The sequence below is a fragment of the Rhinolophus ferrumequinum genome, chromosome 11, assembly GCF_004115265.2.
Source record: "Rhinolophus ferrumequinum isolate MPI-CBG mRhiFer1 chromosome 11, mRhiFer1_v1.p, whole genome shotgun sequence".
NCBI lineage: Eukaryota > Metazoa > Chordata > Mammalia > Chiroptera > Rhinolophidae > Rhinolophus > Rhinolophus ferrumequinum.
The window spans coordinates 49,874,447-50,090,242 of record NC_046294.1 but is presented as its reverse complement, the minus strand read 5'-3'; the positions used below and the strand labels follow the sequence as shown (position 1 = coordinate 50,090,242).

At 50.1% G+C, this 215,796-nt stretch overlaps 5 protein-coding genes and 2 long non-coding RNA genes across 23 annotated transcripts; 5 read left to right on the top strand and 2 right to left on the bottom strand.

Moving 5' to 3' along the window:
• Nucleotides 1-12,126: 12,126 nt before the first annotated feature.
• Nucleotides 12,127-18,773, top strand: LOC117030780 (uncharacterized). The gene is made up of 3 exons (XR_004424447.1): nucleotides 12,127-12,523; nucleotides 15,253-15,300; nucleotides 18,328-18,773. It is a non-coding gene; the product is annotated as an uncharacterized LOC117030780 (long non-coding RNA).
• A 6,389-nt stretch (nucleotides 18,774-25,162) lies between these two features.
• On the top strand, nucleotides 25,163-97,037 carry ARRB1 (arrestin beta 1). 8 transcript variants are annotated; one of them, XM_033119405.1, is made up of 16 exons: nucleotides 25,163-25,420; nucleotides 72,351-72,381; nucleotides 74,104-74,164; nucleotides 75,855-75,899; nucleotides 76,595-76,791; nucleotides 78,095-78,154; nucleotides 79,018-79,085; nucleotides 81,181-81,316; nucleotides 82,187-82,271; nucleotides 82,700-82,772; nucleotides 83,583-83,720; nucleotides 84,897-84,980; nucleotides 86,234-86,257; nucleotides 88,454-88,524; nucleotides 89,329-89,380; nucleotides 90,713-91,374. In XM_033119405.1, exons 1-16 carry the CDS (start codon nucleotides 25,401-25,403, stop codon nucleotides 90,822-90,824), a joined length of 1,257 nt encoding a protein of 418 aa, XP_032975296.1. In that variant the 5' UTR covers nucleotides 25,163-25,400; the 3' UTR covers nucleotides 90,825-91,374. The 8 variants fall into 8 exon arrangements, with proteins under 8 accessions (XP_032975296.1, XP_032975298.1, XP_032975297.1 ...); XM_033119406.1 differs by lacking the exon at nucleotides 25,163-25,420 and adding an exon at nucleotides 59,299-59,327 and having other exon boundaries at nucleotides 90,713-97,037; XM_033119403.1 differs by lacking the exon at nucleotides 25,163-25,420 and adding an exon at nucleotides 59,572-59,633 and having other exon boundaries at nucleotides 90,713-97,037.
• Nucleotides 97,038-107,374: 10,337 nt separating this feature from the next.
• Nucleotides 107,375-110,549, bottom strand: TPBGL (trophoblast glycoprotein like). Its single transcript, XM_033119910.1, has one exon. The coding sequence runs from the start codon at nucleotides 110,092-110,094 to the stop codon at nucleotides 108,925-108,927; it is 1,170 nt and encodes a 389-aa protein (XP_032975801.1). The 5' UTR covers nucleotides 110,095-110,549; the 3' UTR covers nucleotides 107,375-108,924.
• Nucleotides 110,550-116,505: 5,956 nt separating this feature from the next.
• LOC117030136 (uncharacterized) lies at nucleotides 116,506-149,449 on the top strand. Its single transcript, XR_004424330.1, has 3 exons — nucleotides 116,506-116,624; nucleotides 147,114-147,238; nucleotides 149,013-149,449. It is a non-coding gene; the product is annotated as an uncharacterized LOC117030136 (long non-coding RNA).
• SLCO2B1 (solute carrier organic anion transporter family member 2B1) lies at nucleotides 140,061-188,824 on the bottom strand. Of its 10 annotated transcripts, XM_033119903.1 has the most exons (17): nucleotides 180,490-180,530; nucleotides 178,783-178,997; nucleotides 176,554-176,693; nucleotides 175,636-175,993; nucleotides 175,392-175,522; nucleotides 174,040-174,177; nucleotides 172,402-172,564; nucleotides 170,429-170,662; nucleotides 170,074-170,172; nucleotides 167,617-167,795; nucleotides 156,382-156,469; nucleotides 151,671-152,028; nucleotides 149,467-149,623; nucleotides 144,983-145,146; nucleotides 143,512-143,576; nucleotides 143,080-143,200; nucleotides 141,816-141,990 (listed from the first exon to the last, which is right to left on the bottom strand). In XM_033119903.1, exons 5-17 carry the CDS (start codon nucleotides 175,497-175,499, stop codon nucleotides 141,816-141,818), a joined length of 2,049 nt encoding a protein of 682 aa, XP_032975794.1. In that variant the 5' UTR covers nucleotides 175,500-175,522; nucleotides 175,636-175,993; nucleotides 176,554-176,693; nucleotides 178,783-178,997; nucleotides 180,490-180,530. The 10 variants fall into 10 exon arrangements, with proteins under 10 accessions (XP_032975790.1, XP_032975792.1, XP_032975794.1 ...); XM_033119904.1 differs by lacking the exons at nucleotides 178,783-178,997; nucleotides 180,490-180,530 and adding an exon at nucleotides 188,451-188,824; XM_033119906.1 differs by lacking the exons at nucleotides 176,554-176,693; nucleotides 178,783-178,997; nucleotides 180,490-180,530 and adding an exon at nucleotides 188,451-188,824.
• Nucleotides 188,825-203,151: 14,327 nt separating this feature from the next.
• LOC117029744 (olfactory receptor 2AT4-like) lies at nucleotides 203,152-204,929 on the top strand. Its single transcript, XM_033118935.1, has 2 exons — nucleotides 203,152-203,183; nucleotides 203,966-204,929. The coding sequence occupies exons 1-2, from the start codon at nucleotides 203,152-203,154 to the stop codon at nucleotides 204,927-204,929; spliced, it is 996 nt and encodes a 331-aa protein (XP_032974826.1).
• Nucleotides 204,930-208,805: 3,876 nt separating this feature from the next.
• Nucleotides 208,806-210,527, top strand: LOC117029743 (olfactory receptor 2AT4-like). The gene is made up of 2 exons (XM_033118934.1): nucleotides 208,806-208,833; nucleotides 209,569-210,527. The coding sequence occupies exons 1-2, from the start codon at nucleotides 208,806-208,808 to the stop codon at nucleotides 210,525-210,527; spliced, it is 987 nt and encodes a 328-aa protein (XP_032974825.1).
• Nucleotides 210,528-215,796: the final 5,269 nt, after the last annotated feature.

The window sequence follows — 215,796 nt, the reverse complement described above, 5'->3', positions numbered from 1 at the left end:
CCCACATTTTACTATGAAAATCTTCAAGCGTACAGAAAAGTTGAAGGAATTGTGCATCCGCATATATGCATCACGTAGGTGCTGCAACGACCATTTTTGCTCTATTTGCTTTATCACGTATCTATCCATCCCTCTACCCACCCACCAATGCATCTTTTGACACATTTCAAAGTAAGTTGCCGACATCAGTACACTTCACCCCTAAACACTTCAACAGAGTTATTTTAAATTTGAGAATAGTTTGCCTGCATTTAAAAATCAGTATATTTCTCTCTTAAATTGTTTTAGGTTATTCTTTAAAAATATAGAAGGATCTAGCAAAATATCAGGCCTACATTTCCTCATGACTGTGTTCTCCTTCCTTGTTAGATGGCAAAAGGGCTTTTCCATGTGCCCTGGCAGCTTCATTCATTTCTTGTCTGGTCCTAGAAGCCATTTGAGCTTTTCCCCACTAGTAAAACAAGTCTGACGCAAAGATCTGTCCTGTAATCATGGGATTAACAGAGTTCTGGAGGGAGCTGAGCAGAGGGACCAGGGAAGCTGAAAAGAAGTGGATGAACCAAAGAGACAGATAGGCTATGGATCTGATGCATCTTGATGATGAATTGAGGTTAAAGGGGGGAATTGAGAATGATGCCCTGGTTTTCCTTTTTTTTTTTTTTCCCCCTAAGATTTTACTGGGGAAGGGGAACAGGACTTTATCGGGAACAGTATGTACTTCTAGGACTTTTTCCAAGTCAAGTTGTTGTCCTTTCAATCTTAGTTGTGGAGGGCACAGCTCAGCTTCAGGTCCAGTTGCCGTTGTTAGTTGCAGGGGACACAGCCCACTATCCCTTGCGGGAGTCGAGGAGTCGAACCGGCAACCTTGTGGTTGAGAGCCCACTGGCCCATGTGGGAATCGAACCGGCAGTCTTCGGCATTAGGAGCACGAAGCTCCAACTGTCTGAGCCACCGGGCCAGCTCTGATGGCCTGGATTTTGACTCCAGTGGTGGATGCTTGGTGACAACCCTCACTGAGATGAGGAACCCAGGCACAGGTTTTTTTCTTCACATGTCATCTCCCTCTGTTCTTCACTTCTCTTTTCATCCAGCTCATGGCCTGTTAATTCAGTGTTGCCAGGCTGCTAAAATTTCAACCTAGGTGAATCTGCCTACCTGACTTTGCTTTGCTCTCACTTGGGATGTGGGCACTGTGGGAGAGCACCCAGCCTTGCATGCTGGGGTCAAAATATTTCCTCATTCAGCTATGGCTCTCATTCTCCCACAGTGCCTATCATAATCTTTATCAAATCAGAACTGTCTTCTCATTCTTAGCTGTCAACCTGCCTCCTAACCTATTGCCCCCCCAATAGATTGTACAGGCAAGAACTGCCTCTCTGTCCTATAATTGTACGTGTCCTTGGCCATCCTTCCCTACTCAGGAAAGAGACCCTCTTTTTGACCAAGGTCAGCCTCCTCTGTGTGTTCTAGTTCAAGTTTAGTTCTATTCCTTTGAGACCTTGCTCTAGCAATCATGCCTTCCCTTTGTGTGATAGATACTCTTCCTTTACTGGCTGTTTCCTTCCCCACCCCTCGTGTTAAATATGTTACTTCCTCCAGGGTTATGATGCTGTTGGTTGTAGAACAAATTTTAAAAGATGTTTTGTTTTTACTGCATTGTATCATTGCTCAAGGACTCACATTTCTTACTTACAATAAAAGTAAGATCCAGTGTATGGAAGGGCATGAGAAAACGAGCAGTCTCACACTGTAGGTGGGGTGTGAACTGGGCATCTTTTTGGAAGGCAACTTGATGATACCCACAATAATTTAAGCTATAGATTCCCTTTGGCCCAGCAAATACATTCCTTTGTATCTACTCCAGAAAAACACCTACACAAACATACATGGAGGTGGATGCAAGAATGCTCACTACAGCCCTGTTAGCAATAGTGAAAACATAAATTAAGAACAGCTCAGGGCTGGCCCGGTGGCTCAGGCAGTTAGAGCTCCATGCTGCTAACTCCAAAGGCTGCCAGTTCGATTCCCACATGGGCCAGTGGGCTCTCAACCACAAGGTTGCCAGTTCAATTCCTCGAGTCCCACAAGGGATGGTGGGCTGCGCCCCCTGCAATTAGCAACGGCAACTGGACCTGGAGCTGAGCTGCACCCTCCACAACTAAGATTGAAAGGACAACAACTTGAAGCTGAATGGCACCCTCCACAACTAAGATTGAAAGGACAATAACTTGACTTGGAAAAAAGTCCTGGAAGTACACACTGTTCCCCAATAAAAGTCCTATTCCCCTTCCCCAATAAAATCTTAAAAAAAAAAAAAAAAAAAACAGCTCAAAGCCCTTCAGCAAGGAAATAGTTATGAAATATTATGTAATGACTAAAAAGAATGAGGTGGCTGTATGTACACACATGAAAAGAGCACCAAGAGATATTGCTATGTGACAAAACAGATGCAGAACAATATGGACTATATAATATTGATGTACAATAAAATAAAAACATAGATGAATACAAATGATGCGTAGAAGAATCAATAGCCAACTAATAGAGAGCTAAACTTACTTCTGGGAATGGAGCAGTACTGAGGGGGTGGTAAAAAGGCAATTTACTTTATTGCTCAACTTTTCTTACAATAAAAATATCACTATTTACTTATGAATATCACATATTACTTATGAAATTGAAAATGAATAAAAAAAGAAAAAAAATGCAAGGGCCACAAACAACATACATGGATTTCTGATCATGTGGTCACTTGTGAAAAAAATGTGAGTGGACCAGCCTCCAACACCAAATCCCATAATCCTGTCTTCTGAAATCTTAGGGTAAAGAAAAATTTATTCTCTTAATCCAACTATAATTCTCTACTGTCTGTCATGGTAGCCACTGGCCTCATGGGCTATTAAGTACTTGAAATGTGGCTGGTCTGAGTAGAAAAACAGCTCTACCTGTAAAATACAAGTATATAAAAAAAGAATATCACAATAATTTTTATATTGATTACATGTTAAAACAATAACATCTCAGGTGTATTGAGTTAAATAAAATATGCTATTAAGTTCACCTGTTTCTTTCGCTTTTTTTTTAATGCGGCTACCAGAAATTTCAGAATTACATATGTGGCTTATATTTCTGTTGGGCAGTGCTGCTGTACTCTTTCAACGCAGAAATCAATGGTGTTTTCTTTTCTTTGTTTCCATGAGATTTGGCACCGTGATTGGCAAAGAGAGGGCACTTAGTTACTGTTTGCAGACTTATTGAACAAAAGAAAGCTTATAAGGAGTCTTACCAATCTTGTTGCCTGTTTGCCTGGGGCTCTGGGAAACTCAAAGTCCAGCTTCCTGCTCAGCTGAGTTCCTGGGACCTCACCCTGTTCCAGATCAGCTCTGGATGGGTGGAGGAGGCCTATCATGTGGAATTCAGGATTGTTTCTAGAGCCCTGGACACAAGAAAGTGAGAGCATCAAGCCCCCTCTCCAACATACACATACCCTTTCTCCTTTATGAGGCCCAAGTGGTCTGTCCAGTGGGCAGGTAGAGATGATCTCAGTGAAAGCAACCATTTAACCTTGTTCAGGTTTTTCTGAGCAAACTGCCTGTGTGGCCGCTGGATCCACACAACCAGCTCGGGTTTACATTCAAATCCCTGCCTTCGGGGCCAGATGCTCTGGAGCAACTCTAGTTTTTTCATTCTTCAAAACTTTTCCAAGCATCTGTTTAGTGAGGCGTAGTGTTTAACATCATAGAATTGAGCCAGATAACTTGGGTTCACATTCCTGGTCTGATTGTTTCCTAGCTACGTGACCTTGGTTGAGTTATCTCTGCATAAGTTTTCTCTGCAGAATGGGATGAAACTAATAATAAACCCATCCCATGGGAAGACTGTAAGATTACCAGTATTATAATGTATAGTAGGGCAGAGGAAGCTTCCTTAAAGGAAAGATGTAGGAATAACTGGGCCAGAGATCAGACTGCTGAAGCAGAAAGACGTGGCCAAGAGAGAGTAAAAAGCCAGGGAGGCCCCAAACCATCAGACTTTCTTCAGGAGTGTGGGATTAAGGTCTGGTCTGGAGAGGTGGAGCCCAAGGACAGCTGTAACAAGAACCTGCCCAGCGCTAGTGAGGGGTGGTCACGGTGGTGAGGTGTGTGTGTGTGTGTGTGTGTGTGTGTGTGTGTGTGTGTGTGTGTGTTTTGGGGGACGGGGAGGGGTGCAGGTAAGAAACACCAGCTGGACCCTTCCTGGGGGTGTAACCGAGTCCAGTTGGTGGACAGCGAACACAGCTGCAGTAAGTTTGTCCAGTTTATTTTTAGAACGCGGAAATTCCGCCTTTCTAAACTGACTCTCCCAAAGCGCTGCGTACTTCGCCCTCTGGCGGTAATCACCGGCAACTACAGCGCCTTGGTCACCCTTTTTCCCAGAAAGGGGTGGGGCTGCTTTTCTCCTCACCCCTTTAACTGATCCGCTAGCCAAGTGGGCATCTTTGGCGACTCCTTAAAAAGGCTGAGAATGTGGGACAGACATAGCCAGGGAGGTGGGCGTGCTCTACAGAAACAAGGGGCAGGAGACTGACTTCCCAGGATTTGACTAGTGAAACCCACACATACACTGAGGTGACCAGAGGACAGGAAAAAAAAGATGGTAACAAGCCAGTGCTACCAACTGCCCAGCTTTCTGCCCAGAGCAAAGCCGTGTGAGCAGGCAGCTGGTTAGCTTGGAGACAAAGGGGAGGGGTAAGAGCCAAGGGTTGGTATACAGCCAACGCTGCCAGGGACAGAAGCCAGTCCTGGGGTATGACAGGACTGGCTCCAAGCAGGGAGTGCTCTTTCTCAGAGATGACTGCTTTGGGTTTTGTAGAGAGAAGCCATTAGAACCATCTAATCCAGTTCTCCAGATTGTGATTCCACAGACTAGAAAAGCTTGATTCTGGCTCCAAGTAAACTGGTAGCCTTGCACTCCTGCAGAGAGACAATGGACACGTCTGCCTTGTAAATGGTACAGAACTCCACACAGTTATCCGGCTTTGTGGACGAATGGGACCAATGGAACTCGCCTCCACTACTGGGGGGAATGTAAATTAGTGCAAAGTGGCTTTGGAAAGTTTGTTATCCTTGAGGAATGTTGATTTTTGCATCCCAAACCCCAGTAAGTCCACTCCTGGTTATACAGCCAAGGGCCTGGTCTTCAAAATTCTGTGCACACATTCTCCCTTTCAAGAATATGAAGGTTGCAGTTTTCCTTTGTACATTCTAAACTATAGAACTTTAACATAGGTAGAACTTTTAAATAAACTTGCAAAGACTGTGATTTCCAGCATTATCATAATGTCAATACTTTAAAATAAAGCAGTTAGTCACTCTTTTAAATGTCTCCATGAGACTGTAAATGCCACAGTGATTTGATATCCACAATTATCCATTTAAAAAATACACAGGCTAGTTTTTCTTGAACAGTTGCACATTTTATATTGGTTCTTTTTCTCCTTGAACTTATATTTCCATTCTGCACAAGCCCGGGAATGCCTTCATGCACCCTGGTAAATACAGAGTACTGTGTGGAGTGGATCCATGACTTCTTCCCTGTCCACTCTCCGTGCCCTGTTCAGTTGAGTGAATGCAGGTCTGGGGTAGCTGGGTGATTTTCCAGGAAGACCCCGAACCAGCTGGGTGTTTTCCCAGCTCAGTGACCCACTAAGATTTAATTTCCTTCCATTGCCCTTTGTTTACTCATCAAGAAGGATCTGAACCAGGGTCCTAGCACGCAGGAGCACGTGTGCTTCTAGCCCTAACACTCTGAATAGATCGCTACTTACGTAAACATCGAGTAATTTCATGCACTAATCACCACTATATCGAGAGCTTATCATGTACCAGTAACTGTGCTGAGTGTTTTAGATACATACGTGCTCCATAATCTTCACAATGCAGTTTAACCTATTTACCATAGTATTAATATTAATTCATTTTACCAACAAAAAGAAACTGCCTTCAAAGACCAAAAATCTAGCTCCTCAAATAAAATTACTTGTTAACGTCCAGGAATTTAAAGGGCCAGGCAATATCGTTTTCCAGACGTTATCGATAATTTTCCACCAACAAAAAGCCACATTTGGAGAAGTTAAGATGTCTCCATGTTAATTGTATTGAGACTTGTTGAGAAGATGGTAACTAGGCACCAGGACATTTCTTAAATTCTTTCTGTAAAGCGCCTTTGGATTAACTAAAATCAAAACAGGATAGTAGGTGAGTGGAATAAATGATTGGGGTTCACAAAGTGTTTCAGGATACCAAATCCTGTCCCCACTCATCACGAATTTGGGATGTCGCAGAAGTGCAGGACAGCTTGGAAGAGGAACCGCTAGAGGGCGGCAGAGCACAGCGGACCCGGTCTGGTCCTGGGAAACCCAGACGCGCGGTCCACCCAAGTGAAAAAGGCTGGCAGAGAGCACATCAGACTGCCCGGCTTCTCACGAAGGGGCCGGGAGGCAGGTGCCTGGAGGAACGTTATGGACCAGCACTGTCCAATAGAAATATAATGTGAGCCACCATTCGTAATTTCAAATCTTCCAGTAGCCACTTACAGAAGGAAAAGAAACAGGTGGCGTTAATTTTTATATTTTGTATTTACCCCCACATATCCAAAATATCATTTTAGCATGTAATTAATATTAAAAGGTATTGATACCTTACTTTTTTTCGTATTTGGTCTTTGAAATCCGATGTGTATTTTCTATTTACATCACTTCGCATTTCAAGGGTTCAATAGCCACTTGCGACTACAGATATTTAATACCCAGTAGGTAGGTACTTCCTGCAGGACAAGGGCCTTAGGAGGATTGCAGTATCATCCCAGGGAGAAAGAAGGTCAGGCCAAGGACTTCTCCTGGCCCTACCTACAGTCACCCTGTGGCTCCAACACCTCCTATAAATATTTCTGCCAGGGCACTGCTATTTCTCTCTTCACTTCTCAGGCCTCCTCCTTGCTCCACCAGAGTTGCTTTCTAAAGTTCCCAGATTGGGAAAATTTCATGGCTCCTCCTGTCCCCTCTGCTCCCCTGTGGTTTGAGACCAGAACTGTTTGGGTTTGCAGAGGTTCAAGAGTTTAGATGGCTTCAGGTCCAAAGAGCACAATGATTGGGAAAACTCAACAACTTGATTCTAGACCCAGTTTTCCACTGAGAGAGAGGCAGATCTGCATAGAGGTGAGAACAGGCTGTGGTCTTCCCCAAGCCTCGTGTGGATCCCAGCTCTGGTGCCCTTGGGCAAATGGCTTAAAGCTGTCTTGGTGCCTCAGTTTCCTTGTCTGTAAAATGGGAATAATAATAGCTATCCAATAGGCTTGTTGTGAGGATTAAATGAGATAAAGTTGTATTTGGCACATAATAAAAGCTAAATAAATGTTAACTTTAAAAAATCTACATTTGTATAACTGCATTTCAACACTTTTAAACAATTATTATTTGACAAAATATATAAGCTACTGAGAACTGACAGCTGCTGTGCTGGGCCTGGCGTTGCTCTGATCAAACCTTGTGGTGCCTGGATTGGTCTGTTATAACATCACCTCCTGTCAACTTCAGCCAAATAACAGATCCCATCATTACCAGTCTGCCAACTAAAATTTTTAAACAACATGAAGAAAAAGATTATCAATTAAAATGCCTTTGAAAACAATTTTGTTTTTTGCTAATAAATGGCTAATGTTTATTATTCAATAATAAGCAAAGTGTCAGGTGATTTTCTTTTCCTTTTATAAACATGCTTTAGCACATTTCATTCCCACAACAACTTTATGAATTAGATGCTATATTTTATAGATGAGGAGACGGGTCACACAGCTAGGAAGTAGCATAAGTAAGCTGCAGACCCAGACAATCTACTTTTCACCAGAAAAATCTATTCCTTCAACCCTTCAGAGTCACCTTAAAAGCTCTCACCTCTGTAAAGCCCTTTTAACTGCCCCAGTCCTCCCCCAACCCATCATGTGCTCCTAGGCCCTTGGTTCAGGCCTCTTGTCATCTGTCACGTGACATCACCCCGAGTTATGCTGGAATCTAGTTCCTCATACCAGGGTGTCAGCCTCCTGCCTGGTGACAAGGCCCAGACCCAGGCCCAGACTAGGAAGCCCAACAGACCGAAGTTTGATTTCTGGCTCTGCCACCTACTTTGTGGGGTGCCTTAAACCAAAGGCTTAATTCACTGTACCTCCAAGGCGTCAGAGTGCTTTTGGTAATATGTGTAAAGTTTCTAACACATATAGATGTTTTATAAATCATGGTTTCTTACCATCAAGACAATGGCTATGCTGTGTTTGTCTCTGAATTAAAAAATAAGGTTTTTCACAATCACGAAATGACATAATCAGTAAATTGATCTGGACGGCAATTTGGTTACAGCATAAACACTTTAAATACACTTGCCCTTTGACCCAGCAATTCCACTTCTAGGGAATTACTTGAAAATATATTCCCACAGGTCCCCTCTTCTCCCCTGTGGTTTGAGACCAGAACTTATATATGCATAAGATATTCATTGTAACAAAAGATTAGACACCACCACAATGTTCAACACTAGGGAATTGTTTAAACAAATTGCAATATACCCATCAGATGGGACGCTATGAAATCATCAACAAGAATGACATGGCTCTATGTACAGTGGGATGAACCACTTTCCAGATTTTTTTTAAAAATGAGCAAAGGGCACAACAAGTGGAAAATGTTACAATTTGTGTAAAAACTAAAGAGAAAGGCTGTATATGTAAGTACTTACGTATGCATTGAGTATCTCTGAAAGGAACTGCCAGAAATTGCTTTCGTATATGCTCTCTGGGTAGGGAGCTGTCGGGCTGGGTTTCAGACATGGGAAGGAGGCTGACTTTTCACTGACTGCCCTTTTTGAATATTGTGTGATATGCATGTATATTGATTACATTTTTAATTAATTTAAAAGTAAAAATGAACACCTGGAGATATTCAATCTCAGTCATAACACTTTCTCAAAAAATATATAGAAATATCCAGCAGATATATGAAAAGATGTTCGATATCACTAATCATTAGAGACATGCAAAACCACAGTGAGATATCCCCTCACACTCAGAATGGCTGTCATCAAAATGAGAAATGCTAACAAGTGTTGGGGAGGATGTGGAGAAAAGAGAACTCTGTGTACTCTTGGTGGGAATGCAAATTGGTGCAGCCACTCTGGGAAATAGTATGGAGTTTCCTCAAAAAAATTACAAATAGAACTAGCATGCGATCCCAGCAATTCCGCTTCTGGGTATATGTTCAAAGGAAATTAAAACAGGATAATGAAGAGATATCTGCACTCCTATGTTTATTGCAGTATTATTGACAATAGCCAAGACACAAAGCAACCTAAATATCCATTGATGGATGAATGAGTAAAGAAAATGTGGTGTACAGCCTTTAAGAATTACCTGCAAGAAAACTACGCAAAGCAGGTCTCCAGCCAAGAGCCCTGACCTGTGCTGTCCAATGTCTCTCTCATTATGCTGTCTTTTATTTTTTCATTAGATGGGCTGTCCTTTCCTTAATTTCTGTATGGGACTCTGAATCTTCAGCTGTGGTGTCATATTGGTTTTGTTCCTGTTTTTAAATTAAGTCTCTGGTTGAACCCGTGTCGTGAATATATTACATAAATACATTTTGGTTTAAAAAAAGAAGAGAAAATGTGGTGTAAATATATATACAATGGAATATTATTCAGCCATAAAAATAAGGAAATTTTGCCATTTGCAACATCATGGGTGAACTTTGAGCACATTATGCTAGGTGAAATAAGTGAGACACAGAAAGACCATTGCTGTGCAATCTTACTTATATGTGGAATCTTAAAACAAAACAAAACAAAACAAAATAAACAAACAAACAAACGAAAAACCAGACTCTTAGAAACAGAGAATATATTGGTGGTTACCAGAGATTGAAGGGTTGGCAAAATGGGTGGAGGTGGTCAGAGGGTACAAACTTCCAGTTATAAGAGGAATAAGGTCTGAGGATCTAATTAACGTACCGTATAGTGACTATAGTTAACAATACTGTGTTATACACTTGCAAGTTGCTAAGAGAGTAAATCTTAAAAGTTCTCACCATATACACACAAAGAAGGTAACTAACTATGTGAGGTGATGATGTGTTAACTAATCTTATTGTGGTAATCATTTTGTAAATAAACATATACCAAATCATGACACGTGTCATTGGGGGAAGTGATTGAATGAACTGGGGAGTCCAGCATGAGAAGGGAGCCACAGGCCATGAGCTACGCGTAACTGCGGTTGCTCTGACTCAGAGAGCTTAGGGTGGCCATGCTGGTATACCCTCTGTCCCTGGCTCAGTCTGCTCCAACCCAGCTGGTCTCTGTGCTGGTCCTTGGACATGCCAGCTGGGCTCCTACCTCAGGGCCTTTGCACCTGCTGTTACCTCTGCCTGGAACAGCAACACTTTGCCTGGAACACTTTCCGAATACATCCTCATCTCCTTCAGGTTTTTACTCGAATGTTATCGTCTCCATTAGGCCTTCCCTGCCAATCTGTTTAAAATAACAACATCTGCCTCCCAGCATTACCCAGTCCCCTTTCTTACTTTGTCTTTCTCCATAACACATTTATCATCATCTAATAAAACCTATTTTACATTTAAGAAGTCTTAGGTTTGATTTGAATGGATACTGTGTTCACATGGTTCAAGATGAAAAGTTGTGCGCAGTCTTTTGCTATTACAAATAGCACTGCAATCCGTAACCTTGTGCCTACATCACTTCACTGCACAGAGGAAGCACTAGCCTAAAGTCCCAGAAGTGACATTTCTGGGTCAAGGGGTAAATGCGTTTATAATTTTATCTTATTTATTCTTGTTTTCCTGCTCGCCTCACTAGAATGTAAGCTCCAGGAGCGAACAGGAATTTAAACTTCAAAGCTTAGCACATTGTAGGTGCTCAATAAAAAACACGTTGAATGATGAAGGAATGAACCCGTTCCTGGAAGCCTGAAGACAGACTCCTGAGGACCATTCCAGTCTGCCTCCTGCCCAGCCTCAGGGCTCTGGATCCTTAGAAACCCTTGAACTCAACACATAGTCCTGCCGGTCCCACACCCCCGCCAGAAATCAAAAGCCTTTTCCTCAGCACATAGAGGGGTGCCATTCTAAGGCTGGTTGTTCTCTTCCTCTGCTTCCCTTACTTCACCCAGGAAGGCATTTTAAAAATATGTCTACTAGGCTGCATGCCTCATTTCACCTCTCAATTCCCTTCCCTGACTACAGTTTCCTCTTTTCTAAACATTTACAAAAATCACTACATGCTTGGAGAATGATTAGGTGGCAGAGAGACTGGGCTAATTTTCAAAACTGAAATTCATTCATGGAGTGAGGGTTTATTTGTGCCTGGCCCTGAGCTGGCAATGAGAATAGACGATGAGAATGTGACGAAAGTTGTCCCTGCATCAGGGGTTCATGAGTCACAGGGAGAGAGCACCCAGAACATTTCCTTGAGGGCAGGGACTCAGCATCCACCCCCACAAAAATGAGCTGGCTGATGTTTGAGTCCTTCAGGCCTCTAGGGCAACAGTGAAGACTTGACCTGAATAATTCTCTGATTTTCCTCTCACCTGTCAAAAGGACTGTTTTTGTTGGTTGGTTGGTTGATTGACCTTTGGTTTCATGTTTCTGGGAGTGTCTATTGATATTTGTCTGAGTCAACTGTTTTACTGTTTTACTTGGCCATTCTGATTCTAGGTGTTTCCCTTTGGGCCTATTGGGGAAAACCCAGACAGCAGTAGGACTTTCCCCATTGGCTCCCAGTTTCCCTCACAATGGGGAGAAGAAGAAGGGGCTAAAATATGGAGCTGGACTGACCTGGATTCAGACCCTGGCTTGACAATTTAGTATGAGGTTGGTGCAAAATGATCGCGGTTTTTACAATTATTTTTAACGTTTTAAATCGCAATAACTTTTGCACCAAACTAATATAGTTATGCGGTCTCAGAATGCTAAGGTCAAAGCTCCCCTCATCTTGTGTTCCATACTTCCTGCCTTCCTGCCCCTCCTATAACCAGCCACCACAATAAAGAGGAGGAAAAGGGTAAAGTTCAGAACTTATCACCCAAAACTGGAGAGAAGATTCCATGACGGCAATCAGTGTGCCGCAGGCCAGGCTACCTCCTTCATCTTCGTGGTCAAGTGGGCTCTTTATAACAAAACCTGGAATCCATGGCTGCTGGTCATCCCGGAGGGCCTTTTGTGTTTGCAACTTCAAGCATGTTTTGGCTCCGAACCTAAACTTTCTGGATTTTCTGAGAAGTTCAGATATAAATTAGAGTATTGTTTGGATCTCTTTAATCCCACCCAGCACGCAAATATCCGTGATATGTGTAACCAAGGGCGCTCTTACTAAACTTCAGTAAACAGAAAAGGACAGAAGATTCCTAGACATTGGACACCTGCCTCAGTGTTTCTGCTGCAGTGACAGATCCCAAATTTCTATATGGACTGAACCACCAAAGCAAGGTACTTTAAGATCAAAAGAAACTGGAGAGTCTTGTTTTTTTTTTTAATTCATAGTTTTATTTTGTTTTGTTTTTTAAATTTTATTGGGGAACAGTGTGTTTCTCTAGGGCCCAAGTCGTTGTCCTTTAATCCAGCCGTGGAGGGCGCAGCCCAGCTCCAAGTCCAGTCACTGTCTTCAATCGTTAGTTGCAGGGGCCACGGCCCACCATCCCATGTGGGAATCAAAGCAGCGACCTTGTTGTTCAGAGCTCATGCTCTATCTAACCAACTGAGCCATCCAGCCGCCCCTGGGGAGTCTTTTGATTCTAAAGAAACTGAAGATTTGAAAGAGCTTGAAGCAGCCTGAACTGGAAGACTACCCAATGGTTATTTCAGGAGACAATAGTGATTAAGGGTTTGGTTTTGAAGGAGGCACCAAACACCCTCTGCAGATCTGAGATGGTGACTGAATCAGTAGAGAGAGAAATGTCATTTCAAATCCCTGAACTGGTGCTGTCCAAAGTGGAGTATTCCACTGTAGCCTGGGAGAGATTTAGGAGACAGACCAACTACTGAAACCTATAGACCTTATTTGGATTCTGACTCAAACAAACCAATTATAAAAAAGGAACAAATAGGGGACATTTAGAGAAACTTGAAAACTGATTAGATACTTGAGATTGAGCAGATCCTTATGACACATAATATCCAAGAAACCACAGAACTAACCCAGACACACATTGGAAAGAACTACCGGGGTGATAACTGTTTGCCTGGAACTAGTTGCTTTAAATTAGAACAGGAAAACAGAGGGCTCTGATGTCAGAGTCTTAAAAACGTCTTCAATGGGGTAAGACCTTCTGTAGTAGCCTGTGTAGTTGAAGCTGAGTGATGGATCCGTGAGGTTCACGTTGCTGTTCTTTCTACCTCTGCATATGTTTGAATTTTTCTATAATAAAAGTCAAATAAAATAAGGCCAAAAAATGGAATATCTCAAATGTTAATATCAAATACATTTCTCTCTCCTATCAAATATACTTCTCTCTCCTTACCTATCATCAATTGCTTCAAATCATGCCACACATTTGTTTACTTCATAATTGAATCACAATTTTTTGATAAAATTTTGTGTTTTTCCTGGAGCTTCTTGGCACCTTTCCCATTCCTTTCTGAGAGGAGAAATATGTGCCTTTTTTACCATATGACTAAGAGCTTCTAGCTTCTCAATTGTATTATCTGTTGGCTGGAATTCACTTTATTCTTAAAGATATATATACATATATATATATGTAATTTTTTTTTTTTTACAGTTAACCAGAAACAAGTTTATTCAAGAGATGAATTCAACACAGGCTACTGTAGAAGGTCTTACCCCACTGAAGACATTTTTAGGACGCTGTTATCAGAGCCTTCTGTTTTCCTGTTCCAATTTAAATCAAATACTTTCAGGCAAACAGTTATCACCCCGGTAGTTCTTTCCAATGCGTGTCTGGGTTAGTTCTATTGTTTCTTGGATATTATGTATCATAAGTCAGGCTCCCCAGAAGCAGAGCCTGACAAGAACTGTGGTGAAAGTGAGACCACTCTCTCAATTAATCATCCTCACCAGGATAGAGCAAGGGAAGAACACTAAGCAAGGAAATATTTTTGCATGAGACGAACTTCAGCCTGGTCTCACGGAGATTCGGAGATTCTGGAATTTGTCTGCCTTGAGATAGGGGGACATTTTGTGCAGCAACACACAACAGCTGGGTGAAGGGTGCACCAGAATAATGAAGGGGATTTGAGAACACCCGCTGCTATTCCAGTGGTTCTCAAACTCATTAAAACTCAGATCCCTGGGCCCCACCCCCAGAGTTTCTGATTCACTAGGTCTGGGGTGGGGCCTGAGAATATGCATTTCTAACATTGCCAGATTCTGCTCCTGGAACTATACTTTGAGAATCAAATCACTATATCATATGTTCCTTTTTTTGTTTTCCTGGAGTACAAACACAAGTAAATTTTTTCAGCAAGAGTACATTGCAAGTAAACTTTATTTGTTCTCATAAGTCTATTTTGCTCCTACACTTGTTTTTTAGTTTGGCTGGTTCAAAACATTTCTCCTCAGGATTTTGCAGGTCATTGTTTATAAGTTTCTGGCTTTAGAAAAGCATGATGCTAATTTGATCTTTATTTCCTTATAGATAACCTGCTTGTTTGCTTTCAACTTCCAGAAGCTGTTAGACTTTCTGAAACCTAATGAGACTCTAGGCTGCATGTTTTTTCTTTGATTCTACTAGCATTTAACAAGCACTTTTAATATAAAGACTTCTTTTCCTCATTGCTCTGGGGAAATTTTCTTTTATTATCTCTCTGATTATTTTCTTGCCTCTCTTTTCCCTTTTCTCTCTGGAATTCTTATTACACAGATATCAGGTCTCTTAAATTGACTCTGTATGACTTGATAGTTTCCCCCTCATTTAAAAAAATTTTTTGTCTCTTTATTCTTGGTGAATTCTATGACTTTTGCTTCTAGACATTTTAAAAGTAAATTTTTTATTTTGGAATAATTTTAGATTTATAGAGAAGTTGCAAAGATAATACAGAGAAGTCCTATAAACGCTTCACTCACTTTCCTCTAATGTTAGCATCTTACATAACCATAGTACATCAAAACTAAGAAATGAACATTCATACATTAATATTACTGAAACTCCAGATTTTATTCAAATTTCAAGTTTTCCCACTAATATCCTTTTCTGTTCCAGGACCTGAATCCAGTACCACATTGTATTTAGTCATCATGTCTCCTGATGGTTAGTTTCTCAGTCTTTCTTTGTTTTGTGTCTTTTTTTTTTTTAAATCACTTTGACAGTTTTGAAGAGTACTAGTCAAGTATTTTGTAGAACATTCCTCAATTTCGATTTTTTTCTCATGATTAGACTGGAGGGAGAATAGCACAAAGGTGAAGTAGCCCTCTCATCACATGATATCAGCTGGTGACCGTAACCTTGATCACCTGATTAAAGCAGTTTGTTAGATTTTGCCACTGTAAAGTTATTATTTTTTTCCTTTCCATACTCTATTCTTTGGAAGAAAGTCACTAAATCTAGCGCACATTCATGGCAGGAGAGCCAATTAAGCTCCATCTGGAGAGGAGAGTAGCTACATATGTTATTTGGAATTCTGCTGTAAGGAAGATTTGTCCCTTCTCCCCATGTCGTATTTATTTATTCAATCATTTATTTAGATCAGCCTGGACTCATGTATATTTATTTTAGACTTTAGCTTATCTTCCAACTACATTATTTATTTTGTTGTTCAAATTGTCTTAGATTTGGCTATTGAGAGCTCTTTCAGGTTGGCTTCTGTGTCCCTTTGACACTCCCCATCCTGATTTATTTAAGTACTTCCTTATTTTCTGGCACTAACTTCTGAACTGTCAAATTGCACTTTTTATTTTGGCAATTGTATTTTTCATTTCTCAGAACTTTTTCCTATTTTCCGATTAATCCTTTTTATTAGCAGCCCTTTCTTGTTATGGACTCGATATAATCTAACATTAGAATTCACTTCTAAGCTTGATGCTGTAAATGTTGTTTATTGGATTTAAGTGATCAGAATTACTCTCTAAAGTACAAGAGACTTAATTACAATTGCAGAACATATGTAAGTATGATAACTTGGCAATGTAACTAATAGTATAAATGTCAGAATCAGAAAGTTAGGAGAGGTGAAACTGAGTACAGGTTCTAATTTGATTTTACATAAATCATGAAATTTTACATAAATCATGAGATATAGCTAAAGTGCATGGAACTGCAGATAAATGTTTTAAATAATTATTGAGCTTGAAGAAATAATTTCTAGAAGAATAAACTAACACTGTAACGAACACAATGTTGAAAGAATTGGAAGAAGAGCCGTAGCGTAGGTGAGCAGGTTTCTTCATAATTTTCATGAGCGGAGTCAATACATATTAATTCAATTAATCAAGAATGGAGGTATATGCATATTAATCAGGTTTGTGGTGAAAGCCACCACACCTCAAAGCAGAAAAGATTGTGGGGTTTCCTTTGGAGAGGGGGTCTATTCCTTTAGAAATAGGATGGAGCAACACTGAGTCCTTAGTTAACAATTCTGTATTGAAGCATTTAGGAAAAAAACATGTATTACTTTGATAAAAATATTCTATAAAAGTGATTTCAGTGTATGTAAATGTTGAATGCAAAGCATACCGGTGCTTGATAGAATGTACAGGGTGGGAAGAGAAATGACGGGGCTAGATGAGGTGCAATGTGTGTAGGGTCTTGGCTGCAGAAAACAACCCACCGTGGGTAGGTGGGGTTCCCAGAGGCAGGGTCCCTGTTTTCTGCTCCTTCAGCATGTTTATTCATCTAACAATTTATCTAAAACTGGCTGAGCTTCAGACCCTGTTTTGGCTCAGAGCCTCTGGAGCTCTCTTTGCCCTTGGCGTTTAAACCAATCCTTACAAAAGACTGCTCACCCTAGAGCTGGCACTCCTCACCATGGGAAGGGTCTAGCGTCCAGGTGCATTTTCCTTTTCAGGATGAAGGAGGTTGGGGGCGGGGGTCGGGATTCCTAGGAGGTATGGTAACCAACCCTCCTGGTTTGCTCACCAGTGTCCCAGTTTTAAAACTGAAAGTCCTTCATCTCAGGAAAACTCTCTGTCCTGCGCAAACCTGGGCATTTGGTTACCATTTCCAAGGGGGCAGTACTAGCCCCGCCTCTCACTTCTCCTCCGTCTTTGTTCTGTTGGAAACCAAGGCACCCATGGCTTATGGGTGTCACCTCTAGAGCATACAGCATGATCTGCTGTCTGAATTTTGGAGGGTCTGCAGTCGTAGGGTAGGTGGAGCACATCAGGGAGCAGGTGATGCTGATTTCTGCATGGCTAGGGTGAAGGGAAGAATGGGCTCCAATGGAGGGTAGTAGGAGGGCTAGGGGGTAGGGTAGATTAAGGTAAGGTGGTTTCTTAGCCTCCAAAATTGGATGACTGGGGAACATTAGAGTTTGACCTTGGGAGGAGACCAGATTGTTATACCCACCTCATTCTTTAAAATACACTTATTTAATAAGTATTTATTGAGCACCTACTATGTACCATGCTCTTATTACTGGGTTACATTACAATCATTCATTATTGCAATGGCTAGGATCTCTGGTATCAAGTTAAAAAGAAGTAGTGAGAACTGAGATCCTTGCCTTATTCCTGATCTTAAGGGCAACACATTCAGAAAAGTACAGAGATTCCCTATATGTCCCCTACCCCCACACATATATAGCCTCCCTCACTGTCAACATCCTGCATCACAGTGCTACATTTGTTACAATTGATGAACAGACATTACACATCATTATCACTCAAAGTCCATTGTTTACATAGGGTTCACTTTGGATGTTGTACATTTTATGAATGTGGACAAATTCATAATGACACGTATTCACCGATATAGTATCGTACAGTATTTTTACTGTCCTAAAAATCATTTGTGATCATCTATTCATCCCTGCCCTCCCTCTCAATGTCTGGCAACTACTGATCTTTTTACTGTCTCTATAGTTTTGCCTTTTCCAGAATGTCATATAGAGTCATAAAGTATATAGCCTTTTCACAGTGGCTTCTTTCACTTGGTAATATGCATTTAAGGTTCCTCCATGTCTTTTCATGATTTGATATCTCATTTGTTTTTAGCACTGAATAATATTTTATTGTCTGGACGTACTCCAGTTTATTTTTCCATTCACCTACTGAAAGACATCTTGGTTGCTTCCAAATTTGGGCAATTATGACTAAAGCTGCTATAAACATCTCTATGCAGGTTCTCGTATGGACATGAATTTTCAACTCTGGGTAAATACCAAGAAGCATGACTGCTGGAGCATATGGAAAGAGTATGTTTAGTTTTGTAAGAAACCAACAAACTGTCTTCCAAAGTGGCTGTACCATTTTGCATTCTTACCAGCAATGAAGGATACTTTCTGTTTCTCCACATCTCTGCCAGCATTTGGTGTAGCCAGTGTTTTAGCTTTTATTCTTTCTAATAGGTGTTAGTAGTATCTCATTGCTGTTTTAATTTGCATTTCCCTGATGACATATGGTGCGGAGCATCTTCATAAGCTTATTTGCCATCTGTATAGCTTCTTTGGTGAAGTGTCGCTTCTTTTAGGGGACTGAAATTACATGATTTTGTTCACAAGTCAGAAAGGCAATTTTTTCTCTTTAGTCTTCAAATTAGAGAATTTAGATCTATCTTCAAAGTCACTCACTCTTTCTTCTGCTGCCACAAATTTATAGTAAGCCCAACTAGTGAATTTTTCATTTCAAATATTTTGAGCTTTAAATTTTCCATTGTATTTTATTTCTTTCCATTTCTGTGCTGAAATTTACCCTTCTGCACAGTCACTATGAGCCTATTTTCCTTTATGTTGTTGAACGTGTTTATAACATGGACTTAAAATTCTTGTGTCTGGATTTTGTCATCTTCCTATGGAGAGTGTTGACTTTTGTTCTAGTAGGCAGTTAAATTATTGGCTGATCATCCTGAACTGTGGAAGCTCAATTTTATGCTTTGTTGAGGCAGATATATTTCATTTATCTTTTTTTTATGATTAATGGTTTTGAAAAGTTTCTTTTAGCTTAAAAATCTGTTATTGGTTATATCACATGCAGTTTTAAGGTTGTATCAAATATGGTACAAAATTTTAATGTTTTTTCATATATGAGCTTTAAGATTTCAGGCCTTTTTGTTCATTATTTTTTGATTCAGTAACTGATCTTAAATACACTTTTACTCTTTAACTAGTTTGTCATTGAGGTTGTCCCTGTAGTACCCTGTCATTAATTTTTATGTTGTCTTCATCAATGTTAGCATTTTATGTCAAATCTGGAAAACATTAAAAACTTTTTCCAATGTGTTAGTTTGATTGTTCAAACTATTCATTAATTGACTACCTCCTATTCATTAGGAGAAATTGAATAACTCCTATTCATGAATTGCATCAAGTAGCAATCTAAGAGAACAGTCATCAATTCTTTTTGAAATTTATCTTTTCCTCTTGACTAACTGCCCTTTTGGGGATGAGCTGAGAAAAAATTGTTACAGTTCATGGCTTGATGTTTAAAATAGTTTGTATTGATTTTATCACTTAGTTTTAAAATATATAACTTTATTGAGGCATCTTTTAGATATAGGCATATCATAATTCATAATTTCAAGTGTACAAGTCAATGATTTTTTTTAGTAAATTTACCACGTTACAGAACATTTCCTTCACCCCAACTAGATCCCTATTACTATTTACTGTCAATCCCCATTGCGCCCCTTCTCACCCTTGCCCCAGGCCATTAATTCACTTTCTATCTCTGCATATTATGTTTGCCTTTTCTGGACATTTCATATAAATGGAATCATACAACATATGGTCTTTTGTGTCTGGCTTTTTTTTTCACATAGCATGATGTTTTTGAAGACATGTTTCCATGTCATAGCATATATCAGTATTTTGTTTCTTTTAATTGCCGAATAGTATCCCTTTGTATGGATATACTGCATTTGGTCTACCCATTTTTGTCTATACATGTTGATGGACATTTAGATTGTTTCCAATTGTTGGGTATTGGGTCTATTTTATTTTGACTTTAATCTTGGGCCAAAACCCTAGTCTTGGGACACAGTCTTTATTGTTAAGGTATGGCACTTATGAAGTTTCCGTGGAAAGCCCAAGGTAGTCACTAAGTTGCTATCACGTGGCGAGACTCAAATTTATCTCCCCTGTGGTGGGACATGTCTGAAATCTCTGCTTAGTTCTTTTGGCTTCCTAACTACTACTTTCCCCTGAGATCATCCCTGTGTATGTACAGTTAAGGGTCAACCAAGGACTTGAGATCAGCCTACACGTAGATTTGGAGTCTTAACTCCTCTGTGGTTCCCTCCTTTCCGGGATTCCCACTTCATTTTCTAGCCATTCTAGCAGCCCCAAATTCCTTCCTCTAATACCTCAAGAAAGTTTCTTCTCCCTCAAGTTTTCTGCTTGAATTCTAGCTTCCCTGCGCTGTCAAGACTCAGGAGTGCCCTTAGGGGAAAAGCATATAAAATTCGATTTCATTCAGTGTGATTCCCATCTTTCAAGAGTGAAATCTCCTCCAGTTTCAACTGTTTTTGTTTTCTCTCCACTGCCTTCAAATCCTTGTTTTTATACTGTATTCCAAAGTTTAATTGTTATCTCCAAGAGGGTTTTTCTGACACAAGCTACTTCACCATTACTAGAATCAAAATCATTACCTCTCTTTTTTAGAAAGCTAACAATACTAAGACAACTGGGCAAAGGCCTCTCTGTTAACACGGGTGTCTGTCCTTTCCTGTCATCTTCTGGCTCTGAACTTTTACTGTAGCTCTCTTGGCTGCATTTCACAGTAAAGTGGATATTTGTATTTTTCAGCTACTCAGCCTCTAAACTTCCTTCTTATGTTTGGGGAATCCTCCACCCTGTGATTCTTGGAATAATTAAAGCCTGCCTCCCATATGGAAAGCACAAATGCCAACAACACAGTTTCTGTGTCCTTGCAGCAAGGGCAGGGTCACATGACCTAGGGCAAGAGCACATGACTAGGCTTAGCCAATCAGATGCATGGGGGACTTTAACTCAAAGATGTAAGCCCAGCAAAGATCCTTTCTGGTGAGAGGTGGCAGTGGCCATGTTTAGTTTCTGGGGCTAAGTTTGGTGCTAGCAATAGTGGGAGAATGAGTTGCAGTGTTCTTTTTTCAGCAGTACCACCTACCTGAATTTCCTGCTAATATGTTCTTTGTAAGGTTAAGTCAGCCAGAATTGGTTTTGTTGATTACAAATGAAAACTTTGAATTGTCCACCTGATGACAGTTAAATACCAGTAATCCCACCATGAAGAAATCTTATTAGACGAATTGGAGATCTAACACAGCCCCTGCGGTGTTGGGAGCTGACCTATCTGTGCGCCTGCTTCCTCAGGATATAGCCCCGTCCTCCTTTCCAGCCCCTCCCCTCCCCTCTGTGTGCTCTGGCCACAGATACAGCTGAATTCCTCCAAAGTGTCGTGCCCTTTCCTTCCTCCCTGGCTTTGCAGCTGTTGAATGTCCTTTCCCTGGAATGCAGTTATCATCCCTCCTGTAAACTGCTGACACTGCCTCCTAATTGGTCTCCTCCTCTACATCCCCTCTGGCCCATGTCTAATCCATTCTTCACACAACAGCCAGAGCCATCCTCTCCAAATGCATGTCTGAGCATGTCACCATTCTGCTTAAAATCTTTCAAAGCCTTCTTTATTGATTTTTGGATAAAGACCAAATTCTTTAATATGACCTCCCCAGGCCAAGGATGGTCTGGCTCCTGCCTACCTCTCCAGCTTTATACGGAGACCCTCAGGTGGTAGATATCCAGGACTAGCTTGATAGGGATTGAGGGGAGGCAAGGATGATACCCAGATTGCTGGTTGGGGCAGAGGTAGGAAGGCTCTTTGGTTTATTAACCTTTAGCATCTCCAAGACATGCATCAGTCAGCCTCACACCCTGTGTTGAAAAGGGAGCTGAAAATTCATCCACCCATCCACTAACACTTGAATCCGACATGCAACTACCTGACCAGCTAAGCGGAGGCTTTCAATTTGAGCTACAGTTCTACCTCTTATTTGCTATGTCCTTGGCTTGGGAAGTTTCCCTTTCAGAGCTTAGAGCTTTTGTTTTCTCATCTATCAAATAGGAATAATACTGCTTTTCTCCCTATCTAGGTATTTGTCTTTTGGTAAGGAATTGTTATTGTGAGTGGTAGATTTTCAGGCATGTGACTGGCCCAAGTTGGGGCATAGTTGGAGATGACCATCTCCTGTGGGCCTCAGTAGTAGAATCTAGTTGACTTTTAGCAAAAATCCTTGTGGTTTTCAGGAAGAGTATGTATTACAAATGGGTTGAGATAGGAAGGAAGGAGCGTCCAGGTCCTCTCAGCCATCAGTGCCCTTGGAGAACTGTGCGGGGAGGTGGCCTGCATGGCCAGTAGAACAAATAGACCTGCCCCAGACCTCAGAGTTATCCTGGATCCTCCACTGTCTACAGTTGGTCCCTCAGCAGATGCAGCTGGTTCTACCTCCAAATATATATGAACCCTTTTACGTCTCTTCATTTCTGCTGCCACCACTCTCGTCCACACCACCGTCCGCTCTCTTGCCTACTACAATAATGGGATGCCCTGCCTCTGCTTTGTTTCACTCCAAGACATCTCCATCCAACAGCCAGAGTGCTCTTTAAAAATGTAAAGTAGGTCGTGTCCCTCGTCTCTTAAGTCTCCACTGGCTCCCCAAACTCAGCCTCAGACCATCCTGCGTGATTGGCCCCACTCCCCTGTTCACCCAAACCCAAGAACCCCGTCCCTATTCCTGGGCTTCAGAAAGGCCCAGCTTCTGTATGTGCTATTCCCCTCTGCCTGGGCAACTCTTCCCCTGGCTCTCCCCACACACCACACAGCGCTGGCTCCTTACCTGCAGGTCTCGGCCCAGAGGGTATCTCCTTGAAGAGCCCTTTTCTAAGTACACTTGACCCCATCATGCTTTGTTTCATCACTGCTTTATTTCCTTCGTAACACTTACTACTGCCTGAAATTAGACACTTTATATTTATAGAGGTCTCACATTCAACACATTCAACAAACAGTTATTGAATGAAGAATAAATCAAGGACCACGTTCCGGCTCTACTATATACCAGGTTCCTTTTGGGGAGGCCTAGAGGAAGGGAGGTCAGAGGCCAAGGGCCAGAGGCGGCTATGGATTTGGGCAAACTTAGCTTCTCCAAGTGTCATTTTGCTCATTTATATAAAAGGGAAAAGAACATTTATCTTATAGAATTGTAAGTATCAAATAGTGTCAGGCACACCATACACTCCCTCATGAAGTTCTTAGGCTAGCAGGGATGTACTTGAAATACTGCATGTGGAGTCCACAGGCTACCAATCTGTTCAGTGTCCCGAGAATGTTAGAACCATGCTTTCCAAACTGGGCTGGGAAGAGCTGTGTGCTGACAGGGGTTACCAAAAACGATTGGATGCATCTTCCTGGGTAGTTTGTTTTACCTGGAAGTAATTTATAACATTATGTTTTATATTGAGTCAAATGATTCTTTGGGCATCGTCATGGGGAGAGTCACTGGAGACCATGTGATTTGGTCAAACCATGGTTTTCTAGGTGGGAAACTGATGCAGAGAGTGGCAGGACTTGGCCTCTTGATCCTGGGAAGAGTCCTCTTTGACTCACACAGTGAGCCTCCTGTCATCGCACAGAACTCTGCTGTACTTCTCTCAAGATACTTGACCTTAGCAGAAATAGCAGGTGGCTACCTCTCCCTCCCCGGTGGGAGTGAGGGTGAAGCCCAGAGGCCAAGGCCAGGAGGAGAGTTCTGGGCCTTAATCCACATTCTCCCAGCTGACAATATTACCCAGACCCTGGACCACCCTGCCTGCCTATTGGTCCCCACTCCCCTACCACGTGCCCATCTGGACATAATTACAGTAATTCTACTGGGCTATCCTTACCAGGCTCTGTATAACCAGCATAGGTAACTTTCTGAGCATAATTACAGGAGATGTTGACAGACCCACAATCACATCGGAGTAAATAATAGTTTCCTTTCCTCCCATTAATACTCCAAGATTAGGGACCTATCAGGGCCAATTAGCCAAATCCCAATAGTGAAAGACATCACACTCGGCCACTATCTGCAAAGCAGGAAGGGACCTCAGGCAAAGCAGGGTTCCAGCCAGGATTTCTCAGGACGCCAAGAGGCCTGCAGGGAGATGAGCTAAGCTGTACTAGGCACCTACTATGTGTCAGGCACTCAGGGAAGACCAGCAAACACCTATGACCAATTCTGCAAGCTGGTATTAGTCTTGCACTTTGTGTTTGGAGATTGGTTCTGAGAGGGGTGGTGTCCAGGGTTACCCACTGCAGGCGAGGAGCTGGGCCAGGGCGCTGCTCATCATGCTACCACGCCAAGCTAGCCTCTGAGGCTGTAGCAACCAGCCCTATGCCCCTTTCTTATCTCCTCTTCTCACTGCTTCCTCTTCCGGGGCTGCCACTACCGCTGCCCCGGCTCCCTCGGGTCCCCCTCCCATCCTCAGCAGTTCCCCGGTGTAGACGCTCTTCCCCAGCCCTCTCCACTCCGGCTTCCTGTCCCTGTTGGGTGGTTGGGTGTTCTCTCTCCAGAAAGGCGGGGAATTGGGGTAGGGGGAGGGTTGAGCAGAGGGCGAAGGCCTTGCCGGGCACCCGGAGTCTCACCCCACCCCTACCCCACCAGGGGCGCCGCCAGGGTAGACTCGAGGCTTTCACCTGCCCGCACACACAAAGGCTGTCCCCGGCGTGCGTGGGGGAGTGCGTCTGCACACACGCACAGCTGCACAAAGACGTGCACACAGCTGCATCTGCACAAATACTCTCCTAATCGTCCCGCGCACGCGGCGTGCACACGTACCCGCGCCGGCACACTCCCGCACGAATACCCTCCCCCTCGTGTGCCCTCACGTGCACACACACTCACACACACAAACGCGCGGGCGAACCCCCAAATACTCTGCGGGCCCTGTAGTGTCCGGCTGCCCTGCCCTGGCAGCTCGCTGGGCGGCGCGCGCGCACACAGACACGCGCACACACACACAGACACACACGCACACTCCCCGCACTGCTCCACGCCCCTGGCCGCGGCCTGGGCGCTGGCAGGCGGCGGGCGTGGACCCGGGCGGGGGCAGCGGCGGCGGCGGGAGAGCGGAGGAGGCGGAGCAGGCAGCCGAGAGCCGGCTGGCCCCGCTCCTCCTGCGGGCCGGGGATTTTCCAGCCTGGGTGCTGACGCCGCGGACCTCCCTGCGGCCGCCGCGGACCATGGGCGACAAAGGGACGCGGTGAGTGCGGGCGGCGGTCCAGCCCGGTGCGCGTGGGGGCGAGCGGGGCGAGGGCACGGCCAGGGGTTCTAATCCGCGTTCTGGTCCTGCGTTTGTGGTCACATCAGGACCCCCAACGCCTGGCTCGGGAGGCACTCGGCTCTCCTCTGCCCCAGCGGTCTCCCGTGTGGTCACTGGCAGGGCCGTGGGCACGGGTACCAAGAGAAGAGGACCGGCCGCCCCATCAGGCTCCTGGCTCCTGAGCGCCGACACACACACACACACACACACACACACTCCCAGCCAGCAGCAGCAGAGACGCACAGGGGCAGGTTGACACACAGTGGTACACACGGTCCTTTGGACACACGGGCACACTCATCCATGGGCACGCTCATGCTGGCACACACTCATCACATACAGTGACACACTGTCACACACGGGTACACACTTGTCAACACATGCTTGCCGACAGTCATGTTGGCAGACACGGGTCACACTCCAACACACATCAACTCTAACACACCTTCATGCTAGCACATACATGTTGGTCTACACTGATACACATGCACTGTCACTTTCACTCACTCTGGCACACACGTGTTGTCACCCTTATTGACATGAACCCTTGTGCTGGCACTTATCTCACTAACACATTGTTAGCAAAACCACACTGACACCGACCCCCCACAGACACAAACCAGACTAATGCCCACACAGACTGGTACCCCAGGGTGACAAGCTAACAGACCTTGGGCTGCTGACACACTCACTCCAGTCCTCACGTGGCAAGGAGTGGAAACACACACATATTACACAGGGTGGGAGGCCCCCCTGGAGCCTGGGAAAACCGCATCGCATCCACTGATTTCCTTTTCCTCTGTCTGACCTCCCCAGGCCTCAGGGCCTGGCTGGGATCTGTGTTGAGCCGGGGTGGGGAGAGGCGCCCCTATCTTCTTAGGAGGCTCCCTAACTCAGAAAGGGAGAGGCTATGCCTCTGAAATGGGAAACTGGGACAAAAGGGGGGAGGGGGCTGGGGCAGGGCAGCTCCTGGGGACAGCCCTGGTCAGGCGTTTTAGATCTGCCCCTTCAGTTTACCCACTTCCTTAAGTTCTCTCGCCTCTTACACCTTCGACAATCCCTTCTTTTTCATTTTCCTTTCTTTCCTGTCTCCTATCCTTGTACCCCACTTCCCCCTCCTCTCTTCCCTCTCTCCACCCTCCCTGTGTCACTTCTTGCTTCCAATAATTATTTGTCGAGCACCTGCTGTGTATTAGAAATAGTGTGGGGATCAAAGATGTGTCCTGAAGGAACTAATAGACGAGGGAGAAATGGCCCCAGCGGTCATCACGTTTTGCCACCACTGACAAAGCAATGTCACACCCATTGCCATCCGACACACTCTCTCAACAGCATGAGAAAGATTCTCCAGAGATTATTTCCATTTTCCAAAAGAAATCGAGGCTCAGAGGTAACTTGTGCTCCAAAGGTTTAGAAACGCTTCCCAACCATCCTCCTGACAGCTGTTCAAGGAGGCTAATTTTCCTCTTCCCCGTTTCCCTCAAGAGGAACCAGAGCTCAGAGAGGTTACCTGACTCGCTTAAAGTCAGGAAGGTTCTGAAGCAGGGCCGAGGCTAGAGCCCACGGGTCAGTTTCTCTGTGACTTGCCTTTGGATACTGCCAGCCCCTGTGGGCCCTGGGTTTCAGGCCTGGGTGGGGTGCCCTGCTCTGTGTGGGAGGCCCAGACTGGTGGGGGAGGCTTCAGAAGATCGTGAGGCGTCTGCGTGTACCTTGATGGCTAGTCCCCACTGCAGCCGGCTGGCCAGCACTGTGAGCCAGGTCTCTGTCTTCTGTAGGAGGGAGGATGTGTGACGCTCTCTCCTCCACCACATCCATGTTCCCCAAAGCCACGATCCACCTGACTGTGAGGTTTGACTTTTTCCCCTGCAGGGAGTCAGGAGCCCTTCCTCTCCTTCATTCCTTCTGTGCTGCTTCGCTATCATGGTGACTCAGCCCCTCTTGGGCCTTGGCTTGCCTCTCTGTGACTTGGGGAGGAATGTCATTGGTCCCCTGTTGCCGTGGGTTGTCAGCAGGATGGGGACACCATGAGCAGTGAGGCACCTATTGGAAACCCTATCCTTGGGGCCAGAGCCTTTTGTTTGATTCCCCCTGCTCTGTCTCTAAGTCACTAGGGGACCTTGGGCTATTGTCTTCACCTTTCTGGACCTTAGTTTTCCCATCTGTAAATTGGAGCTGTTAATACTTAAAATTTTCAGGGCTCTCCTTGTGTGTACTGAATTCACTTGGCAGGGGAAGAGGTACTGCCTGAATCTGGAGCCCAGGCGTGGCTACACTCCACCCAAGGGTAGTCCTGCTCCCCTCTGTCTCTCCTGTAGCCCCAGGAGGCCTCCCTCTCCTTTCTAGGCAGGTTTCCTGAGTAATTTGGAAGAGAAAGGCAAAATCAATAATGGGCTGTATCTTTACTTGTTCAAAAGCCTTGGGACTCTGCTTTATCTCAGACAAATATCCAATATTCTAAGGGTCATCATGTTCATCTCTGGGCCTGGATTTGCACCCACAATATGAAAGTGATAAAGGGAATTAGTCAGAAACTGTCACTGCCCTCTAGGAACTTCTGGGATCGAGGCGGACAGAGGGGATGAGCTAAACACCTGATAAGACTCATTACGGGGCAAGTAGTACACGTATGCTGACTGTTCTAACAAGGGGCTCTGGGAACAATCATACACCCGTTCAACAAATGTTGACTGAGTGTCAGGGGCTGGGGTTCAAGATGCATAGCTCCACTCAGTCCCCAGAGGATTTAGAGCAGAGCAGGTGATTATAATGCAGAGTGACGTGCTGTGGGAGGCTAAGGAGGAGTCCCCACACAAGTCCCGGTGGGGGCACAGTAAGGGAAGCTTCCCGGGAAAGGAGGTGACATTGGAGCTACTGAGCTTCATCTGGAAGGGTGAGGAGGCCAAGGGAATCATTCCGGGCAGAGGGTGCAGAATGTGCAGCTTTGGAAGCCTGAAGCAACACGTGCAGCCTGCGAGACGGGCTGGGGATGCTGGGTGAGCCCTACGAGGTAAACACGGCCCTGTCATCAACAGCCTGGAATGTGGAGCTGAGGAGAGAGTTTGTCCAGAAGTTGATGGTGATTCAGAGAGGAGTGTGAGGAGGGGAGGGATGGGAGCACATCTGCATTTCAGGGGGGGCCTTTGGCGGCAAAGAGGGTGGCTGGGAGGAGCTGGCCTGGATGCAGGCAGACCTGGGAGGAGGCCGAGGAGGAGCCTGAGAGAAGGCGAGCTCTGAACCAAGGCTGTGGAGAGGATGGAATTGAGAAACACGAATAAGGTGGCGGAGCTTCTTAGTCTCACCGATTGGGTATCTGGTGTGTCAGGAGTTACACGCATGATCTCATTTGATTCTCCCAATGGTCCTATTAAGGGACTGTTGTTCCCATTTCACAGATGAGGAGACAAATTAGGAGAGATTAAATAATTGGTCCACTGCATTCAGCCAGTGAACTTCTGAACCCAGGCCTGTCTGCCCACAAAGCGCCTCTGCTGCTCCATGCTTTCACTCAGAGGGAGGGAGCTTGTCCGGCTGACAGTGGGCCCCCCCATCTCCCTGGCAGCCCTGTCCTCAAGTTGTGCCTCCCTTCTGCTTCTTGCTGTTAGATAACAGGAGGGACTTCCTGAAAGGCAATGGAGTGGAGTGGATTTTCCTTTCTTACAAATGTTTATGAACTCTTCTTTTCTGGCGGCGGAGGAGGGCGTATGTCATGAGGACACGTAATCACCAGCTCTCTGTCAGCCTTGGCTGTTGTCTCTCTTGGCGGTTAAGTTCTGTGTGACCCATCTTGGCTAGAACGTGGGGAAGTCCTGTGGCTTTGGCCAGGGTCACTTGGGCTGCTGGGAACAGAAGGAGAGCCTGACCCATCGACTCCGATCCCTGATTCTAGGCCAGCCTCTGGGCTTCAGACGTCTGCATGGCTCTCTTCATTCCAAGTTTGGACCTCCGTGCCCGAGGTTGAAGCATGGGTTCAGGGGTCCTGAGTTGTGGGCTGGCCAGACCTCAGGGCTGGGCAATGGAAGAACAATAAGCTGAGGGTCAGCCTGCCCCAAGGAGCTTCCTGGCCTCCATCAGAACACCCTCCACTATTGCCAGAGAGACCAGGCTGACCATCTCATGAGGACTGCAGGGGGTGACGAGCTTGGCAGGAAGCCAGACTAGAAGTTGAGGAAAACGTAGGGGGACTTGTGCATAGGTAAGTCAGGACCTGGGGTGGGGGGCGGGTAAGGATGAAGGTGGGAGGTGGGGATTTGAAAGTCTTTTGTTTAGAGTTGGTAGTTGACTTGGGGAGTGTAGATAACATGGCACAGGGAGAAGGTGTGGCCTATGAAGAGAGGATGGTTGGAGACAGCTGGGGCCTTGGAGAGTACCCATGGCTGAGGGTGGAGAAAGGAGGGAGGACACAAGGGAGGCTGTGTCCTGGGAGCCAAAGAAGCAGGGAAGGACTAACAGAGGGCAAGCTGGAAAAAGACCCCTGGGATTTAGCCAGAAGGCAGTGGCTGGTGACTTGTTGAGGGAATTTGATGGAGTGATGAGGACAAAGCTAGGTCCAGGGGCAGAGGAGGAGGGGAGAACCCTGCTGTTCTCCATGCCTGGCGGTGGGGTGAGCCTCTTGGAGGAAGGGTGTGAGGCCCTGGGCTGGGGTTCTGGATTGTGGGGACCTGGGAATGCGAGGCTCAGCCGAGGGCCTGGAGGGACATGGAGGACATGTGAACTGGTCACAGGGGACGTATGTCTGTTCTGGCTTCTGAAAGATGGGCACCTGACTTAGGCTGCGGGTCTTGGGGAAGGCTTCCTGGAGGAGGTGCCCCCTGAGCTGGGTCCTGGGGCATGAAGAAGGCTTAGGTGTTCTAGACAGAAGGAAGAGCCTATGCCAAAGTACAGATAGTGGATGCGGGTGCATGAATGTGATGCATGAATGTGAGGGCTGAGGCTGCTGAGGGAGGTGCAGCCCTGGTGAGAGGGCCTTGGGTGCTGGGGTGGGTGGGTTTCAAGGCACTTTCTCACTCCTGTATCCATATCCCATGTGTCTTTGTTCCCAGCAGGTGAGCTCCTTGTGGTTTGGGACTATTTCTGTTTGCTTTTTACTGGTCCATTATTCACCTCTGGGTCTGGTCCATAGGAGTTGTCTGGCAGGGATTTGTTGACTGGACTGAACTCCCTCTCTTTTTGCTTCTGCTGTCAGTCTCGGAGCTCCCTAAGTGCTGAAATCAGGTCTTCCCCACTGGGGAATCCTAAGAATGGAAGTCATGCTTCCCACATTAGACTGGGTGCTGGGGGGTCTCTTCCATCAGGTTGGAAGTTCTGAGGGCGGGGGTGTATCACCCCTATCAGAATGGGGTTCCTGCGAGCGAAGTCCGTTTCTCCTCTATGAGACAGACTTCTGCAGGTGGCAGCCATAGCTCCTGCATCACTCCTGAGGGTGGGCATATCTGCAGCGTGATCCGTGCATCAGAACAGGTATTGTCCCTGATGGTTCCTGGGCACCCCTCCTCCCTCCTGTTACCGGACAGGTCCTGCCCCAGGGGAGGCTTGTGTCCTAGTAGGGGGTGTAGAACAGAGGGGTGGGGTAGGATAGGGTGGCTTCTTTTGAGAGGGGAACAAAGGACGCTGTTGTCCTCACCCCCCCATTCCCCAAGGGGCCCTGGCAGGGTCATCTCTCTGGCAACGCACCTCCTCCTTCCTGGGATGGGCCCATCTTTAGTCCCACTTTAGAGGAACTGCTTGTTCCTTCTGAGGAGACCTGGTGCCAGACGAGGTCCCCAGGAGGTCGGGGCCCAGGGACTGGACCAGACAGGTCCCTGGAGTTCTGTGTGACTGAAGTCACCACAGAAATTGAGCAGCTTTCCCTCTGCCTAGGGCTGGGCTGAGCCTGGCTAAGACCGTAGCCGGGACCTGCTATACCTGGGCAGGGATCTAAAGCGCCTGGAGCAAAGTGGGGCGATGTGGCTGACAGCAGGCCAGCAGGAGGTGGGACTCCTCACTCAAGATCTGAGCTGTTCAGTGGTCGTGCAGGATGTAGCTTCTCTCTCTGAGTGCACCCAGAGGCCCAGAAACTAAAGAGGATGAGGCAAGAAGTCCCTCCCATACTGGCCCTGAGTCTCCGGGTGCCCTGAGAGAGAAGCTGCACGCTTTTTCTTTGGCAGCTGCATCCCCTTCTCCCAGCCTGGGCAATCAGTGGGCGTGGGTGCATTTTGGCAGAGGGCCAGGGGAGAGGGAGGGGAATGGACATCTGGGATGCACCTTCTCAGGAGGGTCCCAGAGGTATGCTCCAATGCTGACTCATTTGCAGTGTGACCTTGGGCAGGACATTACCCTCTCTGGGTCTTGGTGTCCCTATGGAAGTTGAATCAGCTAGCCTGTGTGAGGCCCTTCTGGCTAAGTCACCCCTTTCCTGTGTTCTACTAGTTTCAGGGTGACCTTTCTTCTGTAGGATCAGAAGCGGGGAATTGGGCAGCGCAGGCCTCTCTCTGCCACAGACCAGGGGGTTGAAATTGCCAGGGAGCAGGGTCTGGGTAGTGAGGGTCGTGCTCTCTCCCTCAGGTCCTCGCCTCTCAGCAGCTTTCCACCTCGCAAAGCACCTGCAGTAGTCTGCAGGTCCTGGAAGGCTTCATTCTCTCTGCCCAGGCGGTTCCCTCCTCATGGACACCCTCCTTTGTAGGTCCACAGCCCCCTCTGTGATCTGATTAGCATAGATTAGAGGCTGATTAACATACTGAGTATGCTCTAACAAGAACCAGATTTCCTGGTTTCAAATGCCAGCTCTGCCACTTACCAGCTGGATGACCTGTCCTAATTATTTAACCGTTTCTCTGCTGTAGCTCCCTCATCTATAAAACAGGATAGTAATAGTGCCTGCACAGTGGGTTTGCATGAGGACTAAATGAGTTAAAATAGGTAAAGCTTGGAGACAGTCCTGGGCACAAGGGCAGTGAGTGTTACGTGAGGTTGGCTCTTGGATGACCTCTCACTGGGTCTGCCTCCCTCACCAGGCTGTGAGCTCCCCAAGGGAGGGACCCTGTTTGATTCACTTTTGAGGCCCCAAAGGGCTCAGCACAAGCCTGTTTTATCGTTGGCCCTCAGTACAGGGGTGGTGACCTGACTTCACACAACTCCCTTCCTGTCTTTTAAGAACTGGATCACATGTGGCCTCCTCGTCTGGGAAGCCCTCCCTGATCTCCAAGTGCCTTGTGACTTTTTGTGCCATTCTCTTCCTCTGCCGCACCGACCCCTCCCTCTGTGCATGGGTCCTGGTTATTTGCACACTTGTGATGTCTTCTCTGTGAGGCCAAAGGCACCTGGCCTAAGTCTGTTGTCCCTAACACCTGTGCAGACCTGGCGTGGCACTGAGCTCCGTAAACATTTGTTCAGCAAAGGAGGCTGAATGTAGGTGTTTTACTGGGAAAAGATATACTTGGGGGGTGGGGGAGCAGTGTGCTTGGGGCAGACAATGGGGCCTCAGTGCTGATTTTGAACTATCTAAAGGTGGCCTAGCGCCATAGGTATTCAGTTATTCTTTGTGACCCACAGGGCGGGGGTCACTGGTTGAGCAGCTTTCCCTTGTTAGGAGAATGTATTTTCCGACAGCCAGAGCTACCTGGCAAGGGGGTGGGTGGCTCATTCCAGCCTCTGTGCCATTGCTCCTGCTGCTCTCTGCATCTAAAATGTCGTCCTCACTTCTCTCTGCTTGTCCAAATCCTACTTCTTAGATAAGTGCCCCAGCCATGGAGCCATCCTTTCCTGCCCCCCCCGCCCCCCAGGATGGGCTCCAGTCACCATCCCCATCCTTAGACATTACTGAGCCTTTCCTGGGTCCGGGCAGTGGCACAGGAGAGTGGGGAGTCCCCTTTTAGGATGGACATGTGGATCTGGCTACCGCATATCCAGTGTGGTTTGACCTGGCCTGAGGAGGGGACCATGGCTTCCAATGACCCACTGGTGATCAAGGAACTCTTTATGCAGCTGGAGAGCACAGAACTCCCCATTGGCTTCCACTGGGCAAGTACTCAGAACCCACCTAATTACTGGGGACAGAGTTCTGGGCATTGCATCCAGCAGGCTGAGGTCATAATCAGCTAATTAAACCACCCAAGAATTGCTTCTTGGCCCGGAGGAGTGGATGGAAAGGAGGGGGGAGTGGTGAGGCTCAGGGAGACGTGAGAAGGAGAGGGGTGCGATGCAGGGCCTGCAGAGCAGAGCTGAAAGAAGGAAGCAAGAAGCCGGGAGAACAGAGAGAGAAACAGACAGATGGATGAGAGAGGGTCCTCTATGGGGACAGCATCCAAGGGACATGACTCAGGGGCAGGGACTCTGGCCTGGGAGACAGGACCCCACTTCTTCACTGTCCCTGTGATACCATGGAAGAGCTGCTTTTCTTCTTTGGGCCTCAGTTTCTCCATGTGTCAAGCAGGAAGTAAGGGAGGCATTGGCCCAGAAGGTTTCTAGGAACTTTCTTTCTTGCCTCTAGAGCTGGAAGGGGAGAAGACATCAACAGAGAGCAGGCTGTGTTTCAGCTTGGCCTCTAGCAGCCCTGCCCTCTGGAAGGGGCAGACATCTAGCCTGAGACTGAGTTGCTGTAGGTTCATCCAAAGGAAGACTGGTGGCAGCGGGCAAGCCCTCAGCCTTTGTCAGGTCCTGTCCCTGCCTGTCCTCCTGACTGTCCTAGCAAACTAGTGTCCTCAGCGAGAGACCATGTAAGGCTGCACAGTGTCTTTTCCATCAGTCTAGGAATGTCCCAAGTAGCACCCCCAGGTATGTGGGGATGTGGCTCTCCGAAGGTGGAGCCACGAGGTTTGGAGCATGGATTTGTCAGACAGACTCGGCTTTGCTGTCCAGCAGGATTGCTCCCTATCTCCAAGAGCTTGGGTGAAGTTCTTCAAGTCTCTGAGCGCCAGTTTTCATAATTGTGAAATAGGTGTAATGATATCACCCACTGCATGTGGTGGTGGGGCAGAAAGAGTAAGGACTTGATAAGAAAAAATCATTGTTATTATTCAAGACCTAGAGTGGATCTCAGCTGTTCTGTCTCTGACCCAGTCTCTCCTGCATCCCTCCCTCCTCTGGCCTGTCCTGGACTGCGCACACAGCGAGGTGTGTGGGGGCGGGGGCTGCTTTGGGCCAGAAGAGAAGCTCATATGATGACAGGAAAGGGAAGTGAGATTGCCCAGTGCTAGGCAGGGGAGGAGCCCTGTGGTGCTGGGGCAATCTGGGCCCCCTCCCTTTTGGCCCCTCACCCATAGCAGCTTCTCTAGGAGGAAGTGGGGAGAATGTGGGGCAGGAAGCCAGGGCACGGGTGGGCGTTGTGGAGGACCAGAAGGCCTCTCTCCCTTCATCCTTGCCCTGAGGTGCCAATGAAGAGCCCAGAGCCTGGTTTTCTGTTACGGAAGCAAGCAGGCCACTTGTTTCACATACTCAGACAACAACAGCCCTTTTTGGTACCCAACCCCTAGTGGGTGGAGCCTCCTTGGAGCTGGGGCGCTTGGAAAGCAGTGCCTGCCGCAGAGGTCTGGACGTCTGGAGGAAAGGCAGGGAAGACAAGGAGGAGAGCCACCTCCCCGTCCCCCAGCCTCTCCCCAAGGGGCTGGGCTGTGACACACCAGGGCCTTTGCCGCTGAGGAAGCTGCTTACATAACTCAGCACGACTCCCAGCTTCCTTCTTCCATTCCTCCCCAGAGGGGCCGTGGTGGAGGTGCTGCTTTGCTCAAATTCCTGGGCCTGGAGAGGTCCCTGTGACCATCCCTCTGCTTGGGGTGGTGGTAGGTGCTGCCCACACCGTTTTGGGAGGAGCGCTGTGTGTGCTTCCTTCGTGCAGGCCACTGGGGTTGGCTCTGCACACTGCCCCCCTTCCCACACTCCTGGGAGCTGAGCTGCAAAGGGGAGAAGCCTCAATAGAGGAAACAGGCCATGTCCTGAGATAATTTGCTTGCAGAATGCCCCCAGAGGGGAGCTGGCTTCTATGCAGCCAGAGGAACAAATAGCCAGCATTTTTCAGTTTGTTCCGTTCAATTTCACAAACATTTCTCAAGCGCTTGCTGGGTGCCATGCCCAGACAAGCCGCCTGGCCCACTCCAGTGGCATGTCCCTCTCCCACTGGGCAGCTGATGTAAGGAGCAGCCCTGCGTCTGTCTCTCATTTAAGACCATGCACTTTCTCATAGGCTGGGGCCTCGCCCTCCTGGGTTCTGGGGTGGCAGAGAATATCATGACAAGAAACACTGGCCCCCCACCCCCTGGTGGTGCTCCGGGCTAGACATTTTCAGGGTTGGCATATACTCTTTCTATCTGACTACCCCTGCCCTCCCAATTTGGTGCCTGTGAACCAATACTTCTGTGAGTGTCTGTCCCCTTGCAGGCCCTGGGCTGGGCCCTGAGTATGAAGAGGAAACAGACAGGTCTCAGCCCTAGTACTGCTCATATCTTTTGGGGGAGAGGAACTGGATTATTACAACACATGTAAGAAGGGGGTGATGGAGATGCGTTTATACTGGTGCAGAACAAATTCAGTAGTAAGGGTCAGAAGCAGCTCCTCAGGAGGGGGGATACTGGAGCCAGCTTTGGAGGTGAGTTTGAAGTGAGCCAGAGGGGACACTTGTCTTGGTGGTATTTGTGACAGATGTTTTCAGTCGGAACTGACTTCCTGCATCAGATACTTGAGAACCCACTATATTCCAGCCATAGTGTTAGACACTCGTTTCATCTGCTGTCTAAGTAAGGGGTGTCCTGGGACTGCAGACTGCCTGAGGACATAAAATTTAGGGTAAAAGTGAGTTCTGCCACGTGGCATCCATTGAATGCTTCGGCCTGGACAGAGGAACTGGGGGAAGTACATGAGGAGACACCGGACTCAGCAAACCCCACCGCTGGAAACCGGGTCTGCCCAGGTCTCCTCTGGTGGAGGGCAGCGGGCCAGCGAAGAGACCCTGCCAAGGTCGGATGACTGCTCCCAGGGGAGCGACAGACACAGAATAGTTGGGAAACCACATCTTATGAGAAAGAGCTCTAGGCTTTGGGGCTGTTGTGTGGTAGATGGGGCCACGTGTGCTATCTCTGTAGCTCTGAGGGCCTGGGGCGTGGTGGGAAGAGACAGTGGCTGGGGCTCTCACCTCCCCTCTACTGGTAGCTTTGTGGTGAGTTTTTCAGCCTCTGTGCATAAAGTTTCCATGCTTTTTCTGTTCTATCTGGGCCAATGAAAGTGCCCAGCATATTAGCAGGTTGATTTTATTATGGGGCTGTATAGCCCCAGTGCAGTGGAAGAAACCTGGAAGCATTTTTAAACTCAGTAAGGAGGACTTTTTTCTTTCTTTCTTTCTTTTTTTGTTTTTTGTAATCGGTTTTTAAACATATACTAAAAATGACAAAGATGATCAGACAGTAAAACTAAGCGATTAATATGCACTTATAAGGTCAGACAATTAAGTTCACAAACTCATCCTAGAAAAAGTGCTTTATAGTTCATTGCTGAATATCACTATGTCACCATCGAAGTTCTCCTGCTGGGAAGCTATGCACCGACACCAATGCCTAGTCCACCCTTCAAAGCAATTTTGGAACTCTCTTTCTGGAATGGCCATCAGACCTGTCGTCGTATTACCCTTGGTGTCCTGAATGTCATCAAAATGTCTTCCTTTCAATATTTCCCTTATCTCCTAGCAAAGAAAGAAGTCACTGGAGGCCAGATCAGGTGAGTAGGGAGGATGTTCCAATACAGTTATTTGTTTACTGGCTAAAAACTCCCTCACAGGCAGTGCCGTGTGCTGGTGCATTGTCGTGATGCAAGAGCCAGGAATTGTTGGCAAAAAGTTCAGGTCATTTTTGTGTAACTTTTTCACACGGCCTTTTCAGCATTTCCAAATAGTAAACTTGGTTAACTGTCCACTTGGTACAAATTCATAATGACTAATACCTCGGATATCAAAAAAGGTTAGCAACACTGTTGCAACAAGTTTGCGAACTTACTTGTCAGACCTCGTATTCATTTTCCATATTATTTAGAGTGCTGACTTCAGCAGCAGCGACTCAGTATATGTACTTGAAACAGTCCAGCCATGTCTTATGTTCACCATTTTACAGAGTCAACTTTGCAAAAGAAAAAATACAAAATTTTTTAGTAAGAAGAATTTTCAAAGAACCATGACCCCAAGACTGACCTGGCTCCCTCCGGCCTCAGCTTCCCTTGGAGTGTAGAACTTGGGGAGGGGGTGTGTGAGCACAGAGCTCCACAGCAGAAGAGAAATCCTAACCCTCAGGGTACCCAACCTGTTGGTGATGGATACATGTCCCCATCACCATAGTGCTTTTCATCTCCCCATTCCACTGCGACTAGCTTGGTCCAAACCCCACTTCTGGCCTGGACTATTGCAGTCGTCTTCTGGCTGCCGTCCCTCTGCCCAGTCTAAACCCTCCCCAAACCCTCCTTTCATTCTGAAATTCACATCTGACCCTGTCCTACCCCTGCTTAAAAATCGATCCGTTGTGCTCTGTTTCATAGGATACTCCCCATTCTTCAGTTGACTCTGGAAGCCCTTCATAGTCTGTAGCCAAATCTCCTTCCCAAGCTCCTTTCCCAACTCTCCCCACCACACAGCCAACACCGTGGCAACACTGACTTTCTGGCTGTTTCTTCACAGCCTTTGTACTTTCCACACTTCTTTGCCTATGTTCAAGCAAGTTTTTTTGTCTGGCTTGCTTTTCTCCTGTGACTGGTGAGAACTCCCTTACATTTTAAGTTTGAACCTGACCTCAGCACCGTTCGGTTGGACATGTTTCACTGGGCACCTGCTGGGTGCTTGCACGTGAGGCCTTCCCTGGACTCCACGCTTCCTGCCCAGGCAGCCTCAGTGCTCTCCTCCATGCACCTCCAGTGCCTCGCAGGCTTCCAGGATGGCATGTTGTATCATAGTTGCCTGTTGACGTGACAGTTTCCTGTGCTAGACAGCAGATACATGCCCGGTACCTCTTAGACTCCAGCTTCTGATAGGAGCCTCAGATAAGTGGGGGCCAGGGTTGGGTGGGGGAATGAGTCAGGCAAGATTCCCTGAGGGAAGTGAGCCCTGAGCTGCTGACCTGAAGGAGAAGCACTCCTTCCCTCTTCTCACTTCCTTTCTGGCCCTGATGCTGGAAGAAAATAGCTAAAACTGACGGTGAAAAGGGAAATGTATAGATTTTGAATTGGGGGTTGGGATTTTCTATCCTTAAATAAGGCATATACTCCCACCCTTCCTTTCCCACACATTTTCTGAACCTTTAGGAGATGCCAGACACTGGCGCTATAAAAATTGATTAAATAAAACATGTCTTTATATTTTTCTATCTTCTAACTATTCATGCTGGAACCTGCTCTTTCCTTTATCTGCCCCGTTGGATCTGAGTTCAAGTCTTGGCATGTCACTTACAGCTCTGCGACTCCAGGCAAGTCATGCCACTTTTCTGAGCCTTCGTTTTCTCATATACACCACAGAGATGACGGTACCCTCCTTATAAGGTTGCAGTTGATAATGTGTGTAAGCTGCTGAGTGGGTGCCTTTGACAGTGGTTCCTCATTGCGTGAGACCCCCTGTCAGACTGGAAGCTACCTGAGGGCAGTGACTATGTCTAGTGTGTCCTCAGAGCCCAGTACAGGGCCAGATACACAGTACATTATGGTGATCAGTCATCCCAGTTCTCCTGGGACTGTCTCACCTGCATCTTGGGAAACCCCTTGGTCCTGGGCGAATGGAAACAGTTGGTCACCCTATGCTCCATTCTCCGTAAGGGTTTATAGAATGGATATACGAATGAATGAATCGTGAGGGAAGGACAGAGGTGGGACTTGGATGAGCAAGAGCAAGCGCTGGAGGGCTGGCTAGTGGGGTGAGAAGTGGTCCTGGGAAGGGTCTGGAAGGGAGTGGGATGGGGCCATCTGCTGCTTGGCAGAGTGTGGGAAGACCCAAGGCCAAGTCTACAAGGCTATTGCTTTCAAGCAAGTTTCAGGCTGCCAGGGCCCATGCGCTCTTCCTCTGACACATCCAGAGGGAAGGCAATCATTGATTTACACTTTTTTTGGGGGGGTGGGGGATGGGAAAGCCTATAACAAGCCCCCCCAGCTGCTCCTCTGCCTCAGAAGCTGGAGGCCTTTTACAGCATGTCTGTCCACTGCTTTCTGAGCTGTTCACATTAGACTGTGATGAGATTGGGCAGAGGCCAGGGCTGGGAGGTAGGAGAGCCGGGCTGCAGCCCCATTCTCAGGCCCAGGCCCAGAGACTGAGCGAGGCCTCAGTTTCCCCACATGTCCCATGGGGATACAGCTCTTCCTGCCAAAGTATCTGTGAGACATCATTTGTGGAAGGGAGCTTAGCATGTCTAGTACATACTAGGTATAAAACAAATGTCATTTATGGTCACCTTCTGTAAAGGGGGACAATAAAACTTCCTTAGCAAACCTCCCAGAGCTGTGGTGTGGGCCAAATAGGATGTGGGAACACTGGTAAGCTGTAGCATACCCTTCACATATTTGGGTATCAGGTTCTTTATAGAGCTGTTCCTGCCCACCTAGGGCTCCAGGCACAGCTGGGGGCTGACCCTGCCCACCAAGGCATAAAAGGATCTTCCTAGCCATGAAATCCAGTGGTGTCCAGATGCACACACATACCCTGCGGGCAGGCCCTGCACACAGATGGTTCTGCTTCTTCTGAAATCTTGGCAAGAGAGAGAAAAACAGACTTGGACTGAATGCAGGGAGGGTTTAGTAGCAGCAGGATGCATAACGAGAAGAAGGAATGTCCTCCGGAGCCAGAGCCGCCTTGGAGCCTCCTCTGTCTGTTGGGCTGGAGGCAGGGCCTTTGTGAAGGCGGGTTGTACTCAGATCGCCTCTGGGCCCTTCCTCCCGCCCAGAGGCGGATTCACCATGAGGCTAGTGCAGCTGCAGCTTCAGGCCCTTCGTGCTCCAGGGCCCTTTCAAGGCCTAGCGGTGCCTCCGAGTGCTCAGAGGTTTTGTGAAATGTGCACAAGGAAGAGGGTTTTTTGTTTTTGTTTTTGTTTTTAAAGAGGGCTTCCCAACTATATGAGCTTCAGGCCCAGTCAAGCCTGGATGTGCCCCTGCTCTGGTGGGTGGTCCTCTGTGCCAGGATGTTGGTGCCATGGTGCTGCATGTCCTCAGGGAGGTCTCATCCCATCATGTGGACCTGGTCATCAGTTAGAGCCTTCCCTGGTGAGGCAGGACCTGAAAGCCAGTTCTGGGCCAGGCTGAGCCTGCTTACTGTGTAAATAAGAGACTGGAAAGGCAACAACTTTTGTTGAATATTGTACCACAGATGAAATTGCCTGGTACAGCCCCTGGCTTGTCATGGGAGCCAGTAAATGTTCATGGAAGCTGAATGGAGATGGCTCAGGGGAGCCCACCCCTTCCACTGGGATGGACTCAGTTCTGCTGTCTGTCAAATTCACCTGCCCTGTGCTGTGCCTGATGCTGGGTGCCACCCATGCAGGCTGGTTAGATAGGGTGGTAGAGATCAGATAAGCCAACAGGGTGCAAGTGTTTATAAGCTGTGAAGTACATACAGCCCCCTGGGAAAGGGCTATTGTAAACTGAGTGGCCTTTTTGTAGGGGAGGGGCAGGGTGGAAGTCTGGACTGACCTTCCCTGCTTCGGGGTTAGGGGGTGGGTGAAGAGCCTAACCTGTTTTGTGCCTGGAGAAAGTTCCCGGGGGCTGACAAACCTGACCTTTCCTTCTCAGAAAGGAAGCCAGGCCAGCAGGGTGCGCTGCTTCCCCCTTGCAGAGTCCGGTTGCCTCTTGTCCCTCCTTCTTCAGGCCGGGGAGGGAGGAGACTGGTGCGGGCAGCATGTTATGAGCAAAGAACATGGGCTTTGGTGTCAGGCCAGGTTTCAAATCCCACTCTTATTGCTTGTTATATCTGTGACCTTGACACAGTTATATAATTTTTCCGAACCTCAGTTTTCTCATCTTAAAAATGGGGGGTGATATCTCCCCCACTCCTGGGTTGTGGTAAGGCTTAAATGAGATAATGTAGGGCTTAGCACAGTGCCTAGCACAAGTAGGTGCTCAATAAATGTTGACTGTCCCTTTCTCCTATCTCATAGCCCCCATCAACCTGTCTTGCACTCCAGCCCTTTAGCCATCTGTGCAAACCCCCAGTTGGACTGTGGGCTCCTGGGAGCAGAGGTTATGTTTTGTTCTTCCATCATCATACCCCCCAGCCCTGGCACAGTACCTTCGAGACACCTTGAACAGGCCCAAAGGAAAGAGTGCTAAATTTTAGCCAGAAACTCACTGTGCACCCACTATGTGCTCCTGCTGAGGCCTACTGTGTGGTCTCTGCCCTTCACAGCTCAAATGGCCACTTGTAATTTGCTGTGACCTTCTCTGCACAAGTGGCTTTGTCTCCTTTCTTCTTAGCAGCCCTGTAATCCAATCATTATTTGGTCAGCGTTTAAGATCTGCCTCTCCCGGCTGGAATGCAAGAGCCACTGGAGCTGGGTCCCCACGTCCCAGTGCCTGGCATTTTTCTTGAATGAATGGCTGTCCTTTTCTTTCCCTTCTCTAACGTCAGCCCAACCACTTTCTAGTTGGGGCAAGTCACCTTGCCTCTTTCAGCTTCAGTTTCCACTTCTTTAAAATGGGGGAAGCAGTGATCCCAAATAATGAAGTGCTCGGCTGTGCCTGGGACAAGGTAAGCGCCCCATCAAATCAGCGGCTATGTTTCCAGTGATCTCCAGGGTTCTTCCAGTTCTGACTTTTAATGACCTCACCACCTCTGGCTGGGAGGAGACTGGGGAGAACATTCCATCCCCAGACCCTCTCTGTTGGCTTCACAATGGATGTGGAGCTCTGTGCACACTGTTTATGTTTCCCCAGCAGAGTTTATTACCCAGCCGGGCCTTCTGCAATTAATTACAAGCAGAGAAAATAACTTGTCCCTGGGAGGCTGGGCTTGGCATAAACAGTTACATCCAGCCAGGGGCTGGCCCAGGGGTGAGGCTCTTCCCTCCAGCCTTTGGAACAGAGGCGGGATTCGAGGATTAGGGCTGGGAGGGGTAGGGTCCGGTGGGGAGGTAGCCAAGGAGAAACATTTTCCTTCAACAGCTTTTCCTGGACTCTTCCTTAGGCCTGAGGTGCTGGCATATGCTTTCTTTTTCAATCTTCCTAATTACCCCACCAGTGGAGTCCCTGTTTGCAGATGAGGAAATTGAGGCTCAACTAAATTAAGCAGTTTTCCCAAGGCCACACAGCAGGGGAGGCAGGATCACATGGCAGCTACTTAGAAAAATAGACTAGAGGGGGTAGAAGTTGGGAAATCACCAAGGGATTGTTCGTTAGTTCATTCATTCATTCATTCATTCATTCATTCATTCATTCGTCATGTATTTGTTGGGCTCCTATCCTGTGTGAAGGGGGCTTCAGGAGGCGGCGGTGATGATTAGTAACTGGGCTGAGACTGTTTGCCTTCACACTGAATGCCAGACACTCCCTCAGGATGGTCCCATTATGTGTGGCAGAAGGTGGTTTCTTGGAGGGCCAGGAAGGGGGTGGCCTCTGTGGGTCTCCAGGGGTCATAGCCGCACCATCTTACACAAAGAAATGGCTTGAATGAGAGTAGTCTTCAACAGGAAGGGCCCTCTGAGGCTAATCCACTCCTCCCAACCTAGAATCTGGAATTCTCAATGCTTGAGCCCCTGCCTTTGAGCAGAGAAGGCTCAGAGAAGGTTTGGCTCCAGGTTACACAGCAGGAAGAAATAGTGGGGACAACCAGCAAAAGGTTTTTTCTCGTGTATTTACGTCTAAGAGGTGAAATGACTGATTGACGGGAAACCCCCACTGGCTGTCCTGGTCCCAGGCTCCCTCCCCTCCAGGGATGTGAGTTTTGTGTTTCCTGAAGGCCCGTTCTAGCAATTCCTGCTCTACTGGACATTTGTGCTGTACAGATCTCTGGAGACTTCTGCCGGGGGCCATCTTCCATCTATGCAGGGAAGAAAGCTGAGACCCAGGAAGGGAAAGGAGCAGGGCACTCCGGCCTCTGCACTCATTTGGACATGATGTGCCTGGATCCTGGAACCCTTGCGCTGGGGGCCCATCTCCGTGGCTTCAGGCCATCGTGGAGACATCCACTCTGCGTTACCCGCACCTGGGCCAGAGACTGGCATGTGGTAACTGGTGCCCAGGAAAAGTGTGACTCGGGATGAGTGACTGGCTGGGAGGAGATGAGGACATAGGGAAGGACACTCTCGTCTTGGAGGTGGGCGGCTTCAGTCCAAGTCACCACATCGACCGTGAATGAACCTCAGTGTTACCTCCTTCTGGGAAATGAGACAGAACAACAGTCCTCACTCACAGGGTCATGGATCAAAAAGCAGCATTGACTATTCTCAATTGCTGCAAAATGGAATCCGATGGCCCAAATGTCCATCGATGGATGACTGGCTAAACAAATGGTGGTCTATCCACACCGTGGGATAGTATTCGGTCATCAACAGGAATGAAGCACTGATCCATGCTGCAACATGGATAAACACGGAAAACACTGTGCTAAGTGAAAGAGGCCAGACACAAAGGTCATATACTGTATGACTACATTTACATGAAATGTCCAAGATAGAGAACTCCATAGACACAGACAGCTGACATTGGTGGTTGCTGGGATTGGGGGAGAAGAAACTGCTTATGGGTGGAGGATTTTACCGTGGAGTGCTGGAAATGTTTTGGAACTAGATAGAGAGTGCACAACACTGTGAATGTACTAAATGCCACTAATTACTCACTTTACGGTGGTAAATTTTATGCCATGTGACTTTGACCCCAATAAATTATTTTTTTTTAATGGCTAATAAAAGCAACATCTGTTAGGAAGGGATACTGGGGATGAGACATGGGTATTGAGATGAGGCTACTGGGGAAAGGATGGTGTCGGAGTGAGCAGCTGTGACAGGGTAAAGGCGTCAAGTGGGTGGCAGTTCGGCAGGCTGGGTAAGACCAAAGGCTCTAGAACAAGGCTGCCAGGGAGGGAAGCTGCATGACCTTGGACAGGTTATTTAACCCCTCTTTGTTTCAGTTTCCCCACCTATAAAATGGGAGTAATCAAGTTTTTATTATGGGAATCTTCATCTTTCATTATGGAAACCTGAACGTTTTCCTGAGGATTAAATGAGTTAATACCTATAAGGCGCTTAGAATAGCGCTTGGCACAAAGTCAGTACTGTGTAAATGTTAGCTACTGTCATCGCTCATTCACATTTTTATTTATTTGTTCACTTACCGAGTACCCCTGCTGAGCCAGGCGCTGGGCTGTATTCTGAGGACACAGCTGTGAGGATGACTCAGGGCCTGCTCCCCGGAGCTTCCTCACATCCTGGTTCCAGCGTCACACCCACGGGACCCTGCCCCCCTTGCTACACCCGCGGCTTCAGCTGTAATGAAAATTGTTCATTACCTCCTGCTTCTCCAGAGCTGCCTGAGCAGGCACCGGCTCCCCTAGGATCAGACAGGTCTCCTTCATGGCATTTGAAAATACCCTGGGCTTGCGGGAACCTTAGCAAGGCCCTGGGCCTTCGTTTCCTTACCTGTCACAGGAGAAGACAGGCTGGCTGCGTTCTGGGGGTTCTTCTCAGTGTTCTCTGGCTTCCAGATCGCTGAGCTGCATAATTCACCAGGCTGTGTTTGGAATGGGCCTCAGGTGTCACATCGGCTGAGATTTAATTTATAAGATGGGTTTTTTTATCAATTAAAATGGGTTTTTATAAAAATGGTTCTTTTTTTCGTTTTTTTTTTTTTTTTTTTTTATAAAAATGTATTTGAGTTAAACAGAAGATACACCTGGAAGCAAGATCTCAACAGACTGACTGGTTCAGAGAATTAACAGTTTGTGGTTTCTTTTATGCATTTGAGATGGTGAGGGAACGTAAGGAAAGTGGGAGGAAGCATGGACAGTCTTCTTCGGGCTGGGCAGCCAGAATAGGGGTTAGCGTGGGAGTCAGGGGGTCCGGTCTGAGCTCCAGCCTTCAAAGACCGGGTCTCTCCCTCCCTTGGGGCGTGGCCAGCCGTCTTCGGTGTATTCACACACAATTGTGCTTCAACTGTGTGATGTTTGGATTACTGCTTTCTGTCCTTCAGCATTTCCCATGCCATTAACTTATTCTAATTCCTACATTTGTTAATGACACACAGAGTTCCTTACCTTACTGCTCCCCAGTTTATTGAATTGCCCCCTTATTAGGCATTTACATTATTTCCAGTTTTTTGTTCTTGTATATAATGCTGAAATGGTGAACTTTGAAGCTGTTCGATCACTTCCTGAGGGCGGAATCGTGGAAGCTGCAGAGGTCCCAGGCTCCACTGCCACCCTCCTTCCTCACCCCTGCACACCTTTTCTTGCTCCTAAAGTGAGCTTCTTGCCTGTGGGGAGGAGATTCCCTCCAGGTAACTCTCAATATGAGTTGTTCCGTTTATCTTTGGCCACATAACCAATCACCCAATAATCTGCGTAGTAGCTGAAAACAACAGTCTTTATCTTCCTATCCCCGCTTCTGTGGGTCAGGAATGTGGGAAGAGCTTAGCTGGGCAGTTCTGGCTCATGGTCTCCTGTGGTTGCAGCTGGCACAGGGGCTGGAGCAGCTGGGTGCTTACAACAAGATCGGGTGATATTATCCCTGGAATCTGGCCACATCTCTCTCTTTCATTGCTACCTCTCTACTCTGGGCCACCTTCATTTCTCACCTGGATGAATGATATCAGCTAAACACACAGTACTCCGTGGACAAGGTCTTTACATATATGAAGTTACTCATTTAATCTGCGCACAATCCAAGGAGACTGGTGCTGTTGTGATCTCTATTCCAGCTAATAAATGGCAGATCAGGTATTTGAACCTGAAGCAGTCTTGTCATTGATCCTGCTCCTTAACTGGCCTCCCTGTGTCCACTCTAGCTTCTCAGACCTTCCATTCTCCACCCGGCAGCCAAAGGGAGCGTATTAAAGTGTAATTATATCATGTCCCTTCCCTGCTGAAACCCCACTGTCTTTATCCCAGTGATGGTAAAATCCCGACTCCTGACCAAGGCTGCCCTGCCCTTGCCGGCCTCGCCTACCCAGCTTCCTCAGTTCCCTCAGGAGTCTCGCTCCTTCCCCCAGAGCTAGGGTTTTGTTTTGTTTTGTTTTGTTTTGTTTTCCATTTTGCCTCAATGCAACATCGTCACTTCTTGCCCCTTTCAGAGTTATGACTGCTTCTTCCTTAGCTCCTATTTCAGATGTCACTTCTTGGGCAAGACTTCTGGACTTTGCAGGCCATCCTGGCCTCTTGGAGCACTGCACTTGACAGCATGTATCAAAAGAGTCACCTCATCCTGTTTGTTTGTTTGATGCCTCTCTTACAGGGCTGTTGTGTTGTGCACTTGCAGGGGATGCTGTTGGCATTGAGATCTGTGCCGTGGCGCCCCCTGGAGTTGTGCAATGCCAAGCCCTATTTTCTTCCTGGCCAAAAGGGAAACTTCACGTGGACAGGTTCCATTGCACAAATCTGCCCTAGTCACCGTATGTCCCTGATGGCCAGCGCTGTCTGACACACAATAGATGCTCAATAAATATTTGTTGAATATTATTCGTAGTAATAGAATTAATACGTATGTATTACGAGGTGCCAAGCACTACGCTCATTTAATCCTCAGAACAATCCTTTGGGGTAGGCCCTACAGTCCTCCCTCATTTACAGAGGCAGAAACAGGCTGAGGGACAGGGAATCACTTGGATTGATGGCATCTAGGGAGTGGAGGTTTCAACCAAGGCAGACTGGTTCACTAGGATAAGAAAGTGAATGAAAGAAGGACCTTTACATTCCAGCAGCTTAGACCCAGTCAGATGAGGGATGTAAGGAAAAGCCCAGATACAAGTCATCACAATAAAGCCTCTCAAATGGTGGTGGGGACATATATTTGACGAGGGAAAGAAGAAGGAGAGAAAAGTCCCCTGGACAGAAGTGGATTTGCTTTGGGGCCCCTCTCCCCCTTAGGTGCCAGGCCTGACTGACTATTCTGTTGACCACAGCCTATCTCTTAGGCTGTCTGTACCATTTGGAAGCCTGAGGAAAGGGGGTACCTGCCAGGGATGGGGTGGGAGTGGGGGGAGGGCTGGATCCTCTGCTATGTACTGAAGTCAGTCATACCAGAGGCCTCAGTTCTTACCTACTGTGTTTCCCCCAAAATAAGACCTAGTTGGACAATCAGCTCTAATGCGTCTTTTGGAGCAAAAATTAACATAAGACCCGGTATTATATTACATTATATTGTATTGTATTGTATAAGACCTGGCCTTATAGTAAAATAAGACCGTGTCTTACATTAATTTTTGCTCCAAAAGACGCATTAGAGCTGATTGTCCGGGTAGATCTTATTTTCAGGGAAACACGGTACTTGGATGCCTGTTCTTCACCTCATGCCTCCCCTGAGCAGGTGGGCAGGAGAGTCCCATTGTACAGGTGAGGTAATGGAGAGACCCACAGAAATCAAGGGATCTGTCCAAGTTCCAGAGCTAGGATCAGAATCCAGGTCCCTGGAAGTCCCCCAGCTCCCAGCACCGAGAGAGAGAGAGAGAGAGAGAGAGAGAGAGAGAGAGAGAGAGAGAGAGAGAGAGAGAGAGAGAGAGAGAGAGAGAGAGATTGAGAATTAAAGGGAGGGAAGGGGAGGAGAGGAGAGGAGAGGAGAGAGAGAAGTGGGGTGAGGGACAGAGATGGCGCACCCCCTTCCTCAGTCCCACGGCTCCCCCTGACTCCTTATCCCAGCAGTGCACCTACTAGAGAAAAGGCCTCTGTTAAGCGCTGTGGACTGGCCTGAAGTGGCTGCCAGTCCCTGGTTGTCTGGGAGTCCAGAGCAGCTTCAGTGCCCACATTCCCTCCCTTGAATTCCTTGGGTTTCCCACTGGACTGTGGGCTTTCTGAGGGCTAGGCCCGGACTCCCTCATCAGGTCAGTTCACTCCACAGTGTTTTCTGAGTTCATTCTAACTTTCGCTGGAGCCCAGCCCAGCCTAGAGGTCAGGTCTGGGGGCTTTGCGAAGAGTGGGTACCTGAGTGGGGTCTTACAGGAGCAGTAGGAGTGACCAGGTCGAGCCCACATCCTCTTCTTGCTGAGCATTTGCCCCTCGAGTATAAAGCTGAGCAGGCCCTGATGACTGATGGGGCCTCCCCACCACCCCCATGCCTGGCAGGGCTACCCCACCTCTAAAACTTCCAGAGGCTCCAGCTCCAGTGCCTTCCCAGCCACCTGCCCCGCTGAGGCCTCAGCTTCCATCCCTGTCTCCTTGCTCACAGGTTCAGTCGACTGGGGATTCTGTTTTGGTTGGAAAGAGGAGGCGGGGGTGTTTGCGTGTCTGGCTCTTTCCTCCTTTCTCATTCCTCCTCCCTTCCTCCTGCTTGCTTCTCAAGATGTTTCCTTTGCCAGCCTGGCTCCACTCCAGCCTCTCCCCTCCTCAGGCAGGCAGCAGCCATCCTTTCCCACGTGGGACTTCTGTGGGCTCTGGCTTTCCAGAGCGCACCAATAATGCTTTCTACCCCAGTGGAGGGGTCTGCAGGGCATGCCCTTCAGGGTAGGGGCACATTGCCTCCTCCTTCCTCCACTGTTTAAAACCCACGTCTCCTGGGAGAGGAGGCTGCAGGCCTTCTGCTTTTCGTGGGACTTTGGGCTCATCCCTTCCCCCTCTGGGCCTTGGTTTCCTGGGGCAGCCCACAGCCAGCGTGGCCCCTTGGCACAGAGACACATAGCATGCCTTGTGTTTATTTGGTAGTAGTTTTGTGCTGCTTTGCCAAGGATCTTTATTTCTGATGTAGATGCATTGGGGAGCAGCTCCCCACAATTTGGCAGTGACTTGGAATGTAGAATTTGTATCACTCACTCCCCACCCCTTGTCTCCACCTTTTCAAATCTCCAGCTGAGGTCCCATCACCCCCTGGGGACCTTCGCTGGCCCCCTCTCTGCCTGCCCCTCCTGGTAAAGGTTCACAGGGTGAAGGAAACCCATGCCCTGGCCTGACGGAGTTCATTCTGGACCTTGTATCCTCAGCACCTTGCACTGTGTCTGGAGCAAGGCATATGCTGAATAAATATTTGTAGAATGAATGGTTGGAGGAGCAGCAAGCTAATCAGAGCGTGGCGTGATGGAGTGGTGACGATGGACAAGGTGTTGAGGAAGCGCTTTCCAGAGCAGGTAGAGCTGACCTGGGGTTTTGAAGGGTGAGTAAGAGTTGGACAAATAGGCAAGGTGGGAAGGGCATTCCAGGCAGAAGGAACAGCCTGTGCAAACTCTGAAATAGATGGTGTTTAGGATGCGTTAGGGAAGTAGCCAGAGGAGACTGATGAGAAGGGCCTGGATGTGGGAGGAACCTCTGATCTGGGGGTGGGCACCCTGGCTTCCTGGGATGTCAGCAGTTAGCCCCTCAGCGGCGTCCCAGGTCTTTGTACTGCAGGCCTGGGCTTGGAGGGTAGGCAGGCAGTACCGAGGGGGATGGTCCTGGGGCCTTGCCAGGGCTTGGGACTGTGAATCCATCCCAAGGTTATGGCTCTGCTGCCCTGGGCTGAGCAAGTTGTAGGATTAGAACCTGTCAGGGCCAGCTGGTTGAGACAACACATAAACTAGGACCAGATTCAACTGTGGTCTCCATAATTTCTTGGCTGTGAATCTGGGCAAATAATTGACTTCTTTATACTATGGTTTCCTCTACAATAAAGATAATAGAAGTTACCTCTCAATCTTGTTACAGAAATTAAAACAAGGTAACTGTGTAGAGTTTTCCTGTTTCCTTCCCCGTCCTCCCCGTCCTCCCCCACGCTCCTTCTTAGCAAGGCAGGCCCTTTCGATTGAGGCTGAGTACAATTTAAGGACTCTGGGCGTCCTCAGCCCTGGTCGTCCACCCCTAAATGTCTCCTCCCACAAGGCCCTGGATTGGGAACGTCCCTGTTAAATATGCATCCATCAAGGTAGGGGTCTCAATGTCTCAGCAGAAGCATCGCCTTTAGAAACCCAACAGTTAGAACTGCAATTTCCTAGGCCCACCTTATACCTATTGAATGGGAACGACGGGGGTGGGCCCTGGAAAGCTGGGTTTTAACAAGCCTCACCGGTGATTCTGACCCGTACTCAAGTTTGAGGACCACGCCTTACAGACCGGTGCCCAAGGGCTCCCAGTGGGAGGAGCCTGGCTTTCGGTCTGGAGTCGGAACACGTGAGTGCACACCGGACCGGATTTGTGGGCTGCAACCTGTGCAATCTCACTGGGCCCTGAGCTTGGAGGGGCCTCACGATTGGTTCAGTGCTCTTCTGTCTCGTTTTGAAATCTGAACAAGGGGCCCTGCATTTTCATTTTGCACTGGACCCACAAATTATGTGGTTGGTCCTGGATGCTGGTCCCAGCCGCGTTCCAGGTCAGCTGCGTGTCCTCGGGGACGTCACTTTCTCTCTCTGAGTCTCACTGTTTTCCTCTGTACAGGGAGTGATATTCCCCATCGCCTGGAGTAATTATGAGGATTAAATGTGATGCCCAGGTTCAGCAGTTGGCACAGTGCCTGGCCCAGGCAATGGAGAGTGGCTTCCTGAGGCCGTGTGCCAGCATTGGGCACACTTCTGGGGACACCATGGCAGCAAACAGAGACTGTGCTTGGCTTAATGGGGTTTATGCTCTGGCGCAGGGAGACAGCCGGCCAGAGCGGCTCACTGTGAGAAGTGCTCTGAGAACGCCTCGTGGGGCATCTGACCTAGTTGGGGGTCACCGAAGGCTTTCTGAGGAAATGCCCAGTGAGTAAACGTCTGAGACGAAGTGAGATGAAGTGGATGTGAACTCGGCGTTGAGGTGGGCAGCGTTGTCCAGGTGGAGGCAACAGCATTACGATGTGTTATTTTCCTGGTTATTAATAAACAGCTTTCTGGGGGAGGCTGAGGTGAGACGAGAAGGTCTGGAGGGAGGAGATGGGCCGCGGGGGCTGAAGGCTTCTCAGCAGGCAGCCTCAGGGCCTCATAACCTGGTCTGGGTTCCTTCCCTTCCCAAAGTCTCTAGACCACAGCGCTTTGGAATAGCAATGGGCCCTCACCCAGAAGCTCCTGGAGCAGTGTAGGAATGTGGCTTTGCCGGCTGGTGCCGCAGGCAGGCAAACTATTAATCCTTCGGGAACATTGGCTTCCTCTTTAGCAAAATGGGCTTCATAACCCGGACTCATGGGCTGTGGTGAGGTCGCAGTGAGGCGATTGCAAGGAAGCCCCACCCAGCACAGCGCCACCCGCAGGAAGTGCTCAATGGTTGGCCATCCCTCTTTCCTTCCATCCAGGTGGAAGTGGGGAGTTCAGGTTTGAATCAGGAGTCCTTTCAGCCAGCCTTGCTCCCTTGGGGTGGGGGTAGGGGTCTTTTCTTTAACCACAAGGAAAATGAGGCTTATAATCCTTTTCCTAGAGATGAAGAACTAACCAGCCTTGAGGGCCCAGAAGCAGTGGCTTTAGAGATAGCTGAGTGCCCATCTCTCCCTTGGGGTCCAGCCTGGGGGTTAAATTAAACCCACCAGCTATAGCACAGAGAGGGCTGAGCTCCCCCAGCTGAGGCCCTGAGTCCAGGCCCAGCTCGCTCAATGGTGAGAGCAGCTTTAATTTATCACAGGCTTCACTGCACCAGTGCTTCCCATGCCTTCATCAAGAATAAAATTATTACTCTCATTTTAGAGGTGAATCAGAATGATTCTCTCCTTGCCGAGGTCACACAGCTAGTGAGTGGCAGACCCCAAAGCCTTAACCACTATCCCAAACTGACTCCCTTCTGACCCACGGTGGGGCGGAGGCATGTCCTGCACAGCTCTGGGCCTCTGAGTTGCCGTGTGACCTGAGGGACAGGACCTGACATTCTCTGTGACCCCCTCAGTTCCAATGTCCTGGGGTCTGCGTTTCTGGGAGGGCTTGTCTCCCTGGCTAGTGACACCACACCCCCTGCGCCACATCCAGGCTGCTGTGGCCTTTACTGTGTAGGAAATGCCCACCTTTCTCAGGCCCTGTCAGCTCCAGCCTCCCAGGCCTCCTGCCATCTGAGGTTGACTCCAGGCCCTGCTCCCTCTCCTTTACCCATAGGAGGAGCAGGAGGGGCCAGAACTCATGGTTTCTCCGCCACAAGTGCGTGTGGCCCGGGCCTGGTGGGGCTGAAGCCCTGTGGGAGATTCCAAAGTTAGAGTTTGGTGGCTCTGGGGAACTGACCAAGGTCAGTGTGGCTGGAGGGTGTGTGTGTGGGGGAGGGGCAGGGGAGAGTGGGAGGGGAGGCTGGAAGAGAGGGCAGGGGCCAGATGGCAAAGGGTTTGTGGGGAGCCCTTAAGAGATTGTAGGCAGAGGAGGGACTGAGAAAACGGCAGCGTGAGTTAAGGCAGTATCAGGCACTCAGCCTTCAATAGCCATGAGTCATGGTTGTGATGCTTTTTGTTCAGTCAGTCATTAGGAATACCCAGATTCGACTTCTTACTGGCTACGAGAACTTGGGCCAGTCACTAATCCTGGGGCCAGTAATACTGGAAGAAGGTTAAGGAGCCTACCTCCTAGGGATTGTGTCAGGATCAAAGAGAGATCCTGGGGTGATTTCGTCTAATCCTGGTCAATCCTGGAAACGCTCAGACCACCAAGTCCAGCTGTGTAGCCAGGGGGACAAGCCTCTGTGTTACGTGCCTCCCTGCTTCACCATTTGGCGCAGGGCAAGACTCAATCACTGGCTTCAGAAGGGCCCAGCTGTAGTATAACCCCTTGCAGGCAGAGCTTTATTTTCCCCAGATCCTTTCCCTGTCCCCAACCTCGGCCCTGCGGTGGCAGATCCCTGCCTCCTCCTGAGACTCTCTCCATGACCCTGAAGCCCTGACCGAGGGGCTCTGGCCTTAAGAGCTCATGGAGATTCCCAGTAAGCCGATGTGGTGTGGCGGGGAGCTTGCAGGACCTGAGGAAGTCCAGGGGCTTCCCTGAGCCTCAGTTTCCCAGTCTGCAAAATGAGAATGGAGCTATCTACTGTGTTAGTTTCCTACTGTTCTTGTAACAAAGTATCACAAATTCAGTGGCCTAGAACAATACAAATGTATTCTTTCACACTTCCGGAGCTCAGAAGTACGAAAGATCAGCAGGGCCGGTGTTCCTTCCAGAGGCTCTAGGGGACAATCATTCCTTTGCCTTTTGTAGCTTCTAGAAGCTGCCTGCGTTCCTCGGCTCCTGACTTCATCCTCCATCCTAAAGCAGCACTGTAGCATCTTCTAGTCTCTCTCTCAATGTTTCTGTCATTGACTTTTCTCTCTCTGACCCTCCTGTGTCCCTCTTTATAAGGACCTTTTTGATCACACTGGGCCTACCCAGGGAATGCAGGGTAATCACCCCATTTCCAGGTCTTTAACTGAAATCACATCTGCAAAATCCCTTTTATTACATAAGGTAACATTCACAATTCGGGGGATTAAGACATGGGCATCTTGGGGGGAGGGACTATTATTCAGCCTACTATACATATCTTGCAGGGTAGCTGTGAAGATTACGTGAGACAAGAAATGTGAAAGGCTCAAACAGTGCCTGGGATATGGCAGTCAGCCCCTCAATATACTTTTTTCCCCTTCTTTCTCTGGGCCTGTCTCCCCATTCACAAAATGAGACCCCATGTAGCTCCAGCAGTGGGATCCCACCTTATTTAGAGTGTGCAATATGGACAGGCCAACTGTGCCCTTGGCCCAGCCAGGGATTCCTAGGAAGCAGCAGAATTGAGCCCCGCCCCAGGAGACCCCAGCAGCCCTTGAAAAGCACCCCCCTCTCCTCCTCCCTCACTGGGTTAGGCCTCCTCTCAGTTCCTGGCTTGCTGAGCATTTCCCATCATTCCCAGGGATGGCTGATGGGAAAGGCTGAGCTCACTGATCCCTGGGGAGGGCAAGGGGTGGAGAGAGGAGAGGGAGAGGCTGGCGGCAGCCTCTGTGAGAGAAGGGAAGAGGAGAGGCCAGGAGAAGAGATTTACAGGGAGAGAGGTCGGGGTTATCAGTGCTCAGGATGAGTGGGAGAGGCTGGGGCAGGGCCTCCAAGCTGGGCCTTAGAAAACTGTCAGCTCTTTCTCTGCCTCCTGGGCCTGGCATTGGCCACGCTGCTCTGTCCCTCTGCCAGCCTCCTTCTGAGAGGCCCTGGGGCCCAGAGGAGAGTGTATGTGTGTTGGGAACGGGAGGAGGGTGTCACAGGCTAGCACGGGCCAGAAGTGAAGGATTGCTGCCTGCCAGGAATACCCACTGTTCTTCGTGAGAAGGGGGCCATCTCAGCCAGCGCCCATCCCCACCCCTTCCTTCTGCTCAGGCGGCACTCACCGTTTGCCCTTAGGCGTATCACCTGCCTTTACAGCACCTCACTTTTCTTATTTGCATGTGCATGTGATGGGGGTGGAGGCAGGTAATAACCCCATTTTGGGATCTGAGAGAATCCGATGAGATAGTGATTTTGAAATGTACACTCTGCTGTATAAGGATGTGTAATTCCATGCAGGTGCGTGTCTTCACATTGCTGGTCTCTCTTCTGCACCTTGACAACCTGGCAAACGCTTAACCCTTCCAGTCCTGGCTCTGATGTCCCCTGCCGTCTGTAATTTCCTCAGCAGCCCCCATCCATCTGTGAAAAGCCAAGCCTCTCCCTCCCCGAGTTATTGTCACCCCCGTTACAATCCCCTCATATGGTTCCTTTGAAGGATAGTTGTTGGTTTGTGCATCTGTCGCCTCTATCATATGTGGGCAATGCATTCACCAGGGGCCCCTCTGCTTCTCAAGGTCACTGTAGTTGTGACAGGACAGAGGCAGGATGGCAAAGGCACCAGGGGAGCTGGCCTCCTGGAGTCTCGTTTGAGAAGGTCCCCGGATGTCAGTCCAGCCCTTAGATGTGAGCAGACCCCCATGACCGACTCAGACTCACAGGAGTCCCAGCTCAAAGCGGGCGGCCGAGTCATCCAGACACCAGGGCCTTCCTTCCCTTTCTGTGATGTGACTGCTTGTGCTCATTGTGCTACCTGGGGCCTCCAGCTGATACTCAGGGCACCGAGGGGGCCGTGTTGGTCATGAGGTTTCCTGCGGCGGGTGAACCCTGAGTCAAGGGGAGAGTGCTAAGGGAGGGACTGCCCAGGCCTTAGGGAGCGTATTCCATAAGCCCCCCTGCCACACTCTTAAGTGCCCCCAGGAGGTCCACGTCCCTGTGCCTTCAGCCCACTGGATAACACCGAGAGTGCCATAGAGATGTCGGGAGATGCGGCACGGTGGTCACAGACTCCTCCAACCCCTGGCTATTCGTGTGATTACTGAAGTCTCTCCCCCACTAGACTTTAGACCACATGAAGGCAGGACGCCAATGGCCTTGGTCAGCCTGGCGCTTGCGGTGCCGCTTAGTGCACTAATCCTTTCCTCTGTCAAACTTGGAGGATGTGCCAGGCGTATGCAGACATCCACGTGTTCATTCCCCTCAACACCCTGGAGGTAGGTCGTGTTGTCCCACTATCCAGGTGAGGACAGGTGAGGAGGTGAGGTGAGGAACCGTTACATGCCGGACTGAGATTCAGACCCTGTTCCCAATTGCTCTTCCCCATGTCTGTCACCGTTTGTGTGGCTCCCTGGGACTCGGAAAAATGAACATCTAGGTTGGAACAGGTAGAGCTGGTTCTGAAGCTGTCACTCCAGACAGGTTGGTGGCCATGGAAGGGGCCAGCACTATCCCTCCTGGCAGGTTTTTCACAATGCCCCGGGAAAAAGGAAGGCAACCAGTGTGAGGAGCAGGTGCAGGGTTTGGGGTGGGTGTGGGGGTGTTTATTACCAAGTCCCAGGGTGTGGTTTGGGGAGAGGTTTTCGGGCGAGCACTCCTCCCTGCTCGCTGCCTCACAGGCCGCTGCTTTTGGCTGGCTTCACTGACCGCCTCATCTATAGGCCTGTCTGTTCTTGGAAGTAATGGAAATGCATTTCTTAAAAATGCTCTATAATTCAGCCTTGTCCTAATAACAGGCCTTTGTCTCTGCCCAGCACTCTGGACTCCTAGGAACTCCTCATACCCATTATCTCCTCTCAGCTGCCCAGGCCCCTGTGAGGTAACGAGACCCCCACCGAGAGCCTGTGAGCCCGCTAAGGCCGAGATGGACAGGGGCCTGTCCAAGGCCAAGCATCCAGTCTGTTTATTGTGGGTACCACTTACAGAGCTCTAACTATGTACCAGGGTCTCACTGAACACTCTGGACAGCTGAAATGCAAGCCGATGAAGCGACAGTCCTGCCCAACCCCAAGCCCTATCTCTTTTATGATGCACCTTCTCTGTGCCAAGCACCATCCCTGCCCTGGAGCAGCTCCCATCCCGGGGGCCATGCCACCCAAGGCGGTGTGTGAGCTAGGCTTGCTCAACCTGGGTGCAGTAAAGCTTCCCTCAAGGGAATAATGCCTTTTGCCCCTCGCATTGTCCTCCAGAGTAAACGTGATAAACATATAAGGTACCTAGCCCGTGACAAATACACAATACATCTCAAATTCATTGTTCTTGTGTTTTGTTTTCTAAATTTTAATAAGACTACTCATTTAAAAGTTTCAAAAGAAGGATAACATGATTTTAAGATGACTGATAAGCACGTGTTTTAAACTGGAATGCTACTCTTTATAGAACCTCTTACATTCTAAACTATGCCACCGTATGTCCAATAGTGACTAGATTTGGTTTGGAACACACTTAGGATAAACTGTATCTTTCAAAAGTATCTAATTCTTTTAAAATTCAGAAGCATTGTTACGTTTTTACTTCTTGATTTATCAAGTAGATGGTACAGTTCTTATTTTCTGCTCTGTGACTTTGGGTAAGTTACTTAACTTCTCTGTGTCTAAATTTCCTTATATGCAGAGTAGGGATAATAAGAGTATCTACCTTATATTGTTCTTGTGAGGATTAAATTAGTTAATACAGTGCTTAGAATAGTGCCCGGCTTGTAGTAAACACTTAATAAACATCAATTATGATAATAATTATTATGTAATAATTAGTTATTATTATAATTATTATTATATTATTTTTAAATACAAAAATATACCCAGATTGAGTTACCAAGCCAGTCAAGTTGCTTTGCGGTGAATGCACATTTGGCTAACATTTAGTGAGTGCCGAGTGCCGTGCCTGGGCTTGTTTGGGCCTTGGTCTTCGGGCTCAGCTGCTCCCTTGCTCTCACCACTGGGCTGGGCTTGCTCATTTCTGCCTCTCGCTCACAGCCGTGGAGGCCCCTGGTGAGGCTGAGCTTATAAAACGCGTAGGCAAAGCACTTTGTGGATCGATGCTAACTAATAGCAGCTCCCTAGAGCTGGCACGTGTAGGGAAGCCGATTATGGAGGCGGCTTAGACCAGGCTCAGGGACGGCGCCCACCTGGGGAAGGCCAGGAATATCCTCAGGATGGGACCCGGGAAGGGCCCTGCTGACCCTCGTGTCTCCTGCCACTTCAGCCAGGGGTGGGTGCTCTCAGAGTTGGAGGGTTGGGGAGGGAGGTGATTAGTGGCCACAGGGGGAAGAGGTTTGTGCAGTTCGTGTCCGAGCCAGGAGCAGAGACCCGTCCAGCCCACACATCCAGACTAGAGCTGGGTGCACAGCCTGTGCTGAATATCCTCCTGTCAGGGATCTCCCAGTTGCCCACTTCACTGTCTCTCAGGAAGCTGATGGCTGGGACAGATAGCTGCTGGCCTCTGCCCAGACACATGGCTGTCTTCAGGGCGGCAAGGAAGCTTCAGCTCAGTTGAGGGCATGAATGGAAGTTGGCATAGGACCTGTGCAAGGGAGGATGTGGGCAAGAATTGCCCCAGATCTGCCCCAGGGGGAAGCCTTTCTCTGTGTCTTAGACTGAGCAGACGTCTATTCCGGAAACTGTTGTAGGGGCAGCAGATAGGAAGCGTGCCTTCTGGGAGCTCCTAGACTGACGGAGGAGGCATGGCCTTGTCTTCCAGGAGACAGACTCCTGTCTGATGAGTCCCCCTCCATGGCTCCTGTTCCCTGAGACTCCCCATCTCATGGAGGGGACGTAGTGCTCTTGCCCTCTGGTAGCTCCTTGTCTGAGGAAGGAGGCATGACTTTGTTCTTCAGAAGCCTCCTATCTGATGGAGGACTCATGGTGCCTCCCTCAGAGAAATCCTTATCTGATAGAGGAGATCTGACCTCTCCCCTCAGGAAGGCCCTCTGTCTGCTGGGGGAGGTTCATTTTGTCAAAACCACTCGAGAAGCCCTATTTGATGGCCTCTTCCTTTGCCCTCCTCCTCCCTACCTCCCACCTCCCCACCTCATTCATGGGGAGCCACAGACAGCTGGGCAGAGGGATGGGCTTGGCTGCGGTGGGGCAAGGAGAAAGGGAAGGACGGGGACTGTAGAGGGGTCCCCATAGCAAGTAATGGTGACATGGAAGGCTACACAGTGGAGGTGTCTTTATGGGACAGTCTGAGGGACAGGAGGCTCCTGGCTGTGACGAGTATCCACTGGCTGCCCCAGGCTGAGAAGGGAAACTGGAGAGCTCTCCTCAGGGAGCCCCTGTCTCCATGCAGGCCAGATTGCTGGAGAGCAAAGGGCCCTGGAGACCCTCACCCTCAGCCAGTCCATGTGCAGGCTGAGTGCTGCCAGCCCAGAGACATCCGCCCTCCAAGGCCTGCGAAGCCCAGAGCAGGAGAGGAAACAGGACACGTATCTCAGGAACGCCTTTTCCTTTTCTTTGTAACTAACCCCCTCATTTGGGGCTGGAGAGAGCTGATTCTGCAGGGCCTGCCCTGGCCTGACTCAGCTGCCTGCAGACCCCAGTTCTGGGTCTTCCAGGACCTTTCTCGGTTGCTGCTCCTGGGCTGGTCCCTTAACTTCGCCGAGACTCATCTATAAAATGGGGTAAGACTTCCTATCTGCCTCCTAAGGAAGTTTTTCTCCCCTCTTTGTAGGAGTCACATAATTGAGATGTGCATTCAGCGCTTCCTGTGTGCTGACCTCTGGGGTGGGCAGGGCAGAGAGCTTAGGTGAGGAACAGGAAGCAAGCTTAGGTGTGGGCAGACAGGAAGTCTGTTTGGGACTTGACTGAGAAGTCAGGGGACATCCAAGTAGAGATGTCCCAAGGCTGGTGTGTAGGGGGTCGGAGAGGGTTTGTCTGGAGATGGACATGTGGACATACCAGCATCTGGTGGCAGCTAAAGTAGCCAGGTGGGTGGAGTCACCCAGGGAACTGCTTGTCATGGGCCCTGGGAAGGGGTGGAGGCCAGACCCTGGAGACGACAGCCAGTCGGCTCAGCTCCGGAGCTTGTGGAGAGCTGGGCACAGAGCAGGGGAGGGGACCACTCGCCTAGGGCTCTGGAGTGAGCATTGAGATGGGGTCACTTGGATGGTGTTCCCGGGGAGGGTGGGTTGAGACCTTCGCCTCAGCAGGCTGGGTGGAGGGGAGTGTGGGCCACAGATGAGGGCGTAGTAAAGGTAAAGATGCTCAGACACTCAAGAAGTGGTCAGCCAGCCTGGTATTTTTTTATTTTCTCCTCATTTGAGTTAGTCCTCTGCTGGCTTGCGGGCTACTGTGGAAGTGCATGTGTATTTATGTGGTACGTGTGTGGGGTTGTATGTGAGATGTGTGTGGGGAGTATGATGCAGGTGTGTAGTGTGCTTCGTATTTGTGTATTTGTGTGTGTGTGTGTGTGTGTGGTGTAGAAATGCCTATGTATGGTGTACATGTGGTGGGAGGTGTGAAGTATATATGGTATGTGGGTGGTGCAGGTATTTGTAGCAAATGTAAATAATGTGTTTGTGGTGTGGTATGTGTGATACGTGGTACGTTGTATGTATGTGTGGTGGACGTGGTGTCTGTAAGTATGTATGTAGAGTGTGTGATATTTATGCAGTCTGTAGTGTACGTGTGTGTGGTGTGTGTGTGGTGCCTGTGGGTATGTGAGGGGTGTATGTGTCTGTGGGTGTAGGTGTGGGGTGGGTACAGTGCACGGTGTGTGTGTGTGTGTGTGTGTGTGTGTGTGTGTGTGTGTGTGAGTTGTGTAGAGTTTGTGCATGTGGCCATGTTCAGATCCCTGTTCCAAGCGGCATAGAGCAGGCTGGTGCTGAGCTGTCTGCCTGGGCTGGAACTTAGAAGCATCGACCTGCCTTGTGAATTTCTCTTCTCTACTGAGGGTTACACCCAGTGGTACACTGGTAATAATCAGCTGTCCAGAAGAAAAGGGGGTTGTGGGTTACGGTGTTTGCCAGGTTCTATGGTGTAAATTCTGCCACCACGGATTTCACACTGCTAATATGATGTCCCTGAACGTGGAGTTGGGAAGAGCCGCACAGGAGGACACCGCCAGATAGCATGCCCGCCATGTAGAGTAGTAGACATAAATCACCTCAAGAGCATCATAGTAAAATTTACTAAAATAATTAGTAAGTGATAAGTTTTGAGTATGTATTCCCTTGTTTTTAATATAACTGATTTTATTATAAGTTTAGATCGGGATTTTTCACCATCAGCGCTGTTAACGTTTGGACTGGGGATTCTTTGTTGAGGGTGGGGGGCGCCTGACCTGTGCACTGTGCAGGCAGCATTCCTGGCCTCTACCTGCTAGATGCCAGTGGCTCCCCACCCCACCCCCAAACTGTGACAACCCACAATGTCTCCATGCATTGCCAAATGTCCCCTGGGGGGGCAAATTCTACCCCCAGTATAGAGCCACTGGCAAGGGCTGTGGGTAACAACTAGCTCGCGAAATTCCTAAGAATGTGACAGTTGGCTCCTACGAGCCTGTGTGAGCCAGCTCCAGCTAAGGCACCATATGGGGCTAAATATAAGGCATGGATTCCTCCCCCCTTAAAAAAAAATTCTTTCTCAGGAAAGAGCGCTCACCTTAGGCTGTAGCTTTCAGTTCCTTGCAGACCCCTGACCACAGAGGGCCCTCAGGCCCTGACTGGCCCCCACAGTGGTTGATGAGCTGCGAGTCGGAGATGCACATCCGTGCTGATCTTTTCTGACATTTTATGAAATGTGATATTAGGGAAAAAGTAATGCTTCTGAATTTAACATCTCATTTTCACATGTTATTCTATATTCTTAAAAGCTTGTGTGTTCAAATTGGCAAGCAAAACAAATAAAACTTCGAATAAAATCTTCCCACTGGAAAAAGCAGCCAGCCCCGTGTCTGGGACTGCCCTGTACGTAACGGGCTCCTGCTGAGGCCCCACAGGCCCACCTGTGTCTCATCCTGGTGGCCAGGCCGCCCGCCTCTGATTTGCTGCTTGGCCCAGGTCCTAGTTCTCCCCGGTTTTGAGCTCAGAGTTTGGCTCTTGTTTATTCATTTATTTGTTGATTCAAAATATTCATTGAGCACCGACTATGTAGCAAGGAAAGTGAATGACTGAAGGAAGAGGGTTCCTGTTCTCTGGAGTTCGTCAGGGTTTTAGTTCCAAGGCAGTGTGCCGAGGAGCGGAGATGTACAGACACAAGGTGGATGCCGAGGGGATGTGGAGAGGACGGACGGGAGAGAGGGAGAGGTGTACGTGTGTCAGGTGGCCCTTGTGTGCCTAGAGCTGAGCTGGGCACATTCTCCATCACATTCCACCCTCATGCTCTGACTTGAGAGAGGGCTTGTTCATTTGTGGAGCATCCGTGTCCCTGCTCCAGAGAGGAGGTGCCCTGGCAATGGGGCGCAAGGGCTGTATCTCCTGCAGGTAAGAACAGTGCCAGTGCCAGAGATTGGAAAAATAAAAGGAAGATAAAAGCAAGGAGGGAAGTAGGAAAGATGGGTGGAAAGAGGAAAGAAGGGGAGCAGAGAGCGGGGAGGATCAAGAAAAGCGCCCCTCTCCCTTCTGAGATAAGAAGAGTCAGGGCGAGTGTACTTTAAGCTGAAGCGGTCAGGGAAGGCTTCTGGGATGAGGTGACATTGGGAAGGAAGGATGGGAAGGATTGCAGTGGGGAGAACTGACAGAAAGGCTAGTACAGAAAGAGGGAATAACAAATTGTCCCTGGAGATTTCTGGAATGTGAGGGACTAAAGTGGAATTTAGTTTAGTCCTAATCTGTTGTTTTTCATCTGAGACTGGGAGGGAGACAGATAACTCAAAAAACTTCCCTGTCTCCAGCAGGGGCAACATAACCACCTCCTCCCACCCCCGAGGCCCTTTTACCTGAGGAACATTTGGCAAGAACTCTCCCCTGGGCACTGGAGGGGAGAGCAGAGTGTTGGCCAGGGGAGTGATAAATAATAACAGTAATAATTATAGTGCCATTGATGCCAGCTTCCCTCTAACAATTCCATACTAGATACCAAGTCTTTATATATGTCTTCAACCTATGGGGCCGATATCATTCCCATTTTCCAGACCAGGGAAAGTATGCCTCAGAGTGGATGCTAAATTCTCTCGAGGTCACACAGGACTCAGGCAGGGTCTGCTTACTTCAGCATCCATGCTGTTTCCTCTGCCAACAGCCTTCCCTTCCTGCCATCTCGACCCTAGAGAAGACTGGAGAGTGTTCACGTGCGGTCAGTGTACTCTTTGGGACCCAGCTGCCAGCCTGCTCAGTGAAATTTTTATTAGCCTTTGACTTTTAGATCTCCAGTTTCTTAGGATACCAGAAAACGGACCATACTCTTTTAAGAAACTCTCTCCTCTGTCATGGCCACTTGGTAGCTCCCCTCCTTCCTCACTCTGCACCCTCTGAAAACCTCCACAAATATGGATCATGGCCAGTCAAGTGAGCCCGTGAGTATAGAGGAGGCTAGAGGAATTGCTGTCTGCCTAGAAGCCTGTGGGAAGTCCAGAGGCCGGGAGCCTGACTTAGCCAGACCCCTCCCCCCCTTGCCCCTCAGACCTGCCAGACACCACCAGGTGCCCTGAGAGCCTGCAGAGGTCATGCAGAGGTCAAGGGAGCCTGCGAGATTTTGAGCCTGAATGCGACAGGAGCCCCAGAAGCCTGGGGTTCTCCTCCTTGTGTGTGGCTCTGGGCACACCAACAAGTCTCTGAGCCTAAGTTTCTTGGCCCGAGCTCAAAACTCTTCCCTCCCTTGGGCTTTACTTTTTCTTTTTGGGAAATGAAGCTGGCTGCCCTGTGATCAGGCTCCACAGATCTGTGAAATGGGGGTGACATATCCTGTCTTTCTGCTTCCTTCCCCCTCCTGTGCTGTCCTGAGAAGCAGGTGCATTAATGGTGGGTAAACAGGCAGGCAATGTTCTGACACAGGGAGGGCTGTTCAATTCTGGCAGAGCAGACAAGCCTGTACACAAATAACTCTGCTACCAGGGAGAGTGTGATAAGGGCCCTAGAAACCTCTTTGCTGCCACAGCCACCTGCTCCTCACGCCTCCCGGCTCCCTGATGGTTGTTCTCACACCCAGGAAAGTGGGTCAGAATGTAGGGCGGCTGTACCTCAGAGTAAATGCCCCCTTGCATGGTCCCCACCCTACCCAACTGAGCCATGATGGCTGTCAGGGGTGGGGGAAAGTTATGGGGTCTGGGACATCTCTGTGTCCAAAACACAGTGCTGGCCAATCATTCTCCCTTCCTCCAAATGCCCAGGGCTCTCCATAGCCTTCTATATGGTCCAAGTTCCTTAGCTTGGTATTCCAGACCCTTCATACCTAGCCCAGAACCTGGCCCATAGACGTGCTCCATGACTAGCTGGGCAGCGAGTGGACCCTTCTCTGGCCTAGCCTCCTCCTGGGTGCCCCTCCCAGGCACTCAGGACACATTTTAGCCATGCCAGTGTGCCCACTATTTCCCAAGCACCTCGGGCCTCTGCTGGCAGGGCTGTCACCTCTTTACCTCTGAGCGTTCTTCTCCTTCTTTGCTTCCGCCTCCCTTGAAGCTCTTGACTTCCCAGATAGTACCACACAATCCCACCTATAAGGTAGAATTATGAGCGGTTAAAAGTGTGATCTCTGGAGCCAGACTGCCTGGGCTCTAAAATTGAGCTCTGTCCCTCACTAACTGTGTGACCTTGGGCAAATTACTTAGAGTCTCTTTGCCTCAGTTTTCTCATCTGCGAAATGGGGATGATAGTAGTACCTCCTTTTAAGGATGTTGGGGGAACAAATGAGTTAAGATTTATGACACACATAGAGCAGGACCTGGAGCCTGGTTTCTCTTCTTGATGAGTTTTCTGATGTTGACTGAAGACTGAGTAATATTTGAAGGCATAAAATGCTACATTCACCGTATTCATAGCATTTTTCTCCAACATGAATTTTCTGATGCTCTCCAGTCAGTGGTAGTGAATCTGCATTCACGGATAGTAAGATGCATGTTGTCTACATGATTTCCCTTAGGTGGCTCGTTCATGGGGTTGCTCTTTTCTGATACTGGCTTTATGACGGGGTAAGTTATTTAGGATCGCTGAGTCTTAGGTTTCTTCTCTGAAAAAAAAAAAAGGGAATATTTGATGGAATAACATATCTTAACCATGCGCGAAGTGCACCTTGCTTCCGGGGAGAACTTAATGCGTGGAGGATGTCAGACCTGGCGGGTTTCTCTAACTTGGCCATGCCATGGTCCTTTGTCAGCAGAAAAAAGAATTCTTCATTTCAGTGCCCCCAGAGCCAGGCACTGGTGGGGGCTGTGTGAATGTGGACCAGTTAATGATAAGTGGAGAGCCATTAGTTAAAACAAAGCAGAGGCCCGTTTGGGGTGTACAGTGGTGTTCCTGACTCAGCCTGATGGTAGCTGGGAGCTGCCCCTAGGAAGCCTTTTCTAAGCCTAATACCCGCTGATCCTGACAGCCAAAGAGAAGTATAGGCAGGAGAGATCCCTGGAGTCCTAGAGAAAAGGACTCACCTAGAGAAAAGGATCATCACCAGCCATCATCTTTTTAAACTTCATCCATCCTCACTCTAGACTAATTCTCTCTTAGAGCAGTCATCCAAAAACATTCAACCTGTATTTATTTATTGAACACATACTGTGCTCCAGGCACTATGCTATGCCCCAGGGATCCAGTGTCAATAACACAAATAAGATTTCTATTCTCGATGAAGTTATTTAAGTGAAGCAGAGGATGAGTAAACAGACCGTTATAAAGTGTGGGAAATGCTGTGAAGGGGGACACATTGGGCGTGGGTGTTGGGGAGCATCTAACCCAGACATAGGGGGAGTCAAGGAAGGCTTCCTGGAGAAGGAGATAGCTGAGCAGAAGACATAGCACAGGCGTTCTAACAGCTGACACAGCAGGCCTGGGGAGGGATCTAAGGAATCATAGGGATGTGGACTCTGGATTGTAAATTGCAGAAGCAGAGACTCTGACATCAAAGGATTCCGTCTAGGATCCATATTTCTCTACTTTACTTACAATGTTTTTTCCAGACTCTCCTTTCACCAAGACTTGAGACATATCTTGCTAGGGAAGCCCTCACATTTTTATAAAGTAATTTATGCTTATGGAAAATAAGGGACATAAAGAAGTGGGTGGGTAGGTGGAGGGAGTCTCATTCAACCCCTATTACTTTCCTTTCATTCATTTTTTGGGGTTTGTTTTTAGTATTCTTTAAAATTGAGGTATAATTTACATACCATAATATTCACAGTTTTAATGTAAAATTTCGTGGTTTTTAGTACATTCACAAGGTCTTATAGCTATCATCACTATCTAATTTCAGAACATTTTTGTCACCCCAAACACAAACTCCTGCCATCAGTAAACATTTATTATTTCCCACTTCCACAGCCCCGGGCAACCACTAATCTGCTTTCTGTTTCTATAGATTTGCCTATTCTGGACATTTCCTACAAATGGAATCAAACAATATATGGTCTTTTTGTCTGGCTTCTTTAACTTAGCGAAATGTTATCAAGTGTCATCCATGTTGTAGCATGCATCCATATTTTACCTCTTTTTGGAGCTGAATAATATTCCATTGTAGGTGTGTACCACATTTAGAAAAATACATTCATCAATTGATGAACATTTGGGGTTTTTTGTTTATTTGTTTGTTTTTTACCCTTCATTACTATTATGAATAATGCTGCTCTGAACATTTATGTACACATTTTTATGCAGACATCTGTTTTCAGTTCTCTTGGGTATATTCCTAGGAATGGAATTGCTAGGTCATTGTTAACTCCATGTTTAACTTTTTTCCAAAGTGAGTGCGTCGCCTTATATTACTACCAGCAGTATATGAGGGTTCTAGTTTCTCCACAGCCTTGACAATACTTGCTTTTGTCTTTTTTGGGTTATAGCTATCCTAGTGGGTATGAAGTCTCACACTGTGGCTTTGATTTGCATTTTCCCAATGACTAATGATGTTGAACATCATTTCATGTGCTTATTGGCCACTTGTATATCTTCTTTGGAGAAATGTCTATTCAAATCCATTGTCCATTTCTTACTGGGTTATTTCCCAGTTTCTAACTGGGGTTTCTAACTGGGTTATTTGTTTATTAATGAATTATAATAGGGTCTTTATATATCCTGGATACTAGAACCTTATCAGATAACATGATTTGAAAACATTTTCTCCATTCTGTGGATTGTCTTTTCACTTTCTTGACAGTGACCTTTGGAGCTCAAAAGTTTTTAATTTTGATGAAATTAATTTTATCTATTTTTTCACTTTAGTTGCCTGTGCTTTTGGTGTCATATCTAAGAAACCATTGCTTAATCCAAGGTCATGTTTCCTTCTAAGAGTTTTATAGTTGTACCTCTTATATTTAGGTCTTTGATCCATTTTGAATTAATTTTTGTATACAGTGTAAAGTAGGGGGTTTAACTTCCAATTTTTTTTTTTTTTTTTGCCTCTGGGTATCCAGTTGTCCCAGCATCATTTGTTGAAAAGACTTTTTTTCCCCATTGACTTGTCTTGGCTCCTTTGTCAAAAATCAATTGACCATAAATGTATGGGTTTATTTCTGGACTCTCAAATTTGTTCCATTGATCTATATGTCTATCTTTATGTCAGTATTACACAGTTACTATTATGATAGCTTTGTATTAAGTTGTGAATTCAGGAGTGTAAGTCCTCCAACTTTGTTGTATTTTTATTTTTTCAAGATTGTTTTGGCTATTCTGGGTCCTTTGCATTTCCATGTGAACTGTAGGATCAGCCCGTCAATTTCTGCAGAAACGTCAGCAGGAATTTTGGTAGAAATTTCATTGACTCTATAGGTCAATTTGAGGAGTATTGCCATCTTAACAACATTATGTCTTATTATTTTTTCTTTTGGTATGTATTGAGTATAAATTGAGCTCATGCCAATGTACTGCTTTGAATGCTGATTTATTTTGCTCAGTATTCCATCATAGGCATTTCCTTGTGTTACGAAAGATGCAAGCGTACTTTCACTACATAATATTCCACTGTTTGGCTGTATTACATGGGATTATAAACTCTTGGTTGTTGGGTAATCTGTCACAGAAGGTGCTTTGTTCTGAGTCCCTCCTGGTGCAGGCTTCTTCCTACAAGCACAAATAGACTCTGGGAGGACTTGTGGCTCACAGAATAGCAGCAAAATATTAGTGTCAATGTTGATCAACAGGTACCCCAAACTGCAGGTGGGGAGTGGGGATCACTAGAGAAGACAACATTCTCGATCACGGAGAACTGACCTGCCAGCCTTTCTGGCAACACCACCCTGATGGAATGGAATCAGGAAACAGGATCCAACAGACGGTAGACACTGATAAAGCATGTTTGTTTTAGACGTGTTAAAACATTTGCAGCATGAAATTCATTTCACATTGGAACTCAGTACACCTAACGTGAAAGTTTCACTAAATAATACTTTGTATATCAGCTGAGAGAAGCTGGTCTGCTGTAGTAACAAACAACCCTCAGGTCTTAGTAGTGCAAGAGCTTTCTTTCTCTCTCATGCTATAATACTTGTCTGTCGTGTAGCAGGAGTGCCCTGGAATTTAGGTTGCTGGAGTCTTCCCCATCCAGATCATTGTTGGTTTCAGTGGCAGAGGAAAGAGGTTGTGTAGGCAGACGAATGGTTCCCCAAAGATGTCTAGATCTTAATCCTTGGAACCTTTGAAGACGTTTTATTACATGGCAAAGGGGGATTACAGTTGCAGATGGAATTAAGGTTGCTAATCAGTTCACTTTAAAATAGGGAAATGGGAGGACGAATGTATTTATAAGGGTCTTTAAAAGTAGAAGAGGGAGGCAGAAGAGGTCAGAGTGATGCAGTGTAATAAGAACTTAACCTGCTGGCTCTGAAGAGGGAGGACGAGGCCATGAAACAAGGAATGCAGGCAGCCTCTGAGAAGCTGGAAAAGTCAAGGAAACAGATTTGCCCCTAGAGCTTCTGGAAAGGAATGTAGCCCTGCTGACATCTTGATTTTTAACCCAGGTACAATTTGAATTTCTGAACTACAGAACTGTAAGATAAGCTTATATTGTTTTAAGCCACTAAGTTCATGGTTATTTGTTATAGACTCTATGGAAAACTAACACAAAGGGTATGGGGAACCATGCACCAGCTGGTAAATGTTTCTGCCTAGAAGTGACATATGGCACTTCTACTCATATTTCATTGGCCAGAGCAAGCCACATTGGCATGCGTAACTTCACAGCACTGGAGAAATTTGCCCAGCCTAAAGGGGAATGGACAGTAATATCTATTATACCTTTGCTATCTGCATCTCATGCTTACATCTTCTATTCCATTCCATTAAAACAACAAAGGCAAAGGGCTGGTGGCAATTCTTTAAGTTGATTTCATTATCAATTTAAGGATTGACCCCTGGTTTGAAAAATACTGCTTTATAGACTCCTCTGCCCATGCCTCATGGACCACATGACACACCCTAGGCAGAGCTGATTGGCCCAGGTGTGGGACACCTGATCAAAGGTGACCAATGAAATTCCTCTCCTGGGAATTTGGATTTGGGCCATTTAGCAGTTAACAGTGGGAAGCTGAGTGAGGCAGAGTAGAAACAGGGTCAGAGTGAGAGCCAGATGCAAGCCAAAATGATGGAAGAACAGAAAAGCCCTGAGTAAGCACAGAGAGTTGGTCCACAGAGACAATGGATCAACCGCACAGAGAGCAGTGCAGCCGGGAGAATATGCAGCCCCAGAGGGAGAGGTGGAGAGAGAGAGCAACCGTCTGAGAGGCTGATGGCTTCCCCGTTTCTGACTCCAGCCCCAGTGCATCCTGCCTGCGCGTTCTTCCCGTGAGATTTCTTTTCTCCTTATACCCTCTTCTCCTTTTCTTGAGCTGCCCTCGGTGGGTTTCTGTTCCTAGTCTCCAGGGAGCCTCAATCAGCTAGAACACCAGCAGAATTTCTCTTATGGGAACAGGTCTTGACTCTGAGAATCAGGCTTGGGGGGCATAGATGGAACTTGGGGGTGAAACAGACCCAGCCGTCCCACAATCTGGAAGATTAGCTTTGATCACAGTCTCGCGTGTTTATCCTAGCTCTTCAGAGTGGGCAGGCAGAAGCCATCTGTGTGGTGCTGCGCACGTGGGCGTCCCAGTGATCTGGAAACACCCCCAGAGGGGCCTTTTTTTCTGACAGCGTTGGGGTCAGGAAGCTGGTGAAGTTGCTTCAGGGGGGGCTTGGCTGTGCGCTAGAGTGGAAAGGACAGCGTGGAGACGGGCAGCCACCGTTCGCTTGTCTGAGCCTCAATTTCCTCATCTCTCAAGTGGGATTGTTGAAAGATCAACAGTGTTCTGGGAAAAATACTTAGAGACAGGACTAGGGCATAACACACTCTCAGGTCATGGCAGCTGCTGTTGTTGCTGAGGAAGCCGTCCGTGTGTCAGTTTCCTGAGGAGGTGGCCCCCCAGGGGGCTGATTGAGTTAGCCACAGGACATTCCCCCCACGGGTCATGCTTCCTGCCTCTGGTCACCCTTAATCTCCTTCTCACCCCTTAATGAATAATGGCTCTTTCATTTCTTCCTCTCCCCTCCCCTGCCCTCGTTTTCCCGATTTTCTGCTCCTGATGTTGGAAACACCTGCTTTAGGAAAGCAGCAGGGTTGGATATAAAGTAGCCATCCTCTGGAGGAAGCCGGGCAGAATTAGCTCGGAATCCTGACTTAGCCCCTTGCTTGCTGTGTGTTCCTGGGCAAACTACTGCATTTCTCTGAACCACTAGTTCATGATCTATAAAATGGGCGTTATAATGCCTACGTCGCAGTGCTGTTAGGAGAAATAATGAGGCACTCAACAAACGCTAGCTCTTTCTTACCGCCCTTCCTCCCTTCCTGATTTTCAGTCCTCCCAGCCTGGCTCCCACCCTCTGCCTGTGGCCCAGAGGTGGATCTCTGGTCTCCTTTGCAGGTCCAGCCCAACTTGGGAGCTGCTGGTCGAACCGTGTGATCTGTATTTTTTCTCACTTTAGCAATTATTATACCCCAGCTGACTATGGCATCTTCACATTCCACATCTGATAAATATTTATGAGGAGGAGAAAAGCTCAGAACTCCTAGGGGAGGTGGGGGAGGGACGTACCAGGCTCTTCTTTGCAAGCCAAGCTCAGACGCATCCACGGTTCCTTGGGCCTCAGAAGTAAGGGGTGTGTGTGGGGGGATATGCTATTGGAGGCAGTACAGAGCCACCACCAGCTCCTTAGAGGAGCGACTGTCACAGTGACAATGTAAACTCACCCCGCCTTGCTGGACCTCTCGCTCCTGGGGAAGGATTTGGGCTGTGTGATCCTGCTTGGCCACATGTGGGCTGGCTCCATCTCTCTGTCTGCTCTAGCTCTCTCTGCTTGGGACTGTTTCTCCCTATCGTTTTTTGTTCATTTGTTTTTTTCATCTCTCATTCCATCTTTTATTTTCACACCTCCCGGAGCATGTCCCTCTCCTGCCCTCTCCCTCCTCCCTTCCCTCCTCTAATACTTTCCCCTGGGTCTCTGTCTCTATCTTTCACTTTTCTTCTCTCCCTCCAAACATTATTCTGAGCATTTCTGGGGCTTGATGATGGGCGATAGGTGAGGGGGTCTCAGGCTCCCAGACCCAACTGGAGGGAGAGGGCAGGGGGAGCTGCTGGAGCTAGCAGCGTGCTGTGGAAGGGTGAGCGCTTGGCGGGAGCTGGAGACCTCACCTCCGCCTAAATCTGCATCCAGTGCTCTGTCTGCTGTGTGGCCACGGGCACAGCCCCTCTGTTTCCTGGGCCTCCGTTCCTCAGTTAATTCCAATATTCAATCATTCATTCATACATCCACTCAACTAATATTTATGGAGTGCTTGCTGCCTGCCATTCATTAACACGTTTATTGAACACCTACTAGGTGCACCCATCTAGGCACTTGGCATATATATCAGTGGACAAAAGAGACAAAGATGCCAGCCCTCATGGAGCTGGTACGTCAGCAGAGTAGACAGGCATAGATGTAAGCAGCCATGACGTAGTAGGTTAGGAAATGGTGAGTGCTGTGGAAAAAGGAGAAATAGAGTGAGAAGGAGTGGGAGTGGGGGTGGGTACAGGCTGAAGCCCCATCCTATCAAGCTGGGCAAGCCGATCTGTGAGGGGAGAGAGTCCCAGGGGAGGGCACTGCTAGAGCAACGGCCCTGAGGCAGGAGCCACCCTGGTGTGGTGGGGGCACAGCAAGGAGGTTCCGTGGCTGGAAGAGTGAGGGAGGAACGTGGGAGGGGAGGCCAGGAGCTGAAGGATGGCAGACACGCAGACAAGGCTTGTCCTGTGTGAGCTGGGAGGACCCGGAGCAAGTGCGCAGGACGGTCTGACTTACATCTTGAAAGACTCTCCACATGCCCGTTGAAGAACAGACTGAAGGGGCCCAAGCCCAGGAGACCTGTCATGGCAGTGATGCTGGCTTGGGTGAGGGTAGCGGAGGAGATGGGGAGATCTGATCATGCTCTCGAGGCTCGGATGGTGCCTGAGAATCGCTCCAGGCCTCTTGTCCTCCGTCCTGCTGAGGGACGGCCTGCAGCAGCCTTCACCTGCGTGGGATATGCTAACTCTGGCCTTTCCTCTCTTTTTCTCTCCACAGGGTGTTCAAGAAGGCGAGCCCGAATGGAAAGGTGAGCCTATGACAGCTGCACCCCAGCTCCTCCCTAACCTCAAACTTTGGTTGCCTCTCTTGGGCATGCAGGACTCTGCACACCTCCATCTGAGGTCCATAGGAGCCCCTGACCACAGAGGGAGGGGCCCTCTCTGGAAACTTTCTGCCTGGGGGAGGGTGGGAAACTCCCCTGGACTTCCGGGAGCCCCTGCCCTGGTGGAGCCTGGTACAGGGAAATGCAGCCTGTCATAGACAGACTCGTGTGAGTGCAGTAATTGGAATAAGTGCCAAGGACCTCAGGGGCACTGCTTTCCCTGGTGTGAGAGGCCTCTGGAGCCTCTTTAGTGAACCCTGGCTTCATCTAGTTATCGGGGGCAGCTCCCAGTGCCTGCCCTGCTTTCTTTCACAGGCCCCAGGCTCCATGCTGAAATTCTCTCAGTTCAGCAAATAGATATTACTGACATCATTCATGTCAGTTCCCAGTGAGCGGTGGCGCTCGGGGTAGATGTACCGAAACAAGTAAGACACAGCCTGTGCTACTCACAGCCAGATGGGGCAGCCTGACACGGAAACTGATTATTCTAATGTAACGTGGCAAGTGTGAGATAAAGGGCGGCCCAGGGGCCGCAGGAACCCGCCTGGTGGTCAGGGACGGCTGCCCCTAGGAGGCACGTCTTTCCAGGCAGACAGGGTAAAAAGGGGCATTCTGGGCATGCACATAAATCAGAGAGTGTGAGGGGATCATAGCCATTGTGTCTGAGTGCCAAGAAGGAGGCTGGAGCTGAGGCGGGTGTCTGTAGGGCTGGTCCTGGGGAGGCTGGTGGCAGCTTAGGACCTTGTACTCCTGGCCTGGGCTGGCAGGTGGCACCTCGTGGACTCCCATAGCAGATATCACCATTCAGCTTTGCTGCTGAGCCAGGAGTCTATCCTAGATTCCATCTCATCCCAGGGCCCCCAGGCAGCTCCTACCGATCGATCAGAGTTGGCATCTGGAATGAAACTCATTTGTCATCTTACCTCTGGGCACTGAGGAACCATTAAAGGGTTTTCAGATGGGAACGGCATCATTAGATTTGCATTTTAGGACAGCCAGTCTGGCTAAGGAGGGGTGTGAGGCTGCAGAGAACAGGCCACGGGGGGCTGGTGTTCAGTCCAGGCAGGAGAGTCTGTAGGGACAGAGGGGAAGGGGTGGGCTGGAAACTGACGGAGGGAGACACCTCAGGATTTAGGAACGTCTAAGATGACCCTCTGGATTCTAGCTCAGGGTCTTCCCTGAAGGCTGGCTACTGAGTGGGGCGCCAGCTCCGGATTCCTCACTGCTCGGACAGCCAGCCCTCACAGGAGTGGTTTCTGCCAGACTGCGCAGAACTCAGTGTTCAGAGCACCACACCTCTGTCCCCGCTGTTTCCTTGGCCTCTCAGAGATGCTCCACCCTCAGGGGTGGAATGATGATCTCTGCAGGCCTCAGTGTCCTCATCTATCAAATGGGAACAATCGCAACTTCTTCATAGGCATTGGGATGAACAAGTGCTTTCAAAATGGTCCAAGGGTTTGTTATTCTTAATAGTGGGGCTGGGGCTTGGGTCCAAGACCAGTAAGGATTTTGATGAGGGTTGGGGATGGGTCTAGGAGTTTCAGGGGCAGCTCCCAAGGTTTTCTCCAGGGCAAGGGCAAGAGGCTTTTCAGGGGTATGTTCTCCGGGCCCATAGCTGCTAACGTGCCCTGTGCCTCTCCTCCCCAGCTCACCGTCTATCTGGGAAAGCGGGACTTTGTGGACCATATTGACCTCGTGGACCCTGTGGGTGAGTCCCTGGAGGCCAGGGAGGAAGGCGATTGGGGAGGCAGTTCTGGCCAGTCCCCTCCAAGGTGTAGTTTCCAACCCATTGGCCTATTAAGGATGGCAGCAGGGGTGGCACAGAGGCTGGGGAAGGGAGGGCAGCAGCGGGAGGGAAGCAGCTCTACCAGCATACCAGGCACCTGGAGCTGTTCAGCAAGTGCTCACAGAGCACCCGCTTCATGTCAGGCTCTGTGCTGGGCCCTGGGGGGTCCCAGAGAGCCCTGGGGACTTGTCCAGAGTTGACCAAATGACCCACAGTGACAAATACTATTTCCATCCTAACATTGGCTGATTGTGTCTTCCTGATGCTTAACTATCCCCCGCGGTTCCACTGCAAGCTCAGGGGCAAGTCCAAGCCCTCCGGCCTCATCGACAGGACACTTAATTAAGGTTAGGCCTGGCCGTTCTCTCTCTACCAGCTTCCAGGATCTGCTCTCCCAAGCCTGAGATCCATACTCTTTCCGCTGCCTGCCTGGCGCCGCCCTTTGGTCCTCTAATTGACAAGTCTTACTTGCCTTTTAAGACCTGGTTACAGCTTTCCTTCCTCGGGGAGCCTTTCCTGATACCCCTGGTTGGGGGATGCCCTCTGCAATGAGTTCCCACTGAGCCTCTGGTGCCCAGGCACAGAAGGAATGCCCACAGTGAAAGGAGGGAAGATACAGGGCAGGCTGTATCGTGGGGACGGGTGGGCACTGTCCTGACCAGCCGTCCCTTAGACCCTCCCAGCATTGGGACAGGGCCAGGAGCCCTCCAGGCCCTCACTACCAGATGTGGTCTCTGAGGTTCCCTGAAAGGACAGCTGTGGGGGGCATTGTGGGGTTGGGGTGGGTTATGTAGGGTGTGGGCAGAGAAACAATTTTGCTTGCTTAATACATATGGCTGGGTTGAGTTTGGCCAGAGGTGGTTGGGGACATCAGGTAAGGGGAGGAGCCTGAGTCAGTGTTTCTGGCCTCTTGAGTTCTGGGCAGAGAAAATGTCCTTTGTGTCTGGCTGCACTCGACACTCCCAAGGCCGGGCCTTGGGACGTTCTCCCAAGTGTCAGATGTGGCAGTCACCGTCTAACGCTCTCCACATATTAACTCATTTAGTCCTCACAGGACTTTACAGTCACAACCCCTGACCTGTAAATCCCGAATTCAAAAAGCTGTGAAAGCCTAAAATTGTTCAAAACTTTGATACAGCCTTGATGTAGTGGCCAACCTGACCTGAATGGACAGGAGACTGTTTATGCCTTAGGTGGCCTCAGGGAGAACATTCACATTTCTTTGCAGAGGTGTCTGCGGGTTTGGTCATGGGGTGCTGCCCTGACCCTGCAGAGCGTGTTACACACTATATGGCACATGTGTCACATATGGCCTTTCTACAATTCAAAACTTCTAAATTCCAAAGTATACTTGATCGTAGAGGTTGTGGACCCATGTTATTATTCTTATTAACAGATGAAGAAACAGAGGAGTTAAGTAACCTGCCCCAAATCACCAGCTGGATCTGTAAGCCCAGCCCACAGGTGGGGGTGGGGGTGGCCTCCCCATTTCTCTCATAGTGCTTTTGGACAGACAGATGGTTGGGTTTCGCTCTGGCTTGGTGTTTGGGGCTCAGGCATTTGAGAGAGCAAGTTATGGGGGTGTCTGCTCAACTCTCTGTCCTTCCTCCAGATGGTGTGGTCCTAGTGGATCCTGAGTATCTCAAGGAGAGGAGAGGTAAGGCCCCGACCCCCAGCCTGTCCAGGGGCCTCCTCGTCTCCCGCCCCCCAACCTCCCAGGCAGGACAGTGGCCAATCTTATTGGTTCTTCCCTACCCATCCCCACTGGTTCTTCCCTCCACAGCCCCAACTGCACGTCAGAGCAGGTGCCCTGGCCTCCTCTGGCCTGGGGCAGCCCTGCCCCATGCCCACTAGGAAACACCATTTCAGTGCCCTGAGCACTTTACAATATATCATGATGATCCCAAGGCTGGGTCATGAACAGGGCAGAAGTTAGAGTCTCGTTTTACAGAAGAGAACATGGATTGCCAGGGAGGTGAAGGTATTGTCCAAGGTCAGCAAGAAGATTGGAAGCGGAGGTTGGGCTGGGATACGACCCCATGCCTTCCAGACACCACCCAGCACTTGTTGCCCCTCCCTCTGCTCTTTCCAACGGTGCCCCTCCACACATCCCAGGGGCTGGAGTGGGGGGTGGAGGACGGAACGGACGGAGCACTCAGCCCCCATCTCCTCCCAATGGCCAGGCCATAGGTGGCTCTTCCAGGTACCCAATACTCCTGTCCCAAAGGCACTGCAGCCCTCCCCACGGGAACGTTGGGACCGACCTGTGGCCTCCAGTTGGGCCAATCTCAGGGCTACAGGGGGACTTGTTTGCCGCCCTGCCAAGCCCCTCAGTGCCCACTGCTCCCACAGTCTATGTGACACTGACCTGCGCGTTCCGCTATGGCCGGGAGGACCTGGATGTCCTGGGCCTGACCTTTCGCAAGGACCTGTTTGTGGCCAATGTGCAGTCCTTCCCACCGGCCCCCGAGGACAAGAAGCCCCTGACGCGGCTGCAGGAGCGCCTCATCAAGAAGCTGGGCGAGCACGCCTACCCTTTCACCTTTGAGGTCAGGACTGCCGGTACCACCCACGGGAAGCCCTCTGGGCAGGCACATGGGGCGGCTGGGGCAGCAGCTAAACGTTACCCAGTTTCCCCGTGTACCCTTGGACCTGGGGTACTGTCACTTCCACTACCTGGCGAGTGTCCCTTCTCTGGCCTCTGCCAGGGACGTCACTCTTACCTCTGGGCTACTCCTCGGACCCTCCTGAGTTCAGGTCCTTGTGGGAGAAAGGAAGGTCTAGAGGGCTGCAGAGAAAGAAGGAGCCCTTTCTCACCCCGGGGGCACTACAAGGCTGCCCCCTCCCTCAGACTGGCTATCCACTTGCCCCGCTTCAGCCTAGCTCACAAACACGGGATGGCAAGTAGTAGATTTCCCTGCTCTGTCCCCTTTCCATTCCGGGACTCCAAGATTCTAGGTTTTCAAATGTCCTGTTTCTCAGACTCTGAATCTGTGATTCAGTGAAATCCCCTTGTTCTCTGGAGGGTTAGAGACGGGGAGAGGGTCCGGATTATCCCCTCCATTGGGGATGTACAGGTTTCCTGTGGCTGTTGTAACAGACCACCACAAACCTGGTGGCCATTAAACCCGCCAATTAAAACACAAGTTTCTTACGTTACAGTTCTGGCGTTTAAAAGTAAAAAACGGGTCTCACCAGGTTAAAATCAAAGTGTCAGCAGGGCTGCGTTCTTTCTGGAGGCTCTAGGAGAGAATCTGTTTCCTTGCCTGTTCCAGCCTCTGGAGACCGCTCACATTCCTTGGCTTGTGGTCTACCCCCCCAAACCCCCTCTTCAAAGCCAGCAATGGCCCGTGAGTCTTTCTCACATCCCATCAGTCTGACACTTGACTTTTCCTGCTTCCTGCTTTCGTTGTTCAGGACCCCTTGTGATTCTATCCAGCAGCCCTCCTGGATCATCCAGGATAATCTTCCCACTTCAAAATCCTTAATCACACCGATAAAGGCCCTTTTGCTGTGTAAGGTAGCATAGTCACAGGTTTTGGGGATTTGGGGGCGGGGCATTATTCTGCCCACAACAATAAACATCATGGAAAGATCTTTTTCAACTGTTGTTCTGTGAGAATTGGGCTAAGCTAATCCTTTTAGAGAAAGAAAAACATTGAAGTCCTTGGCTTTTCTGGAGGGGCCTCTGGCCCCGTATGGGGCGTGGCTTGGCCTGGTCTGATGGAAGAGACATGCTTGTCCTTAGGGGCCCCTGGTGTGATGAATGTGTGAGGGATGGTGGGGGAGGGAGACATGGGGCGGTGTGTGGGGAATGTGACAGGAGGCTCATTCTGTGTGTCCTTGTAACAGATCCCGCCGAACCTTCCATGCTCTGTGACATTGCAGCCGGGGCCTGAGGACACAGGGAAGGTAGGTCAGCCCACAGCGAGCATCTCTCTTGGTGCAGGACACTTGTGTCCCCAGGTCCCCGGCTTTCTCTCTGGGAGGTGCTGGAACCCTCCCTGTAGAAGCCTCCTTGTGTCTAGGCCACTCTGATACCCTCCCCAGATAAGCAGTCTCTTTTCAGACAGGTGGCAGATACGGTGTCATCCTCACTCCATATTCAGTTATGTGGCAGAGTCTCTCCCGACTCACTCTGACTGACCTTGGCATTGGCTGCAGCAAGACCAAAATGTTCTCGGGACTACCACCTGGCCTCACACGTTATATGGAGGGGCAGTCATTTCATAGGTGGGGAAACTGAGGCTCAGAGAGAAGTGACGTCACTAGTGTCACAGGCCCCAGGTCTCTGAGCCCGTTTCCTCATCTGCAAAATGGAGATAATAAGATGTGCCTCCTTGTGTGGTTGGAAGGGTGCAGTGAGACACTGAAGCAACTCACCCAGTGCAGGGTCTGCACACAGGACGTGCTCCCAGACAGGGCTCCCGAGGCACCGGTTGTTGTGTCTGGGCAGCTGCCTTGGTGAGGGTGGCCACTCAGATGAGGCAGGAGCCCAGGGAGTGGAATCCCGTTAGGGTGGTTTGGGATGCCCAATGTTGGGGAAGGTGGGGAGCAGCTCTGTGGGGAGGTCAGATGGGGAGGCAGCTGCAGAGGGAGGTGGCACGGCCCCGGGGCTGAGCACAGGGCTCCTGAGTAAGACCGAGGGGCTGCTGGGCTGTGGGAGCTTGGAGTCCCCATCCAGCATCCTTGTTTGTAAAATGAGAGGGTGGCTGGCTGTGCTCTCCGGACCCTGCCCATTCCAAGGCCCTGTGGCAGTGACCTCTTCCCCACAGGCCTGTGGTGTGGACTATGAAGTCAAAGCCTTCTGTGCGGAGAACCTGGAGGAGAAGATCCACAAACGGTGAGAAGGGCACAGCTTCCGGCCGGGTGTGGGCTAGCTGCTGACAGAAGGAGGGAGGCAGGCTGGGCAGAGTCAGAAGAAGAGAGGAGTAACAATACCTGGAAGTGTTCAAGGAGGGGCCACACATTCCAGCCTTGGAAGCTGTGAGAAGGGCACTCTGCAAGGCTGTCAGGTCATGGAAGGCTTCCTGGGGGAGGTGCCTCAATTGCCCTGGCTCAAGCCACAGCATTTTTTCCTTTACCACTGTGCCTGCTTCCCATATCTCCCTGCTTTTAGTCTTGTCCCCTCCAGACTGCATATCTTTTTACTTTGTTTTGGGAAAAGCCCAAAATTCATATTGTTTTAAACAGCGAGCAAGTTCTTTCCAGGCCGTCCTCGACCCCCATTTCCCAGTTCTCCTGGGAGGCAGACAGCGGCAGCTGGTGGTGGGAGTGTTAGTGGAGGCTTCTAAGCAAGAGAGGGAAGTGGAGAAAGTAAACCCACTCAGGGGAGAGAGAGGGGGAGGTCAGCTCATGTCTCAGAGAGGGGCAGTGTTCTCCTGAGAGGCACCGCCTTGGGCAGACAGAGCCCAGGCTGGCAGCCCGGAACACTGACCCGGACTTCTGGGGTGGACTGCCCAGCTCCACTCTCACGTCCGCCTCAGCCTTCAACTGGGATGCACCCTGCCTGGGACAGTTCCTACCGGAGGCTGGCTGAAGGCACTGCAACCTCTCATGGTGTGGGCTGAGTTTGCCACCTGGAGGCCACAGGGTGTATTGCAGGCATCTCCATTTCCAGCCTGAGCAGCTTATGTGTGGGGAGAGATGGAACCCTTCACCCATGTTTCTCTGTCCCCCTTTTCTTCTTAAGGCACGAGACCAGGGGAAAGGAAGGGGTTGTGGGTTGTGGGTTGTGGGGGTGGAGCCTGACTGGAGCAAGGAAAAGGAGCAACACTGAGAGCGAACACCTTCACCTCACCACCAACGGGACATTTTAAGTCCATACCAGAATAATGATACAGCACATATCATTTGTCATGAACTTATTAAGTGCTGTACACTGTTCAAAGCGATAGACATGTATGAACTAATTTAAGCCTCATAGCTACCCTAAGAGCTTGGTCCTGCTACTGTTCATGTTTTTCAGGTGAAGAGGTGAGACACAGAAGTTAATATACTGTGTCGTACAGTTAGTAAGAGGAGAGCTAGGGCTTTAAATTAGCCCTAGCCGCCCGGTTCCAGGGAATGGGGGTAGCTTATCTGAGACCTGGGGGTGCCGGCATGCCCAGACGCCGTGGAGACTGCCCCCCTGAGTCCCCATGCCCTCACAGCCCTCGTGTCCTTGTTTCCTTCCTGAGCCCTGTCACCTTTGTTGGGCCCCATCTCATCTCTGGGCCTCCATCCTCTTGCTGAGGTTCTCTGTATCAGCTTGCATTCCCCCGACTGAACCTGTCACCTCTCCGAGCCCCCATTTCGTTATGGGGCCTTTGTCTACTCTGCATATTTTTATTTAATAGATGTTTAGCAGGCGTTTGTTAGATGGAAGTCACCGTCACAAGTGCGGAGAATACAGCAGTGAACAATTTAGACAAAAATTTATGTCCTCAAGTGGCTTACACCATCAGGTAGCATGAGAGACACAGGAAGTGAAGACAGCCCCTTTCTTACCTTCCTGCTGGCTACCAAGACAGACCCACATGAAGTGCTGCCATGGGGTGGTTCGGCTCTGGTGTTGTCAGGAGAAGATCCAAGTGGATGGATCCAGGAAGGTTTCCTGGAAGAGGAGGCATTTAGCCCAGCCTTGAAGAAGGAAGCAAAGAAGGACAGAAGCCCTAGGAAGAGGGAGTTACAGAGGCCCAATGCGAGTGCAGCTTCAGAGATAGGACCAGATAGTCCATCAAGGGTGATAGTGAGGAAGTGGGGGTGACAGAGGGAGCGAATGGAGAAGAGCCAGATGGGGACAAAGCCTCCGTGCCAATCTCTGCAGTTTGGACTGGATTCAAAGGCCATGGGGAGCCGTGGCAGTCCCTTGAGCAGGACAGGGATATGAGGACTGCAAGGAAAGGGGTTACAAGCGGGTGACTCTTGTCATCTTTCATTCCGCCCATCTCCACTAGGAATTCTGTGCGCCTGGTTATCAGGAAGGTTCAGTATGCCCCGGAAAGGCCTGGCCCCCAGCCCACAGCCGAGACTACCAGGCAGTTCCTCATGTCGGACAAGCCCTTGCATCTAGAGGCCTCCCTGGATAAGGAGGTAGGAGGCTTGGACTTGGCAGGGGGTGGGGGCTGCTCAACCAGGGCTGGGACCTCAGATCTCAGCTCTGTCGTGGCCTCAGGACTCCTTGGGTCGGCACTTCTGCCCCCAGCCCTGGAAGCACAGGGCTCAGGGGACCCGAGGCTTCCCTTGGGGGATTCAGGGAAGCCTCTTGGTACCTAAAAGGGTGGCAGAGGGGGTCATGAGCCTGAGGGATGCAACTGACTTCAGAAGTCAGTGTGCCCTGAAGGCTCTTGGGTCCTGGCCATCTTCTCTCACCCTCGTTCCCTCTTGAGCTTTGTGCACCCCTTTTCCCTCTTGGGAGACAGTTGAAGGCACGTTCTCGGGGCAAGTTGCAAGTGGAAACCCTTCCGTGAGGGTGCAGGGCTGGTTCCCTGAGTGAGCCAGTCAGACCTTCCCCACCTTTCTCCTGCTTCTTCTCGAATCTCCTGTGTCTAACATTCCAGGCAGCCAGAGCTGGCAGGGACTTGATACATTACCTAGTTCAACTCCTCCATTGTACAGAGGGGAAAACTGAGGCTTAGGTAACCTGTCCAAGGCCACTCCACTCTCATCCTCCTCATCATTGTTATTATTATTGTTACCACCATTTCTGGTGACTAAGCCAGGCCCGGCGCCCAGGAATATCACCGTCTAATTCAAGTATCTTTCAAGGTCCCACAAAGGAACCGAAGTCTAACATACCTGGTGGCCCAGCATGAGTGGCAAGTTGCTATGAACTTGGGGCCCTTGTCAGAGTGGCCGAGGTCTGGGGACCCCAGGAGATGTGTGGGAGGCCTCTTCTCCCTCTGCCTCTCTAGAGCTTTGCTCTCCTCCCACCCACCCCTTCTCCCTTCTTACGCCTCCCAGATCTATTACCACGGAGAACCCATCAGCGTCAATGTTCACGTCACCAACAACACCAACAAGACGGTGAAGAAGATCAAGATCTCGGGTACCCGGGCAGAGGGCCAGCGGGGGGCGGGGGGCGGCAACAGGGAATCCTCCGAAGGGTAGGGGGTCGCTGAGGGCTCTCTGCTGTTAACAGCCTTGTAAATAACTCCTGACCCACCGGGAAGGGAAGCCCAGGGCCTGCTCTAAGCCAGAGGGTAAGGCTTTTGAGGCTGCTAGCACAGGCTGCCTAGTGGCCAGGTAATGAGTTGACTATTTAAGCCGCCGCCTCTTAGATTTCCTGGGCTCTGGGCAAAGCCATCCTTGAGGGAAAGATTTTTGGTTATGGAAGGGAATGGGTGTGTTTGGGCTGCCGTTTAAGTGGAAGATGGGGCTGTGTCCTGTGGCAGCCCCCCCCCCACGTCGGGGGAGCCGGAATGCCTGGGAGCTGCACCCTTTTCTCATGCCACCTTTCTTCCCCTTCCTTCCCAGTGCGCCAGTACGCGGACATTTGCCTTTTCAACACAGCCCAGTACAAGTGTCCCGTGGCCATGGAAGAGGCTGAGTAAGTGAGCACAAGCCCAAGCCCAGCCCTGCACACATGGATTGGCTGGGGACAAGAGTTACCGGCCCTCATGGCTCTTCTCCACCTGGCAGAGGGCTGCGCTCACACTTCCTTGCCACTTATAGTATATAACCCTCACAACAGCCCTTTAGAAAACATCCACTTGATTTAGCTGTAAGAAAATGCGTGCTATAGTCAAGGAAAAGACCTGCAAAAATTAGAATGGCAAAATAAGAGCTAATGACGCTAAGGGCGCTGAGGTCATAATTACACTGCACCAGAAACCTAAATTGAAGGGAGGTACTTTGCTCTGAGCTTCCTGACAGCCAAGGCAAAGAGGGTAAGGCACTAGGGGCACAGCTTTTCTTGTCTGATAAAGGAATAATCCAGCTCATTGGATAAAAGGGGTTGTGTGGGAGAGTAGAGAATTATTTTATTTTAAAAATCTAGGTTTGAGGAGAGCTACTAGGATCGAGCATGGAACTTTGTCCCAAACTTGTGAGCTACTAAGGGAAGTGAAGAGACATCGAGTGAAACATCTTTTCTTACTTAAAGGAAGTAGATGCTCCTATTAGAAAGCATACCTGTTTTTTTTTTCTCCTTGCCCTGCAAATAATTTTTAGGGGCAGTTACATTTCATTTATTTTTTCTGTATGTGTGTGTTTATTTACATGTAATAGCAATCAGAATTTTTGCAGCTTAAAAACAGTTTTCAAATGTTACTATGTGGTTTTTGGGACGTCCTGGCTAGGTTGGGGTTGGCTCGGGCGGGGATGGGGGCATTTCCACACTTGTCTCCCTTCTTCCCAGTGACACGGTGGCACCCAGCTCAACATTCTGCAAGGTCTACACACTGACCCCGTTCTTGGCCAACAATCGAGAGAAGCGGGGACTTGCCCTGGACGGGAAGCTCAAGCATGAAGACACGAATCTGGCCTCTAGCACTCTGTGAGGACCCACTCTCCCTGGTCCCGGGCTTTTGAATGTTCAAAAAGCCCCCAGTGGATCCAGCCCCCAGTGGATCCACACCTACCTTGGTCCCACCAGTGCCAGCACAAGCCATAGGTTACCCTCTTCCCAGGTGCTGTCCAGAGCCCATCCTCAGGAGCTTGATCTGCCAGGGAAGCTGTCCTTTTACTCCCACCGCTATCCAGGGGTGACTTGGAGAATAAGATGGACCCCTAGATCCAGCTCCCTTTGTCAGTGCAGGGCTCTGCTGGCTTGCCTAGGGGAGGGCAACCCAGAGAGGCTTCCTGCAAGAAGCAGCAGCTCCTTACCTAGTCAGATGAGAGGTGTCCCTGGGGCATAGTAAGGCCAGAGGGAGGGATTGGCTCCTGGAAGGGTTCCAAGAGAGAATAAATCAGGAGGGGGTTGGGGAGGCTGGAGAGTTCAGGGCAGATGTGGGGGTGCCCCCCAAAGGCAGGGATCCCAGGGACATATGGTCATTCCTTCCCCATGGTCATCACTGACTGTCTGAGACCTGGGGGTGTGGGGAACCTGTTTTTCCCTACCCGCTCAGGTCTGGCCCTTTGGTGGGGCGTGGGCCTGTCTCTTCAGCACCCCAGCCCAGGACTCCCAATCTGGACCCTGTGCTCCAGCCCGAATGGTCTTTCACCACCCCCTGCACAAGCTAGCCACGCACCTCCGAGCGTTTGCCCTCTTCCACCCTGGCTCAAATCCTGTCTTCAAGACCTGGTTGAGGCACCACCTCCCGCAGAGTCTCCCCTGCTACCCTCGACCCTCCCCTACCACCCTACCATCTGCACCCCATCCCCCAATCCCTGTCTGGCCCTTTGTGCCCCACGGGTTGTTGAGCAATGAGGGAAGCAGAGTCGATTCATTGGAAAGTAGGAGGAGCCTGCCCCTCTCTGCACTGCTGGGGCTCAGGCCCAGGGAGGAGAGGGGCTTCCCAGGGCTGCACAGCTAGATGTGGGAGCCAGGGCTCCGAGTCCCTGTCCCCTCAGGGCACAGCTTACCTTTCTCACACTCTGCTCTCTGCTTGCTCATGGCTGAGGGGCTCGGGAGAGGGATGGGTGGCCTCTGCCCACTACTGCACCCCATGCCTGCCATGTCCCATCCCTCCAGCGAGCTCCCATGAACCGACTTCCTTATGTTGTCTTGCAGGTTAAGGGAAGGAGCAAACAGAGAGATCCTGGGCATCATTGTTTCCTACAAAGTGAAAGTGAAGCTGGTGGTATCCCGGGGCGGGTGAGTCTCTAGCCCAGCCCAGGACCCCGAAGCGCTGAGGGATGTGCCCCTGACCACCCACAGCCCTCTGCCCGGTTCTGCCTGTTTGCTGCATCACCTTGAGAGTGAACCAAGCTTGAGGACTTCCTGTTCTTTCTCTTCTTCCTTCCTGCTTCTCTTCTCCTCTCTACCCTTCCACCTCTCCGGCTTCAGAGACCTTCAGCCCCTGCTTACCCCTCCCGTCTTTCCCTCCTCCTCCTGTCCCTCTTTCCTATCCCCACCACTCTGGGCACATGGGTGGGGGAGGTTTCCTCAGAGCCTATGCTGTGGGGTTTCCAGGGGGTTCTGTGCCCCTCACCATACCTTGGGGTACAGCACCGACCCCCATTCATGTCCATGCTGATCTGCTGGGGAAATGGCTAAAGGGGCTGAGAATCCCACAGCTGGATTGGGGATGTTCTGACTCTCCCATTTTACAGATAGGGAAACAGAGGTCCGAACAGCTCCCCAAACATTTCCTGCAATCTTCTCCTCTAATCTCAGGTCATGGGCTGTCATGGAAGTGGACCAGACATATTCCCTGCCCTGGAACATAGTCTGGTGGCAGGAGGCTCACAGAGAGCTACGTTTCCCCATGTATTGGCCCTACATGCTGTTATAAATCTGGAATTAGGATTGTCTAATTTGTCACAGGGATTTCTTTTCTAATTGATCAGTTTCTGCAAAGATATTTGAAAGCTCAGCATTAGACATTGAATCCCCTTTGTTATGAGAATAATGCCTCGTGCAGGTGGCAGCATGTAATACTGACCACATGTTATGGGATAGCTCAGAAACGCAAATCCCAAGTCCCATGTCCTGTGATTCTTGCAGTACCCACAGTCCGCTTAAAGCTTCTTCCTCGAGAAATCCTCAGTGGCTCCTAAATTGCTTCCTTCTGTCGTTAGATGGGCCTCCCCAGGGCAGGCAGCACAGAGGTTAGTTGTTACGTCTCCTTTGCAGATGAGGATCCTGGGGCTCAGTGAGGCCTGGCAGGGGGTGTGGCTGAGCCAGGCCTGTATCTCAGTCCCCCCGCCCCCCCAGGCAGGGCTACTGCCGTGTCTGTGTCTTCTTGAATGAGAAGTTCCAGCCGTGCAGGGGGGGTGGGTGGGAGTGTGTCCCAGGGTCTTCTCTACCCTGACGGGCAGCAGGGGTGGTGAATGAACATGCTTTCTGTTTTCTTCCTCTCTGAACTCTCTCCTGACCACTCCTCCCGCCTCCTATGACCCACCCAGACTGTTGGGAGATCTTGCATCCAGGTAAAGTCCCTCCCTTTGACCTGATCAACCCACCTTCCAGAACAGCAGGGCACTGGGTTGGAAGGAGTCTTGGCAGCCACTTTTGATTGCCAGGCTCAGGCGTGTGTCGGAACGAGAACCCTCTCCCAAGAGGCCAGGGAGACACAGTTTCCCTTTTAAAAACCTCACCCTGCCCTTGCATCCCACTCAAGTGACCAGGACCTTTGCAAAACGAGCTTCACTGATCTGGGGAGCGAGCCACAATCAGTCTGAATTACAGAATGTTTTGGAGAAATGCAGGCTTCATGGCTTTCAAACTTCTACACTAATGAGAATGAACTGCTGGCTGAGTGTTGCTAAGGAGAGGTCCTGTAGAGATCTGCTTTTGTAGACAAGATCCCCATGTTGCCAGCTGGATCCACATGCATTCCAAAAATGCAGGAACCCCGCATGCAGTGGTTTTGCCTCCTCCTGTCACAAGATGGCAATGTTACTCGTCCCGAAAAATCTTAGTCCATGGAAGGTGAAATTAATTCAATTCCGTTCAGTTCAGTATAATTCAGTAAAGATTTCCGGAACCCAGACTTGTGCCCAGCTTGGGCTGGGTGACGAGATCCCAGAGAGGAATCAGACACAACGCCTGCCCTTGATTAAGTTGGAAAGTTAAGGTCCAGATTCTTCCACCCATATCCTTTATGGCTTCAGTGAAGGTGGGGAAACTCAATCTTCCAGCAGCTTCCATTCTGAGAGCTCACTCTTCCAGGTGAACTTGGGAAAGTAATTCCCTTTTGGAAGCAAAATGCAAAGTACGAAAAAGAAAATAAAAGTTGTTTCAACAGCCTGATGAAACGCTTATGTTCCCATTGAGGGAAGATAATGATTCTGACAGCCACAAGCTTCACAGTGTAAGCAAGCCTTTTGCCTACACCATCTCCTGGACGTTCTAGTGTTTATAGAAGGTTGGCATTGTTATCCCCATTTTCCAGATGAGCTCAGTGAGACTTGAGGATGTCAAGTGCCCCCCAGTGCATGGTGGGGCTGGCAGAATAGACCTTTCTGGTGGCACAGCTTATGCCCTGCCCACTCTGTTCCCCTGTACCTTCCTCCCTCCCAACTGGGCCTGGGCAGCAAGGTCAGTAGGACGAGCATGTACCTGGCAGCACTCGTAGTTGGCAGGGCCTCCTAGGGTGACACCACCCCAAGGTAAGAGGAGGAGCTTTCAGGGCTGCTTTTGTAAGAGTGGAGAGCAGAGGGTGGGTGGGACTCACTCTCAGTTCTGAGCTTTTATCACCCATTGGTTAAGGGTGTAAATGATGGAGTCGGAATCCTGTCTGTCATTTCCCATTGATAGCTGTGTGGCCTTGGGCAAGATATAGTTTTCTCCTGTGCCTCAGTTTTCCAATCTGTACATTGAGTATAATAATAGCATGGTTGTGAAGATTAGAGTTACTCTAGAAAAGTCCTTGGCACAGAGTCAGCACCGTGTAAGTGTCTTGTTATTTTTGTTATCAGGGCGAAGGGGAGAGGAGGCCCTGTCACGAGCACTGGCTGGTGGCTACCCCCCTCCTCCCCCCCGTTACTCACCACCCTCACCCTCCATCCCCACAAGGCTTCAAGGCTTTATGCACAGTGTCCACAGCCCTGTGGCCTGGGTCCCATCTAACTTGAATTTGATTAAACTAACCTCATCAGGGCATCATCCAGATGGCGGGGTGCTAGGGCTGCCTGAGCATTTTTATAGGAGCCTCTTGGAGACGCAGGGAGATGGGACAGAGTGCGGGTGGGGGTAGTGCCAACCAGGAAGTTGGTAAGTACAGTGTCAGGGAAGGCTGGGCTGGCTGTGGTGATTTGAGGTCGGCAGGGTCCCTGGACACCTCTGGAGCCACAAGTGACTGAGGTGCACACATACCTGGGTCATCCTCCCCCCTCACCCCCACGCCTCCTCCCAGCTCATGGGAATCCAGAAACCCTTCTTGGGAAAAGGGGAGGTTTCCATTTCTTTTTGGAGCCAGAAGAGGCCTCCTAGTTCAACTCCTAGAGAGACTGAAGCTCACAGAATGGCAGAACCCCGGCCTAAGACCAGATTTCCTACCTCTCAACCCAGAGAGCTACCTCCTCTGCCCATAAAACTCTTCCCAGTCCCCAAACTGACAGGGCATTGAGTCTCACAGCCCAAGCCTGGGCTTGCGGCTCACCGGTTCTGGGTCTCTGTTTCAGTGACGTGGCTGTGGAACTGCCCTTCACCCTAATGCACCCCAAGCCCAAAGAGGAACCCCCACATCGGGAAGGTGAGCAGGATCTTTGGGTCACTGGGGTGGGGGTTTCCAGATAGCTGACCCCCTTCTCCACCAGCTACCATGTTTCCCCTTCACCCCACCTCCCTCTGGGACAACCTAAAGCCTAGGGCACCCCTCTTCGCCAGCTTCCCAGGATCTTTTGTGAGGCCTACATTCCTATTTGCATCTGAGCCCCCAGGAGACAGAAAGGTCTGACTCTGTTCTCACAGGGGTGAGTGGGGGAAGCTGGGAGTGGAGGGAGGGGGGCCCACTGGCCATGCTTGGAACCCTCGTCTTGCATCCAAGTATAGGGGAAGAGGCTACAAGAGTAAGATGGCCCCTGGACCCACCATCTCCATGCTGAATTAAGTCTCAGATTGTTTCAGTTGAAAGAGATATATAGTATGTACCACAAAGAAAGAAAAATGTTTCCACAATTAAACTATGCAATGCCATTGATTGTAAAAATACCCCAAGTTGGGAGATGTGAAAATGTGAAAGAAAAAAAGAAGGTTGTTTTAGAGTTAGTGAAACTCGTGCATACAAGAAGTGAATCAAAGTCATGTTGGAGACAGGCCAAAAGGAGCAGGATCCAGAAAGTGTTCTGTTCTCCTGGGCCACCGGGGTCCTCCTTGGTCCCTAAAGGCAGGAGCCTTTAGGATGACTTGAGGTATTTCTGAGGCCAGAGACCAACTTCCCTTCCCCACTCCCTTCTTCCTTTGCCCTCCTCGTCTTCGCTTGGTTGTTTGGGGCAGGGACCTATGCCCCATGCCCACCCAACACTAATCAACGGGCGCCCGCCCACCCTGTGTTTAGTTCCAGAGAACGAGGCACCAGTAGATACCAATCTCATAGAACTTGACACAAAGTAAGCGGAACCTGCCTGCAGACGTCTGGGGGGCGGGCCTTGGGCGGTGGCGGGGCAACGGGGTCATTTGCATATATGCTTATTAACCCCTGAGGAGCAGCTGGTCTAACCCCGTCTGCTGAGAGCCGCCTCTGCTCGCCTCTTCAGCAACCCGCTTGCCTGCATGTGACTTGAAGGACCCTCCGTGCCTGTTCCTCTTCCTCCTGCCTTGGTGGGGTCTGTCTTCCTCCCTCGTCCTTGCACGTTCGTCCGTCAGTTCGTTCGTCCATCCACAGCGCCAGCTCAGCTCAAACAGGGCTGCTTCATGGCCCTGGGCAGGGGCTCTCCTGCCCTCCCTGCAATCAACCAGTGGAATCAGGCTGTGGGGTGGGGAAGGTTCTAGGGATCTTATTGCTTCTGACTCCTGAGGACCAATGCAAATTTCCCTGTGGTCAGAGGCCATCGCATCACTGGACAGTGGCCAGAGGGGGGGACCTGGGCCGACATCATGAACTATCTCCAGGGCCAAACAGCTTTCTCGCTCCAGCTCCACATCTACCCTTCCCTTGTCCCCCAGGAGATATTTGGGATGTGGGGTCTCAAGTCACCCCATGAGGACATCCTATGCAGCTGGGTGAATTCTGGGGGACAGGGGCCTTGGGTGGGGCTAAGTGGACATATTTCATGGTAGAAGGGACCTCACTGTTCTTGGAAGCAGTCCTGAGTCCTGAAACCCCACTCAGCCACCTCCTTTCCCCACCCATCTTTCCTCTGCCCCCCTATTTAGATTTGTCACCACTACCCCGCAGACCCTTTCCTCTCCAAGATCCCTTTGGGTAGAATGTGAGCTGACATTTTCCTAGAGAAAGGGTCTTCACGGTTGGTTTTCTCTTCCAGTAAGCCAAGCCCGCTCCTTCCTGTGTACAAACAAGCATGCTTCTTGAGGGTAGTTCTTTGGGTGGGTGGGTGGGTGGGGTTTCTTGGGCCTGTTCTCGGGGGATTCAGAATATGCTGTGAAAGTGGCCTCTCACCGTGGGAATAAGTTCTTCCTCTGGCCCTATCCCAGCCACACTGCCCACCGCCCTCTCCCCCAACTCCTCAAGAACTGGGTCACTTGCCAGTGCTTTGGCATGAAAGGCACACTCATGCCTCTCTCTGGTATCTCCAGATGTGACCAGTCCTACTGTCACTGGTGGGTATCCAGATGTGCCAGCCTGGCAGGCCTTTCTGCCCCATGTCAGCAGTGGAGGCCAGCCTGAGTCCCATCGGCTGGGCCGGCGCTCTCACCCCTCTGAAGTGGCCTAGTCTCCCTGCCCTGCAAACACGCCCCGTTTTCCTTGTCTTTCCCACCAGCGATGATGACATTGTGTTTGAGGACTTTGCCCGTCAGAGACTGAAAGGCATGAAGGACGAGAAAGAGGAGGAGGAAGACGGCACCGGCTCTCCACAGCTCAACGACCGATAGGCGGGCTGGCCCTCCCCTGGGGCCGCGCCAGGTCCTCTCCTGCACTGGGCTGCCTGTTCGCCTTCTTCCCATTCTGGTGCCCCTCCCCTTTGTTCTTCCAGTTTCTACCAGGGGCCCAGTGGTCTTCCAGGTCATGGTGATGAACCTCTGGCCTCAGAATGGGCCTCATCACCATGCCAACAGAGCCACATGCACGACCTTCATCCCTCTACCACTTCCCCTCTTTTCCTGCTGACCCCCAGAAAGGCCACCATGGCTCTGGCCTTGGAATTTGACTTGGGATGGGGAGCAGAGAAGGGAGGATGGGGCATGAAGGACTTGGAGGGGTGGGGATGAGGGCTCAAGACGCGTGAGAGGATGTCCACTGTCCCAGGCGGTTAATACAGTCTGGCAGCTACAGGATGACCACACTGAAGGCCGCCCCCTTCCGGCTGGCTGGGCAGACGGGGCTAGATTCCCAACGCCTTTTTGCAGTTCTGACCCACCAAACGCCTCTCCCCTTCCACCCTGTCCCTGCCCCTGTGTCTGACAGTGCCATTGGCGTAGACCCTGGAGTGGAGACAGCAACAGGACTGACTTTCTTACCAGCAGTTACCTAGTCTAAGGCAAACTGTGGACTAGCTCAAGCCTATTTCAGTATTGTCAGATGTAACATCCTAGCTACCTTGTATCTTATGCGTGTGTCCTATCTGTAAATATGCAGAGAGAGAGAGAGAGAAAGAGAAGGGAGGGGTCTTCAGAAAGTTCCAATCCCTGAAGAGTGAGCCAAAGCTCCTGAGGTTTTGTGAAGGGTGGCTCTGAGAGATGCGGGCAGGGGTGGGAAGCTGAGAATCTGCCCTGTTCCCTTCCGTTGTGGACTTAAGAGCAATCAGTGATCCCACGGGAAGTAAGGCTAGAGGTTCGGAGAGGGCTGGGGCCACCGGTATCCTCCTGCCTCCCCTTGCAGTTCTCCAGGTCTGGGCTGGGCTGGCCCTGCAGGCTGGGAGAGAGTGCCAGAGGCCACTGTACCCACAGTCTAAGGGGGGCGTCCTTCCCTAAAGGGTGGCAGGGTCCCTCGAGATGCCTTCACCTAAAAGGAAGGGGGTTGGTGGGCAGCAAGAAGCCCTTTGTTTCCTTGGGGAGTTGATGACTCCCTCCAATAATTTCCAGCATCTTGGGGACCCAGTACCCATTTGCTGCTGTTGGTATAATTGGGACTTGGGGTGTTTCCAGGGCAACAGGACAGGCAGATGATGAGGCAGAAAGTGTTCAAAGGTATCCGTTCTACAATGGCCTTTGGTGCTCACTTACTGTGTGACCTTGGGCAAGTCCCTTTCCCTCTCTCAGCCTCAATTCTTCACCTAGAAAACCAAGGGGTTTGACCAGATGATCACAAAGGGCCCTCCAGCTCTGGCCTCTAAGAGTTTGTAAACATTAACACTTCATCGGACCTCAGAGGTGGCAGGGCTATAGAGAGCTTCTACGCCCAACCCCAGGCCTGGGAAGGGCCCTTCTTGGGTCTCTGGAGAGTTGCCTGATGTTAAGATGTGGCCAGAGCTAACATGAGCTGCTGGCCCCCGGGGCCTGAGTATTACAAAAGGACAGAGCTTATATTTGCTGAGGCTTGGGGTGGGGGAGGCTTGTGATAGGGCCTCAGGAGGTGACAGTCCCCTGTGGATGCTGACCCCTCAGGTTTACCTTAAGCACAAGCAAATATATTGATTTGTAGGACAAGAGACTCTCTCCTCAATTCCCGCTCCCTCCTACAAGTAGTACCTTGGTTTTCTAACGTCTCTGTTGACGAACATTTTGGTTTACGAACCCCATAAACCCGGAAGTAAATGCTTTGGTTTTCGAACACGCCTTGGAATTCAAACATGTCACGCGGCTTCTGCTGAGTGCAAGATCCTGAGGCCTAGCTGTCGGCTGTTTCCCAACGTTTCAGAACTCGGTCTTCCGGAACAGATTACGTTCGAAACCCGAGGTACCACTGTATCTCTATCTCATACTTGTCTGAAACGGAGACAACAAAATTTTATTATACAAGTTAAATTTCAACCCTTTTCAGTCCAGCCCTACCTGGGGTGGACTAGGCACCCATTTTCCATGGTGAGAGTACCCAGTTCCCATGCTCGGCACTGCACCCCAGCCCTTCCCTTCTGAATCTCACGAAGACTCAATCTGAGGGATCCCTACCCCAGGTTAGAACCAAGTCAGCTCGGGAGAGTCGCACTCTCCTGGCTACCGTGGGGTCCTAGCTGCAGGTGTTCAGGCGTCCAACCCCTGATAGAACTTGCTGGGCCGTTTGCACCTCATCAGGCAACTGTAAAGCTGATGAAATGCTGGAATAACGCACCAGGCATACGGTCTCCATTGTCTTCCTCTGGAACCTTTGGGGCTCATACAAAACCCTTTAGGATTTGGGATGATCACTCCCCTACAATCCCCTGGCCCTCATCCCTAACCTGTGCACACAAAAGACTTGTCAGGCTGGTTTCTTGAGCTTCTGCACCCTTAATATCTCTCTCACACTTTTGGGTTTATCCTAGTGTTTACCTGAAATTTCTCCAGCTCTAGAAAGCGTCATATCCCCGTCTAGCCTTTTATTCTTTGGGCGCAGGACTGCAGAAGGGCAGAGGTCAAGTTCATTTGAATTTGGCTGATAACCAGAGTCACAGAGATGGGTCAGTCCTAGCCCCTGTTCTCAGGAAGCTCAAGGTCAGGGGAAAGTGATGGGGGAGGGTGGGGGGAACGGGGCCATCAATTCAGGGATCCGTGGCTGCTGCTAGCCCATATAGTGCCTTGATGTGGATTAGAAACGGTGTCTTCCAGGTGGACACAGCAGAAAGTACAGCTTGTGAATCGTGCACAGGCTGGGGATTAGCCCCACTTATCCTGCCTGCATAGCCATGTGCTGGAGGCCAGGGAACTCGCAGGCCCGAGCGTGTCCTCTGGCCTCTTCCTAAGAGAAAGGCCCAGATCAGCTTCCCAAGCTTCTGGTTGGCTCCAGACCCCACTCCCCTTGCAGACCCCAAACATGACTGAGTCCTTCTCTGCAGGGCCCCTCTCCATCTGGAGTTGTGTGAGACCCTGGGAGTTGGGGAGCCCCACGGCCCCAGGCACCAGCCCGTAGTGCCAGTTCTTTCTGTGCACACATTTGGGGCCTGTGCTGACCATGCAGCGCCACACGGGGACTTCCCAGGGGGCCAGGAGGGTGGCATGTAAGTAGCAGTATGGTCCTGAGGGAAAAGCCCCAGGCAGAGGGACAGCTAGACTCCTCAACATTCCAACTAGGAGAAGAGTTTAGTGTCCGAGCAGCTAAGGACTGGGTTATTTCGCTGGACTTCACGTGCCTCCTCAGCCTCAGAGCCCAGGCAGGCGAGAGTGGGCTCACTTGGGGTGTTGGTTCAATTGGGGGAGCCGCTGGCAAGTTGGTTCCCATGTGGTGCAGCGAAAAGCACACTGGCCTGGAAGTCCACAATGCTTCCCAGTCCTGGTTGTCCCCAACCAGCTGACGGGTTTTGAGCAAGTCACTCAACCTCTTGGGCTTGTTTCTCTGACTGTAAAATGGGACAGTAATCCCTTCCCTGCCTAACTCAAGGATTTGTGAGTCTCAGACGGGTGAAAGTCAGTCGAGATGAAAGTCAGCCCTGTAAATTGCAAATGGCTGCACAGGCCATGGCCCTGCCACCTCGCGGGGGTGGCCAGGATCACAGGGATTTGCCGAGGACTGAGCCCTCCTTCCACAGGTCCTCATTTCTTGCCTGCTTCTCAGGTAGGTAGGTATCGACCAGAATGAGATGCGTCCAGTTAGGCTTTGGTGACCCAGCTGAGACGGAAATTGAGACACTAGGTGGGAATGCCATGCCCATGGATAGTGGTCCCAGCGACCAGGACGGAGACAAAATATGGATCTTGTTAGTGGCTGGGACAGGGAGCATCTTGGAGCCTCCCAGGCGTGCGGTCACCCACATTGTCCATTTCAGGCCCCGCAGAGGCCAGGAAGCCTCGACTCTGGCCCCAGGTTAGGGAGAGCCCCCAGTCCCTGAATCATTGCTCCATCAGAGAACCCCAACGGTGAGGTGGGATAGAAATTGCCTGCCCCCCTCCCTTCAAAGTACAAGGCCCCCTTCAGGATCAACTGCGGCTGCCAATGTTTCCTAATGACACTCAGGAGCTCTTTGGGCTTGGGGAGAACCCAGGCCTCATGCTGAGACTTGGGCCCCAGCTGACCCGTCCCCTGGGAGTTTCGTTAGCCCACAAAGGCAGCTTCCCTCCTGCCAGTGACTGAGGACTGGACATTCTCCGCTCAGCCCAGAGGAAGGCATTAGGCCCCAATCTTGAGTTCCTACAGGATTTCACGGACAGAAGCCTATACTTGTTCTGATACTCTTTACAGTCAGCAAGGACCAAAACAGACCCGTCCCCACGCCTCGTGTATAAGCTGCCGGGGGTCTGTGTTTTGTCATCTTCGTGCAGGCAGCTCCGTCACTTTGTCCTCCCTCCAGGATGGAAATGGCCTCCCTGCTGGGGCGGGATCAGCACCTCCCAGGCCCTCTGGCTGCATCACTGCGCTGTGGCTTCAAAGAGAGCCCTGTGGAAGGACTGTCACTCCCCCCATCACTCTTTCCCAACTCCGCTCCAAAAGGGAAGTCAAAGCACAGGTCCCCAGGACCCATGACCTGCAGACACGCTGACACAGTGGTTTTCCAACCGGGTGCTGTGGAACCCTTGGAGTTACACAGAGTTTTGTCAGGGGCTGCTGAGGTGGGAAGAGGGGGGTGGAGGCAGAGGCTAGGTCTCCAGCCCTCCCCCCATTCCCACTTCCACCGGGACAGCTCTGCTTTTTTCTATCTTGCCTATTAAGGTTTTATCTTCAAACTTTCTTTTGAAGAAAAAAATTCTTCAAACCGCCATTCTGAGGTTTGATCTTAGACCAGCAAGCACATGTTCCACTCTTGCTTTTCATGTTGGAATGGCTCTCGCATTCCAATACAAAGTATCTTTGTTACAAACACACACACTCACATCTGATGATTTTTTAGCTCCCCACCCTGAAGCTGTGGCCCACATTTGATTTGGGCAGAGGCCTGGTGCTCAGTGAGGGTGAGTCTTGACACTGATACTGGCCCGTGAAGAGTGGGGACCGTGGAGCAAGGAAGCAGGCCTAGCCCTCACCCCAGAACTTGTGTCTGCACCCCAGTGTGACCCTCAACTCTCCTGGCCCAGGACCATGGGATGACAGAAGGAACAGTGTGATGGGAGAAGGAGAAACTAGAGTCAGATTCCTCTTTATATCACAACCAGATAGATGGAAGTCCAGGTTTCATAAAAGAAATACCGAGGCAGGACTTAATGACAAAAGCCCCGTCTGTGAGGGCAGGGTCTGTCCAGAGACCTTTTAGGCAGTAAGTTGCCCTCTGGCAATTCTAATAGGGTTCCACGGCCACACTTGTGGACAACCAAACATGTAGGCCACAGGAGAGTGCCTGGAAGAGAGGCTGGTCCCCCACCTGCAATCTCCAGAATTCTCTCCCTGCCAGCCTGCCTTCTGCCCAGGCCCCTCACCTGGCTCACGAAGGGGTGGGCACTTTGATGAGACCTGGACCTGTTGTTGGCACAGAATCCTGCATGCCCCACCGTCGCCCCGCAGGGCATTCTAGATGAAGATGTGAGACTTAGGGCCCTGGGAACCCACTGACCTCAGTTTCTCCATGTGTAAGACGGGGCTAGTGCCAGACTCTGCCCACCTCACAGGGATTACTGCAAGGGTCATAGGAGGGGTGGGTATGAAAGGTGGTGTCATGTGAGAGGCGGGAGCCTCACAAACTCGGGGTGTGGTCATGGCCTGCACTGCACAGCAGCAGAGCACTTGGGAACAAGTACAGGATGCACCGTCTGTCTTACATCTGTGCTCAGTGCTAAGGTCCAGACACAGACACTGTGGCGGGGCGCTGCCTCTTCCTACTCCATGGGAGCCAGCTCTCAGCCTGACACAGTGACCGTGTGTGGGTCCTGGGCACGGCGAGTGACAGGTAGCTGGAACTGCGTCTCCAGGTCTGTGGACCCTTCTGTTCAGTGATGATTTTGTGACACCCTCATTCCTGGGCCACCTACCAGGTTTATTTGTTGTACCTGTGGCATTCCTTATTATGTCAGATAAGTTATTACAGTTTATTCAACAGGACAAGTGAACAAAAGAACCATAAATAGGAGACCATTAAAGGTTCTTTGTGACAGATGCTTGCTGTGCTTTTATTGCTGTCTCATAAGCCCCTGGCAGGACAGAGACCAGAAAATGCTGTCCCTGATGCCCTGGACTGGTGGCTCAGTCAGGTCCTTTCTTCCCTTGTCTGTGGCTCCAACTCCAAACTGCACCCCCTTCTAGAAACTGCCAGGAAGCTTTCTCCTCATCCCTCTGCCATTTACCACTTTATGGCTTCGGGAGAGGTTGCCAAACCTCTGATCCCTCTCAGACACCGCTGGAGCCCACGGTCCCTGTTTGCTCCTTGGGTGAAGCCGTCCCTTCTCCTCTTTGGCATGAGCACTTCCTCTGGAGTCCTGTCCCAGTCCCAGCCCTGGTTTTTGTTCGTTTCTCATCGCCTGCTCTGCTGGGTCTCCCGGAAGTCACTTCAGCTTTCCATGACTTATCCCACACCTGTTCCAAAAAGAACACCTGGAGCGAGGTGAGGAAGATTCAAATGATCATGTACTGTATTAACACAAAACGAAGACGCCAATGAATATAAGATGACTTTCCTAGAAAATTGATCATGTATGAAAAACAACATTTTTTTACATTCCTGTAAAATAACGTGCAACTAAGATCAAAGCATTGCCCTCGTGATTGGCCAGAAGGTGGTCTGTTTCCTCAGATGCTCACTTCCAGCCAGAGGAGCGCTGTGGGAAGACACTGACATTTGAATCAGAGACTTGAGCTAGAGTGTTCATTCTGCCCTCCCCCATGGACCGTATCAGTCTGAGCCCAGATATGCTGGTATTTCAGTAGCAGGAATATAATCAAAGAAACTGGTTATAAAAATGTTGCAGGAGTTGAAAGGGCAAATGGAAAGTGAGGCAACGCAGAGGTCAGGTACAACAGGAAACCACGACCACTTGTAGGGTGGAAGGACAGGACAGGAGGTGGTGGTATGGAGCTAAGGAACCCGGGCAGCCCAGCAGGAACACTGAGGGAGAGACAGGGTATCTGAGGAATCCAGACCGCAGAAGAAACACAGCTTTTGCTGGGGATGCTGCCCAAAGCAGAGAGAGAGAGTGGGAGAAATACTCTAGTTTCTCTTCTCCCACCCTCCAGTTTCATGCCTGTGCCTCCTATTGGCAAAATCGAATTAAAAGCTAATTTTCAAGGAATCTTGGGAAATGTAGTTTGTGATGGTTGGTGCACTGGTGCACTGAAATACACAGCAGGAGGTCAGGGGATTAGATTAGAGAACAAATAGGCAAATCACCAGCTCTTCTTTAATCCTCTCATCCAAAAAATAGAAATAACCACTTTGGCCTGGATACCACAATGTAGGGGTGCTCTGACATTTAGCCAGGTATCTGGAAAATTCACATACACTGGGAAATTAAGCAACAGATTTCTAAATGGGTCAAAGAGAAAATCACAAGGAAAATTAGAAAATACTGTGAGTTAAATGAAAAATGAAAACACAAATAACTAAATTTGTTGGATGCAGCTAAATTTTTTCAATGGATGCAGAAATGGCATTTGACAAAATTCCCACTCATAAAAAAACATACCCACTCATAAAAAACAAACAAACAAACAAACAAACAAAAAACACCTCTCAGTAAACGTTTTTAATCTGACAATGTGCATCTACAAAACACCCACAGCTAACACCACACTTAATGGTGAAAAGACTGAATATTTTTCCTCCAAAGCAAGGACGATTATTCTCACCACTTCTATTTAACACCCCTCTTGGAGGTCCTAGCCAGTGAAGTAAAGCAAGAAAAATACATAAAAGGCCTACGGATTATAAGGGAAGAAATAAAATGATCTCTATTCATAGACAACATGATTATTTACATAGAAAATCTCAAGAAAGCTACAAAAGAGATACTGGAACTAACAAGGAATTAACAGAGATTGTAGGATACATGATCAATATACAAAAATCAATTGTACTTCTGTATAGTAACACCAAACACTGGAAATTGGAAATAAAAAGGCAATGCCAAATAAAAAAAATACCATCTATAATGGCACCAAAATAAAAATTCTTAGGTATAAATATAACAAATATGTGCAAAACTCCTATGAATATCTCTAAAGCACAAAATGCTGATGAAAGAAATCAAAGAAAACCTAAATAAATTGAGACATGTACTATGTTCATGGATTGGAAGATTCAACACCGTTAACGTATCAATTCTCTCCCAACTGATTATAGATTCAATCTAAATCAAGCTTTCTGCAGGATTTTTTTTTTGGTAGATAGACAAGCTCATTCTAATATTTGTGTGAAAATATAAAGAAACTAAAGTAGCCAAGCAATTTTTAAGAGGAGGAAGGAAGATAGAACTCACTACCTGATCTGAAGACTTACTATGAAGCTACAGTAATCAAGGCAGCGTGGTAACGGTGTCTACATAAGTGGAATGAGATCCAGAAACCAGAATTAGACCTGCACATACACTGTCAATTGATTTTCCAACAAGGTGCAAAGGCAATCCAGTTGTTGTCTTTTCAATAAATAATGCTGGTGAGGATATGGAAGACCTGGAACATTCATACACTGCTTGTGGAAATGAAAAATGGTAAAGACACCTTTATAAAAATTATTTATCTGGTTAGCTCAGTTGGTTAGAGTGCGGTGCCCTTAACAACGTTGCCAGTTTGATCCCCACATGGGCCACTGTGAGCTGCGCCCTCCACAACCAGACTGAAACAACTACTTGACTTGGCACTGATGGGTCCTGGAAAAACACACTTAAATAGATAACAGGTTTTTTTAAAATGTATTTTAAAAATCATTTTTCAATAACAGTTGACATATAATATTACATTAGTTTTAGGTGGACAACATAGTGATTAGACATTTATGTACCTTACGAAGTGATCGTCCCGACAAGTCTAGAACCCATCGGATACCACACATAGGTATTACAATGTTATTGACTATATTCCCCATGCTGTGGCACAGACACTTTGAAAAACAGTTTGGCAGTTTCTTATAAATTTAAACATACTACAAGAGTTAGCAGTTTTACTCCCCAAAGAAATGAAGAATTACATTCCCACAAAAACCCGTACATGAACATTAATAATCACTGTATTCGTAATTGTCAAAAATGGGAAACAACCCAAATGTTCTTCAGCTAGTGTGAATAGATAAATTATCGTACAGGCATACAATGGAATACTACTCAGCAATAAAAATGAACAAACTAGCAATACTTACAACACATGGATGAATCTCAAATGCATTATGCTAAGTGAAAGAAGCCAGACTTAAAAGGACAAATATGTATGATTCTATTTATACGACATTTTGGAAAAGGCAAAACTAGGGGGACAGAAAACAGACCATTAGTTGCCCGTGGCTGGGGTTGAGGGATGGTTGGCTACAAAAAGGGGCAGCAGAAGGGGTTGGGGGGGTGGGGATAGAACTGTCCATATCTTGATTGTCCAAATCAACTGCATGCCAAAAAGAGTGGATACTCTATGCAAATATGTATCTTAATAAAAAAGCCAAAAAATCGGTGGTGGTGGGGGGTGGCTGCTGAAAAAGAAACTAAACAATTTATAGCTCACAAACCACAAACAATATTTACTGGCCTTGTACCATTTACTAGGGCTTATGCTGGGCCCTGAAGATACCAAGATAAATAAGACAATCCCTTTCTTCAAGGTACCTCCAGATTCATAGGAGGATAAGGTATGACAACAAAAGTACGGATTGGCTGTTGAGAAATATTGGAGATGAGGCTGACGTGTATTCATGGCGTGCCAGGAGAGCGCCAAGGAGGGGTCATCACGTCCAGCTGGAGTGGGTGAGATGGGAAAGAAGGCAGTCTTCCTAGAGGAGGAATTGCTTCAACTGAGTTTTGAAGGATGAAAAGGAGTTAGGCAGGTGAAGAGAGGGCATTCCAGGTACAAAGGATGGCACATGGGAGGTCTCAGGGGGTGAGACAACCTGAGACCTTCAGGGAATTGTAAGGACTTTGGTGTGGTTAGGATGAAGGGAACCAGAAGAGCTGGCAGGAGATGGGAGGGAGGTTACAGATATTCAGTCCAGAGAACTTAGTTTTTATCCAGAAGACAGTGGGCCAGGTTTTAAGCAGTGTGGGGACAGAGCCCCAAAAAGCAGTTTCCAGGCTCTCGGCCTCACATAGAAAGGTGCTGGCTCAGGTAGTAAATGGCCATCGACTGTGATCAAATGGCCAGCAGCTGTGGCTAGTTGGCCGTCAGCTGTAACCAGTGAGCCATTAGCCATGAATGTAACTGCCGTGGCTAGGCTAGTAGCAAAAAGAAAAGGGGGAGCTAGCAAGAAGATGGTGGCTGAGTCTGCAAGTGGCACAGTGAGGGTTGAGAATTGTGTTGCTCCTGGTTCCTGTGTCTCCAACCCAGTCGCCAGTGAGAGTATAGTGGTATGACTCCCCTACCTATGGCTCCGTGGGTGTTCCTTTTTGGCCTCACCATGTCCTGCATTCTTATGTGGGGAGTGGGAGCTGAGACCCTGCCGGATGCCCTGCATGACAAGCAGGTTGGTGAGAGGGATCAAACTCATGCATTTCTAAGCTCCCTGGCTGCATTGCAGAGTATGGATGAGTTGGGGGGTGGGAGTTGGAGGCCGGGGGACCAGAGAAGAACCTGAGAGCTGTGACCAGATGGAGAAGCGGAAGAAGGACTGATTGGAAAGGTATTTAGGGGTACAGTAGCCAGAACTGGACTCTCATCAGATATTGGAACATTCTGTCTCAAACAAACTGCACTCGCTGTTTCTTCTGCCTGGATGGGTCTTTTCTGGGCTCCTAATCAATCGCGTTCCTTCCCGTTCTTCAGGGTAATCCACCTTCTGGAGGAGGGGGGTATGCCTGACTACCCCATTCAAAGGACACCCTTTCCCATCATTCTCAGATCACTATTTATTTATTTTCCTCCTAAGAAGTATCTTGTTTGTTTATTTGTTTATAGTCTAAGCACATGGCTCTGTGTTCTAAGTCTAACTTGGCCCCTTATTAGTGGAGTGACTTTGAAAATTATTTATCTTTATGTGCCTTAGTTTCTTCGTTTGTAAAGTAGGAATAATAACGATACCTACTTCATAGAATTGTCATCAGGCTAAAATGGGTTAATATGTCTTAAGTGCCTAGAACAATCCCTGGCACATAGGAAGCATATATAACCGTTAGTTATCACTATTATCATTTTATAAGGGCAGATACCTTGTCATTTTTCTTCAATACTGTATCCTCAGCTTCTTCCTAGCCCAGTGCTTGGAATATAGTAGGCACTTATTAAAATAACTTGTTGAATAGATTGTGACTAAATCCATTCCAAAAAAGGAACTTTCCCATCTTTACCAGCAGATGGCGCATGTACGCAAAGAGAAATTAAAACTGGTTCGGCTTGGACACAACTGGCCAACAGATGTCGCTGCAGTTCCCTGGGGGCAAGGAATTAAGGCTGAACCAGCCAATGGCAAACGTTGCTCAGATAGGACGCTGGATAAGTACTCCAAATGGAGGGCCAGAGATCTATAATTGTATTAAAAAATCAAAGTCAAGAAGCTAAGGCTAAATTATATTTTGCATGATTACATATCCTAAAGCTGCATTTTCTTTGTTTTCTCACTTGATTGAACAGCAATAAGCAGCTGGCCATGGAGGCATCTTAGGAACCACCACCTCAGTTCAGTGAGGTGGCAGATTGTGGGAGTCAAAGGGAGTGGGCACCTGACGTGCAGCAGAGGGAGACGTGATGCTCCTCCTCCCGTCCTGTGGATTTCTGTGGGCCAGGGGCAGTGTTCACACATTTTCTCTGTGCACCAGGGCTGGGGACTGGAAAGGGAACTGGGCCCCTGTGGGGAGCTTCTGGTCTGGTGCCCACAACGGGCCAGAAAACCAATCAGTACAAGTAAAGGTCTGCGGGGTGGGGGTGGGGGGGTACAGTGACAGGAGGGTGAGGTCAGGAAAGCAGAGGGACTCATGCTGTGGGGAGGGCATCCCAGGCAGAAGGTACTGTGTGAGCAAAGGTATGGAGCTTGGAATAGCTGGGCTCAGTTACTAAGATCTGAGCAGTCTGGTGTGGCTGGAGAACGGGGTCAATAGTGGGGAGTGTATTAGTTATCCAGTGCTGGCAGACTAGTCTAACAGCCTAGCACTTTTTCTTTTCCCATCCAGGTGTTGTCAAAAGTCATGAAGCTCAGGTCCCCAACCAGGCACAGTCCTAGCTTATTGTCCCCATGTGTGCGGACAGAGCCAGGAGTGCAGTTTCCAGGCTCTCAGCCTCACGTGGAAAGGTGCTGGCTCAGGTAGTAAATGGCCATCAACTGTGATTGGATGGCTATCAGCTGTGTCTAGTTGGCCGTCAGCAGTAACCAGTGAGCCATTGGCCACTAATATAACTGCTGTGGCTACGCAAGCAGAAAATGGGGGCTAGCAAGAAGATGGAGGCTGAGCTAGCAAGAGTGGATTGCAGTTAGCACGGCGGATTGCATCTAGCAAGTGAGGTTGGTTGGCAGAAAGAGGACGGCAGGTTGCGGATAGTGTGGCTTCTGCTTTCTGTGTCTCCAACCCAGCCACCAGCAAGACTATAATGGTATGACTCCCCTATCTATGGCTCCGTGTGTGTTTCTTTTTGGCTTCACCATGTCCTGCGTTCTTATGTGGGGAGCAGGACCAGAGACCCCGCATGACACCCTGCATGACACCATGTAATCATTAATGGTAGCCATTTTCACTCTCCAAAGTTTCCTAGTTTGAGCGGTCACCTTAGTTAGGGGCCCCCTGTGCTTCTATTGTCACAGTGAAGACAGGAGCAGGATTTGGTCCATCTCAGCAGTGCTCAGTGGAGAGGAGAAGCTCGGGAAGAATGAGTTTCACACCTGGGACTTCAGAGCTTGGGGGTCCAGAACAAACCCCTTTCTCCTCTCAGGGAGGGGTAGAGAAGGATTCCCCAGCAGGGTTCCTGCATGCAGGAGGCTACGGTGGGTTCCTGAGTCCTGCTGGAAGCTGCAGATGAAGGCCAAAGAGTCCTTCCTCCACACGCCTTCCTTGTTTGCATTCTTTTTTCATCTCCCGGCTGCCGCAGCCTTGGGTCTGGCTGCAGAAGGCAATGACCACAGGAGTAGAGATATAGAGGTGAGGTGGTCCTGGGTCCGACAGACCCAGAGCAGGGCAGGGAGAGCCCCAGGGGCATCCTGGGCTCTGGTTCTGCTCTGTACCTGACACCCTCTGTGACCTGGAGGGCCTCAGTTTCCCTACCCGTACAACGAAGCATTAGTTTAGATGGTTCTGCATGGGACGGGCTGGCCAGGATAAATTGCCCTAAGGCATTGCTGAGGAAAGAAGGTGGGGGCGGTGAGGAAGGGGTGAAAGGGTAGAGGAGGGGCCTCTGAAGGTGGCCACGTGCATTACCCCAGGAATATAAACTGCCCCCGTCACGTCTCCCAGTCTGGGAAAGGCCACGCCCATGAATTAGGGCTGTGAGTCTGCCAGGCAGAGACTTAATGAAGAAGGAGATGGACTTCAGCGAGAGCAGCCAGTGCCTCTGGAGGTCCCAAGTCCAGCCCCAGCCTGGACAGATGGACCCTGGAGCCAGAGAGGCGCGGGGTATCCAAAGTCAGTTCGGACTGGGGAAGGAGCTGGCTCTGCCATGTTCACTGCAGGATTCCCAGCACACAGTAGGATTTCAGTTGGTATTTCTGACTGATTAAGAATCAAATGACATGGCAAGTCATGCTGAACTCAGACTGAAACCCCATCCTCTGGACTCTAGCTGGGCCGTTCCCACTCCCAGACCTGCGGGGCGTGGGGAGTAAAGGGGTCACGGAGGTAAACGTCTCAAGGAGATGGTGATCGTGGCTTCCCTCTGTTTTTGAGAGGAAATTTCAGTTTTTACAGGGTCACGGAAGCCCAGGCAGTCTGACATGTTTCTCAAAGTGCATAGCTGGTTTCATGTCTCACATTTCTGACAGTCACACATACTTTCTCTCCCTTTCCTGCTCTCTCCCGTACCTACTCTCTAAGGGGACATCCTGGAGGGAGCTTTTCCCCCTGGCACTGGGCCCTGCAGGCCCCTGCCAACCTCAGACTTCCAGCAGCATTCACAGTATATGATTATAGTGGGAAGCCGGCCATTCAGGGGGGCCTTAGCACTGCTAAGAGAGGGTCTGGAGCTGGTGGGTGGCATCAGGGTGTCAGGGCAGGGCTAGCCAGATCCCTCCATCTCACCTTTTCCTGAAAGCTCTCTTCTGGGCTCTTCCAGTGGCCCCTTCCATTATCCCCTTCCATTATCCCCCTGCCCATCTAGCCTCCCGTGGGCATGGCTTAGTTCTGATTCCTTTCTTTGTCTCCAGGGCCCAGCATGAGGCCTGGCACAAAAAAGATGGGCAGAAGGAAGTAACAAGTAAGAGGCACCATGCAGCTCTCCTGTCCCACATATCCCACCTCTCCATTTCCCTGATTTCTCCTGAGGGCAGAGGTCGTCCCTCTTGTGCTTCCCAGTGGAGAATGTGGGGAACACAGACTGTCTCACCCACATTCATCCTCCTACTACCCCAGACATGAAAGGTCTTCTGCAATTCCTGGACTAACAAGATCTTCCTGCCTCCTGGCCTTTGCACAAGCTGATACTTCTGATCTTCCTGTGTTCTGCAAACTCCTACTCATCCTTCAAAACCTCACTCAAATGTGACTTCCTGTAAGAAGTCTCTATGGGTGGGGTCAGGGATCCCTGAGTTTTCAGTTTCCTGGGACTTCTTTTCTTTAGACCTTGATTAAATATGGCTCTTCCCCTGGGTCACTAGCTTCTCTGAGACGGGCAAAGTTGTATTCCGTAGAGGCTGAAAGAATGGCTGGATGTGCAGAGGAGGCAAGGCTGAGGGCCCTGGGGATCTACTGAGAGTCCCATAAGGACAAAGGCCACTAACAGGCTGCAAGAAGGGTGGCAGCCCAGAGACATTTAGTGGGCACTAAAGGTAAATATCAGCTGGCACACATCAGGCACTCAGCTAGTTGGTTTTTATCTTGATTTGATACTTAACTTAGCAGCTCTCACATTAAACCCTCAAAGATTTTTGCTGACAATGAACCCACAGCTAACAGCATGTTTTATTTGCCAGGACTTATTGCAGTCTTTGGCTACATCATCAGAGGGCACATCTTCAGAACTGGGGAGGTGACCTGTTAGGGACAGTTCTCTGTGTTAGAGACACTATCCCTTGGAGGATTGGTGGAGCGCCCTTTGAAGGTCATTGATAGATGGAAATGCTTTGAGAGAATTCAACCCCTTCTCATGAGGCATGACTGGGAGAAGGGGTAGGGAATTTACTGCGAAAAATTTGCACTGCCTCCGACTCTGAAAAGAGCTGTCCTAGGGTGAGGTGCGCTCCTGGCCTCAAGGTAAAGCTGGGTCTGGGAGGCAGATTCCTTTGGCACTGAAAGGGATGCTCCCAGGAGAGGAGGGAGTGAGCACCTCCGCAAGAGAGGGTGCTCGTTATTGAGATGGTTTAGGAGATGGCTTCCACATTACCTCTGAGGTCCTTTTTAATGTTTAGAAAGCACAAATTCTAGGATTATGCGGCCCTAAGGTTCTAAAATGCCACAATTCTGGACTTCTGCCATATGGTTCTAGGGCTCTGAGACCCTGAAGGGAAAACAACCCAGCCTGGGGACCTTGAGGCAGGACATAAGTCTTACCCCGGCCCTACTGGCCCAGAACCCACCTGCCTCCTTGCTCCACATATCTCAAGTGGACATTTTATCCACACCCCTACCTCTAGGCTGCTTCTCCTTTCAGCCTCTCACACACCCAAGGGGCAGTTCTTACCCCTTGAGGAGAGCTAGGAGAGCATGGCGTGACAAAGGACATAGGGAAGGATCAGGTAATTTGTCAGAGGGGATGATGCTAAAACAGCCAGCAATGATCCCCCCTCTTTCCTGTCTGAATTAACTGCTTCAATTCTCTGTGGCTGGATTTCCTCCCTGGTCGCCTTGTCTGATGCTAGCGCTTGTCGGTCCGACTACATTTCCCCCACAGCCCCTATCCCCACCCCCATAAGGAGGAATGGAAGGATAAAAGGATGTAGAAGCGGTGAAGGATCCCACACTGGCCGTGGATAACCTCATCTCAGAGGATAAAAAGCAGACTGGTTTGGACAGTAATGCCATCCCAATGGGAAGTCTATGTGCCTAAATCCTGTTACACACGGCCGGAGCCCATTTCTTCTCACACAGTCTGGGAGAAGACACCAAGGGTCACTGCCTCACCTCAGGGCAGTCCAAAATGCCCTCCCAAGTATCCCCTTCCACCTCCTCCAATGCCCCAAGGTCAGCAGGAACGACATGGTACCACTTACAAGAGCAGAGTATCGGAGATTATTGCAGACTTTATAGAAAACTGCCCAAGGGACATCCAGATTTCGGGGATAGGTGTGGGAAGGCAGGCTTCCAGCCAGTATGTTGAAGAGGGTGGCTTCCTGTGTGTGGAGGCAGCGCAGGCCAACCATTCTGCCTGACCAAGGGGGTGGGAGTCAGGGAGAGGCAGCCCCCTCCCCACTCACCAATTGTGCTTTGGGATCATGCAGAAGGCAGGGCGCTGAGGCTCTGACCCTGAACAGGAGGGCTTGTGCCTGAGACAGAAGGCTAGACCCCCTTCCTCTTCCAGAAGGCATATGGGGGAGGAGGTACAGCAGCAAGGAAGCCTTAGGGGAGTAGAAGCACACGGGTGGGAAGGAGCATGTGGGCAGCAGCTTGCAGTCCTTCACAGTCCCCTCCCTCACCCTTCTGAGGCCATGATGGGCAGGTGACCCTGGTTCTGAGGCCTGATTTCACACCCCCAGGAATCTCCCTTCCCCATGGGGATCTGCCAGTATGGTGGGGTGTGTGTGTGTGGGGGGCACGTGCACCTATCTTGCGGGGCTGGAGAGCTCATCCTAGGAGATAAAAGGGGTGGGCACATCCCAGGGATGGATTCCTCACTGAACCCTGACCCAATGAGTGGCAAGGGTGGGTACTGAGTGCAAGCTATGGGTGTGGGGGGAATCAAGAGCCTAACACTTGGGCAGGGACATGAAACTCAGATGGGGATGAAGAGCTGCGGGTCTGAGATTGGGGATGAGCACTGAGTACTGGGGGATCAGAGCCCTGGTGGGAAAGGCTGAGGGTTGGCTCCACACTAAGGCTATAATGGGGTGTACCTGTCCCTGGATGGGAGAGACCAATGCAGCTGAGCCCCACGCCTAGGCCAAGAAAGCGAGGGTGGTGGGTGGTATGAAACACATCCTCAGATTGGGGGAGGGTTCCCAACCCTCAGAGCCCCGGGAGTGGGTCTCTATGCAGGATGAGAAAAAGAGGCTCGAAGTCCACAAAAACCTTCCTGTGGGAGTGCTCTGTTTCTGAGACCAGAAGGAGACGTGAGGGCCCAAGCCCTGGGAAGGGAGCTGAGGGCTCCAAGTTGGAGATGGGGGTCCGAGACATTAAGGGTGATGTTTCCCTCTGGGAGGTTAGGGCTCTAAGCACAAAGTGGTGGAGAGTCTCCAGGCTTTCAGGTTTTAGGACAAGGTTTCTGGGTGAGTCTTGAAAGGCGATGGTGGGAGGTGGGGAGGGGGGACTTTTGGTGGATCCAGAGAGGTGTGTCAGAGCCTGGGATGGGTGGGAAGGGTTTCTGGAATCAGAAGGGGGTGTCTCTGGGTCTTTGATGGTGAGAGCCTTCAGAAGCTGGGAAGAAGGGTACAGCTTGGGACCTGGGGCGAGGGGGGACGGCGGGGAGGAGGAATGATGCCATAATCCAAAGGTCTCAGGTCGGTCAGGGTCAGGTCTCAAAAGCCCCAAGCTCTCAAGTGTCTCATACCCACGGCTTCAGGCCAGGCAGCCCCAATAAGGTCATCAGCTGGCAGGGACACACCCAACCCCCAAAAGGCGATGCTCAGAGCCCTGAGCTCGGTGAGGTGGCGCGGGAGCCGGCTGGGGCGGCCGGGGTGGGTGCGCGGCGCGGGTCGGCGTCCTGCTCGTAGCGGTAGTGGTAGCCCTCCATCTGGTCCCGGCAGGCCTCGCGCAAGTTGCGCATCCAGCGCTGGATGCCGCGGCGGTTTAGGTAGAGCACCATGAGGAAGATGAGGCCGATGAGCGCCAGCACCAGCCCGAAGAACACATAGGAGGCTTCCAGCTCCGGGCCAGGGAGTTCCCCTTCTTCCCCGCGACCGTCGGCGTCGCGGTTGGCGCAGCGCAGCCTCGCCTCGTCCAGGTCCAGGAAAGGGCGGTCGTGCAGCGACCGCGGGGAAGCGCATCTTAGGCGCCGCGCATCGGGGACGCGCTCCGTAGCGTTGCGCAGCCAGGCCAGCAGGGGGCGCGCGGCACAGCCGCAGCGCAGGGGGTTGTCGGCGAGCAGCAGGCGCGGCGCGGGCGGGCCGCCATCGCGCTCGAGTGCGCGCAGCTCGTCGGGGCTCAGGCCCGCCAGAGCGTTGAGGCGCGCGTCCAGCTGTTCAAGGCGCGGCCGGCGCAGCGCGGCGGGAGGCAGGCGGCTCAGCGCGTTGCCTGCCAGGCCCAGGAGGCGCAGCTCGTCAAGCGGGCCGAGCGCGACGTCCAGTGCGGCCAGCAGTGCGGGGCCGCCCCGTGCCAGCGCGTGATTGAGCTGCAGCGAGCGCAGCGCCGGCAGCCCGCGGAAGGCGCCGCCGCCCAGGACGCGCAGCGGGTTGTGGCTCAGGTCGAGCGCCGCCAGGCTGGGCAGCCCGTCGAAGGCGCCGTCCTCCACCACCTCGATGTTGTTGTGCGTGAGGCGCAGCGCGGTCAGGAGAGGCAGGCGCACGGTGCCCGCCGCCGCCTCCTCCCCGTCCGCGTCCCCGCCGGCGAAGGCGGCAGCGCGCAGCACCGTCAGGTTGGCGCCCACGATGGTGAGGTTGCGCGCGTCGGGCGGCACGTCCCGCGGCGGCTGCCGGAGCTCGGCGCCCGACGCGCAGCGCAACAGCAGCTTGGGGCTGCCGAAGCAGTAGCACTGGAAGGGACAGGGCGCGGCGGGCCGGCTCAGCGCCGCTGCCACGAGCAGCAGCCCCGGTAGCAGCGGCCCCCTTGGCTCCAGCTGTCCCGCGCGCGGGGCCATCGCGGCTGCCCCCGCATTCAGCGCCCGGGTCGTCGCGCTCACCAGTGAGTTCGGAGCGCCTGGGGGGCGGGGAGGGGGACGGGTGGGGTAAGTTCTTGACGCGGAGAGGCTGGCAGTCGCGGTCGGTCTGTCCGCTGGCTCTAAAGTCCGAGAAGCCTTCACTTTCCTGGCTGGGGCGAGAGGGGTCTGGCGGGGAGCGGCGCCCCCCGCCCTGGTGCCCTCCTCGCCCTGTGCGCCGGCCTCCGGCTTCCGCGGCCGTTCCGGGCTCGGAGCCGAGTGGGCAGGGTTTGCCTCCCCCCACCCCGCCTCCTGGCCTCCTCCTCCGCCCCCAGCGGAGTCTCCGCGCCCTCCTCGCCAAGAGGCGGGGTGGGAGGCTCCGGAGAATCGGCTTTCGGCTGCAGCGCGTTCTCTTCCCCCCCTCTCCGGGGCTCCTGAGAAGTTTGGTTCTCCGAGGATCTGACTTGCTGCCCCCTCATCTCCCCCATCCCAAGTTTAAGCTGGTTCCTTCCTCCTCCCTCTCTGGCACGTGTGGGGCGGAGCCGGACCGGGAAGAGCAGGCAGGTGGGTCAGCACCACGAATCGATAATTTGGGGAGAGGACTTCAGCGTTCCCCCTACAAGCGCCGGCAGGGATGAGGGGTGCGCTGAGATAACTACTCATTTTCCAGCCTCTTCCTAATCTCTGTGATCCAGGAGAGGGCTGTGCTAGGAGAAACTGGAAAATCCCCAGCCTCGGCCCCCTTGCCTACAACCCCAGTTACTTTAGCCCTGGCTCGGGGATCACCTTTGCAAGTCCGGTGGGACTGGCGTTTTGTCGACCCCCATGCCGTGCCCACCCCCGGAAGTCAGCAATACCCCCTCCTCCTCCTCCCCCCCTCTCCCCTCCCTCCCCAACTCACGGGCTGCTACACCTGGAGTTCTTTCATCTGGTTTCCTCCACCAGGCTGGACTCCTCCACCAAACACTCCCAAGCTGTGGGAAGGGTGGGTGTGGTGGTGCAACTCTTTGCTGTCCCTTCGCCGGCACCCCAGCACCCCCCTAAGCTGTTCTACTGGATCTCAAGGTCCCTGGGGTTGATGGGCACCATCAGCTGCCCCTCCCCCCTCCAGGGTACCCCACCTAGAAGTGGTGAATGGGTGGAAGGGTTCGGGGAGCCAGTGGTTAGGAGAATAGGAGCAGATTTTGCAGCATGGAGTGGAGGGGGTCTTAGAGGGGGCCAGGGCTGAGCTGTTTATAGTTTTGTTTTGTTCTGGATTTTTCTTTTCTTTTTTTTTTCTTTTGGCAGAACTGGGAAGCTCCAGACCTGATTTAAAGAGACAGACTCCTGAGAAGGGAGCACTCCTGGCCTTGGCATGAATTATTCAGGCTGACACTTGATCCAGCAGGCCATTCTGGTATCAGCAGAGCTAGTTGGGATGGAGGCTCCCCCCACCTAAGAATCAGTCAGTCTCTTTCTCCTGAATTAGGGACGGTTGTTGGTTTGACTCCTTCCCTGAGGTTATATTTAACAGACCGACCGACAGATCAATACCACTTAAGGAGAAGCGGTAGACCCTGCAGTGGCTTGGGTCTCAGGCAAGGACCATTGTTAAGGACCAGGGCTTTTGATGCTGGGGCAGGGGCCTGGCCTCCCCTCCCCCTTCCCTCTCTCTCCCCTATCCCCGCTGTCACTCCCAGGTATTGGCAGATGAGAACAGCAACTTGCACACGCATGATTGAATGCGTCTGTACAGATGTACGTGTGAACACACACAGACTCATGCTCACTTGGGTGTGAATACACATGCATCAGGAGCTTGTGCAGGGTTCTAGGCAGGCTCAGACGTGCCTCATACAAATACGTGCAGGCTCATGCATGTGCACATTTGAATGCATCCTGGTATGTGCCCATGGATTCATAAGTACATTTATACTTGAATATTCACACTTCTGAGCCCGTGCAGTTCCTGGGTGCATTCTCGGAGGGGCAACCTTAGAGACCCCTGCATACGAGTACAAGCACGTGCATCCAGAGATTGGCCAACACTCTGAGTCCATTCCTGCCCTCCACCATGCCCTTGGTCCATGGAGGTGACAGGCTGTGGTGCTTTTTCTCATATGGACACAAATACTCAGACAGATGCCTTGGGGCTGGGCCCTCAGCTCCTGCACCACCCTCCCCCCCACCCCCCACCCTGGCCCACGTCAACTCCAAGCCCCAACGCTGACATCTCCCCCAGAGGGAGGCACTGACTCTTCTTCACTGTGTTTCTAGTGGACTAGCACAAGACAGTGTACAGTAAATGTTGCTAGATGAATGAAGGAGTGAAAAGGTCTCTGGCCTTCCTCTCCCCCTGAATGGAGCCCCTTTAGCCTCTAGCGTCTGAGGAATCACAGTCCAACTGTCAAGGCCAGAGCCCCGTCCCCAGTCCCTATGGTGGCTGGTTCCTGGTTGGCCAGTGGCCTCCTGCGAAAGGGCTGCAGGGTAGTAGGCAGCTTTAAGTGGTGGGGGGATGGGGGTAGGTGCTACACACCTCAATCGGGGAGAAGAGAGCCAAAGAGAACCTAGAATCATTTAGGTGCCAGAGCACAAGGCAGTGATCGCTTTATAAATGGGGAAACAGAGGCCAGAGGGTCAGAGACTTGCCCCAAAGCCAGTGGTTGTCAGGGCTTTGCCTGGAACTGTGGCCCCAGGGTCTTTGCCCAGGGCTTTGTCCAAGGTAGTGGCTGCAGCTGTGAGGGTTCTGAGCCACAGGGAAATCTCATCCAGACACAGAAGCTGAGACCAGGAACAGATACTAGCGTGGGTCTGGTGTGACCTTGGAACTTTCTCCACCCTTCTGAAGCTGTCAGCTTCTACTTCTGGAAAGTAGGTGGGCTTTTCAATTCCTCTCCTTCCTAGTCCTCTCAGAGGATAAAGGTAATGGAAAGGGCTTCAGAATAAGAAAAGCCATATCACCTGGCATCTAGGGACCTAGCACCTATCCTGCCATGCTTTTACCATCTGACTCTGGATGAGGCATTGCCCGTTTCTGGGACTAAATAGCTCCCATGTCTTTTGGCTGTGCTCCATCTTCTCCCCTCCCCAACACAGCAAATTCATGGTAGATAATAAAAGGAGTGAGTTGACACTCGCCGTCTCGCCGTATTCCTCTACCCAGCCTCCTTCCACCACCCGTCTTTGTGCAGGTGTTCCCTTATCTGTCCAGCTTCCCCTGGAGCCAAGTCTGTGAGCCATTTTGGGGTATCTGTTCTCTGGAGGAACAGCCCTGTCCATCTTAGGGCTGTCAGTGTTCAGCATGTAGTAGGTGTTCAATAAATGTATGTCGAATTGCATGGGAGGCTGTGTGTTTATTCTCTGGGGCGTCCAGTGGAAGTATCTTTGCTCAGATTGCTTGTCCCGCAAGGGTGCTCTTTCCCCTGGACAGTTTCTCCAGTCCAGCCCACTGCCCCCAGGGCTCAGCTTGAGTTCTGCCTCCTCAAGGAAGGCCTCATGGCTTCCTTCTCTCTCCTTTAGATTCCACTTAGTGATCAGAGGGCTAGAGCTCCCCTGAGCCCTTTGACTGTCGGCAATGGAGACTCAGGTCTGGTCTGATTCCCTGCGTTATCAGCACACAGCTCGGAGCTCAGCATGGAGGTGTCATCAGGAACATTCATTGAATGAAATAATGATTTAAAAATCTCTGGCTCGATCCTCCCCTCCCAGACTAGGTGAGGATTCCCCCATCTACACTTTACACCAGGAGAGAGCTGCCCAGAAAGGTGAAGTGCTTTTCCCTCAGGTTGCACAGCTGACTGGACCCGAGCCTGACGGGAGCTCAGGTTTCTTGCTCCTCTCCTTTGGCACAGCCCTCCACATCCCAGGCTGGCTCTCTGGGGAGTGTGACTGGGTCGGGTCCCAGGGGAACCTCTGGGCAAAGAGCTCAGGCCCTCAGGGTTTCCTTAGGATTCAGCACGTGAGTCACCCCAGCCCCACCCAAAGTTGCATTCCCTATGCCGGGTTGAAAGTCCCCCAGGTCAGCCACTCTGGACCCCAAGTTTTGAATTTATTATCCCATTGGACCCCCGAGCCCCTCTCAACTGTCCAAGGCTCTGTCCCCTCCCCTGCTCACCTTCACTAGGGCGCCTTTTCTCCCCACAAAGGCCCTGCCCTCTGTAAACTCCACGGAGCCTTGGTAGCGATCCGGGAGAGGTTTGGGGACTTCCTGAGGTTACCCAGCAGGTAGCCCCTTCCCCATCCTCTTCCAGCTACATTTTGTCCACCAGAAGGGTCTGTGTTACTGAAATCCTTGGGCACCTCTTTCTTTCCAGCTGTTTCCCTGTCTGCAAGAAGGTGTGTATAAACACAGGATAGGACAGTCTTGGAAGGCTTTTGAGTGATGTGCCCCTTGGCCTTTCAGGGATGGGGGTCACGGCGGGGAAGGTGATAGTGATTTGCCCAAGTTGGTGCCCTTGCCTTCCCAATGTGTGACCTTGAACTTGGCCCCATCCCGACTAGACGGTGGTAGGGTGGTCTGGGGTTCTCCTAAATCTGATGCCAGCAGCCTGTGATCCAGGGTCCCTTTATCCCAGCCCCTCCCTTTCCCTCCGCTCCTCCTTCCTCGCAGGCAAGCGGAGGAGCAGCCAGGAGCAGCTGGGCTGGGCTGACATGATGGAGTTCGGTCATTAGACAGTGGGGGAGGCCCCAGGTTCCTTCCTCTTACGTCGCTTCTGCACTGGCAGGAGGGGAAAACTCCACTGCCGACTTTGCTGTTCCCATTTTTCACTCTCCCGCCCCCCTCCACCAGGAGACTCAGGAAAATCCAGAGGCCCAAGATTCATTTTCTCCTTTGAGTCAGCAGAGGCCACAGTGCTTCTGGGGGGTGGACACTGGCTTTTCAATAACTCTCTGATATTTAATGCCGTGCTCCTCCACTCTGTGGCCTGGGCCTCTGAGGAAAGGTGAGAGTAAAAGCTGGTTGAGTCCTCTGAGAGTCGTAAGCGCTCCTGCCTCCAGCTCAACCCACCCCCACCCCCCACCCCAGACTTCCAGGTCATGGGGGAAAACCCGATTCCTTACTACTTTTACACAGTGCTTTACAGTTTTTAAGTGGTGCCACAGGCCGGGTTTGTTATACCCAGTTTAAAAAATTAGAAACTAAGATTTTTAGAAAAAGGAAGTGACTCTATCTGGCTTTTGGTCTTGGTCTGCTACTGGCTGTCTGTGTGACCATCAGCAGGTCCCTGTCCCTTTCTGGGCTTCTATTTCCTCACTCGTACTTCATGGTGGTTCAGCTGGTGGGTTGCCACTGGGCCCTCTAGCTATAAAGTTTCATGAATTGCTGCCCTGGTCTAGGTCTCCTCTCATAGAGCTACTTTTTGCCTCTACACTCCTGTTCTTGGGGAAGCTAAAGGGCAGAGCAGACGGAGGCTCAAGGCCAGGCAGGGGCTGGCCCCAGTGTAGACTCATTTGGGTCAGGAGCAGGAGTGAGTGGGGGAAAGGAGAAAGAACCGTTGTACTCTTTTCCTCTCTTCTCCAGCCCTCCCCTCCCTTCCTTCCTTTCTTTTGCAGGTAGAGGTCAGGACACACCAAGGAAATAACTTGTTTAAATCTTAGTTTCCTGAAAACTCAGGGTCTCAGCAGCTGTAGATGCAGTTTCAGAAGGTGGGAGCAAAGCCGTCCTCCTAAGAAGCTGTGCCAGGGTCAGGCTTCTGAAAATGGACATCAGTGGGCCCAGTTCTCCTGGCCTCACCATTGTCCTGTGTCATTTGGCAGACCAGGGTTGATGTCTCTTTTTGTTATATAAGAACACTGGGAGGGGTAAGAGCTATGCTTGGAGTCACCCCAGATTAAAGATGTGTGTTTTCTGATTCCCAACTTGGTGCTCGTGCCATTGCCCTCCTCCAGGCAGGAAGCTGGGGACTGAGGGATGGGGATGGGAGGGGGAGAGGCAGGGGGTTCCTGCTTAGACCGGGGAGTGACCTTAGTTTGCTTGATTTCCTGAGCATCCTCTTGGGTCCTCATGATCGTTCTCAGCTGTACCAAACCTACTTCTAGAATTACGGAATCTTGGATTCAAAATATTGAATTGTAAGAACCACAAGCTCAGAGAGCTATAGAACCATGGTCTGTTTGAATCAGAACATAAGACTCTACGGTGCTGGTAATATGAATGGTGGTGAATGAAACACTTAGAGCCTGCTGTAGGTTGTTACACAAATGCCCTGTCCCCCCATTACTGTGTTCCGTGATCTGTCCGTGGTGCTGAACGCCTTCATTTTCCTGGCCGCGATCTGCCTCTGAATGGCTATTTCCCAAGGGTAGGAATCATGGAATCCTTCCCATGTCTTTGAATTCAACCTCTCCCCTCCCCTCTCTCTTCTCCTTCCCTCCTTTCCCCTCCCTTTCTCTTCCCTCCCCTCCCCGGTCCTTCCCTCCCCTCTCATGTGTAGCAACCCATGCAGGCCTCTTAGAGGAAGAGACCAGAAATGAGCCGTCCCAGCTGAGGCCCTCTAGACCAGTTAGCACCCAGATAATCTTCCAGCTGCGTCCAGGTGCCTGAGTGACCCCAGGTAAGACCAGGAGAACTACCCATCTGACACAAGCCCAAATTGCTGACTCAGAATTGTGAACAGATAAAATGGTTGCAGTTTTAAGCCATTAAGTTACACAGCAGTAGATAACTGAGTCAGAGCCTTAGCATTAGAATTGCAGAGTCTTAGAGTCGTAGATTCCATATACCCTGCAATCACAGTCTCATAGATTCTAGGGACCAGAAACTGGAATCTTTGACACAGTAACTGAAGACTAGAAGGGTTCTGAGAACTTACTTTTTAACTCCCATATAGTGCTGCACTCTCCTTTAGTTCACAGACCAACTGACCCACTCACCCTCTTCCAAACCTGGAGCCCTCTCCCCTACCCCACAGGGTCCCTTATTCTTCAGTGTTCTGTCCTTATGTCACACAGCCTTTTTGTTCAATAGCTATTTCTCCTCCCTCAGCTGGCGTCTCAGTCCCTGTCTTAGGCTTTAGGAAGCTTTCCCACGTTGATCTACTTGCTCTGGTCTCAGGAGCTAAATGTGGACTCGGTGAAAATTTGTCTTGATATTTATCCCAGTTCCTGGCACAGCACTTGGCACAGAGTGGAGGTTAATGAACATATCTTGAGGAAAAACACCACCACCACAAAACTTCTCACTTTTCCCTGCCCTGTCCCCTCATTACTCGGTTCTGGGATCTGTCCGTGGTGCTGAACGTCTTTGTCTTCCTGGCCACTGTCTGCCTCTGAATGGCTGCTTCCCAAGGGTAGGAATCATGGAATCCTTCCCATGTCCTAGAATTCCATCCCATCACACCCCCATCTCTCATATATAAATCAGTGGCCTGGACTATTTAAAAGCAAACTATGTGGTGATGTATGCTAATGAAGTTTAGGTTCAGCTGTATGCATCAGAATGCCCAAAATAACAGTCTCTTAAATGATATAGAAATAGCTCTTTTTTTCTCTCATAAAAAGTCCAGAAGTAGCAGTCCAGAGTCTGAATGGTTTCTCCACAGTCATGAGAAACCAGCACTCCGATCAGCCTCCCCCTCTGCCTTCCCTCGTGTGTAGTCCTCATTCTTATGCTACAAAACAGCTGCTAGCGCACCAGCCATCACATCAGGTAGCAGATGGAAGCCAAGGATAAATAAGTGTCCACCTTCCCTTTATGGGCACTTCCCATAATTTCATTCAACACTTTCACTTACATGGCTACCTCTAGCTAGCTTCAAAGGGCCTGGGAAATAATAGTCTTTTAAGTGGGAGGCAATGTGCCAGCAAATAGTTGTGGTCCTTATTATTGAAGAAGAAGGCGAAATAGCTATTGAAAAATGACGAGAACCTTTGACATTAGTAACGGAACAGCAGTGTTGATGGTGACAGTCCCTGTGATATACTAGTTGTGGTGTCAATGGTGACGGGGAAAGAACGGTGGTGGTGCTAATGTTGGTAGAGGGGGTGATAATGGTAACGGTGGTGATGCTGATAAAGAAGGGGGTGACGGTGAGGGTGCTGATGGTAAAGCTGACGGTCAATATAAGCTCTGGTCCCGGATCACAGACTCACTCAAACATCAGTCTGGACCAGGAGAATACCAGATGAACCCAGAGACTGTAAGGTGTCTGGAGCTGGGAGCCTGCTCTAAGCCACCAGGGAGTGATTTCTGGTATCCCTGATGCTTTGCCATTTATCAGCCATGAGCCTTTCATCTTCTTGAGTCCAAGGCACCCCCAGCAGAGCATAAATCAGATTCTCCCCATTGAGGCTGAAAATAACTCTGGAATGAAAACTTAGGGCCTTAGGGAGATGAAGCAGGAAGGGCAATATTGGACTTTTTTTATTAGACAATAAACACCGAAGGAATTTGTTGTTACAGTCAAGGAAAGCTTTGCTGTGAAATGCACAGAGAAACACATGGACACATCGCCTCAGAAATAGAGACAAATGGTTGCAAAGACATGCAGACAGAGTTACAGATTTGCAGAAGGAAACAGGCCCACAGTTAGGGAGACCCACAGACGCACTCAGTCTCACAAGGAGGCACCAGGGTAACCCCTCCCCCCAAAGAGATGCAGGCCATCAGCCACCTCATTCCATAGGACAGCTCCCATGTTATTCCTGGGACCCACACACCGAAGGTACTGAAGAGCCAGAAATGACATTGGTAAGGGGGCTCAGAGCTCAGCAGCCGATCGGAGAAGCAGGCGGTCTGACTTTTGGTACCCCTCCCACCTGGAGGGAGATTGCACCAGTCACCATGGCCTGCCTCAGGACAGCCCAGGTTCTGCAGCTGAAGGGGAGCAGGCGGGTGGGACCTGGGTAGGAGGGGCTGTGTCCTTCAGGATGTCCCCCCCAGGGGCCCAAGGACACACCTGGAAACCATTAGCAGAGGAGCCAGCAGGCGCTGGCTCCAGGTGAGAAGGCGTGATGAGAACATGTGGCAGCCTCCTGCCCACTGGAGCTGGAGCATGGAGGACACCTTGGCCTACGTAGTTCCAGCATCACTCCCGCAGCACCCACCTAGAATGCAGAGGGAACCCCAGCGCCGGCCCTGGTGCTTTGGCTGGTTGGTGAACCCACCTCCAGTTCCCCTCCTGAATCTTGGACACCAGATTTCCCGATCTTCATAGTGACAGCCCTTTCCCCAGAAGGCTCCCTGTGAATCCTCTTCCCCCACTCCCTTCTCTCTCTGCTTCTGCTCAGAGCTCCTGTGTGACATTGTCCTGACCTACCTACCCTTTCCATTGATCTGTGTTCTTTGTAAGTGGCATCCCTGCCTGAGTCCCGTGACTGTGGCCCTCCTCTCTGCCCAGCTGGAGCAGCTTTATTTCACTGTGGTTTCAGTCCTTTCTTAGGGATTGAAGATGTTTGCATCCCACCTTGGGTCTCAGCCCACTCTGCTGGTAATCCTTGGCCACGGGACACATGACTGGCTCACTCCCCACTGCTGGAGTGCTGGAGCTCTCAGCACACGGAGAAGCCCCCAGAGAGCCCTGCTCTTTGCAGGCAGGCCATCCACTGCCACCAGCCTAGGCCTCGAGAACTAGAGGTTCTCTGCCACCCAAGAGCCTCTCTCTCCTACTAGCCTCATGTTGGCCGTTTACCAGGATGATCTAGTGCTGGTTTCCCCCAGTGGGTCAGGTTCTAGGTCCCTAGATTTCTCCAACTGTATTTCAAAATGGTAGAGAAAGCATTCGGCCTCAGGTGGGGTTGGGGTACCTTCCCCCAACTTAATAAGGGCGTGATCTCTCTGGGGATCTCTGAGCTCGTTCCTCTCTGGAAGGCCTGAGTGGGCGGGAAGACCCTGCAGACTGGCCCCAGCTTTAATTATTGGTTGCCCCACATGTTCCTGGACTTAGGACAGGACCCTCGGGACACATGGATAGACAGCAGCCTGGACGGTCAAGAAGCAGTTTCCTGTTGGGGCCACCCCAAACTCTGCGCCTCAGCAGCCCCCATGCTACACCCAGGATACAGAGTTCTCACCCACTCCTTAGTGTAGGGCCTGGCTGAGGCGGGGACTTCAGCTCGGCCCTGCCAGTGTGTCTCCAGCCCCACCCTGGGGAAGGAAAAAAGAAGCCAGTTGGAAGTCCAGAAAAGGAAAGGCTAAAAAGGAGCCCACAATCAGCCCTAATGAGCCATTGGGAGAGAGAAAAAGAGGTCAGAGGACTGAGTCTACATCTAAAAGAAAGCTCCTGGCAGGCAGAGCCATGGCTGGTTCGTGCCCCCACACCACCTAGCATGTGGCCTGGCCCCACGCAGGCCTGTCAGACCCTGGCCCTTAGCCCATCACCACCACAACCACCCTGCTAGGGGGGGCTCTATATCTACCCATAGACTCTGTCCTGGTCCTCTCCTCTGGAAGAGGCCGCTGGCTAGAGGAACAGAAGGCAGGCAGACTTCACAGCGTGCACTGTAGGCAGGGCACTGAGTGGAGAACTTTACATACATGATTGTATTTAATTCTCACAGGGGCCCTGAAATGGAGATACTTTGGCCCCCATTTTTTGGTAAAGAAGTGGACACTCAGGTTAAGTAGTTGACCGAAGATCACACAGCTTAAAAGGGGCCAAGTGGAGAGTCCAGCTCAGGCTGTGTGCTCTGCAGCCTGTGCTCTTGTTGCTACAAAATGAATGCTTGGAGGGCAGAACCCTGGCCTGTGTCACCTCTGTGCCCCCACCTCTGTGCTCGGCCTGGGGAGGGCCAGGCATGTGGCAAGTGCTGAGAGGAGCTGTAGAACTCAACAGGCAGGACAGGCAGAACCAGGGAAGGACATAAAGAGGGAGGCAGATAGAGGGGTGATGGAGGTACTGCAGAGACAGAGAGACAGATCACTCCCAGTCCCCGAGACGCCATGCAGGAGGCCTCTGGAGGGACTTTCCTGGGGCTGAGGACAATCTGGAATGAACACAACCTGTGCCCGGCCTGGGGGAAGCAGGGGAGGAAGGAGTGTGGGAATAGTGCCTTTCTTCTCCCCTCTGCCATTCCTCCTACCCCTCTACCCACCCCTGATGGCTGTAGAGTAAACAAAATGAAGAACCTTTAGCCCTTGCTGGAGCCAAGCCACCCCTGCTTAGCCTGGGCAGATCACCACCAGGCCAGCTGGGCTAGGACCAGATATGGTCCAGAGTGGGGTGGGGGGCTCTGAGAACGAGAGGACACGGTGGGCCTCAGGGCAGGTCCACTGTGGGCACAGTGCCCCTCCACACAAGTGTCCCTCACAAAGGAGAGAGGCAGCAGAATGGCGAGGGGGAGGGGAGCCTTTTTTGGCCCTGCCCGTGGGCACCCCAGTAGCAACCAGGGAGTGGGAGACACACAGTTTGGGTCAGGCAGACTTCCCATAGCAGCTGGTTCAGTCTTCATAACCACCATCCTGAAAGGTAGTGGTTTTCAGTCCTGATTTTAAAGATGAGGCAACTGAGGCACAGAGAGGGTAAGTCACTTGCTTAAAGTCACAAAGTGAGTAGGAGGACAGCTGGGATTCCAGCCCTGGCTGTTTGGCTCCAGGCCTGTTCTTAATCATCATGATCTCCTGAGAGAAGCAGCAAGAAGCTTGCCAGTCTGCACCCACCAGCAATTAGGGGCCCATTGGTATTGTGAAAAATGTCAGTGGAGTGTGTCTGATTGGACTCATCAGTGCCCAGCATGGGACACATGTGTTTTTTAAGATGGATCACCATTATCCTTGGCTGAAGAATTGCGTGGGGTTTTCTAATTACAAATTATTCCTGCTGGATTTCATTATGTTCCCTCTTGTACTGGCTTTCTGTGTTCTCAATAATCTTACAAAACTTTGAAAATCGTAGTCGGCCAAGCTTATTTTCTCGGTCTTAAAATATACAGCTTTTATTAAGATACAATGTTGTTATATTTTTAACAAGTGAATGTTTGACGCAGGATTAAAAGGAGACAGCAATTATTTGAATTTCACCATTTTACACTTACAATGAGTCAGAAGAGCAGGATGGAAATTTACCTTCCTAGGGAAAACGTTCCTTCAATCAGAAACCAAATTTCCTGCGGTAGAGGGAGGTTCTCATTAAGTGTTTTGAACTGTTTTCAACCAACAGCCAACTGTTGTAGGCAAGTAGCCTAGGTTAATTTGATCGTTTCTAAGGGAGACCTTTCAGAGAGGGCTGAAAATTCCTCAGATTTAACAGCACTAACAAACACAGCAGAAAAACATTGATTTATATCAATAAAACATGAAGAAGAAGAAAATGTAGCGATCACCAGGACCCACCATAGGTTTGCTTAAAGGAAGTCAGGCTAACTGCCCCTCTCTCCTCCTTTGGGAGAACCGAGAAACAGATCAGGGGGCTGTCAGAGTCCTGAGGATCTTGACTTTGAAAAGGCATTTGGAAGATCTTCCAAGGTATTTTATAGTAAGGTGAGGGGCAGAATCAAGTAGTGATAGTCTAGGGGAGTCCCTGGCTGCCTGGACTACCGGTGGAGAGTTGATAAGTGCATCAATGGCAGCCTGGGGGCAGCCAGGGGGGCAGACTCGAGCTCTGCTTGGGCCTTAGGCCTCCTGCTGACTTGCTCAGTCTGATGTGTTTTTGAAGGATTTGGATGAGGCCGAATAAAACATTTGTATTAAAATCTATAGGCAAGAGAGTGACTATATCAGATGGCAGAAGTGGGTTTCAAAATGATCTGGATTGACTTGACCTACAGGTGTCAACCATAGGTTCAAGTTCATGGAAGTAAATGTCAAGTCCTTATCAGGGCTCAAAGGTTGGGGCGGGAAGAGGGGAAAGAATTACTGGGCATACACTGTATATCATACCCTTTGCATGTGATAGCTCATTGAATTATGAAAACTCTTAGAGGAGGGTGGTGTTCTCATTTTATAGGGGAAGAGACTGAGGTCCTGAAAAGCTAAGCATTTGCTCAAGGTCACCAGTAGTAAGAGGGAGAGCTGAGATCAAAACTGGTCAGACTCAGAGGTCCACCTTCTCACAAATATGCAGGAGGGAGGAGACAGAGCTGAACAGTAGTTTATATAAAAAGAAAATAGAAACACTATTTATGTGACATTAGTCCCGAATTCTAACGCTGAGGCTTTTCTGAGCCTCTCCTTTGGGACCACCCTTCCACCAGGCTCGGGGGTGCAGAGATGAAAACAGCGCATGAGGAAGCTGAGCAGCTCTGGTCTAGGGAGAGAAACTGGCACAACAACAGGCTTCCTGTTTGAACAGGTACAAAGGTACGCCTTTGACAGGGCGTACCACCGAGTGGCATGGGAGCCCAGGGAAAACCGGGGCCTCCTGCTTTGGGGAGTCCCAGCAAACTACACAGAGGAGGCAGTGTCTGGCCCGAGGCCTGAGGATGGCTGGCTTGTCTGGGAGCCCAGGGAACACAGAGGTTGAGGGTCTAAGGGAAGCCCCAGCCTGAGCACTTCATTTCTGCCGCTCAGCGCTGAGCTCCATTATAAGTCCCAGAAGCGTCCAGGCTGAGGGAATGGGGAGGTTTGGCAACTCCCTACTCCCAGCCCCCAGTCGGGAAATGGAAGAAGACCGCAGGAGGAGACTGGGAGTTCTGAAAGGCGTCTGGGGCTGGAATCAGGGGCAAGCCTCCGGGAACGCTGGGAGGTTCCGGGACCGCAGGCTCCAGGATGCCAATGACTTTATAACCCCCGGCTGTGTCCCGCAGCTGTTCCTTCAAATGAGAAGGGCCAGAGGCTGGTGTTCCGAGGCAGGGAACACACAAAGAACAGATGTCATGGGAGTCGTTTGGAGGAGGAAAGGAGGGCAGCCCACGTCCTTGGCCCATAGGGGAGACAGTGCAATGAACATGTACAAAGGTCTCTGAAGTGGGGGACAAAACCAGGTGGGCTGGAGATGGAGGAGGGACCGCTGCCAGATACAGTTGGTGAGGTCCGCAAAGGGCGGGCCACACGGGTTCAAGATTTTCACCTTTATTCCAATGGCAAGGAGAAGCCACTGAAGGCCTTTAAGCAGAGAGGTGACAATTGTATTTGCATATTGGAAAGATCACCATCACTGCATGATTGGAGGAGGCGGAGTGTAAGAAGACAAATGAGACGCTGGGAGGAGTACAGGTGGAAGACGCTGGTGCCTGGGCTGGGTGGTGGGGTGGAGGTGGGGAGAAATGGTGGGTTTGTCATTCGGGGCTGGTGACAGGCCAGGTACAGGGCGAGTGGGAGGGCTGGCTCCTGAGTGTCTGGCTTATGGATGATGGGACCATTCACTGAGAGTGGGAAGACCAGGTGCAGGGTGGACAGAGAGGGTGAACTTGGCCTTGGTCCTGATGAGTTAGAGATGCGGAGATATCCAGGTGGTAATTGAAACTGCCTGCTTAGTCAGGGTCCCAGGGGCCCATTGTCTGCTATGGAAAGCAGTTCCTGACCCCCCCACCCTGCTCCAAGGCTGCCTCTGGGCTCCCATAGCTCCCCTGTTGCAGTGTGTGGGCAATGTCTGCCTCTCCCCTTAGAGGGCGAGCTCCTTGAGGACGGGACCACATGCATCTCTGCACTCCCAGAACCCAGCACTGGTCCTGGTACAGAGGAGGCACTGGTGGCAGTTTGGTCATTGATGCATGAACCAGCTCTCAGTGGAGTGGACTGCCATAGAAAGGAATGAGCTTCCTGCCCCAGAAGGCACGTGAGCAGGGACCCTGTGCCCTGTGGGGGAGTAGAGGAGATTCCTAGCAGATGTCCTCTGGGGACCCTCTCAGCCCTGGACTCTAGATTTCCAGGACCTGAGTCACCTCCCCTAGGGAGAAGGAACTGTCCTTTCCTCTTATCCCTGAGGGCAGGCTTTGGGCTGGGACTCTCTGTGGCCTCCTGAGAGGTTTATGGAGGCTGCACTGACCTCAGCAGAGGGCCCCTCCCCCACGAGCCTCTCAGCCCTGGAGCTGCCACCCAAGCGTAGACGCCTTGCTAGAGTTTAGCAGAAGCTGCTGAGGTGGCTTTGGCTTGAGCTACTAGGGCTGGCCGCCTGCCCTGCCCAGCCTCCTCGACCTCGGCCTTGGCCTGGGCCCTCCTTCCCCCGCCCCCCCAGCCGCCTCCACTCTGCCCCACTGCATCCCGTACTGCAGCAGCTTGGCCACTGCGGGAGCCAAAGCGAACCTCTGCCTGGAGTTTCTGAGGGCTTGGCAACAAGAGGGTGTACCTGGAAGGAGGAGGAGAGGGAGCAGATTGGTGAAGATGCTGAGAAGTGAAAGGAAAGGGGAGGAGCTGGGAAGGGGCTAACGAGACACAGATTGTCCCCACTGGGTTGGAAGACCTTCAGGATGATCTAGCTGCCTTGCTTTGCCCAGGAAGAAACTGAGAAGCAGGTTGGGGGGCTTGCCAGAGGATGCACAGGCCACAAGAAAACCTTCTTGTGCTTGAGGAGGTGGGGGAGGGGAGGGAGCATGGGCCCTGCAGGCCAGGGGCGGCCATGACAGTGACTGTCCCCTGGGGAGGAAGGGGTGGGGAGCTGTAGGGGTCCTGCAGAAGGCTCAGGAGTCCAGGTTGGCTGAGACTGATGTCTTCTTATATGAATCAGCCCCTACTCTCTCTCCACTTGTCTCCCCATCACACTGGGAGCTCCTGTAAACTAGGGACTGCCTCTTCCATCTGATTGAGACATTCGTAAGGCGGAGAATAGCCTAGAGTTGTCCTGAGATTGAGGACTAGCTCCCCCGCCAGACTGGGGCCCAGACAAGACCAAATGCGCTGTTTATCCATGGCACTCATCGTGGGGGCAGTGCAGGGCGGAGAGGGGACTGGGGGCTTGCAACTCAGACAAGGAGATGCAGAAGGCACCTCAGAGGGGCCTCGGTGTCACGTGATTGAGCAGCCCTGCCTTCATCACAAAGGGCAAGGTAAAACTTGAAGCCTGGGAAATAAGAGAGCAAACCAGCAGAGAAGAGGATTCCAGCCTCTGGAGCAGAATCCACAGTGTCGCAGGGTCTGGTAACATCCACATTGTTACAAGAGGTGAGCATGCTGAGTTGTTCCCACCCTGGCTCAGAGTGTTCGGCCTGAGATAAGTGTGACTGTGATCCATGCCAGCTATGCCAGCTCTGGCAGCAGACACTGCAAGGGACTGCCAGGCTGCCCCAGAAAACTCAGAACTACCTCGGCTTCCAAACCACTCTAGGACATGACTGTAGGTGTTTGAAAGGACCAAGATGTGGCACTACCATTTCTTTGCTAATATTTTTATGCTTAGTTTTAAAATACAACTGGTTTTACTTTTTTTCAGAGTGTGGTCACTATAGAAAATTTGAAAATTAGGAGTTGAAAGAAAAATAAATACACCCATAATCCCACGAGCCAGAGACTTTTTTGACGAATTTCCTTCTAGTCTTTTTTCTATGCATATTTTTCTCCATAATTGTATTAATAAGCTATAATCTTTAAAACTGTTTTACTTTATTTTTTCTTATGACTATCAAGGTAAAACATGCTCTTTGTTTTTAAAAAAGGAAAAGGAAAGTACAGAAAAACATTAAGAAGCCGAAAACAGTTACTCATAATCCCACTATCCCGTCAACCATTGTGTGAAGACATTGGAATATGTATTTCTACTTATTTTCCTGTGCCCCACAGTTTTTTTAAAAAAAACATGTTAAGAACCATAAGTACAAGTGCTCTGTGCTTACAATTTAGGAGAAAGCATAACGTATTTATAACAACAACAAAAACCCACCTGTATTTGAATCCTGGCTCCATCACTTTGGGAAAGTTACTCCACCACTGAAACCTCAATTTCCTCAGCTATGAAATGGGATTTACCATTATATAGTTAGAGAGTTGCTTTGCAGATTTGGGTGTATAAAACTCCTGGCCTTGCACCCAGAACTTAGTGAGTCCTCACTGAAGGTGCAATGGACAGTTGTCACATGTTTTGCAGCCTAATACTAATCCCTTGCTTTGTATTTTGAGTGAATCTCCCACTAGGAGAATCTTTATGGAAACTAGGGCCCCCCTTCCATTTCAAAGCCAAAGGAGGTCAGATACTCTCCCACTGCCACCACCTGGCAATTTTGCCCGCTGTACCTGGCTCAGGACTTCCATGCGACCATTAGTGAGGCTGGAAGGAAGATTTGTTAGGATTCATTTATGTTTCTGTCATGAGCAGTACACCTCTGGGTGTACAATGTGGTGACGTTCAAGGCTGTACTGGTGGAGCCATTGGGACCAGCTTTTCCTATGGTATGACCTTGGCCCTCCATCTGGCTGCCCACTCATTTGCTTCTCCAGCTTTCTTATCCATTCTGAGCTGCCTACTGGAATGGCCAATCATTTTTTTTCTGTTTTACTTAGTCTGAGTTTCTATTGCTTACAACCACAAAGGTTAGTCCCTAAATCTTTTCAACAGTAGAATAAATTTCAGGCACTAGCTTCAATTCCCAGCCAAAGTTTTCATGCGGACAAGTACTGGATGTGCTAGAAGTATTGTGCTTAATGCTGGCCTTTTGGACAAAGAACAAGGCGACCCTAGATGTGTGTCTCACTGCTCAATCCAGAGCCTACCTAGAGAGAAGAGGTACTCAGAATTGCTGCAGAAGAGAAGGAAGGGAGAGAGCAGGCAAGGAAGGGATTTCCACCTGCTCACTTCCTGCAGGCAGCTTGTGTGAGGTCTATTTGAACTCCTAAGGCTCCTTGGGTCTCCATCTGTGAATCCTGTGACGTGAGCAGCCTGAAACCGTTGCAGCTCATCTTCTTCCCCTCCCGTCTTTATGTGCTTTTGTGTTTCCCAGAGGGTGGCGTGTCCCAAGATAAAAACCCTGGGTGTCTCCCAAGACCCTTCCAGTCTACCTCGTAAATGTTCGGTCCGTGCTTTGCCTCCATCCCCAGGACACGAGCTCAGCCCATCACTATCTCTCATCTATCAGAATTTGCTCATGGGGACCTTGCTTGCCACAGGACTAGTCTTCAGGAGGTCACTTAAGTGGCAGAAGCAGGCCCCAGAAGCCAGCTTACCTTTGAGCAGCAAGATGGCTTGCCTGACTATCTCAGTCCTAAGGCAAGGGGCTGTGGGCAGGCCCAGCCAACAAGTGGAACTCCAGAGACCCAGCCAGAGCCGAATCCCACCCAGAGCCAGGCTGGGACTATCCAGCATGGCAAGGGGAAATATTTGTGTGTCCTTCTAGAACTCCCAGGGGGCAGGGCCTGAGTCTACTTCATCTCTGTTTCCCCTTCTCCCACTCGACCCCAGTTCCAGTGCAGGGTCTGGCCCGCTGTCTGTGCTCAGGCAGTGTGGATTAATCAGAGACTCGGGGATCATTGCCTCAGGCCTTTCTTGGCATGCCATCAAAAGTGAGACCTGGACCCTGCTACCTCTCCTGCCTCATAGCCTTCGTTCTTACCTTGTACTCTAGGCTCCATCAGCACCAACGCCTTCCCGGAATGCGTGCCAAACTTTTGTCATTGCCACACCTTTGGACATGCTGTTCCCGCTGCCCAAGGCCCTCCCTCAACCAGGTCAGCCCAATGAACTCCCACTAATCCGTCCTTCCTTTAAGGCTTCGTGAGTGCAAATTCTGCCACTCTGGGAAGCCTTCAGGAACTGGCTCCCGGAGGCTCCTTCATGGTGCCACGTCTGGGTCTGCCCCTGCAGGCTTGTTATACCACTTGGCACAGTGTGGTGGTACCCCCCCCCCACCCTCCAGGCAGCAGTTCTGAGGGAACTGGGTCTGTTTCTCTCTGTACCTCTAGTGCCTAGCCAGAACCTAGCACAAAGGGCAAACCAGGACGTTTCTCTCTCTGTCCACCCCCACCCCTTGGAGGCAGGAGATGCGGCTAGAGTTTGCAGGGCCTTGAATGCCAGACTAAGGAGAGAGGCTTGGCCAGATTTTAACTGTTGAATGATCCTGGTGGCTGGCCCCCTTCATTTGTCGAAAGAAGAGTGATTTAATTTGGTCCTCTCCAAGCCCAGAGAACACGGGGTTAGTTCTCAACAGGAAGGTGGAAGTTGGGCCTCTGCCTGGAGTCACTTCTGCCCCCTCCCCTGGTCTCCTTTTCCCCTTCTGTATTCACTCCCAAGTCCTGATGTCTCTCTCTAAAGGCCTGGCATCTGGGATCCATGCCCACTATTCAAGGGCCTTGTCCAAACCTCAACCCCCTGTTATGTAAGTGAATTATCCACTGTTCCCAACCAGCGCCAGCCAGCTCTCCTCCCTCTAATTGATTTAATCTTCTCATACCAGAGAGCTGGGCGGGGTTAGGGAAGACAGGTTGATCAGAAGCCAACACATCAGTGACGTAGGCTCATTACTTACAGGGAATCTAGGTCATGGATTGGCTCTGAGTGGCTCTAAATCTCCCCCTCCCCAACCATTTGTGTCTCTGAAAGAACATTTTCAGCTCCTCCTCATTCTTCAAACCCCAGTGCTACATGGAGAGAAAGTTGAGGGTCCCATAAGACTCTATTTGTCTCTCAAATCTCCCCAAACCCTCAGCTCTGGACAGAAATTCCTGGCATTCTGAGCCGAGCACAGGGCACAGCTAAACCTAATTTGTTGACAAAGAGATGAACAGATGATTTAATTTTGGGGTGGGAAGAGACCTCAGAGTTGCTTTTATTTACTTTCCATACCAAGCAAGTCCGCACTTTGCAGCTTCTCCGATGGAGTATGTCCAGCTCCTACGTACGTACCCCCAGCAATGCAGGGGGTCACTCCCCTCAGACAGTCCTCCGTTTGTGTTATGACCTTTCTCACAAGGGTCCAGGACATCAGCCATGTGCCTTCCGTTGGGACCAGATTTGCCTCTGGAAAGCTAGCCAGATCCCGAAACAGTGATTATCACCCCTGACTTTGCTCTTCTTCAGGCTGAACACCTGGGTTTTTCCACCAGTTCATTTGGTAGACTTCACAGATTCCTCCTCACTGTATCCCCTATGTGGCTCAGGCACAGATGGCATCATCCAAGACGCACAGACCACAACACAGGCTCCAGGACAGTGGAGCAGTGTGAACAGCTCAGGTCAGCCAGGGAGGGCCATCACCTTGTTTTGGACCTCTGGATCTTGATATTAGACTTCCATTGGTGCAGCCCAAAATTGCCTGAAATCTTTTGGGGCCTTGCCACATTTTTGACTCAGCTTAAACATAGAGTCAGGGAACCCCATAGTCATTTTTCTGACATTAGCCATGGAAATGATTTTTGTGATATTAGGAACATTTCCATGTTTCCTTCCCATAATTCCTCTTTTCATCTACCCCTACATTTATCTTTCCATACAATCAAGTAATTATCCATCCACTCATTCATCCCCAACAACTGTCTAACTAACATTTAATCTATCAGTTCATCAACTCCACTGTCCACCTCCACATCCTTCTATTCAGCTGTCCATAGGTTCACTCATGCACTCATTCACCTGTCCAGTTACCCACCTATCAACCAGCCCATTTACCCATTTATCCATTTTCTATCCATCTAGCTGATCATACACTTATCTCTCCATTCATCCGCTCACCCACCATACACCCATATATCCATTCACCAAACCACACATCCAACCCTTCATCTACTCTCTCTCCCAGTCACACATACATCTATATTCATCATCCATCCATCTAGCCATCCATCCATCCATCCATTTAATACTTATTGAGATTCTACTACATTTCAAATCTTGTGTTGAGTATTCTGAGTGATTCAAAGCTGAATAAAATACAAGCCCACCCCCCCTGCTTCAGGGAGGGGATGGGAGCCAAAAAGGCAGATGATGCTAAGTACTAAAAACAGAAACAAAGAAAATGCTTGGGGACTTAGAGGAGGGAGAAATTGCATCTGGATAAGGTTATGGATGCCTTCCCTCCAGACGAGACTTGTGGTTTGGGCCTTTATGGAACAGCAGTATTTGGATGTACATAGATGCATTAGAAGTAATTCCAAGTAGAAGAAATATTACATCAAAGATATAGAGAAAAGAATTCATATATCGTTCTTCATATCCTCTCCAAAGTGCATCGTACCGAGCTGGGCACACTTCAGTAACCTAATATATACTTGAGGATTGATATTTTCCCTTCTCTTCTCTGACAGAGGCACCCCTCAACACTTGATTGGGATAAGAGTTCACTCTTTCTCTTTGAGAAGATTCTACTAGATGGCCTTAGATAAGTCACAGAACCTTTCTGGACTTTTTTGAGTTTGAGGTTGTATCTCCGTTTCTATCAGGTGGTCCTTTCTCCCAGTTGTAATTATTTCTCCTATGCTCTCTGCTTTTTTTGTTGGCACAGGTGAATTCAATCCCAGATTCCTCAGCCCCATACCCAGGCAAAAGTCTGTAATGTGGATGAAGGGGGAAGCTCTGTGCAAGTGAATTAGCATTGAAGTAAAAGCCAGGAGCCATGAATTTAAATCCAGCTTTGCCATGAGCTTGCTGTGTGACCTCGGGCAAGTCTCTTTCCCTCTCTGTTTTAAAAGTTTCCATCCTCGCCACAGAATCTTAGCACTGAATATAGCATTTGAGATTGTCTAGTCCAACATCCTCATCTTACAAATGGAAAACTGACTCAAAAAGGACGTGTGACTTGCTCTAGATCATATCTAGATTAGTGGCAAAGCCGGAACTAAACTTCAAATTTCCTGACTTTCGATTCATGGTTTTCTTTATCCAGCTACCACGTTTAAGACTCCATTCACAGCCCCTGTTTTTCTCGGGGAGCGTTTTCTCTCCCACCTCCATTCCCCAGGAAGAAACATGTGGATCTTCCAAGTGTTCTGGCCCTGTTTTACTGATTCATGCCTGGGTGGGGGCTGGGCAGGCAGTATTTAAGAGCAAGTATTCCCAGCCTTACGGAGTTAATTATGTTCATCAGGAAGAGAGAAGAGAACAGAACAAGGCGCTCTGGTTATCTACGGGTCTTTAATCAAATTGAGAAACGAGGAAATCCATCACCCAGAGGCTAAGGGATTTGGAGAGCTTGGCTTCCGCTGGCTCCAGAGTCCTGTAATGGGTTGGGCGCTGTCCAAGGTGCTGACATCTTCACTTACTGCTCCGAGTTGCTGGGAGGAGCTGGGAGGGGCCCACTGGGCAGAGAGATGGCAGCTTTTAGGAGATGGCCCAGGACAGAACAAGAAAGGGTCTGGACACGTTGGAGAGAAGCTTGAGTTCCTACTCTGCCTCCGGAATCATCCCTTTTCCATTTATTTGTCTATCTGCTTTAGGGAAAAGATCCCTTCTGATAGCCAGAGTCCTGGGCTGGGAATGAATGAATAAAAAAGAGAGGAGAAAGCCCTAGACCCTTTGCTCTCAAGGAGACAGCCCCCAGTATGAGGAGGGAAGCCCAGCCCTTGGCCTTAGGGACTTCCTCGTTTTAAGGGGAGCTGTAGCTTCTGCTTTTATAAAATCCTCAGTGCAATGGCAGAAACACAAACTTGCCTTTGACAATTTATTAATCTGGTGGAGGAACATCATTCTATCTTTAACTCTAACTCAAGTATGATATAAGAGAGTCATGGGTCATGTCTATATGGAGTCTCCAGTGTGATGGGGAAGACATGGTCTTCCTCTGGAAAACTCTCAGTCTGGTTGCAGAGACATGCTCTTGATTTAGAAGGAAACCTCAATTATAATCAGGGATACAGGATGGACAGATAAATTAAAATGTTCACAATAACCAACCAAAGAGCTCAGATCTTCACACATGTAAGTGAGGATATCAATGCTAGATATCAATCAAGGAAGTATTCCTGGAAGAGGTGAGTTAGAGTTGAGCTTAAACAAAAGCAAGGGACTTGGGTCCCTAGATCTTAGGCCCCCTGAGAATCATGACTATGTCTTCTCCTCTTATATCCCCTTTGTAATAAGCACAAGCCTGGCTCTTGTGACACAGAGAAGGCTCTTGTTTAATGAACAATCACCAGCAGATAGAGAGTGAATGTATCTATCTGGTGAGTGGGAAGACAGCAGAGTGGAGTTGGGGTACGGATCAGGGAAGGGTGGGTTGGAATGGAGAGCCTGAGGCTGGTGTGGGGGGATGGCAGTGGAGTGATAAGAGGGATAAGGGAGTAGCCCTATGTGTTTGCAGGCCACTGAAGCACGGCATTTAGAGCGACTTCCTCATGTTTCTGGAGCTGGTGAGAGACACTTTATTGAATCTTAGATTGTTAAAGCTAGAGACTATTAAATTACAAAATCATAGACTGCTCAGCTTCTAGAGCCACACAATCATGGAAAATTAGAGTCTTAAAATCATAACATCTTAGCAGGGCAGAATCACAGTGTGTTGAAATTATAGAACTGTAGAATATTAGAGCCAAAGAGCCAAAAATTCATATTAGAGAATCTTAAAATGCAAGAATTTCAGTGTCAAGGGGGAGAAGAAACGATCATTTATCAATTCGAACTATTTGTATCAGTTAAAGTGCTGGGAGTATTCTAGTATATTATCCCGTTTAATTCCTACCACAAATTTTAAGCCATTCGGTCCCATCCCTAGTCAATGCGGTACTTTTGACAAAGGTTTACCAAACACAGGCTTCCATAAGCTTCTTGACAGGGGAGTCATTACCTCTGTGCATGATTCTACCCCTGCTGAACAGCAGCTGGAGAGTTCTACCTTATATAAGCTGCACTCTATCTCGTTGTAGTGTCCCCCACTGGTCCAGTTCATGTCCTATGAGCTCCACTGAGTAAATCTGACCTCCCACTCACACGACAGCCTTTCAGATGGCTAAAGACAGTCCTTATTTCTTTCTTCTCTAGCATAATCTGGTTTGCTCATCATGTAGCTAGACATGGGATTGCAAATCAAAGAATCTTTGAGATGGAAAGGCTGTTAGAGGTCATGCTGTCCAGAGACTTTCTTCTATCACCAGGCAGTATAGCATTATGTTCAGAAGCCTTGGTTTTAGAGAGAGATGAGCCTGAACTCAGAATCCAGAGATATAACACTAAATGGCTGTGTAACCTTGGGCAAATTACCTAATATCTCTGGGCCTTAGTCTCTTTATCCCTAAAACAAAGAGAGTAAAAATATTGGCATAGCAGACTTGATGTGAGGATTGGATGAGATAATGGAAGGGATGATCTTAACAAAGTGTTTGGCACATAGTAAGCAGTCAATAAGTATTAGCTATAATTATTAGAGGCCAGAGCAGCAGGGACTTGCTCAAGATCACAGAGCAACTCAGAAGCAGAGCTGGGGTTAGACCAAGGACTCCTGCCTCCAACCCGAGGGCCCTTTCCTGTTCTGCATTTCCACACTCTCTTCCTCAGGAAAAGGTGATAACCCCAAAGGGAACTACCCTATTTTGCTCACTGAATCAGTTAGAATGCAAGTAAGAGAAAACCTAGTTTAAAGTGGCTTAAACCTTTTGTTTCTTTAACAAGGAGGCTAGAGAAAGGTGGAGCCAGGGTTGGTCTAGTGATTCAACCAGGTCCCTGATGACCCATACTTTTCCCATTCTAAGGCTGAGGGAGACTCCCTTATGGTCACAGAATGGCTCATGTGGCACCAATGTTCTCCCATGTCCAAGCACCAATGTCCTCCTAAGCAGGAAGAAAGGGCATGGGAACAAATAGGGTCTCCTCCTCTCATGCCTCTCTCTTATCCAGGAGAGGAGCTTTCTAAGTAGACCATCTCCATTATTTCATTGACCAAAATGGGGTCCCATGTCTACTCTTAGACCATTCACTGGCAAAGGAGAAGGCATTGCATAAATGCCTCTATTATCCCTGTTGCTAGTACAATGAAGAAGAGGGGATTTGCTGTGGGAAGGCATATTCATCTTTTGTCTCCTCTCCTTTTCACCTCTTCCAGGGAGCCTTCCCTGATTTCCACCCCTTTGTCCAGCACACCTTCTTCTATCATGTAATTCAGCATTGCCCAATTCAAGTCATAGTCTACTTTGCCAAGTTCTCTCATCTTTTCATGTCCAAATCTTGTCTTCCCAGCCAGTCTGTGAACATTGGGAGAATCATAGCAGCTACTAATGAATAAGTACCTACTGAGTGGCAGGCAGTGTTTTGGGCACTTGTGGAAGCCATCTTCCAATGGCTCCCAGTGATCCACACCTCCTGGTATCTACACCCTTTTGTACTCCCCTCCCACACATTTTACCAGGGTTAGTCTGTGTGACCAGTGGAATATGGCAAAAGTTATAGTATGCCACTTCCAAGATATGTGGCTTCCATCTGGGTAGCACACGTTCTCTTTCTTGGATCATTCATTCTAGGGGAAGTTCAGCAACATGTCCTGAGCAGCCGTGTGGACAGTCTTGCATAGAAAGAAACCGAAACCTCTGACTTACCGCCAGCAAAGAATGGAGGCCTGACAACAACCAGAATGTGAGCCCGGAAGTGGATCATTCTGCCACCGTTGAGCTTTCTGATGACTGTAGCCCTGAATGACGCTTGACTGCAACCTCATGAGAAATCCTGAAGTAGAATCCCCTAGTTAATACACTTCTGGGTTCTTTTTTGTTGTTCTTTTTTTCTCTTCCCCCAACCCCCACTCTGGTTCAAGCCGCTGTTTCTCAGTCTAGTTGTGCAGGACGCAACTCCCTGGCCCACGCTGATAGTATGAGCTTTGCTCTCCCCCGGCTGAGGCAGTTGGTTGGCCACACACAGCAGCTCACGGCAGCTCTATTCAGCTGCTCCTGGCAGCACATGGTAGCCCAGGGCAGCACAGAGCAGCCCATGGCAGCACACAGCGGCCCGTGGCAGCCCACGCCCACCTCCAGCTGCTCACGGCAGCTCAGCTCCAGGGAGAGCTGTTGTTCACAGTCTTAGTTGTAGAAGGTGCAGCTCACTGGCCCATGTGGGAATCGAACCGGCGACCTCGGTGTTAGGCTCAACCACCTGAACCACCGGGCCGGCCCCACTTCTGGGTTCTTCATCCTCAGAAACTGTGAGATAATAAATACTTGTCTTAAGCTGCTAAATTCTGGGGTAATTTGTTACTCAGCAGTAGATAACTACTGTAGTGCCACAATATCACACAACCACCCTGACAGGTGGAGCTTGTTTCTCACAGTTTTCAGATGAGACAACCAAGGCTGAGACTTCCCATACCTGGGAAGTGGCCACCCTGGGATTTGCTCCATGTCTATTGCATGCTAAAGCGGAGGGGACCTGGTTCCATTTTCTCAGCTGGAATGTCTCCAGCTCTACGGTGAAGGTTGAGGAACTGGGAACAGCAGCAGGCAGTCTCTTTCTCTGAGGTGTTTTCTCTCCATTTTTTGTTTTCATTCCAATCATGTTTGTTAGCAGCTACAACATCTTGTCTGTATGTGATTCAGGAACAAGTAGATTTATTAGAAAAAGCATCAGAGCTTTAACAGGGTTATACCTGGGCTCTTGAGTGATCTTGGACAAGCTCCTGCAATTTTCTAGGACTCAGTTTCTTTATCCACTATCTGGGGATAATAATCCCCGTTCCACATTCCTCACCAGGAAACCATGAGCATAAGTGTGAAGGGACTTCGTAAAATGTAAAGTGTTGTCATCCCGGAAAGGTTTGCTTTGAAGTAAGAGGTGCGCGCCTACTGCTGCCGGGAGGTAGCCCCACACAGCCACCTTTGTTCAAGTGGCCAGTGATCCCTCTCCTCCCTCACTTGAGTCTAGGTTCAGGAGACAGAGAATACTGAGAGAAATTGATGGTCCCAACCCACTTCTTCAACTTCATCCCTCGCCACGACCTCTCTCTTATGCCACACTGCAGCCCTACTGAACTAGTGGAAATTTCCCAAGCCTGCCAGGAGCTTTCTGTACGCTGGGCCTTTATCTGTGCAGTTTCTTCTCCCTGGACACCGTTCCCAACTTCTCCACCTGGTGCGTTCCTACTCATCTTTCAAGACTCAGCTTAGATGTCCCCACTTCTAGGATGCCTCTCAGACCTGCTGCAAGACCTCCTACTCCTCTTAATTAGTGCACCAGTCTCCTGACGGCTGGGCCTCCAGCTGCTCTTTTCCACTCAAAGCCCCCATGGTGCAGCCACCGGCCTTTCTAAAACACAAATCATGTCACTCCCTGCTTAAAATAACCAGCCAATGGAATAATGCATCAATCAATGCTTCAAGAGCTCCTCCTTGCCCTCAGGAAGACATCCAAAGCTTTCAGCTGGAACTCCAGGCTTGGGCCCCACTGGTGTCGCCAGCCTCAGCTCTCCTTTCTGTCCCCCAGCCCTGCACACGGGGTATACCCCAGCCATGTCGCTCTCATTCCATAGCTCAGACATGCCTCATTCTCTTATGCCTTCCTTTCTGCTCGTCCCGTTTTCCATGTCCATGCCCACCTTCTCCACCTGGGGATTTCCTGCCTAATCTGGAGCGCCAGCTTTGATTTAACCTCTTCCAGGAAGCTTTCCCTGGTGGCCCCGAGAAGGGTCTGGGGCTTCTTCTTCCCTTTCTTTTCCTATATGAGTACTCAGGCTTTTGTTACTGTTTTTCAGCTTGCCTGCATACACTGGGAGTTTCCCGAATTTGACACATGGCTGTGTCCCCAGCAGGGCAGCACAGGTACTTGGAGCAGCCAAGTAGGATTTGTTGGCTGGTTGAATGAATGAATGAATGAATGATGAATGAATCCATCCTTGAACTGTCATTTCTTGGCCAGCCCCAGACTGCTGTTTTCCAGGGTAAGCCCATTTTATAGCAAAAGGAAGAGACGGCTCTGGAAGGGAGAAAATCAATAAAAATGTAAATCTGGTTGAGAAAAGCTGTCCCAGGTTGGCTGTGGGGAGAGATAAGACTGGAATGGCTGAGCCCTGGCTGACAGTGGAAGAAAGATTAGGGACGAGCTGAGCTGTAGCCAGGGCAGGGCAAAGGGACTGTCTCCCCTCTGTCCTCATGGTGCCTCTTCCCTCTGTCTTCTCCACCTTCTTCTCCTCCTGTGCTCCGTGCACTCCTTACATTCTCTCAGGGACCAGGGAAGGAAAAGGAAACGTACAGATTACCAGGTACATGCACTACCTGTGAGCTAGTATGTAATCATCATTTGGTCTTCACAACTTTTGGGAGACAGGAGATAGGAATGATCGACCTCAATTTCCAGGTGAAGAAACTGAGATGCAGATCAGGGAAGTCACTTGTTCAGTGTCACACCACAAGTGAGTGAGTGGCAGAGTGATATGAACTCCAATCCTTCTAAAACTCTGCTCTTTTCACTTCACTCCCCTGGAAGTCGAGAGCCAGCCTTCAGGTGGCCCCCCGGCTTGTGAAATCACATGCACAGTTGCGCATATGTTTGTGTGCATTTTTTATGAAAAGTCTATATTTTTTATCCGATCCCATAAGGTGGTTACCCACCCCCCTTTGCCTACACCGTGCTGCCTCCACGGGGAGGGGGATGGTCTTTGAGCCAGGCCTAGAAGATTGGGTAGGACTTCATAAAGTGGGAGGCAGTGGGGTGTGGATGGAGTACACCAGCTGGGTAGAGAAGACACACATAGGGGCATGTTGGGGGGCGGGGAATCATTCAACACGTCCAAAGAATGCCGAGGGTGCTGTGCGTTCTTACTCTTCATTTGTGCTCCAAGCATGGCTCCTGGCTCCTGGTTCCCAGCTCCTATGGGGCATCTGCCTGCCCTGCAACTTCCCAGCACAGGCCTACAGACCAAAGGAACCCTCTGGGCTAGGCATCAGGATGTCTGTTCTGGTTTCAGTTATGTACTCTGCTGCATTTTCCCACCAGTAGAATTGGAAGGGAGATTTCACGCCTTTTCCTCCCAGCTCCCAGGGTGGTGCACTTGCTTGTGGCTTTCCATTGCCCAGAGGCCATATTGGAGAAGAGGACTGTTCCCTCCATCTCCAAGAACCACCCCAGCACTTACCTGCTCCACCCCTGGCTCTCGGCCTCACGTCTCTCTCGCGATGACTCCTGGAGTCTCCGTGCCCTGACCAGCCTCACAGGTTTTAAGCACAAGGACCCTTCTTCTCCCTCAAATCTCAGCTCAACCCAGAGGCAGATTCAGCGTGAAGCTGATGCTGCTTGAGCATCTCAGGGCCTCTCCCCGGGCTCAGGGAGGCGCCTCCACAACGTGTTCATGTTGTCGGGTTCTTGAGAAATTTGCAAAGGGACAATATTTTAACCACAATCAGTTAATATTGCTAGTTCTTTCTCTCCTTCTCTTGTGTCCCAGCTTCCCTCTGTGTGAGGTGGTTGGAGGGCCCACGGGCATTTCTGGGTAAGGCTAAGGGGCAGTTGAGATGAGAATCAATTTAATTTGGGTTCATTGGGATATATTTATGCGATTCTCAGTCACCTCTGAGTAGAGATATAAATCATTGCTAGCTACCTCTATGTAGAGAATGGCTTCTCGGAATCTGCCTAACCACTGTCCAACTCACTCGGCACTGTGATGTCAAGGTGTCATATCCAGACGTCATCTCATGACATGAATGTGTTTTATGCAATCTGGCCCTGGAATTATATGCACAATAAATAGAGGAGAAATGGGAGAAATGGGTTTAAAATGTACAGAAACAGAAACTAGTGTGTGGGAAGTCCTTCCAATCATCAGGGTAAAAAAAAAAAAGTATTTTAGAGGTATGCACAGCAGTTAGTAAAAATACTGTGCTATTTTTCTAAATTGTGTGATGTAGTTGTTTTGACTTCTTTTCTCATTCTAGGTAAAGACTCATGTTCTTACCTCATTTTATGTTCTTTTTCTTAAAGAAGACTCCCCAAATTGTATGAGTTTCCGTTCCCACACAACCTGAATCTAACCCTGTTGCCACCATTTATTTTCTATGTGATCTTAGGCAAGTTACTTATCCTTTAGGAACTGTTTCCTCTTTGGTAAAATGTAAACAGACAGGTGAGGACTCAGAAAACCTCATGCTCTTATTCCATTTCTGAATCCATTACTAGAGGAAGCAGCCCAGCCAAACAAAATTGGACCAGAATATACAGATAGGGGAAGATGTCGTATACAAGAAATAATGGTGAGCAATGAATCCAGTAAAACTTAAATCTAAATAATTGGAAATAATGTGGTTGTTGCAAACTAATGCAGTTTGTAAGAAAGGATTTTTGTAACAGAAGAGATATTATGCAAGAACAAATTTAATAATAAGCTATATCTATAATTCCAGATTATTTCTGCAAAACCTGGTAAACAGGAGGGAAGGAAAAGGAATAGAAACATACAAACAGCCTCATCTTATTGGAGGAGACTTTGAAATTCTTGGCAATGATAAATACAGGCTCAGATATTTATGAAACATTTAAAGGTATCAGCAGGTAGAATAAAATGGGAATTAGAACTTCTGTACTTCCCTCTTCTTTCATGTGAGATAGCCTCAAAGCCTGCTGCTGGGAGCTGTTCAGAGGCCCACAGCCACGTGTGTCCCCTGCCCTCCCCGCAGCTTCTCCCTGGCCCCCAGCACAGGGCTGGACATAGGGCTTGGGAAACTTCTATGGATGGCTTCTGTCTCCTGCCTCTGGAGCAGCAGATCCCAGCCAGGTCGGGTAGGCGGGAGCAGATCAGGAAACTCTCTCACCTTCCAGGGTGATAACCAGGCCTGGCCATAAAATCAGACAAGGTCTGACAGAGACAAGGTCCAGTTTGTTCAGACCCAAACATTCCACAGACCCACTCGTTACAGAGTTGGGCGTTACTGTTCTCAGCACTGTAGGCCTGGGCAGTACAATGAGCAGGTCCTTACACCAACCGAGGCATCACAGAGAACCAGACGATACCCCCCAAAACTTGAGTGTCACAGAACCAGACATTCTCTACATAGTCCCAGGTGACACAGATTCAAGCACCTGGGAGGAAATGGTAAAATTAGGATTCTAGTTACAAAAGTCGCAGTGACTTTGATAGGGGACCCTGGTCAAATGTGCGAAATCTTGGCAATGCATAGATACCTGTGTGTGCTGGGTATGTGTGATCTTTGAAGATGGAAAATGCTCAAGTGGGGGGCCTGGGTCTCCCTCTCCACCAGAGCACCTAAGGCAGAGACTAGATCTTATCCAGACTGTGGCGCCCTGAGGGCAAGGGTTGGGACTTGCTGAGTCCAGAGAGTGAGTCTCCCCTCTCAGCTAAGACCCCCTGGGGCCCTCACACCAGGTTTCCTGAAGGCCCTACGCAGCTTGGACGTCCTGAGTGTGAGGCCACCTGCCTCGGTAGTGGGTCTCCCCTTGGAGTCCAGGGCTCTGCCTCCAGGGGGCGCCAAATGGACACTTCTTGACAGAGGCTGTCCTGGTCCTGCCTCCAGGCTGAGGGTTTGGGGAGGACACATGAGTCCATCCTGACTGCACAGTTGGTCACAGCTGGAAGGGGCTTGAAAACTACTAAGTCCATTTCCACCTGACACAGATGGTGGCTAAGGCTCAGAGAGGGTGCTCCAGGTGAGTGGCAGAGCAGGGTTAGGGTCTGATGTGCAGGGCAGCATGGCCTACTATAGTCCACTTCTCTACCCTAGGGCCCTGGGGAGAGATGTGCAGTCCCTCCCACCCAAGAAAGCCTAGTTTCAGGTCAGCCTGTATGGCTTGGGGAGAAAGAAGTAGGACCCTCTTGCTTCAGAAGTGGCCAACAAAAAATATTTTTAAAAATAAAAATGATATATATATATTTTAAAAAGTGGCCAACACAGCAACCCACTAAGTAACTCCCTGGTTCAGATGAGCAAACAAAGACACAGAGAGGGTAAGTGACTTGCCTGAAGTCACACAGCAAGTTAGTGTAGGTGTCAGAATTGGAAAACATGGCTCCTGACAACCAATCTCAGGGAAAGGGCCCAGAGGAGGTACTCGCTGTAGCTGCCTCTCTTGGGAAGGGTGGGGCCCTAGGAGAGCTCACACTCTGGATTCTTCAGGCTTCTTCTCTGGCTGCGACACTAACAGCTGCTGCTGGAGGCCAGAGCAGGTCGCTTTGGTCCCCTCCTCTTTGTCCTGCTGCCTTAGGATAGCCAAAATCAAGGCAAAGCAGGCCAGGGAGCCCATCTTGAAGAAGAGCTGGAGACCAATAAACCTGGGAAAGAGCAAGGGACCCGTGAGCGCAGGACCTCGCCATCCAGGGCTTGGATGTCCTTGGGCTGGGGTCTGAATGGGGTCAGCAACCATCAGCCATTGTGCCCTTGAAGCATTGAGGCCTTGGGAGGAGGAGGGGCCTCCAGCCCCAGGGCCGTGGACTCCAGCACCATAGCCTTGGCTGGGGAGATGAGGGAGCCCCTGGAGTTGACCCCTGTGGGGGCCCTTCCCTGGAAGAGGGCGAGAGCTGTACAGGAGGAGCCCTGGGTTGGGAGCAGAAGCTTAGGCATTCTCCCTGCTCTGGCCCTGACTGCCTTGTGGCCTGCGCCAGCCCTGCCTCTGCCTAGGTCTCTCGAAGGGCTCAGGGGCCTGAGAATCTCAACTTTGGATTGCCCCACCCACCAAAAGCAAAAGAGGATTCCTTCTCCTTCATTTGTCTAACTCACCATGTCTCTCCTTTGACTTTCCATCTCCTACAAAGTCTCTGGACAGCTCTAGCCCACAGGAACCCTGCTCTCCCCAGAGTTGGAGGTGATCAGCTTCGTGCCCCCAAGCTGCTAGCAAGTCCCCCCACTCGCCCCCACCCCATCCTAGAGCCAGCAGACTCTCTGCCTTCAGGTTCCTATGAGCTTCCCATTGTACAGATGAAAAGACTGATCTCACGATAAAGGTGACAGAGCTGAGCCTGGATCCCAGGCCTCCAGTGTTCTAGATAAGGCCTTCTTCCTACCCCACCCCAATTTCTCGTTTCTCTCACAACCAGGCTTCTCCCGATTCTCCCCACACTCAGCCATGACAAGGCATGTTCCCGCACAAACTATGGTAAGAAAGCTTGGGTTCAAGGACCAGCTTTGCCAGTGATCAGCTGTGTCCTTGGGCCACTTACTTTACCTCTCACTTTTCTCTTCCATAAAGGGGGGGGATAGTGTTTAGCTCACAGGACTGGTGAGCTCAGCACTGGATATAGCACCAGCCAACTAGCAGGTGGATATAAATGGACCTCCCTTCCTGCTGGTATTTGTTTGGGACTCCTGGAATACGTCCAGCCCCCTTCCCACAGTCCCTTGGCAGTTCCCAGCCCAGGTCTCACCGGTTTCGGAGCAGGTCATTGTCATAGTAGCGGCAGACGGCCCGACGCCCACAGCTCCAGGCCCAGTGGACACAGGTGGTGTCAATGGCGCTGCCGTGGATCACAGGGCTGGGCATCCAGGCTGGAGGAGGAAGAGCTCAGGGGACACAGGTCCGGCACTCCTGTACCCCCACCCCTAATCCCTGGCATATATACCCCTCAGGGCTCTGAGCCACGGGGGGCCTCTCGGCCCCTAAGTCTTTGACCCTCGAGCCCACCCCTTACCCTGGTATCACATGCTGCCATCCTCATGGGCTGTCTAGCTGCTTGCACACCCACCTCCAGGTACCTGGGTCGGATCTGTTCCCCCATGGGCCTGTGAACCCCAAGGTCAGCGACTGAGTCTCACTCATCCCTGTGCCCCCCGGGCCCAGCACACAGCAGGTTCTTTACCCAGAACTCTCAGGAGCATGAACTGGATCCCCACGGCCAAAGCCTTGTCTTCTTTCTTCACACCCCTAACAAGTAGGGACATGGGTGACATGAGGATCGAGAGGGTTCCAGCCCTCAAGGGGCTCTCAACATCCCCTTCTTTCCCACCATCCAGCGCTAGCCTTCCCCCAGTCTGAAGCTCCTTGGGTGGTGGGGTGGGGAGTGGTGTGCTCAGGCTGCACAAACCATCCCCCTTCGAACTGCAGCGTCGGGTCCCTATGTCCCAGGCACAGCCACTGACCTCAGAACCCTGTCCTGACCTCCCGGTGTTCCTGGTCTCAGATACCTCCCTTCTCTCCCCATTCATGGCCCCACCAAATTCTCCCCTTCCTCCTACACTTAGCAAAACCTGGAGCTGGGCAGCCAGGCATGCCTTCTAAGTTCCCCAACCACCGTAATGCAGCAGCCCGGGATGCCCTGGCAATCACTGGCTCCTTTCCCGAGTAGTACCAGGGGCTGGCATTTATGGAGCGCTGACTACGGGCTCAGTTATTCTCTACTGCAACCCCCATGGGGTAGGCATAGCATTAGGCCCATTTTACAGACAAGGAGACTGACAGACACTTGGACAGGTGAAGTGACGTGACCAAGATCCTACGGCTGATGGGCGGGATTTCGTGTAGCACATCGACTGCCTTAACGCCTCTTCCGCAGGCCGCCTGCTGGGGCAGCTGATTCCTGTACTTTCTCTCGTGGCCAGCCTGTTTTATGCATCTAGGTGTCTGCTAATGTTTGTAAGGGCCCCCCCCTTCTAATTGTCTAGGAGACAGGGAATAAAATAATCCCGGCATAATGAAAAATTAGAATTATCCTTCTCTGAGGTGCTCTTATTCCAGCCACAACCCCAGGAGGTGCTGACTTTAGCCTCAGGTGACAATGTGTCAGTCGCAGGAGCCCCTGCCCCCCAACAATGGCCAGAAAGATCTTTGACCGAGAGCTGGTGCTCGGCGTGGGCTGGGTCCACAGCAGGCACTTAACCGGTGGCATTCAGAACCTTGGCCACACTGACAGCGCTTGGTTTTCTGGATCACCTCCTGTGGTCCGCCCTTGACAGATGGGGGCAGGTGATGACCCTCACTTCCTCCGCCAGTGATTAGGAGGCCAGGGCAGGGCCCTGGGTGTGGCCTCCCCTCCCTGGGTCAAGGAGGGGCCTGGGCTCTGGGTCCTGGCACCAGTACTATTCCATTTGCTGCCCAACACTTGATACATGACCTGGGGCTAGCTCCTGAGCTGCTCTGAGCCTCAGTTTTCTTATCTGTAACATGGGGACAAAAAGTCTCAGCAGGTTGTCATGAGGATAAAGACAGGAAGTGGGAGCCTGGTCTGTTGTGGGGAGTGGCCTCCTCCTTCCAAGTCCTCCCTCAGGATTCCCGGTCCTGCCTGTGCTTAAGGACCTTAGTATCCACTGGGTCTGGCCCACCCCTGCTTTCACCTTAGGATGAGCATGAAGGACGGCGTGTGGCTGACAGAGGCCATGACCCCGCCCAGGCTGATCAGGAGCATGAAGGGCAGCACCAGGTGACTGCAGGCTGATTCGCAGGAGCCCCCCTGCACGGGGCCTCTTCCTGTCACGCAGCTGCAGTTGGTGTAGAAAACCTGAAGGGAGTGGGGGGAAGAAGAGCCTTCAGGAACCCCCAGGGGCAAGCAGCTGGCCAAGGGCCTAAGGGTCCCGGAAGGCTTGCGAGAGACCCCAGGGCACGAACCAGCTGGGCCAAAGCTGACTGGAGGCTGGGATTTCTGACCCCTTGGCTGAGTCAGGATGACGTGAACAGCCAGACAGCTACCTGGACACAGGCTGTCTGCACACAAATGGGCTGAGCCCACGCTGAAGCCGTGCAGAGAGAGAGAGGGAAGTGGAGAGGAAAGGGAGCGGGGCCTATGAGAGGGCCCCTCCAACACACCACACACACACTCACTCGTACATACACATTCACACACATACACACACACACACACACACTCACACATACACACACCATAAACACTCCCACACATACACACACCACACACATACGCACACAGCACACACACCACAAACACACTCACATACACACACAAACGCTCATGCACATACTCATACACACGCACCCACAAACATACACTCATTCTTTCACCTGGGGATGTCAGAATGTTCCAAATTCCTGACCACATATGCAGTAATCGAAGCAACAAAAAGTGTTTCTGGGGGAAGGAACTCAGATTTTTCAGCACAGTGTCCCACCTTCCACTGCACCGAGGTCTTCCAGGACGCTGGGTTCTAGTATGGACTCTCAAGGAGAGATTGAGAAGAAATGCAGACAGTACTATGGAGTCCTGGTTCAGCAGGTGAGGGGCAAGGAAGGCTTTCCCCAAGCTGGGTATTGGATCTGGATCTTGAGGAATGAATAAGAGTTTGCCAAGAGGAAAACCGGAATGAGTAAAGAAAAGGTCAAATGTAAAATCACAGCAGCAGGAAAGAACCTAGCAAATCTTTCCCTCTGGCTGGAGCAGACTGCATGCAGAAGAGGGCAGAAGGGAGGTGCTCGAAGGGTTCCCTGGGCTGACATTGTGAAGAGCCTTGGACACGAAAGAGGAACCTGGGCTGCTATTTCCAGAGACACAGTGGACCAGGGGCCCGGCCAATCATCCTGCTGACAACAACTTAGAATGCTGGATAAAGTATTGAACACCTCGTCCTGAATGCATTCACAAACGTTTGGTACTAAGTGAGGCAGGAATCCAGAGAGGTGAGCAGCGTCTGGAAACAAGTTTTGGCCTCAAAGTGTTTGCAGAACCTAGTATAATGGTGTATAGCTTTCTGAGATTTGGGGGCGGGGGAGCTACCGGGCCAAAGAACAAGTCCTAGCCCTCCCTTCTGCCAGGGTGAAAAGTCTAATAAACAGACCCCCAGAAAAGTAGGACCCCTCCAAGGGCTGAAGTTTGAGTAAATGCTGACCCCTTTCCAAAGTGCAAGGAAAGGTCCCCAGGCAGGCCAATGGTGTGTTTGATTGCAGCCCACATTCCCACCCCCTAGGTGGCCTGGAAAACCTCCAGCCAAAGATTCTTTCAGATGTGGTCTAGACTACCAGTGACCTCAGGCGCAGACAGGAGCAAAGTCAAGCCAAGCCAGGAAGCCCAGGCTTTTCTTTTTTTCCCTGTAGATCAGCTTCCTGACCAGTGTACCCCAGACCAACGTGCCCCAGGGAACTTCAGGCCTCAGATGCGAGACAAGTGGGCAGGGATTGGTCCCAATGAGGCCTGGCTGGCCCAGGGCAGCTGGAATGGTCTGGGCCTCTCACTTCCAGCCTTGGCAGCCTCAGACACTTCCCAAGGTGAAAAGGTTTGGGGGAGCCCTGAGGTGGATGCTGGGAGCCTTGTAAAGAAAAGGCCTGATAGTACAAAAGCTTTGCTGAGTGCTGCAAGAGGATGGGGGTGGAGAAAGGGGGTTTGATATGATAGATATTTAGGAGGGGGAGTTAGAGCAAGGAGAGATGGAGGGAGGGAGAGAGGGACGGAGAGAACACTCCTAGGATTCAGGCGTGGGTAACTGGGTGCGCTTTCCTGCTCTTTCTGTCACTTTGCAGAGCTCCCTGGGCGTGACAAGGCTGTGCCGCATGTCACATGTGTGTGATCTCCTGAGCTCACACTCTTTGGAGCTTCACGTACAGGCTGAGCAGCCCATTGGGTTGGAGATACAATGGAGGGACAGGTAAGGGGAGAAACACGCCAGGGCAAGGTCACTGGAAGAGAAATATCCTACCCTGTTCCTTTTCTGAGAGGCTGGGACGGACACAAAAGCTAGAGGCCTTTCTCTTGGGGATTTTCCCAGCCCTTCATTCATATTTATCTAATTTCATGGCAGAAAGTTCTTCTTATGAATGATTTCAATCTCTTCAGCTGCCTGATTCTCACTCCCTAAGGGGATTCAGCTTTCCCCACTGAGCCCTCTATCCTGCCAGCAGCCCGCCTCTCCCCATCTTTCCGCTGGTCACTTTTTCATAAGTGGTTACGGAGCACAGCTGAGCTGGATACCCACCCACCATCTGTGGGCCCAGGAGCTCACAGTTGGCCCACAGGAGGAGGCAGTCTCCACCAAGAGACAATTCCAGGCCAGAGTGACAGTTCCTGAGCACTAACCAGGACTCAGCTGCATCCGTCACCAAGTACTATAACAAAACGCAACCTCTGAGGATGATCCAGAGAAGAGGCTGGGCTGGGAGGCCGGAGCCCTGGGTTTCAGTCCCAGCTCTGGCATTAAGACTTTGGGCAATGCCTGCTTCTTTCCTGGGCCTCCATTTCCCATCTGTATAATAGGTGTAAATAGGAATATGTATGACTGAGTGCTTACATTTTCCCAGGAACTGTGCTAAGTGCTTTTCATCGATTACATCATGTGGCTCTTCACTTACTATTTAATGAATTCTTCTGAGGGAAAGCATTTAGCACAGTGCCTGGTATATATAGTAGATACCACTATTACTTCCATTTTACAGACTGGGAAACTGAGGCACAGATTAACTAACTTGCCAAATGTAACAGTTAGTTAGAGGCAGAACAGGGATTTGAACCAGGTGACCCGGCCTCAGTGCTCAGGGGCCCATATCCATAGGAGTTCACTGTCCTGTAGAGGATCCTGCCCCAGATTCCAGGGCCTGGAGGCTTCTGGAATGGTCTCAGGGAGATCAAACCAGGTCAGGACAGTGCGTGCTAGGAGGCCTGAAAGGCTGGGATTGCAATTATTCCAAATGCAAACAGTTTACACAGCCCAAGTGGTGCTTGGCTGGCTTCTGAAGCACCATCAGCCAGGTGCTTTACTCTGCACTAGCCCTTGGCGCCCAGGTCTCCCCCTGGAGGAACGGCTGGCTTAGATGCTGATGCCCAGCAGGACGCAATGGCAGGTGGGGGACTCAGAAGAGCAGGAGGTGCTTTTATAACAACCAGCCGGACACCACACCCCTCCCACGCATGCTTTACTACAACCTGGGGGCCGGATATTATCCCCATTTGTCATTTGGGGGACTGAGGAGAAAGGGGAGGAGGAGCCAGCTGGTCTTGGTGGCCTTTCTAAGGTTCGTGCAGAATGCACTGCTGTGGGTGACGCTGCCCCCTTTTCCTGCCCTGCAAGTTCCTTGAGGGCAGGTCCCTGGGCTCTGGGTCCTCAGCACAGAGGGTGACTGACTGAGCAGGCTCATTGTACAGCCTCCCCTCTGCTTTGCTGTCTCCTCCCGGCGCTCTGCTTTCCTTCCTCCACCCCGTGGCCTCAGTGTGATCAAACACAGGTCTGACCCTGCTTAAAACCCATCCAAGGTTCCCCATGGCTCTCGGGATAAAGTCCCCTCTAGAGGTCTGGGCTTTATTTTCTTTCCATGAACCTTTATGCTTCTGCTCCAACAAGTTCTTTGTGATTTCATGAAACATCGTGTGCGTGCGTGCGTGCGTGTGTGTGTGTGTGTGTGTACACATGTGTATGTGCTTTCTTTCAGACTCCGCTTCTGTTGGTCCCCCTGCCTGGAGAGACCTTCCTTAGTTTGCCTACTCATCCTTGAAGATCCAGCACAAATGCCACTTCCTGTGAAGCCTCTGGAGCCCTCTCAGGTGGGATGTATCTCCTTCCATTCTTGTCTGTCCTTGTGCGAACCACTTCTCCTACCTATTAGCACCCCTGGAATTCCCAAGTTATTGCCTTTTGCATATCCCCTGCAGTCAGCTGGGGCCAGATCTTATTCACCTGTGTGCGCTGGGCCCTCGCTCATGGCTGGGCCCAGGCTGGTAATGAAAGCTGATTGAGAGAATAATATTCTACACCTGCCAATAGAAGGAGATAGACAAAAGAGGCAGAGAGTGAGAACATGCAGAGGTGGAGAGGGTGACAGGCACAGAGACAGGGATGGGTAGAGCCCGGGAGATGTGGAAGGAGCAGCCAGAGGCAGGACCTACGTGGCTTTTGTTCGGAGCCGCCTGGTTTGTGCAGCCTGCATGGCAGGGCGTGAGGTACTCCACACGGGTGCTGGAGTCGCACACAGGATTAAAGTCGTCCGATGGGCAGGAGCAGGACTCCATGCAGCCTGGAAAGAGCTCCCGCTCGGGCTGGCTGCTGGGGAGAGAAGGTTGGCAGGGTTAGCCTGACTCTCCCTCCTTCACACCATAAGCTGGGTCCACCTCAGCCCTCAGCCAGGCTCCCCTCCCCAGAGACCAATGACCAGAGATTTCCATTTCACACAGGTGTTTCACTGTCAGGGCCGCTCCATGACATGAGGTGCTGAGCTCCTTGCCGAGGAAGGTGTGGGAGCAGGGGGGTGGGCTGGAAGCTTCCGGAGGCTTCCGCCTGGGAGAAGTGTGGAGTTGAGCCTGGACCAGAAGCCTCTGAGACCTCTTTCAGCCCCAAGAGCCTATGAGTCTTTGAGCTGCTTCTGTGGACATCTCTGTTCCTCGGTGGCCCTTCTTTAGGGAACACAAAATAAATTCCTCCCAGAATCTAGTCTCAGGTGAAAAATCCTTTTTTTTTCTTGATTTAGCTGGATGACTTCCTTTTCTTGGAAAATTTGAGCTGTGCGTGTAGAACTCAGGATACCTGACTAGCTGTCTGGATCTCCGACCTGTTCCCGCCTCTCTGGACCTCAGTTTCTCTGCCTGTCACCTCGGCTGGGGAACCCTCTCCCCACTGTCCAATGAGATGGAATATGAAAGACCTGGTGGCCCTCAGTTCTTGGCAACTGTTGGTGTCATTAGTTGTGCTGGAGTATGAGAAATTCTCCTCAATTAGCTCAGTTGGTCCTGAAAGGCTTGTTCAATGAATCAGAGCCCAGAGTTCAGTGAGTACATTACAAGAATATAGATGAGAGCACAGGTAAGATGAGATGTCAAGGTGAGAGGGAAAAGAAAAGAGAAATAGGGCTTGTAGTGTAGGCAGACTTCTTTTTTTTTTTTTTTAATTGTGATAACACATCTATGTACTTTCTATTCTAAAAATCATTTCAAGGCCCTGGCTCCCTCCTCAGAGGGGGCTTCAGGAGGGCTTGGCTGAAGCCCTCCCTGCAGTGTCTAGAGCACGGCTCACGCACAGAAGGCCCCACCCTGGACAGCAGAGCGGCCTGTTTAGGAAAAGGAGAAGGAGAGGAAGGAAGTGAGGGGGGAGGAAGACGGGGGAGAGGTCAGTGAGGCGGGACCTGGGACAGAGAGGGCCAGGGCTGAGTGTTTCTAGCCATTCGCCCATCCCCCTGCCCATGTCACATAGAAGGAGCCCCAGATGCAGAAAACTAGTACCTGGGTAGAGGGAGGAGATATCCAGCAAGAGGCAGGAAAACAGAAATTTGGGGAATTCTAGCTGGATGTCGGGCCAGCCTAAGCCTGGAGCAGTTTCCAGGAAAAATGAAATCATTCCAGAGAAGAGGAAGCAATGTAATTTCCAACATCCTCTCCAAGTTGCTCCCAAGGGGAGAAGGCATGGGGGTGGTGCGTGAGAGGGAAGGGAAATAGACCTCAGAGGCTTTCCTCCTGGGCGGGGTGTGGGGGTGTGGGTGGAGGCAGCTGATGCCCCACAGACATGGAAAAAGAATTCTGGAATTTGGGGGTTATTGAACAATAGAATTTAGCTCCACGCTCTAAGAAGTAAGAATCTCCGAGGTCTCCAGGCCAACCCTTTCCCAGAGCAGAAGTCCCTTTGCAGTCTCTCTGATAGGGGCTTCCCAGCCCCTGCTTACCCCCTCTGTCACCCTTGCCCCGATGGATGGAGACTGGTTTCCCTCCTGGGCTGGCCTTTTCCTCTGCCTGGGAGCAAAAGCTTCCTCAGGCTGAGCTGGGTCCTGCTCCTGATGCACCCCACCTCCACTGACACACAGCACCTCTCCACCCTGGCGATGCCATCCCCAAAAGTGGCTTTGTCCTGACTCAGCCTCCACCCATCTCCAGGCCTGAGCTATCCCGCTACGTGCAGTTCCATCCCTGCCCCTTCTAGTGCTGCCTGAAACCTTCACTGGAGAAAGAAGTCCCACTGCTCACAACTAAGTCCCATAGGGAGCGGAGACGGGGCTACAGGGGGGTGAGATTTGTGGTACCCCACTGACCTGGCCTTGTCTGGGTCACCCCTCTTTCCTGTCCCACTCTCTCCCATGCGTTTGCTGTTACGCTTTCCGCATACTCACCCAGGCTGGTGGGTGATGCCGGCTATCTGGTGGGTCGGGCAGCCCATGAAGAAGAGGGGCAGGTTGAAAAGTAGGCAGAACAGCGACCCCAGCAGGCAAAGGGCACTGCAGCGCAGGGGGCCCAGGCGGAGGCACTTGACCAGGACGCCCCCCAGCACGATGCCCATGATGGCGGCAGGAATGGAGAGGCAGCCAATGAGCATGTTGGCGTAGGAAGCTGTGATGGAAAACTGGCGCTCCAGGAACTTGGAAAGGAAGGTGGCCACGCCCGCCACCGAGCACGACATGCACACCTGGGACAGGACCACCAGCAAGAAGATGGGGTGACGCAGGGTCCGCAGCAGCACCCTGGGGAACACTGTGGGGGTGAGAGGGAAGAAGGTCAGAGAGCCCGGCCAGCCACGCCGTTCATTTCTGTCCCATCCTGCCCTGTTCAAGTTAAACGGTTCCCTTCCTTCCATTCCATCTCATTCCATCTAATTCTATTGCATTCAATTCTATCCCATTCCATTTGACTCCTTTCCCTTTAAGTCTATTTCAGTTTTGAAATTCTGTTTCATTCTATTCCATTGAACGAGATTGCATTTTATTCAATTGTATTTATTTTTATTCAATTCTATTCAAAATTCTCCTCCATATAGTTCTTTTCCATACCATCCTACCTGATTCTGTTTCATTCATACCATCCCGTCTCATTTCTTCTGTTCCATTTAGTCATCCCTTTTATTTCTCACTCAGCCCTTTCCATCCTGTCCTGCTGTAGCTCTTTCCAAGCCAACCCAGGCCTTTGCCTTCCCTTCTGTGTCCCCAACATGGGACAGCATCTCCTCCCCTGATTTCCCCATCCCTAGTTCATATCTCTCCATCGCACTTTACCTAACATACTACACATTTTACTCATTTACTTTTTTTTTTTGTCACCCCACCAGAATGTAAACTTTATGTAGGGCAGGGATTTTTGTCTTCTGTTAATTGCTGCATCTCCAGAGCCCAGGACATACTAAGCACTCAATAAATATTTATAGAAGGAATGAGGGAATGAATGAATGGATGTGCAGACTAATATGTGATCAAATTACAAAATGCTGGGGCAGAACCTAGGACCTCCAGAGAAGGTGAATCCTGAGCAGAATAAGTGGCTCCCTGGAGGCAGGACAGAGGTGGGGCCTGAAGAATGGGAGCATCTCAGGAAGTGGAGCAGGAAGGAAGAGGAATTCCTAGTAAGGGCACAGCAGGGGCAAGCGAATGGAGAGAGAGGAATAGAAGTGAGACCTGAGACCTCCCCAGTGTCCTGCTGGCTCCTAGACTGGTGCCTGGGTGCAGGTTTCCTCCCTGCTAGTCTGCTACGCTGAAGCGCCCAGAACACTGGGTCGGTCCCCAGCTCTGGGCTTCAGGGCCTTCATCAGCAGAGGCAGCCAAGGTGACAGCCAAGAATGCTTCTGTTCTGACATGTGTGACTCTGTTTACTTAAAACAAAAGAGGAAGAGATGTGTTTCTGCCTGTGGGAGGGGAGACACAAGTTAGACATAAGGTGTGCGGGAGAGAGGAGGAAGGCCTTTCGAAGAAGGGGTGTCAGGAGCAAAGCACTTGCTAGACGGGGCTGGTCGGGAGAGACAGCCATGAGGCTTCTCTAGGCCGAGTGGGGGTTGGGGGTGGGGGGGGTGGTCCCTGCTGTTCCTGCAGCAGCAGGACCAGGGCCTCTGTCATGGCAGATTTCTGTCTGTCCTCAGAGCACCACCAGAGCCAAGCCAGCTGATTCTCCAGCCCTCTGGGCTGGGCCTGAAGCTGTTGTCTTGGGAGTCAGAAAATAAAGACAAACATTCCAGGCAGGTTCGGGGGGATCTGGGGCTGCGGAATTCCCCCTCCTTCACGTCCCAGGCCTGTCTCCTGTGCCTAGTCCCTTGCCACACACGCAGCGCACTCAGCCAGCATTTGAAACAGGGCAGTGTGACGCCAGAACTTCACCCCAGGTAGCTACTCCAGCCTCCCTTCCTCCCTCTGTAAGCTGCCCTGGCCAGGATTGGCCTGGGTTTGGCCCAAGCTGTACAGACACCCTCATTGTACAGGGGCAGCCAGGGAGGGGCAAGGACTCATCCAAGTTGATCTGGAGAGATCAGGCAAGGCCAGGAGTTGCAGGGGGTTTCCTGACTTCTAGTATAAAGGCCATTCCCCCTTCTTTCCCCCCCACCCCACATTCCTGGGTCTCTGGCTGCCTGACTCCAGAAGGCTCCATCCATTCATTGTTTCCCATTTTTCTGTGCTAATCACTTTGCACCCACCCTTTATCTCCAGCATCTGCAGCCCGTCCCTAGAACAGATGGGAAATTCCTGGAGGTCAGGGCTATGCTTTTCACTTAGATAGGGACACTGGGGACGGGAGACTACAGCATCTATCTCTAGCTCAGAAGCATGTCTTTTTCATCAGACAGGGGTACCCATAGCTTAGCACAGTGTCTCCCCCATCAGATAAGCCAGGCCTTGCTGAACTCAGAGACTGTGTCTCCCTTGTCAGACAGGAGCCTCCTGCAGCTCAGAGGCCAGGTACCTCTCTCAGATAGCACAGGTTACCCCTCGGTTTAAGGACTATATTTCTTCCATTTGTCAGGGACCTCCCTCAACTCAAAGACAGTGTCTCCCTCGTCACACAGGGGCCCCCTCCAGCACAGAGACCAGGTCTCCTCCATAAGACAAGACAGTTCTCCCTCCATTCCGGGACTATGTGTCTTAAATCAGACAGGGATGTCCACCCCACCCCCAGCACACTTGTGTCTCTTCCCGCCACCAAGGCCTCTCCCAGCTCAGGGGCTATGTCTCCCCTTTCAGACAAGGGCCTTCCTTAGCTCAGGGACTGTCTTCCCCCAAGAGTTGAGGGCTTCTTCAGCTGAAGGACCATAATTCTACCTCCCTTTGTTTCTCCCTGGGTCCCAGATGGTGAAGGCCAAGCCTCAGGGTCAGACTGATCTTTCTGGAGCTCAGGGGAAAGCCCAGCAGCCAAGTTGGCTGACTGTCCACAGGGTTTGTGGCCAGCCCTGCCTCAGTTTCCTCTAGTCTCAGGTAGAAGTTGAGTCTACCCTAGACAGTCTGGCCCAGGACACGGGTTCCAGGATTCAGTGTCGGTGACGGGTGACGGGCTCCAGTTTCCCTCTGGGCAGGAGCCAAAGCAATGATTAATAAGCTTTTCCATGGAGCTGCACGCCAGGGCCTTCCAGCAGCCGGGGGTGACATGAGGGTAAGGATTCGAAGCCCCTGACTCCAGGCTCAGCTCGCTGGGGTGCAGGCCCCCGTTCCCTGGGAATGCTAGAGAACCGGGGGCTAGATTACTAATATCCCAACATCATGTCTTAGGAAACACTTCCCCAAGAATTCACTTCCTATTGCAAAAGTCCTCAGTGGGGGCATGAAGAAACCCAGTGGCTGTTACCTTCTTAAACCACAGGCAGCTCAATTTTCTGTCCTGGGGCAGGGTCAGAGTAATAACAGTAAGGTAGGAGTGATAATTGAAATAGTAGCTATACCTTACATAAGTACAGTTTAAAAAAAAATAATATACAAAGGGCTTCCCAGTCGTCATCCAATTTGATTTTCCCAATAGTCCTTGAGAGAGGCAGAGCAAGGCCTGTACCTATTCTTTCATGTGAGGAAACTCAGGTTAGGGGAGGAAAGGATCTTCCACAAGACTGTACATTGGTCAATGTAGGGGGTGGGCCTCTAATCCAGGTCTTTGACTTGCTGTCCAGGGCCCTACAAGAGCCTGACACATACCATGTTTCCCCAAAAATAATACCTAGCCAGACCATCAGCTCTAATGTGTCTTTTGGAGCAAAAATTAATATAAACCCAGTATTACATTATATTATATTATATTATATTATATTATATTATATTATATTATATTATATTATATTATATTATAGACCCGGTATTATATCATACCCGGTCTTATATTAAAATTAGACTGGGTCTTATATTAATTCTTGCTCCAAAAGACGTATTAGAGCTGATGGTCCGGTAGGTCTTATTTTCGGGGAAACGTGGTAGCCGGCATTCAATCAGTGGTGACAGGATCGGAGTCTTCAGAAAGGATGTCCTGGTCACAATATGGACACTGGTGACTGATCGACATAGTCTCAGGATCGGAGTGACATGGATCTTAAATCATTGAGTCTACTCCCCACTGCACAGATGGGGAAACTGAGGCCCAGGGAGGCGCAAGTGCCCAGGACAAAAGCCCAGGTTTCTGTACGTTAGCCCAGAGCTCCCTCTATCCGTGCCCCAGCCTGGGAATTTAATAAATATTTACCGAGAGCCTCCTGTTTGTGGGCTCAGTGGTGGTAGGGAAAAGGGTCATCGGTGAGCCAGCACAAGCCCTGGCCTTCAGGAGCTCGCTGTTTGGGGGGAGGGACTAGACAAGTGTGTAGCACAGATGAGAGCTGATATAGACATCCTGAGGTTTGGAGAACTGAGAGGAGGGAGAGAGGATAGGAGAGGAGTGGTACTTGATTTGGACCTAGAGCGACAAGGGTGATTTTGATAGATAGTAATAAAAAATGATGTTCAAGGCAGAGAGGATCTTCTGAGCAAAGACTTATAAGGAGTGTATCATGCTTATGGGGGGCTTATCGGTGTGGGAGATGAATCGAGAAAGGCAGGAAGGGGCTGGATCTCGTACAACCTCGAATGCTTCCCCATAGCCTGGCCTGAGCTCACTTACCTTTGATGAACTGGATCATGGTCAAGTCTGGTGCAATGTGGGCTAGGCCCTGCTTCTTTGGGGGCTCTCCAGGGGGGGCGTCCTCATCCTGGGAAGACGCACAACAGAGGGCAGTCAGCTGGATGCCAGACATTCTGCTCAGACATGCTTGTGGACTGGGGAAGGGAGCGCTGGGAGAGGAGAACGTATGGCGTCTGCCACGCCTCAGCAGCAATAGGGGCCAGCAGTGTTCCATTTGTTCTTGGGCCTATAGGTACTGAACAAGTGGTTTGGAAGAATGAATGACATTCCAGTGGTTAAACTTTGTCACCACCATCATTAACATCATAATAATTGTAAGGGTGAAATTCAGGGAATCAATAATGAACTTAAACTTAGCTAGTTTGCAGTTTGCCTCACTACATAGCTTGCTATCTAGCCACCTGTAATTTGATCCATCCTGATATTCATCTATTTTCTCTATGTTTCTCCCCTCACTGATTAACCGAAGAACTCTGTTCTCTTTCTCAAGGCTACCCATACCTCGTTAAGTAACAACATCCTAACCTGAAAAGAGCAATTTCTTAGTCCTCAGGAGCCCAGACACAGGAATCCAATTTACAACTCCCTTGCAGTTTTTTTGTTTGTTTGTTTGTTTTTAATTTTATTGGGTAACAGTGTGTTTTTTCCTGGACCCATCAGCTCCAAGTCAAGCCGTTGTCCTTCAATCTAGTTGTAGAGGGCACAGCTCAGCTCCCAAGTCCAGTTGCCATTTGCAATCTAGTTGCAGGGGGCACAGCCCACCATCCCATGCGGGAATTGAACCGGCAACCTTGTTGTTAAGAGCACATGCTCTGATCAACTGGGCCATCTGGCCGCCCACCGGCAGCTCAATGGCAGCTCAACGGCAGCTCGTTGTCTTCAATCTAGTTGTGGAGGGTGCAGCTCACTGGCCCATGTGGGAATCGAGCAGGCAACCTTGTTAAGAGCTTGTGCTGTAACCACCTGAGCCATCTGGACACGTCCCCCCTTCACCCCCCCACCAGCATTTATTACTAGTGACACAGGCAGTCCCTTCAGGCCTCTATGGCGAAGTCCGAGTCCAGAGTCTGGAGATAACATCATCTTCAAACAGACCAGACCCCAGGAAGGATGTCAGCCCTCAAACCTGCCTGACCAGCCCCCAGGCCTGCCTAACCGACCCCCACTTTCCCATGTAAGAAAAAGCTAACCTGAAGTTAGGTGCAGCTGCCAATCAGGCTCTACCCTGGCAAAGGAGTCTGCCAGTATTTCTCCCTTACCCCTCTGTCTCAGCAGCTGTCCACTCTCACACTCTGGACTCTGCCCTGGCGACCACCCCCCACCCTCCGCTGGGGTTTCTCTCCTTACAGCCCATGACAGTCGTCATCTTGGGACACTGCCATGGGCATTTTTTCTCTTCCTACCTTTAATAAAAACTTCCTTTGTGGAGTCTGTGAATGCTTTCACCTTTCGTGAATAAGCAGGGGTTAATTCCACGCCATGACAATAATCACCCACGTGAAACCATGAAAATCACCACTATAACCACCGTCGTCGTGAGTATTGCCATCACGTTAAATATCACGCCATTCGCGTCACCAATATCATCATGAATAAATGACCTCTAGTGCCCTCACTAGTGTCCTTCCACCTGATGAGGATGGCCTGCATGCAACTCTTGAAGGAGAGGTCGTTAGTCCTGGGAAAGAGAAGACTTCGGGGACATAATCGCAGTCTTCTGAGTGTCAGAAAGGAGGAAGGAAATAATGATAAATAGTGCTTAATGGTTCCTAAGCACTTACTAGAAGCCCAGTGCTGTTCTCACGACTACCGTAATGCACTGACTCATTGAAACCTCACAGCAACCTTCTGAAGTAGGTGTTATTATAATATAATCCCCATTGTTAGGAGACCAAGTGACTTAGAGATGAAGTGACTCGCTCCGTCATACAACTAGTCAGTAGTCCGGCTATGATTTGAACCCGGATAGCTTGACTCCAGAGCCTGTATTCACTTGGCTTGTTCACCCTAAGGGGCGAAACCCAAGGTCACTGAGTGCTGGGTGGCTTGCTCTAATATAAGACTTTCATGCAGGTACTATTACTGTGCACATTTTTTAGATAAGGAAATGAAATCTTGGAGCAGTTGCTTCTGGCACAGGAATACCAGTGATCAAGTGGGGTCTGGTTTTATTACATTTTTCTATGCAGCCTGAGGCAGGAGGAACAAGTTCCATGGAAGAAGACAAGCCCAAAGTAAAGAGCACTTTGGATGAGGCTGCCCTGGGAGGAAGTGAGTTCCCCATCACTAGGAGCATGCAAGCAGAGGCTGGCTTCTCCCTGGTCTGGGGTACAATACACTATAGCAGAGGCCAGTTTGGGCTGAAAAATGTACCTGGGGTCCTCTTGTGGTAAAAAAAGGGGTTCTTTAATAAAACTGACAAATCCAGGGGTAGAAAGTACAGTTGAAGGAGGGCCCGGTTGGGACCCCCATAGTGGAGGCCTCCCCGGCCTCACCTTTCCTTGACCTATAGCTTAACAGTAGATCATTCCCCTGCGGCTTGAGCTTGGAATGTCCTCTGTCCAGTACCCTGCTTGAGAAAATTACGCTGAAACTTATGATTAATACTCTTAGGTTTATTGATCACAATCTCTATGGTCCATCATTCTTTCCAGGCTACTCCCATCATTGTTCCTGGATTACTGATGCCACGGGAGAGTCACGTTGCCAGAGGGAAGGCTCCATGCAAACACCCGGAACCTTCACGGGGAACCTTCATGTAGCCTCGGGAGGAACGCTCAGGTTTTCCCTTAAGTGCCCTAAGCCGGTCTGAGAACGGTAAGGCAATTTTTGGAGGTGTTAACCTGTTGCCTTCTCAGACCACTGGTGCTCTGATAAGAAACGCTTATCCTATAGCCCAGCTCCTGTGTCGGTCGGTTGGCTGAGTGGCACAGGCAGCACGAGCCCCTGACTCGGTTGCCCTTTGGTTTCAACCTCACAGGGTAGTCTGATCACAAATTCCTAACTGAGAAGGTCAAGGTGGGTAGTCACGCCCCAGGCCTATATCTTCTTTAGTAAAAGGTTTATCTTTGCCTTAAACAATCCCTGTCCATTTTTCTTCTCAACCTAGGTTAAAACACCTTTGACATGCCAGAGTAATCCTTTTTTCAGACTCCTGGCAGGCATAACCACCCTCAAGGGAGCACATGATCTTGTTAAGTATCCTATACTTTGCTTTCTCACGCCTTCATGTAATCTTCCTTACATTTCCTCCCTAATTCCAAGCGTACTGAAAGAAACTTTGAAACTCATTCTACGGAGCATTTGAGATCTTACTTCCAGGCAATTGTCAATTTGGGCTCAAATAAACTCTTACAAAAATTCTCTACAGGTCTGGAAGTTTCTTACACTGACATTCTTTATATTTATGATGTATTAAAATGAGAGTATCTTAGCTATAGGGGGTTAAAGGAAATATATTAATAAAATTAATTTCTTTTTACTTTTGAATATAGCTACTAGAATATTTAGAATTAGCTACGTGGATCACATACTATTTCTTTTGGACATGCTGCCGAACGAGAATGAGAGACTCTCTTTGCTCCTTTTTCAGTCGTAGCCAAGCTATGGGAGAGTGGTGTGGGAGGGACCTCCCAGTGTGGTGCGAGGCTCCTGTGTGGGAAGGGGGTGCTCGGTGTGGGATACTGCCCCCAAAATGGAAGGAGGAAAGGCTGGGATAGACTGATAACTTCCCAGCCTCTCTTATCACGCAGGGGCGGGATAGACCTTTAGACAGGCAGAATCTTGTGAGTTCCTTGCCTGGGACTCCTCGTCCTCAAGTAAACAATAGAAACAACCACAATCTGTGGTCATCTATGGCCACATGGACGATCCTAGATGGTCTACACTGCACTTTCACATCCACCATGTCACTGAATTCCCACAACAGTCTGGTGCAGGGATTAGTACTACATCTATTTTACAGAAGAGGAAACTAAAGCCCCAAAAAGGGAAGTGTCACCCAGGGAGCACTTGGCAGAGCATGCTCTCAATCCCAGGTCCTGCAGTAGCCCTGCCTCACCCGTCCCATGTTGTGAGAAAGGACATAGGGATTGGAGAAAGGAGGGGAGGGACAGACTTTCAGGGGTTGGGGGTCCTCCCTTCTAGGGAGAAGTGAGGTTTGGGATTTGGACAGTCAGAAAGGGAGAGGTACGGAAGCAGAGGCATAGTGCAGCAAAAGTGTGATGGTGGGAAGGGGCCTGGTGTGTGTGTGGGGGGGTGGCAGGGAAACCAAGCTGACTATGGCCGACAGTCTCTGGGGCAGGAGCTGGGCAGTTTGGAGGGTCAAGCTAAGAGCCTTGGGCTTTATCCTGTGGGCAGCAGGAGCTCTGATTCTTCCTAGATGCTGTCTCTGTGCTCTTCACGTTTCTGCCCCTCTCTCCCAGATCTATTTTGAGGACTCCTGACTCACAGTGGGCTCCAGAAAGAGGAAACATTATGCCTCTGCTCAGAACAGTGATTGGAGTATGACCATCTGGCTATGGTTTGCCCAGGTCAGCAGGCTGGGTGTAACCAGCCCAGGTCTAACCAGCACGAGGGAGCTGGTTAGAATTTCCCCTCTTGGGGCTGTGTGCTGACTGCTGCTGCAAGCCCACAGAACACGGATCCCTGTGTGGTCCAGTGCACGGAAGGCCCCACTGTCTACTGGGGCTCCAGAGATCCAGGAGCTGTTCTCAGAGGAAGCTGGGTTCCTAGAAGGAAGGCTCTGAGCTGGGGTTCTGTCCGAGCCTCATGGAGTCAGGGCTGAGCCTGGCGAGTGACGTGGAACTCTCTGCCAGCCCTCAGCTGCCATCACCTGTGGTCACAAGAAGCAGCCACAGGGATGGGGTTGTTTGCTCAATTTCCTATCTCTTATGGGAGGGAGATGGTGTTTTCTAGCAGAGTGCCTGGAGATCTGCACTTCTGTGAGGAACGTGACATGCTCTGCCTTTCTTATAGCGAGATTCATGGAACCGGCCACGCCTCACTTTCCTTTGGCTGCCAGAAAGCTCAGAACCAAATCAGTGGTTATCAATTGAATTCATCTTTGTGGTCCATGCTTCTGTGTTTCTCTGTCTCTTTCTGATACCTTTTGCTGTTATTTCTAGTTTCTTGCTTCTTGGTCTTGATTGAGTGGTTCAGTACATAGGTTCTGCAATGCTCTTTCTGAGTCTGAATCCCAGCTCCCACATTCACTAGCCACGTGATCAGGTTATTTAGCCCCTCTGTGACTCAGTCCCTTGGGTATAAAATGGGGGTAGTAAGTGAACCTACTTCATAGGTAGGTTACAAGGATTAAATGAGATAATACATGAAGGGCTTAGAACAGTGCATGGTACAGAGCAAGCAATACACGTTAGCTGAATTTCCCACTCTTTTACTAGTGTTGTACATGCCTTTGGTGTAAGCTGCCTTAAACCTTTTATGGAATATAGGGGAAGTCGGATATAGAAAAGCATATAAAAGGAAAATTAGAAAAAAGGTCCTTTTTCTGTTATGTTTCCTCTTAAGAGTTGGCCTGGTCAGAGAAAGATGCAAAGAAAGAGCATGCCTGGTTATTGAAGTTCTGCGTCAGCCATTAAACTATCCACCTCACCACTTTGCCTCATTTTGTTCTTACAAAAAACCCAAAATGTAGATTTTCTGGTTATACCCATTTTACAGATTTCAGAATTAGTTAGTGGCTGCGCCAGGATTCACACGCCAGTCAGTGTCCTGCCACCGTTGGACTCCCTCCTTGCCACTGCAGGATGTCTCAGATGCTGAGAAGACCCTCACATGGTGCCTCTTGGGCCAGATCAGCTACCAATCACCTGATCGCCTCTCTTCTCTAGCCTCAGTCTCTTCCTCTGTCAAATGGGGGTATTGGACTAGACCAGTGCTTGTAAAACTGGTTTTTAGCAACAAAATCCTTTTCCCAGTTGAAATCTCACTCAAATAACTGGAATAAAAAGACATAAAAGTTGAACTTGTCTGATTGAAGTGTGTGTATGTGTGTGTGTGTGCGCATTTGTCTAGCTGGGTAGAAGGCCCTTAGCCCTGCTGGGGACACCTTCCCTCAGTCTCCCTATGGTAGCACCCTTGGGGTTCTGAGGGGTGCAATTTGAAAACCACTCAAGCAAAATCACCGCAAAGGGCCCTCCAGCCCCGATGTTTGAGGAAGCTCTTATCTGCACCAGGCTGGGGAGGGGGCCTCTCCTCAGCCCTTTGGGGGCCAAGCCCTAGTCTTGCACAGACTGATGCAGGGGGAGGCGGTACTGAGCATGGCCTTAACTCTCTCTGGGCCTCAGTCTCCCCATCTGTAAGACAGAGGGGGTTGAACTGAATGATCACACAAGACCATCTACCTTAGAGAGGTGAGCGGGGTGAGGGTGGAGTCACAAGCCTGGGGTGCCAGGAATGGGGGAGGATACCAGCGGGCTCCCAGACCAGCTGGGAGGATTCCGGAGGGAGAGGCACAGGGCACAGGAAGACTGAGTTACCTCGGGTCTCACAGGGGCTGCAGAGGGAGCCCGAAGTCCCAGAGGGATGGGGGCCTCCCGGCCGGGAAACCTCAATAGACTAGTCCTAAGTCCTGGGTTTTAAGGCCATTGCCACGGCCTACTCCTGTCCCCACCCAAGGCCATTCTTCCAAAGAAGCACATCGACGTCAGTGAGTGGAGGACAGGGATTTCATAGACTCTTGGGCCACATTCTAGCCCTTTAGAAATGTGAATTTTGGGAATCACAGACCAGTTGAGGCATAGAATCTTAGAATAATAGAACACAAGTACCGGAGAATCTTCCACTACTAGAATCACAGAGCTTTAAAACCATATGATCTTAGAATCCCAGACCCTGAGAGGTAACCCAGAGTAACAGACCTGGAGACTCCCAGGAAATACGAACCCAGGAAAGGTGACAGAGGCTAGTGGTGCTTAGAGACTAGGCAGGGGCAGAGGATCTCAACAGTCACGACCCTTCCCAGCCCCTGGCCCAGCCCCAAGGGCAGGTGCTCAGAAAGACCTGAAGGTATGGAGGGCACACGAGGGGGGCTGGCTGAATGGGGCCAGATGGAGCAGGACGACCTGCTAGGGAGCCCCTACGAGACCATCCTTACTCCACGGGCCCTGCAGAGCTATCTACCAGGAGTCCAGGTGCTTGACAGGACCTGAGAGACTGGCTAATTATAGACTGAGGCCCAAAGAGAGGTGACACCTGCCCTGGTTCACGCCTAGGAAAGTGTCTGGGTGGCCACCTGAGCTCTGAGCCAAAGGCAGGAAAGTAGAGCTCCTGCCCCTTCCCATGTCTTGTATGGGCCCCCACACCTGCCCCATCCTTCATCTTACAGTCTTCTCTATAGAGACTATTAATGCTCTCTTTCCCCCGGCAGAGAACTCTGAGCACTGGTTAGGGGAGAAACCTGAGCTGTCATTCAGCCATGCCCTGTCTGTCTGCACCTGGCTTTCAGTTACTACCTGAGAGCTCCTTGGGGCAGGGACTGCGGGATGTACTCCTCTGTTACCTGTGATAGCGCTGAGGGATCTTCATGCTCCAGAGACAGGGGGCCATTTAGAGGAGACATCACTGAACCTGACAGACCTTGTCCAATCTTTGCCCATTGTACAGACAGGGAGACTGAGGCCTTCTCTGGGTCTCACAGCCCTTATATTACATACCACCATCTCCTGGATACCATTACAAACCATATTTACTTCTAGGAGAGTATTTAGGGGACCCCTGAGACTGAGAGGGGATGCTCAAAGGGATTTCAGAAATAGTGTCCCATTCGCTTTCTCACCCTTCTTGTTCCCACTCCCTGTAGAAGACACACACCCCATGTCTGGGGACCTGGACTTTCTGGCAGCTGATTCTATCTGCTTGGGCCCTTCTTCCCGGTCCATCCGCCTCTGCGTCAGTAGCCTGAGTGGTCTGGGCCAGCCTGAGTAACTGCGAGGAGACAAGGCCACGGTAGCCTCGGGAGGATGGGGGAACAAGTCCTCCCACATCAATATTTATTGCCTGAGAGCTGCTAGAAGCAGATCGTCATGTTCTCAGCCTTCCGTTCTTTTTTAAGAACCTCTCACCTCCTACCCTCCCCACTCCCCATTCAAAATGTGCTGACAGAATGAATATGGACAGCCAGACAGATTCACAGCTAGAGAACCAGGGTTTCAAGGCATCATAGAGACACAGCTCTTAAAATCCAAATCTGCATTTCAACAGCTTCAATGCAAGGAATCGCACATTCTCAGACTCTGAGACACACAGAATATGCTCCAGCTATTTAACCTCAGCATCTTACATGACAGAACAGAATGGGGAAGTGACTTGCTCAAGGTCACATGACTGACATATGACTGAGCCCAGCATAGACAAGTCTCTTCCACTATTCCACCCCATGGTTCAAGTATTATAGCTATTTTTTCTGTTTCCATTTAGGGCTCAACTTGGAGATTACCCGTACCCAGCAAGCCAGGCTCTCCCTTTCCTCTGTGATTTCGCTCACTTCTAAGAACTCTTCCTCAGTTCTAGGAATTCTAGCTCATTCAAATTTTGGCCTGAGGTAGGCAACATCGGGAAGGACCATCTGTGATTGCAAGCTTTCCTCTTCCGAAACTGGTCCCTCTCCAGGGCCTGCCTCCCCCTGCCTCTGAGCCAGCATCAGCCTCGCCCTTCACTGTCTCTGGTGTGTTCCATGGCAGAGCAGCCCCCAAGTCTGTGCAGTCCCCGCCTGGGTGGCTCCTAGACAAATCCCCATGCCCCACCTCACTGCCAATGCACTGGCTCCTGCCTGGACCAATGCCACAGCTGCTGCATCAGCCTCCCTGCCACCAGCCATTCTCTGCACACTCCCCATCCCCTTTAGTCCTTTCTCTGCCTAGCACCTGGTGATAGAGCCACGGGACCCCCTGCTTACCCTCCTTCCAGGGCCACCTGCTGCTCTTGAAGCTGGCAGGCAAGGTTTTCTTATTCTGGCCCCTGCTGGCTGTTCCTACATCATTTTTCTTTGGTTCCCCATATATACACCCTCTGCTCCAGCAGGGGTGGGGGAGGTGGTAGATGAGTGGTGAGGTTCATAGAGCAGCCAGGTCAGGGGTCAGACAGATTGGGCTCAAGTCTCAGCTTTTCTAGGCAGAGACATTTTCAGCCCTTCCTCCCAGGCCCAAACTTTCTTGCTCTACAACGGAGGCCCTATCATATATTACAGCAAATATATTCAAATGTACCAAGCTGACACATTAAATAGAATTATTCTTGCTGCAAAATATTCAACAGGATTTTTATAAATTTTGCCTTTGAAATTAGAATTACTTAGCAACAACTAACTTAATTTATGATTGTGATTTCTCAATAATTACTTCCCTGTGAAATATACAGAGGGTGCCAAAAAAATGTATACACATTTTAAGAAAGGAAAAAAACTATATTAATTGTAATACTCAATATAGACCAATAGCAAAAGATGAGTACAAGTCACATTTGACTTCTGCAATTACAAGAGGTGCTCAAAGTGGTTACCCTCAGCGTCCAGACACTTCTGATTACAGCGAACGACTGCGTGAGCATAGATAACATCTCTTAAAATGTGTATATATTTTTTTGGCACCCCCGGTATATCTATATCTATATGTACCTATATATCTATATCTACACACACACACACACACACACACACATACCCCACAAGGTCTGACAATTAAGTTCATGAACTTGTTGCAACAATGTTGCTAACCTTTTTTGATATCAGAGGGATTATTAATTATGAATTTGTACCAACTGGACAAACCCTTAACCAAGTTTACTATTTGGAAGTGCTGAAAAGGCTGCGTGAGAAAGTTGGACGACCTGAACTGTTTGCCAACACTTCATGGCTCTTGCATCACGACACTGCACCAGCTCACACGGCACTTTCTCTGAGGGAGTTTTTTAGCCAGTAAACAAATAACTGTATTGGAACACTCTCCCTACTCACCTGATCTGGCCCCCAGTGACTTCTTTCTTTACCCGAAGATAAAAGAAATATTGAAAGGAAGACATTTTGATGACATTCAGGACATCAAGGATAATACGATGACAGCTCTGATGGCCATGCCAGAAAGAGTTCCAAAATTGCTTTGAAGGTTGGACTAAGTGCTGGTGTCAGTGCATAGCTTCCCAAGGGGAGTACTGCGAAGGTGACCACAGCGATATTCAACAATAAGGTCTATAGCACTTTTTAGAGGATGAGTTTGCAAACTTAGTTGTCGTACCTCATAACTGAGTATTTATAAAACATTTCTATTTTGTCATTTTCTTTTGTATTTTGGAGGCGATTTATGGTGTTCCTGGCCTTATGTTATTGTGGGTCCCTGGAAACTTTGGAATCTCCTGGCTGGAATCATCTCTCCTGCCCTGTGGCTCACATGGTCCTGCCCTCTCCTACCAGTTGTGACCGTTGGCATATCCTCGCACCTGCTGGGCTTCAGTGGCCTCCTCTGCGGAAAGACCACCTGCCCCATAAGTAAAGCAGGAGGAATCAGTGGGATACCCCTGGAGCACCTCAGCAGCTCTTACTTATCAATGAGTCTTTGTCCTGACTAGGCTGTGCCTGTTTATGGGTAGAGACAGTGTCCAGCCTGACGCCTGGCCCAGGGGATGCATTCAATACACGTTTGTCCTCTCACTCCCTGAAAAGGTCAGATTCATTTCTGTAGCGAAATCCTCTGCCCAGATGTTTCCACAGCTAAAATGCCCCTCCCTCTCTTTTCCAGGCTTCCGCACATCTTTTAAAATCCAGCTCAACTCTTTCTCCTTCAGAGAAGTCTTCCCAGACCTGCCACATACCCTTCACCTCCTACCAGTTTTCAACCTTGCTCTAGCATGTTCAGAATTTACAAAACACTTTTGAGTGATAAGCAGAGGCAGCAGGGTAGTGGTTCGAGCCAGGAGCGTGGGCTCAGACAGGCTTGGGTTCTCATCCCAGGGCTGCCCTTGCTGCCTGGTGCTCTTGGGCAGGGCACTTCCATCTCTGGCCCTTAATTTCCTGCGCTGCGGGAGGAACAGGAAGCACTCACTGGGCAGGGCTGTTAGAGGGGATGCAATGGAGCCCGACAGGAATGGTTTTGTAAGCTGTGACACGCAGTGCCCAGGAGAGATGATGTTTAATGTTACAAAGGAGGACAAGTGATTGGGGCCTGGAGCCTGGATGAGGGTGGGGACACAGAGGGAGCTTACTTTGCTGACAACTGCCAAGACCCTTCGCCGGAAGTGAAGCTCCTGCTTCTCCTTGGGCATCTCCCTGGGGAAGAAGAAGTAGGGGATGGCAGCCAGGGCCACTGCGCCAGCAGAGATGAGGAAGCCCAGCCACCAGGCACCCACCCATCGGGGGTCCTTCGAGGTGAGGCTGATACCACCTGCAAGAGAAGACCATGGTGATGTTGGGGTCACGACAGGCCCTCCATTCTTGGCCGCCACCCTGGGACTGGCCTCTGAGATGTAAGGTGGCCTGGACGGGGAGTCAGGAGGTCTGGGTTATGGTCCTGGCTCTACCAGTTATGTGCTGTATGACCTCAGGCAAGTCCCTGACCCTTTGTGGGCCTTGGCTTTTCCACCTACTAAGGCCATGTGTGCAGTGGTCAAGGTCATGGCCGGCCAGGTCTGATCTCCATTACTAACATGACCTTGGGCAAGTTGCTTAACCTCTTTGTGCCTCAGTTTCTTCCTCTGTAAAATACAGATATTAGTAGTACCTACGTCAGAGGGTTGTTGTGAGAATCATAGACATGAATACATGTAAAAAGCACTTAGAATAGTGCTGGCAGGTACTATGCTCTATATAGGTATTTGCTCTTCTTCATTTTACCGTCACTACTGGTTATTGTTATTAAATTGACGGTTAGGACTACTCTCGTGGTTCTCAGACCTGCAGGTTGATTAAAATCACCAGGGGTGCTTATAAAAAATACCGGGTCTTACCCAAGACCAACTTAGAACTACCACAGGGTGAGTTGGGAAGGTGACCAAGGAATCTGTACCTTTAACAAGTTCCCCAGGTGATTTTTGATGAGGACTAGATTATCCCAGATGTACCTGCTGGCAGGGGGGCCCACATCTCCTATCAAACTCTTGACCCCCAGGCTGAGTTGGGTACCTCCTCCTTTAAGCACCACAGTTTCCACAAGCACTTTGTAACGATATGAATGCATGATGACAGCAGCCCCAGGAGTCAGACTGGTTCCCAGCTACTTGATCCTGAGCTCCTCCTGAGCGGGAGCCAGATTACACAGTTGGCACTCAGGAAATATATCTGTGAAACTGGGGATGAAGTTGGCTTTTGCACTGATTCTCTCCTCCACTTATTGTTCCTCCTCCTTCGGTGCCAAGTGGGTGAGAGCTCACACATTCATGTCCCCAACTCCTCTGCTTCTCATATACCAGTCTGTGCCTGCAGTGGACACAATCCACCTACCCCATGAACTCCCCCAGAGAGAAAGAAGGACTATGTCCACAGGAATGTCATATCTGCCTGTGGAGGTAGTCACATCTGCAGGATGATGCCAACAGAATCAGAAAACGCACCTGCTTGCCCCGAGCTGGGGTGTGTCTGGGAAACCTAGGGGAGCCTTGACTCCCAAAAGAGTTATAACAAGAGCTCACACTTGGTTCCTGGGCCCAGCTTTCTAGAAGGAGAGGAGGCAGGGCAGGGCTGTTTCTAGTTACTCTTGCTCAGAGCTGCCCAGACCTGTCCTGGCTGGAGGCACCCTTGGGCAAAAGCCGGAGAACAAGAAGCGGAATCTGTACTACATATCCATCTATTCATATGTGTATCACCAGAGGCTTCTAGGGCTTTCTGGAAAATTTCCAGGTGAGAGATACGATTTCTGAGTAGCAGAAGGCAGAAGTCAAGGCAGCTCAGAGCTGCTTGGTAGGGCAGGCAGGCAGTTGAGACGCCACAGTGACCTGTTCTAAAAGGATCCCTCTTACACTCCAGTAGGCCACCAGGGCACCAGGACCCCCCTCCAAACTCCTCCCTCCTGGCTGCCTTCATACCAAGCTTCAGTTTCACTCTTTGCCCCACTCTGACCACTACCTGGATCAGAGACCACTGTTCCCCAAATGGTGCCCGCAGCACAGGTTCCCAGACTCTGAGGTGGCCAGAACCAGAAGGGTCCTTAGAGGTCACCCAGTAAATTTCTCATCGGAGAAAAGCTCAAGGGGACTGAGTCCTGCTCCCAAAGTTCTCTCTGCCATGCCAGTGTCCTTCCTGTTTCACTAGGGTCTTGTTCCCCCTAAAGATGGGCGCTCCCTACGGGCCAAGAGAGTATGTGCCCCTCTCTGTCCACAGCATATCTGAACACGGGGCTGAGGGCCTGGGAGACTCAGAGATAAAACAGGTAAAGACTCATAATAATAGCAGTGACGACAACCACAGCTCCTTATCTGATGGCGCTTTATAGCTTAGCTCCATCACCGCACTGGATTCTGGTTGTGGCTTTGGGAGGTGGACAGGACAGAGATTATCTCAAAGATGAGAAAGCTAAGGCTCAGAGAGGTTAAGAGGCATGTCCAAGGTCAGTGGGATTGCTGGGGTCTGAACCTGGGCCCCCTGGCTCAGTGTCTCCTATAAGACCTGTGGTCACTCAGCTAATATCTGTGTGCCCCTGGGGACAACTGTGTGTTCTTAAGGCTCACCTTCTGGCATCCGGTCAATGTCCACATAAAGGCGCAGCATGACACCACCCAGCCCAAAAGCCAAACCTGGCCCCATCAGTGTCACTGCAAACAGGATCCCTGTAACATAAAGGCTGGGTTAGTCCTCGCTGACCCCGGTTTCCTCCATAGGTCAGTGCCTGCCCAATGGGCCCGGGGCAGCCTGTCTCTCATGGTTGGGCCTGGGAAACTCTCCAGAGCTTCTCTGGCTCTTTACCGGTCACATGGGACGAGGTCAGGGACCCATGCCCGGCCACCCCCTCTCACTTGCAGCCTCTCATCCTCCTATCTGAGCCCAGCCCTCCCTCAGAGGCCAAGGGGTGGGACCAGTCCTCACCAAGGTAGAGAGGAGAGTTGTTGCTGTGGGCAAAGTCATCGATGTAGGAGATACCGAACGGCTGGATGGGCACACCACCCACGCCGAGCAGGGTCTGTGCCACAAACATTATCCCCACCACGGCCAGGTGCTTGGCCTCCTTGTGACTTGAGCAGTTGCTGCTGGAGGAGGCTGGGGCCGGGACCAAGGTGGTGGGAAGGCACAGGGAAGCCTTGAAATCCTGTGACATGTTCCCTGAGAGATGGTAAAACATATTATGACCGTAGCCAAAACTTTTATATAGCACTTCCTGGATGCAAGGTACTATTCTAAGTGCTTGTGTATTTAAATCATTTGACCCTGCCCCCCTTCGCCCCCACCCCCAGAACAAACCTAGGGGATGGGTGCTCGCATGACTCTTATTTCACAGATGAGGAGACTGTGCTCAGACAGCAACTAGCAAAGGTTACAGCCAGGTCTGGAACCTACACCACCCTATGCCACCTTTCTGAGCAGAGGTACATGGAAGTGCCATGGCAACATGGCAATGGTGGCTCTTGGGTGGGGTGGGGCTGTCAAAGGAGGTCAAGTTTGAACTGAGTCCAGAAGAACAAACAAGATTTTCCAGAAAAAGAAGGTGGGGAGAGCTGGTCCAGGGAGCGTTTACAGTACATGTAAACAAAGGGGCTTGAGAAGGTCAGCGCGCCTGCCACACACAGTGTGACGGGCGAGGTCAGGGCCGAAGGCAGGGCTGGCAGGGGATGGGTGCTGGGGCTGGCCTGGGGGGGCTCTAGTGCCCTCGGCTTTCATTCTGGGGAGGGTGCGGTGTCCGCTTGGGACACAGAGGCAGAGTGCAGTAGAAGGGTATTTCTTAATTTAGTACCAGATGTTTGTTCCCTGTAGCTCACCAATATTTGGTGAGCAAACTTAGGGAGACCCTCACGCTATTATTATCCCAAGTGTGGGTCTAGAGGAGGCCTACTCTGTGCGGCCCGCCCAGCCCTTTCCGGGAGCCGGGACTCTGAGGCAAAGCTGGGTGAACCAAGGTCACGGACACAGACCGGCAACTGAGACTGCCTGGGCTGTGAGATTTTTCCATCCCTCTGGGCCTCAGTTTCCTCATCTCTCAAGAGTCTCCTAGAATGGAAGTTCTATAGAAATACGGAATTCAGAAAAGAATAATTCAGAGCAGGGGTTCTAGGGCCAGGCTACCGGGGTCTATCATAGCTCTATTAGCTGTGGGCCTTGGGGAAGTCCCTCCTTTTCTAAGCCTCAGTTTCCTCACTTGTAACATAGGATAACGATGGCACCCGCACGTAAGGTTGTAAACATGAAGAGTCATGAGTGGTGGGTGGATGGATGGATGGGTAAATGGGTAGATGGGAGAAAAAGGAATGAAGCAAATTCTCAGGCTGCTTGGGTGATTATCTAAGGGACAGGTATCCATCTGTTAAGTAGGCCCTGAACAAAAATCCCACTGAGCTGAACAGGGCCTGCTGCACTATCCCCGTCTAAAATTCTTTCATTTTTTAATTTATTCATTCCCTCATTCATTCTGTCTTTCATCAGTATCTTGGCTTCTTGGGAGGATTGAATGCATTAATACACGTAAAGTGCTTAGAACAGTGTCTGGGGCGTAGTAGTGGTACGTGATACTGTGATTCCACAAATATTTCCTGCGGACTTATTACTGCCAGGCCCCAAAGGAGGCTGGGTTGTAAATTCACCCCCACCTCAAAAAAAGCAGCGACACAGAAGCAGGCCCTCACCAAAATTGGCCCAGAGAGCCTCACCCCAGGACTCCCCGCTACGCCACTCCTCAGAACTGCCAGAGGGACCCACCCAGGCTGGGACTGAGGGAGGCAGTGGGGATGGGGTGGGAGGACCAGCATGTATCCTGGGAGGCTGGGCCGATGCAGATCTGGGGAGAGGCCCTGGTTCACAATAATGCCACTTCTCATGTCCACCTCCAGCCCAGTCGCTCCTGCTCTTACCAGAGCTGGTGCCATCATAGCGGTATGGCTCCGAGATGAAGTGTGGGAGACTCATGAGCAGGCCTGCCAGGGCCACGAGGAGTGCCCCACAGCCGATCAGTCGGGGCCGGTGTACCCGGATGCCAAAATAACTCACAAACACAATCAGGGCTGTGTTTCCCACCTGCAAAAGGACAAGGGGACCCATTAAAATGAAGCAGAGGCCAGGGCTGGAGGCCTGCACCATCCTTCCTCTATTGACAACCTCAGTGCTTTCGTGTATATAATGGACTAGCTGGCTGAATAAGAATCCCCGGGGTCCCTCTCATACATTCAGATTCTGGGTCCTCCTAGGAAGGGCCCCAGTGCCCCGTTAGGGGAGAGAAATGAGGGCAGAGTGGACAAGGCTAGAAATTCAATTTCATTCTGGAACACTGGTTGGACCCCATATTGGGACATGAAGGGGGGCAGTCAAGGAAAGGGGTTTTGAGTTTCTGGGACATCATGAATGAGAGAAACAAATAAAGAAAATTTAAGGCCAGAGGACTATGGCTTAGAACTCTGAGCCTTAGCATCAAAATCCTAGGATGTGGGGACTTGAGAGCTTGCAGGGAAGGAGAAGCCTGTGCCGTCAGAAGCTGGGGTGTGCACCCTGTTCCGCTGCTTACTGGCTGGTGACGGTGGGCGAGGTCCTCACCCCCTGAACCCTAGGTTCCTTGCTGGTAGAGTGGGGGCAGTATCAGCAGAGGGTGGGTGGGAAAGACTGACCCTGGGAAGGACAGCCACTCTCCGTTTTATAGATGGGACACCAAGGTCCAGAGACAGAGAGTGACTAGCCCAAGGCCCCAGAGCTGGGTGATCACGCTTCCTTTTCACCTCTGAGATCTGGAGGTGGGGTCTGAAGACTGGGGACTCTGTGTAGCGAGCAGGCTCTGGGGTTGGAAGAACGTGACACATCACCCAGTGGGGAGAGAAGTTCACAAACATCTCCTGGGGCGGGGAAGAGAGAGTGTGTTCTCTGGACAGTGACTTTCTCCAAACATCTGGTGGGGGAGGTGCTGTGCACAGCTGGACTCTGATCTCCAAACCGCCCAGAGCAGTTTGTCCACTCTTCCCTGTTTGGTGGCTGGCCCCAGAGGCAGGGGCCTGTAGATCCCAGGGCAACTCTGAAGACGACACTCCATGCCATGCTATCACTCCCTCTCCAACTACCTCAAGGTCCCAAATTCTGCCTTTGATCTAATTTAAACCTTTTTTCATTGCTGTTGAAGTGACTTCCTCTGATTCCTTCCTGGAACAGACATTAGCCAGGTGCCCCAAAAGGAAAAGCAACCAAAGGGAGAGTGGGTAGATATGGAAAGCCTGGCTAGCTTTAAAATACCCCACACCCCCCATTAAAGTGCCCCAAGGACAGCAGTGCCAGTGCTGTGATTTTACAGGGAGGGCGAGGTCGCCTTGTTAGGCCTAACACGTGGCTTGTGGGTTTATGAGCCAAGAAGGAGCTGGCTAAGAAGGTTTGGGAGGGAGCTGTAATGGGGTTGCCTGCAGGCTCTGGGAGGGGAAGGGTTTATGTTGGGGTAGTGAGAGAGGAGGACCAGGGGGAGCTGGGGTTGCTGTTTCCCTCAGTGCCCACCCCAGAAGCTGAGCCAGGGACAGTACCTCATTGAAGGCAGCCAGTAGCCCAGAGGTCTGGCTGGAAAGGCCGAAGCGCTTCTCCACGGTGGAGATGGAGCTCTTGAGGTAGCCTGAGATCATGAGCTGCGCCAGCTGCAGCAGGCTGTGGCACAGGACGAAGAACTGCCGGACAGGGGCCACAGTGATGGCAGAGGGCAGAGGGCCAGGGAGACAGCCGGGGGCGGTGGTGGGGGGGTGTTGTGGAGAGACAGAGTCAGAGTTGAGGAAAGAGGGAGAGTGAGGAGTAAGGCCACGAGAGAAACAAGGAATAGAGATGGGGAAACAGAATTAGGGGGGACGGACACATAGGAAGAGAGTAAGGGAGGAGAGTCAAGAATGAGAGAGACAGAGACAGAAAGAATTATTGGAGTAGTCACAGCTTCTCACACAGACCTAAAAACTAGAAAAGCTGTCCCGGGTACAACTCTGGTGCCTGAGGGCTACTCAAAACCTACCTGACTGAGAGCAGGGCCTTCATGGGACCAAGAATGGTGGGAGCACCCCCTGACCCTCAGAGCTCCCCTGGAGCTGGCCTGGACCTTCCTGCCTCTTCCACCACGCTCATCTTTCTCCAGGAGGCTATCCCATAGCCTTCTCCACCCCGCCCCTCCCCTCACCCCTGCATCCCATCCTTCCCTAGAGCTCTCCTAAGAGACCACCTATACATACCGAATCCCCGAGCTGCCTACCCGCCCCCCAGACCCACCCCAAACATCCTGTCCTGCTTCCTAAAAATCAGCAGAATTCCTAAAAGAAAAACTAGCCTTAAAGAATTAAAAAACAGGAGTTTTATGTCTAAATAACATTTTATGAACCAAATAACATTCATTCTGTTCTTCCAAGTCATGGTTTCCTCGTATACAATGAGGAAAATTCCCTACCCCCCAGGGTCACTGTGAGAACTAAATAAAATTATGTGGGAATAGCATTTGACACATGGCCTCGCATGCTGTAGGGACCAGTGGGTGCTTTGATGTTGAGGGCTGTCCTTGGTGGAGCCAGAACTCCCTGGTATTCACACAGGTTCAGGATTCTCGGGGTCTTTTCTTTCCCCCTAGGGAAATGAGCGGTAGGGAGACTGGTCGCCCACTGCCACAGAGTAGTTCTTCTTTCGTCTCTAAAAGGAGAGAACAAGTGCTAGGCATCTTCCATGTGCCCAAAACCATGCTAAGTACTTTCGTAGGTCATCCCTTTGATATCACAGCCACCCATTCTACAGGTGAGGAAACTGAGGCTCAGAAAGGCAGCAATTTGCTTGGTATGACACAGCCAGTGAGTGGCAGAGCCTGCTCTGCCAGGCTTGGATGGCCCTGTAGCTGCCAAGCCCCAAGAGGTACCTTGATGCTGTGGAACACACTTGGCTTCAAGTCCTGAGAGTCTGGGCTGGCTTTGCCTCCAGGTGTGTCTTCTGTGCCCGTCATGGCCATGGTGTCCTTGTCTGGCATCTGGGGCTCTTCACCCACTGGCCCTGTGGGATAGATACCCAGTGGGTAAGAGCGGAGATAGAACCCCAGAGAATGACCCTGACCCAGGTAGGCCATGGTGTTTCAGGGGTTGGTGAGAATCTGAGAGTCGAAGTACCTTCAAGCCTTTCTGAGTCCCAGGTGCTGGAAGGGCCCTTCCTAAAAGAGGGTGCATGCGTGCTCCTTGTGCCCACACTGGCCAGATCCTGACTAGGGCCACCGATTTTACACCTTCATTCCGTTCCCAGCATAAATCTGCCTCCTAGGGAGAAGCTGCTGACCCTGTCACACAACCTTTGAGCAGTGGCCCCAGTGGTAGGGACACACAGTGTCAGCCTCCCTTGGGCTTACAGCTGTGAGACATCAGTGCTCCTGGAGGCCGAGTCTTGGTCTGGGTCTGTCTTGCTTAGGATCAGACATCTGGGGCTGCGTGCAGGGTCAAGGCTTGGTCCATGGTCAGGGTATAAAGGCTTTTCCTAGAGGTAGTTTGGAACAGATACCAACACCCCCATAGGGCGTCACCCTGTGTGTAATTACAAAGCTCACCAGTCCCATCTCCAAATCCCACATCAGACCATGTTGCTGATTGGTGCAGAAAGGGCCCTCACAGGTCATCCCATTTACCCCCGTCCCCGAGACAGTAAACTGAGGCCCCAAGTGGGGGAATGACTCAGGAGGCAGAAATGTGTAGAACCTGGCCCCTGGCCCCATTACACATGTCAGTTTTCTCCCATGGCCACCATGGGAACCATGTCACCATCCCACTCACTATAGTGAGAGGAAAGCTGAGCCCCTTCCAAGGCATCTCCTAATGTCTCCTGACGTTTAATCTCAGCGAGGAACTGGAAGTCCAGCCTTGGGGGACTCCACCCCTCCCCTTAGATGGAAGCCACCTGTGCCTCATGACAGCACAGGCCTTGCCCGCCTCCTGGGGCCCCACTTCCTGCGGAAGCCTCCTCCATTGTTTCATATGCCTCTTAACCTGGCAGGAGTTTCCTCTCATTCAACAAGCTCCTTCTGGAGGCTGAAAACTGACCTGAGGACACCTCTGACCAGATTGGGGGCTGGGGACTCTCCATTTCCAGACCTGGGAGGCAAACTCAGGAGAGGGCTACACAGGCCTGGGAAGTGCCATAAGCAGAGGTTCTGTGCTCCTCACCCTAGGTACCTGGAAACCTGAGGAATTTTTTAAAAATTGAGACATAATTCGCATACCATAAAATCCACCCTTTTAAAGTACACAATTCAGTGGTGTTTAGTATGGTCCAAAGTTATACACCATGTCCACGACCTAATTCCAGGGCATTTTCATTACCCCAATAAGAAATCCCACACCTGTTAGCAGTCATTCCCCCATTCTTCCCTCCCCCAGCTCCTGGTGACCACTATTCTATTTTCTAGCTCTCTGGCCTATTTCAAATGTTTCATATAAATTCATACAAATGAAATCATAAAATATGTGGTCTTTTGTGACTGGTTTCTTTCACTTAGTATAGTGTTTCAAGGTTCATCGTGTTATATCATACATCAGTACTTCATTCCTTTTGATGGCTGAATAATATTCCACTGTGTGGGTATATATCACATTTTGTTTATTCAGTCATCCAATGATAGACATTTGAGTTGATTCAGGTATTGTGAACATTCATGTACAAATTTTTACAGAGACATACGTTCTCAATTCTCTTGGGTATATCGCCAGGCGTGGAATTCCTGGGTAATATGATAACTCTGTTTAACTTTCTGAGGAACTGCCAGACTGTTTTCCCAAGTGGCTGCATCCTTTCGTGCTCCTGCCAACAAAGTATGATGGTTCTAGTTTCTCCGCATTCTTACTGATATTTATTGTTGTCTGTTTTTTTTTTTATTAAAGCCATCCTCGTGGGTGTGAAATGATACCTCATTGTGGTTTTGATTTGCATCTCCCTAATGACTAATGATGTTGAGCATCTTTTCATGTGGTTTTTAGCCATTTGTGTATCTTCTTTGGAGAAATGTCTGTTTAAAAAGCTAAAGGACAATTTTTGTAAACAGTGCCTCCGATAAGGGGCTAATATCTAAAATATACAAAGAACTCATACAACTCAATGACAAAAAAACAAATAACCCAATTGAAAAATGGGCAGAGGACCTGAAGAGACATTTCTCCAAAGAAGACATACAAATGGCAAATAGACATATGAAAAAATTCTCAACATCACTAATCAACAGAGAAATGCAAATAAAAATCACAATGAGATATCAACTCACCCCAGTCAGAATGGCTATCATCAACAAGACAAATAGTAACAAGTGTTGGAGAGGCTGTGGAGAAAAAGGAACCCTCATACACTGTTGGTGGGAATGCAGACTGGTGCAGCCACTATGGAAGACAGTGTGGAGGTTCCTCAAAAAATTAAGAATAGAATTACCATATGACCCAGCAATCCCTCTCCTGGGCATCTACCCAAAAAATCTGAAAACATTTATCCATAAAGACAAGTGTGCTCCAAATGTTCATTGCAGCTTTATTTACAGTGGCCAAGACATGGAAACAACCAAAATGTTCTTCGATAGATGAATGGATAAAGAAGTTGTGGTATATATACACAATGGAATACTATTCGGCGGTAAGAAAAGATGAAATAGGACCATTCGTGACAATATGGATGGATCTTGAGATTATAAGGCTAAGCGAAATAAGTCAGACAGAAAAAGTAGAGAACCACATGATTTCACTGATATGTGGTATATAAAACTGAAAACAACAAAAGAACAAGACAAACAAATGAAGGAACAAAAACTCATAGACAGAGACAATAGTTTAGGGGTTACCAGAGCGTAAGGGGGGAGGGGGACTCTAGAAGAGGGTAAACGGGGTCTAATACATGGTGATGGAAAGAGAACTGACTCTGGGTGGTGAACACACAATATGAGATATAGATGATGCATTACAGAATTGTACACCTGAAATCTATGTAACTTGACTAAAAACTGTCACCCCAATAAACTTTAAATTAAAAAAAAGAAAACCTAGAGGAGTTGACTGAGGAAATGAAAGTGTGTTGGCTGGGGAGGAACCCCTTTGGGGGACATAAATACTCAGAGGAAAAAGGAGATATTGAAACAAAAGTGACACCTGACAGGGAAGAGATTAGGGGTTGGCTTAGTGAAGAGTAGGGGGCACCCTGCAGAGGTCAACTGAAGGAGAAGAGGAGGTGAGGGGCTTCCAAGCAGACACCCAGAGGGGATGATGGGACCATTTGTAGGCTCTAGTTTCTCTCACCAGCAGAGACGGGTCACATTCTCCGCCGAGGTGCACGCTCTACATGCTCGTGAAAGCTCTCCAGAACTCCATGTTTTTGGTGCTTTCATTATCTCTACACTTCTGATGAGCGTGCCAAGGCTCAGAGGTAACTAGGTCTGCCGGTTGACATTGGTGCGAGGACTCAAGCGCAGGCGTTAACCTCAACGTTACTTGATGCCCCTTGTACAGGTTTGCTGAGGGGAACAAGCACAGTGCTCTTTTCTGTCTTAGCCCAACCAAGCCTAGCCAGGCCACCTGGAAGGCAGCAGAACCCACCAACCAAGGGGCCTGGCCAGCCAGGCGATGGGGCTGGAGCTGAGGCTGGGAGGGCCGAAGTCACTGACCTGGAGCCCCAGCTCTGAAAAAAACGCAGGGGATGGATGAGGGAGAGGAAGAGAAGGTCAATGGACCAGCTCAGAACCTCCACATCCCTATGGTCAGTCCACAGCCTGAGCTCTGAGCAGAAGAGGGAAGCACTGGCCCTGACCCCCTGGGTTCTAAGAGGAGCCATCAGTCAGTGCTTTGGGTGGTCAGTCGGTCAATGAACGGGGCTGGCCAGTCAGGTTGTCCTCTGAGCCCTTCCTGAGGCTTCTTGAGAGGCTGGCAGCAAATAGTCCAACTCCCTGATAGAGGACAGAACTCCCATTAGAAGGAGGGTCCTGCCTCCTGGGCTGTGTGTCCTTATGTGACATCTCTGCGGTGTCAGATATTCACGTAGGCACACTAATGTCCATCCGCCGACAAGCCATTGGTCTAGCTTGTCTTTCAGGAGACTTGTCTGTTTGGGCTGTCAGCCCGCTACCTGCCTGCAGCTGCTCAGCGAGCTGGTCAGATTGTCGTCCTGAAACTCTGTCAGCTAGAGACCTTATTTGCCAGTTCAGTCAGACTTCAGAGGTGCTCAGGGCAGAGGGTCTGCCTCCAGCTACCCCTTTCACGGGCAGGAATTGGCATTCTTCACACCAACTGAGTCCAAGGTGATGAGGGCCAAGGTTTCAGAGAACAGCCTGAGACGGGGGGCTGCCCTTCCTACCTGCTCTTTGCTGGAAAGACTTGAGGTCCTGCCTTCTCCACCGCCTCCCAGTTGCTAACAGCGAATTCCAGGCAGGTTTCCAAGTCCTCAGACCTGGGTCTGAACCCCAGCCCCACCACCACTGGCTGGCTATGTGAGCCTAGATAAGCCCCTTCATCTTTCTGAGCCTGTTTCCGCATCTGTGAGGTGAGGATACAGCATCTGGCCCAAGGCGCTAAGGTATTACAGGCGCCTGGCCCAAGTTTGGCACACAGCAGGCCCCACTGAGGACCACTGTCCTCCCCTTTCCTGATAACCTTCAATTGTCTCCGAGACCACAGGCCCACCTGACCCCATCCCCTTCCACGCATACCTGGCTCCTCCAAGTTCACACCATCTCAGGATTAGCTCTCCCCCTCGCAGCCAAGTCAATCACAAGACCTGAGGACCTAGACCCCTTCCCTCCATGCACACTCACTAACTTTGGAGGCAACCACCCAGGTTTGAATCCCCAGTGGCAATCCTGCTGCGTGGCTTGGACCAGTGACCCTGTGGCCTCCTCATCCACAGTGTAGGCATAAGGACCCCTACTTCCCATTGCAGACAGCGTCCCCTGGGGACAGGCCCTTCTACCCCACAGTCAGCCTGGACACTAAAAGCGCAAAACCACACCTTACCGTCCACATGAACTTGACTTTGACATTCCACTGTCTTCATTAGCGTTTTTCCGTCTTACTCTCCCCAGACTGACCAGACCAAACCTATGGCTTGACCACTTTAGTACAGGAACTTCCTGAATGACCGATCGTCTTTTCAAAGGAAACCATCAACAGAGTGTGTACCTTCAAATTCTTTGAACCTCTCCCCTCAAAATCCTTACCTTGCTGTTTCCACCTACAAATCCTGGACTACAAATCCCGGATCATGACTCTTACCCAATCCTAGTCAAACTCCCCTCACCCACCTTCCTGCTTACGCTAAAGGAAGGACAGCCTTAAAACAAACTTCCAATTCTCAACAAATGTTGACCTTTCCTCCTACTCTGAGACACTGCCAAAGCTTTGCGAAGTGGTGCCCTTCTTTATCTGGTAAACAATACACTGCATCCTATCAACAGGTTGTGTCAGTAATGCGTGGGGAGCCAGTACAGACGTGGCGCATAGCAAATGTTGAATGAACTTTGTTTTCTTCTCAGTCAGGCAGCCAGTCTTTCTGTCAGCTATCTGTCTGGGCACAAAAACCCCGCCAGCCTCCATACTTGTCTGTGACAGCAAGGAGCATCATCACTTTCAGAACCTGAGAATCGGAGAAAGTTCAACCTCAAGGGCTGGGAAGGTGGGGTCTGGGAGACCCAGCTCTCTGGCTCCCCAACCCGCCTACAGGAAGTAGCCCAGGTGAAGGAGCTTGTCCCAAGGGTTACCATAATCCAGCAACACTATGCTGGGCTGGGCTGGGTTGGACTGGGCCAAGCACACTCACCCATCCTCCTAGCAACCCTTTGAGCTGGCTACTGTGACTCTATAACACAGATGAAGAAACTGAAGCACAGAGAGGAGAGGTGATTTATCCAGGATCCTGGGGCTGGTAAATGGAAAAGCCTGGGCTGGAACCCAGATCTGTCTGACTCCTGAGCCCCCAACAACCACAAGTTGGCTGCAATGATGACCTTAGAACGAATGCAAAAATAATCCCCGTGTAGCCATTTCTTATCTCATCCTGGCTTCCCTCGTGTGAGTGATCAAAGGTGGTTGTATGGGAACAGTCTGTCATTCTTCCAGCTGATTTTGTAGCTAGTCACTTAGTCAGTCAGTTCATTAGTCAGTCAACAACACCCTCTTCTGAGGGCCTCAGAGAGCACCGTCAGGGCAAGGCTGGAAAGAGAAATGTGGTGAGAAGTGCATGTGGGCCCCAGTCCTGGGGACCTGGGTATGGTAGGAATTTGGGACTCACACGAAGGCCCAGATTTGAACCTCTAGGTGGGGCATGCTGAGAAATGCTGAGAGTTCTCACATCCTGACGACGGAGGAGGAGGTCTTGGATCAAGGGGGCACAAGGCAGACACTTTCTCTCCAGAATGTTCCAGCCTGCCTCTCAGCAGAGAGAGCAAGATGTAGGATGACTTAGACCTGGTGTGGCCTTGGGCCAGCAATTAGACCTCTCCTGAGCCTCTGTGAAATAGGATAAGTGCCTTGTCTCTCAAGCCTGTGTGAGGGTCACACAGGATAACATCCTTTGTCAACTCCAAGATGCTTCACAAGTGCCAGTTTTGTCAGTCTTTACCCCAGACTCACCAGGGAGTCTATTTCCAGGTCTGGCCACCAGGCCTCAGAATAACTTATTTTCCTTCCTGTAAGAGACTCAGCCCTGACATTCTCTCTCACCTCCTCCTGATCCCTAAAGACACACAGACCCCTCTGGATGCTGTCCCTCTGCTGTCTCTTCTCTTCCCTCCTCACCCCATCCCCACTAGCTGCATCCCAAGAGCTTTTGGGTTTTTTTTCCTAATAATTGTCCTGTGCAAAACAAGGAAAGGCCTCCCACCTACTCACCACACACACGTTACCAGGTCCATCAAAGGAACGGGCAGAGACAGACAATAAGGCAGCAGTCCCCCGGGGAGGCCCTGGCCTGGGTGCAGCTGTGAGGGCTGTGCAGCACGCGGGGAATGGCGCCCTCTGGAGTTGTGCACGGCACAGCAGTCCTGCCTGGGGGCACATCTAACTCCTAGACATTTTTTGAGAGCTTCCCTAATACAGGCTCGCTGAGTATTTTTACGTTAGTTGCCAGCATTTAAAAATCAGAAAATTTCACATAAAACTCCAGATTTTTGTTTTTTCTTGGAAGATTAGCAGATCTGGCAACACTGGGCCTGCACTCACATGTGGCAACACTCAGCTTGTCCAAGCTACAGGGCCTGCGCATGGCAGTTTGCCCTGTTGGAGCCTCTTTGGGGGTACCCGCCTATCTTGCTCCATGGACCCTCTTTAGCTGCCTGGGTGGTTCCCTGTCTGTGATCCCATAGCAACACTGGGCCTGGGGAATCCATTGGACAGAAAGCTGAGCTGGGTTAACCCTTTGAGGGGTGAGGAAACAGGGCCAGAGAGGGCCATGATTTGTCCAGGGTCACCATGGCGGGGACAGAGCTGGTCTCTGCTGGTTTAAGAGAATAAAAATTCATTCCACACACACTGACAGCTCCCTGAAGCAGGCCACTGGGGACACAGAGGCAAGAAGCCCCAGTCCCTGCCCTCGGGGAGCTCCCAGTGTGTGCATGTATGCGTGGGGGAGGGGGGCGCAGCAGACATCTAACACAGAATCACTGATATGACACAAGGAGTTTCAAGGCTTTAGAAACATAGCACAGAGGCCCTAGCCTAGGTTGGAAGGTTCTGGAAGGCTTCCTGGAGGAAGAAACATCAGAGACAAGGGCAGAAATATGAAGTGCAACGACTGCTTGGGGAACAAATAGTCTGGCAAGGCTGGACCTCTGGGGTCAAGGCAGGGAGGTGAGGCTGGAGTGGTTGGAGGGGCCAAGCGGAAAGGCTGGACCTTGTCCTGAGCCTGGTGAGGAGATCTGATTTGGCCTCCTGGGAAGACCTCTGTGCCTGTGGGAGCAGAGTGGAGAGGTGAGGCGGCAAGCGAGAACCAGGGAGACGTCACGAGTGGGGTCCAGGGGAGCATGTGGGCATGAGACTGGGCCGAGCAGTGGCAGCTGGAGTGATGAGCAGACGCACCACAGTGAGGAGGTGGAATGGACAGGGCTTGGTGGCAACGCAGCTGTGGGGAGTGCAAGAGGCCGAGAGGTCCTGGAGGCCGGGAAAGGCACAGCTTTCCATCTGGGTGCACCACCACTGAGGGCCAGGGTTGTGGGGCGGTGACGATTTCAGCCTTAGACGTGGTGAGGCTGGGGTGGCAGGGGCGCACCTGGGGGAGATCCCTACAAGGCTGTGGGCTCCAGAAAAGCTCATGAGAAGATATAACTTCAAGCCAGACCTCTGGAAGCCTAGGAGGCATGTGTGGAAAGAAGGTAACAGAAGCCACAGGGGAGCACACTTGCCCAGTGAGCCGGAGAAGCCCCAACCATGTACCCTATCTGAGGAGAACAAAGCGAAAGGAGGACCCGTCCTGGAACTGTGTTCAGATGCCAAGGGTGTGGGGTCGGGATGCAGTGTCCCAAAGGAGCCAAGATATTCTGGAAAATCCACAAAGCTCCAGCACTAACACACCCATCGCCTGAGCCTCCAAACAGAAACATTCCCAGAAGCAGATACTGGGCAATCCTTCATCCCGAGGGCACATATGGAGGGGCTGGGGTGGGAAGAAGCTGGCCGCATTGTTGCCACCCTTTGCCTGAGCCCTTCCTACCTCCTAGATTGCCTGGGTTCCCTCGGCCTGCTGGCCCCCCAGCCTTGCTCCTGCGGCCCAGGCCAGCTGTCTCTCCCTCCACAAAATCCTCCACCTTGGCCGGTTCCCTCAGCCAGAGCTGGTCACTCCCCTGCATTCTTTACGTCCCCTCTTATCTGATTAGGCAGTGAGTGGTCGTGGGCAGAAGCTGACCGGTCCTGTGCCCTCATGGACCATGTCAGGTCTTTGCTAAAACCCTCTGGGTCAGAGACCTTGGATTCAAATATTTGTTCTGCCGCATTGTAGCTGTGTGACCTTAGGCAGCCTTTGGAGCCTCTCTAAGTCTCAGTTTCCTTCTCTAGAAGTGAGAGAAGCGTCTCACACAAACATGCCCTGCTGGTTTGCACTGTGGTCCTCTCCTCCCGCCCACCCATCTGCCACTCGTGAGTAGATGCCGCAGCCTCTAGGGTGTCAAGGCCACTGGGAGCCACTCTGTGTCATCTATCCACACTTAGTGAACATATTCTCTGGCCCCGGGAGATGCATCCTGTTTTTTCCCCACCTCTCAGCATTTGCACATGCTGTACTCAGCCTGGAGTATCCATCCTCTCAGCAAACCACTTGTTATTTTTCAAGGCCTGGCCCAGCTCAAAAACATGATCGTTGAATTGAGATAAACTGAATGAGGGAGAAAACAGGCTGGGGCGGGGCGCTGTAAAGGGAGCTTAAGGCAGGGGGCGGCGGTGCTGAGTGCTCCAAGTCCCAGGGTGGCCAGGCTGGGCTTCTTCAGGAGGCAGCGTCAATGGCAGGAAGCGGAGTCTCTAGGCCTTGGGCTTGGCTTTATTCTTCGGGAAATTCCTCCTAAAAGGACCCTTGAGTGGTCTGTTGAAAGGATAATATCGTGTTTGAGGTCCAGCTGTTGCAGGCCTCCCAGCTGTTGCTTCTTGGAGATCTATGTGGGGTGCAGGATGGGGCCAACCACTTTCTGGTGTTTTCCAAGCCGGGTCAGAGACACTATGCTGGGACTTTCTGTTCCCAGTTCTGGCCCCAGCTTCTCACCTAGACCCAAGATGACCCTAAACACAGTGGTGAGGGCGTGGGTGGAGCGTGAGCCCTGAGCTTACAGAGAACCCAGGCTGGTTTCCTTAGGCCTAAAAACCAGAGCCTGAGGCTCAGTTGTAAGTGCCATTGGCCCAGGCCACTGCCTCCTGTAACCACGCATCCTAGTTCTTCTCTCTGAGCCTACACTTACTCCCTAAGGGCCGATTGGACCCCCACCTCACTCCATATCGTGAGTCTCCAGTCTCCCATTAATTAGAGCAGGCTTTCAAAAAAGGTGGGAGGGAGGGAAGGAAAGTCATGGGAGGATGGGGGCACAGAGAGGATGGAAGAGAGCTTAGAACTGAGCCTTTCCCAATACCCACCTCTGCCCCACATTTGCTGAGTTCTGGGGCCTCAAGAGCGGATCAAATCAGGCTCCACCCCCAGGGAACTCCCAGTCTGGAGAGGCAGCATTGTTCTCTATCATTTCAGGCATGAGTGCTTAGGGCTCTGGGTTGCAGCCCATTAGAGATAGCAGGGACCAGGCTGACGTTCACTCCACCGCCAGGGTGCAGCTGAGGCGGAGGCTGGTCCCCCAGAGATAGCCAAGCCCCCTAACACTGATGGGAAGACCCAGCCCTGGCCCTAAGGAGAGCCCTCTGCTCCATGCTCCTTCCAGAGACAGAAGCTTCTCAGCACAGGAAGGGACCAAGTGACCACCTTGGCCAAATCCCTCCGTCTACTGCACAGATGAAGAAAGTGAGTCCCAGAAAGGGACAGAGCAGACTGGGACCCGATTGTCTAAGCAAGCGCTCCATTTGGTTCACAGCTGTCTGAGATCTGGTCCAGCAGGCAAGGCCCAGCCTGGGAGGAAATAACTCCCCCTACCCAACACACACACTGCCGCTTCCCCAGGCACTATACCCGAGAACAGCTTTCTTTGTCCGGAGCCAGTGGAGAAATGCCCAAGGTGGGTGGAGGCTCACCAGTGTGAGGTCTGTAGAAGCCCTGAAGGCATTGGCACAGAGAGGAAAGGGTTTGGTATCAGGCAGAGCTGAGTTCTGGCCCCCACGCTGCTTGCTTGTTTGCTGGGTGACCTTGGGCGAGTCACTTGCCCTCTCTGAACATTTGTTTCCTCACCTATTAAAAAGGGTGAGAGCATGTCACTGCATTCTCATAAAGCCAGTGATACAGAGCTGCAATTTGAACCTAGGTCTGTGGGTTTTTTTCCCTTGCTCCTCCTATCTGCCCTGGATCGGCTCACATTTGAACCCAGAAGAGCTCAAAAGAGCAACAGAAACAACACCAGGGAAGGATGAGCCACAAAGAGAGGGTCAAACAGCACAGGGGAGGGAGGTTTGTGCTAGCTAGGAGAAGCAGTCCGGAAGGCTTCCTTGGAAGAGGTGGTGTTTGGAGCAATTGGAAAACGGCTAATTTCACCAGAATGGGATGTGGGCAGCAGGGACTTTCCTGGGAGATAAAGCTGAGCAAAGGTGCAGAGGTGGGACAGTGTCTTCTCTGAGTTACAAAATGGGCCTGGTCTGAGTTCATTTCCTCCAGCTCGTCCTCCACAGACAAGGAAGCTATGCCTGTTGCCTAAGGGCATGTGGTGAGCTGGTGATGGGCTCAGCTGAGAGCCAGATCTGAGGCTGTCTCCTTTCTCTCTTGTGTCTGCTCCTGCCTGGGACAGCTGGCCCCTCTCCCTCCAGTGAGCTGGGACTGAGTCTCTTCCCAGGCTCCAGGCTCTGTCTCCTGCCCCACCTGCATCCCCACATTCCTCAGACTAGAAAGAGAACCTGGGGGAAGCCTGGCCACAGCTCAGGTTGGGGCTCAGGAAGAGAGGCCAGATGTGGCTTCTGGTGACTAAGGGTGCAGATGCTGGGGTCAGCCTCCTGCTGCATGTATGTAACTGGTGGGGGTGATGGGGTGGGGGAGCTAGAGAATATTCCAGAACTGAGTCTTGCAGGGATAAGAATAACAATAGGAGGGAGAGTGAGGCAGGCGCAGTACAGCCAAAGTCTAGTTTTTTCCCATCACCAACCTCCGATCCCATAGTGCACCAGGTGATTGGGAAATTGGGTTGTCAGTGGCCCATCTCCAAACCAAGCCATCCCAATCTGACCTCATTGTCGTCTCTCCTGTGAGGCCCCCAGAGGAAGCGTCCACCCCCACCCTTCCTGCCATGCCTCTGTCCCCAAGTCACGGCTGCAATACAGGCAGTCTGCCTGCCCGGCCCACAAAACCCTCACTGCTGCACTGCAGGGAGCAAGTCCAGCCTTGCCTGAGTGGGTGTGAGGCTAACACAGCCAGCTGGTGGGGGTGGGGTGGCAGTCAGAAGTAATCACAGCAGTGTGTCCTGCCTGGAGGGCCATCCTCTCTTAAGACCCTTTGTTTCTTCCACTTCTTTCTGCCGCCCAAGAAATGCTCAGCTGGTCTCTCGGTTCAAAACCAACACCCTCTCCACAGGGTGCTTCAGCCACACTCCAGGACAGGCTTCTCAAGGCTTCAGGACAGCTTCCCTCTGGCCTGCTCCCTACCCCACAGCCAGCGCACATAGGTGTCTGCAGGTCTCTCTCTCTCTGAATCCGCTTCTCTCCTGTGCCAATCTGATTCTCTGTCTGCAGGTCTGTCTGTCTTGTTGTACCTGCCTCTGTTTGGTTTGATCTTTTGCTCACTCTCTCTGCTTCTCGTTATTTCTCCCAGTCTCATCTGCAGGGCTCCCTCAAGGGCTGGCCTTCTCCCCTCCTGCTCTGCAGTCAGACACCTGTTGGTCTTTGTCCTCTCCCTGCCTCGGTCCTTCTACCTGGGCCTTTGACTCCTGGATTTCTCTGGATTTGCTCTGTCTCTGACTAAGCTTCTCCCTCTGTTTTTCTCTCCTACGTGTGTCTCTGTCTTTGGCTGCTTCAGAGACTCAGAGACGGGAAACAGGGCTCCGTGAATGACTGGTGTGAGGTGGGCAGGCTGACTTTCCATTGCCCTGTTGGTCTCTATGTCTCATCAGGGAGGTTAGGTTAGGTTCCCTGCCTCCAGCTGAGTAAACAGAATCCTTTCCTGCCCCTCCCGCCATTCACTCATTCATTCAACGCACTTTTACTAGGTCCAGCCGTGAACCTGGCTCTGTGTAGGGAACCATGAGACACCTCCCCCCCACCCCCGCCACACCCATTTTGGCTCCACAGCCTTACCCTATACACCGGAAACGTGTCCCCCAGACTCCCTCCCAATGCCCCTTCCTTCCTTTATCTGGACTTACCTATCCTGGGTCCCATGACTACTGGGGTGCGGTGAGTTCCAGCCCCTAGTTCAATCCCAGGACCAGAGCTTAGCAGGAGAGAGGAAGGGAGCCCTTATCAGGTACTCCAGGAGACAGCCGCTGCGCGCCACAGCAGGGAGGCACTAACGTGGAGACTCCAGGCAGAGGGCTGATGCCTCTTGGGCCACACTGTGGGCAGCTACCTCTTTCAGGTAGGAGTTAGGAAGTCCTGCTCACACTTGACCCCACGCTCCAAGTGCCTGTCTCCCTCTGCCACGTGTTCCTTCTGTCTCTCTGCCCTGGCCTCCTACCCGTGTCCTGGCTCACTGACTCTCTCTGTCTCTTGCTCTCTGAATTCCTCTGATCTCTGGCTGAGGCAGTCCAGGGCCAGTTGTGTGGGAGGCTGGGTTTGTTTAGTTCAGCCCCTCTGATGGGAGGTGGCTACTACTATCTTGCCTACCCTCAGCCTTTTCCTTCTCGCCTCAGCATTTCCCTTGGATATTTTCTCCTACTCTGTTACCCTGTTTCCCTGAAAGTAAGACCTAGCTGGACCATCAGCTCTAATGCGTCATTTGGAGCAAGAAATAATATAAGACTCGGTCTTATTTTACTACAATATAAGACCGGGTCTTATATTAATGTTTGCTCCAAAAGACGCATTAGAGCTGATTGTCCGGCTAGGTCTTATTGTCAGGGAAACACGGTTGCAGCAGAGAGGTGGGGCCAAAGGGAGCGTCCCCAAACCCCAGAGCCCTGATTCTCTAGTCTCCTCACTGAGCTCCCATTCTCAATCTGAGCCCCCTGCACCACGAAGCTCTTGGTCCCCTCACAGAACTTCTGTCACCCTCCATGAGCACCACAGAGAGCCTTGTTCGCCCCCTCTCCTCCTTCACTGCACCCCTGTCCTCCTCAGGCTCTTATCCCCTCTCACTGAACCCCATCTCCTCTATGAATCCAAGGACCCAGAGCAAGGAGGGACTCTGTCCACTGGGAATCACAATGACCAGCCTGGGAAGGACTCGCGGTAGCAGTTCCATAAAATACGGCCGTCTCTGTGGGCGCGGGGTGGGGAACAGAAGGCAAACAGGAAATTCCCGGAGTTCCCTGGACTAAGGACTGAAGACGGAGGCCTTGGAGCCAGGAAGGCCTGGGTCCCCTCTTAGCCCCATCATTCACTGGGCAAGTGGCCTTAGGCAAGTTTCTGCACCTCTGAGCATTAGTTCCCTCATCTATGAAGAAGGAACACTATTCCTCACTGGCAGGGCTGCTGTGGAAGTTCAGTGAGCTAGAAAGAAGCCGCTTCTGAAGGCCTGGGGCTCAGAGAAGGGAGTGGCTGAGGTGGGGCTCAGAAGGAGCAGCAATGGGGCACCGGTTAGCTCTGTGGGTGAGAGCGTGGTGCTCTAACAACAAGGTTGCTGGCTCCATCCCCACGTGGGCCACTGTGAGCTGCGCCCTCCACAGCTAGATCGAAACTACTACTTGCCTTGGAGCTGATGGGTCCTGGAAAAACACACTCAAAATTAAAAACAAAAACAAAAACAGAGCAGCAAGAGAGGAAAAGCCTGGTTTTGCTTATTCCTGCTTGCTCAGTATTTTCACATATGTGTGTGGCCACATCGGGCTCTCTTATTGACACAATAGGCCAGGAATTTATTCCCTGATGTGACACATGAGGCGTTGAGTCTCAGGATCTGCCCAGAGGTCACCCAGGTAGTAAGTAAACCTGATCAAGTTCCAGGAATAGGGTCTTTCCATGAAATGGCAATGTGTGGTTTGGAGTCCAACTTTCAAGGTGCAATGATAGAGAAATATACGTGAGCCCCACGTGGCTTCTAGTGGCTGTATGAGGAAGCTCACAGGAGTTGAGGGGTATTTGAAATAATCACAGATTGGCCTGGCACATAGTAAGCACCCAATAGACACCTGTTGCATGAATGAGTATTTGAGAAACCAAAAATGTGGACTTTCCCGCTGCAGTGGGAAAGGTCAGTAGTTGGCTTGGACTGATAGAAAGACGAGACCCTGATCCTGCCTGAGAAAACCAAACTGGGTCTGTCTCTAGAAAGCCTTCAGAGCAAAGTCAGCACTGCCTGTCCTTCCTGAGACTGGCAGAAGTGCATCCTTCCAGACTGTAAACTGCAGGTGCACAGTTGTGAGAGGGGAGGTCCCTTCAGACTTTCTGGAAGTCTGGTTGCCCCTGTCTTGGTCCTAGAGGCTGAAGAAGTTCTACCCGTGGATTGATCTGGGTATGTTCTGGGACCAGATTGCTTGGCTACGTTCATCTTATCAACGCACAACATTCCACAGGGTACGGAACATACAGTAACCTCAGGCAGGAGTGGTCTTCATTTATCACTTTAGCCTCCCCAGGCTGATACAGCCGGGTCCGAGAATATTTCTGAACACAGCTGTAGATTTGGACCAAGGGTCAGGTACCTGGGAGCCTCGGGGAGTTAGGTAAACAGGTCTTCTGATGGCTCCTGGGCTAATCCTGCAGTGAGGTCCCATTCTGGGCGGCCCAGGTTTGAGGTTTGACAACCTGGTTTGCACCCCAGCTTTGCCGCTTGCCAGATGGTGTTTGCTGAGCCCTGTGCATTTTACAGAGCCCCACGATGTGTGGGGATTGCAGTACCATCTGTAGATTCCCCAGTTTGCAAACTTGATGCCTTTTTTGAGTCCCGTGCTGTTGGCAAAGCCTGGCACAGCTTGCAGAGCTCTGTAGCTTTCAGGGCCCCATGTTGTTCTCACAGCCCTGTGTCCTCATGCTGAGCCTGAGGCTGTTGGTAAAACCTCAGGCTGTTTGCAGAACCCAAGTGCTTCCCCTCTTTATGCCAACCCATTCAGGGAAATGCCTTTTTGCAAACCAGGCAAAACAGGAGACTTCATTTTATAGAACTGAGTTTGGGTATGAGGGAAGAGTCCCGGCCTCCAGACTTAAGACCTCGATTCTGGTCCCAGCTCTGTTGCTACCTTGCAGTGGCACTTAGAGCAAGTCCTTTCTCCTCTCTGGGTCTTGGTCTTCTCATCTGTTAAACGGAGATGGTGAGGTCAAACGATTCACCTTCAGGACTGTTATGAGGATCGCTGTAAGGATGCCCAGAAGATGGGGCGGGGGGAGGGAAGAGTGGTCAGAGGCTGCTTCCTGAAAAAGGCTCCAAAGTGCCACCTCAGCACCTTTACTCCCACTTCCCTCTAGCCTGGCAGCCGGGGAGCGGATATCTATAAATGAGCCCTTGGCTGCTCAGACAAGTGAGAGCCTCAGGCTTTCCTACCCTTCCAGGTGCTGTCTGGGAGTCAGAACCCAAGCTGTGCAGACATTCTCCCATGTATGGCTCATTACATCTGTCCAAGGAAGGCAATGTCACATTTATTTCACCCATGAGGACTCTGACACTCAAAGAGGCCATGTGACTTGCCCAAGGATACATGTCATATATACAGTAGGGACTGGAATCTGAGCCAAGGACAGCACGGTATTCTGAAGGTCAGAGCAGGAAGGAACTTGGGGCTCATTTAATTCAACCTTTCCCTTTTTCTGATTGGGAGACTGAGGCCTGAAGAGGGGTAGGCTCGGCTGTGTGTGTCGTGACCACGGGGAAGTCACTGTCTTTCTTTAGGTTTCAGTTTCTCTCTCTGCAGAGGTTTACCACTTTACCCCTCTTTGTTGACACAGCTCCTGGATTAGAACACAGCAAATTTCCTAATCCTGTGCGGAAAGTGCAGGTTAGGTAGGCACAGCCACTGGCTGCTCCAGCCCACTCAGCCTTAAACCAATCCTGGAGGTTCCTCCTCAGGAAGCCCTTTTGCCCCAACTGCAGCCTTCCCCAAGGTCCGACTGACTCCACCTGCCACCAAGCATTCCCCCCCTGGAGAGAATGCAAACCATGCTAGACGCTCTGCATCCCTCCCTGAAAGTGTCAGCCCTGAGCCCTTAAAGGAGCATGAGCTTGGGCATCAGACGGTTCAATCCTGACCCAGTAAGAAGAGCTCTGAGACTCAGTTTCCTCATCCATGACACTGAGATGACAGGAAACCTCCTGCAGGCCTGCACTAAACCCGATCACCTCTCCCTATCTTCAACTCGGTATGTGCACAGCTTCTCTCTCTCAGGAGACCGTATCCTCCCCCAAGGCCTAGCTGGGTGACCTGAGGCTAGTCACTTGCCTTTCTGATCCTCAGTGCCCTTGTCTGGGAAATACCTTCCCAGGGCTGTCATAAGGCTCAGATGAGCTGATGGATGGATTAGTCCTTGCTAAGTTCTGAGAGCGGATCAGACATAAGCCATTATTAATGTGGCGATGGTGGCAATGGCGATGACTCTGGTAATTCTGGAAACAGAAGACGAGGAGGACTCAGGTGGTGTCAGGTCAGTACAACCTAACTGACAACCCCATGGGAATAAATCACAAGGGAAGGCCGCCTGAGGTAGGAGGGAGCTCAAGGGCAAAACTGGGGTTCACAGGCAGGCAGGTGGCCGTTGTTAGCAGCTGTTGTTCCATGGGTACTACAGGGCTGTGCCCTCCTCTCACGGGGTCCAGACCGGGCATTGGCTGGCCCCCAACCCCGGCTCTGCCACCCACACACTGGCATTGGTCAGGGTCCATTTCCTGCCTGGTCCTCAGTTTCCTTATTATAAAATGGTGGTGGGGGGATCAAAGGAAAGGTTTCATTCTGCTCTATCCCTGTCTTTTGGGAAGGACAGCATGAGATAATGGATGAACCACTGCTTTTGTGAAGTGTCAAGAGTGGGACATGAGGGATTATGGTTATTAATAATTTGGCTCCTGGGTCCTTCTCCCAGAAGGAATGTTATGAAGGCTGGGAGAGGAGACGAGGGTGCAAGCAACTGCCGCTGGCTGCAGGTAGTTTGGAGCAAGGGCCCCAACTTCCCAAAGATTTTGCAACACTGCCCCCTGGGGCCCAGAAAGGAGGCCTGTGCCGCAGGCTTTTCCTCCAGGATGCCTGTCCGGGAAAGGGGCTGGAAGGACCACTGTCCGAGGAGCCTGAAATGGACAGGCCAGGAGGAGCCCGGTGAGAGTTCTCCCTCTTTCTCTCCCTCCCCTCCATACTGTCTGTTCCACCTCACCAGTCTCTTAAACCGGCCCACTTCTTCCCTCCTGCTGTCCCCACCTTGGTCTAGGCCACCAGCAGCTCGGGCTGGCCTGTGCCCCAGCCTCATCCTCCAGTCCATCTTCCTGGGAGCCAGAAGAAACTTTCCCACTCTTAAATCTGACCATACCCCTCTTCCCTGCTGAAAACCCCACCCCCCGTCCTGCAACCCTTTCCAGTACCCTCAGGATAAACCCATCTTTCTCAGCTGAAAGTCAAGTACCCCAGTCTCTCTGTTTCTCTCTGTCGTCTGCCAATTCAGTATCTTCACTTGCAAGTGAGAGGAAACCAGGTGTGGTCAAGAATAAGGCTTTGGGACCGGACTAAGTGGCTACGACTCCTGGTTGCTCCACTTGGGAGCTGTGTTACTTAATTGTTTGTTTGTAGTAAAATAGTCATAACATCAAATTAACCATTTTAATTGTACGTTCAGGGTATCAAGTACATACATATTGTTGTGTAACCATCACTACCATCCCTCTCCAGAATTTTTTCATCTTCCCAAACCGAAACTCCATACCCACGTGTTTCTTAATTCGTTATGCCTGTTTTCTCCTCTGTAGGATGGGGCTAATAAATGGACGTGCTTGAAACAGTGCCCGGTAGGGAGGTTCCTCAACAAATACTGCTGTGATTTTATTCTCTTGAGGAAAGGAAGTGCAGCAGCATGTGTGGGTTTTCTGTAGAAACCCGAGAGCTGTTTCTGAGCGGAGTTTAGGACAGCTGCTGGGGGCGCATGCCTCATGCCTCATCTAGGAATCTGAGTCACCTCCTTTCCTGACGTGGTTATGAGCCTGAAGATGAAGGCAGGAAGCAGAACCAGGGAGGGCAGCTGCTTCTCAGCCAGGCAGGCCCTCCGCAGATGTTCCAGTGAGAAGCACACGGGCAAAGAGAATTCTGCCTGACATCAGGGCCACCTCCAGGCTTGCCTCTGTTCTAAGGTTCTCGGGAGGGGCTGGAACAGGCTAACTTGTTTTCATCAGTGTTGCTATTCGGAGCATCGTCAGTTTGCATTTTGCTTGATTCTCTCCTTTTCACGGTCTACCCCAAACACACCTACTCTCTCCAATCTACACACACTTTTCCTAGATTCGCTCACTCCTGCTGTTTCTGGCACTCATATCTAAACTTCTCTCGTTATTCAAGTGGTGCTGTCTTTATTTAAATGCCTGCCTTTCTTTTTTCTTTTTTTGGTCCGCTGGGTGGAACACAGAAGTGTCCTACTGGGGGATGGCAGAGACCAGGCCTGAGGTGTCCCAAAGGGAGCACACCTGGTCTCTGCCGAGGGCAGGGCTGGCTCTCTCCAGCAAACAGGCTTCGTGACGGTGTTAGAATCAGAGCTGAGCCCAGACAGGGAGCCTGGAGGGCCACAGAATCTCCTCTAAGGGTCTTAGGCTGGGGAGTCCTGTCTCTTAAGTTAAAAACATCAACCATTTTCCAGAAATAGCCAAAAGGGAAGACAGTTCAGCACAAACAAAGCAATCTAGCTTTTGGAGTCACTTAAGCCTCACCTCTGCCAATAACTAGCTGTGTGGTGTTGGGCAATTACTTCATTTTTCTAAGTTTCAGTTTCCTCAACTATGAAATGGATGCAATGATTATGACTGACATTCATTCCATGTCAAGCACTGTTGTAAGTACTTTACTCGTATTGTCTCCGTTAATGTTCCCAACTACCCATTATAATCCCAGTTTAGAGATGAGGAAGTTGAGGCACAGAGAGGTTAGGAGTCTTGCCCAAGGTTACAGCTGGTAAGAGGCAGAATCCGGGGTTAACCTAGACAGTCTGGCCCCAGAATTCCATATTGTAAGCAACGGCACTTAAGTGTCTGAAAGGGCTAGTTTGAATTCTCAGTCATCGGCCCTCCTGTCCCTAAGCCGTGGGTTTGAGTACGGAGTTGAGTACTGAGCTAAGTACCTTTGACTGGTTTCCAGGCCTGTTCTGAGTGACCTTAGTTATGTCACTTTCCCCCTCAAATCTTAGGTTTCCCATCCACAACAGGAAGGGCTTGAACCCCAGCTGGTGACTCCTAGATCTGGCTCCAGCCTAGATTCCCTCCTGATGTCTACCTGTTCCTGGGGGTCCCCCAGATACCTCCGGCTCAGCAAAGAGTTCATCGCTGGCCTGGAAACCTGCCCGTCCCAGGTCCCTGCTTGGAGCTCCCGGTCTCAGTGGGGGTATTCCCATCCCTGACTCCCTCTCTCCTTCCCTCTCTCCAGCCTGTGTGGGAACTCTCTGGTTCTTCACATTCCTCTATCTCCCCCTGCACCCACGAATTCAGCACCCCTCCTCATTTCTCCTGGATTCTTGCTCAATCTTGACTCTTCTGTGACTCGTTTCCCTGTCCTAATCGGTCACCCACATTCTACTGGAGTCATCTTTTCAAACCCTGATCTGACGGCATCCAGCCCTGCTCCTCACAGCAAAGTTTCTTTCTTAGCCTAACATCTGATGCTCCTCACCACATACCGGTAACTCACCTTACCGGCCCTCCCACCTACAATGGTCTCCACCCAGAGCCTACTATGCACATTCAGGTCTGGTGCTATATGTGCTCTTCCTCCCTGGTCACAGGATTAGCACTCGCCCTTCTAGGACCACCTCTGAGCCACCACTACTCCCGCCCCAAGTATTGCCTGACTCCTCCAGAAAGAAAATGGATGAGGGCAGGATCAGGGTCATATCCTAGTTCTCTGCATGGCCCGGGTCAGTGAATATTGGACAGGCTGGCCAGACCCTCAGGTACCTTCCCACCAGCCAGTTCCTCTGCCTTGAAGCGGCGATGAGGGTGGAAAACCTCAGAGGGAATACATCCGGGGGTGGCCTTTCCGTGCCTGTGGCAGTGATGGCAATGGAAATCATCACAGCACTTCAGATACTCCCACCTGGAGTATCTGACTAACCCTTAACTCTAGCAGATTTCACTGGTACTGTCACTGCTATTCACAAAGGGGAGACAGAGACAGAGAGACGTGAAGTCTCTTGTCCACCTGGAGCCGGTAAGTGGGAGGAGCTGGGATTTGAACCCACCTTCATTTGTCCCCCAAAGCTGATACCACACTGCCTCCTAGTGGCATAAAGGAAGGTGACGGTGATGAGCATGCAGGAGGTCCCAACCTTGGGCGGATTCTGGACTCTTCTCCCCAGAGCTCCACGGGACTCCTGCCCACCGCCTGGTAGGCAGCTCAGGCTCTCCGTGGACATATTTATAACTTTTCTTTCCTCCTTGGCACTTTCCTTTTCCAGCCTCTTGCGTCTGTCAGAGCCTCCTGCTGGTGAGGGTGAGGAGCAGTAGGGGTGAGACAGAGCGTCACTGATGACATTCCAGGGCGGGCAGCTGGCCTCCAGTATGGTGGGAACTTCAGAAGGCTGGGTTGTTTTCTGTTCTGAGCTCAAAAATGTTCCTGGTACATGCCTCCTCCTGGAGACATTTCTTGACCTCCTCACTCTCTAAGGAGGGTGAAACCTGGACTGTGAATGTTATGGACCTCCCCGTGCTTCCAGGGGAGAGGGACGGGGCTTGTGCAATCTCAGTGGAAAATGCTAATGACACTTGCTCGCATCCCTCACCTCTTCTCAACCGGCACCGCACTAGCTCAGAGCTTGCTCTCAAGAGATACTTACTCAACGAACAACCTCCATTTTCCAGAGGTGGAAACAGAGTGTCCAAGACATAAATGCCAGGCTTGAATCCAAATTGGTCTGGTACCAAGGTCGAAGCACATAACCATTATACAGCCTCCCAGTCCCATTTGGTGGAGAATAAACTCTCCTGCACTCTCAGCATCTTCACAAAATCCTCCCACCACGCTTGTCTTAAGTGAGACTTGCCCCCCCACCTGAGTCACTAAATCTGCAAACTTGCCTTTATCACACTCTCTTTTTATTTTTTTAACCTCTTTCTCTCCCACCTGACTCATGAATAGTCTAGACCTTGGGCTCAAAAGTCCCTCTTCTCCTCCTCTGGGGACCATCCCTTCCTCTTCCTTCCTTCTCAACCACTCCACTGGCTAATTCCCTCCAATAAATGGTGGGAAATCTGCTCAAATATCTCCAACTTAAAAATACAACCAAATCTTCCCTGACTCCCTCATTGCCCTCCGATTATCCACGTCTCTTCACAGCTAAATGTTATCTACTCTCTCTCCACTTACTCACCCCCTAACCTTCCACGCCCACCATTCCATTGGACCCGCTCACCCCAAAGGTCACCAGTGACCTCTTCCTTGCTGGATCCCCTGGACACGCATCATTTCTCATCTGTCTGGTCCCATCAGCAGCTTTTACTGCTGCTGACCACACGTGCCCTTTGCAGCTCCTCTGTGCTGTGTCATGCTCTCCTGGCTTTGCTTCCCTCTCTAGACATTTTTTTTTCCAGCATCTTTTGCAGACACTTCTTGTCGTACTTCAATCTCGTGCTGGTTTGCTCCAAAGTGTTGTCCTTATCACTCTACATTTTCTCCCAGCTTCACAGAGCATAAACCTCCCTAGTCTTGGCCTGCAACGCAGCTCTCTCCCCTCAGCTCCAGACATAAATATGCCAGACATCCCCATTTGGGTGTTCCATGGGCTCCTCAAATGCAATATGTCCAAAACCAAACTCCTGGTCTTCCTCCTGAACCTTCCATCTACGCTGCTCATCACCCACCATCATGTTCTCCATCTCGGTCAACATCCCCGCCATCTGCCTTGTCACCCAAACCAGAACGCTGAGCATCATTTTGGACTCTTCCACATACAGTTACCAAATTCTGACGATTCTACCTCAAAGATTTCTCTAAGCCTTGATAGTTCAGAGCTGTGGACTTTGGCAATAGATAGGATTCTAACAGCAACTCACTATTGGCCCAGAGGAGGGACCAAGGCAGGATTAGTTACTTAGCTTCCTCACCTCTGAAGGAAGGGTAAGAAAAACCCGTGCTCAGGTGAATTGAAATGAAGTATGTGACCACCTGGACACAGTCGCCAGCACAGGTAAGCACTCAGTAAAGGGCAGTGGCTTCTGCCATCATTATCGTTGCTACTTCTCCCTATTCTTCTCGCCATCCAGTTCTCTGGCGGTCTCCCTGCCTCTGGTCTTTCCCACTTGAATCCGTTCTCCACGCGATAGTAGGTGTGATCTTTTTTAAACTTGCAGCTGACTGTTAGTCTTCTGCCTCAAGCTGGCCCTAGCTCTCCAGTGTCCTCGTGCTAAGTTCTTATTTCTTGGCCCGGAATTTGAAACCCTGCTCACTCTGTCCCCTGCCAAAGTCTTCAGCCTCGTCTGTTGAGACTCCCAGTCTCTTCTTCTATATTGCATCCCAAACACACTTGTGTCTGGCCTGTAACACACTTCCCGCCTTCTCACTCCTTCCTGACGTTGCCCAGGCCGCACTGGCCTGGAGCGCTCTCTCCATCCACGTATAATTCATGCCCTGCCCAGAAGATGTCTTCCATGGTGCAAGCCCACTCTGCTCCCTCCTCTGAGCCCTTCAACTCTATAGCAGCGCACATCACATTGGGTATAATTGGTGGCCAGTGTTTCCATTGTCTACCCCCACTAGACTGTGTCAATTCACTGTGACCAGGTACCCAGCGCAAAGCCAGCGTCATTCAGTGTGGAATGAACGATGACCCTCAGTTCTCCTAATCTTTAAAATGGGCAGCATAGGCAGCCAGGCCTGGTTAACCCAGAGGAGAACAAGAACACTGTGAGCTGGAGGAAAGTGAAATCACAAAAGGCTTCCTAGAAGAGGTTGGAATTAGAGTTCTAAGGCATCTAAGAAAGAATAAGCGTGAGCAAGAGAGGGTGAGCAAGAGAGAGTGAAGATTTGGGGAACGGAGTGGCTCTCTGCTCTGTCACACTTGTTCCTCTCCCTTCAAAACACTCAAAGGGCCACCCGTCCAGCTCCACTATTCCCTGGCCAACAGCACAACACTTTACATTTACATAGAGAATTTTCACAATATTTTTCTCTTTTGTGTGTGTGGTTGGCTCAGAGGTTAGGCTAAGAGCAAACCTGAGACGTCTGACGCTTGTCCTTGGCTTGCTGTGTGCAGCAGGCAATCTCTTTCCCCGCTGAGCCTTGGTATTTGGAGACGCCAATAGGTGTGAAAGGCTGCATACACCGCAGAGTTCTGGGCCCAGTGAGGACTATTCATCTTGTTGTTCTAGTATCAGCAAAGCCCAGTGGTAGCTGCTAACCGGCCACTTGGGAGTCCCCAGAAAATCATTCCTCAGGGTCCCAGCAGGAGACTTCAGAGAGTAGGGCCCCAGCAGGCTAGGGATGAGCAAGGCCTGGGGGTTTAATGGGACCAGGCTCAGCACCAACCTGGTTTCACCCACTGAGGTAGAGCTGGCTTGGGAAGGAAGGGGGCAGCTGGAGTGGCCTGGGCTGCAGGTGAGCTGGGCCACCTTGCAGAGGTCTCAGGTGTGAAGGCTACAAAGGAAGTGCCAAGAGCCCGTTAGAGCCCAAGGAGGCCCAAGGCTCTCGGAGGGCAGGGTTTAGGGAGGGCAGGCACTTAGGGACCCTCACCCCACTGTGAGAGAGGCTCTAAGAAAAGGAAGATGGGCTGAAATCTTTCTGCCCACTGTATAGCATTCCAGGCTGGCTGGCTCTGTGGCTGACTTGCTAACTGTGTGACTTTGACCAGATCATAGCCCCTCTCTGGGCCGCCCATGCCCTGTGAGAAACAATGAGGGAGCAGGACCAGAAGCTCTCCATAGAGTCAAGTGTTGTCTGATCCTGCAGGGATTAGCAAGAACCCCCTGAGGTTATCAGGACAGCCACACTCCAGGCTCTGCCTGGAACACCGAGAAGCAAGGTGCTGAGCCCCACGGAGAGGCTGGTTTCACAGGAGACGAGTCAGAGCCAATGTCCAGCCTCAAAGACTCCCCAGGCAGGTAAGAGAAACAGCACGACAACACCCAGAATGATATTGTCCACCAGACAGAGACATTTCAATGCCTTTCCCATGGTGGCCCCTTAGGACTCCTGGGCAGGGAGCCAGGACTTTGGCTTCTAGTGCAGCTCTGCCACCAACTCCCTGTGATCAAGGCACTCCCTTCTCCGAGTGCTTTTTATTTATTTATTTATTTATTTATTTATTTATTTATTTATTTATTTATTTATTTAATGAAAAATGAGGGGAAATGGGAATTGAACTACACTGCTTGCATTTGAAGGTCCCTTCTGGCTCTGATGTTCTGTGATTGCCCAGCAAACCTGGCAAAACCAGCTTCAGGGGCCCGGTCAATGGAAGGAACAGCCTGTCAGAATTCCAGTAACGTTCAGGGAAATGGGTTTTGTGTCACATTAGATGCTGAAATAAGAGAAAATAAAAATCCCTGCTCACTCGTCCATTATGGAAAGACGTTTGGTTTAATTCAGGGTCACCTTTCATTCATCAATCCATTTACTTACACATGTTTGTTGAGGGTGTATTACGAGCTGCGTTTACCAGGCATCGGGTGTACAGTACGGCTGCTCAGGACGTGGGGCCATGGCTGCCATGACCTTTTCCCTTAAGTCACTTCTTGAAAAGAATATTTTTCTAGCCATGTAGAACCTCTATTTAGTAACTGGTCCATCTGAACCTGTTTGAAAACGCCCGCAGAACAGAACAGAAATGTACAGTTGTCTCTGACATCAGCGGAAGAAATGGAGAGTAGAAAATAAAACCTTTGACCTAATTTTTCCCCAGGTGGAAACCAGAGCCTCCAAATTGTCCCAGGGGCCTACCTTGGTGGAAAGAGTCCAAGGCCAGAGCCAGGAGGCCTGGTTTCCAGGACCAACCCTGGCACTGATCTATTGCTGACGCAGGGCTGCTCCCCACCCCCACCCTGGCCTGATTCTTCATGTGTAAAGAAAGGATCCGGGCCTCGATTATCCACAGGGCCATTTCCACTCTTACGTACTCTGCGGCATGTTTTGTTAGAAAAGGGAGAAATTGGAGGTGGCTTTGGAAGACTTAGTGGAACTGCTTCAGGGGCCGTGGGGATGGAGAGGCAGTGATCTGACTCCCAACACAGACGGGCTCTGGGTGGCTTAGTCAAGGTGGAGGGCAAGTCAGTGTGTCCCTCAGCTCAGCTCTGTGGCTTGGAAAGTCTCACGTCCGGGGTCTTGGGCTGCCTTGGATGCACAGTAACCTTCTTCACCAGCCTCCAGGGAGCACAGTTACTCTCTGCAGAGTGCTTGGTCTTCTATCCTGACACTGGTTCTGAGACTTTTCAGTTCTCTGTGGTGCCCTCTGAACTGGGGTCAGAAAAGGAAGGCTCCAAGGTGTGGGCATGAAATGGCTACACAGTAACACCTGCAGCAACCAGGAGGCAGGAAGATGTATTGAATGACCCAGGACGGCCCCTGGAGTCTGTTTTTTCCCAATAGGAGGAGAGTCCATCCTCAATTTGGATCCCATTCGGGAAATGATTCCCTCTACAGAAGGTATATGCAATGCCTCTACCCTCGTAAGGTAACCAACATCCGGGTTTGCTGGGAACTGAGGGATTTCCAGAGACATGGGACTTTCTGGGCAAATCAGGATAGTTGGTCCCTGGATATGACGAAGAGACAGGATACAAAGCAGGTCACAGGGCACCCAGGTTAGACTGAGACAGACCGAGAGCCCCAGCAGCAGCTTAATCCATTTTTGGGTTAAGCAGACAGCATTCTGGAGTGCTCCTTGGAGGAAGAGGCCCCACCACCACCACCATCAATACCACAAGAAGATATCCCAGAAAGGGAATCCTCAAGTGAATGGACATATAGACAGAGAACACTGATTCAAGAGATACAACATCCTAGCCCAGGAATGAAACGAGAATGGAGTTGGGCATAAAAGAGAAATTGCATCCAGAGCTGTACAGCAATGATTCTTTCATCATCCCTGAAGAGGAGTTTCCACCAGTTCCTTAGCGCCAGTGAGCTGGCAGTTTTTGTCAGAGGTATTGACAATCATCTGGGCTCAGAAGCACACAAGTAGAGTCAAAGGAACCTTAGAATAAAGTGCTTAAAGTTTTCATTCCCTGGGTTTAGCTTTGTCACTGTCAGCCAGTGTGGGGACAGAGCCAGGAGTGCAGTTTCCAGGCTCTCGCCCTCACGTGGAAAGGTGCTGGCTCAGGTAGTAAATGGCCATCGACTGTGATCAAATGGCCATCAGCTGTGGCTAGTTGGCCGTCAGCTGTAACCAGTGAGCCATTAGCCACTAATATAACTGCTGTGGCTACACTAGCAGCAAAATGGGGAGCTAGCAAGAAGATGGTGGCTGAGCTAGCAAGAGTGGATTGCAGTTAGCAGGTGAGGTTGGTTGGCAGAAAGAAGTGGATGGCAGGCTGCAGATCGTGTGGCTCCTGCTTCCTGTGTCTCCAACCCAGCCGCCAGCAAAACTATAGTGGTATTACTCCGCTATCTATGGCTCCGTGGGTGGTCCTTTTTGGCCTCACCATGTCCTGCGTTCTTATGTGGGGAGCTGGAGCTGAGACCCTGCATGACACCCTGCATGACAGCCAGTCATCCTGTTGTCTTCACAAGATCTCAGGTTAAAGAGCTCCGTGTAGGAACTGCTGTGTGCAGAGAGCTGGACTGGATGGGCTTGTGCCAAATGACTGCAGTCATGATTCTGGTGCTGACAGTGGGCAAAATCTGGTAAGTGTCTCATCAACATTACCATCCACGGAGTGTTCCTCCACCTGTGGTAGAGGGAACGAGGCTACCACATCAGATATCCTTAAAGGAGCTACTTGAATTAATAAACTACTTGATTTTTAAATTGATTTTTAATTGAACATAAATGGATGCTTCTCGACTTTTTCTCTCAAATAGAAGAAATTTGCCCCTCAAACTCTGAATCCGATTGATGTGGTTCACTTATGTTATTCTTTTTTTTTTTTTTTTTCAAGGATCCAGGGGTAGAAGCTTGCTTAAAGGTCTTTAATCTAACTCCTATCCAAATAGTAAACCTCCTCTGTAGCATTTCAGCCAAAAAGACCTCAGCCTTGCATACCTCTAGTTATATGGAATTCACTCATTCTCAAGCCACTTTTTTGCCTTATGGGATAGTTGTAAATGTAAGAAACATGTTCCATATGTGGGGATGAACTCTGGCCCCCTGGCATTGCTAACACTGGCTCTATCTCTCTGTAAGTGTTGTTCCTGCCCTTGGACAGCCCTTCACATATTTGTGTTCACCTCACTCCCCCACCAGACAGGACCAGCTCTTTCAACCATTGTTCATTAGACACCTCACCATACTAGGCATCTTAGTTGTGCAATGAAATTCCAGACACAAAGAAACTGTCGAGATTGAGATTCCTGGTTGGAAAGAAAAAGATGCATATTCTAGTTAATGTTTTCCTGATTGTTCTGATTTCCAGGTATGGGCTGATGTCCCCAGTGTCTGTCTGTGACATCCAGCCCTGACCCACCAGGAAAGCCACCTGTTATGCACCAGAGGACTCCTCACCAGTCTTCTACTTTATGGGCGTCCCCTCTCTGCCTGAAGCCCTCTTCCTCTTTGTCTTAATTTTTCTCTTCATCTACCTGCTCATGCTGGTGGGAAACACCATGATCCTAGCAGCTGTGGTGGCAGAGCCCAGCCTCCACAAGCCCATGTACTTTTTTCTGATCAATCTCTCAGCCCGGGACATCCACTCCACTACAAGCACGGTCCCCAAGATGCTGTCCTTATTCCTGCTTGGGGACCACACTCTCACCTTCCCTGCCTGCTTCCTGCAGATGTATCTCTTCCACAGCTTCTCCTGCTCTGAAGCCTTCATCCTGGTGGTCATGGCCTATGACCGCTATGTGGCTATCTGCCGCCCCCTGCACTACCCTGTCCTCATGACCCCACAGACCAACGCTGCACTGGCAGCCAGTGCCTGGCTCACCGCCCTCCTCCTGCCCATCCCAGCGGTGGTGCAGACCTCCCACATGGCTTTTGATAGCACTGCTCACATCTACAACTGCTTCTGTGACCACTTGGCCGTGGTCCAGGCCTCCTGCTCTGACCCCACGCCCCAGACCCTCATGGGCTTCTGCATCGCCATGGTGGTGTCCTTCCTGCCCCTTCTCCTGGTGCTTCTCTCCTATGCCCGCATCCTGGCCTCGGTGCTTCGCATCAGCTCCCGAGAAGGCCGCTCAAAAGCCTTCTCCACCTGCAGCTCCCACCTCCTGGTGGTTGGCACCTACTACTCATCCATTGCCATAGCCTACGTGGCCTATAGAGCTGACCTGTCCCCTGACTTCCACATCATGGGCAACGTGGTGTTCTCCATTCTCACACCTGTCCTCAACCCTCTGATCTACACGCTGAGGAACAAGGATGTCAAAGCAGCCATCACCAAAATGGCATGTCCCCAGAGCCCAGGGCATTCTGGGTCCCTTGATCCTTAAATGCAACCAGTTCAGTTCCCTGGACACCAATGACCGTGCCTAGCACCAAATAGAAGCACAGTAAATATTTGTAAATAAATTACAGTAGCCTAAATTGGCTACATTCAGTTCAGCGGACAACTAAAACCTGGTCCTCAAATACCGGATCAAGAAGGCTTCCCACTGATGCTATAGAATAATTGTGGCTTTCACCATTTTTATCAATCATTAATGTGATTAATAAAAGTTGATCATGCAAAAAAAATTCATAAAAATCTTTACGAGGCGCTGGAGACAGAAACAAACCAGACACAGTTGCTGCCCTCAAGGTGTTCATAGTCTAGTGAGGGACTCAGACCCAGAGAAATAATATAAGGTGATAAGACAGAGAGGACCAGGTTGCGGGAGCCAAGAAGTTAGCGTTTAATTCAGTGTCAAATTTTCCCCCTATAAGTTATTATAATTTTGGCATTGGCACCCCTTGTTTGTTAGTGAGTACTCATGTATCAGCAATATAGTTGGGGGGTGGGGTGGGAGGCTTGAAATGGTTGCATAAGAAAACTACCAGCTGCTCCAATAAGGGAGTGGTAACAGGGTCCATATTTCCGTCCAATGGGAAGGATCCATTTTCAGCTTGATTGCCCATTAAAAAGGCAGGCTTCCTGCCAAGAACCAGTGGGTAGAGGTTAGAGTGGCTCCACTTACCATTATCCACAGTGACCCATTTGAGAGAATCTGTGCTTCCGTCCTAATGACTTTAGCCTTTATGCGTTAAGCAGTCCTGATTCCATAGGAGACACAGTAAGTTTCACTGCATTTAAAGCTACAATGGCTACCTGGTCGTTTTAAGCCCACTGCACAAGTAGACAAAGGTCAAAAAAAAAAAAAGAAAGGAGTTACATATTTGTAAGGATATTTGGCCCTGATCTTCAAGAGAAAGTAAGACCACTCTTCCATAACGGGAGCTGGGATGTTGGCCCTCAGGCACAGGAGCATTTGGTGTTTCTTTCATGACCAAGTTTAACTGTAAATAGGCAATTAAAGCATCATGGTCTGATGAGGCATAATAACCAGTCTCAGAACTACCAGGGATGAGGGTCTAAGTCACGCTAGAAGGGACTCCATCTAGACTAACTGAAGTGACTGAATGTGAAGGGAAAGAGAGAGAAATCTAGAATGGGTGGTAGAGGACATAAAAAGTATCACTTGCAGCCTTGGGACTGATTACAGTAGCAGGGACTGTAGTTAACGCCACTAATCGTTCTCCTAGGGATTTCCCCCCAAATTGTGACTAATCAGAATCCTGGAAACCCTATGTCCAAACAGTGAACTTCTGGTGATAGGATTGAGATCTGAAGAAGGGTTAAGTGATAAGTGAATGAATCTGAAAGGTTCAAGGGCTAGACTGTAGTAGACACAATTGGTGGCTTGCCCTCTACGTTAGCAGCTGCGTTGGCTGCTAAGAGCTCACACACATACACACTAAGATATAGGTATAAGGCCCTGATCCTGTTGCTTCCCTTTTTGGGGGAAGGGAGTGAGAGAGTAGCTCCATAAGCAGAACAAACTGACTACTGGGTACTGAGCAGTCTAAGCTTAGATGCCAGCTGTTGACTGTTGTTCAGCATCTAGAGACCCTGCGAAACCATCAAAGATGCATCTTTTCTTGCGGGAGATGGACACCTACAGTCTCATGGGAAATTGAATCTATGCGTGCAGACTTGCCTCTGGCAACTGCCAGGTAATACAAACAACACTCCTGGAGTAATGTTCAAATAATCATGTTTCACTTCACGTACCCTATGTCCCTCATCTCATTAAATCCTCTCAAACACTCTGTGAGACAGGTCATATTATTATGTTCCTTCTTACAGATGGAGAAACTCAGACTCAGAGAAGTTAAGTAAATTTCCTAAAGGGACACAGCTAAAATATATTAGAACTGGCTTTCAAATCTAAGGCTTTCTCACTTTAGACCCCAGGCCCTTACTCACGATGGAATCCTGAAGAACGCAGGCCTGGGAATGAAGCCCTGGGTCTGACTTGTAGCTCTGATACGAAACACCAGCACGAGCATTAGTAAGTCATTTCACTTCTTTAGACCTTCCTTTCCTCCCCTTGGGCTGCCGGGCTCCCCTGGCTGTTCTAGGGTCCAGATGGAATAACGTCAGTGAAAGCTGTCCTGTTGGTTGTAAAGTTCTGGACCCCATGAGGATGGTTAACAATGCTGTTCTCATCATCAGCAAATCCCAGAGGCAACCCCCTTGCACCACAGGCTCTAGAAGGGGCCAAGAAGTTGATCCTGGGTGACACAGGGGTGGGGTAGGGGGAAGGGTGGGCGGGGACAGTGCCCCAAGGAACCCCGTACTGAGGGAGAGGGCCCCAGCAGACCTGGGTGAAAGGAGAAGTTAAAAGGTTTAACGGGCTCAGCACCTGCCTGGCTCTTCCCTGCCAGGCCGTGTTGGAAGACACAAAGGGACGTCACAGAAGACACCAAGGTGCACAGGCCTTGGCAGGTGAGTGGACTGGAGGCAAAGTGCCAAATCTCAGGAAAGACCAGAGTGGAGAGATGGGGGCAAGGATGTGGGGAGGGGGATGGAGAACTGGGGGGCAGGGGCCCTGATTGAATCCTTTAGGCCAGACGCACAGGGCTATATCGCTCAGATGTAGTATGTTGTTCAAAGTATAACAAGAACCCTAACCTGTAAAACAAGTGTAAGACAGTCCAGCCAAATTCAGATATTTTCTATAATGATGTAGTGAAATGGTGCTTTGAAATATCAAATGTGAAATTCTTTCAGGAAATATTTTTGATGCCCTGACTTGCGGAGACCCAGTACGTGCCTGGTCTGCCTGTTGGATAGTCCAGCACCGCCTGGCAGTGAAAAGCCATGTACCACCTCTCCACCGGGGTCTCAGCATCCCTACCTCCATCCGCAAAGCCGAGGGCCAGAGGACGCAGGAGAGGGGCCCCTGGACTTGACGGACCCCTCTGGCTTTGGCCCTCTGCATTTCTGCCCCTCAAACCCCCTACTGTGCCTCACCTGGAACCATTAGCCATGACTGTCTCTCCGAGAGCAGAAATGTCCAGGGTAGCGCCGTTTGCGTCCCTTCGAGTGTGAAGAAAAATCCATTAACTGAACTTGTTGGAATGGGGTTCTGTTTAACTGAGCATTAACTGTTTAAAATGGAGACAATCAGGTTCACATCTGAGGTTCTCTTTCAAGGAAGACACACAGGAAGGTTGTCTCTCCATGCTCATTTTAGACAAAGCATTTGCCAGTCACCACTTCCAAATCTAGAAGCCAGGCTGCACAATCCAAATCAATCACAGAGCAAACCAGGAACAATTTTAATGGTGGTGGGGAAGCAGGGTGGGGGGAAGAATCGGGTTGGAATTGAAGACTTAAAGAAACCTTTTTTCTGGTTCTGACATTCTACAATTCTAGGGCACGAGAGGTGTTTTTTGTTAGTTTGTTTTGCATTTGCTTTAGACAAAAAAAGAAGGTAGGTGTAGTTCCAAGGAATTCAACAAGAAACTGCTTGTGGAAATCCTTGGGGTTCAAACAGCAGTGATGCAGATGTAAACACGAAGCTATCTGGACCACTCATCAGAAGCTCATCCCGCAGTGGGAACTCGCCAGTGTTGCCTCGGCTCAAGTCCAGCAGTCCCGGAGTTGACCCAGCACACAGTTAGTGAACAACTGCTGATATGGGGTTCTTTTGTCTCTGGGAAGCTATAGCTTTCAGGTCTCTGGGTCCTTTCTTGGTACAATGGAGCTCACGACAGCTCCCTGGGGCTTCTTCAGAGTTGGCATTAGAAAAGCCAAGGGCAGAGTGAGCATAAAAGAACTAAACAGAACACCCATTGAGCTGTAGCAGCCAGGAGGAAGGAAGATGATAGACCCAGGACTCAATCTGAAAGGTGGGAAGATCCACCCTCCGTTTGGACTCCATCAGGAAGAGAGATGTCCCACAGGAGGCATTTTTCCCTCCCATCACTGAAACCTGAGTGGGAGGGCACCCAGAGAACTCAGTAGAGAGAGAGCCAAGCAGAGCTGCTGCACCGGAAAATGAGAGAGAAGCCACTCTCTGGGTGATGAGTAGACTGAATAGGCAGTGTGTTGCAGGAAACCTTAGAAAAATCAGGCCTCCCTAGTGATGCCACTTAGCAGAAGTTTAAGCAAAAGCAAAAGAAAATACAGTAACATAGCGATCTACCAGTTCATCTAAAATCTGGTGTCCAAAACATAGTCTGACATGGAGTAGACAATGAGCAGAAGCTCTTTCAATGCATTTATCACAGTTGTAACTAGATAATTTACTGTGTGATTGGCTTTTAAACATACCACTCGTTTACGAGAATTTAAGCCCTGTGAAGGTGAGGGCGTTGAGTGCCTTGTTTACCGTCTCACAGCCTTATGCATTGTAGGTACTTACTAAATAGTTGATGGAAGAAAGAAGGAGTGAACTGCGGGTTAAGATGGAAGAATCAATATTGGATGGCACCACCAGTCTGCAAGACTTGGTCATAAATGATTTGGATTGCAATAAATGTACAGTGAGCTATACAGAATTCTCATTCCAAATTCCTGGTTTTTCTGATTTCCAGATGCCCTGGTTGCCTGACACCCAGGCACACAACTATGTCCCACCATAGACGCCACAGCCTGTAATGGATCAAAAGACTCTTCACCAATCTTCTACCTGGTGGGTATCCCTTCTCTACAGGAATTCCTCTTCTTCCCTGTCTTCTTCATCTTCCTGTTCTTCTACCTGCTCATCCTGGTGGGCAACACCCTCATCCTGGCGGCTGTGGTGGCAGAGCCCAGCCTCCACAAGCCCATGTACTTCTTCCTGATCAATCTCTCCGCCTTGGACATCCTTTTCACCACGTCCACTGTACCCAAGATGCTGTCCCTACTCTTACTTGGGGACCACACTCTCAGCTTCCCTGCCTGCTTCCTGCAGATGTACGTCTTCCACAGCTTCTCCTGCTCTGAAGCCTTCATCCTGGTGGTCATGGCCTATGACCACTATGTGGCTATCTGCCGCCCCCTGCACTACCCCGTCCTCATGACCCCACATACCAACGCTGCACTGGCAGCCAGTGCCTGCCTCACCGCCCTCCTCCTGCCCATCCCAGCGGTGGTGCAGACCTCCCACATGGCTTTTGATAGCACTGCTCACATCTACAACTGCTTCTGTGACCACTTGGCCATGGTCCAGGCCTCCTGCTCTGACCCCGCGCCCCAGACCCTCATGGGCTTCTGCATCGCCATGGTGGTGTCCTTCCTGCCCCTTCTCCTGGTGCTTCTCTCCTATGCCCGCATCCTGGCCTCGGTGCTTCGCATCAGCTCCCGAGAAGGCCGCTCAAAAGCCTTCTCCACCTGCAGCTCCCACCTCCTGGTGGTTGGCACCTACTACTCATCCATTGCCATAGCCTACGTGGCCTATAGAGCTGACCTGCCCCCTGACTTCCACATCATGGGCAACGTGGTGTTCTCCATTCTCACACCTGTCCTCAACCCTCTGATCTACACGCTGAGGAACAAGGATGTCAAAGCAGCCATCACCAAAATGGCATGTCCCCAGAGCCCAGGGCATTCTGGTCCTTAGATGTATTTAATTCTGCTCCCAGAATACCAGTGTGCAGAGAATGACATCAGCAAGTTTTCTGAGGGAAAGAATGACTTATAGCTGGGCCAAAAATATACCATTGGGACTTCCATTTCCATTAATAATAGGCTAGGTTATTAAATCAACCCTTCTATGGAAAGAAATACAAATGTCCAATAAGTACTGGAAAAACTGCTCAACCTCTTTAGTAATAGGAGAAGTGCAAATGGCAACAAACAGATACCACTAGAAACCAATTAGACTGACTAAAATGTCAGATAAAATAGAAAAAGTATCTTTAAAAAGTGGCAAATAGGTTTTTCAATATTAATAAGGGTAAATGGTAACAAAGATGAGAGCACAGAGAGGTTAGTTACTAAGACACAGATAGATATAGAGATCAATGAAACAGAACAGAGAGTCCAGAAAAAGACCCTTCAATATATGGACAATTGATATATGTGGGCAATGACACTGCAGATCAGTGTGGAAGACGGACATATAATAAGTGGTATTGATGCTATCAGGTATCTATATATCAAGAAATAAAATTTGCCTCTTACCTCAAGAAAACAAAAATCAATCTCATTAAAGGCCTAAATATGAAAGGCATAATTATAAACTATATATGAAACTATAGTCCTGATCCTGAGATGAGGAAAAATTTCTTAAAGTAGATTTTTTTAAAAACTCTAAACCTAGAGAAAGAAAGCATACATTTGCCTGTTTTAGAGTAAAAGGGATCAAATATGTGGGGATGGAAGGAGCACTGACTCTGGGTGGTGAACACACAATGTGATATGTACATGATGTATTACAGAATTGTACATCTGAACCTATGTAACTTTACTAACCATTGTCACCCCAATAAAATTTAATTTTAAAAAAAGTTTGCCTGCTTTAAAATGTAGAATCTCCATTCATCAAAAAACACTAGTAAAAAGAGTGGAAAACCAAGCTACAGAACAAAAGAAGTAATATTTCAATGCATATAACCAATTAAAGGACTTGGGATTCATAGCCAGACTACATAAAAAAATCAGTTGAAATAAATAAGAAAAGAGAGTCAAGCCATTAGAAAAATGAGGAAAATAGTTCACAAAAGAGAATAAATGAATGTCTAATAAATAGAGGAAAAAGTGCTCAACCTCTTTACTAAAAGAGGCACAACTTACAAGAACAATAGATACCACTAGAAGCCAATCCCACCGGCTAGAATGTCAAATTCTGACATTCTAATCTGGGGTTGGCAAGGATGTGGGTCGTCAGAACTCTTATACATTGACGGGGGATGTTCACTGGGGCAAATATTTTGGAAAACACTTATCACTATTTTATACTGTTGAAGATACACATACTCTACCATCTAGAACCGCAGCGTTCCTCAAATTTGTGACATGTTTGTAAAAGGTTAACAGTACGCGCCCATGAAATATGAAGGAATTACAAGTACACGCCACAACATGGAGAAATCTCACATCGTGCTGAGCACAAAACCAAGACTTAAATGAATATATACAGCATGATTCAAGCGATAGAAAGGTTCAAGACAGGCAACGCTAAACTATATTTTTTATCAACGCACACAGCTGTCATAAACTATGAAGAAAACAGAAGGCATATGTCGTATAAAAGCCAGAATCATGGTGATTTCTGTAGGAGAGGGAGAGGGTTGTAATCAGGGAGGGCCACGGAAGGCTTTACGAAGTGTTGTCATGTTTCGTTCTCCCCTGAATGATGTGACATGGGGTTTCCTTTACGATTAAACTGTGTATCTAGGCTTTATACGGTTTCGCTTCATGTGAATGTAATATTCCCTAATAAACTCTTACAAGGCATCGTTCCATTGGGCACAGTCGGCAACAGCAGTTCTCAGTGCTCAGTCCAGGTCTTCCCACGGGTACAGTGGATTGCGGTGGTTTTCACCGCAGTAAGCATCAAGCTGCCAAAATGAATTTTCCCCATTTGGTCATTCATTTGAGAAGGCTTTACTGAGTGTTTGGGAGGGGCTAGACCATGCAGTAGAAGCTAGAGACACGGAGATAAATCGGGGTAGTCGCTGCCTTCAATTTGTTCACAGTCTTGTGAGGGAGACAGACCTGGGCAGAAATAGACAGTGTTTCGAGTGCTGTTTCTGAGAGAAGCACAGGGCCAGGTGGGAGCACAGAGGGTGATATTTAATTCAAGGTAAACATGGCTGCCATAAATATTTTGACCTATGGCTCCTGGTACTGTTTGTTTGGATCTGGACTCATTGAACAGAAACCCTGAGCGGCTTCCATGGGAGGAGAGATTTCATTCTAGTGCTGACAGGATGTGGTGTGGCATCCTATTGCTACCTGTCAGGAGAGACTGCTTTTTAGCATCCAAAAATGGAGTTTACACTCAATGAAACCAAAGGACTTTAACACTCAGTCCCCTTCAAGTTTCACGTGGGTCAAAAAGGGGTCAGGGATAGCCGCTCCCACCACCACCACCACAGCCGAAAACAGGCAGACAGGAAAACCATGCTCAGAAAAGTGAATGGAGCAGGCAGTGACCTTCTTGTGGCACATATTGAAGGGAAGAAAATCTTCCTTAGAAAATTGTGATAAAGATGTAGAGCTTAAATGGAACTTTAAGCAAAGGAGTTAGCAGACAGTGAATATTTCAGCAAATAGAAATTAGAATCTTCATAAAGTCACAATTATGATCATTTTAAGTCAAAATTATGAAACAAGGCATTTTTAGTGAATTTTAGCCTCTATTCCTGTTGCCTCCACCTGTTGTAGCTCCTTGAAAGAAACCTTCAAAACCGTCCTCGACTCCATCATGTTTATTAGATTAGGAGGGGGTACCATTTTTTAGTTTCCATGAAGTTTTGTCCTGTGTCACCAACGGCCTAGTCATCTTGCATCCTGCCGTTTGTAAGTCCACAGTCAGTAGAGATCTATGATGGAAGTCTTCTCTGCGGGCTGGACCGAATCGCGCACAAACGGTTTTCCTCTGGTCCTGGGCGCAGCAGTGGGCACTCGTGTAGCACAGTCAGCTCAGCCATTGCCGTGGGTCCGTGTTCTCAAAGCCTCGAGGCCCGAAGCTGCGTCGCTCCCTGCACGTGCACACCCTATTCCAGTCAAAAATGTGCTTACTGCTGGGCCCACAACTTCTGCTTCTAAGGATCTGTCTATCTCAGAGAAATATCTGAGCACATGTACCCTAAAAAGCATGTTTAAAAGTGTTAGTTATAATATTATTCATAATAGCAATAATAGGATACAACTTAAACGTCCATCAGCAGGGAAATTATAGACAATCTCTGTCATATCCATACGATGAAATACCAGATACCAGATTAAAAGAATGAAGTGGATCAGACATAGAAAGAGTCCAAGACTTATTAAGTTAGAATACAAGTGGTGCAATGAGTACAGAATGATTCAATTTATGTTAAAAGAACACACACACACACACACACACAGTCACGCGCCCGTGCACACGCGCACGTTTAGCAAAGGTCTGGAAAGAACACGCCAAATCGGTGACAGTGATTACCTCTGGGGAGGGAAAGTGAAATATGGGAAAAGGCTGGGGTACAGAAAACTTTTACCCTTTACTCACTAAAGCTCTGTATTGATTTAAGTATTTTATAATAAGATCTATTCATTACTTGTGAAATGTTTTAAATTGTTTAAAATCTTACACAAAGTCAGAAATAGAGAGCTCTGGAGCTGAAGGAGAGCATCGGAGTGGGGCAGGGATGGTCTCTGATGCGGCTTTGGCCCTGCCTGGGGTTGGGGCACAGACCTCCAGCTCACAATCGTTCCACGGAACCTTCGCAAGTTCCTCATTGCATAAGAGCAGTAGCATATCCCAATCATGTCGAGGGTATTACCATCTGGGTTTATTAAAATAATAGCTGTCACTCATTGAATGTTTACTCTGTGGCCTGGCCCGAGCCAGGCACTGGGCCGAGCACCTAACCTTCCAGTAGCCCATGAGCTAAGGAGTATTGGTGTCCCGTTTTTACAGAGAAGAAAAGGAGACTCCATGAGGTCCTGGGATTTGTCCAGGTCACGTAACTGAAAGAACTCAGGTCTCAGCCATTAGACAATGTGCTGCGGAACCGCTGAACTGGGATTGGAGCGTTGGGTCTAAATCCCAGCTCTGCCACCCCAACTCATGTGACCTTGGAAAAGTCACTTCACTTCATTAAAGCTTGGTTTCCTCAAATGTCAAATACAACCATCCTGACTGCTTGTCTTCCCTGGTTGTCGTGAGACCAGATGGGAAAGCAGGAATCCAAATGCCCCATTGGTGATAAAGTTCTGGGACCTGTGAGGGTTGTTAATGATGCTGCTTTCATTATCTGCAAAGCCCAGGGCCAAATCCCCAGCTCCACCCCAGGGAGCTGCTCCCAGCTGGTGGGCGTGAGGCCCCGTGGGGGCACCAACTGGAGGGAGAGGCCCTCGCAGGCCCAGGCTCCAGGGTTTAATGGGCCGTCTCAGTCCCTACCTGGCTCTTCCCCCAGAGCCAACCAAGTGTGTTGACTCCAGAGACGACACTAAGGTGGATGGGCTCGGCAGGTGAGCTGGGCAGGGAGGGCGTGCCTAGAAGTAGGCAAAGGCTGGGGTGGGCAGGCAGCTCAGGGAGGCCAGGGGCATGGAGAGTCGCGGTGAGGAGCCTGGGATCACACACCGGATGTGTGAGTGTCAGGGTCCCAGTGTGCACACACAGTCTGCATGACCCCCGGGTCAGACACCCTTGCAGGACAGGAAGGGATGTGCAGTCACAAGCAGGAGGCTGATGATCTGATGAGAGACTTTCTCACCAGGAGGCGAGGCCTACACCAGGACAGAAAAGGGGAACATTGAATGAGATCTCTGTCAATGTTATGAGTCACAGATGAGGGAATTGCAGTCCAGAAAGGGAAAGTGGAGCGTGATAGATGGAACCAGAATGGAAACCCAGGTCTTTCTAACTCCAAAGCTAATGAACCCAAAGTCTGTAATTCACATATGTCTTGCTCCTTTTCTATGCAAACAAACAGCATAGTGGAAATATCGTGAGAGAATGGCATGGATATGGGAGTTGTAGTGAAGTGTAATGACACGATGACTGTAAGAAATCAAGCATGTAATAGGGGCTTGATAAATGGGAGAGCCCTCGCTCTCTCTCCTAAAAGGGTTGGGCCATATGACATCCATCTCTGACCCCTCACTGGGCCAGACACAGAGGGGACACTCAAAAATGTTCATTGTTCATTGAGCTGATGGAGATCATGTCTTTCAAA

Bases quoted from the DNA above. Each gene is read 5' to 3' on its own strand.
- ARRB1 (XM_033119402.1), top strand. From the start codon at position 69,508: ATGGCTTCCCCGTTTCTGACTCCAGCCCCAGTGCATCCTGCCTGCGCG. The intron at 74,165-75,854 runs GTGAGTCCCTGG...TCCTTCCTCCAG, and splicing joins TGACCTCGTGGACCCTGTGG to ATGGTGTGGTCCTAGTGGAT. The intron at 83,721-84,896 runs GTGAGGACCCAC...GTTGTCTTGCAG, and splicing joins AATCTGGCCTCTAGCACTCT to GTTAAGGGAAGGAGCAAACA.
- TPBGL (XM_033119910.1), bottom strand. From the start codon at position 110,094: ATGGCCCCGCGCGCGGGACAGCTGGAGCCAAGGGGGCCGCTGCTACCG.
- SLCO2B1 (XM_033119899.1), bottom strand. From the start codon at position 180,529: ATGAAGACAGTGGAATGTCAAAGTCAAGTTCATGTGGACG. The intron at 175,523-180,489 runs GTAAGGTGTGGT...TCTATCCCACAG, and splicing joins AAGTCAAGTTCATGTGGACG to GGCCAGTGGGTGAAGAGCCC. The intron at 143,577-144,982 runs GTGAAAGCAGGG...CCTACTTGTTAG, and splicing joins TCCTTCATGCTCATCCTAAG to GGGTGTGAAGAAAGAAGACA.
- LOC117029744 (XM_033118935.1), top strand. From the start codon at position 203,152: ATGATTCTGGTGCTGACAGTGGGCAAAATCTG. The intron at 203,184-203,965 runs GTAAGTGTCTCA...CTGACCCACCAG, and splicing joins CTGACAGTGGGCAAAATCTG to GAAAGCCACCTGTTATGCAC.
- LOC117029743 (XM_033118934.1), top strand. From the start codon at position 208,806: ATGATAGACCCAGGACTCAATCTGAAAG. The intron at 208,834-209,568 runs GTGGGAAGATCC...GTCCCACCATAG, and splicing joins CCCAGGACTCAATCTGAAAG to ACGCCACAGCCTGTAATGGA.